Source organism: Solea senegalensis, linkage group LG16 (genome assembly GCF_019176455.1).
Source record: "Solea senegalensis isolate Sse05_10M linkage group LG16, IFAPA_SoseM_1, whole genome shotgun sequence".
NCBI classification, from domain to species: Eukaryota; Metazoa; Chordata; class Actinopteri; order Pleuronectiformes; family Soleidae; genus Solea; species Solea senegalensis.
In genome coordinates, this window is record NC_058036.1 from 3371938 (window position 1) to 3660295 (window position 288358).

At 42.4% G+C, this 288358-nt stretch overlaps 5 protein-coding genes across 14 annotated transcripts; 4 read left to right on the top strand and 1 right to left on the bottom strand.

The window, feature by feature from the left end:
• The first annotated feature begins 6461 nt into the window (after window positions 1-6461).
• Window positions 6462-8236, top strand: htr1b (5-hydroxytryptamine (serotonin) receptor 1B). Its single transcript, XM_044047846.1, has one exon. The coding sequence runs from the start codon at window positions 6814-6816 to the stop codon at window positions 7945-7947; it is 1134 nt and encodes a 377-aa protein (XP_043903781.1). The 5' UTR covers window positions 6462-6813; the 3' UTR covers window positions 7948-8236.
• A 17803-nt stretch (window positions 8237-26039) lies between these two features.
• Window positions 26040-44856, top strand: impg1b (interphotoreceptor matrix proteoglycan 1b). Of its 5 annotated transcripts, XM_044048297.1 has the most exons (19): window positions 26040-26493; window positions 29780-29995; window positions 30836-31002; window positions 31080-31108; window positions 32175-32209; window positions 32302-32348; window positions 32450-32599; window positions 33886-33944; window positions 34034-34233; window positions 34311-34724; window positions 35318-35889; window positions 36180-36269; window positions 40294-40513; window positions 41463-41673; window positions 42297-42482; window positions 42562-42745; window positions 43322-43405; window positions 43534-43552; window positions 44253-44856. In XM_044048297.1, the coding sequence occupies exons 1-19, from the start codon at window positions 26427-26429 to the stop codon at window positions 44270-44272; spliced, it is 2970 nt and encodes a 989-aa protein (XP_043904232.1). In that variant the 5' UTR covers window positions 26040-26426; the 3' UTR covers window positions 44273-44856. The 5 variants fall into 5 exon arrangements, with proteins under 5 accessions (XP_043904232.1, XP_043904235.1, XP_043904234.1 ...); XM_044048296.1 differs by lacking the exon at window positions 43534-43552 and having other exon boundaries at window positions 26046-26493; XM_044048300.1 differs by lacking the exons at window positions 42562-42745; window positions 44253-44856 and having other exon boundaries at window positions 26044-26493.
• A 1153-nt stretch (window positions 44857-46009) lies between these two features.
• Window positions 46010-78841, bottom strand: myo6b (myosin VIb). 2 transcript variants are annotated; one of them, XM_044048294.1, is made up of 33 exons: window positions 78779-78841; window positions 76040-76187; window positions 73461-73530; window positions 73298-73371; window positions 72727-72856; window positions 72414-72519; window positions 72280-72335; window positions 72092-72189; window positions 71848-72012; window positions 71251-71331; window positions 69866-69874; window positions 69097-69277; window positions 68389-68533; window positions 67054-67211; window positions 66619-66710; window positions 66124-66196; window positions 63113-63240; window positions 62198-62293; window positions 61827-61997; window positions 60957-60995; window positions 60629-60722; window positions 60169-60299; window positions 59838-59915; window positions 59574-59703; window positions 58370-58460; window positions 57486-57636; window positions 56013-56221; window positions 55832-55910; window positions 53541-53701; window positions 49935-50038; window positions 48969-49103; window positions 47878-48096; window positions 46010-47274 (listed from the first exon to the last, which is right to left on the bottom strand). In XM_044048294.1, exons 2-33 carry the CDS (start codon window positions 76154-76156, stop codon window positions 47075-47077), a joined length of 3771 nt encoding a protein of 1256 aa, XP_043904229.1. In that variant the 5' UTR covers window positions 76157-76187; window positions 78779-78841; the 3' UTR covers window positions 46010-47074. The 2 variants fall into 2 exon arrangements, with proteins under 2 accessions (XP_043904229.1, XP_043904230.1); XM_044048295.1 differs by lacking the exon at window positions 69866-69874.
• A 126-nt stretch (window positions 78842-78967) lies between these two features.
• On the top strand, window positions 78968-83863 carry colec11 (collectin sub-family member 11). Of its 5 annotated transcripts, none has more exons than XM_044048305.1 (7): window positions 78968-79087; window positions 81756-81921; window positions 82016-82087; window positions 82459-82530; window positions 82728-82781; window positions 82875-82970; window positions 83098-83863. In XM_044048305.1, exons 2-7 carry the CDS (start codon window positions 81786-81788, stop codon window positions 83505-83507), a joined length of 840 nt encoding a protein of 279 aa, XP_043904240.1. In that variant the 5' UTR covers window positions 78968-79087; window positions 81756-81785; the 3' UTR covers window positions 83508-83863. The 5 variants fall into 5 exon arrangements, with proteins under 5 accessions (XP_043904240.1, XP_043904241.1, XP_043904236.1 ...); XM_044048306.1 differs by having other exon boundaries at window positions 78968-79060; window positions 81761-81921; XM_044048301.1 differs by lacking the exon at window positions 78968-79087 and adding an exon at window positions 79095-81358 and having other exon boundaries at window positions 81761-81921.
• Window positions 83864-86086: 2223 nt separating this feature from the next.
• Window positions 86087-157570, top strand: LOC122783102 (doublecortin domain-containing protein 2C). Its single transcript, XM_044047749.1, has 10 exons — window positions 86087-86358; window positions 86467-86515; window positions 87513-87589; window positions 87700-87831; window positions 88121-88270; window positions 88826-88874; window positions 92483-92615; window positions 94747-94847; window positions 95323-95451; window positions 157494-157570. The coding sequence occupies exons 1-10, from the start codon at window positions 86087-86089 to the stop codon at window positions 157530-157532; spliced, it is 1131 nt and encodes a 376-aa protein (XP_043903684.1). The 3' UTR covers window positions 157533-157570.
• The last annotated feature ends 130788 nt before the right edge of the window (window positions 157571-288358 follow it).

A 288358-nucleotide genomic window follows, 5' to 3' on the forward strand; every position in this document is an offset into this window, starting at 1 on the left:
CTGGAGAGAGAGGTGGGAAAACAGTCGTGAGATTTGATCCGACACATCATGCATCGTGTGTCTTTAACCCTTTGTGCTCACACTCTTCTTATGTGTTGTTGAGTCAAAGTTAGGATTCATTTCATGTTGCATGTAAACTGTTTGTTTTGACATAGTGATGGAAAAAAGTGTTCTAAAGGTTAAATCAAGCTCACTATAACGTTCTAAAGAAAGAATATTGCACATCATTATGTGAGTATAGTATTTAATTCTGCTCGGCTCATTCAGATCTGACGTTTTGCCGCATTTCCACAAATACGTCACGATTTACTCCACCTCAGCCAAGTGTGAAAAACAAAAGCAAAAAGACAACACCTTCTTTCTAAGTGGCAAATCTGCATTAAGTTATCACTTAGGTCCGCAGTTTACGTCAGTTTCGCTGAACCGTGCGTTGTTTTTGTTTAATAACAGATGGCCCCGCTGCGTTTGGTTCATTCTCACATTGGCATCGTGTTCAGGTGCAGGCAGTAGAGAAAAAACAAAAAAAGTCTATAAAAATAAAATAAAGTCAGTGTGTGTGTTTATCTGCTCAGCTGCAGAGCTTTTAACTGCTGATAGCGGCTGCCAAAAATGATATTATTGTCAGGAGTTAGAGGAGACTAAAAGTGGAGAATTTAAAGGGAGAGTAAGTGTTGATTATAGGCGAGTGTTTTCTTTGGCTTGTAATTATAATATAATATGCTTGTTGTTGCCAAAAATCTATAACACAGATTTGCGGTTGAACTATGTCAAAAGCACTCTGTAGCAGTGATGAACTCGTGCCAGATCACATTGTACATAATGCCGAGCAGAAGAAAGCATGCACTTTAGAACAGGGGTGTCAAAGTCGTGGCGCGTGGGCCACATGTGGCCCCCTCAATCAATAACATGTGGCACACTACTTAATATCACTTCCGTCCCTTTAATCACAGCTGCCAGCGAGGTGACAGAATATAATACTAAAGTTTTTATTCCATTATTATCTACTTAATTTCTCAGTTTTTTGACTTCTCTAGATTTATTTATTTTTTATTGTGAAGTATACATCATTCCATATAAAAACCAACACTTTTATTTTGAAATTCTGTGAAATATCACAATGACTATCTCTGTGTGTTATAATTGTTGTGTTTTTCCCACTTTCCTCTCTAGACACGCCCCCTCTTGACCAGACTAGATGCTCATTGGCTCCCAGGTCATTTTTAATCAAAATGATCCCAACTGACATGATAATAAAAATAATCCCTGATATTTGAGCGTCGGTCCCCACATTAAGAACAATTTAAAAAAATCTTCTCGCCAGCATCTCCACTCTCTTGCGCGTGTATTGACTTTACGTCCCGCTTTGCACCTCGTTAGCTGTCTCACAGGTAATTGGACACGGCCAGTTAGTCCACACAGGTGGTTCAGGGACGATAACAGACGTCAAACCTCATCTCAGCCCGCTGTTGTGGAAAAACCACAAACAAGCGTGTGGTTTTTTTTTTTGTGTGTGTGTGTCAACAGTTACTAATGGTGGCCGTGTTGTGTGTGTGTGTGTGTGTGTGTGTGTGTGTGTGTGTGTGTGTCCAGTGGCCCCCGTGCATTAGCTGTGCCAGACAGTCACGGTCAGTCAGCGAGCACGCTCATAAAAGCTTGACGAGGGTCTGTTTGAGTGACGATACTCTCTGCTGAGCCCGGTTACAGATGGGCGGCTGAGGTTTTTAAGTGTACAGCAACAGCAATGACACCCAGAGCGTCCAGAAGGACTTTACACCAGTTTGTTGACTCTAAAGTCCAAAATGATGTTATGTGAACTTCCTTGTTAGACTCTGCAGCAGACGTGGTCTCCAATTACCAACAAAAGTGAGGATGTTATGTAGTCTTTAAAGGCTTTTATGATAGTATTGGTTTAATGAAAGAGAGTTTAACCCTTCAACACCGAGCGCATTGCTGATGGCGCGTTGGCACATTTGCATCGCCGTAGTTACGCAATTACGCGAAAAATTCCAACAGTTTCTGAAAGCTGAGAAGTTGCACGGCAAAGCCAACGTGTGGTTATTACGGTAATTTCACTCGTGTTTCAGGAAGCTGGAGAATGAGTGTGGGAAGAACACCCGTACATAGTTTTTTTGCACACTGATAGACAAAGACTCAAAGAAATGTTAGTGTAAATATGTTACATGCAAAATCTGTGGTTCGTGTACAACTGCAGTGTTTCTCTAAATAAACCTTTATGTTTTTCTATGCAAATCATTGCCAGATATCTGAAGTTATTCTGAAAAATGTAGTAACAGGACATTTTCTGGTCCTTTTTGTGGTTAAATTAAGCATAGAAGTCCAGGATGGGTCTATGGGTATTGATTAAAAACATTCAATATGTGTCAACGTCGATATCTGGACTTTGATACAGATGTTCTTTCTCCCTGGAAATGCAGATCAACATTAGATTCTTTTTTTGTATGGCGGTACAAAGTGAAGATTATTTGCGAGATAGCCGAAACACAAATGCACCGATAAAGGCATAAATTAGACACATAAAAGCATCTGTGTTCAATCCAGTTCCATTAACGTCTTTCACGCGTCTCTGCGGGACGCCGTCGGTCTGTCGCCGCAGATTATTTTGTGAAAACCGGAAAAGAGACCAGATGAGCGTCGTGTTAATTTGCACCTCTGTGGGATAACTTCAGGCCGCATCAGACTCCAAATGGCGCCGCGCCGTTTGACACAAATGTCGGATTTTCTTTTCAAAAATACAGTTTAATTCAGCTTCTGATAAAACCCACCTCAACAATGACAATGCAGAGCCTGTGGCCGAGGAAAAGTAAAATAAAACGTTTTAGGTCTTTGGGTGCAAAAGAAAAGGCACAAGCAGCGACTGTACGAGTTAGACCGTCCACACAGATATGATATAATATTTATTTATAAGACTGTGTTATTTTTAGAGAAACTTTCCAACAACAATGAGCTGTGTCTTGTTTTCAACTCATGTCTTATACAGAGTGTGGCAGCAGAGATTATAATCTCTAAGTAGATATTTCTAATGTTCCCCTCTCTCTTGTTGGCTTTATTTTAACATACGTGTTATGTTGTTTGTTGATATGTTGATTTGTTGTCTCCTTGTTATTCCTCTATTTTTTATTTTCTCCCTCCTCTCCTCCGTCCCTTAATTTCCTTTCACCCCAACCAGCCATGGCACCATTGATTGGAATGTTAAGCACTTTGTAAAAAAAAAAAAAGGTGCTTTACAAATAAAGTGTATTATTGTTGTTATTATTGAAGACTGACTGCAGATCCTGAAGCTTAAGATTTAAATACAAGAGTCTAATATCAGTCTTTATTTGCATAAACTTACATCTATTTGACAGAGGAGAGGAGACCTTTAACACCCCGATAATACAATATTGACATATTTACATATATTTACAGAGATGTCCAGTGCTTAGTGTGTCATTTACAAGAAAAACCTATAAGATGAACTTTAAAAATGAAGAATTAGTGCTAGGAGAGGAGAGGAGATGAGACCAGGAGCTGCCCGTGGTCCTGAATTGGCAGATATTGCTCTGATGAAGCGTTTTCTGCTGAAAATGCGTCAGAGGAGCCGCAGTATTTTTTTTTATGATGCACATTGTTCAGACTGTCCAGTGCTCAGTCCTCTTGACCAAGACCTCTCTGTGTGTGGATGTGTTTGCATGTTGTTTTTGGTCTTTGCCGTCCACATACTCCAGCTTCCTCCCTCAGTTCAAAGACAAATTGTTACTGTGACTCTACGTTGTCCATAGGTGTGAGTGTGAGCAAAGGTTTCTACGTGTCTGCTATTTAATGGACTGGCAACATGCCCGGGTGTGTATGCTGCCTTTTACCTGATGTGCATGTATGCATGTCTATATGGATACTGAGTGATCTGAATTATTAAATACGGCAAGAGCATGTCATATCTCCGTCCAGCTTTCTTGCAGTAAAGTGTATAGTCACTCACGTTGAATTTGGAACTCTACAATATCACTTTTTAATCCAAGAAAACATAAATAGACTTTTTTTTTTTCAACTGAGACGCATAAAAAATGCACGCATGAAGAATATGTTATCAAAAAAGCTTCTTTTTTTTTTTTCCAGCCACCTGGAGCGACACATTATTAGACAGCCAAGTATGATACTGGCGGATATTGAACACAATGCATGTGACAAGTCAATTTCAAATTAAAGTTTCAGACGAGGAAATGAATAAAATTGGAAGAAGAAGAAATGTGATTGCTACAGTGGCTTCTGGAAAAAAAAAAGAGAAAAGGAATACATATAACTGCAGATTCATTTCTTGGAGTCATTTCACGTTTGGAAAAAACCCTGACATTGCCCCTCCCCCCCGCCCCGAGTGTGTGCAAATGTGAACCGTGGATTTTCATTTCAGCAACACTGTCAAGAATGGAAATTAATATCGCATAAAACAATCCAGTGACTCCTGAACAGATGACTCAGGCCCCCGTGCCGCCTCTGTGACCTTGAGAGCGCGGCGCGTGACATGTAATCACGCGTTGGGTGCAAGTGAGACGCCTCACGTGTCGGCTGTGTCAACATCAGGCAGATGTTTGTGAAACATCACAAGTGACAAATGTCGCAGGGTTTAAGCTCCTCCGACCTCATCCTAAACATTCCATTCATAATATGTCAACAAAAACATAATTATACGTTGTTATTATTATCGTCTGTCATTGCTGGTAATGCTATGATGTCAAGATGTGCGACTTCTGTTTTATATTCTTTTGCATTTTTGTCTGAAATTGATCATCCTAGCTAACAACATTTTCAAGTCTTTTCCCTTTAAAATACAGTAAATTACTCAAAAGACTAATTTCCAAATAGCATTTGAGGCATTTGCACGACGACGGTAACAGTTTCCCAAAGCTGAGAAGTTGCAATTGAAAGCCAACGTGTGGTTGTTACGGTAATTTTTACTCACGCAGTTGCAGGAAACTGGTGAATCAGCGTCATTGTCGCCAGAGAGAAGATAGTTTTTTGGCCTGTTTATGGACATTAAGTGTTACTTTTAAATGTTTTATACTGTTCAAATTTCACATTTAATACGCAAAATCTGGTGTCTGTGTACTACTACTACTACAGTTTTTCTCAACAAAACTTTGTTTTTCTTCATTTTAAATTGTTAATACACTACTTTAACATACAGTAAATTGTAAATAACTGCCAGATATTATATATAGTATTACAGGGTTAGGTGTCCTCTTGTGTACCAAATAAGTGGTGTGACGTGTTGTCATCTGATGCTGTGACACAAGTTTTGATGTGTGCACGCCTTGGTTGCAACAGGTGGTTATTTAAATGACTGTTGCTTTTCTATAATTTTGCAGTTCACTGGATGTTTTCTCATTTTGGGAGCATTGTCCGTAAACCTGAGATTGTCGTGTGTGAAAATCCAAGGAGGTCCAGCATTCTCTGAAATATGATGATCACTTCAATCGCTTTTCCTCTCCACTCTGATGCTCCGCTAATCTCTGTCATGACTACATACCTTCATTGATTGGCTTACTAGACATTTGCAGGTGTACCTAATAAAGTGGCCGCAAGTGGGTTTATTTAGTATATTCCTGCATATTTTATGTGAGAGTTTGTTGTATTTCTCTCACTTGGTTTATAATTGTGGTGTGAGAAACACCTCATGTATGAATGAATTCATATTTTACTCATATTTTAAGGTCTGGTGCATAAGAATCAATGACCTCTCATGGCGAGACTGCAGACTGTAATGGCTCTACCCTCCGTTTTTCCCATAAGCACGTCAAGGAACTACAGTGGCCTTTGCATACCGAAAAGGATGTGGTTCTCCTCTTGTTTACACGGTAATCTTCCCCTCTCTGGACGGTTTGTTGTAGGAACGCGGCAGCCTCCTCTGCCCCGTACGTTAAGAACAAATGCACGGCTACAAAAAAGCAATCAGTTTTTATTTGAAAGCAATTATACGCACAAACAGACAGGGAGATTAACTCAATTGCTGCCCCCTAAATGCAACACATTCAACTTTTAACGTTATTGTTTTTGACACTAGGCCTGCTGCATCGATGAGGACATTACTTGCATCACACTCACCCTATATATATATATATATATATATATATATATATATATATATATATATATATATATATATATATATATATATAAATATATATATAAAAGTCTCCTGAATAGAAAGTGGCAGAGTACCAGTGTGCTAATAGAGGGCATCTGGAACCATAACCTCAAGGTGAGCTTTTATGTGACAAATGAGAAACTCTGGGCACTATGACCCAGCAGAGTACCCACTCTTCATGGGGAGAGAGAGGGAGAGAGAGGGAGAGAGAGACAGGGAGAGAGAGAGGGGAAATAAGGCTGTGATCAGTTGTGCTTGTTTGATGTCAGACTCTGTATAAAACCCAGACTTTGGCTTGGCTCACACATTCAGCCACAGGGGAGACGCAGCTCTGCACAACCTGTTGTTGTTGTTGTGCGCCCTACATGCGGATTATCTGTGACATCTGCCCAGATGTTGAGACGCTCTGCTCATCACTGACATTTTTGGGTTTGGTGTGTGTGTGTGGTTGCAGTTATTTAGGGGAGTTTTATTTCTGGTTTATTTTTTTTTTTTTATGGCTGGAAAAAAAACCGCAAAACTTTGGAATTCTTGCTGGGAATTGATATAGATCAAAGGCTGAAGAGGAGAGATGATTGTGCCATGTGATATGATGGGATAGCAGGGGAGAAGGCGACGTTGACCGCGAAACCTCTCACAACATGACAAGTAGTGACTGAAAAAAAAATAAAGTCATGGAGCTCCTCGTTGACGTCGTGACAGCTGAGCCGGTGAACGCCACGAACGGCAGTTTCACCACAGCGTCGTCCACGGTGGACGAGAGCGCGCAGAGTCTCGTGTATCAGATCAGTCTGGCGGTGGTGTTGTCCGTCATCACGCTGGCCACCACTTTATCCAACGCGTTTGTCATTGCGACAATCTCGCAGTCGAAAAAGCTGCAAACTCCGGCCAACTTTCTCATCGCCTCTCTGGCCGTCACTGACCTCCTCGTGTCCATCCTGGTGATGCCAATCTGCGTCCTGTACACCGTCATCCACACCTGGACGCTGGGCCAAGTCGTGTGCGACATCTGGCTCTCGTCGGACATAACGTGTTGCACTGCGTCCATACTCCATCTGTGCGTAATCGCTTTGGATAGGTACTGGGCCATCACGGACGCAGTGGAGTACTCCAAAAAGCGCACGCCCGGGCGCGCGGCGGGGATGGTGGCCACAGCCTGGGTCATCGCCATCTCCATCTCCCTGCCGCCGCTCTTCTGGAGGCAGGTGAAGGCGGAGGAGCTGACGAGCTGCAGCGTCAACACGGACCACATTTTCTACACCATCTACTCCACCTTTGGGGCTTTTTACATCCCCACGCTGCTGCTCATTGTCCTCTACGGACGGATTTACGTCGAGGCTCGGAAGCGCATCCTGAAGCAGTCCCCCAAGAAGGTGGGGAAGAGACTCACCTCCGCGCACCTGGTCACCAACTCCCCGGGCTCCGCGGCGTCCACCGCGCCCTTGCAGGGCGGGAAACACGACACCATGTCCAGCGACACCGGGTCCTCGACCAGCGAGAACCAGGTGAAAGTGACGCTTTCGGACGCTCTCCTGGAGAAAAAGCGGATTTCTGCAGCCAGAGAGCGAAAAGCCACAAAAACACTGGGGATTATCCTCGGCGCGTACATCGTCTGCTGGCTGCCGTTTTTCATTTACACGCTGGTGGTGGCCACGTGTGACACGTGTTTCATCCAAGAGTTGTTTGACTTCTTCACCTGGTTGGGTTACCTGAACTCCCTCATCAACCCCATCATATACACCATGTCCAATGAGGACTTTAAGAAAGCTTTTCACAAACTTGTCCGCTTCAGATGCTGCAGGTGGTGAAGTGAACAACGGCGCACCTTTTAGTTTTTGGATATTATACATTAAGTCCTCAAAGTGACTTATATAGAATAATATATAAGTAATATAAGTGGAGAATCATAATGAGCCTTTTTACGCATGCGGTGGAAGAGCCATCCATGTCCATCGTGGAGGTTTTAAGAGCCAGGCTCATTCAACCACACACAGAAAATGTGTTTACTTTCATGACATCAGTTTTATCTAATGATGTTGATTTAACTGAAGTCACTGATTGAGCAAAATCTCATCGAGAATGAATTAAAAAAAAAAATTTGACTAAGTGCATTATGCAAATAGAAAGTCACTGCAATTATTTGGTTAAGATACATTTTGTAAACAGCAATATGGCAAAATGATGCAGTGCAATAAAAAAAACCTCACTTATTCTTCAGATAATAAAATATGTTTTATTTTGGTAACAGACTCTATTACATCATTGGTTTTCTTTTTTGTGAAAGTGTCAATTAAGTGGCAAAAAAAGAAATGCTTTAATGATCATATTGTGCTGCTCTAATGTGAGGATGCATATGTTTGCACTGACGTGAGTGAGTGAAAATGAATGCAGCATTAGGAGGCGACTCTGAAAGCAAATAAGCAGCGTCAGAGACCATAAACTCTCTGACCAGTCAGAAATCACGTGGCCCCTTGTGTACAAATATTAGTTTTTAAGAGCTCATCACGACATTAATGCATCAGTGTATTCTGATAAATGATCAGACAGAGAGGTGAGGGACTGCTGCTGCCACTGCTGCTGCTGCTGATGCTGCTGCTGCTTCATTTGCAGAAGGACACTCATGCAGCAGAGGAAAGATTCATACACTATCAGTGTCAAACAAAGAAACTGTGGTTGATATTTACCCAGCAGAGCTGAACACTGGTGATAATTTCACTGAACAAACATTACCTTGTTTTACTCTGTGCGTGTGTGTGTGTGTGTTCCTATGTTAAATGCATATCTGTGTTCACATGTGAAATGATCCTGGCCTCACAACAGAGCTACACAGCACAGCAGTAACGTGAAATAAAAGGTTCAATTTCGCCGGGACTTTATTGTGTTCACATTCAGAGATGTGCCGTGCAATAAATGCTTTCAAGTGTGTGATTGGTACACATCTTTTTTTTTTTTTAATGCATGTCTCAGTGGATTCATGATTCATAACCAGCTGTGAGTCGAAAGCACCGCAGATAATCTGACAGCCTTTGTTTTGTTCTAGAGGCACACTTTGTGAAATCTAATAAGAGATTAGAGTTGATGGGCCCCCATAAAGGTTTACGGCGATGTGACGGTGAGAGCCAGCGGTTGAGGATTTGCTCGACATGCTGGTGCATGCAACAACACGGATCAGGGGGAAGGTTGCGTTGCCATCGCGTCACTGCCACAGACCGGATCAGAAAGTGTTGGGGTCGGTTCTCATTAAAATTTGGTCTCTGCTGTAGTGTCCCGCCCGTGGAGAGGTCAGCATCTGCTACAGTTCAATAGTCCTGTGAGGGGCAGTGTAGTGTACCCAACTGCACAGTGTTGTCACTGCACACAAACACACAAAAGCACAGCATACCCCTTGGCTTTTCCATTTATACATTTTCATATGGCTTATCGCACGTGTCGGATGAGCGCACCTGAGCAGAGCAGATGCTTCCCAGCGTTTTCTGTGGCACATAATATACGACGCGCGCACACATGAGCAACGTGGTGTCTCCTCAGGAGTAATGGACCACAGCGGTTACAATGCTCCAATATTAACTGGATTATGATCAATAGTCTGGATGTGACACTGCCACGTGAAAACACGCTTTGGCATAGAATAAGTAATAAATGCCCTGCAGTAGATGTAACATAGCCATAAATCAATGTTCTATAAAAACAAACGGATTAATATTCCATTGGCAACTATTTTAGAAAGCAGTTGATACTTGGATTATTGAGTTGCAGTTACACTGTTATCAAGTTTCTGCAGAGACACATTGAAAAACCTTATTACTATTTTTTTACCACAACACAATGGGAAAGAAAATAAATGAACAGTTTAAATGTACAAACTCTTCAAATTATTATCCGACACTCAACAGACAGAAATAAGGCTCTGAACATCACCGGTATCCACTCCATAGGTGAAAAGAAGAAGCATTCATTTGATTTGATATTCAGTGACTGATACCAACACTTGATTGGGTATCAATAAATGAAAAATGTGACCAATGATACGGAAAAGTTATTAGGGCCACGTAAGAAAATGAAAACATTAATTCTGAGATTAAAGTCAGAATCCTGAGATAAAAGTCAGAATTCTGAAATTAAAGAAAAAGTCAGAACTCTGAGATTAAAGGAAAAAAAATCAGCATTATGAGATTAAAGAACAAGTCAGAATCCTGAGATTAAAGTCAGAATCCTGAGATTAAAATCAGAATTTTAGTCTTGATTAAAGTCAGACTTTAAAGTCAGAATTGTGAGATTAAAGAAAAAGTAAGAATTTTGACTTTCTTCTCACAATTCATGCTGTTTTCTTTCTTCTACTTTTTTCTTTTATATACAAGGCCTTAAAGCTCCTTCTACTAACGTAAAAACAATGATGTGACCGGTGCAGATTTATTTAAAGAAAAAAAAAGCAGTAGAGTGCCTCTTAAAAGGCTTATTCCATGGCTATGAAAATCAAACCACTTCTATTTTAAAGCAGTTATATGTATCTCATATGTTATCCTTTCTTTTTAATACTATTCTATGGCAGCATTAAATTGCCCCTGACAACAGGGAGCGAATGATACAGAGCAAAAGTGATGTATAATGGATCTGATAAATGTTTGATTCAGGAAAACTGTTCTAGCTTAACAAACATTCTGTGTTGTCAAAAACCGATATGTTGCATAACTCATGAAGGTAACTCATCTGTACCTGCAGCTACAGGAAAACAAACCGTCCTCGCTGTTGACACAGGATGATTGCGTCGTGCAGGCAAACAGATTAATTATACAACCTTTTTATTTTTTTTGTCTTCTGCATTAGCTGAATGTGCTGCACGACTGCTCTGCTTAGGAGTGAAGGACGTCACTGATGGAACAGCTAGTGAGGCTGAACCCGTAGATAATGAACCTATAAAATATTCCTTCGCTCAATACAGCCTTGGTCAGCACCTTAATTGTAATCGCCAAAGGAAATGGAGACGCGGGAGACAATATGTGTTTGAGAAATGACCTCACCGGTGTGAAAACAATAGAGCTTGACAGGACGCAGAGTAAGTCATCAATTAGGCAACACAGAGGACCTACAGTAGGTACCGGCGGGTTCTGATGACCGCGCAAAACAAAGGTGCAGGAGAGTGTTGTGTTTAATTTGCAGGTCATAATTTGGGATTACAGCTTTCTGTCCTGCGCTCTTCTCTTCAGATTAACAGAGGCGGACACACACAGTCTCTCCATCACTGAGTTATGACGCCTTCCAGGACGACCAAGGACGCTGTAGGTTAACACCTAACCCTCTTTATAGGTCAGTCGCAACTAACAATCTATGGTTCCCAGAACCTTCTGGGAACGTTCCCTGAAGGTTCCCCCCGGAAACTTTTCCTAACGTTTCCCTAATGTTAGTTTTTGGTTGCACGTTTGGTTCCCAGAACATTACTTTGTCACAACCTTCATGCAACCTTTGAGAGAACATTGTCTAATGGTTCCCAGAACGTTCCCATAACCACCTTTGCCACAACCTTTATACAACCTTCAGAGAACGTTCTCTACACTCCCCTATGGGTTACGTATAACAATACATACTGTTTACTTTTAAACCTACAGTACCTCCTATACCAGAGGTCTCAAACTGGAGAATTATAATATGGTCTCTCATGCATGTAAAACACTGGATCTTTAAAGGGTGTAGTTGACTACTTATGCTCACAAAGACTCAAAACACCTCCTTGCTTTGTGTATGTATGTGTATACTGTATATGTACACCCATGTGTATTAAATTAGAGCCATCGGTCATGCGTGCTCTTTTCATGCTTCACCAGCGGAGCCACTGCCACAAGCGGCTTCTCTGCCTTCCCACAAAACGGGGTTAGTTTAAAGGCTCAGAGCACTGTGTGCATCTGATTGTGCTCCAGCTCACCTACACAGTGTGCGCGTCTCTGCCTTTTCATAAACTGGATGCCCCTGTGACGCTCAAATTAGAGAGCACACTAGGAAATGATTTCACCATAGCGACGATCCAACCGAGTGGCCGCGTTCACAGTGTGGGACCATCAGTCTCACCATCAGAAATGGAGCCTGTGAATCTATCACACTCAACAACCAACGCGAGTGAGTTGCAACGTAGCAACGTATCACCATATTAGGCATTTGTGTCAGAGACAGGTGTGTGTGTGTGTGTGTGTGTGTGTGTGTGTGTGTGTGTGTGTGTGTGTGTGTGTGTGTGTGTGTGTGTGTGTGTGTGTGTGTGTGTGTGTGTGTGTGTGTGTGTGTGTGTGTGTGTGTGTGTGTGTGTGTGTGTGTGTGTGTGTGTGTGTGTGTGTGTGTGTGTGTGTGTGTGTGTGTGTGTGTGTGTGTGTGTGTGTGTGTGTGTGTGTGTGTGTGTGTGTGTGTGTACTGTTCATATACTGTGTGTGCATCAGTGGTAGCGGGCGCTCGGTTTCCACTGTGAGAGACGAGGGTGTCCTCCGTGTAACTGCATATTGTTAATGTGAAAATCACTTACCTCGTATCATATCGTCCCATTTACTCTGAGGTGGAAAGAGTACTGTAATATTCTACTCAAGTAAAAGTACCACTATTTGGATAAGAGTTTACTTAAGTACAAGTAAATGTACTGGTCTAAAAATGTACTCAAGTTAAAGTTTAAAAAAAGTAGCTTGTTTCAAATTTAGTCAGAGTAAAAGTTACTTAGTTACAAAAAGGACAAGGGAACACAAATATCACATTAATTGCAAACCTTTTAAAAACTAAAAGGTTTTTTACTAAAATAAAAAATGTAAACACATAATGTGTCAGTCAACATGGGTCAAAGGTCTTTCTCACTCACTCAGGGACAGTAATTAACGCCAATTCACCTGTCCTCATCACACACCTGTCCTAATCACTCACCTGTCCTCATCGTTCACCTGTCCTCATCGTTTACCTGTCCTCATCACTCACTGGTCCTCATCGTTCACCTGTCCTCATCACTAACCTGTTCTCAACGTTCAACCGCCCTCATTGTTCAACCGTCCTCATTGTTCACCTGTCCTCATCACTCACTTGTCCTCATCGTTCACCTGTCCTTCACGCTCTACATAAATAATTCCAAAATGTGATCTATAGTACAGATACGTAGTTAGTGACAGGTTTGGGCAGATACAGTGTCTGACTGCGTGAGGACTGACAGTGCACAGTTAGTGCCATTAAAGAAAAAAAAACACCCTTAAAGCAACGATGTAGCCAGAACTTCTGAACATGGAGCTGTTACTAAACTTTACCTTTATAACCACTTGCTCTGGAAAATGATTCCATTGATCGCGAGAGGGGCTTTCAGGGCACGGACAAAATAAAAGACCGGTGTTACACAACAGCTTCATTTACTGACTTTCACTGAGTGTCGGGTTATTGGCTGACATTTGTGCTGCTGCAGAATGAAGCGGCTGCTCAGCGTTCAAGCACACTGAACTTCACTCAGTCCTCGTTAAGAAGCAGCGGGCGCAGACCACTGCGACCAGGAATATGACAGGGCGGCCGTTCCAGTGTTTGGATTGTAGTAAAGGAGGGTTTCTTCTTGTGACAATCAAGGATATAATAGTTTGGGATTTTTCATTAGTTTTAATTTGGTTTAACACTGACCAAGTGCATTTTGCATCCCCGTAGTTATGCGACGGTTTGTGCTATCGGAAAAATACCAACGTTTTTTAATTTGCAGGTCATAATTTGGGATTACAGCTTTCTGTCCTGCGCTCTTCTCTTCAGATTAACAGAGGCGGACACACACAGTCTCTCCATCACTGAGTTATGACGCCTTCCAGGACGACCAAGGATGCTGTAGGTTAACACCTAACCCTCTAAATGTCCATCTTTATAGGTCAGCCCCAACTAACAATCTATGGTTCCCAGAACCTTCTGGGAACGTTCCCTGAAGGTTCCCCCCGGAAACTTTTCCTAACGTTCCCCTAATGTTAGTTTTTGGTTGCACATTTGGTTCCCAGAGAGGAGAGAGTTGGAGAAACACCTGTTCATAGTTTCCGTTTTCTTGGCCTGTTTTTGCACATTGAGAAACACCGAGTATGACAAAATATTTTTTAATACTGTTCAAAATTGAAATTTAACACTGTTTGTGTGCAACTGCAGGGTTTTTTCCTCTAAAATACATTTCCTTTTTTCTTCATTTTAAATTGTTGATACACTATTTTAACATGCATGTAAGTAACTGCCAGATATCGAATGTTATTCTGGAAAACTGGGCAAAAGCACTTACTCACAGGACATTTTCTGGCTCCTTTATGGTTAAAATAAGCACAAAAAAAAAGTCCAGGTGGACATTTTGAGCCTTAATGGGTTCAAATTAGGGTCAAAATGTGTTAGGTGTGAGAAAGTAAATGCTTAGTTTTTAGTGTTAGTTGTAGTTTTTATGGAGTATTTGCCGGGTGCATGATGCAATAAGGTCATTAAGTATTGTGCCATAAAAACCCAGCAAATGATGCCATTTTAAAAATGTATGAGGACAGATGAACAACCACCATCCCTGAATCAAATACAACTGCGCTGTAAGTGTGCAGTTACGTAAGAAATATAGCCAACAGACTAAAGACACACATGAACATAACATAAATAAAAATAATAAATAACCCTCATGAGACGCATCACATTGTTTGTGAGCTCGGAGGCTCAATCTGAGGAAAAGCATTCTAAAACCCAATAAAAGACTAGAGGTTTGATTTAATGAGATGAACCAACTCAACCCAACAAACTACATCACAGAATGTTGTTCCACATTGAAAACAATTACAAATAAAAAAAAACATTTTTATTATTAATGAAAATACCTTTCAAAATTTGCCACCACACAAAAATAATTAATTACAAAATGATTATGTATGAAATGAATGTAGAAAACTACAATTTGAGTTAGTTTTGTAAACACACAATTAAGTTTCAGTGAGTTATCCTTTCTTTTAAACTCTAGTTTTTATTTTTATTTCAGTTAATCAGGTGACAATACAGAGGCAAAAATATAATTTTTCATCCCAAGTACAAATGCACGCAGTAATCAAGCGCTATAACTAATGGAAACACTAACTAATAAAAACATCACATATTGGATTTACTGTTTCATCCGGAGCCTTGACTTAACATGAATGACGGCTTTCCCTCACCTGGGGATAATTTCCATTTTGTTTATTAACCTTTTGATATTAAGCACTGGGATGGAAACTTGACTAACATGTTTGTAATTTCCCATTTTCACAAGCAATAACACCACAAAATGTCACCGGAGCTATTAGCATGAAATTTGCCTGACACAACCTAATTCAGCCTTTTTTTCTCTCTCTCTCCCTCTTCTCCCCCCTCGACTACAAAGCCCCGAGCGCGGTGTCACTCTAACAAACAGCTTTCGCCTCTCTAACAAGCTTCCTGCTCATGCCTGACAGTTTGACACAGAGTCATTCACCTCGAAATGCTGATATTAACCTTAAACACCCACCACCAGCTATTTTGTTTATTTCTTGTCTCGCCTTCAAAGGACACAGAGTCAAACAGTGAGGATCAATGCCAGTGTTAAAAAAATAACACGTCAACCAATCGGTCAACAATAGGTCAGATTTAGAAGCCTGAGGGCCCGTCCACACACAAACAGGTTTAGGTGAATATGCGTACCCTTTTTTTTTTTTTTGCCACAGAGGCGTTACGTCCACACGGAGATGACGTTTTAGGGGAGAAGGTCTCGAGTGTGTAAATTACTCACATATGTATATATATGTATATAGTATGTATATGTGTATATGTGTATATATATGTATATATACATATATACATAATATGTATGTATGTAGACAGGTAGGTAGGACAGTAAGACAGTTAGGTACACAGTGGACACACCTTCTCATTGAATGTTTTTTCTTTATTTTCATGCCTGTTCACTGAAGGCATCAAAACTATGAATGAACACATATGGAATTATGTAGTCGTTTAATATCTTAGATTCTTCAAAATAGCCACCCTTTGCTTCAATTACTGCTTTGCGCACTTGGCATTCTCTCGAAGAGCTTCATGAGGTAGAAGATTGGTCCGTTTGATTTTGTATTTTATTTATTTATTAGTTTAGTTTATAAGCCACTTTTTCATGTGTCATTATTGGCTGGCAGTAAACAGAGAATATCATCTTTGCTGGAGAAGTCACCAGCCAAGTAAAAAACACATAAACCACATTCACGATAAGCAATAATAATAATAACATATCACAACAATTAGGCTGCAACACATAACCACAAACAAATATTCTCAACAAATGTAAAACAAAATCAATAATAACCTTTTACCTCATGAATCTATATATTCTATCTATATCCATAGTCATAAATTCAAATTATATGGATTGAACAAAGTCACTGCTGAATATTAAAATGTGATATATAAAAACACCTGGACAAATATGGAATAATAACGTTATGAGGTATAATTTTGACTCACTAACTGGTTTCCTCCGGCGACGCCATAAAACCTGAAATGACACCTGGGAAATTATTAAATGAAGCATGAATTATTATATGTGCCAGTGTGAGATCATATGGAAAACACTGCTTCCAGTGAGACAAAGTGCAGCCATATGAGACTCACGGCGCCATTTAATCTGTAGTTCAAACAGTGGCTTTTACCAGAGACTCTCCATCAAAGCCCCCTCCTCACACTGAGCAAACGTAACCACCAATCGTAATAAAAAATGCAATGTGCTCTACTTATGATCCGTCCGTCCACCTGCAGCTGCTTATCTGGGTCAATTTCTTCACATTCCTGAGGTTCAAAAGTTCATACTTCCCAGAGACCAGTCCAGTCTTTCTGAAAGGAACAGACCTGCAGCTCCTGTGTCCACAGGAGGTAAAAAGTGACATATTAATAACATATTGCAGACGTAAGATGATGCAGATTTTTACTACATAAGATTAAAGTCAGAATTATGAGAACAAAGGGTCATCATTTGGACTTTAATCTCAGAATTCTGAGATTAGTGGGAGAAAAAAAGTCATAATTCTGAGAAAAAAGTAATAATTCTGAGATTAGTCAGATAGAAAAATCAGGATTCTGAGATTAGTCAGAGAAAAATGTCATAATTCTGAGATTAAAGTCAGAGAAAATGTCATAATTCTGATATTAAAGTCAGAGGAAAAGTCATAATTCTGATATTAAAGTCAGAGAAAAAGTCAGAATTCTGATATTAAAGTCAGAGAAAAAGTCATAGTTCTGAGATTAGTCAGATTTCCGTTGACTGGTTTCTGGCACTGAGGGCGAACATGGCACAATCACTGCTGTGTATAAGTCATACAACACACCTTTAAACTGTGTGCCTCAGTATAGACGTGTACACGTGCTGCTTGAATAGCGTAACATCAGTCATCATCGTCATCATACAGAGAAAACTCATTTCACTTTCACATTCCCTGAAGAAACACTGGAGGTGGAACTGACCAAAGCTCTGCTGTCAATGACGGGCAGCAGCACGGTTAATAATTTATCATATTTGCAACGTGTAGACCTATGAAGATGAATTAAACATGCTGTGTGGAAAACATGTTGTACATCCCTGGACAGGTAGAAGTTGTGTGACGTGAACAATGAAACGGTGTCGACAGTAGAAAGTACGACAAGGCTAATTGCATTTTTTGTCACAATTTCTTTGTTAATTATGTGTAAAAGCTCAATGAGACGTTGAAATTGAGGGCACTCTTTGACTCTCATCCATAATACGTGTGTTCGGTGCAGGTTTGATAACATGAAATGGATGTAGTCCCGGTCTCTGTGCTGCCTCAGGTGTGGATTAATATGTTGGGACAGAAGTGCCTCGCCGGTGTCAATCGACCTGACCTCCTTCTCCTCCTTCTCCTCCGCCTCTCGCGTCTTTGTTCACCTGTGTCTCCAGGTTCATCACCCTGTGATATCTACCTCTCACTCTGACTTCCCTCCACCAGGCCTTGCTCTTTGCCACTCCATCACTTCTGCGTCTTCGTCTCATCCATTCCCCATTTTCCCCTTTAATTCCTTAGTGCCATTTAACGCCCTCCCCGTGCCTCACTTCCACCTTTCCTCTATCACTGCCTTCCCTGCTGCTTTATTCTGTTTCTACAAGATAAAATGAAGTCTGCCCACTGGGAACATGATAAACAGGCTCAATTTCGCTGGGTACCAGGAGGCACGGTTCCACCCTCCTCCTACCAGCATGGGAACGCAGCCTTTTAACTTCTCTCAGCTTGGACAAAAGGCCTCCTGGGCATGTTCTGAAACCTCTTATGCAGAACAAAGTTATGACTGCTTTCTCTCTGCACGTCAACCTCTCAACTACAGAGAACATTATAGTCCCTCAGAAAGCCGACGGCCTTTTTTCAGCTCTCATTGCATGTGACGTCTCAAAGAGCTCATTTTATTTGCTGATCTTCAAGTCATTCCGTGTTAGATGTTTTCTCACGGCCTGTCCGGCAGTGAAGGTCTCCAGTGTGTATTCAAATCATCCGGGTCCTTTTAGAGTGGTAGCAGCTTTTAATATTACATCAAATTGGTAGGCACTGTATATAGGTGTAGGTAGGTAGGTAGGTAGGTATACACTACATAAGTAAGTAGGTATATAGGTATAGGGTAGGTAGGTATATAGTTATAGGTAGGTAGATATTTAGGTGTAGGTAGATAGGTAGTTATATAGATATAGGTAGGTAGGTATACATAAGTAAGTAGGTAGCTAGATATAGAGATATGGGTAAGTAGGTAGGTATACATTAGTAAGTAGGGGTAGGTAGTTATATAGATGTAGGTAGAAAGGTATACATAAGTAAGTTAGTAGGTAAGTAAGTAGGTAGTTATAGATAGGTAGCTAGGTATATAGTTATAGGTAGGTAGGTATACGAAAGTAAGTAGATATAGGTATGTCGGTATGTGGTTGTAAGTAGGTAGGTAGGTAGGTATACATAAGTGAGTAGGTAGGTAGGTAGGTAGGTATATAGTTATAGGTAGGTAGGTATACGAAAGTAAGTAGATATAGGTATGTCGGTATGTGGTTGTAAGTAGGTAGGTAGGTAGGTATACATAAGTGAGTAGGTAGGTAGGTAGGTAGGTATATAGTTATAGGTAGGTAGGAAAGTAGGTAGTTTGGTATACATAAGTGAGTAGGTAGGAAGTTATATAGATATGGGTCGGTAAGTAGGTATATAGTTATAGATCGGTAGGTCGGTAGGTATACATTAGTGAGTATAGGAGTAGGTAGGTATTAAAATCACCTGTGTGCATAGTTAGATAGATGGATAGATATATTAGTTGGCACATAATCACTGGTGAGCTTTAACACAAACAATAATCAACATTATTTATAGTTCAGTTTAAGGAATCAAAGACAGGCCAGTGTATTTATGATGTGCTTGTGACGGTGAATCAACATGTTTTCCATCTTTTAGGTGTTGATTCAACTTGCTTGGATTGTGAGGTGCACACACACACACACACACACACACATTAAGCAGAGCTTTTTTTCCTCCCCCTCCAGTTCTATTAGTGAGAGCAGCAGATTGCAGCACCATCTTTCATTCATGTCACACACTGTTCAGCTCAGAGTATATAGCGGTTATAATTTGCACTCTGACAGCAGTTATCCAGAGTCATTTTCCACCACTTGTCATTAGCCTGAGCCTTTCAAATGAATCTCACCAGAGAAGTTGTAGACGAAACCTGCTGGGAATTTTATAGCCCATATCATTTCACATGTGGCCTTTTTTTTAAACTACAGATTAAATACTTTTATGTTGTGAATTTTCCATTTTCAAAAGTCACTCAATCATCATCTGTTCTTTCAGATACTCTTCCCCTCTCAACAGCATTGTCTCAAACAGTCACACATAAAAAGTAAAACACGGGAAACCTATGAGCGACTGCCATGTACGACGGAGTATTATATATTATAAGTCGCAATATTAGGAGAATAAAGTCGTAATATTATTAGAATAAAGCCGCAATATCACGAGAATAAACTCATAATATTAAAGTATTTTATAAAGTCTTATATTACAAGAATAAAGTCATAATATTATGATTTTTTGAAGTTTATTTTCATAATATTACAAGTCTATTCTCGTTTCTTCTACCTGTAGTATTATGAAAATCAACTCAATCATTATTAGTTGTAATATCATTACTTTTTTCTATTAATATTACAAATTTATTCTCGATAATTTAATTTATACTCGTAGCCATGGAAGTCAAGTAAATGTTATTTATTTTGCCCAACATCACAATCACCGTTTGCCTCTAAGGGCTTTACAGTCTGTACAGTAAGTGATACCCTCTCTCCTTAGACCCTCACATCGAGTGAGGAAACTCCAAAATGAGTTGGTAAACATTAAGAATCACATTGTCTGATGTTGGCAGTGAGGTTGTTCCACAGTAAGTGGGCATGATGGGAAAAAAGCGGGCGAGACCAAGTGGAGGAAAAGAGGTTTTATATGTTAACTTCTACAGTGAGATAATGGTGACCCCCTTTTTTTTTTTTATCTGCACATGGTTTTGACCCACATTTGTGTTCATCCTTAGACCATCAGAAGTGACACACTTTTAGATGCCCTGTGGTTTAAGAACACACACACCTCTCACTCTGTGACCTACCTCATGTAGTAAAGTCTGTGTGACTCTCCCTCGTGTCTTGCTCCTGGGTTTGTTCTCCAGAGTTCTGCATGGTAGGTAGCCGTCTTGGATCTTAGTGTTTATATGCGCCCATACGTGCATTTGCTTCAAACAGCTGAGCTTTTGCCACCTGATGGGACAGTTTAAGCTGCTGCCCCCTGGTGTTTGGTGTGCAAACCATGACTCTTTTAACCCTATTTACATGGGAAATGTTTGCCACATAGATATTCATCTTATAAACATTGTGTGAACAGACCAGCAGTATTTTTATTTTAATTTTTTACTTCTTTTTTCTTTCTTTTTTCCTCAGCTGTGCGTGAACTCCAGCACTAGGTGACACAGTTAATGTATTCACATGCACTTAAACTCCACACTGGCACTTTCACTGCTGCAGGTCCTGCAGAGTGGATCACACTGATAATCAGCCCAGAGTGGATTTACCCAAAGAGGAGCATTACGACAAACATGTCTCTAATATTAGAGTGTTAGGCCCCGGGCGCTCGTCTTCCTCCACTCTCTCAGGGAAGGTTAAACCTGGGACTCCACTTTAACGCACTGATTTTTATGTTGCCCTGGAAAAAAAAAAAATATGAGGCTTTCTCCTGCCTACAAAAGGCAAATATGTTCAAATTACAAAAATATAGCAGTAACGCACAACAGGAAGACGTTAAAAGGAAGTTAAAGGGGAGCGAAGTCACTGAAAATACGTCTTAAAGAAGTGAGTTTTCAAGAGCAACTCAGGAGCAGCAGCAGCAGCAGCAGCAGGACTCGCAGACTTCATTTCCTCAGGCAGGTCATTTAGGAGCCATGTTCACAAACGATCCGTCACCATTTGTGTCAAACTACATGTGGGAAGAGCGAGCAGTAAGGAGGCAGCTGAGGAGCTCGGAGTGTGAGAAAGGGCTTATATTTCACCAAACTCTTGACACGGGGATTTAAAAGTCAGCAACAAAATCGTGAAAATAAGTCCTCAGACCGTCAGGTAAATAGTGTAGGGTAGGAAATAACAGGGTGTGTTTTCTGGGTTTCTGGCAGCAGAGTTGTGAAGTTCAAGCCGAGTGAGGGATTTTGACACGAGTGAGTGTTGGTGATGAACGCATAAACAATGCTCGATACATATTTCATTTACATGGCCTGATTTTTGAGATGTTTCTGAGCTGGTGGGAACAAGATCTGACTCCTGAAGTGAACGTGAGGTTTAATCAAATGAGAAATAAATACACAGTACGACAAAGATAAGACTAAATGATAAATGATCTGCTGTGTTTTTGATGGTGTCATTTGTGAACCACTGTATGAAGCTGTTAACAACACATTCATATTGAGTCAATTCAAAGATATCATTCTCCAACTGTGTAATGTGTTGGATACAAACAGACCAAACATGACTCGGCTAAAATGCTTTTGCAGATTTTTATTTAAATGCTTACAGTCTGTACTTAGTGACGCATATTATAGCATATATAGGATTTTTGGATTGTATCGTAATATTATGAGAATAAAGTCATTATTGACGATATTATGGCCTTATTCTTGTAATATTATGACTTTTTTTTAATATTACCAGTTAATTCTCATAGTATTACACGTTTATTCTCATAAGATTACGACTTTATATAGAATCTGCCGCCAATATTATTCCAATTCAGTCATTTTTGAACATTTATGAACCACTGTATGCTGCTGTTAACAACACCTTTGTGACCTCATTCTCCAACTGTGTCACAAATATTCACAAGTAAACATGACTCAGCTAAAATGCTTTTGCAGATTTTCATTTACATTCGTATAGTCTGTGTATAGTGAAGCGGGCGATATATAGGATTTTTTGACCGTAACAGATTTTACATATTTTTACATATTGATATCTGATCCATGTAGACTATAGCGGAGTCGGGAATCGAATCCACAACCTTCAAGTTGAAAAACGACTCATTCTACCATTGAACGACCATTTAGAGTATAATCATAAATCATATAGAATCACAAATAAATGTAGACTTTAATAGAAATATGTAATGTTGTACTATAGCACATCAAATTGTGTCACTTCCAGTTGAAATGTCCATTTCTTCCAGAATAACTTTGTTAAAATAGTGTATTAGCAATTTAAAATGAAGAAAACCAAAAAGTTTTATTGAGAAAAAAACACTGCAGTTGTACACGTACATGTACGGATTTTGAAATTTTAACATATTTAAAATAACATTTATTTGAGTCTTTGTGTCACTGTCCAAAATCATTTATTTATTTATTTATTTATTTATTTTTCAATCCCAACTTCCTCTGTTGTTTTGTGTCTCAGAGCCACTGTCACTGATGAGTCGTAAATGGACAGTTAATGATGCAAAATGCCTCTGCATTAAAGCGGTGACAGTGAGTCACATTCAGGTGCTTTTTCGCCCCGTCATGAAATGACCCCGTATGACAGATGGCAAACACCACTCTCCCTCTGCTGCATTATTTCAACTAACCTCTCTAATTGGACAATGATTCGAGTCACCAGCCAGTGGGCGAAGGTCAAGCTTGTCTGAATAAAAACTGTGGTTAGAGACTCACACAGGATTTGTTTGTCCTGGCAAAAAAAATATCAAAGTGCCTCATGAATATACCAAAAAAATCCATAATTAATGCACATGGCAACAAGGTTAGACTGCTGTCATGCATTAATGATGCTAACCATTCGGCAGTGATCACTGTTGCGATTTCAGCTTAACAACAAGACTGAATGTCAAATGATGTCTTGACCCTCGACGTGAACTTAAAATCTCCTGGACGTGACCCTGGCGGTAATCTTCAGGGGGATTTGGGTCAGGGTCATTAACGGATATAGTTACGTTTGAGTATGTCACAAATGAACTACGATGTACATTTACATCTCAAAGAAAACCTCAAATGTAGTACTAACCTTTTTTGGATACTTTTGATGAAAAACAACAAATACTCTCAAAAGATCACAAAGACATGAAGTGAACCTGCCGGTCGAGTAGAAACTGAGCCGCCATGGCATCACTTTGCAGCCCTATCTGTCGCCACCACTCAAACGCAGCACCGACGTTCGTGCTAGTCTTGGATCGCTCTGCATCGGCCGCTTTCTTGGCAGTAGCTTTTCCCAATAAAACACATGTTGTCGTCGCCTTTGCTGCAGTGGCGAGCATAAACTCTGGCGTTCTCTTATTTGTGGGACAATGCTTTCAATCCCACATGAACCATTTGTATGACAAACAATGTGGAGTTTTTCTTGCTATTACATTACTGTAGCAGCTGCAGAAAACACTGTCCAACCATTTAATGGATATGAGCCAAACTGTTTGCGGTATAGACGATCAGTGTCTTTCAGTTTGGGTTTAAATTGCTCATTTTCCCCCCCCCATCATATCCAGTTGCATCATATCCGGTGTTTTTATTTCACAAATAAAGCTTTAAAAGCCTGCTGTGACAGTCCACAGCACCACACCGCGCGGAGGCAGAGTTAGAGATTGCTCTGTGTTTGCGGCAGAATTATGTAGGTTAGTGTTTTTGCCAACACTCTACAATGTAGTTCAGGGTTGAGTTTACTGTCATAAAATGGCGGGTGGATGGATTGCGTTGCTTCCCAGTCGATTTATTCACTGCGGCGCGTCGTTCATTTGCTCCTAATCCTCTTCGCAGACGCCCTCACGTGCCGTATCACCACACATGTGGAGCAATAAGTTATTCTGATTTATCTTTAAAGTATTTTATGCTGTTGCTACCTCAGAAGCAGATTTTTCGACAGTTTTTGCTTGTTTTCTGAAAGCTGAGAAGTTGCACGTCAAAGTCAACATGTGGTTATTGCGGTAATCTTACTTGCGCTGTTTCAGGGAGCGAGGAAAGAGTTGGAAAAAACGCCTGTACATAGTTTGCATTTTTTGGCCTGTTTTTGCACATTTGGACAAAGACTCAAAAGATGCTAGTGTTAATATGGTTTATACTCTTTGTAGTGGCTAAACCCCAGCTTAAAGCCACTGAGGGGCTGCAGGACAGGCTAAACTTATTAACGCGCTTGATACGCTTTCTTGTACGTCCAATGAAATCCAGTCCACACGCTTGCTTTGCTTAATATGCAAACTTTTATTTCTCACATTTTTAGGCGCAAGATCAAGTCCAATAAACAGCAGTAAATGACAGTAAGTGACGGAGACCACCGTGCCAAAAGCATATCGTTTTAGCGGTTGAAAAACTGTGCGCTCTTCCGTCCGGCAACACCTGCCCAGTGACACAAAGTTCCCACCTTTATAGCAACAAAAAGAACACACCCACCACCTGTCGGCATAAATTGGTAGTGCAGCAGCTACACAAAGAAATGGCTCCTACACTGTTCAAATTTTAAATTTAACGCTGTTCATGTACAACTGCAGTGTTATTCCAAATGTGCCTTTTTGTTTTTCTTCATTTGAAATTGTTAAAATAGTATTTTAACATGCAGTGAAAAATGGGAAAAAGCACTTACTCGCGGGACATTTTCTGGTCCTTTTATGGTTAAAATAACCATAAGTTTGAAGGTTGGGTGTTATAGGCTTAAACATTATTTTAGTACTAACTCCCATCTTTTTGTCTTTTTTGAGTGACCCCTACACAAGCACACAGAGGAGCTGTAGGGGGACGTAGCCTTTGGTGGACACTTGATCTTGCCTTTCGCCAGTTATGCAGTTTTCATATCTTTCAACATTAAAGCAGCGTGTGTCATGTGATGAGAGTAGAGTAGAGGAGAGGAGAGAGGAGCAGCTTCATGCACAGTGCATCTGGAATTGCACGGGCATCAAAGAGCGGAGTGTTTGTTGGCCTGGCTTGTCCTCGGGCTCTCAGGGTAACAGAGGAGGCAGATCAAACAGGTGTCGGCACACGGGAGAAAGGAAGCGTCCAGGGTTGGATGTGGACACCGCCCTTTATAGTCATGAGAGAGGCCTTGCAGGCTGAACTTGGCTGTGCGACGCGAGTACGAGCGCGGCACATTGTTTGACTGGGTGCCAAGTGCACAGTTCAGAACAAGACCGCAGTCCTGACCTCACTTGACAGATGAGCTCACAGGCCGGAGAGGCAGGGAATCTGAAGAACTCTTAAAACTGAGGAGGAAAAACCTGAAGACACTGAGTGTCAGTGTTAACTTGAAGGCAACTGTGGGGAGTTTACTGATCTGGCCTAGGCTTGTTGGCAGATCACCAGCTTGCTCAGCTGACAGATGAGGGTCCAGAAGGTGGCTAACAGGATGAGGCCACGTGGCCCCGCGGGGATTACAAGCGGCAAGACCAAGTAAAAAGATTAGACTCGAGTCCAGAGCCTGCTTTTTTAACCTCGTCACTGTTGTCATACTGACGGTGGTCGCGGGGGAAACTCCAGAGCCAAAGTTTCCCTGCCTCCACCTCTCTTCCCTCCCATGCTCCCTCTGCTCATCCATCCATGCAGCCACCACTGTGTTCTACAGGGATCCAACAGCATCCAGGAACTATGTGCTGCTGAGGACCTGAGCCGGAGCTCTGAGCGTAGGAGTGGACCAGGCCAGTCCTCGTCTGGTGCAGCCCGTTAACGGACTCGAGATAAAGCGGTTTCTGGATTTGTATCAGTGTTTGCGGCGGTCGCTTTACAAATGTCAACGTTGGGCTTAAAGAACCATAGAAAGTAGCCCACCATGCTTTTGAAGTCAGGACTATTCTTCACTTTGTGTCTTCTCACCGTCTCTGCGAGTCAAAGCAGAGGTAAGAATCCAGCCTGTGAACACATTTCAGCAGTTCAAGGCGAAGTTACTGACTTTCTTTTTCCATTTTCACAAGGCAGAGATAATAATGTGCACAAAAGAAGAAATGTGCAAACGTTTTTTTGTCCATTGTTACTCATAGTTAAGATTGCATTTTCTCCAGGTTTTCTTTGTAATCGTGAGGTTCTAGTGCATGACAGGTGAGGTGATGGCTGAACAGTTCTTTCCAGTCTGGAAACTATAGAAAATCCCTCAACATATACATGTTTTTTGGGCAAATGTCAAGCAGCCAGCGAGCCTCTGTGAATGTCATGAATATTCACAGTGAATTTAATAGATGATGACATTCAATGGATGTACACTGAGTAAGATAGCGTCGCTTCAGCACTGATAACATTTGCGTCCACACTGGTTGTCTTGTTCAGCGTGATGAGCCCGGGTGAGCTCATTATCCCGAAGGAAACAAAAGCCATTCTGTTTGCACTGTTGCAGGACACTAATCTTTTCTGGCTTGTAATTCAGCTGTGAAGCCTTTTTTTTTTGCCCCGGGCTGCACCAGGCATTAACGCACCCTCCTCTCACCCCCGGCTCCCGTGTATGAGCATGTGCAAGTCAGTCTTCAATCTTCCCAAAAATCTGATTCAGATTTTTGCTCTGGTTGCCAATGGAAACGCACACACACACGACTCGCTGCAAGGCTTGTTCTGTTGGTGAATGGTTCGACCTGAGAGACGCGGGGACATATTTTGTCCTCACAGGTTCAATTCTGATTCCTCAGTCATCAGTGATTCATATGAAAATATGCAAATAAACACACAAATCATAATTATTTGCAATATTAATATGAGTTATTTAACAACAGCAACATTTTCCATGTCAGCAGAGAGAGAAGGAAACAGTATATGCCCTTAATCATCCGCATTATAGACAATTACTGTTAATCTACCTTTTTTTATCGTTAATTTACTACCAATGTAAATATTACGGATTTGCAGGTTCAACCTTGGTAAATTACCATGGGAATAATATACAACGCCTTATATGGACATCCTGGGCGTGTGTGTTTATAGGTCACGTATTCAGGCTTTAAAAAAATGTATGATTCATTTCACATCGCATTTTTAGTAATGATATAAATTAGCAATAATTGTGCAGAAGTCACCAAAATAGACAGTTTTTCGATCCGATTTTACACATTTTGAGTATTTTTTGCTCAGGTGTGTTTATATAGTTGTTTTTTTTTCATCAGATTGCCTAAATTGTACTGAAAAAAAGAATATAAGACACTTTATATTGCACATTCTTATAACCTCTATATATACTGTACTTTTTAATATAGTGATGGGAAAAAAGCAGCCGAAATGCTCTGTGTTCTACTTTAGTTTGAGTAAATTTAAAGCCAAATATGACAATTATATCGTAGGTTTATTTTGCATCAGTTTGTACCGCTGATAATACGCACTCTGCACTGTGGGAAATTGCAGTTTTTCTGACAAATAATGCAATATATTGCTTCAAATATTCAAAAATTGTGTGATAAATTCCAAACTTGATGGAGCATTTACACAGAACACCCTTGGAATATTAACTCTGTGCTCTGAGGCGTGTATTGTTTCACATTTTTAAATAATTAGTGTATAACCTAGAACAATCATTCAATTTTGGGATTTGCTGAATGTTTTAAATTGCAATTAAGATTTAAAAATGCTTGGTGATTATATTATTTACAATCACTAGCTTTATTTATGTTTGCTTTATTTCCCCATAACCTTGATGCTGCACCTCCACTCTAATCCTGAGGAGACACACTTTGTTATTTGGGTCTTGTTTGACCTCCAGTCTGTGTTTTGGGGCTCATAAATCCTGGCTTATTGTCTTAAGAAGCTCTCTGAGGTTTGCCACCTGGCATCACAATGAGTGCCTTTCTTCTAAAATAGCTTTATTCTGTAGGGGTGACTGTGGGCAGCATCGACTGGCACACTGGCTTGTGTAATGGTGCGGAATTACCTTTGTACAATACCTCCGCGGGCGGACTGAGCTTGTTTTCCGTTCGTCAGGTGATCGGAAAATTGGGGCAGTTGATTTCTGCAGCATTTCGTGGTGGTGTTGTAATTAATGATACAGGCCAAGACTGTGCTTGTGTTATTGCTGGGGCATACATGAATCACAGGATTGGTTTTCAGTCGCTGCTACAACCACTTGGATTATCGCGTGTACCTGTAGGGTAGGGTAGGGTAGGGTAGGGTAAGGGGAGGGATTATCATGTGTGCATTTTATGCACCTACATTCTCACTCACATAAACTCATCCTCACACTTGTGGCCCAGTGGAGCAGCGTCAGTGAAGCAACAAGGGCCGAGTCCAGTGTCGCAGCCACGGTTCCTTAGGGAGCAGCAAATGTTGACTCATCGACTTTCAGCATATTTCATTACTTTGTAGGAAACATGGGATAACAGGAAAAAATGAATGCTTCTGTTTTTATTTCTTTTCTTTTATAAAATGGGTTATCAAAGGTGTCCCTTAAAGGTAGGGTTGAAGATTCTGGAAAAACAGTTATAGCAGGCTATATTTTGGATTCAAAAGTCCAGGCCCCCTTTCTTCAGACTTCCCTCCAGAGCACAAGTACCACAACGAACACGGATTCACGTCGGTAACTTCCGGCACTTTTTTGGATACTTGTTCAAATGACTTAAAAGACATAAAGATAACGTACCTGTCCACTAGAAACAGCGCCACCATGGCATCACTTTCTGTCACCACCGTTCAAGTGCAGCACCGATGTTCACTCTGGTTTTGGATCGCTCTGCATCAGCCTTTTTCTTCCTTTTTTTTCCCAAAAAACTTTGTTTTATTTGCGACACCTGTTGATTTTCCCTTTTCTGCCATAACGTTGGATTTAGCAAGCTCGCAGAAGCTCTGGCGTTGTCTCCTGTGCGATTAATTCAGAAAGAGGTGTATGCGCATATGGGAGGAGCATTTAAATTTTTTTTGACAATGCATTAATTAATTGGTTACATTCGGCGTGTGAAGAGGATTTGAAGCGATACAGTACAATACATTATTTTTAAACAAGGAGGTCAGCAATTCTAAATGACCTATGAAGCAACGACATCCAAACTCAAACACACACACTGTTTCCTACAAAGTAATGAAATACCTCCACTTTTATAAGAGTCCACAGGATGTAACCAACATCTCATGTGAGATAAAAATGTTCTGAACACCATGAACGAGATGATATTGTCACCTCTTACTAATCTTCCTACTAAAAAAAAATTGTTATTGCAGACCTCCGGGGACACAGTTTTCCTGGACTCCGGGATGTGAAGTACAGACACTTCCTGGAATCCCCCCGACCGATCCGACGCAACACAGACGTCGGAGCAGAGCGCGAGCGGCATCGGGTGAAGAGGTCAGAACTGTTCACCACCGGGGTCAAAGTGTGTCCGCAGGAGACGATGAAGGCGATCATCGGCAGCCACCGAGCCTACTACAAGCTCAGAGGTGCGAAGACATTGAACAGTTGTGCTATTTTCCACACAATGCATACACAAGATCAAAATCATCATTGAACGTCTAAGTCGCCTTTCTGTAACACCTGCTGAACACCTGCTCCTGGCAGAACTTTTAATTGGTAAAGGATAACAATCATGTTAATCGAATGTAGTGTTTGCCTTTCTGCTGTTCTCGAGCCTGATGATGATGATGATGATGATGATGATGATGTTGTGATGCCACACCAAAAGCCCTTTGATAGCCCGACTCTATGGAAACGCACAGCAAAACACTTGACATAATGAAGTTATATGCTAATATTTTGTGTCTAAGAGAGATGGATTGTGCGCGAGTTCAGATTGCCGTCTTGGCTGTTGCATTTGATTGGTAATACAAATTGTTTCCGCAGCAGCTGTTGTGTATGTGATTTCAAAATGAGGCTGATTAATTTGGTGCATTCAGGCTACTGTATCCGCTCCCCGATTGTTAAGAGAATGAATTTCCCACAGGCACCGACATATTAGACAATGTGGAGCTTGTTTTCCCCCGACAGAGGCAGATAAATCACTTTGTCGCTTTAGGGGGAGCCTTTGTGCTCACGACTTTAATATTCACAAAAATGCCAGGAACATGAATATGTCTTTCAAACGTGCTTTGACATTTACTCAAACAGACATCGCCGCCGCATTTCATTCCGTCGGCGCGAACCAGCGGCGGACGTTTGATTTACACGTTTCCATGATTTACCGTGGCGTAATTGCCCGTGCCAAATCTGTCTCGTGACGTATTTCACTGTGCGAGTAAAGTCAAAAGAAGACATTTTATTCAGTTATAGGATTTATTTTGCAGTGTGTCAGGAAGCCATCTGGGAAGCATTTCGGATCTTCCTGGACAGGGTCCCAAACTCAGACGAGTACAGAGCGTGGGTCTACACCTGCCAGCACCAGAACCTCTGCATGGACGACCTGGCCCAGAACTTCAGCAGCTCTCAGGAACATGTGGAGATGGTGGCCAGAGTGAGTGTCACACAGCAACACTTTGAGTTTTCCACTTTGAACACGTGACGGCTCATACATGTTTTCTTGTTTTCCAGAGAGTGGCTGAGCAGCATGAAAGTGAAGGGTGAGGCAATTTCCCCCCCCGCCCCTCTTAAATGTCTCAAAAGTTTTCGCTGGTAATTCATTTCCCAAGTCTGCAGTCGTCCCTTGTCAAAGACAAATAGTATAGTAACGGTATATTTGAATTGCTCAGTAACTGGTCAATAATTACCAGTGTTTTCATTTCCACAGGCAATGAAAGCAGCAGAGGAGTTATTACAGCCGTGGAGTGTAACTTTTCACACCATGTAAATCTTGTGTCAGAAAGTGATTGGTTTCATTTCAATATCAATGGAGATTACACCAATACAATTTGTGATTGAGTAGCGCCCGTGTTGGTGCGGATGCATCTTCCACTAAGCCTTATCCTCAAAGATGTTTGTTCATTCTTAATAGGGAACTTATTATAACAATAATAATAATAATAATAATAAATGTAGATTTTTCCATCAAGAAGTTAGATTTAGTCATCAGAATCTTAATCCTGCAGTCCACAAACAAAAAGCACCATATTCTCTCCAGAAACTCGCCAAACCTTGGCCTCCGTACCGGTATTTTTGTTTTCCCATATTGGAACTACTGCTGCCTCAGAGCGAGCGTAATCTTTCTAACCGATGATATTAAACCATGTCACGCAGACGAAGTAACTAACATATGAAGTTGCACCCTCAAAAAAGTTTCAGAACTGCTGGTAGATACTCATAAATGCTCCCTCCACACCTTTACGGTCTTTTCCTTAAACCCAGCATTGTCTCACGAAACCAAAACAACAAAACAAAAACAACCCTAAATGCTGCGGCCACAGAACATTCACAACAAACAAAAGAAAACTTTTCCAATAAAAACCTCCCAACCGACAAAACTTTATAGACGCAGCGTTATAGAATAAAAACATCAACAAGTTATGCACTGCAGCTTCAATTCCTCGGCTCTAAACATAACCAAGATGTCCACACTGACTAAATCTGTTAAAGTGAATAATGGGGACACGTTTTAAGCATGAGAATCATTGATTAATGCAAATGTATTCTAGAAAATATAATCGTCTATGAATACATTCTCAGTAAATGTGATTTTGTGTTTTGCTCCAGAGCTGTCAGTGGAAGCCCAGAGCCAGGCAGAGAGTGTGAGTTGGACCCAAATACTGAACATTAATCACTGTGTCATGTAGCTTTAGATCATTAAATGGCGCGTGTGTGTGTGGTTGTTTTGTCTCAGGCTCCTGGACGCCCCCTCTGATTCTGCTTCCGACTGAGACCGACGAGGTGAGCCGGGTCCCTCACCTTTGACCTTCTCTGTGAGAATCACGCTGCAGCTATTACATTATCACGAGCCAGATTTTTGTTTTTGTTTGTTTGTTTTGCAGGACAAAGAGAAACCCGACGTTACAAAAGACGACTCTCGGGAGTACATCGTGGAGTTCAGCGTCAGCGTCGTGGACCCGACGTACAGCAGGCTGCTCGGCGAGCCCGAGGATCCACACTACAGCGACTTCACGCGAGAGCTCACAGACAAGGTGAGAGATTACAGACATTTTTAACTTCATATCAACTTCATATTTCACCCTTTAACACCGAGCGTATCACAGACGACACCTTTGCACAAGCGCACTTTACATTAATGTCATTACGCAACGGTTTATTCTATCGGAAAAATTGCAACGGTTTCTGAAGGCTGAGAAGTTGCACCTGAAAGCCGACATGTGGTTATTACGGTAATTTAACTCGAGCTGTTGCAGGAAGATGAAGAATCAGCATCTTTATTATCAGCAAGACATTGACACAAAGACTCAAACAAATGTTATTTTAAATGTGTTTAAACGCAAAATCTGCTGTTCATGTACGACTATATTGTTTTTTTCGCAAATAAAAAACATTTTCCTTCATTTTAAACTGTTAATTCACTATTTTAATGTGCAGTACATTGTAAATAACTGCCAGACATTGAAAGGGCAAAATCATCATTTTCTGGCCCTTTTGTGGTTAAAATAAGCAAAACAAAAAGTCAAGACAGACAAGGGTTGAGTATAACGATCTCAAAATGAAATCCAGCAATTGATAAAATAGATAAAATGACAACAAACCGTTTAATAGCTCTTAAATCTTGGCTGTATGTAAACGGAGGAACCATATTCCACTTTCACGTCATGAAAGTTTCAGAATCACGAGATCCACTGACACTATTTCACTGAGGAGTCATCGTGTTTACTTGTAGTGCGAGTATAAATATTGCAACGTGGAGCAGGAGGATGTCAAGCGGCACATCTGAGAGGAGAGGTGGTGCTGGGCTTTGTACTTAAAGACAATTTAAGGGATTATGTTACTTTTAAGAGATTATCTTGGCCCAGAAAAGTCGGAGGCACCACATCATCACACCATCACAGACATGCAAATATAATTAAGACTTTCTGCCAGGCTTTCTCTCCAATTTCACAACAGCATCTGATTAGGCAAAACAAGAGGAAACTGCATTTGCATGTTTGCTCATCGCGGCCGATCTATTATTAATACGACATGGCATCTTTTTTTTTTCCACCACTTTGCTGTAGCCGCTAATTCCTGCTGTCTGCTCAGAGTGTGCCTCTCTTCAGTGTTTCCCAGCGACTCCCACACCCACACCCACACGCACACGTTAATCAAATCACGTGTATCCAGCTGCAGGTGTGGGCCTCCACGTGTGGGTGGTGGTCGTAGATTGGATGTTTGTGATAGACCTGCCTGTCAAAAGCAAATGATTTTCATTTGTTATTCTTGTGTCAACGCACGTTACCTATACCTTTCTCTGTTATGTTTCTCTGTAAAGATGCTTCATGTGTTTGAGAAAATCCCAGGATTCAAAGAGATCCGTGTTCTGGGAGTTCAGTAAGTCTTATTCTAGCCCATCATTCATTTGATTAAAATGAGATATGACAGGATTGAGTAATCCTGACACGGCCTGTTGTGTTGTTCAGTTCGGAGGACGTGTCCGTGCGCTGCGCCGTGGTCTTTAATGGAGAAACGGAGCTCAGCGACGACCCCGCGGGTCTCGGGGAGCCCGGGGTTGAACTCGACGAGGACGTAAACGCTCCTCAACTGAAGAACATCATTGTAAAGGCCTTAAAACAGGAGCCGTCACTGCTGCTGGACATACACACACTCAGCTTTGAGGCTGGTAGGAATAACATCACACGCACATTTAACCGAGTGCTCAGATCAAGTGCTATAAACGTGTTAACTATTCCATTTCAGTAACCACTATTTATCCAGATTCTGAGCTTGGGATGAACTCACTGGAGACCGTACTTTCTGAGGACAACACCACAAAGACTCCAGAAGAGGACAACATGCCCATTTCTGGTTTTGTCCATCTTCTGGAAGCGTCTGCGGTCGCACCACAAGCACACACATTTGTGCCTTTCATTCCAAACATCCTGCAAGAAGCCACTCCTGTCGTCAGTGATGAGATTCGTGTAACGGCAGCAGAGGAGGAGGAATCCACAGGCGGCAGCGCTCAAGAGGCCGGCGACGTCGACACTCCAACGCCATCGACTGAAACTGCTACAGAGCGAGAGGCAGAATCACAGGTGGAGGAGACGCCGCCGCCGCCGCCGCCTCAACAAGACAAGGGAGATGAGGCTGATCCTGAAGAACAGGTGACAAATGGTGAGGATGCTTCACGTTCAATCTTGGGGGGTTTTTTTGTAGTCGGAGGTTGAAAGTCACACAGGAGCTTGGCAAACGTTATTGGAGAAAACCAAACTACAGCTTTTGGTGTAAAATCAGATTATAGGACCAACACAAAGATCCTTCAAAAAGTTAACTTTAACTTTACTCTCTTTTCTGAGTTTTATTTCTTCCAAACAAAAGTAAAAATGTGTGTTTAAATAGCTCAAAAGAGCAAGAAAGTTGTGTTTAAAAAGATCTCCGAAAGAACAGAGAGAAAACAACAATGAAGACTTTAACCACTCGCACTCCAAATTCAAAACACCACCAAGGATCCACATGCAGAGCTGCACCAAAATGTCTATAAAATCCATGATTTATGAGCCGAGTGATGCTGCTTCCAGTCATGTTTGTTTTGTCTAGAGATTATGCAAACTGAACAATCTGCACCTGCAGGTTTAACACACAGTGTAGAGAAACTATAACCCTAAAGCTGCGGTGAAATTGGGATTTATTATAAACTCATACCTGTTTAACACAAGCCTCCACTTCGTGGTTGTAACACCTCTGTCATTATGTTTGATTTTTACAAGAACTGGAAGCGGTTGACCCTGAGCGACAGAATGATCCAGAATCCCAGTCTGAAGAAGTGATGAGCGACAGAGCAGCTGTGCCTCAGTCCACAGATCATGCCAAGACCGAAACGTCTGTCCCAGAAGCTGCAGTCTCAGTCGCCGTACCGTCATCTCACGGAGATCCAGTCCAAAGCACTGACGCAGAGGCCGATGTGGAGCTTGTGCCGTCTCCTGTAGAGAGCGGTGAAGAGTCTCGTGGAGGCCAGAGTGGAACAAGCCCGCTCTCCACTAACTTTCCCGCCGAGATCTCGGTTGTTGAAGAGGACAGAAGAGAAGAGGCGGAAGTGACCAGACACCTGGAGGAGGGGAGCGCCAGTGGACTCCCCTCTGAGTCCGATGAGCGTCCACGTGAATCCACAGCCGCACCGGCCCTGAGGCGAGGCGGCACCCCTCTGATGACTGCGGTGGGCAAGAGCAAAGAGTTAGTGGTTTTCTTTAGCTTGAGGGTCACAAACATGATGTTTTCTGATGACCTGTTCAACAAGACCTCCCCGGAATATAAATCCCTGGAGAATACCTTTCTTGAGCTGGTAGGTACACAGGCCTTTGTGCTGGATGTTATGTTTCTTCATGCTGCATTTTCATACTGGCTCCTGTAGCCAAAGCTGTTGATGCAATATTTACTTTGAAACTTTTTGTGTAGCCCCGGATGCGTCCTCCAGTAAGCCTTATCCTCAAAGTTGTTTGTTAATTCATAAAGTGGCACTTATTATCAGAATAAATGTTGTTGTTTTTTTCCGTAAAAGAAGTTACATTTAGCTGTCAGAATCTCAGTCCTGCAGTGCACAAACAAAAAAAGCACAATATTCTTTTTCATTAGACACAGCACTCTGGCTCCAGGAAGTCGCCAAACCCTGGAGCGTCCAGTAAATCTGCGCCTAAGCGACAGACAACTTTAGCCTCCATACCGGTATTTTTGTTTTTCCATATTGGAACTACTGCTGCCTCAGAGAGAGCGCAACCTTTGTCACTAACCCCCCTTTTTTTTTTTTTTCAAAATACAATATTTAACCAGAGCAGATGAAGTAACTAACGTTTCTAACATTTGCTTCGCTTTTGTCCACATATTATGATGCTTTTGTATGTTTTGCCTTAAAAATCTGAATTGTGCTTATATCTTGGCTTTTTCTGTTTCACTCATTCTTCACTCTTTCACTTCATTCATAAAAAACAACCTCTGACATGCTATTTTCACTCTTGTTGAATCCATACCTTTTTATTTCCTTTTTTTTTAACCCTTAGAGTTAACCATTACTATGTTAAAACCTCTTTTTCGGCACAACTTATAGACAATCTGATGAAAACCTCATTTCATTTTCGCCAACTATGTAAACACACCTGAGAGAAAAGCACTCAAAATGTTTAAAATCATAACTTTGACTCAACAAAAAACACATTTTTAAAGCCTGAATATGTGATCTATAAACAGGATGTCCATATAAAGAAATTGCTTTACATTACAATCACTATTTTCTTTAACTTGAAGAAAGAAGATTAACAAATCTGTCACATCCAGATGTTGACGCCACTTTTATAATGTAGCATTCACATTATAATTGTCTCTTTAAATGTGTGATACAACATTGACTTTACAGATGACCTTGCAGAGTGAGCGAGTGGATGAAAAAATGAATGAATGAATGAGTGCTTAGTGAAGCTAATCGCAAAGCTACTCAGGTCAATGACGTTTTAAAGCCGTAATGCTGTTGTATACATGTTAGGGAGTAAAGTAGCCGTGGTGACGCTGAATCATGGGACTTAAGTCTGCCTTAGTCATTGGTTTGTGACTCTCGTGGTAAGGAGCTTTGAGTAATTCCGGTCATTTTCGGCAGCGCACGCATTGCGCTATGCTATTAATGGCTTCCGATCTGCTTAGCGGGGTGGACGTCTGTGCGCATGTGTCAGACGTTGATTGGTTGAAGTCAGAATATGACCCACACGAGTGTTAGTGAGGTAGTTTTTAATCACAATATGTATAAATAACATGACTAGATACTACGACGGAGTATTAAAGGCCTGGTATAGTTCCGCACTCATGCCGCGAGCATGTGTTTGATCCATTACTCTAGCCGCTGACCCAACGCTCTTCCAAAATCTGTGCACGGAAGTATGTCAGGGCCTTTTAGGGCCTTTATTTTTTTGCCGTGACGACATTAAACTCAAGTTGAAATCTCATTTTGAGGTTGAAGTCAAGCTCTCGCGGATTAGGACAGGTACTGGATGTCCAGGTTTACGTCACTAAAGAGACAAAAGAGAAGACTTTATCAATATTTCAACGCTTCCGGTCAATATTTATATCGATATATATTTTTCAGCAGGTCAAAAACTCACATTCACATTCCAGCCACGTCCTGGACTGACTGTGTGGATTCAGTGGCAGCTTCTGTGCAGCGGTCACTCGCTCTCTGACGGACATGTTGAGATTAAATATTGCAAGTTTGTCACAAGTCGCGTTTAATCTAATCCGCTCATGACATGGTGCTAATATGCACTGGTTTTTACCAGGAAAAAAAGTGGTTTAGGGGTTTAGATCCTCATTAAAAATGCATCCATTACCTCACATCAAAGACAGAAGCATCGTGTGACATCCCTCTTTCTGTAAGGCTCGTGGAGAGCGTATATTTTTAGGCTCCATTATATAAGCGCCTGAACATCAAACTGAGGAGGTTCAATACAAATTGGATTGTGTGTTTTGTTGCTGATGCCGCAGCCTTCAAAGTAAAGATTCCTGTTCACTTTTAGTCTCTGTTTTTATACCACATATAGACACAACACGTATGTAAATCGCATAGTATAAACTTACATGAACAAAACAACACTCCATTTCCAATCTTTAATGGTTGCTCAAACCGTGGTTTCTGCAATTATCCTCGTGAATGACTCTATTTAGCTTCCTGGCAAAACTAAGTGGTAAGTATTTATTTATTTATTTATTTATTTTTTTAAGACGCTGTTAATCGTCGATTTTCCCATTTATATGGCTTCTTTTAAATGGGCTATTTGAATCAAAACATCTCAACATGGTCAAGAATGGTTAATAAATCATTGGAGAATGGCATAATGTCAAACTTGCATTACACAGCCCATTTAAATGGACATAATGAAACCTGTAATGTTTTACTGGATATTGCACCCTTTTATCATATGGTACATTTAGTGTTCCCCATATATTTATGAAATATGAGCTTTCGTCTCTCCTGTTTCCCTGTGCCGTAGTCCTCCATTACTCCTGTACCTACTGGTTTGTAACGCAACCAATAAATATGGACATGGAGGTTGGAATGACTTCAGTACATTTTCATGGTAGCACACAAACCCCTATTATACCTTTTATTATAGTTGGACCTCAGAGAAAGGGATGTTTCACCTGATTTTCCCAACAACAACAACAACAAAGAACCAGTAGATACAAGTGTAACCTCTGAGAAGCAAATGTGTTTGAAGAATGAAATTATGGCCGTTTGCGTCGGCGTTTATTTGGGGAAAAACAGATGGAATCTCTGCTTTTCCCCTCGGCCCGTGCACAGACTGCACCGAACGCTGGTGACACAACTGGGCCTCGACCTTGTGCGAAAGGCAATAGAGCCATAGATTGGTATCTAATCGACAACGTCCATAAGTTGACATTGTGCATTGAGACAAATGGAGGCTGTGTCCAGTTAAACTGCCCATTTTGTGCTCAATTTTGGACCCTCTCGTACTCTCTCCTCCCACAGACTATTAGCTATAGGGACCTGGCCCTCAGTAAACTGTCTGCCAGTGATAAGTGAAGTAACCCAATCAGAGCGGAGCTGCTTACGGGCCTCTTATCTCCTGCTCGACAGCCAGGCGAGCTAAAGCGCCGTAATCTCTCCCCCTCTCACACTGCGGTGGTTTGATGTTTGCCTCGTCGCTACCGAACGCGAAGTGGCTGGGAGGAGGAGAGTGGTTCAGATCGATGGACATCGAAGCAGGTCCATTACTTGCCTCGGCCGACTTCCTCCCGGCGTCGTCAGTCCAAGTGCATAGTCTTAACGGATTGGTTTCCTCAGTTATCTGAGGCTGCGAGTCTGAGTCTGAGTCTGAGGGAAAGTTTCTTTTTACTTGGAAGCAAATGTGTGAAGCGACGTTGGTTCCATACCTTGATGTGTAAGATATTGTACGTTGTGTATGTAGTTATTGGGGAATCTTGGATTTGTGAGAACAAAATGACCCATTATGAACGGCTGCCATCTTGCAGTAAAAATATTGTAACAACATGATGACTTTCTGCTGCTGCCTCAGATAAAGATATAGCTGTGTAACTACCATAATGTCATATTTTTAGATATAGTTCACTGTGTTTTGACTCTGTGGTGTAAGTGTAGCTCGGCTCGTGCACACACACGTATCGTTATGTCTCGATAAGAGCGTCCTCCAAACAGACGTATTCGTCGCTGTAACGTTATCGCCCTGCGAGTCGCTCCCTTTGATCTCGCGCGCCTTGACTTGACTCGCGTTAACGCGCCGCGTCGTCTTCCGCTAACAAGCTCGAACCTAGCCCTAATTTTTGGTGCCGGATCTAATTACACAGTCAGATCAGTAATTCGTGCAGGATTTCATGCTCGCATCAAAATTTAATTAACCAACTATTCATAGCATTCACACTGTAGAAATGTGACATGAATAATTTAGAATCAGCTGATCGCCAAGTCCTGTCAGTGTGGTCTCTGCTCCCCCGGTCATTTCTTAAGCGCACGGTTTTTCCACTGACACTCGACACAGACTTTATTTGGACATAATTTCATTTAGCTGTCAATATCCTTGTGAAAAGAAAATGATTCTGTGCTTGTCTGCTGTTCTCTTTTAGCCCCTTCTGCTACAAACACTAATCTTTTCTAATGACCTTGGCACATTTGAAACAAGCTGATGGAACGGAGAATTGATTTACTCTTTCTCTCCTCTCCCACACACAGCTTTTGCCATATCTTCAGTCCAACTTGACTGGATTCAAACAGCTGGAGATTCTCAATTTCAGGAATGGCAGCGTTGTGGTGAACAGCAAGATGAAACTGGACAAACCAGTACCTTACAACGTCACAGAGGCTGTGCACTGCGTGCTCGAAGACTTCTGCAATGCGGCGTCTAAGCGGCTCGACATTGAGATCGACAGTCGCTCTTTGGAAGTAGAACCAGGTGAAATGGCCTCGTCTTGTTGATTTTCTATACTGCTGTGCTCATTAAGCCCTTTTAGCTCCACACACTGTGCACAGGCAGAGGTAGAAAGAGTAGTGGGTTAGGGTTAAAGGGTTAAGTCAAAGTGCCGCTATTTTTACAACGTTTTACTTGTAAAACGTTGAGTACAAGTAAAAGTACTGGTCTAAAAATGGCCTCAAGTTAAAGTAAAAAAGTAGCTTGTTTAAAATTTAAACAAGTAAAAGTTACTTATTTACTTTTTTTAACAAGGTTGGGGTTCTTTCTTGTGTCGTGCAAAAAGGACAAGGGTCAAATCTCACATGAATTGCTTTTAATTAAAGGCAAACCTTTACAAATATGTAAACACATAATGTGTCAGTCAACATGGGTCAAAGGTCACAAATGCTTTACCTTTCTCACTCACTCAGGGACCTTAGGGGCCGATTCACCTGTCCTTATCATTCATTCACCTGTCCTCATAATTCACATGTCCTCATCATCCATTCACCTGTCTTTTCATTCATTCACCTGTCTTTTCATTCATTCACCTGTCCTCATCAGTCATTCACCTGTCCTCCATCCATTCATCTGTCCTCATCCATTCACCTGTCCTCATCATTCATTCACCTTTCTTCATCATCCATTCAACTGTCCTCATCATTCACATTCACCTGTCCTCATCATTAATTCACCTATCCTCATCATTCACATTCACCTGTCCTCATCATTAATTCACCTATCCTCCATCCATTCACCTGTCTCATCATCATGCATTGCCTGTCCTCATCATCCATTCACCTATCCTTCATCCATTCACCTGTCATCATTCACTCACCTGTCCTCATCATTCACATTCACCTGTCCTCATCATTCACTCACCTGTCCTTATCATTCACCCCTGGTGTGGATTTCATTACTTGTTTCCTGTGCTCCTCTCTGCTGCTTCCAGCCGACCAAGGTGACCCCTGTAAGTTCCTGGCCTGCAACGAGTTTTCCCGCTGTGTGGTCAATAGCTGGACGGACGAGGCCCAGTGTCTGTGTGACCCGGGCTACAGCGCCGCGGACGGCCTGCCGTGTCAGAGCACCTGCTCTCTGCGGCCCGATTATTGTCTGAACGGAGGCCTGTGTGAAATAATCCCGGGGCACGGAGCCACATGCAGGTACAACATATGACGGATGAGACACAACGCCAGAGACGGACCCCAGAGGTCCAGTGTGAAACAAATAATGATGCCGTGGGAATGAGAGAATGTTGTAAAGCTGTTGGTGTCGTAAAAAATATTATTACAACTTGTTTTTAATGCATCCAAATAAAAAAAAACAAGTGTGAGTAGCCATTAATCTGTTTAATGTACTGAATAACGACATTTCTGGAACTAACTACACCAAGTGGCTCCTTTTGCTGCTTCTGTGTTTGTGTGTGGACTTTCATTTTTGATTTATAGAGGTTATTTACAGCCATTTTGTTGCACAGCAAATAATCTATGGAGTCAAGTCATCTGGAGATAATCCTGGTTCCATACCTTGATATCATTTAGTTAAAAACCAGACTTATTGCAGGGATATAATCTTGTATTTTGTATGTTGTTACTTCATATTTTCTTCTGAAAATGACCCATTTTCTCAAAGCGTCAGAGAAATAACAATAACGTGGATTTCGGGGCATTAGTAATGAAGCGCGTGAGAAAATGCAAACATGTAATACCTCCATTTTTAATTAAAATGAAGTGTAGAGTGTAAAGAGTACGACTCTGGCCTACATACATGTTCTCGTCTCTTTCAGATGTCCTGTAGGCAAATACTGGCACTACCATGGAGAGCGCTGTAATGAGCTGGTATCGATGCCAGTGGACCCTCCACTAATTATAACCTGCCTCGTGGGGAGTCTCTGCTTTGTTTGTGCCATCATTGGCGTTTTGATATTCATTAACAAGAAATGCATTAAGACGAGGAAGGCTGTAACTTTGGTGTAAGTATGAGCTGTTACGCCGATTTGGCTGAATGTTTATGTTGTGTTTTAAAAGCATCTCCTTCTACCCCGTCCGTAGGCACACCCTCGCTCCCTATGCCTTTGAGAACACTTTGAGGGTGAACCCAGTGTTTGAGAACGATGACGGTGTTTTAACTCAAGTGACCACGTTGCCATGTCCTTCGAGTTCCGCTTCCTCCCAGTCCCAACAGTCTGAGCAGGAACATTTAGCCTCAACTGAGAATATACATCTGAGTGTGGAGGTACACTGTGCGACGCGGCACAGAATAACTAATTAATACAAACTAATACGCTGCACCAAACTCAAGTAAAAGTACCACTACTATGGTAACATTTGACTTAACACATTACTTTCCACCTCTGCTTCTAATACACTGTAACAAACAACCCTTCTGGCTTAAGTTTTCTTCACTTCCTTCACTCTCCATTCAGTTCATCTCCATTAAACTCGCCATCAAAGTTGATTCACTTTCTTTTTTTTATTTAGTTAGTATTACTTGAGCGCAGTTTGAAACGGTTCACTGTGGCTTTGAAAGTTAATTAAATCTGGATCAAGGTTCCTTCATTAGTCGCTCCGTGGCTTTGATCAAGCACGGTTTTAGGCAGTTTAAGGACCACACAGCGTCCAGAGCTCTGAAGACACTTTGTGCTAAAACGCACACAGTAGTATTGTCTTGTTTCCCCGTGGCGCATTGTTCCCGTGGTGTCGTTCCTCTGCTTCTACTGTAGCATGAGCTTCCCCAAAAGCCTCTGGAACTATAACGTATTAATGAAGGAGGGACGTGATCACTGAGCCTGTCCACTTTGTGTCTCCACAGATCCCCAGACAACTCTACACAACAAGACCAGAAAAGTTAGTCTCGGAAATGGTGGACTTTCATCATTTTATACCACACAATGAGGTGAGGGCCAATGACTCAACCCTGATTTTGTGGCTTTTGAAGTATTAAAAACCTGCAAACTTGAAGGAATTATTATATCTTGACAGTGTTGTTAATACTTAGTAACGATTGCATCAAATATTTTACAGCTCTATGATGCGGTAAAAGGTAAAACCTCGGTGCCTGCAGCCCTCTCTGATTATTTTGTTTTCTAATCACAAACCAAATCACTATTGACTGCATTAAAAGGAGCACAATGTAGGATTTGCTCTCAGGTTTGTTTGTTAGTTAAAACAGTTGTAAAATATATGTTGATGTACTGTAACATGTCAACAACAATACTATCTTTCAATATATTACAATATGTATATATATGTACAAGGGTTCAATTAAGAAGGAGCTGGCGTGATTGCATCCTTAGTTTATGTAGCTTATATATAACTTTTTCCTCTTGGTTTATGAACGAGAGGACAAGATGATTCAGTAACACGGCTGACACACAGGCAGTGATGTACGCCATCAAGTAGAATATTGTTGTTCTTTTTGTGGCACAGGTTACAGAGTACCAGTGCAGGTGATGCCACTCACCCTGTTAAGATAGTCTTGGTGACATAAGCTGAAAGTTGAAATCCTACATTGTGTCGCTTTAAAGTGCCGCGATTAATCTTGATCTACAAAATAAATGACGGACAATACATGGAATGATTTTCAAAGTGACTCGTGTTGATTGATTGCTCTACAATCACATTTGAGCAAAGAAAATCAAGTCTTTCTCATGAATTTAATTAAACGTGTGGCTGTATTCTTAAGTTATTTATTGTTGGAGAAAGAAATGCTAATGAATCACTCTCCTTGCTCTCTCCTTTAGACGTGGTCCCTGCCAAATGACTACAGGACATGTTGTCTTTTACGGATGCCAGATAATGAAGGATTTGAAGTATGAATTATTTGATCACAGCGAGAGAAGGAGGAGAAGCGAACATGGCGACAAAGAGCAAGAAGATTCTACTGTCTATAGGATGCGTGCACAGATGCAGGTACAATAGACCATTGGTCGTGATTACTCGTTCATATTAAGGACAGTATTTTTTAGACAGGGATGTTATGGTTGTCTTAAAGTGGTAACCTAAATATTTATTTCATATGTTATTATATAGTAGGGACATTTCCTGTTTACCCTTGGCAAAAGGTTGTTGTATTTTTCCCTCACACTGAGGTATTTATTATTCACATACTGATACACATGGCGGTATCTTGACGTTAGACCTTACGAGGCTCTTTTAATGCTCTCCTCAACGTTGTTGTTTCCCAAAAAGAGAATGAATGTATGAGCTGCTGTTGGTCATGACATGTTGTGTGTAGAAATACCGTACACTATCTACCACTATTCAAAACAGCTCCTGCTGATCTGGTGAGAGTTTCTTTTTTACACATTTTCCATTTAAAAAAACAAACAATTAAATGTTTTTGCATAAAAAAAACGCATTTCATGTGTTTTTTTAAACACTCAGAGCTTGTGGGGGTTTGACTAATTGAGATAAATTGCTGGACACTGTTGTCATAAACCCCCAGCTGACCACAATCAAAGGCACTCTCACAGTCAGACAGTCCTCCCTCACTCATTTCTTACTCCACCACTGCTGCCTCACACCGCTGACAGAGTTTTTTACAAACCACCACCCTTTCAGAATTTACTGTGCACTTTATATCCGTGGAGACCGACCGATATATCGCAAAACTTGACCGACTGAAAATATCTGATCCTTATAATGCCGCCAACGTGCTTCTTACAAGTTAGGAAACAGCCATTTATCTCACTCCAGAGAGTCGCTAGTTGTGCTTCTACTAAGAAAATAAATAAATAGCAAAATAAAAGCGATATTTCTGAAATTAGGACAGGTGTTTCCAGTGACGGGTGTTTTGAGTATGAGCTGTAATTCTTAGGTTTTTTCGCATTTCTAGGGGTAATGGAAACCCAACTACTCAAAGTTTCCAAGAACCTGGAGGGAAACAAATGGATGCAACCTGGCTTTCATTCAACTCTGGAGATGCAGATGCTGTGCAGACTTGTGTGTCAGTTAGATTGAGTCCGTTATTCACCCAATAAACAGGAAATCCATTGCTCGTCGATTCGCATCACTCCATCTTCTTCTGCTCGCTGTGAGCGCGTCTCATTGAGCGATTCACCTCCGTCGTCTCTGGATCTGTGGGAGATCCGGTCAAACGCTCTCCTGTTAGCTTGTCTCTGACTCTTTTGGCACAATGGTTATCTACAATCTTCACTTATATGATGAAAACAGCTAGTGTAGAGACTGATTGATGTGTCATAAATGTCTATAGAGGTGAACAACGTTGTACCCTGCCATGGGGGCGCACCTTGGTTGTGTGAAGTCGGCTACCGGAGCTCTAGGTGATCGCTCTACTGGAGCAAGTGTCAGCTCAGTGATGACATCAGCAGTGCATTAGGCAATGCTGTTTAATTAATCTGCACACTAATCTTGTTAGCGGCTATTAGCATTTTAATGTCAGATCCATTTACAGAGCATTAGCCGCGCACAGCTACTGTATGTTACCAAGTTTGTGTATTTCTGCAGTAACAAAGCATTAAAAACGAAGCGACGGACATGAGGTCATACATTTATTTCCTACAGTAATCCAGTGCAAAGGCCAAAGTATCTGAGAGTCATAGTTACAGCAGAGTCTTCAGTAAAAGGGACAGTAGTGTGACCCGAAACTAATTTTGCAATGTTCATGGCTCGACCAGAAGGAGTCACGTGTTTAGCTAAATAAAACATGACACAAACAAACACATTACACACACACAAAACATCATTCCTGTCTGTAAAACGACCCCAAACCCAACAAAAAAAACTGCACACAAGTGTCTACACGTCCCTTCTTGCATATTAAATAAGCAACAATACAAAAAAAAGTAATATTTTAGCAGGATTCAGCAGAGTTGTGTACGTGGCAATACAATAACAGATGTGTGGAAAGGGAAAAAAAACACTTCTAGTAATTAAGCACTACTTCAAGTAAGTAAATCGTTTTCAAAAAGTGAATAATACGATTTCAGAACTTCAACGTCATGTCAGATGTGAGGATAAAATATGAGGATATTTTTATATTTGACTCCTAAAACACAGTATAAGATGTGATACGTAGATATTTATTCATACAACATTCCATCTCTTAGTTGTATAACCGTACATTCATGAGGTGTTCATTCGTCTTTATTCATAGACGTTGATATGACATGATAATTATACTTAAGTCTTGATCAATTGTGACTTAAAGGGCAAGAATGTTGCACAGCATAATCTGAACATTTCTTTCAGAAGAAGTAAGAACTAACTTTTTTTTGTCCCTCTTTCAGACTGTTAACTGTTCCGATTTAAAGCTAAAGTAGACAGGTCACACGCCATTTAAGACTTCCTTAGTCACATTTTAAGGCCTCAGTGGCAAATTGCTTTCAAGCACAGATTGAAGGAAATAACAAATGTTAATAATGATACAACAATGAGGCGTTCCACTGCAAAATAAACAATAGGAAAAGTGAAAACAAATGACATGCAGACATGCATTTCCTTCTCTTCACTATTTCGTGGTACAGCACTTTTTAATGTGCGTATCGCTGTCGTGTATCAGGACTAAACTAGTGGTTGTGCACTTATCTTGTGCGCCCTTTATTCACTTGAGGAGACTCTGGAGCATGGCTGTAGCGTAGGTGGGGCGGGCCTGCTTGTTCTCGATGGCTTTCTTTAGGTACTGGATTCCGTCGCAGCGTTCCCAGATTTCTTCGAATTGCCTGGGCAGGATCTCCGCCCCCCTCTTTCTGGTCAGCCCCGTCTCCTCCAGACTCAGCTCGCACATCTCCATGTCGTCTTTACCTGAGTCGAGCGAGAGATGGGGGTACGGTTAACGACAATAACTCCTTTGAACAGCAGCCACTTTGATTTTAGCGTCACTGATGACATTAACTGTGGCTGTTCAGTTCATGTAGGTCAGGATAGTGTGTAGGAGCATGTACCTTGAAACTGAGGAAGCTAAATGGAACTCAGCCATCTTTATTTTGATTATTTACACCTGGTGTGAAAACACATCATGAACATGTGTTCTGATCACAAAGATGGGGTCTCCTTCCATTTCCACAGACGTTTCATTGGTATAATCTCACTTGTAAAGCTTTTTTTTAATCTGCTTTACCGTGATATATAAGTTGATTTAAATGTATTTTCTCACCCTGAGCTAAATCAGAAGCAATACAAGGTTTAAAAAAAGCATAATTTTACACAATACTGTGAAATATTAAGTGTTTTTGGCTAAGGTTAGGGCTTCCCTTGGTTAAGTGCACGCAACTTTAATGAACACTAAGGTAATTTAGTATAACATATAATAGAGGGAGAATAGTTGAAATTGGTCATTTGATAATGAAAATGAGGCTTGCATGCAAACCCTATCATAAAGTAAAAGAGTATTTTGAGATGACTCACCTGCGACCAGCACAATGGGTTGTTTATCAGGGTGTAGCTCCATCTGCCTGGCTATCCAGGGCCCATCAAAGTGTGCATACCACCAGCCCTTCTTTTTATTCTGCGGGTCCTTGTACTGGTCAGCGGGCCGGATAAAAGGAATGCGGAAATAGCGCTGCTGGCGATTCATGGCCACTTCCTGATGCTGCGCCGTCATTGGAGGGGCCGGATTCTGCTCAGCTGGGAAAGGAACAGAGAGATATTCTGTCATTTTGCTTTGAAGTGAAATGTAACCTTGGAATACTGGTGTTTTTCTTGTGAGTGTTTTTGAACAACGGCCGGAAACACAGTAAGCTGGGGAGAAAACAAAATGTAAAGCTTTCAAAAAAATACAAGATCAAACAGGATCCTGGAAATGCCCAAGTAAATACCACATGGAAAAGCCCCATAAAGCTGCTTTTAGCTTCTTATGAAATGGCCCTGATAAGACCTCTGCTGCATCAGAGGCCAAGAACAGGATTATAATATAAGACAAACAAAGAGCAGCCACTGCAGCTTTCGCGAGGTATCATATCAAAAGGGAAATATGAGTAAATAATATAATGAAAGCAGAAGCATCAGTGAATCTAATGTCCCCGCACTACATCACATTGAATATTTGTTTTCAAGATGAAAAAGAGGAGAAACGCAGAGCACCAGCGAGCTCTCAAGCATCTAAATAACATTTGTGTGTGTGTGTGTGTGTGTGTGTGTGTGTGTTTGGGGCAGACTCCATGCTTGGTTGAGCCGAGAATGAAATGAGCAAAGCAGTGAGCTGTCACACACGCAGGCACTGAACCTGACAAGGCCTGTCTGGCTGCTACTTGCTAATTAAGACAAATAATTCTGACAGAACCAAACAGACGTTGGCTGCATTTTTTGGGGCCCAAGTGTTTCACGCACTAACTAGATGATGGAAAACACAGGCAGGCATTTTGTGTAGGTCAACAAAGGGTGGAGAGAGAGGGGAAACACCTGTCAGCTGTAAACTAATGTGCGCGGGATAAGGCGCCCATATAATTACTACAATTTATAATTACGGGATAATACTGGGAGCCTTTTGTGCCTCTAACCATAGTCGGTGACGGATTTGGGAGCCCTCTGGTCACTGTAGTCGTCGTTGCGCTTCTTGTTCTTGGACTTCCACGCGTGATACACCTTCAGCCGACGGTGGAACTCCTCTCTGCAGGCCGCCAACAGCTCGATGTCTGTCAACGCAGCGAGAAACACCGGTGACTCATTAAAAAGTGACACCAAGCACAAAAGTGATGGCAACATGGTGGAATACCAAAAGTCATGCAGGATGAAATCCATTTACATCCAAGGGTAAGTTTACTAAAAATGAAGTCAAAACTAGCTGACTCACACAGAATGAACACAGTGTAATGAGTAGATTGAGGGTCACATAAAGTAAACATTACTTTGAAAGAACACAAGGCTTTACTCAGGCTTCTTTTTTGGTATTTTTTGGTGTTACCACCAGCCCCACCAAAGGTTCCACAAATGAACCAGATGTCTTAATCATCATACAGTGGATACCAGAGTCCTTAACTTGTCATCACAGAACAGTTTACAGTTGAAATGATACTGGCAATAGCAAAGGAGTCGGCAGAAAGCCGTCTGCCTTTCATACCGACGGAGGAGAGCGTTGGACAGGAATGACGTGGAAGGGCAGAAGTCTGCCATCCTCCATAATAGTGATAATTTCCTCTCTTCACCGCTAACGTGCATGCTGATGAGCCACAGCAGCTGTGGCAACTCACATCAATCTTTTCATTTTCTCAGGCAAGATATCTTGTGTCCACTACAGCTGCAGTCTCAGCTTTAAAGCCACTCCAACATTACTTGGAGAAGACGCCCCCAAAATAACTACAGATGGAAAACCTACTCTAAACAGTGCCAAAATACGAGCGTGTGCTGAGTGAGTGAACGTAGGGGCTGAAAACCGTGTCTCGCTAACAGCTCAACCACCTTGATCTGACTGTATCACTTGCCGGGCGCTCATGCTAAACTCGGGTGTGAGTTATGGGATTTCTCACCACAAGAAGTGTTGATGACATCTCGCAGCTCAGCATACTTCCACTTGCTGAGGTCGTACTTTTTCACACCAGCAGCAGCTTTTGTCGCCTGCACCTGGGGACCCCTGTGGCAACGAACACATGAATGTGGTGAGAGGAAAAAGTGTGCAGTTACAGCAAGTGTAGCATGGTGGGGGGAAAAAAAAACCTGCATAATTTCTTTCAAGCTGACCTCAATGCCTTAGCCAATTAAATTCCCATTAGTTGCTGGTCAGCAGGGGAGCTGAAAAGCACATTTTCTCCCTGTTCTTACATCCGAATCGTTTGCCTCCTTTCATGTAACATAGAGCTATTAATGTTACAACTACGCATGGACATTTCAGGCAAAAATTTGAATATCCATTGGTGCTCCAGCCAAACCTTATGAGACAGCCTTTAAATTATGTTATTTTATTTTATGTTATTATTCACAGAGTAATAAGCTTAGAGAAGCAGCTCCAAGATGCATTCAAGAAACCTTGTAAATTCCATTATTTCTGCAATCATACTGTAACATCCTCAGCAGTCTTGGGTTCCATTTCCTGTTTTATTTTGAAACAATTACCTTTGCCGCTCGTGCTTCCTGTAGTTTCCCTCCCCTGTGTATTTAGCCTGCGTGTTTCCTGTGCCTGTTGCCAGTTTGTCTTGTCTGTTGACCAGCGGGCATCCTTGCCCTTATCGAAAGATTAGTGACTAGTAGCCTTTTGACCACTTTTGTAATTTTGTGTCTTTGATTGCCTTGTGCTTTTGGAAACCTGATTTTGTTAGAGACCAGTAAAAGGTGCTTTTTTTTTCTCCGTCACACTGTTATTGAGTTGTGCTTTTGAGTCGACATCCAGTGTTTGTTCAGCCTGATACATAGCACATGCATCATGGCTAAAGCAAACATTTCAAAGTCAAACGAATCAAATACACGTGCCCACCTCTAGTTGCAACTTTGCAGATGACAAGTTCATCTACGTTTGTTTACAACTTGAATGTGAGACGACTGAAAAACAAGCCGCAGTAACCCTCTACGGTACTTTATAAGTCACAGAACACAGAGTGTCAGCTACTTAAAAACCAACTGCTACTGCAGGTCTGAGCTCATGCCTCCAGCTCCACTGTTAAGCTGAAGCTGCTAATTAAATAATATAAAGGATTTAGCTCCTCTATATACAGTCGTCATAGCTACTACTTTCTGAGGATTAGTGATCTACAAAACATTAGCCAGATTACCATTATCATTTACATATACTGCAGTAATTCAAAGTGACTGAAAAGACGACGACACTGAGTGTGGCTGCGGCATGTGCCAGTGTGTGAAGGTGCAGCGGAAGGACAGCGACAACCAAGGCTTTGCTTTTGGCAGGAAGGGAACATGGAATTGATGTTTAGAGGAAGGGGAAGGCTGAGGGAGCCTGACTCGTTTGGTCAGCCTTTAGGTACCAAGCCAGCAATGGTGGCTAGTTAATATACTTCTACTGAATGCCTACTTTGGCTGCCAGGAGTCAGCTGACTCGCAGAGATAGTAAAGCAAAGTGGCTACCTCAGCCAACACTGACAAGATTAGAGGCTATTAGATCAAATGTAATTCTGTTTTCACTGGACCTGAAGATAAGGACCACGCACACTCACTGCGAAAGACAGTTTGTAGCTTTAAACACAGAGCTAAGTGGAAATTAAATGCCATGGATAATGTGCAAGTGTCCGAGTTTAAATAAACTTTAAGGATTAGGAGTAAGAGGGTGATGAGAGTTGTCGGGCACGTAACAACAACTACTGCGTACCACTGCAAAATTACTGTGACTTTGTCAGTGCAAAATAATGATTATTAAAGGTGTGAAATTTACTGCTCACAGCGGAATGTAAAGGAGGAGTGAATGAGAGCATTACATTATTTGTTCACGACTAGTTTTTACTCTTTAACCCCAGTGTGAAGCCACTAAAATAACCCTGTAAAATGTATGAAGGATTTATTTTCTCATTACATCTATAGTTTGAAATAATTTCACATCTTTAGGTAAGAACAAAACATGAAAGGCATGTTTTGTTGTTTGTTTAAACCGGTTTTAAGTTTTCGTCAAAGCCTCTTCTTCCTTTCCTCCTGCTGGACATGAAATGCAGGTGGGCCCAGCTATGAACTCTGAGGTGTCCTGATGCAGAAGATGACAGTTGCATTTTTTTCCTCCACCTTGTTGGTTATTTTTGTCTCTGTCTGGACACCTGTGAGTCAGCAAAGTTCACTCTCAGCAGTACAGAATAATCACTGTGTCGCTGGTCACAAACATTACATATTTTATCTTGAGGTGTGTGTGTGTGTGTGCGTGTGTGTGCGTGTGTACCTGGTAATCCTTACCTTGTGGGGACCTAAATCTGTTTACACAGTCACGTTATGTATGGGGACTTGTCTTTCTTAAGGGGACAAAAATGTAGTCCTCATAATTACTACAATATAAGGTGAAGACATGTTTTAAGTTAGGTTGAGGTTAGGATTTGGTCAGTTAAACCTTAGAACACAGAGCATTTTGGCTGCTTTTCATTTTTCCATTGTATACAGTATATACAGAGGGTATAAGACAATATAGTGTTTAATATCCTTTTTTCAGCACAACCTAAACAATCTGATGATTTCTTTTTTCATTTATACCAACTATATAAACACACCTGCACAAAAAGTACTCATAACTTTTACAATCGGATTGAATTTGGAAAATATATCACATTTCAAAGTTCACTTGGCTCTTTTTTGTGAACAAAAATAATGTATTTTGTGACTTCTGCACAATTATGGCTACTTTATATCACTACTAAAAATGTGATATAAAATGAATCATAACTTTGACTCAACAACACATAAGAAGATTATTACCATGGGTGCACCTGTTAATTAATGTAAGTCAATGTAATGTTCTCTGAAGTCATGGAAACCAGAGTGTGTGTGCATAATAGTTATGAAGTAGTTTTAAAGCAATTATAGGTCTTATGTTTTTATACTTTATTTGTGTTATTTATATCTGATGCACAGCACTTTGACCTTTTTAACCTTTTCAGCTGCTGTTATAAAGTGCTTTATAAAAATAGTTGGATTGGATAAAATACACAATAATGAAGAAGACAGGAACAGCTGAAAAGCTTTGCTTTTGTCAGCAGTGGCTATAGGAGAAAGGGGGAAGCACATACACAGTCGAGCTCATAAGCCTGCGTTGTGCACCAGCACTCCGGACTCATGCGAAGCCAAATCAGATGAGCAACATAACAAACTCACACAATCACTACATTACGGAGTTAATGCCACCTCACATGATTCCCACCATCTTGGGAATAATTTGACAGTTGATTTTTAAACTTGAGGGGTTTCTTTTCTGTTGGCTTTGCATTGTTGGTATATTCTTGCAGCTAAGAGATTAAGGACGATGATAGAGATTAGAGATTAGGTGGTTCTTGGTTATGGGCTGTCAAAGGACACTGCACTGGTGTTTTAAATGGTAATGGCTGAGATTGAGGAGACAGGACAGAAACAGGAGAAATGAAGTTACACAAGCACACTGAGGTAAACACTACTTAGTTACCCTGCACAAATATGTATCATGGCATGGTGTGCAGTACCTGCGCAGGCTTGCGTCAATCTGTCCCTCCTCGGTGATCAGCTCCGCCTCGCTCTGAGCGATTCTCATGGCTAACTCCCGGTCCCTCCTCTCCTGCTCCAGTACGGTGGCACGCTGGACCTGCTCCTCACGCTCCAGAGCCAGCTGGACTTCCAACTCTGCCTGTGAACAAGACAAACACAGGCAATGTCATTTCTACTTTCATTGTCTGTTCATAAAATCTAGATCCTGTCCAAATACTGATTGTGCCATGTGTGCCGGACCCTTAGTAACAATTAGATTAGGCCTACTTATCTATCCATCGATCCATTTATTATTTTTCTATTTCTGAAGACCAACTAGTTTTACTTTACACTAGAATATCTTGCATCAGGCACCTACAGGTAACATAGCTCCTATATACACTATATGTAAAATGAATGAATCTGTGAATATACGGGCCTATGTATAGTCAGTATAGTAGTATATTCATCCATTTTCCTTAGAGAAACTCGCTAATGAAGTCCACAATGGATCCTTTTTTCTCTGCGGGGCTTTAAATATGAATATCTTTCCAGTTGAGAATATATTATTTATATTGTGGAATGGTCAAACCAGTTGCTGTGATACATGACCAGACTGATACATGAGAGCCAAAAAAAAAGAGTGATGTTTCCGTTTGAAAATGGATTTTCAGCCCCAAATCTTTCATGGCACGCTACCTCCCTCCCTCCCTCTCTCTCTCTCTCTCTCTCTCTTTGATTAAATATCCTCCAGGAGTCAAATCAAATTCACTGATTGCACAACAAATCCTGTGAAAGTGAAAAAGAAAATCATGGATGTAACAGACAGAAGTAGAAGTAGAACAGAAGTAGTTATAAATATACTCAGTTAACTATCTTGGAAAATAAAGAAAAGCATCCAACTGAGTGCTAGTGTCTGTTTAAAGGTATAAATATTGCACAAGCTGGTGTAACACGAATGTGGTCGTACAAAGTATGGAGACAGCGCGAGAAGGTGCTTGGCAAAACTTTGACACAGCAGAAAATAACAGAGCACTGAAGACACAGCAGAAATATTTAGAAAGTTTACCGCAGCTGCTCTGAGCCTTAGAAATGGCGATAAACAAACTTTGCAAAGAGTCTCGGGAGACGGTTGGCCTGTGACAGCCTGGCGTCAACAGTCTCACTGCTCAGGAGGAAAAAAATGACAGCATGCAAATGTCAAATTGGCAGTGAGTGAGTGTAACAAAAAAAAACAACAACCAATAACTACAGAGAGCACTAAGTTCCCCACAGTGTAAATACTCACTCCTATTTTGCAAGGTTAACAATTGTTTTCTAAAAACACCCTGAATCCAGATCCAGGCCGGATCACGACCACCAACTCATCATTTCTTCCTCCTTCCTCCATAATCTCCAGAAAATCCAAATCTGTCCCTTACTTTGTGAGTTATGCTGCTCAAAAAAGCAAACAGACAAAAACCCACAAATACATAACCTTCTTGAATGTGACAGGTGGTGGGGGAAGGAAGGGAGAAAGCATAGATGACAACACGATAATAATAAAAACAAGAGATAGCATAGGAAGAGGTAATGGAATCGTCAATCAATCTTGTGAAAACCCTGTGGATTCCCTCTGGGAATCTGACCAATGTGATCAGTTGCCATGGGAGACCAAAGAGCAAATGAATGTTTCTCTCACAGAAGTGCAGGCAGAGTTTACCCCCAAGACGAGACATGAGAACCATACTGGTTTTATTTTTTATCTTTCTGCAATGACATTTATTTGACGTCTCAATATAGAGACAATCTGTGTCAATTAATGTCCAAGAAAGTAGCCTGTCCAAATGAATATTTGGCATTTCTGCCTGAAAATGTATTCAAATCAACTGATGACTGCTTGTTTTAGCTTTATTGCTGTTATATGCGCAGTCGCATATCAAATGTATTCATTTCTTGATTCAATTCTTGCTATCGCTCGGATTATTCCATGTTCAAACCTCCAAACAGACCATAACAATTCAGTAAAATGCAATAGAAGCTGACTGACTGTACTGCAGGAGACCATCTCGCTCAAATGAAATTATAATGGCAGTTTATGAGAGGTGAGTCACTGCAGGGGAGACGGGGGTCAGTCAGGGACCTCACGGAGGGAACACACGAGACATAGGCGACACTGCACTTCTTAAGTTTCTAAACGTATTACGTGCTGGTTCATCTTTCTTAACTTCTGTCCTCGGCATTGCAACTTTTCAGCGAGAACGTATAACAGACGACCACGGGGAAATGTCACATTGAGGGTGATCCCAACCTGTATGACCTTCTCTTCTGTCTCCCTCTTTTTTCTGTCCTCTTCATCCTGCTTCCTCTTCAGCTCCATCTCTGCTTTCCTAAAATGTTTGTGGAAAAGTGTATAAAGACATTAACGGACACCGACAGACTTAAAATATCAAACATTTACGTTTACATAGGCGAAAACCATCAGCACTTACAGTCTTCTGTCCTCTTCCTCCTGTTTGCGTCGTTGCTCTTCCTTGTCCCTCCTCTTCCTCTCCTTATCCATCTCCTCCTCAATGTGCTTCAGTCGCTCACTCTCTTCCTCCTCTTGCTTCTTCTTTTGCATGGAGGAGAGCAGCTGCTCTGAGCGTTTCACCAGCCCCTGGTAGTCCGTGTCAATCTCTTTCCAAGTCATCATTGTGGTCTGGGGTTTAGAGGGAAGTGTGACACGTTACGTTCACGGAATCTTGCTGGAATTCAAAAAGCCATAGTTTGCCTTGGACATTGTAACTATGAGGTGTTTATTAATGACAAGTAACGCTAGGACTGGTTTAATATGGCAGATAAAAAAGTATTGATAATTATCACAATAAATCCTCAATAAGTTTTGAAGAAACCGGTTAATTGTGGTTTTAAACCTCTTAATAGAACTAACACTGAGCACATCTGAGACTAAACAATTACATTTACCAAGGACGCACCTGCAGCACACAAGGGTTAAAGTGTGCACATTGCATAAAGTCATATGTATTGAATCTTTTGTGTATTGTTATTGAAGAAAAGTACACTGCAATATTTTGTTTTTCAATTATCGCCCAGCTCTACTTTCAGAAGTCAAACTCCTGTATTCATGTTAACTCGGCCTAACTGAGGCCTTATGTTCCCATCACACAAAAAAGAACAAGAGGATAATGAGCGGGGGCAGAGGTTGATTCATTACAGTGGCACGGGGAGCGACAATGGCAAGGTCTTGTCCCTGATGCATAGAGGACTGAATGACAGCCATTGGCGTCTCATGCATTATTTACTCAGAGATGCCGCGTCAGGAGTCATTTCAAACACACAGTGCCATGAGTGTCCACACTGCAGCTGCTAATAAGCTAACAGAGATACACAGGACATTTTGATGGAGGTGGGGGGGGAGAAGAAAGGGTCAGGCATTGTTGTCATTAGGGCACCTGTGAGCATAAATGTTGACTGCATCCATGTGAGGGTGTCCACTGAAATTCTTCTTGATAGAGCCCTACAAGTCTGAGGGGCTTGTGAATGTTATTATGTGAGATGATTGTCTGTGGCCAGAAGGTCCAATAAGACTGGTGCTTATTACACCGGAAGAGCTGGGGTTTCAATGAACACGTTTGATAATCCAGCAAAACAGTCTCGCCAAATGAAATTACTGGCAATGAGAGGGTTTCTTCCTCTTCGCTCATCTCTTCTTTTATCCTACGGTGATAGAAAATATTGATTCGCAGAGAATAAATGAGAACAGGACACAGGGTACAGTGTACAAGAGGAGAAGACTGGCTTTTTGCCTGGGAGCAATAGGTCTAAATGCAGATAAGCGTGTTGTTTGTATATCTGGAGTAGTCATAGACATATTTATAGAAGTGTGCACCCAGCTGACTGGTGGTATCAGGCTGAAAGATAACCCAGCCAAAAAACAATTACCCCTGTGGCGTCTGACTCACCTTTATCTTGACTAACAGGGCATCTATGGCAGAAGCCAACTCTTGGACCAGTTTGGCCATCTCCTGTTTGCCCTCCTTCAGCCCGTTTACCACCTCATTGAAGCGCTCCATGTGTTTCTTCAGATTTCTGACCTTGACCATACCATCAATGCTATAAGAAGAAAGAATAATAGACACTTAGATGCAAAGGTCATGGATCTAATTTACAAGGCAAAAGTAGCAAGACTTGTCATTTTACATGACCGAATGTGGGATGTTTGATGCATTATTGTGTCAGGAAAAAGTGTGAAGGTGCCATGCAACACGATTGAAAGTGAGGAAAGAAAATTGTAATTTCACAGAAAAAAGCACTAATCAGAGATTAACAATATTTTAAGAGGGTAAAATGTAATTTTCACGAGAAGAAACCCTGAAAAAAGGATATTGTGACTGTGATTGTTATTCTGGAAACATCGTTGTTTTCATCAAAATCAATACAAATACTGTTTGGTGTATTGTAAAGAAGTAACCACAACTATACATAGGTGTATACATAAGTATGTTCATATAAAACAAATAATCTGTGAAACTACCCTAAAATCCATTATCTAAACAGAAAGTTTTACCAGAACCATGTTTCCAAGAACAACTAGAAGACAGCAAGTCATGTAGTGTATTTCCCACACCAGTACAAAGACCGTTTCACCACAGATTACTTTGTGGTTTGATTTAAACTCCTGAATGCATGATGAGTAAAAGCATGCATGAATCCTTTTAAATAAAGAGCACACGCACAGAGAGTCGCAGGGTAAAAAGCTGAAAGAAGAGGGCAAGGGGCAGAGAAGGTGGTGAGAGTCGTGTTTGTGCGTGTGTGTGTCGGGTACAAGGAACAGGGAGACACGCACCGTGGCTTATGCTTTTTCTTACACAACCACATGCGGACAGTCTTCTGAATCTTAATGCAGGCCGAAGCTCTGTAACTCATCTTGTTCCTTACTGTTGAAGATGAGGGGGAAAAAATGAGCAAAAATAAAGGACAAATACATATTTGAACAAGTTAAAATTCCAAAATAATTTGAATACTTGTCCTTCATGTTCTGCGCTTAAAAAGTCAGTAAGTTAAAGCATAAATTATGATACAGCTAATAATATAGCAATATATGCGTATATTCACAGGTGCAAATGAAACAATACAGTGACGTGTTGAGGGAAACATACATTTCCTCAGGTAACTGAAAGTGGGGTCATACAGAGAAAGTTCTGCTATTAACTTTAATGTCATTTCATATAATGCTTTTACATTAATATGCAGACGCAGTGATGCGCTTTGTTAAATTGTGGAAACATTATCTTGGCACAGAATGTAATGGTTCAACCAGATACTGCTTTGTTTTTGCTGTGGGCTGAAGCTTCAGAAGGAATGTCAAAGTGTGGAATATAATTCAGTAAAGCTACTAAAAGTGTATATTTAATTGTGAGCAAATGACAATGGAGCTAATAGTTCTCCAGAGGAAGATACAATGAGAGAAATGTGATGTGCTGATGGAGGGCTTTGTGTGGAAGCCTCTTTCTGCAGGTGACAGAGTTGCTAAGAAGCACTTAGTGAGATGTGGGTAACAAGTGTCACCTCTCTGTTGGAAGGGATGCATTCAGACTAGGCAGCGTATGGGAGTATGATGACAGTGCACCCGGCAGTTAATTGTGTAGCCTACGATTATTTGAAGGCTGGATCACTGAAACAGATTTAATATACAGAAAAATAAGGTTCTGTAATGATTTTTTTTTTCTAATCTAACCAGATTAACATTTAGCAGGGAAATGTCTAAAATCTCAATCACAAATCCTGCCGCTGTATTTCAGTCCAGGGTCCGGTCATAGAGGAAGTACTGAACACATTATTATTATACATAATTAACTGATTCTAATGATAGTTACACTAAAAACAACTGCTTGACTCCGCCCACGTTGAGTAGGTACAAGGCGGAAAAGGGGCTTAAATCTTTCCTTACAACTACAGCGCACTGTTGACACTTTGTGGTGATGTGGGTTTCCTTGATTTTACGTTTCCACTTTGCAACCCTTGTTGTGTTGTGCGTGGATTTAACATACGTTTGATGACCGACAGGCAGCACCACTGGACTTTCTTCCAGCAGCTACACATCAACCACTTGTTGACTTTCTTCAGCAGCTCTGCGAGGTGGTCCGGATCAGACTTCATGATCTGGTCAAACTCTGCAAACTGTATGTACACACACACACACACACAGAGAGAGTTCTTGGAAATCAGGGCATATTCTTGCTCTCGGGGGTTGTGGTGTATACATAATGACCTGCAAAATGAGGGGGTAATTAATTTTGTGGACTTAACTGTACCTTTCCAGGGCGGAAGAACACTCTGGTCAGTCCGAATTTAAAGTCATTGTCATTGAGTCCCAGAGCTTTGAACAAAGCCTAAAGAGGAACATATTCACCTTCAGTGACACAGCAGCAACACCGAATTTAGGGCACGAAAACGTTTATGTTAATAATAATAATAATAATAATAATAATTAATAATTTTCTCAATGAAGTCAGTGGTGTTTCTCCGGCTATGAACAAAGTTCACCGCTAATTAGGTTTTGTTTTAAATAGACTAGCTTGTTATATAACAGCGACAGCACACGTTGGGGTTTTTCACCGCTAAATGAGATTATGTAATCCCCACCTTGCAGAAGAGTCGTGGATTCAGTCGTGTCAGTTTATCTGGCATGTACTTTTTATACATGTTGTAGAGTTCATGGAAGGGGGCTCTGGAGGGGAATCCGCCCTGCATCAGGTCCAGCACTGACACCATGCCTGATCAAAACAAAGGATTTTGACTTACAAAGAGTTATGAAAGAGCAACACCATTGCCTGGGGCATTATCGTTTTGCTGTACAATGATAGGAACAATAGTATCACTTGCTGTTTCTCTAAGTGGAGATTAAAGCAACAAAAAGCCAATAACAAACCTCTATGGGTATTATATCCAATGCGTGTGCTCAGCATAAAATGTAAAATAACTGTGTGAGTTTAGGAAACTAATGGCAGTGCACTTTTCATTCAGTGCAGTACTATTTGTACCCCATATATTACATTTCCATTAGGATCTAGGTATCGCTGTATCAACCTTAGATGTACTTTACCTGAGCACTGCAGCTGCGAGAGAATTAGAGCTCCTTCAAACTGGTGGCTGACCATCTTCAGGTTGGGTTTTACACAGCGAATGAAACTCGAGCCCTGCACACACACACACACACACATACATACATTTATCAGCAAGATTGATCTGTCTGGTAATGGTACTTCTCAGTTTCTGCCTGCTGTTTGTATGTCCTGAGTCTATATAGAACACATTGTACACTATATTACACAATATAATAAGGAATTATGGTACAATATTTTGGTACAAAGCAGGAAAGCAACAGATGTCTTTACAAAAATATCGAACAAAACAAAGTAAATGTCACTCACAGTGCTGCGAAGTTTCTCCAGCAGCAGGTTCAGTTGGGTCTGGGGATAAAAGCAAACAGAAATAGTTGTATTAATGATAATTTGCTTTGAAATGTTTGTGATGATGAAAAAGGTAAAGAAGACCATGGAAAAGAACACTGGAAGGAAAACTTGGGTGAATAACTAAATGTTTAACGCAGCTTATTCTAACTAAAGCTAGAATTATTATTGATCATCGTCATGGTCAACTCCAAGTCGGGTAGATTCAAAATAGACACAACATACTGATGAAGAAATTATGTTTTGGTTGCTGTTAAAACCTCTGAACTCCTCTGTGGGAAAGCCTGAATATCTAAATCTTTCTTTTTTAATTTTTTAAAAAAGTGTCTACACCACCTGTTCTCTACCTCCTCTCTATTATACCTCAAGCTGACTTTATCCAGCTTTATCCACCGTGGAAGGTTTTCTCAGAGGAAAGAGTAAGGAGACTGGAGGAACCCTAAGAGGGGGAAACTTAAATAAGCAGGAGAGAGAAAGAGAGAGAGAGAGATAAGGGGTTGGGAAGAGGAGTGTAAAGAGGAAAGGTTACAGAACAGTTCTGAAGACGGAGAGTTAGAAAAGTACGTAAGTAGGTAAGACATATTGTAGAGCAATACGCACACATTGTACACACTAAAGATCTACACATTATTTTACCAGCTTTGATCCATTATAGTCTTTAGTCCAAAAAATTAAGAGATTATAAATGAAATTCAAAGTCATATACTGTACAATAGTGTGAAAATGTAAAAGGATAAGTCATCAGTGTGAGTAAACGTCTATTCTTTGGAAATGTGGGTGTTATATTTATATGGGCAGGTTTCATTTATTTTCAGGGACTTTCACACTGACCTTAAACTTGTTGCCCACGCTGATGAAGCCCAGTTTGCCTGCCTTCTGCTTCGAGTCCTTGGCGGTGTTGGAGTTCTCAAACAGCTCTCGAACAAATTTATCTTTCGATTCACACACTAAACTCTCCAAAGACATGTGGAGGGCATCGTTATTCTTCTCCACAAAACGAGTCTATGGACACAGACGCGCACACGCACACGTTCAAATGCTGATATTTCTATGCATATGGTGACATATACATTTATAAAGACACAGTACATGAATGCAAACACCAGCCAAAGAATATGTTCATCCCTGTGGCAACCAACACTCATCGCAACTGAATAAAAGTATGACATTTTGCAGATCAGACGAATAATAAGCTAACTGACTGTTTCATAGCAGACTGCTCCAGCAAAGTGCCTGACGATAAAGCCCTCGTCATCCCGCAGGTTCCTGTGAATGGTCAGCTTTGATTTTCTGGGAACCTAAGTGGGAGAGTGAAAAAGCAATTCATATCTAATGACAGTGCTGCAACACATACAGCACATATTGATTTATCTCTAATTGCATTCATCCCCATCTCCACAGACATCATTATTGAATAGCGTGGGCTGGAAATATTGAATATAGAGAGCAACAAAATTCTGTGAAATCCAGCAGAAGAGTATTATACCAAACACTAAGGGTCATTTCCCCTAATTCAATATGTTTACTGGATGGACACAAAAGAAAACAACTGTACGCAGTCAAGAGAGCTGTGCATATACAGATTTGTGCTACATTCATTTAAGCCCCATTAGCTCTGCCAATGGGAGGATTCACAATAAATTATCCTGAAAGTGCAAAAATTAAAAGGCAGAAATTGTACTTCAGAGAATATTCTAGCCCCATTAGATCCTTCATCACATTTAATTTGCAGTTTTAGTTTTTATCTGAGTAATAACTCTTGCAGTTAGTACGGTTGTAGCCAGCCTCATCAAATCTTAAACAAGAGGAATTTCATGCTTGTAAAGATACAGGCAGTGACATTGGGACTGTGTGTCATTCACAGTCCTGATACATACACAGTCAAAATGAAAATGGCAACAATTGCAGAAACAGCGTGACGTTAAATTGCTACCTGGTGTCACAAAAGAGCTTAATGATATTATTCTCTGTCTCAGTGCTAGATAAAGAGAATAATAGCAGAAAAATGGAGAGCAATAAAGGACAAAGGGTGGGAGATAAAGGAAAAAAAGAAACGCAGTGGAAGAGGAGAGTGTGAAGTTATGGGAGAATGAGAGAGCCCTGCTAAGAGGTCTGACCGTCAGTCTGAAGTGGTCTTTATGCTTGCTGTGAACAGCCAGTGCAAAGTGTTGGTCGCTGGGCTGAGGAAGACGGTTCTCCTCATCCAGAATATCCAGGACTCCCACCAGCTTTGCTTCCACCAGGTCTGGAAACAACAGATATTTATCTGTTAATCACAGTGTTATGGTCTGCAGTATAGCATCAGTATGAATAGTTCATTCACACACGGGCAACAACCCCAGGGCCGAATGTGGCTTGAGAAAGAAACTATAAAAAAAAATTCAAAATGACCCACAGAAATCAAGTAAAGGAAGCGTTATGAATCCAATGAATCCTTAGCACAAAAGATCAGACAATGGTAAATATCTTATCTAGCACTTAATGGAGACCAAAGGGTTCCTACCTATAAAGCATCTAAAACTGGCAAAACACAGCTTAACCTTTATTGTGAAGTAGTCATGACAAGTGCAATGTATCAGTGAGTTTACAAATCAACACTAAAAACTCCACTGATTATTTGTAGCACACATGGCTCTTAATCACATTTATAAATGTAAATGTTATGCATGTTGCAAATTAGAATTGAATATCTGTTGGAGATGGGGGGAAAAATGTATGTGTTGTTATAACTCATTTTGTGTCCCTAAAGAAAGTTAAGGCGTCGTAAGAACTTTTGGAAAAAATGCTTCTCTTCCTGTGTGTTACTTTGTGGAAGACTCCATGTATGCAGATTGCTGTGTGCCATCCCTCCTTCCCTATTGGTGCTCCTGCTTCCTGTTTCCTGCCTTCCTGCCTCTCTTCCACCATCTGCATCCCTCGGTCGGTCGACCCGCCTTTCTACCCCCGTGATTGGTTTGCCCCACTTCCGGCTCACCTGCCCAATCCTCTTTCACCTCCTCATCAGCACACCTGTATATATTGAGGTACAGTCAGTGGGTACTGTGGTTCCATGTGAGCAGCGAGCCCCTGTGCCACGCTGGTCATGAATGTTGTTGTGTGCCTCTTATATTTTGCGTGCATGTTGACTGACCTAGATGAAAACTTTAGTATTGGGGTTTAGTGCTGGTTGTTAGCCTTTTTGCTTGAGCTTTGCACCATATATTTGTTAGTTATTTGTTATCTAGTCAGGCCAGACTTAGGGGTGCTATTGTTTTCTATTTTAGTTTGGTTTCCTTAACCCTTTTATTTTGAGTAGCATCCTCCTCCCTCCCTCCTCCTGTTATTTGGCGTTGTTAAATACAGTATTACCTCAGCATTAAAATGATAATTAAATTATGAACTACCTTCCTTCATCTGGTTATATATGTTGCTCAACCCATTAGTCATATTAAAGCAAGCATGTCCAAAGTCCGACCCGCGGGCCAAACAAGGCCCTCAGTGAGATTTTGTACGGCCGCAACTTCGGTTTTATAATCTATTATTTATGGGCAGGAAGTGACTTGGACCAAAAAATTGACCTTGGTCACGCGTTCCCCCTATTAGCTCAGCTAGTAAGGAGTTACGCTTTGAAACCAGAGTCCTGAATTTAAAACCCACACTGTGACAGCTATGTTATTTGACTCCAGATGTAAAAGAGGCATTTTTTTCACTCCTGCATGGCTTATATTTGGTTACATTTCCATTTAAAAATGATAATTGTGACAAAGAAAATTATAATTTTATAAAATGGTGCATTTGTATTTAAATGTCAATGTCTTTATCGAATCTGGCCCTCGTTAGAAAAAGTTTGGACACCCCTGTCTTTAAGTATCTAAAGAAGGGGTGATGTGGGAATCGCAGTAAGTGGAAATGATTTTTATTGTTTACTGTTTGTGGATGTGAATATTCAAAGCGCAAAACATGTTCATCAGGATCAGGCTGCTCATGTAGCCATATAATCTGAATTATTCATGGGGCTTGCTGTGTTTGAAATATAATCTAATAGCCAAGGACCTCAGGAAAAGAAAAAAAAAAAAATTTGCATGGCCAAGCACCTGTGCATAAATCCTGGAGATTGATGGGGGGAATTAATGGACAACCCAAACGGTCATTTGCAAGTCATAAATGTTATTCACGGCTGTCAGTTAACCTCGCACCCGAATAATCACACCCTTTGAAATACAAATCAAACAGTTTCACCTTGATACGCTGACTACTTCATGTCATTAATTTGAGGATTTGTTGGGGGACAGGGACAACAAAAACAAGGGGGTATCATCTCTCCGGCTTCTCGCAGCACAAAAGAGGCCATAAAATACTCATTAAGCTTACTCCCTTCAGATAGATAGATGTGCCAGCTTCTTGGATAATGAGCAGTTGGTATTTCTGTCCCTCTGACAGGTGTATTTTTGCTGCTCTGACGTGTAGCCCAGAGCACAAGGAATGGCCCAAATGAAAGCCATGTGGGTGACCTGACATCACACTTGAACACACCTCAGTATGTTTGTGCTGTGAGGGCTCATCTCTGTCAGTATTGTTTGTGTTTTGCAGCAGAAACCCCTCAAAGGCAACTCTTCATCTTAATGATGTACCTGAGTGTCAGTCGACAGACCTGCTTTCACCTGCAGAGATCGGCCGAGGTACGAGATACATGTGGACATCAATAGACATCCTCCTGCACACACGTACAGTACTTTGATTTTGATCAATCGAGAAGCAGATCGTGTCAACCATCTCGTCAGCTTTAGAAGGAGATATGTTCTAGGTGTTCTCACTGGAGCCATGCACTTTTGAAAAGTCACTGTCCACACAGTGAAGTGAAAGAAAACAAAATTAAAAATTGGAAATTGGAAATTGTATTCATAATTATGTTTGAAGAAGAACTGAAACTAGTGATTGAGACCAAAAACTTTCCCAGTAAGGTGTTAACTGACATTTTAAATCATGTAAGAAGGATGGTCAGTTTGTTTTTGCAACCTGTGGAGCCATCTTCCCAATCACCATTCAGGAGAATACAGATTTACCAAACCTGTAGATTACATTTGTTATTTAATTCAAGTCTGTTGGGTCACCAGGGTTTTGGGAAGGTAGATGACACTGGGAAACCTACCTATGCAGTCCTGATTGTCAACATAATGGACCTCGTTCACTCCCAGTCCTTCCCTTTGATAGAGTTCTTGTTCCTGCAAAGACATGTCCAAAAATAAACACTAGAAATAGCTTTTTTTTTAAAGTGTCTCATGAAATGCATAGTTTAATTTGGCCTTAGTTAATAAATCCCCACAACCTCATCAAAAACACCCGATTCAGACAACAACAAAATTGTTGCACATTAATTGGAAACCTTGGAAGAAAATACAGTTGTGGTATCAGAGGAGAGAAACAAGCATCATCGTGTCTCTTGAGAAATTAGCATTCTAATGAGAAAGTACACAGGAGGGACACAGAAAACATACAGATAGAAAGAAAGAAGGAAAAACACAGATGAGCTATGAGGGCCATTAACTCCCTCCTGGCTGATGTGAGTCAGTAAGTTTGGCTTGTGAGTGACGTGATATGGAAGGTTTTCCAGGACAACAGAAGTATCCACATGCTGGTCACCCACCTCTTTGAGAATACGCTCATTGAAGAACTGCTGCAGTTTCTCATTGCAGTAATTGATACAGAACTGCTCAAAGCTGTTATGCTCAAAATATTCTATGAGAAGGGAAAACACAGAGGAAAGCAGAAAAATTCAATTAACTCCAAAATGAAAACATTTACAAAGACTGTGTTAATTATGGCAGCGAAGGAAATTAATTCTCAAATTCATTCCGTCTCGTAATGAAGTGAGTGTTTGCATTAGCATACATATATTACATGGCATGCTGTACACACAAGTGTTTGTTTGGAGTGTATTTAAAAAAAAAGAAAGAAAAAAAAAACGCCACTTAGACAGCAGCAACATTCAGACCTAATTTGCACTTTGGGAAAACTAAATTCACACAAAGTTCAACTAAAACATCAACAATTTTACAGAAAACGAATTGCATTTAATTACCAAACCCAGCGATGTCCAGCACTCCGATGAAGTTGGAGGAAGCCTTGAAGGGGAAACACTGGTTTACCCGTTTGACCACGTGATCGAAGAGACGGCTGTAAACTGCCTTGGCCAAGGCATCGCGGGCATTGTTTGCTTGTTCCACCTTTAGCGGCACCCTGGAAGGACACACAAAGTGGGGCAGAGAGAGAACCATAACTGGAACGTGCCAGCCCTCATTTAAGTCCCTCATTTTGGCAGCAAAAGTTAAGCTTCGCTAATGTGATAAATTTTGCTGTCTTGTGCCATAACCCTCCTGATCTCTTCAAGTCAAGCTAGGCGATAACTTTAAAATGAGGGTCTTAAAGCCAAGAAGTATTAAAGCTAGAATGTGATCCATGAGCTCTCTAACGACACTTCAACACCTTTTTATTTTAAATTATTTAAAGGGGTTGACTATACAGACAAAGTGCAGATCCACAGTGGCCCGGAGTTCAACTCAGCTCTTCCGGGTGCGATGACGATTCGTTTTTTTCTTTTGCAATGTTAACTCACTTTCTTCCTTTTGATATTCCACCCACTAAGTCTCCAAAGGGGAAAAAACGCCTATTACAAACATAAAAAAAGTCTCTTTTCTATTTCACCATGGGTTAAAAGCAGTGAGCGTTTATTAGTTACAGTCTTCCATATGCACACCTGATAAATACTCATTCAGAGTCATTCTTGCTACCATCACGTCCACCTCCCTGTATGCTACCTCCAGCCTCCCAGGGGAACAAAGGAGCTTAATGACAAAACCAGGACCCCTTAGCTCCACCTGCTCCCCAGACACCAGGCCTTTACTGTACTGTGGCCATGCTCGCCTGCCTCCTAAGATACAAGCTGCATTATTTATGTGGAGAAAAGACTTCCAGGCCAGGCCAGCATCTGGCCTTCCTGAAATATTTATCTATTAAACCAGGCCCCATCACCACAGCAGTGCCAGTGTTCTGCCATATTCTGCTCCAAACTCATTCATGTTCTTAAGTCTGCAAAAAAATAATGTTTATTGATGCAAAGGAAGGGTAGCAAACCTCAAATCTGTCATCTGCACTCTCTTGCCATCTCTCATACTGAAAATAATCATATCATTTTGCATAATGAAGACATGTTAAGACATGGTCAGTACATGAACAACTGCTTATCCAGTGGCAGTGCTGATTAAATTCCAGTTGGTTAATCAAACATTATTAACTCATTGCCAGTCATGCGTTCACTTCCCTTGATTACTTTTAATAAGTAATAGCAAAAGAAGAAAGAACATTTGAAGGAATTTTCTCCATAGAAACATCACAAAGCTTTCGAGCCCACTCTTACTTGATAACTGTTCCTTTGGCGCCCCCTGCTGTCGTGAGCATGACTCTCGTAGTGAGGCTGACACGGAGATCATCCTGGTCCAGACCAAGCAGATCTGCACAGTACTCCAGAGTTTGGCCTGATTGATTTTTTAAGACACAACCGCCTGGAATGTACAGTCAAAACAAAGACAAAAACTCAATACAATGCTCACTTGCAGTTTGTTTGGTCTAAATATATACAAGAGGTGTATATTTTCTTTTAATTATTTGTAGTTTTCTTTCGGTGGCTTTAAAGAACTGAAAGATCTGGACGCCAAGGTAACAGGGCTTTTATTTTTTATCACCGCTTGAGACTAAATTGTGGTTTTATCGAAGGACACAGGTCTAATCTTCAAAGATTTGCTCAGATCAAAAAAAAGCACACAACTGTAGAAATCAATGCGGTCGCAAAAACGCTAACTAATGGCATCTTGTTTTGTCAATTTTTAATGGGCGGCCTATTCTACTGTGATGGTCTTTTGAGGGGAACAATCCTATAGCAGAGAGGAAGTGAAATTGTTCTTATTCAATAGCATTGATAAACCTGGTTGCTGGGATGAGTAGTAATAAACGCTGTGGCAACACGACTGCACTGAAAAAGAAATCTGCAATCTGAAAGTTCTTAAATCATCTCTCAAATTAGGCTCATATGTTTGTCGGCATTCTTCCACCACAGTCTCTGCCTCACCTGAGGAGCTCCCCGTCTCTTCAAAGTCGATGTTGCCCAGATGCAGAACACCAGCAACCACTCTGAACAGGTCAAGCTTCTCCGTATCATCCAGACCGATTTTCTTCATGGCCACACACATTCTGTTGAAGTCGCCCTGGTCGTCAAGGAGAGGGTCCTTCAGAGCGCCGACCTTTAGATGCTGCAGGAGACATAATAGAGAGAGTGAGATGCAGTGGGAGAACCTGGTAGTGTGCAAGAGTTAAATTCAAATCAGGATTTATTACAATTTATTTACAAAACGCAGTCTATGAATATCAATATGTATAAAATAAACACACATTAGCAATGAAAAACCGTCCACCAGAAGCACACACAAGCAACACAAGCAAGCACACCCCCACACGTCTTGACAGCTAATGTATTCATGTACTTTTAAAGAAAAGACAAAATGTTAAGTTATGCAGTATCTCAGGGATGATGACAGCAGAAAGGACAAGCATGCAGTGTTTATAACATTGTCTTGAAACTTCTTTAACATCACTTTGACAAACACAGCAAGTCTGCAAAATAAAGCGTAGAAACCTTCAACAAATACTGGTTGCGACTGGGGAGGAGATAAAGTAATTGTGCAGCCTTTCATCTAAAAAAAACGCTGAGTCTGCAGCGAGTCACCAAATCCCACCCAGACACATGCAGAGAAGAGGAAACATGCAACACAACAGCAAGTAAATCTGCTAAGGACCAAGAGCAGTGAGCACAAAGCTCTGATAAGAAAAAAACACATCACCTTATTGTCCTACATACAGTAACCGGGACACGCGGCAGGGCAGACAGATGTGAAATACTCTCATTAGAAATGTGGTAGTAACATAGTGTACATTCAATCATACAGCTTACAGGGCCACTTTTCCATTACTATATGAAAAAGTAAAGTATATACAGAGGCTATAAGACAATGTGCAATATAGAGTGTCTTATATCTTTTTTTCAGCACAACTTATAGGCAATCTCATTTACAGCAACTTTAAAAACAAACCTGAGCAAAAAGCACTCAAAATGTTTTTGTGTTTCAAATGTTTGTATCGGATTGAATTTGTGAAATTTGGAAGTTCACTCTGCTCATTTCTATGAACAAAAGAAAAGAAAAATGGTCTAATTTGTGACTTCTGCACAATTATGGCTACTTTATATTACTACTTTATATTATTACTTAAAATGAATCATAACTTAAGAAGACGGAAAAAACACACACACTTTTCAAAGCCTGAATATGTGACCTGTAAACCCCCCCCCGATGTCCATATAAGGTGTTTACCATAGGTGCTCCAATGGTATAAATTTAATAAGCACAAACTACAGGAAAATAAAGTAAAAATAAGACAGAAACAAATTTAATCTGCACTCAAGTTCAACTATTTCAAGAGGTTTGTTTATACATATATATATATATATATGTGCTGATACTGAACCAAGGAACAGCTAATTGCACCATCTGCCCCTAAAACTCCAGAAACAACCTCAGGGTGATGAATAATATTTCAGCGCAAATAAACACAATGTGGAGTTTTTAACTGTATGGAAGTCAGACATTGTGATTAGCTTTTCAGTTTAATTATTAACACGTCTTCAGGTAAATGAATCCATGGTGAGCGAAGCCATTTACCAAAGCAACTCCCTTTGTTTACCACTGTGTCACCTGGAAGTTTGATTTAAATAAAAGGAGTTATTATTCTCAGGAAAACAAGAAGTGAAAAGAACATGTCTAATTAGTCCCTGAGAGAGCAACCTGTCACACTTACTTTTCTAATTGTTTCATGATATTAATTACATGCCTCCTGCAGGCTTTGCAGCACAACTCGACGGCGCCCTGGCTCTTTTCACGTCATACATAATTCATCATACCCAGACTTGAACTCATTTTCTTTACATAAAATAGTACGACTGACCAGTTTCTGCATATCATTTTTAGCTTTTGCAGCCTGTTTTTATAAAATACAGTCTGGGATTTGCTTTCAGCCGTGTGCTTACTCATTATTTTTTTGGGGGAAAAATAATCACGGTGCACTACACTTCCTGGCTTTGTTTACTACAAAAACAACATGCAAATGTAGGTGAAAATGAATCACACATCTGGTTAGGGTAATGAAACCAAAAAAACAAATGTAACATTACCTCAGGACTCATTCGGTTCTGCATGATTTGTTTATCAGAGTCCTTACTGGCAAAGTATCTGGTGCATCCTCGGTTCAGGTACTGCAACAGCAAAAAAAACAAGTATATTCATATAACATTTGTTTTTAAAATAAATTAGATTCAGACACAATAAAAGCATACTGGGGGGTATCTGTATTGATTTTAACATCTAAATAATTTACTCTGTTCTGTTCCAATATTGCTCCACAGCTGACTAGTAGTGAATTGCATAAACTAATTGCCTCTGTGGATGTGGGTGTCACCTCAGGGATCTGATATAATGACACCGTGATAAACATCTAAAGGAACAGCTTGAGCCGCTTGTTGTTCTGTTAAATGTTGTTGTCGAGTGTGAAGGGGAAATAACGTCTGTGATGGAGGCCTTTATGCTCGCCGGCTTTGCCCTTGTTGTGTTGATAATTGCAATGAAACGGGACAAAATTCAATTGTGAGAATGTTGAGGACAATTTGATTTGTGTTAATGTGGGAAACAAATGGCTCAGGCAACAACGAGTGGGAGACATTATGTTCTTGTTGTGAGAAACAACAACACTCCACACTCTGGTGTCCACTGACCCTGAAGCTGTCTGGAGAGTCCAGGTGCAGTTTCTTCTTGATGTCCTCGGACGCCCCTGCACACAGCCTGTAGAAGATGTGGTAGTTCCTCTCGTCGTTACTCTGCATGCAAATCCTTGACTTCTCGAGCAAGTAATGGGAGACAAATCCACCCACCACTGCGTTCTGGAAAAACAGAGAATTCTGAGCCTCGAGAGCAGATTCTTTAATGCATGGCAAATATATTCATACTTGTTTGTTTTACCTTGTCATTGAAGTGGATTTCCACAAACTTCCCAAAACGACTACTATTATTATTCCGGACAGTTTTTGCATTTCCAAAGGCCTCGAGGAGAGGATTTGCTGTGGAGTTCAACACAAAATTAAACAAACATCAGCATCACACTGCCCCAAAAACGCAACATTTGAGATTATAGTGTGTTAGTAGGTTACCTTCCACAATTCTCTCATCAATATCTTGACCACTTCCATATGTTGTGGTCAGGTATCTGTCGTATAAAGATTCAAAGTTTCAAATTCAGAGTTTACAAACGTTATCTTTCTTCATCGTTTGACTGAGTTCATACCTGAGGACAAACTTGGTGTTTTCAGTTTTGCCAGCACCAGATTCACCAGAGACTATGATAGACTGGCTGATTTTTAGAACCTTCATATCCCTGTAGGCTTTATCAGCTGAAAAGTAAACATTGATTACGACTGTATACTCCCAAAAAAAAAAGAAAAATAGTATTTTGTACGTACAAAAATACAAAAAAACAATGTACTTTACTTAAAATGTTATACACTTTCTCTCTATTTTATTTTTTCTCTCCCACATTATGCCTATAACCCAACATGACAGTACAAATATTATGTCATTTAGAGCGTGCACGCACTCACCGATAGCATAAACGTGGGGTGGCAGCGTGCCCAGTGACTTCCCCTGGTATGACTTGATGGCATCAGGGCCGTACAGTTTGGGGATGTCATAGTAAGGATTCACAGCTATCAAGATATTAGCCACATACGTCTGTAAGAGACACACACACACACACACAAGTATTGTCGGGGGGCCCCGGCATTTAAAGAAAGTGAATATATTTTCAAAACAACACGTAAATAATTGAATAATGAGACTGCAGAGGTGAAAATGAGCCCAGTGGACGCTACTGAGACACACCTTTAGTGGTTTCCCTGTCATTATTTTCTCATCTACCAGCTGTCCTTCATTTCCTAAGTAGCTAAGTGACAGGGATCGGGGTTGGGTTTGCCAGTCTGACACTGTGACCCTCAGCTGACTCTCACTCCCTCTTTACCACCTGGTACTTTTTACCCCCGGGAAAACAAAGATCGGGATCCTCTCACCTTCTGACCTCTAACTTGTTATTATATATCTTATGATGCAATTTGATAGTAACGGCTTCAAGCCATTGCACAAGCAAATATAAAGGAGGAGAAGAAGAGAACATACATAAATGTGGTCTTTGTTGTAGCGCACTCGAACGTTGTTGAGAAGCGTGGCTTCATTCAAGTACATAAGGGAACCTGAAAAGATAAAAAAACCAAAATGAAGAATGAAGAAACTGTGTAGAAGAATAATAACATTTTGCAAAAAACTTGTGTCATCTACTTACAGTTGTCATCTACAAGTTTGTTGACATCATCTTCTGCTGGGAAGACTTGGCTCATAGGAGCAAGAAAGGTCTGCAACAGAAACAGGGTTAGGGTTTTTTTTCCTTCACCTGATGCCACTTTGTACGAGTTGCACTGTCTACATCAAGTGCAAATGTATTAATGATTCCCTTGTTATTGTTTGAAAGGTTTATGGGGAAAAACAAAACGTTATGAGCATCCCATTAAACATCGTAAAAAGCTAAGCGCGGATGCATAAACATGAAACATTCATCATGCTTAAAGATCACAGCGATGATGTTTTGGTGCAAAATTTTCCCAGGCAGAATTAGTTACTGATATTCTCACTCCATTGTCTGACTTAATGAAAATAAATTCAATGGGACAAGCCGTCTGTGAGAGAAACAAGGAGAGACATGGCAGGATAATGAATAATTTGGTAGGGGAGAGCAACAGGATCTGAACACCTGAGTGAGTAAGTGTGTGAATAATATGTGTGTGTGTGCAGAAGAGACGACGGCTGCGCTTTGTGCTGATCTTGGCGGAACCATACGAGTTATGCTGCTGTTGTAAACAACCAAACGCAAACATTTAAGGCTCAGGAGATTTATCGACGCTGCATCAGAGCAAGACAATCAGATAAAAATTAAAGCAACAACACACACTGTGTGGGTTTATTCCCTACAGCATACAGTACATCAATATCATAAACACACATCTACACCATTTACATATTCATTACACTCCCTATATCAATAGCACTGCCTCTGTGTGTGTATGTGTGAGGCCAGTCTGAGCCATGATGCATGGTTTACTGCCGCCAACAGCCTGTGAGCATAAACAGAATCTCTTTTGCGTGTCCACTACAATACCTTGGTTCAATAATAACCATGTGAGAAATGTTTCAGCAATAAAATTGACAAAGAAGAAGAGACAACGGGGCTGAGGGCAATGCACAGAGAGGAGGCACTAATGAGCTCAGCGCTGCAATAAAGAGACACTCAATGGGCCTTTCATTCCCTCACTGAATGAAACAGAGCTGCTGCCATGCAATGGGGCGTAAACTGATGATTATCATTCAAAGCTTTTCCATGTAAGGTTCACTTCAAAGCCATCCAAATCATCTCCAGCTAAGAGAGTAGTAAACCTAAAAAAACATCTCTCATTGTGAATCATAGAATGGAGCACACAGGCCTAATTTTGTGCAATTATCCATCAATGGGGTTAGGTAATTGCTTTTTTCCCCAATCCACCTTTGATTCCACGGGTTCAGGTTATTATGAACAAAAGATGTTAAAGATTATTTACAATGTTGCACCTGTGGAAAAGTTCCCAATAGATTGAGGGACAAAATGGTGCTTTTCTGACTTTTGCAGAACCCTACATAATTAAATGTAATGACTACCCCCATTAAAGCTAAGTAAAACAGATGTAACATTAAAACAAAAACACTCACTTGACCATTTAGTACGCACTATTGAGCTGTAACAGTAGTATATGTGCAGTATGTGCATGATGACTTACTGGGGCACCTGCATATGTATTGATGAAGTCATAGAAAGTGCTCAGGGAGTGCAAACCTCAGCCAAGGCCACTCTGTTTCCCACAGAGTCAATACACCCCTGAATCCAGATCAATATCCAGATCCCTGCCAACATTTACTAATTTCTTCTTTAGGGCCATAACATCGATCCAAATCTGCATTTAACTTTTTGAGTTATGATGCTCACAGCTGACCAAGAATGTGGCCAAAAACATGACCTCCTTAGCAGAGGTAAAAAAAAAAAGATGAACTAAGGCTGAATTCCATTTAGCTGCTATTGAGTTAGGATTCAGGCCATTTTGCAGACATGTTTTTGTGTTCAGTTCTTGTACGTCAGTCAGTGTTCCACTGAAGAGGCATGAAACCCAGGATGCTAAATGGAACTCAACCATGCTTAATTCGATTATTCACACCTGCAATTTTCCTCCTGTGACTTGCAAAAATGGCTGCTGTGCAAAGGACCCATTACGCACGATTGTTGATCACCGTGTCACCAGAATACAGTGTACAGAATACAGAAAGGCCCTTACACTAGCTGTGGTGAGACCATAATATACAGAGAGCACTGCTACAGTGCAGGTCTGTTGTGAACATCAGTGGCCTGCTTACTGGGTACAGACTCATGGCAGCTCAGGTGTAACAGGTGGCCTTTACCTCCTAATGAGCAGCTCTGCCTCTAGGCAACACTATCACACACCTGCTGCTGCACTCTTTATTTATTCATGGCCCCTTACATGTGGTCTCTCATGTTTCTCACATTTTAAACATCGCAGTGCTCACGCCTTTTTGACTCAGCTCCGACAGCGAGCGATACAGTTACAGAAAGTGTAACACAGGACTTTGTAATTCTTTCATAAACTGTCAAAATGTCCATGTATCCTGGGATGAAGGCAACCAGTGTACGTGACTACTCATTCAGTGTGAAATTCTTACTTACAGTTGCAAAGCCCTTACTTACTTGTGATGGTTATGGTTTAGGTAAGGTGCTAGGCAATGCAAGACAAGTTTGTAGGTGTGTGTGTGAGAGAGATGACACACCTTGCCCTTCTGGGTCAGCGGTTCTATGGTGAGTGCGTCGGCTCCTATGTCGACGATCATACCCAGCTGGAACCCGTCGGTGGGGTGGGGCGCCCACACAGGCTTCCCGTCCTCCATGGCTTACCTTCAAGTAGCACAGTGTCACAACCTGGAGAAAGAAGCAGTGACGCAAACCAAAGAGGAGCAATATGAATGAGGTAAAACATGTGGTATATAAATACATGCAAAGGAAAGGGAAATAGTTTTGCATTTTTACTCAGGTCATGAATCTATAGCCTACTCCCCAAGGCCAGTATGACAACATTAGACCTTTTCTTCACAGCTGCTTGGGTGGAAATGAATAATAATAATGTCATTTCTAATATAAGACTGAACAAACTTGAATCTTTTTGCAAAGGTAATTTGTCAGTGTCACTGCATTTGGCAACTTTTTTTAAAAATCCTCATCGAAACAGCATCATGTTCCCATGTCCCTTCAAATTTGACAGTCTTTTCCCTTCACAATCTTTGTTAAATGTAACATTTAGCTTTTAGTATTATCTTTCACCTGACAAGAAGACTAGAAATAAAGAAGCTAGGTATGATTAATAGATTCTGAAGTTAAATTCCACAAAACAAATTGATCTATAATTAGTTTTTCACTTGGATTTGCATAATATGATTGGGACTTCAATTATGTTTTGCTTTCCATTAACCTTTCATTTCTAGTGCTAATCTTGTAAGAAGGTATTTTCACGGCCATATTCCTGCAATCCTGCATGAGAAAAACATACCTAAAGTGAACTGACTTGACATGCTGAACCACACCATTCAGACTACCGTTTACCTCCATTGGACTATATTGGATTATGCAAAATCCAAATGCATAATTAAGATATGACATTGAGGGGCATAAGTAAAAGGAAGCGTAGACTGTTATAGCATATATCACGGACCAAAGCAGCATTATTTTAGGTCTCATATCCAACTTCAAGGTCCAACAATCTGTTTGTCTTACAACAGTCGCAAGACTTCTTCAATTAAATTTAAAGCCTTGTTTTCATGTGTTTTATCATCTGATCTTGGCAAATATTTCTATATTTACATATTCCACAAAACAAAAGTGGTGACGTTATGCTTGAGTATCCAATTATCTTGTCCCGACTGAGGTCAAATGTCAGAGAGGATTGATGCTGGGAACTGCTGATGCATCCTTCACTGAGGACTCAGTTCAACACGTACATCAAGTCGTAATCTGTACTTTCTTTTGGCTGTTTAGGTTACCCAGGTGATTTATTATTTATTTATCATTTCTCTCTTTAATGTCAGATCATTTTATTCTTCTTTCATCCCGGGTGACTATTTTAACTCTTTGTTGCATTTGACAAGATGCATCAACCGTTTCTTTTTTCCTGAGCAACAGATGGTTCTTAGTGTACACACAGTAATTACGGAACATCAGATGTTTGATTTTTACTGCTTTATTATCAGGCTCATGCCAGGTCTGAGTTTTCCCCAATTCCCTCTCATTTTACTAACAATATGTCTATATACAGTAGGCCTTCAGCCCAGACATCAACACCACCAGGCATCATTCACTGCTTTCAATAATACCGAGACAATCCCTCGTGAGTAAACTACACTGCGGCCTTAAATCCTCTTAGCATTTGACCCCAATCCAGACAGCGAGGTAAGACACATCAGTTGAGATCTAGGCCTTATAAATTAGAGTAAGTGAGTTAGCAAGGCAATGCAAATGAGAGCGGTGTCACATGTACCGTGAAACTCAGGGAAAACTACTGTAGACAAGAGCAGGAGGAAACACAAACACACACAAATGCACACATGGATGGACACCGAGGCTCTGAGTCAAGGCAGGACACACAAACACGCCTCATGTTTCCTGCGTCTTGTTTCCTGTTCACTGCCAGGAAATAAAGGCACATGGAAAATGCGCCGAATATATGGAGTACAGGACAAAAAGAGAGCATTGCGCACACAGATTGCACTTTTAGAACGCACCTTTACATATAATCAGACAGATTTCTGGGGGGATTAAGAGGGATGTGCACAAAGTGATCATGATCTGTTATAGATGTGATGAAATCGGGCACAGCACTTTGGTGATTTATGTATTAAACCCATAAAGCCACAACAACGACTATCACCTACTACTATAAATAAAATTGCAAAATAAGTTTCACATTGCATTAACAATATGGTAAGGAATTCACAGGGAAGTGACAGTGAGTAACAGCTTGGTATAACTATTGGTGGGAATTACACTGTCTGTAGCCTGCAGAAATCCTCATTAATATGCTATTAACTGGATATTACTTGGAATACTACTGGTATGATATTGCAGTAACATTATCTCCTTAATAGCAGACTATTAATACTGTTATGGGGATTGCATTAGGGATAAGCTGGTATTACCCTAATATTACCTTCCCACTACATAATTATTACTACTATTATCACGTTTTACTGTCGGTTGACAGTAAAACATATCAAATTAACCTACTGTATATAGACCTGTTTGATATTTAAAAAAAACTTTATTGATAAAATGAATGCTCATTACAAATAAGCCAGCAAAGCTAACACAATACATCAATATTAGTTGGGATTTGCTCTCACTATAGCAGTTAGCACAGCACAGCAACGTCCACGTCCATGTTATAACGTCACTATAACAGACACAATATACCTGGAGTTAATGTTGCTACAAAAAGGAGAAAACTTGGGAGAAAAACTTACCACTCGTATCCTTCACTGAGTGAAAAGCACGCGCCGAGAGACAATGAGAAGTTGTAACTCCCTCATACGGATGTGTGGCTGTAGCTGCAGTCCACTTTTCTCTCTCCCTCTCTCTTTCTCTCTGTCTTTCTTTCTGTCCTCAGGACACACACGGGACAGGAGGACGCAGCGACAGAGCGGCGACAGCAGGAGGCTGTTTGTCCGGATGACAGGCTGTGCACGCGCGCGCCGGTGAGCACAGGTGACGTCAGCCAGAATGTGAACCACTGAAGATGCGTTGAGGTGCGACTCGTAACGTTCCCATGTCAGGTACATTGACTGTGCAATGTATAAAAAAGTACATGTAGTCTTGTTTTCTTAAAAGTATTCTAATCGCATACATTATTACAGAGAAAAAATACTCAGTTAGTAAACAGACCCTGTATGGCAGAGAGAAGTATGTCTACTAATGTGCATAGTTTAAAATAATATTTGTGATATACAATAAATTGTATGAAGGTAGAAATTAGGGGAACATTCTGGGGACCTTTAAAGAACGTTCTCTCACGGTTGTATGAAGCATTTCAAATTGATTTACTTCAGTTTTGTGCTACATTGATACTGGCTTAGAATGTTTTGCTGAAATTTTTAGAGCCTTGACCATAAATCGTTTGGGCAAACAAAGCAACATGTATATTTATAATGCATACAGGTAATAGAGATGTATTTATTTATTTTTTCTAATTAACAGTAGAGGATACATGCAGTAACTTCTCTGGCGGCTGTGGAAAGACAGCAAATGTTGCCTTGAGTTATAAATTTTTGAAACGCTGGTAACAGAAAACCTTTAGGGGGATTTTTGAAGGAGACACCCAATCCACCGCTGAAAGCAGCCACTGTGTTTGTAAATCTAATTAGGATATGTGACACCCCTGTATTGAAGCATATCTCATTACTGTGTTAACATTAATATGACATTTATATGTTCATGAGTTAAAAGTCAATTTTAGTTTTTTTTTATGACATCCAAAACTACTGCACATCAGAGACATGGACCACTGATCAGATGCTGACATTAGTGTCCAATCCTTGCTTCACTGAAGATGAGAAAACACGGAAATGCTGCAACATCATTTATATTATTATAATTTATTATAGTATTTCGGGGGAATCAAAAATGTACACATATTTACTGTGTATTTCCTTAATTCAAATACTGCTAACATAGACTATGGCTCCATCAAGTGGCCATACTGGGTGAGAACTCTCCAAGTTTCAAAGCAGAGAAAGGATGCTCTGGAGACATGATTATCACACAAGGAGCGAGCGAGTTCTCTCTGAGGAAATAACAGTGGCATAAAGCTGAATACAGTATAAATCATCATTTCTCCAGTCTTGATATATAACTTTAGAATTGCAAAAGTTTACGCTCTTATATCAGAAAACGATGACTCAAGTCTGATAGGATAGGGAGCACAGAGAGAGAGAGAGAGCGAGGGAGAAGACTTAAATTGAATGACAAATACTGAACTTAACATTTTCAGCCTCGGGGTACACTCAGCAATATCTCTGCGACTCCTTAAAGCGATACTTCAGACAAGTGGGGGGTGGAGGTGCATGAGGTACTTGTGCAGAGTCAGTGCGTTTCATACAGGCGACAGCATTCTGTATGGAGAGTCAGATAAGAGAAGCGGGAGAACACAATTTACACATTTTTCTGATGTGATTAGGGGGCAGCAGAGGAAATGTGTTGTAGAACGAACGCCCCGACTGAGAAAATCAATAACATCCTCACACCACACTGCGGTCGACTGTATGCAACACGCTGACTGTGTATAAGAACCCAGATTCTATTGCTTTAAGCACAAACTTCTCAGAATAAACTTAGGAGTTTAGTCACTGAAACCTAGTGTGAACTGTAACTGTAACTATATTCCACAGCAAACCAAAAATCTCTGCTTTAATGCACGGATTTGTCCCCACCCCCCTGTCATTAATCTTGTTAATTTCTGCTTTTCTATTTAAGCTACATTAATTTTTAATTAAAAGAAACTTGGTGACAGATATGCTTTGTGGCACTGCAAAATATAGCGGATTTTTGGCAAGCACACATAAAGAAAGAGGCTGTTTTTAATTACACGGACCTGTAGAATTCATTAGGAGAACTGGTATACTCCTGTCATTATCATTAATTCTGCGTGGTGCACTAATACCACACAAGTTACCCCCTGAAAAAGAGTTTTATTAAAAAGTTCAGGCTACCCCACAAAAAAATTATTACACTGGTCCACACATTCTGTTAAATTATTAAACTGCAAGTGTAAATAAATACGTGGTGGAGTTTGACGTTAAGCCGGTGCATTTATCAGGCCCCCTCCACTGTCAATCACTTGACTATTTTCCCAGCCAATTATCTGTAGAGCCCCAGCTGCTTTGCAGCTTTTATCTGTGAACTGTTTACGAATGTCCTATCGCACACATTCTGCGGCGCTCGCCGAGGAACATGAAAAGTTCCTGTGGGACGACCACTGTCCACAGCTCCCTGCAAGTCTTTGAAAGCTGGCAGTACTTTTCCCGTCCGTCTGGAGAGTTCCTCTACAGGTAGGCCGTCCATATTTCTAAAATACCTATTTTTTTTAATCACAAGTTGTTGTCAAACCCAAACAAATGAATCTGAATAACGTCTTTGGTCTGAGTGAATTTGCCTCGAGATCTTCGGCTTCGCCATTGTGCTAAATTGATTTAACGGACAGGTTTTTGTGGCGTTTTCCTCTTCTTGTGGCTTTAAACATGTGGAAGAAAGTTGATGTGATGTGTGAATTGAATGTTTTTGGAGTGGCTATTTAAGGACATAAATGATGCATGTTATTGGAATTTTAATAATATATGAACTTGCATTATAGTTTTACTACTGGGACAAACGTTTACACCTGATCCAGGTCTAAATTACTGCATTTTCTTAGTGAAATCTATCATTCCTATTCTCCCTTTTCTCCAGTACAGCCTACGAACCATCCTATGTAGAAGAATGAGAGGAGAGACACTGTTTCCAGCCCTGATACTAACGTCTGTGATGCTGAGTCTTTTAACGATACAGACGTCTCATGGACAGCACTTGGCAGAGGAGGCCTGCACCGTTCAGATCCTTGTCCCTGGACTCAAAGGCACGCAAGACATGATGCCAAGTGAACGCGAATAGAAGCTGTCGTCAAATATCATATTTTCTGACGATATTTTCTTTTACTTTTGTTGCAAAAGGAGAACCAGGACAAAAAGGACAAAAAGGAGCACCGGGGAGACCGGGGAGACTTGGCCCTCCCGGAGAGCTGGGTAAGGAAAGTGTATACATCTCCAGATTTTCTCATTTTTCAACACTACAAATAGAAGAAAAAAAGAACTAGGGTAAAGACCATTGCTTTGGCTGATAATGTGATGTTACATCACAAACAGGCCACCCGGACATGACAAGTGTTTACATTTGGGTGAGAGGTTATTTGGAGAATCCACTCGTGTTTACTGAAGACGTTAATGAGGAGTAGAGGGTGTTCTCAAAACTTTCAGGAGCGATAACACAAACTCATCCTTTTTAATTACCATACCTTGGAGGAAGTAAATACTGAAATTCACTTATTTTTTCATTAGCTGTAATTTATGGACTAAGTAATGTTTGTTTTTGAACACCCCCCCTTTTTTTTTTACAGGGCAACCTGGGCTTAAAGGAGATAAAGGAATCATGGGACGTTTTGGAAAAGTGGGCCCAAGTGGAATGAAAGGTTAACATGTATATATATATATATATATATATATATATATATATATATATATATATATATATATATATATATATATATATATATATATTTATATATATATATATATATATATATATATATACACACATAGTTTTATTTATATGAATTTATTTACAGCATATTTCATATTTAATGAATAATTCCATTTCATATCACAGGGGTCAAAGGCGAAATGGGGGATCCAGGTCCAAGGGGCCCTAATGGAGAGCCAGGTGAGATATGATGTCATTGAATTCAGTGTTGTCGCACGATTATGTGGTGAAATGTGTGAGAATAAGAAAAATGTGGTCATTTCGCTATATCAGGGCTTCCGTGCGAGTGCACGCCGATGAGAAACATGATCGGAGAAATAGACATTCTCGTGGCACAGCTCTCCTCTGAACTGAAATTCATCAAAAATGGTATGATCTTACCATTCTTTACACAAAAAAACAACATTGTAACACTTCCTGTGTTTCCTTGTTAGAAATGCAAAATGCTGGGCATGTCAATGTAAAATGTATAGAAATACAAGTGCTCATTTTTCAGCACTGCCCTCCCCTGCAGCTGTTGCTGGCATAAAAGAGACAGACAGTAAAGTCTACCTATTGGTGAAGGAGGAGAAACGCTACCACGATGCCGAGGCCTACTGTCAGACGAGGGGAGGGCACCTGGCCATGCCCAAGGATGAGGGCGCCAACGCGGCCATAGCGGGGTACATTAGCGACGCGGGCCTGAGCAGAGTCTACATAGGCGTTCATGACCGGGACCAGGAGGGTGTTTTCACCTACGTGGACCACTCTCCCATGACCACCTTCACCAAGTGGAGGAAAGGAGAGCCCAACAATGCCTACGACGACGAGGACTGTGCTGAGATGGTGGCGTCCGGAGAGTGGACTGATGTGGCGTGCAACCCAACCATGTATTTTGTCTGTGAATTTGACAAGGACAGCGTCTGATTCCATCATTTTGTGGGAACTTTTATGTGTAAATATGATGACACAATGACGTGTAAGTTGTATTTTTTAGCATAATAGTCGTATTAGCTATTTATTTTCTCAACTCACATAACAGTTTTTGTTCTTTGTACCCCAAAAATTTACTATTTTTAATGTCACAAATAAACAAGGCAAATATGCAAATGCTGCAGAGGAGCTACAGATGATTTAGGAAGTATAGGAAAATCCAAATTGGATGGATTTTGGTTCCAGCTTGGCGCTTTTAATCAGATAACTGAACAAACGACGCTTTCTATATTTACATGTGTATAAGTTATATGGCAGTAGCTGAGCAATAAACATTCACAAATAATTTAAAAAAGGAGAGGTGGTGTCTGTGCATTATTGTCCGCCTACAAAGCTTGACCACTGACCAAGGCAGTGACCACCCAGTGCATTAAAGCTGAGGGGTGTATACTCACTCCACAAGTTAGTATAATTATACATATTGTGGTGTTCTACTTAACTGCCATTTAAAACCTGAGAACATGGCTGGAATGTTTCCAAATCCTAACCAAAAACCATCCCTCTGTATGATACAAATGTCCTTTTGTGCTTTTAAAACTTCCACATTCCAGTGTCTGGCTTTAAAACGTCCGACTTAACCAGCAGTGATTACTGAGCGTACGGAAATAGACTTTTAAAAATGGGTGGCACTGACCTTTAAGAGAATCAAAGGGAACTCCCCCACCATTACTCCCTGATCCTCCACTTGACAAGACACTGGCGACATCTCTTGGGGTAACCACAAATCACATTTCGGTTACGGTGGAGGACGATCACTAAGAGAGAAAATAAAAAATAAACCCAGAATCATTCAAGTTAAACTCATTTATCTTGTATCAATGTTGTTTCAGTGAACATGTTGAAATTAATATTTGGCACCAGGTTAAACCCGCTGATGTTGGACACTTTTTTTCCCTGAGACATGGCTATTATTTAAAACAATGTATCCACTGAATAGAAAACGGTTGCCGATCATAATGAAGTAATTACACTTGGTATTCGTTTGACAGTACAATGCCGAGGGACAAAAACAAGACGTTACACACCTTAGGTGAGTGTGACATTTTCCTCTTTGAAAAAATCCTCTGTGGTTTATTTGGTGTGATTAATAGAAGTTGTCTTACAGCCTTGGCTGCTATTGTTTTTTTTGGGGATGGGCATCCCAGCCGAGATAATTTTGCATCCCTCCAAGATGAGGAATTTGAATATGCATGACGCAGTCCTGCTAATAAAACCCACAACTGGTCCCCTAAGAGATGAATAATTAATGCTGAGATGAATTATGCATTTAATTGACCAGGAGTTGTCTGGCCAAAACCAATTAGGTGCCATTGTTGGTGCAATCTCTGGTTACCTTTGTGGTAAACAATGTGGACAGCTCTGTCCAACAGTAGACTACCAGATAATATGTGGTGAGGAAAAAAAGGCCTGTGAGAAGGAGATACGGAGAGAAACGGAATGAAATGAAATCACACCGTGCATTTGACGTCATACGAGCTAATATGTCATCCGTGGGAATATCAAATTTGTGCTCAAGTTTTAGTGAGTGCTTATAGCAAATGATGGAAATCACACGTGTGTCTGCAGGCAATAGAACCGGTAATGATTTGCAATGGCGTGCTTGTTTTTCATGAACACAAAAAGTAATGAGCGGTGCATGAGTGAAATACACAAATTCAAACCAAGAATACGCCTTTTTCCACTCAATAACCTTGACATATTAAATAGACATAATTTCAAAGATACGATACATCGATTTATAAGGAGGTTATGCAGAGGTGATGGGGACAATATGGGCTAATTGCCTTCACCTTGTATAACCCTTGCACAACCTTGTTCAGTTGGCTTGTGACACAGTGTAACTGAATTAGCTTTATTGGACCATATGGGCATGTACGTACTGTATCACTGACTCCAAACACCGTCCATATGCCTTCACAGCCTTCAGTACATTTACAGCACAGAGTTGCATTGACACAATAAAGAAAAGTAAGGAAAGTTTAAAAGAATAAACAAGTAAACAGACTATGCAAGAGTTATTGCATATCAAGGCTCAAGAAATACTCCAAAAGTAAAGGACAGATGTTGAAGGAATTTTCTGGGGTAGTAGGTTATGGAGCAAAGGGGGTAATAATTAGATTTTGATGGTGATGTGGGAAACTGAACAGCCTTTTCAGAGTGTTATAAGGTATAAATAATAATAATATATATATTTGTTTACATGTTTTTATATTGGCAACTTATTGCTTTTGTGTTTTTGGAATCAAACACCACATTATCTTTAAACACACACACAAAAGGAAGAAACTATAGCAAACCACAACAACAACAACAACAACAGTGTGTGGTTAGGTTTCGTGATGCTGCTCTTCTCGTGTGGACGATAATGTCTTTGTGTAACTGAAGCTTTCTCCAGTTACATCTCCAAGAGACTCCACAAGACACCTGCTGCAACTGACGCGAGCACACTGTCTTGACACCATAACCGCGACTCAAATATTGTTGTTTTAATGTCATTATATGATCATATAAGAATGCCAGTAAGTGATTTTCCTCCGGCAAAAACGATAACCGTCTACAGGAACGGAGACGCCTTCTTCCCCGGAAGGAAAATGGCGGTAAACCCGCGGCAGGTGTCGAACTTTGACAGCTTTTTGAATTCTCTGACCAGAGGAATTGAAGCTCCGTTTGGAGCGGTGAGGAAGTTGTACACTCCCGTGGAGGGCCGTAAAATTCGCAGCTTGGAGGAGTTAAAACACGGTAGTGCGTATGTGGCAGCCGGAAATGAGCAGTTTAAAAGGCTGGAGTAGGTACCACGCGACAGCTCCAATTCACAAATTCTAAAATGGACGACAGTTTAGTTTTTTTTTTCGTTTTTTTTCTTTAACATATAGCTGCTTGCTATGTCTTTCAGCTACGGTGAGATAACAACCAAGAAGCCAGAGAGTAAGAAAAAACAACAGGTAAAGTCACCTTTTTAATATTTAATCAGGTCGAGCTGAAAAATGTAAATAATCAATCATTCGGGGAGGCTAGTGCAAATGTTTGTTTGTGTCAGTGAATTAGTAGCACCCCCTGTATGACCTTCAGAGCCTTATTGCCATTGTATAAATACAGCAGAATTCTTTGGTGGTTGTATGGTAGCGGGTGCTAAAAAAAAGTATAAAACACCAGTGAAAACAATATAGAAAGAAACAAACACAGTGCACTTAATAGTTAGCTGTTTCAACCAATTTTTTTTACTATTTTGAGCCTGTTATGTTAGCATATTGTATATCAATTCACTACTTAAAAGGCACATTTTTTGGTCAGAGAACTGCTGCTCATTGGATATTTTCTCTTTTTTGGACCATTTTCTTTATGTAGTGGCAAACGTAAACTTAATTCCAAAGTCATTAGCTGTAGGCAGGTTCTTATTAGTGTGACTCTTCTATAAGTACTGTTTCAATTCCTCAGTGACCAAGGCAAGAAAGAGTCAAAGATTTGAACATTTATTTCCACTTGCTGTACGTCCAGGTTACATTTCCACTTTCCATTACCCTTTTTTCCCCTCAATTTTAACTTCAGTACATCACTTTGACATTGTTTACATGCTTAAATGCATTGGCTAGAATTAGATATTTGCGCAAGCAAGCAAGCAAGCAGATGAACAGGTGTATTTAATGAAGTGGCCAGTGAGTCCCTGGCTAGTCTTCAACAAAATACATTTATATGTTATATACAGTTATATTTCTGGCATCTTATGTCACTTAAAGGTCATTCTAGAGGCTAGATGCTGCTATAAATGCTGTGCTGCATTGTATTTGGTTATTTTTGTGCCATTATACTTGTATTTTATCAGTCCCTATCTAATAACTGAAAAATAATGTCAAAAAGTAAGTTGAACCTTTATTTACAGTATCATAATGTACATCAGAGTTTCAGTTAAGAAGATGTACTCCCTTATTCAAACAATTTCAGATCCAGCCTGTTGTTCACAGCACAATAGTAGTTTCTGCTCGGTGGAGGAGAACTTCGGATGAGTCTTGCACGATAAAGTGAGTATTGATTTCAAGCTGGTTTGATTTGAAGTGGTTACGATTGTTCCCTGTTGTGTTATACAGTTATATGTACAATTCTGTGTCTTACACAATGTCGTGTTTCGTAGTGTCTTCACCAATGGGCATATATTGGTGCCTCCTGCTCGAATACGGATCCCAAAGTACACGCTCAGAAGATGGGAGAATGTTTTAGCCATGGTGACCGAGAGGGTGCGTCTTCGTACTGGTGCTGTGCACAGGTGATCTGTGGCATCTTTTGCATTCATTCTTTCAAGTCCTGACTCCAAAGTGTTGCATGTTTTTTGTTTTTTTTTCATTAAGACACATTTATTAATACATGACAAAAACATGATTAGTGGAAGTCATCCTCTTCGGAACTATTTTAGATGTCTGCGATAGTTACCAAATATAGTTCTTTGCCCGGTAACAGGTTACATTTCACCACTTAAACAATATTTGTGACATCAAATCATGCCCTTGCTCTTATTTAAAACATTACGTATAATCATACATATTTTGCCTTCTCAGGCTTTACACGTTAGATGGACATCCTGTCTGTGCTTCCACTGAGCTGGAGAACAACCAGCACTATGTTGCAGTTGGCGCAGAGAGGTTTAAAGCTCTACCGTATGACCACTGCACCTCTGGAGTTTTAGTCAGGGACAACACCGTTCAAAGGTACTGTATGCAACCTAAATGTTTTTATTCAGTTAAGTACGTTTTTATTTATTGACACAAATCACAAGCACTAGCACATTTTTCATTATCGCAATTATGCGACGGGTTTGTGCTATCAGAAAAATTCAAGCGATTTCTGAAAGCTGAGAAGTTGCACGTCAAAGCCAACATGTGGTTATTACGGTAATTTCACTTGCGCCACTGCAGGAAGCTGGCAAATTATTATCTTTGTCACCAGAGGAGAGAGTTGAAAATATGCAAAATTTGGTGTTTGTGTACTAAATATTGGTGTTTTTTAGTGTGTTTCTAAATGCAACTTTTTATTTTTCTTCACATTAAATTGTTCATACACTATTTTATCATGCAAAAAATTGTAAATAACTGCCAGATATTGAAAGCTACTCTGGAAAAATGGGCAAAAACACTTTGAAAAGACATTTTCTGGCCCTTTTATGGTTAAAATAAAGTCCAGATGGACATTTTGAGGCTGAGGTGTTAAAGGGTTAAAAAGAAAAAGAAAACTTATTCAGTTTTTCCCCCTGTTCCTCTCTGCAGTCAAGACGTCCTGCCTCCAATTAGAAAGAAAAGACATGCAAAGGATGTGGTAAGTATAGTTGTATCATACTTTGTTACATATTTCCCCTAAATTTGCCATCTTTTATTGTCATAATACCTCAGTAGTATCACAGAGGGAAAAGTGTATCTTTGCACACACAGCATTTCAATTAACATTTCCCACGTGTGCGGCTTGTCGTGGGGGTGTAATTCGTTATGAAACGGCGCTATCATCAATCACTGTCTGCAGGAGGCATTAAGTTACCGTTGCTTTTCACTTTGATGGGTAATCCCCACAGAGATGGGCCGGCCCACTTGATCAAGTGCAGTGAGCCTCATAGACAGATCATATGCACCAAGGGGACTTCACTGACTGAAGAAAAAACAAAAAAAAAAAACATCTCTTATTCAAACCAGAACCGGGAAAATTTGTATTGTGATTAAATACACAGTGAAATGCTTTGAATCCATGTGAGGATTGCTCTGCTGCGGGCCTGGGATGAACACCACATCACATATCGAGGATGAGAACCTGCCCACTCAGCAGGTTGCGTGAGAGATGGAGATGGGGGGGCCCTGTGAGAGATTTGTCTGACATCTGATTTTTCTAACCATGAAAGATGACAACACTGTGGCAGATGACAATTTTTTCCAGACAGAGAAAAATCCCCCTAACCTTGTTTCCAGTTGTATGTGTCACAGACCTGCATTATATTTAGAAAAATGCTGAATATTTATCAGATTAAATTCCTATTCATAGGAGGTTTTGAGCTTATTAAAATTGTATCTTGCATAACACCACAGATGAAATCCACACTGTAAACCAGGGGTACAGTCCTTAAAAAATATATGAGGAAATCAGAACCATAACTGTAGCCTTTGCCATTTCACACAGTGCCATGAGGTGGAGACAGAGACAGAGCTATAGCTTCTTTTCTTTTTTTTTTTTTTTTTCACTCACCAGCTCATTGTAATATTAGTCATTCACTAGACATGATGCTGCTGCTGCTACTGCTGCCTTCACTCCCCTCGCCTCTTCGTCCGATCCCTCATGAATTTGTAAACACAATTTGACCCATTAATAAGGACCTTTCAGATGTGGGGGGGGGGAAGCTGCATGAGACAAATATTGCACACGCTATCTTGATCTGGCACTTGTTTAGCTTAGCTGATTATACACAAATTTATAGGGTCATGTCTGTCATTAATTTCAGTTTGACCTCACAAAACAACAGCAGTCTGGTCTGAAATGCCCGTAAAAATATCCTTTTAAATGTGCTGTGTAAAATGTAACCTTGCTCTGTGGGAATGATGTCTGTGGTGTCCTGTCTGCACTGGCAGCGGAGCGTTTCTGTACCGCTGAATGGGACATCTGGTCCGGAGCAACCACTGAAGGCTAAACTGACGGCTCTGCAGAGTGCAGCACTGAAACTTTCGCATAGCCCACGTTCCCATTGGACGCCGGCATAATATGCTGAGTTGGGCTTTCACGGTCATGATGAGGTAGAAAGTTTGAGGTAGACATAGCATAAAGAGAAGATTAATAGGGGGGAGAGGAATGCAAAGAGACAGAGAGGCAAAAGAATAATGGTGCGCATCAAAGCAGTGCCTTCATATTACAGTAATCATAATGAGCAGCACCACTGTGCTGCAAATGTACTTCACACGAGGCGTCCTGTGAAAACAGTGCAGGAAGTCTGATTAAACCTTTAATAGCTGCACTCTCTGACATCAGCAATGATTTGCTGCAGCGCCCAATTTCTCCGCTTATGCGGATGATCTCACTGGTTAGGGGAAGTAGCAATGCCCCATGGAAAGCAAAAAAAAAAAAAAATGCTGTATACCCCTCTTGCTGCTGCCAGCATGTCTGCTCGCTGAGGACCAGGCCATGGGAGTGGCTCCTGCTGATACCACAGTCAGGATGGCTGGAGGCTGGTCCGTCCAGTTGGTTGGGACCCACTATTTCCCCTCGGCTATCATATCACACTGTCCTCTTGTTGACTCCTATTCCCTGCCACTTGAGAGGGCTTGCCGGATTGCTTGCTGCCTGGTCCCCCTGAGCCTCCTTCACACAAACTCTAGCACTTTCTCTCTGTCTGTCTCTCTCTGGGGCCTCCTGATACACAAAGTTGTCTGCTCCCACAAGACGTGGTACTGTAGATATATAATGCAGAATGAGAGGGGGGGATATGACCTCAGCTTTTCCACTACCGTGTTTCCACTTGTACTGCTGCTTGTACTGTACTCTCCTGGCACTGCAGCACCCCTTGTCCTCTGCATTCTCCTCCCAGAGTGATATATATACTGTATATATATATATATATATATATATATATATATGTGTGTATATCTACTCAATGGGCCGTAAACATGGAAAACAGTCTGTTAATTTTTGTCCGCCCAGATTGTATTTGGAGTCTAAACTTGAGTATGAAGTGGTTTCTCATCTGTCACGGATGATTTGAGTGTATGAAAGCAAATTAACGGCTCGCCACGGCGACAGCACCGCTGCTCTTCTGTCTTTGATCTAACATGAATGTGGACACCACAGCACTGGCGTGTGAACTCTGTTTCAACTTAGCCTCGCTGAATACATCAGGCCAACTTCACTCTTCTCTGTTGCCGTTTTATTTTTCTGCCGCGGCCCACAAACCGGCTGTAGAAATTCAAACGAATATCAACAGATGCTGCCTCTGCATTAAAAAAACCCCAACACAAACAAGTGATGAAACAATGCAGCTATTCCCCAGACGCCATGTTAGTGAGCTTGCAAACACCATTGCCAGAAGTGAATTCTGGTGGAAGCCTGAGATCACTACACTATCCCCTGAGCCAGCCCAGGGATCCGGCCAGGCAGGCAGCAGAAGTAAAGAGCACTGTAGCTGAAAAGAAACATTAAGTCTACTCTCACCTGCTCTTTGTATCTGCGTCTCTCATTCTCTGTAAGGGAGACATACCTCAGCTTGCTACCTACAGAGGGAATGAGGAAAAGAAAATTGCCTTTTGTGGAAGCATTAATTCAGATGTGTACCTTGCTGTCTGAACATCATTCTGAACTCTCCCGACTGCTCTCTCTCTCTCTCTCTTCCACTCTTTTCCCTCTCTCACTCCTCCACTCTCCCACAATGCAACTAAGTCCCATGTCTGTTTTTTTTCCTTCTCCCCTCTCCATCAATAACCCTCTGCTGTCTACTGCCGAGGAATAACTTATTCCCTACGACTCCCTCCCTTTCCCTTTAAGCTTGTTTTGATTTTCATTGTTTGATCTGGCTTGATAAATAAGACAAATGCAGTTAGAAATTCATGGCTGCCCCATCGCATCAATAAATGATTAGTTTGCCACGCTCCCTTGTGATTGATAGGTTGTGCACGGGATGTATTGGAACCAGATTAATTCAATACAGTAGGAGTCATGGGGGAGCTACAAAGCATATCAGCTCATGAAAAATTGAGGTCAATGGAAAATGTAAAAAAAAAGCGTTGAAAAGAGGAGAAACAAGTTTCGCCTCACTGTGTTTTGTCTTTTTTTTTTTTCTCCTCGTCTTTATGGAAACAACAAACTAAAACGTCAATGATGAATTGGAAAGGAGGAAAAATGCCTCAATTTGTGCCCCTCGTTTTCTCTCCTCTTCTGTCTGTCTGTCTGTACGTACATAGTTTCCACACACAGGCTTTGGTGTGGACCTTGAGCACACAGCCAGGGGCCAGATGAAGAAATACACGGCAAAGCCAGAGAGAACCAAACAACAGAGGCAGGTGTCCAGAGACACAGTTCTCTTCTCAACATGGGGTAAGCAGAGCAATTCTATAGAAATATCTCTCTCCTGCCCCACAGTAAGATTTCCACTCCATCACCTCCTCCTTTAGTGTGCCAACATGCTGAAACCTGTTGGCCGGTGAACAAATTTATATGTGATATGTTCATGTGTGGGGTTGAAGTGCAGAGGTGTGAAGAGTACTGAAATATTCTACTCTTAAGTACAAGTAAAAGTACTGGTCTAAAAATGTACTCAAGTTAAAGTAAAAAAGTAGCTTGTTTAAAATGTATTCAAAGTAAAAGTTACTCAGTTACATTTTTAACAAGGTTTGGGTTCTTTCTTGTGTCATGCAAAAAGGACATGGGGATAGAAATCTCAGATTAATTGGTTTTAATTAAAGGCAAAACATTACAAATTATTAAAATAAGGTTTCTGATTGTTTTAGCTTCTTAAATGTGGATATTTTCTTAATTTCTTTGCTCTATAAAACAAAGAAATCATTAAAAACTGACATTTTGACATTTTATGGATCAAGAGGTTACTTGATTAATCGAGAAAAGGATGGAGAGATAAACCGATTTACAAAAATAATCGTTAGTTGTAGCTCTAGTCCTCACCTGTCCTCGTCGTTCACCTGTCCCCATCATTCACTCCCAATGTGTCCGGTGCGTGATTTTTTTTTTATAATTCAGTAACAACATTTTTTTACTCAGTAATGGATGTGATTTAAACTTTCTAAAAAACATACTTCAGTACAACTAGGATTTTAAGTACACAAAAAAAAACCTACTCAATCTCAGTAACGTGAGTAAATGTAATCCATGACTTTCCACCTCTGGTGAAGTGCATGTATAGAACATGGAGGGTATGTTCCTTTGTGCTCATGATATGAACCTCGTACGTGTTGGGAACGTAGAGGCAAAATCATTTTGTACGTGTCAGAGCTTCCCTTGAAGCCCCTTGAATTATCAACCTGTACTTTTACGTCCAAACAGAACACGGCTCCGTGTTCTTCAACAGAGACATGCCTCTTTTCAGTGAAGATTAAACAGAACAAGACTTCAAACGACGTCAAGGGGGCTTAAATCATAGATGAATTCAATCAGGCTATTTTGATGAATATAAATCCAGAAAGCTCCGCTCACTCTGAGGGGGGAACAAATTGCTCCAGTTTCCCCCTAATGCGAGAATCAAAATGGTAATGAGTTATTAATCACAAATATCGCTGACAGATTATCATAAAAGTGACAAAGTTCTCCTTTTATATTTACAGTATGTGTTTGCAAATTTTATCTAAAAGGTATCCTCCGGTTTGTCGTTAATTGAGTGTCTTCACTTCCTTCTGTTTAGTTATTCAGGAGGTTTTATTTCACGGTATGTTTGTACAGTGGCTCATTCTGTGCCACAAATAACATGATATTATGTGGTAGAATAAAGTGGATAATTGCCACAGCGAGAAACCAACAATCGTTCTCCATTTGGGCCCACGTCAAGATAATGTTGTTTGTAGACCGGTCAGTGTGGAGTTTGTCTGCACAGGTACAGGATTCAAGTCTTTGGCAGGAGATTCTTTTAATTGTTTTGTCTTTTTTCAGTAGATCTGAAAGTAATGCCTGACTGAAGTGTACATGTTTTGCAGCTGGGTAATTTCCTCTTTGAGCTACGCTTCCCTGTGCATTGTTCCTTTTTATCTTTTTTCTGATTAATCTACATGCTTGGTTATTTGCTCTTTAAATGAAACACACTTGGGGCTATTGAAGGAGATTCAGGCTCAATAGTGTGTTTCATTACTCACATTCCACCATCTATCAAGTCCAACAACAGCAGCAGGAGACAGGAGGCATTGCCATGTACACTGTTCCCCCCCCCGCGTGCATCAAGAGCAACCTGTCACTGTCAACAACTAACCCTGGAGTGAAAGTTCACGCTGGCCCGGACATATTTGTCGAGTGGCAGCTGTGGCTTTTCTGTGACTTGTCCGTGGGACCATTCCACGTAAATAAACGGCAGCACTGATCACTTCTGAAGTCAGAACGGGGGGGGGATTTGAGGGTCAGTGAGGGATGGAGGCACAGAAACGCGAGTGTATGAGAGTGCAGAAGAACGACGAGATGGCGACTGGCAGCAGCAGATGAGGTAATTGTGATTAATCACTCTTCTCAGGGGGCAGTGTGTTCAATGCACGAAACAAAAGGAACGAGATGGCGGGAGCAGCGGAGGTGAAGGAGGACCTCCAGCTCAAGGTGGACCTGCCAATTGATCAGGTAAAACACAAGCCTGTGCGAAACCGCAGCCTGTGCAACTCTCTTAACAACTTTAATTTGGCACACAGTCACCACAGTCAACACTGGGCCATTTGCTGATTCCATTTCATTTAAAAGAATGCTACCAACTCTTAAGTTCTCACAATTTTACAACTTGCTCGTCTTTGTAGACAGAAGTGCAGCATTAATGTTGACACTGGTGTCGTCCGATCAATGATCAAGCTTATTGACTTGATTAAGCTCGTCCTTTTCTACATTTTCCAGCCTCAAACTGTTGATTTTACTACAGTTATTTCCCGTTATTCCTTCCATCTCTATAATCCCAGTAAGTTTATAAAAATAGTTGTCTGCAAAGAGTGCGATTTATGAATGCTCAGTAGAGTATGCTTCATAAATATATAAATATTAAGCAAAATCAATACAGCAGTACAGTCTGTGTAAGCCAAGGGGATCTTGTTTTTTTTTTTTCCGGCAGGTTAAGGCCAAGACAGTCGAGGAGGAGAATGAAGCTGGGAGTTGTTCCACGAATCCTTGCAAAGCCCGTCTCCATGATTCAGACGCCTTGTGTTTGCAGAGGTCTCTGTCTGCAGGTTCCAGGAAAGATGTGAGTACCCTCATTATAAAGTTTTGTGGAGTTAGTACGTCACATTTTAGGTCATTTAAACTTTTCGGATGAAAAAAAATGACAGCCTAAAATTATGGTAATCACCGTCTCCGTAATTACACGAGCATCACACAGACCTGATTCCGGGAAATCCGCTTTCATCCGTCTTGTTTTGCTCTCTCCATGGTTCTCTTTTTTGTGTATTATGCGCTCGTCTTCGGGGCGAGGAGAGTCGGTGAAAAGTACTGGTGCTGGATTAAAGACACCTGAGCCTCAGGTACAACTTTATGTTGCTGGGATTTTTTTTTAAAGCTTATAGCCTCTAGCCAAAGAACACAGTATGTGTCAAAGCACCAAGCTTAAAAAAAAAAAAATACCCAGAAGTTTGTGTTCAAGATCAATTGAGCTCCATAACTGTGGTTGTATTTGACATCTGCCCCCTGTCTGAGTTGTTGTGCATGTTCTCAAGTGAAGTAGGGCTGAGCTGTGCATACATATGTTCTTTCATGGATCTGTGGTTCCTAGAAATTGCACTCATTTAAATACACTTATTTTGCTCTAATAATCCCCGAGGGACAGCGATATGAAGCAGTGTAACTGTGATGAATGCGCGCAATAGTTGGGGTGATATTACTATTCCGGGCAATTTCATTCGGCTCTAAAATGAGAAGATATTGAGTCTTATTTAAGCAATCAATAACCTTGAACATTTTGTTTTAATGAAAACTATAATTTCAAGCAGTGGCAATTGCACCGTAGGGGAATGTTTTGGTGTAGTGATGATTTTTGCTGCCGTATGCACTTTTGCAATAAAGATATTCTTATCGGGATAATTATTGACTTCTGGGGGCCAGTTATGACCCTGGCTAAAGACCCCATCAATAGCTTAATTCATTACTTATCGCTTTTAGTCATACATGCATGTTGCTGATTCAGATTGGCTATGGATCGCGCTCTACGACCGTTACATAATGGAAATTAATAATAATGATCCCTACAGTATACAGAGACGGCTACTTTTTGTAATAATCTTGCCGTGTGCCTTTTTTTTGATTTGTCAGCGTTTGAGTGACATCAAGAGAAGGTAGTTTTTATTGTTGTTGTGAGTTCTCAATTGAACACATCCTCAGTTAGACTCATCACAGTGTCAAAAGTAAAATATGTCATCTTTTAAAAACGTACAACTCGTCAGGACACCTCAACTTAACATAAATCTCCCCTTTTACTGCAATTCTTTCCACCCTGTTGTTTGCTTTCTCCGTGTTTTTTCAATATTTTGATATAAGCTGTAACTTATCAGGCTGGAAACGATGCTGAAGGTGAGACATCCTTACTTTAAGTCCCACCATCATTCATGTATACTCTTTTTTTTACTTTGAGGCCAAACAGACTGTCGCTGTCTCGTTGTCGGCAACCTCATCATTTAGAGGGCTGTGAATAATAATGAGGGATAACTGCGCGGCTATGACTCATACTTTGAGCCGAGTTCCAACAGATTTCCTCCCACTCCGGCGCTCATATGTGCATGTGAACTGCCCCGCGCGCTTCATATATGTGCATGTATACAGTCGCTATTGATGACCAAATTCAATTACATGATTACATTTTCAGCCAAAGCATTAAATGATTTATTGCATTGAATTTAAATAGTGAATACATTTGCAGACAGCACACCGGCGGAGGCAGTTGTGCGTGTGCGATATTGACCTGTGTAGTCCAGGCCAAATAAAGAATAACGAGATTCAGCATCTCTGCCAAGTGGAGATGTCCACTGGGAGTGAAGGCAGGATATCTCTGTGGAAGTGAGCATACAGCATGGTAGAGTTGGAATCTGCTGCACATTTATCAAAGCTTTTCCTTATAATCACTTGACTGACTTTTGTTGGGCTTTCTGAAGGTTGGCGTTTCTTTTAGAGTGCACTTTGTTAAAGAGCTGATTGATTTCATGGGCGGTGGGGGGTGTGGGGTCTCTGTCTATGTTGTGGATGTCATACACTTTGAGGTAATGTGTACAAGGGTAGGTTTGCGCTCACTGGCGTCGTGTCATGTTTACAACTATCATTTGTTTTGATTTAACAATATTGGCTGATTTATCAACCAGTCAGCTAAGCATTTTTCTTAATTAATATTGTTAGAAATGCCAATAGGACTGGGGATGTTTGATCAATTGTCTTCCTCTTCTTAAGAATTTTGTGATAAAGAATCGAATCACTATTGACCGTGGGATTGATCCATTCTTGCCTTTACCAATACCAGTCCATTTCATTTGCCTTTCAGGCGCTTTTCCATGCTCCTATTCCCCAACGTTTAGGTAAGCCATTTTGTGGGCCTTATTCACCCCATGCAAGGTCAACTATAATCAACTCTAGACAATGTCACCGCCTTGCTTTTCCAGAGAGCCCGTCAGAGGAGGACCATTCCTCTGGGCTTTTAAGGACCTGCTGCATTATACCATTCAATTACTGTTCATTAGACAGTATGCAGCCATTAATCAGACTGAGATGTTCTGCTCGTCCTCAGCGGGGACAATGAACTGGGGAAATTTATTCTGGCTTCCTCTCTGGGCCACCGTTTAGTTGAGAGAGATGACACTTTGGAATGCAGTGAAGCTTTCAGTACAGAGACATCCTCAACTGAGCTGCTACTCCTCTCTCTCTCTGTCTGTCTGTCTCTCTGTCTGCTTTTAAGTCAAGTGCTCCGCTTCATGCAGCCCTGTTTTTGAATTTTATAAAACACAAGCTTTGTCAGAGATTTACTGCACATGTAGGGGAGTATTACGAATCTGATATATCACCAAAAGGATGGAAACCTGACAGATTTACTGATTAGAGCTTCATATGCATTCAATATGACTAGATGATGATATGAGAAACTGATTTATGATTTCCAGGAGGTTAAAGAGAGGGAGGTGTCTTCCAGGCTCAGCAGATTATGGTCATGGATGTCCCGGTTTTTCAAGGGTAGGTTCATCAAAGCATAAAGCCCGGTAGTAGCTCACTGGCAGCAGCGGCGGCCCCCGCATTCCCCTCCGTAGCACCTAATGCACTCATAAAGAGACCACTAATACACTCTGCATTACCAGTTCCTCCCTCACATTGCATGTCACCAGATCCGCAACCACCTCTCAACATCTGGGAGGGCTTTATGCCATACTTTATGGAGACCATCTGGTTGAGTGGGTTTTTTTGCCTCTCCAATCTCAAATGACTTATTCTGGTATTAAAGGCACCTGCACATCAAGGTGTGCAACGCTGGAAGCCTGGGATTATTCACCACTCTTTTTTTATTTTATACCCCATGTCCTTTTTGTAATTTTGAACCTCTCAGCCTGTTCTTTGTGACCATGAGAATACTTATTTTTCCCCTCTCCATGGCTTCTTATTTTAAGAGGACTCGCATGGTCTGGCTTTTATTTGTTAGATGTAGAGAAGAACACATCTGAAAGAATACAAAGTGTGGGCGCTGTACACACTTTATTGTCGGGGAAGGAAGCTAAGAAATAAAGCGGCGTTAAAACACAAACCAAATCATTGATGTAAACATGATATCTCCTTTGTTGGGGAATGTGCCTCTCAGTTGGTTCAGGCAATTTCACTCTAATTGCCGACAAAACATAGGCTTTGGTAGTGAGGCCCATTCAGTGGTCTCCCATCATCCTCTATTGTCCCTTGTGGAAAATTCCAAAGGTGACTAATGGAACAGGATGTGAATCTCTGCAGGTGGTTATCACCGTTTGCCCTTCAGTCTGAGGTTCTCTCGGTCAGTGTGACACCGTGAAAATCGCTGCATCCTGATCTGAGCAGGCTCCCCACCTCGCGCGCATGCCACCCATGCTTTCGTAAAAAAAAAAAACCCTGATAATTACACATCCATGTGCGTGCACATTTAGACATAATCAAACAGACGGCAGTTCAGATCAAATATTTCTCTTCTACATGCATGCATGGTTTTTACCTAGTGTCCTTCGTTATCCTCGTATTGGTAGTGTTGGAGTTTTCGATCCAGCCTTGTCCCCTCTAGTACTGTCTTTGATTTCCCTGTTGAATATCAATGGACATTGCGGGGGGGGGGCATTCAAAAGTATTACAGCACGTTATTCCTCACAGACTCCAGACTGACGTACTCATTTTTTTTTCGTCCCTATCATGTATATATTGTTGTTTATGAATGGTTCCGAATCATTCATGCCTCATGTTCCCTCGCTGTCAGTGTGGATCTGCACATGACACAAGATGTGAAGCATCACCAGTCTGCAGCCATAGAGAAGGGAAGTGCAGGATGAGAGAAAATTGTTGAGCGTTTGCATCGAGAGTGTTTCTACCCACTCACCTCGGTTATTTTGGTTTTCCACTAGTGATAGTACCTGGTACCTGGTATGTTTTTTAGTACCTGCTCTGGCGAGGTTCCAAGCAAACTAAGGCGATACTATGCGTGACTTCGCCAGACTGCCGGCCACTGATTGGTCACAGGAAGAGACGTCTGACACAAGAATCAAGCCGAACAATGCCGAACTGTAGATCAGTAAAAAAGTAATAATCCTAAAAACGTGGGTTAATCTCCAACAGTTACGGGGAAATGTCTAAAATCTCAATATTTAACAGAGGAATCTGCTTCACAAACCCCGCCTCTGTATTTCAGTCCAGTGACTGTGTCAGACGGAGTCTGTGCTCTGGTCATGGAGGAAATACTGAACAAGTCTTTTTTAATTAACTGATTCTAATGATTCAGTTTCACTGAAAACAACGGCTTTACAAGTCACTAGTCACTCGTTTGTGTGTGTTGTGGTAGTTTCATGCAGTGATGACTCCGTGTTGAATAGGTTCTATTTTTTAAATAATGCATTTAATTTAAGGGCGCCTTTCAAAGCACTCAAGGTCACCTTACAGTACATGATTAAAAAAACACAACAAAAACAAATAAAATGCTGGCGATAAAAATACAAATACAGGTGATAAAAATACTGTGCGCCTATTTTGTAGGGGAAAACCACCCTGTGCCGTGCCGAGGCGAGCTGGGACCATAGGTGGAAAAGAAGCTAAACAAAAATTACCGGTGTTGCATCAAAATGTCAATATCTGCACCACTTTCTCTCCTTGAAAGGTATTTTTCAGCGGAAAATTGTTGACCTTTTCCTAAAAGCAAATCTACCAGCAAAGTACTTACAGTCCTCCTTAATGTGCTGCACTTTACCAGGTAGTTCATCTTGACTTCCGTGTGTAAAAACAGAAGATACTACCGGGTTCAGTTTGGCTGAGATTCTCCTTCAAAAGTTATTGGCACCGTGTACAATGGCCTTGTAATTTATGGGAACTGTTAGGGCCTCTGACAGAAGTTGTAAAGCATCTTGACTGATTGGGTAGATGTAAGATGTGTGCAGTCATGGCATATTGCTGCCTGTATGTGCGCGCGACATGCAGAGAGCCGCAGAGCTCGCTCTGTCACAGATAAATTTCTCCACACAGTCAAATTAAGTTGTTGTAAATCACCTCGCACACCCGAGACTAGTCCTGAGTGACGACCTTTACGCCTATTTGACGTTAACTCTTATTTATGTTAATCACATCCGTATTATATCGACAGTAAAACTGTGTCATATTCTGAAAAGGTCATTGTTTTGTAGTGTAGCATGTGGCGGGGACGGAAAAATATACCGACTTTTTGATTATAAAGTTTAAGTAACTTACAGATGCTTGATTACATTGACATCAAACGTATAATTAAAACCAACGACAATTCTTCTCATGCAATTTCTTCCTTCTCAATCATTCATTCCTTGTAAAGTTCTTATTCATGCTTTGCTGAGGGAGAATCAGAGTCTCTGTAAACCACAGTAAAACTGGAATCAAATGTACACTTTACTTCTCCTTCAACACATACATGCCTTCAAAAGACAGCGGCTCCCAACAGCAAAGACTCTTCTTTTTTGTTTTACATTTACATGCTGAAAAATAACAAGTTCCAGAGACGGCGTGTTGAAAATCACACATTGTGATGTGAGGGAGACGCTACGGCGTGTGATCTTAGCCGCACTCGGGCTCTGTGAAGTGCACCACTGTCCAGTTACACATTGGCTTTGATTGCCAGTTTGTTCTGTGCATCGCTCAGAGCTTTTGAACTACATCCCCAAGATGAAAGCCACTGTGCGTCCACTGTGGACTGCCGCTGTTGCTTATACGGGGACGGGCATTATGTATAATTTATTATACAATGCATCCTGAGACGACACCCTAGCGCTATTCCATTTTAACTCGATGCCTCTTTTTTTCTCTTCTCTCCCTGTATCTTGTGTTGACTGGAGTCAATGTGTATGATGCCACTTAGGTACGTCTTTGTTGTGTCCAGCAGAGAGACTTTGATAGCATTCGTTCCCATGGTGAGAGAATCACTCATCCTTTCTCTTTCCTTGCTTTCTCTTTTCTTTAACAACCATAGCCACAGAATACACTAGTGTCAGACTCTGCTCTGGACCAGACGTTCTCCCCCGAACCACCAGCTGCTCATGTACGAGATAAAACAGTGTTATAAACCAAAATAAAAATGTCTTCCCTCTTGACAGCCCCAGCGTGAATATATGGCCTCTTATTTCAGCGACTCTATTGCATAATTATGTATGGTTATGAATATTACATGGAGCCTCACACTGAGCGCATGGTAAGATGCCTAATTGCGGAGTTTAATTATTAAGAAGCAAAGGTCCTGGGCAGATTTTTGAGAGAACCACTTTTGATAAATTATTTTTTGCAGTTTTCTGATGAATTATTTTCAGGGGCTTGCGACTAATCAGTTTGGCATTGGTGGACATTGAAACCGCTCTTAGGAGAGACTTATCTTCCCGTGGAGAGGAATTACTATGCTGATTAAATCCACTGAAATCAACTAATAACTTAATGAGTGGATGGATGGTTGGAGTAGATGAGGAGAAAAAAAAAAAAATATGAATCATTGCCTCTCAGCGTGGCAAACACAAGGGCGCAGTGATGGTATGAGGACGGTTGCTGTTGACCTCGGGGCACAGCTTTTATATTTCTGTGTAGCACGCTGGAGAGTATGTGTGATGGTATGTGCTAAAGAAAAAAAACTCATTAAGCTCAGTGTAGTACTGCGTTATGCATACGAGTCACTTCAAGGAGAAAGTCCAGAGAGGCTGACTAAACAAGGAATAATAAACTAGTTCTCCCTCCAGAAATGCCAAAGACACTAAATACAGCTGTTTGCATAACTACAATACTAAGTTGCTGCTGCCACTTCTTCCTCTAAAATGTACTTTAACTGAAGCGCCCACACACAAAAACATCCCTCTGTAGTTATGTAGTTGGTTGAAGTGCGCTTAGCATGCAGAAAAGTCGAAGTCCTGACCCGGGCTTTGTATCAAAAGCTACAGTATTTGAAAATGAATAAAACAGGCTTCTCTGCGTGTTACTTCAAATATAGAACCGGCATACAGCTAATGGCAGTATTACAGACAATAAGAATCATTGACCCACTTGAATGGAGTCCTGCGTCACGCTGCGACCGTGTGAGGAGTAGTTCACCGCAACTGTATATGGGCTCAACCGCGGGGGCAATCGCTGGACCGCCTCCATTCCCCCTCGTGAAAATTGCATGTCGGTCTGGCACTTGTGAAAAGCAGTGGAGTTGCTTTTCTCAAGGCAGCACAAATATGTGAATAATTGATCGACGTTGATGTGAGGATCACCTCGGTGTATCCACTACTTGTTTGGTGGGCAGGTGCGTGGCCATCTGTCAATATCCTGTCAGTCGTTTCACGTGGCAGGCGCTCTGACCAGCTCAGACACCTCGGTGAGCAGCTGTTTTCAGTGTGATGGATGGAAATAATGGGGGCACATTAAATCTGTTCTCTCGCCGTGGTGTAATTGCAGTGATTATAAATGATGGATTGGACAAAATGTAATAATTGATCCATACTAGTAACCAGTTTTAATGTTGCATCTGATTGGAATGAGATGTCTTTTTAAAAACAAACACTTTATGGTGAACATTTAGAAAGTATTTTGGACTCTTGCCTTTTGTAGTCCTTGTTCATGACCCAGTTGGAACAAGGGCCGTTCTGCCTGGAGTCTGTATGTTCTCCCCATGTGTGCATGGATTTTCTCCTGGTTTCTGGTTTCCTCTCAGGGTCCGTCCACACGGAAACGGGTTTAGGTGAATATGCTTACTTTTTTTATGCCGGGAGGCATTCCGTCTTCACACTGAGACGGTGTTTTAGTATTTTTTAAGAATCTCAAAACGCCGTCCTCGCATTTCCGTGTAGACAGAGAATACGCTACTTTGGAAAACAATGACGTCATATTCTCACAGCTCTCTCTTGCGCTGTCATTCATTGTCTTGTGTTGTTGTTGATTGTTGTTGACAGTTTTACCAACTACTGTCAATGAAATGTAACCAATGTCAGTCTGAAAAGATGCTAGATATCACTAGAACACGTCCTGTCTAGAGATTTCACGCACAAAATAAAGAGAGGAGAACTTCAATAAACAAAACAGATCAGTGATTGTTCCACACACGGATTGGGCTGCACATCCAAAGCTCGTCAGTGACTCCGTTTATGTGCACTGTGTGTGTGTGTGTCCGACTCTCCGCCCCCGATTTTTCTCTCGTCGCTTTTTTTTTTACAAAAAAAGAGAAGTCGCCGGGCGTCTGTAAAGTTGCTAAATATGCACGCATGCTGGCGTTTAGCTCACTTGGTAGTGCTGCAGCCCTATGTTGGGGTTGCAGTTTTTGCTGCAGGCGGCACCGGTTCGAATCCTGCATCGGACAGCCCTTTACTGCACGTCATTCCCCCTCTCTGCCTCCCCATTACCTGTCTCTCTCTGCACTGTACTATATATTAAAGGTTTTAAAATCCCCCAAAAAATATACTTGAAATACGCACACTGAAATTGCACATTGAACATTAAACGGACGTACTTTCTCCGTTTCTTTTATTATATCTAATGTTTAAAGCGTCGTATTCTCTGGTTTTTGGTGTAACATAACACCAACAGTCCTCCCTGTACTCAAGATGGACAGGTGGTGTTATGAAAAACCTTTTTCCGCCATTGACATCATCCAGAGCCACCTGAAGGCCACTTTCCCACCTCTATTTCTCTCTCTGTGTCTCTCTCTTTGTTTGTTCCAGCCTGGTAACTGCCCACTGTCTGAAGCTAATGGCTGGATACACGGCTAAAAGCTCTCAGTGTGATAAGGTAATGTGAAGTGAAAGAGAGGGAGGAAGTGAGCGCCGTATCAGTGGGACCATATATACTGATTATACAGTGATGAGAAAATGGTCTAAAAATAAAAACAAATGGAGAATGCCACATGATATCACTGCGCCCCAGATTGCTGACTGCGGTGTTCGGAGTCGTTCCCAGACCGTTATGGAGCAGGCATGACAACAGGAGCCGAGACTTACTGCTGTCCTCTAAGCTGACCTCCCCGATGTCATACCAAATAAAATAAAGTCGGGTAACATTTTGTTTTGCCGATGCATGAATGGATTATGAATATTACATTGACGATTGCATAATTCAGTGTTGTTATTCTCGCAGGGTTTGTGGTGTTTTAGTGGGCTTTTATCTGTCATCGTTGGCCATGTTGAGCTTTAAAGGCTTCTTCATTCACTTCACAATTGAGCCTCTCGCTTTGACTCTCTTATCATTAAGTGCCGCAGAGTTTATCCAGTTCAGACTTTTGTGAGTCTGTAAATGATTGCAGTGATATGCAGTAATTTGCCTAGCTTTCCCAGGCGGCTGACGTCCTACCAAGCTATTCCATCCTCTCTACTCTCACCTTCTCGCATTTGCTCCTTTGCTGCCTTCCTCCGTCACATACACAGATGTATGTACACATTTATAGATTTATCTTTTTATTTTTATTACTGCCTCATTTTGCATTGCTCACAGACTCTCTCTTTCCCCCTGTTGTTTTTCTTTATCTTTTGCCGAGACTGGTTGTCCTTAGTAAGATGGATGTGTGCACTCCCAGGGCAGATGGCCCTGTTGTTGCTCTGTTGTACCCAGCTCACACTTTAACACCCGGCCTGCTTGTCTGGTCTGACGGACTGTTGCCTGGGGAAAGGACTTTAGTCCTACACTGTGCAGCAAACAGAGGCTGTGCAGCTGACTGCATGGGTGCTCACATCCCTTTTTTTAAAAGGGAGCAGACTCCAGCAGACTTTGTGCCTAATACACACATGGGGTTTTTGATTAAGAATATTAACGGTAAATATTTATTTTGGACATTTTTGTTAAATTTCTTATTACAAGGGCAGCCAATTGAATACTTGGAAATTCAAAATTTCAACCCCAGAGTGTCCTTGCCGGTCACCTTTTTACTTTTGTTACATTTAAAAAAAAAAAAATCAAGGAAGTTACCTTATATGGTTCCTTTTAGAAAACATTTTCTAAAAGTATTAGAAAAACCCATGTAAACTTAAAGGAACATTTGTTTTTAGTGTTAGGGTTGCGGTTAAGGTTCCCTAACGCTGGACCTGCTGCTGATTGGTCCGACGGCGTGACGTACAAATGATGTTACCATTTGTAATCTCTTGCCTAAAAAAAGGCTTAAAAGCAGATCAATTTCAGTCGAGACGACAGTATTTCCTACTATTTCAGCGGTTTGATCTTCTGAGTTGTTGACATTTTGACTGAATAAACGGTAACTCACCAGATTCTAGATCGTCAGTGCATAAATAGAAGATATCCCATGATGTCCCAGGGTTTTGCACTTACTACCACACTTGGCAAAGCTCTTTCTCCTTGTGTTGTACCTATAGTGTCACATTTCATTAATGTATGTTAGCAGCAACTTATCTAGTGTTGATTTTTACTGGTCGTCTCTGCAATTTTATATTCATGTATTCCGTTTCAGTAGATCAGTGATCTAATTGGTTTTAACCAAAAAAAAAAAAGAAAAAAAGGTAGTGCTGCTTCATGTATATGCTGCTCATGTTCAATCTTTGTGACCCCCCCTAGCTATTAACTACCTCAGACTGGGCATCACTTTGCAATGGCGGTAACCTGTGCCTTTTTCGATTGATTCATTCCATTTCATTGCCATGATAAAGTTTTACAACAGCTATCATTTACCGGCGGCATGCACGGGCCTCTTTAGGAGATCTGTGCTCGATTTCTGCACGGTGATCCAAGGATGATAAATCACTGGACACACATAAATTACATCAGTGAAATCATATGCAGCGTGGGCTTTTCGTAGGCACATATGTAAATCCAGTCAGGGATGTTCTGCTGCGCAAAAAATTATCGTCTTTGTCTCCCCTCTAACCATACACTTTCTTTCATTTCAATCTCGGCAATGCAATTGCAATATTGTGCCTTAGCTGCTCCTATCACATGTAATGAATGTGCTGCCCCAAAGCTGAGAGTCATAATTGATTAAAAAGCACGGTGTTTATCTTTGCCTCATTGTGGAATGATGAGGATATCGTATCGGTGTGCATGGGTGTGTGGAGGTGTCCTGCTCGTCTGGCGTGTGGACAGGACAGGACAGGACCTCAGAAGTTGCATGTGCTGCGAGCTCTGTTTCATCCTACCTAATGAAGAAGCTGCGAGCGTGCTCTTGGGTCACTGTGGGAACGCATGTGGTGAGGTCACTTCAAAGGCGGGATAATGACGGATTAAGTCTAAATCATGTCCAAGCTTTAGTCGCCGCCTTATAACTAGCCTGTCGCTTTGCATTTTATTCAAAAATCATGGGAACATGATCTGGTAAACTGTGCCTGCCTTAATTTCCCTTGTTCATTTTTCAATACGCAAATTCCCCACATCCAGATTAATGGATGGTGCTGGGCAGAGTGGTGGGCCTTTTTTTTTTTAAACCCTTGATGGTTATGAAATATTCTTTCATTAGTGTTCATATATATGTCCCCATGTCTTCATGTTTTAATGCTCTGCTGTCTCTGCAGTTCCTTATTGCTGTGTGTTGTGTCCGTGACAGTGATACAGCTTTTCATTTATGACAGCCCGGCTTGCAACCAAGATATTATATCCTTGGCTAGTTCTATTCTGCATTCGGAATTAACTAACACACCCAAGGGCCTTATTGCTCAGTCGATGAACGGGTACAGCAGAGGAGTCTCCTGATCGTAAAGCAGAGACATAACGCTCTAACCCTTGGAAGTGTATGTGAACCAGAGATGGTTTGGTAGAGGGTGATACTCGGAGATAACTGAGCTCTTAGCACTCTTATGGGCAAGGAGATGGCACATAAATACACTGTTTTACTGCCATTCATCTTGTTCAGTGTATAAACCTCACAATCTTTGACCTCAGGCCTGCAGTTCCTGTAGAGTCACAGGTATGTAGGAAGCACTCGGGGAAGTGTAATTGCTGTTGGAGTGATTTATCCCCCTGTAGGCCCTCTAAGAGCACTCAAACACTCAGATACTGTGGTCAACAACGCACCCTAGCAGTTATAATCAAGGAGACCCGCTGTGGACTCAGGCACCAATTTGCTTGTTTGTGAGGAGAGGTGCAATGTCAGGAAATATTTAATGAATTTCATCCGTGATTCAGAAGAAGTGGGCCCACTGTTATTCAGGTTCCAGGAACCTTCCTTCTGGACATTTTCTTGATGAAGCCACGGCGACTGCTAATAATCAGTAGCTCAGTTGGATCACAGAGTGTATTAAGTTAACAGTTTTAAAAAAAATTGTCTTGTTTGTGTTATGAAAGCTGCTGGAAAAGCTTGCTTATAAATCATAAAGGCATTGCGCGGACCGTGGTATACTCGCACGTCAGGGTCCTGTAGTATCTGACTTCACCATCGGGTGGCGGAAGAAAAGAAGAAAAGAACAATGCTACAGCTCCCTCGGACACGTCACGGCAGGGGAGTCGGGGTGTCAGCCGACTCCTGGGTTGCCAGGTTGAGGCTTGGCGACGAGTACTTCTGTTCTCGAAATGTTTTTTCTGCTTGGTGAGTGGGTCTTAATACTAGTTTGCACATGTGCTGTCCGCGTTCACCCAACACGGTCTTCCAAAATCTGTGCTGCATATAATGGGCCAAGATATCGTTAATTATATTAGATATGTCGTACCCAACCAATCAGCTGGGTGACTGCAAACTCCCTCGCAACATATAGAAAAACGCACACACGGAAAATGAAAAGACTTGTCAGTTGCAGCGGTAATCCAATCTACTCTGTATGTTAATGTACACATTTCTGTTTAAATCACCAAAATACATGCATTTTAATCTACCGCTGCACATGCATTAATAAGATAGACGCCATTTAAGTGTTAGAGTGAACACTTAGCGGAGGATTACTGAGGTTGACTGCGGCTCGTCCAGCCTCTGTCCGGAGAGAGAACGAGCCGAGCAGCAGAGGCTCATTTGTTGGCGACTCTGTGGCGGCTCCCATTTCACCTGGGTTCTCCTATGTTTAATTGGCCTCATTATGTGATTAACTTAGCACATTTACCTCTTACCCTCAAGGCACAGCTTTGAACACTGGCAGACCACAAACCCTCCCAAAGTCACTCCATCACTGAAACCACAATGTCAGCGTTTAGTCTGGCCATCACATTCTACTGGGAAGTTTTCATTTTCCTGCAGAGATGCCTATTTGCCTGTATTAACCCCTGCACCTTTGACTCAACACACGCCGCTTTTTAAAAATGCAGTAATTCATTCTCGGATGATTAGCAATATATCATTGTTTCCTTAGAAATGCTCAGTATGCATATTATGTTGCTTATCATGCTTTATATGCTTAGCGTGATTTCTGCAAGGTCTGTAAATTGTTGTATTATGCATGGCCCGCGTTGTATCGTCTGGGTTGATGTTGAGGTTGCTTTCAGATCGCAGCGGCACACTTTGAAAAAGTGTTTTTTATCACAAGATATAAATCAGTTTTATTCCAGCAGTGCAATAACAACACATTGCAATGCAGCAGTCTGTTCAGGGTCACTGAATTGGGTTGATTCCTTTGCCTTTTTTTTTTTTTTTTTTATCAACCCCAGTAATGGAGCATGTGGAAAGAAACAGTCAATTTATCAAATTCAGATTCAAAATCTAATATTTGGAAAGCTGCAGTTTTTTTGTTTGTGGGCTAATGTCCTGGGAGCATTGTATGGGAAATGAAAGGAGGAAGATGAAAAACAAAATCCATGATGTTTATGTATCCTGTCTTCACAGGAAATCTCACAGGTCCTTTGTTCTCGTCCCCCTGACACTCGGATGAAATGACCAGTAAAGTGCCAATTTTACTAGGCCACTTGTTTTTTCGGCAACAAAGTCATAGGTTTTCTTCCTTGTTTAGGAACCAATGGTGTGAACGTGGGGGGAAGAGTGCACACACATGTGCATGTATGTGTCTGTGAGCTGGGGCAGTGGAGGCGAAGAGAAGTTTACAAATGGGATCCATCATTTTTCATGCACCGCGGTGACATCCCCCTGTCAGCCAATTTCGCTCCGATAGCCCAGTCCCTTGGTTCATTGATATCTGCATTAGGGACCTTTGTTAAAGGTCTCATCTAAATGCATTGAAAAACGCCTTGCTCCCTCTGTGTGTGCCTCCCTACTGTTAAAAGTGTGTGCATGCATGCATGTTGGCTGAGCAAAGACTTGCCGACTTGGCTTTCTCCACATTATGGTTGGTCTTTGTAGCAAAACAGTGTGGTGTCACTGAACCTGCGAGAGGGAAAAACAACAACACAGAAAACCATCAACAAAGTCACCAAGCGCTTTACTGTTCGTGTTATTCATGTAATTAAATTAATAATGTCCAAATCAATGGGGGGGTGGCGCGTGACCTGGTAACTTGTTTTAAGAAGAGTGCAGATGGCATTTCATTTCAAATTTGTATAAATCTGCACAGTGCTTTCTGTATGTCGTCGGTTCGAGTGTGACCATTAACCAAAACACTTCAAAGCCACTTCATTTTATTCCACTAAAAGCACTTGTGCTTTATATTGCGCACTTGTGCTGTGCTGCAGTTCAAAACCTAGCTGGGCTGTACATCCCTCGCTGCTATTAAGACAATTTAATTTGCTATTCCTGTCCGTCTATTTTACAGAGCCATACCGCGATACCGCTGAGGTGCCGAGGGGCTAATGTCACTGTCAATCCGCTGTCCCCTCAGCTACAATCTCGTGGCTTAATTTCCACACACATCAAAAGTACCCTCAAGCATCAAGAGGTCTCATTCGCACACTGGAATCTAAATTGGCCTTAACCAAACTTAACACATTGGTTGTTAAGCACTCTGAACAATTTCAGCAGGTGTGTCTTCATTTTGGTTCGAGCCGTGCACACCCACAATCTGGCATTCCATTAATGTTTAATATAAATGTATGTCGCGCATTACCATTTGCAGCTTTTAGGTGGTTAGGCTTTAGCTCCTGGCACTGTCATAAGATATATTAAGAATCGTAATTAATAAACTTGATAATCTGAAATTGACTAATAATTCTGTGCTGGAGGACATCCCCACATTATGATCCCATAGGGATCCTATTAAAAGTCTTTCTTTCTATAATCTATAGTTGCACAGTTGTGCTATACGATACGGCCGTGTTGCCCTTGCAACAGTCTTGAAATCCACTTTGAAATGACTTTGTGCTTAATAATTTACATTAAGTTTATAGACCTTGTGGTATGTCACAATAAGTGCTCGTACATGAATGATAGTGCATCTCGGAATGTTTACAAAGAGAATTGCACTGGGAGCATCTGTCACTGCCTGTCACTAGTTTGAAGGGAAAATGTGAGTGTTTGACACATGCTATTACCGCTTTGTTGTTGTCCCCTTTTTCAGAATTGGTCCAAGAGAGGACAGGGCTATGATAATGTCCTTTAGTCCGAGGCGGTATTCTTAAGATGGATTAAAAAAAGCCACAGACGGCACAGATGCTTTGACCCTCACTTGAATAAAATTCAAAGGTGGATCCCCCCTTTTTTTTTTTTAATGTTCTCGGTGATGTGCTCTCTTTGTAAATAAACCTATTGCGACCGTACTCTTTCATCATGTGAGGCAGAAATGTCACTGCCAATTCAAACAGGCCCGGGCCCAAAACACCCAAACATGGTGAGATTTAATGTGAAAATCAGTGCAAGGGTCACCGGCAAAAGAAATGGGGGTTTTGTGCGGCACGTGCCTCAATACACAACACTCCCAAACCAAAGGTAGAAAGCAAAGCCCTCACCGGCTATTTTCGACCCGTCATTATTTCTCATATATCCCAAACTAGCCAGGACCAGTGCCTTTGACAGCATGACTGATGAGTTTGCCGTCGTGAATGTCAAGAGAAATGGTCTCCTGCACCTTATCTACCCTATTTCTCATTGTGAGTGAGACTTGGGGGTTTTTATGGAGAAAAGCCGCGGCTGTTGTGATGAGCATTACCCAGTGATAATGAAGGGCACGCTGCTGTACTGTCAGCCTTTTACAGACAGACAGACAGGCAGACAGGCAAGGCGAGCGGACAGGGACCCGTCGGCTGCCGAGAGACGATGTCCATTCATGCGTTTATGTGCCCTTATGTCTTTATCTGAGGACCGGGATAAATGAACTCATTTATATATTTACACTATGTCAGTGCTGTGATTGCCTTATCTCCTCCTGCCTTCATTCATGGAGGGAAATGTCAAGAGGTAATCATGTCAAATGTGCCTTTTGTTAGTGCTATTCTTTAATCTCAAAGAATGTATTGAAAACATTTGGGTGATGGGGTCTGTGAAATCCTCCTTTGTAACATATTTGATTGAATTAGAGATGTTTCCATACGTCTTTGATTATTCATATCGTCCACCTTAAACCCACATATAGTTCCATACATAATGGAAAAAAAAAAAATAGAAACCATGCATACTTAATGTTTGGGTTTCCACTCAAAATCTTACTCCTCATTGAACAATTACTGTCTGAGTGCATTTGAAACCCAACCGTCCAATTTAAGCACTTTTCCTCCCACACTATGTTTTTCTGATTTGGTGAGCCCGCATATCCCACAAGGTTTTTTTTTAGTGATCTTGTCTGTATCTTGGCATGCAAACCTGCCAGTACAGACGGAGGATAATGAGGTCAGACTCAAATCTGAGCGGTGAATGTCAGGCAAGAAGCTGCATATTTATGATGGCTTCAAGAGGTATTTATTGCCTTGTTTCCAGCAGAACATTTTCTGCCAAGACCTGACAGGTTTCCTTGGAGATTAGTCTTAGATACCCAATATTAGGTGGCAGATTGAACAAATCATTCCCCCTGCTGATTTTCACTCGCCCTCCCTCTGTTTCCCTTCTCACCACTTTCCTTTCTGTTTGCTTACCTTCTCCTGTCCCTCCTTGCATTTTTCTCTCCCCATTCTCCGTCTCCCACTCCCACTCCTCTCAAAAGTTTTTAAACACGTTGTGTCACTCCATGTCGTGTGGTTACATAGAAACAAATCAGGGCTAAAACATTTATTTACTTTGAGGGGAAAAAGGGGTGAGAGAGAAACAGCCCTGTGCTAAATGTCAAGGATGATGAGGTGGGTCGGGCTGGCAGTTGGGTTGCGATTATGGCCGCCTTTGCACGGCATCATCACAAACTCTGACAACTGAGTCGACTACACAATTTATGCCCCAGAGGGCTAAGTCTCCCAGATCTGCACTTTCACCAAGAAATGAAATTCACATTATCTTTTCAAACATCACTCCTTCATTTTTGCCCTCATAAACCAGTGTCAGGAACAGAGGAATTCATACTTGAAAACCAAAGAATAGTGCATTCTGGCAAACTGTCTTTCAAACACACTCTCATCTCCTCTCCTGTTGATGTTTGCTTCCTTCAGTAGTTTACCAAATTTATATTTACTAACAAAAATTCTAAATATGATTAATTCTAATAACGGTGCTGAAATATTCTAACATTTTACTTAAGCACAAGTAAAAATACTGGTTCCTGTACCTGTCCTCATCATCGTTCGCCTGTCCTCATCATCGTTCACCTGTCCTCATCATCGTTCACCTGTCCTCGTCATCGTTCGTATCTGGTGTTTTTCTATTTATTTTTTTAAATTTAAATTGCAGGCCATCATTTTTTTACTCAGTAACGGATGTGATTTAAAACATAGCAAAATACAGTAGTTTATTTTACAAACATTTAATTGACACAAAAAAACCTACTCAATTACAGTAACGTAAATGTAATTCATTACTTGGTAGTTACCACTGGTAACGTTTCATATCATTTTTTAATAACTTTCAGCCACAGAAAACTAAACGAGTTGTCATCTATTTGACCTGCGGTATGACAAGTTGGAGTGTGCTCATGCCTGTATGTTTGCTGAGTGCCTTGTGTATGAGCTATATGATTCTTTCATGAGCTGTGTGGTGGCTGGCCTTTCAAAGGCGTGTTCTCATTGAGCACTTAATCAATACTTGTCATCTTGAACTCATCCTCCGAAGTGGGGCCCCGTGTTCTTTGTCTGCCCCGCTATCCATCTCCATACAGCGCCTTGCATTTGTATTACACACTAAGAGGACTTTTTTCATTATCAGAAGACTTAACAGATTTTCATACGCACAAGACGTGGTTTATAAAAATCTATACAAGGTGCTTAGGGCCTGGGGCGTCGTGGCATGTGGGATAGGCCAGGAACACAGGGAGAATTTAAGATGTGAAGAAAGGCGTTTGCAGTGTTTTTGTTGAATCTAGTTTTATGGTTTTTTTTTTATTGTCTTTTTTTTATTTTAATCATATGGTCTTTCAGTTTGAGAATGTATTTTCAGATTTTGTAACAGCCCACCACTTCCTATCCACCTATTTATTGTTCCTATATATTCATTTACTTGTTTTTTTTCAATTAAATACCTTTTGCCTGCTTTTTCGGAGTCTACTGTGTAATGCGAAATTCATTATGTGGTCAGCTATTCTGACTCTGATCCGATTCCCATTCCTATTTGACATGGCAGATATTAGATGGCAAGTTTCAGGCTGAACCGGTTTAATAGGTTAATATTGTAAAGCAGACAATGTAAAGCAAATGCACACCCTCTTTTTAGGAATTTTGGAAGCACACAGAAGCAAAAGTGGAAGGAGGAGGAGGAGGAGGAGGAGGGTATATTTGAGTGAAGACGAGCTGTTATGGAGGAGCTGAGCAAATTTCCTTGCAAGAAGGTGCTGTATAAGAAAGAGGTCATAGTTTTGGGGTAAAGCATTAAAACATCTGAAGTGAAATAAACAAATAATGCTCTTTGAATGAAGGACCGTGGTCTGAATGAAGATTCTTAGTGGAAAAAAACAAACAAACCCTCCATGGGTTTGATTGCTGTTGGTCAGCTCTTCTTTCTGTCTATTTGCTTTGGGTTTAAGGAGTCACCAAAGGTAATTTATAGCATCCCACCTCCCAGGAGTGCAATAGATAAGGCGCCTCTAAAGCTGCCAGACTAAAAAACGGAAGACTTTTGGATTCTGCATGAGTGTGGTTTCTAAATCACTGGCAGCTTCTTGCGATTGTTCTTTTGTGAGTCTATCTGTGGTAAAGACTGATGGTACTCAGGGAGGGCAACGCAAGAGCGATTGTAGTTTCTGAGTTTATCTGAAGTAAACACCGATAGCATTGCACGAACAAAGACACAATGCTTTTAAGTATCTTTTTTTTTTCTTTCTTTTCTTCTTCCCCCCCTCTACTCAACTTCTGTGTTCCAGTCGTGTAGCTCGGCCCTCTCAGAAACAGCTGTGCAGCGATCCATGTTCTTAGCACACTTAAGAAAATAGTTTTTGAAAATTGGACCTTGAAGAATTCAGAGCGGCTGAGTAATTGGAGGTCAATAGAAAGCAATGCTCCACGACAGAGCTGAACCCACAGAGAGAGAATAACAGAGAGAGAGAGGAGCCAGCACTGTCAATCAGCCAGTGTTTTGCCCGCATTGCCCCTTAATTTAATCACTGTTTAATTACTGCTGTCCCCTGAGGGGTGCTCTGCTAGGTTCAGTTACTGAGCTGTTTCTCTTCCTTTCCCTCCACTCTGGGTGCACATTTAGCCCTTGGACACACTTTGTTATACAGGCCACTCTCTCAGAAGCCTCAGCAGTATTTTTTGCCTTTACCTCTGGGCCTCGAAGCACAAATCTGCTGATGGTAATGTCAAGGGCAAGCGCATATGCATATATGTGTAATGAAAGCTGCCTGCGAGATGCACTACAAACACACAACTTAACCCAGCAGAGCAAGGGCAGAAGAAACTTGGAAGATACTGAGAGAATACCCACCCACTGTCCACTCCTCCAGTACCAGCCCTTATTCGTTGGATATAATGTGAAATCCAAGAGCTGTGCAAGTCATCATTAAAAATCACTGCTTGAAGCCGTGGTCAGGTTTACAAAAAAGATCCCTGGCACTGTATAATGTGCACTGCTGTATCTGTGGCCAAACAGAATGCACATGTTGTGGTTTTTCTCTGGATTACCAGCAGCCCACCACCACAGATCCTACGCAGGAACCCGTGCCGGGGGAATAACTCACGCTTAGCTCTTAAGCTACAGCAATCAATATAAATTTAGCATGGTAATGATCAGGTGCAGGGGATGCGAGTCTCCTGTGCCTCTCTCGCTACCTCTCCCTCTCGTCTACTGGTACATGCCATGATGTGCAAACTCCCAGAGGGCCGCGGTTAACACGGCCAAGGCACTGCTCTGCACATCAAACCTTAGCCGAGGATTACAGTGGGGGGGAAACAAACAAACAAGGCTGCCTCGGAGTTTCAGCAACAGGCATAGGCACCGGTCTTCGCCGCTAATGAATCGGCTGGCGGCGTGCACTTTTGCACTGCTCAGTGGGCCCCGGTTTCACTTCCTCGGGCTGCAGAGGTATTTTAGGCTACGTTAAGGATATAATGGGACAAATGGAGATGATGTGATGATGTGTGTGTGTGTGTTTGTGTGTGTGAGGGAGAGACTGAGTGATAGATGAGATGCTGTCTCTGAGGAGAGTGTCCATGATGATGACTATCACAATGGGAGGAGAGTTGGGACAGTTGTGGCTCCTGGGTATTCAGATTGGAGTGTTGACAGCTTTATTATTGAAGTTGTTTTTTTTCCCCCCAGTCTGTCTTTCTCTGGACGAGTTGTGTCAGTGTGTGAATAGTCACTGTCGTCTTCTGTAGTTCAGCTCGTCGCAGACAACAAGTCTCTGCTGTTTTTGCACCGGCTGGTGTCTTGCCACTCTGGCAGCCATTTCAAGAAGACATCAGGAGGAGGCATACTGAGACGACAGAGATGCCGAGTAATTAAGTGGCATAACACTTAATGTTTCGCAGTCTATTTTTACACTAGATCTTGTTTTTTTTTTTTAAAAGTGTGAGCTGCCGTAGTAATGCCAAATCCGAGGCGAGATTGGCCGGAGGATTGTGCCAAATGTAATCCCTTTCAGCTGGCTCCCTGGCCTCGTTTGTGTCAAGCAGGATGCCTTGCCCGAGCGCCATGACCTGTAATGCAATTGACGACCTGCTACCTCTGACATTAATAAAGATGGAACATGTACAGGAAATTAAACTCTCACTTTCCTATTGTAATGAGAACTTATCCATCATGATACTGTTTACCCCACAATCAGATAAAATGATCGAATTGAAGCTCAGTCCGGGCCTCGCGCCATGCCATCGTGGCAACCTGCTCGCATTACTCTTCTAAACGGATGGAGGGGTGTATGGGATTTAAATAAAGACTCTATATGTTAATGGGCAGGGTTTCTAAGATCCTCTGGTGATCCACTTTTTACCCAGACAGGAGTGAAGAGGTGGGGGGAGGCACAGAGCCTGCACTGACGATGAAGTGATGTTGTGTTCTACACATTTCCCAATCCTCTCTTTGCTTTAAAAATGCAAGAAGGTGAGAAAAGTGAACATGTTGACCTCAGTAAGTGTTCCAGGGATCTCGGTGTCCTGGTTGTCCACAAGAGGGGAGTATCTAGCTACAGAGATGGGGGGGGGGAACAGGCCACAGGCTCATTATCACACTGGGGACATGTGAGATATATTAGCTGAAAGCTGTTGTCATTTGATTTACTTTTGTAGATCACTGGCCCTTTTTTTTTCTTCTCTTTTTCATTATGCTCTTATATAGAAGAGGGAGAAAGTTCTGTGGAACAAGGAGACAAGGGAATGCAAATTTTATGGCATTGGCTTTTATAGGTGATATGGGGACCACTGATCAAAGGTTTGCAATACTCAGGAGGGGGGACAAGTGCTCTCCAGCCAGCCTGGACTAAATTGCCAGATCAGCTAATCAGAATTCAACTGAAAGATGTAAGTTAGAGGAGACTAATTGAAGACAAATTTAAGGGGCATCCATCTGGATATTGCTCTCTCCTGCTCTCCTTAATAATCTCTGGTGAATATTAATAATGTTTTTTATATATTAGTGCATGTGCGAAGGGGGGAGGGGTGTAAGGGTTCTCTAAATGAAGCCCCTAAAAAGCCTCAAACATACAGGGTGAAATTACTCAAAGGATATCTCAAGCAGACTATCCATTTACATGCCCTCTCTGCTTCCCTTGCACACTCACCGTGATGGCGGAGGACCCACACTTATGAAAAACCCGTCCACGTGGGATGTTATCGGCACCTGCTCAACACGGCTATATGAGCCAATTAAGCAAGTATGGGTGCACGCTGTTCTCCTCCCCATGATTAGAATCACAATCCCCCGCTGTGTGGTCCTGCTTGACCCGGCTCACGTTAAGATTGAGTATTCGCTGAAAAGAAGACTCAGCTAATGAAGTGTATTGAGCCGGAGTCTGATCAAGAAGTAGGTCAGGACGGATGCAACTGCGGACTAATGAAGTCGCGGCGATGGGAGCCGACTGGATTTGCATAAGACACTTGACAAGAATTAGCGGCGTTATATACTCTATGTGTGATATAGGCAGTGAAGATACAGCACAACTACTGTCAGACTCGTGTCAATACACGTTGAATTATCAATACACGATAGAGAATTATTCGCTTAACAAACAGATATTGCACTTCCTCAAGCTGGAGGAGTTGAACAGGCTTTCCTCTCCTTCCCTTCCTGCTGAAAGCTGTTTTTCTTCTCTATTTTCCGTCACATAATCCATGTTTTCAGTTTTCAGTTTTCATACCGTGACCCCCGCGACATAATTTCTTCCTCGTGTCTTGAAAGTGGATCCTGATTTGTCAGTGAAAACATCAGGGCAAAGCACACCCATCAATATGGCGTTGCACAACTGCTGTTATTTCCCCCGAGGACCTGGAATCACACATTCGAAAAAGAAAAAAAAACAAACCTCCGGGGACTTGTATAGGCAACGGAGCAATCCAAACTGCCGGTGACTGAAAACTCCCTGTCACACTGCTGCTTTAAGAGGCTTTAAAGAGGCAGAAGTGAACGTTAAAAGCACAGGAAACGATCAGGCGTACAAACCTTAGTCATTGCTACAATCCTATGGAATTTGAGCAAACAAAAATGAACCACAAAGTCAAAATACACAAATTGCATATGGAGTTAATATCGATTTAGTCTTTCAAAAATATTGGATTTTATTTGTTTGAAAATACATTTTGTTTGCAATGATCAGAATTTTGTTTACACTCCCTTACTTGTGCTTAACCACGCTGTGGTTTTTTGCTGCTGATTGGCTACGTAAGTATCTAATGCTTCTGTGACTACTGTCGCTCCAAAACTCAGCAGCCAATCAGCAGGCAGCTTCCTAAGGCCCACCCATGGTCAGAATCGTAAACAAAAAACCATGGCGCAAAGAACAAGTGAGGGAGCGCAGACAAAAGGACTAAATTAATAGAGTTGTTTTTTTTTTAAAAATTATTACAAGCTTTCAGCTTTTTCAGCTTCTTAAATATGAATATATTCTGGTTTCTTTGCTCTATTTGACAAATAAAAAAATCATAACATAACATTTCCAGGCTTGGTAAACACTGATCGGCATTTTTGAATATTTTCCTACATTTTATCTATCGTTAGTTACAGCCCTACGCAATTTATGTTGCTTGCTGCTTAAATAGTGTTGTTTGAATATATCGACACAAATCTAATTCCATACAATCCTTGCCTTTCATTTTATTTAACATATAATACAAAAACATATTCATGACAATCTGTGTCTCAACTCAAAGAAGCCTCGGGAAGAAAGACCCCGACCCCTGTTTTTCAGTTTGCAGCGAAGTGACAAAATAATATCTAAAGTATTTAGAGAAAATAATAAATCCAAAGAAAGCTGTCACCGCAGCCATTCCATTTAAGGTATGATTACTGTCACAGATGTCAGCGATGATGGAGGCAACAAGGAGAACCGTTAACGTTAGTCCCCAATACCTTTCAATCTCGTGTTATCTTACTCCTCTGCTTTAATATGCCTGAATGCTTAGTAGCTGTTGTAGGGGAAAGAAAAGGGGGGGCGACGACAAAAAAAACAGGTGTCTGATTTCTATTCCCACGGCAAACACACATCACAGGTAGGTGCAGATTGCCTGTGGAGATTGCATCTCACTATTATGTGCAAAATAATAGTACATCTGGAAATACTGGCCCTGGGTCAGTCTGTGGGCCTTTTAGACGGGAGAGAAGAAATAATACAACAGCGGGAAGTGATTGCCGTAATGATAGATCTCTAACCAGATATTTTTCACAAACGGAAACTTGGGTCTAACCTTAAACTGAGGAAGAATAGGTACAGTTATATGCAGGGCATTTTGTTGAAAACATTTTTTTTTTTGCACTCTTATTGCTGCATGATTAGATCCTTGGTGTAGTTTAAAGTAATAAAGTTCACAACTGGTCCATCGGTGAAAGTTTCAAATTGCTAGGTTTGATGGCTTCGTATTTGTGAATACCTTTTTTTTTTTTTAACATACATTTAGCATTTAGTATATGAAAGGGCTCTTCTTTTTTCTCCTATGCAAAATGGAAGGAGTAACCTGAGGGTGAATGTACAATATGATTAGAATGGGAAGTCATTCCCTCGCCTTCCTCACAGCCACTGTGATAAAAAAATATTAGAGAGTGATTAGGGGGGTAGAAAAAGCTTTGGTTCATTTATATTTTATACCGCATGAAAAAGTAATCTGACCTATAGACACTGTGGTTCACACTGGCTGTGGGAGTAAGGAAGCCCACATTATGTGAAAAGCCACTGACTTGTATTATTTACATCACCGGGAACCCTGTATCACCCGATGCACTAATACGAAGCTGGAGACGAAAACAAGGCGACAGCGCGAGTGCTTTCCAAAGAGATATCCCAAATCAGTCACATTAGTCAAGCGTACGGCGATGCTTAATACCATAGGACTTCATAAATGGATATTTTTCCACAGAGTACGGCATCGCATTAAATGTAGCGTTGGAGTTTGACATCAGAAAGACTTTGGTTGAACTCCATACATTATTAGTGTTTTGCAAACACTTAAATCGGTTAATTACAAGGGACGACTCACTGAATATTGCATAGTTTTTAATGATGTAACGGCTTAAAGCATCTAAATAATGAGCCAAAATAACAATTTCACTGTGAATTGTTAATTTTTCCACCGCTAACACACTTGATTTTGGAGTTGCTCCCACATATCACAAGTGACTCCTTTTTTAATCACGTGCGTTACAATTAGAACATTAATTTCAGCCATTTGTATGTGATATTTTTTACACCCTGCAAATGTGTCGCGTATAACTGTGAACTCGTTCGGTGGTAACGCACAGTATACTTTACACAATACACTATTATACCCCGTCGCCATTCCGTGTTTGACATATTATTTCTTGTCTGCGTCGCCAAACCAAGGTGAAGCAGGATACTGAAATGCATTAACTTTGACCCTTGACCCTGCCCCAAAACATTTACATACTCAAAACACAAACGACATCAGTCGATGCCGCCCATAAACATGACGGAGCTGTGACAGGCCCGTCACACACATGCCATGTCACTGTGACTGTGTGACATTGTGACAGCACTTGTATGTCTGTGTAAATGTGTGACATGGGAGCATGGGGGTGTGTGTGTGTGTGTATTTTTTGGGATGCATTTTTTGAGCGTGATCACTGTGACGGCGCTTGTCCGGGCTCCGTCTCGTGGGTCAGCTGGGGTTTAATTGCCAGCCTTAAATATTCATGGGCACGTTGAGTAGATAAATGAAGGTATAAGCACACTGTAAAACTTTCAATAGGTCAAGGTGTCAGCGACTTCACAGGACGCAATTTACTGTACCAGCCCCACACACGGTGTAATGCCAATTAATATGTTAAGAGCATGAAAAGAAACCCTAATGGCATTTTCTCGTTTATGCATTATGAAGTAATCCACAATGAGACGGACACCCTCGAGACTAAAGGTGCACGTGGAAACAAAATGGTGCACTTTACGAGGGTGTTTTATATAGGTATGAATCTATATGATTCCATTGTAGACTCTAACCTTTGATGCTTCCTGTCCATTACTTTTTACCTGAACACGTGTTCCTCGTGTTAACCTTAAACATTGTGGACACATTACTGTGCAGTTAATTATCAGCATAGTCTTGGACAAAAAAGCAACTATGTTGCCAATAGCCTGTCAAACTGTTTATTAAGCACACATTAACACAATATTACATTTTAATGTGTTGCACGACAAATAAACCTATGGCTTTAATCTCTGACTTTAATCTCAGAATTCTGACCTTTTTCTCAGAATTCTGACTTTAATCTCATTGTGACTGTAATCTCTGACTTTTTCTTTAATCTCAGAATTGTGACTGTAATCTCTGACTTTTTGTGAATTTTGACTTTTCTCAGAATTCTGACTTTAATCTCAAGAATTCATGCTGTTTTATCACTTCACCCCAAGGAGTGGGAGTGAAATATCTTTTTTTTTTTGCCACCATGACCAACAGAGGCCGCCAGAGGCTTGTTGCGTGAATGGGCTGAAGTCTGCCATCTCTGATTGCCTTGTTTTTCATTTTTTTGCATTTGGCCCTAATACTCTTCGGTATAAACCATCTCATACATCAAGATTAGTTATTTTATATTTGCAACCATTAGCTGCCAATTTGACCATATTTTCACTCACTAAAACAACTTCCTCCCTAAATGTAGCACACACACTCCCGCACAGGTACGCTTGTACATGCACCACAGCTTTTTTCATCCATTGTTTTAGTGCTCGGCTCACATACCTTTCAATACAACGGATGCCATTTTAATGTTGCTGCTTACCTTGGGGAGGAGTGCAAGCCATATCTCTTTGCTTATAGGTCATGTAAGGAAGAGTTGCCAATGCCATTGTTCTAAATTATTGGCTAGCAACAGCCTTGACAACAGTGAAACAACGGTGATTGATTGACACTCTAAACGCACCAGTCAGCATTGAGTTGAGGTGAAATCGCAAGTATATTTAGGAAGGAGGAGAACAAAATCCATGATTTATGGTGCCACTGGGTAAAGTTGATGTTTAGAGTACAGTGTCCTGTATTGACCGGCACACATATGTGAGCCATAACACCCCTACATGTATTATTGTGTAGTGCATTATTTGGATTATATAGTTATTGTTATAATTGTGGATTGGGAAAAAAGGAGCCCATTTTTATCGTGAATACTGATTCTTAGGATTGTTCCTAAAATTTCCTGAGGAATATGATCAATATTTTTGACTCAACACTGAATACAAGTATTGTTTTAAGTCCATGTTAATTGGTAATATGTCAAAATTACATTACAAATTACAAATCTACCTCAGTATGTACAGTATCTAGTTTTGTATATTAAATGTATACACAATTAACCCTTTAAAACCTAACCCTCAATATGAATATTAATATTTTAAGTAAGTGTTTTTGCCCATTTTCCAGAATAACTTTCAATATCTGGCAGTTATTTATAATTTACTGCATGTTAGAATAATGTATTAACTATTTAAATTGAAGAAAAACACTGTACACTGTTGTACATGAAATTTGAAAATGTAAGTGTTTAAAACATTTAAAATAACATTTGTTTTAGTTTTTGTCTCAATGTCCAAACAAAAGTGATGATCCAGTGACTTCAGTTTTTTTAATCACTAGATAATCCATCATTTTACACAAACTGTCCATAAAATATTGAGTAAAAAGACTAAATAACATCTTCTCCCTAATAATACATACTTTTTTAGTTCTTCCAGAAATTAGATGAAAACATGATCAAGTTAGGGTTCAGTACCTTAGCAACGCAATCGAAACCAAGTTAACCTCACTCAGCCACCCCAGCTGTCCCTCTCCAGCCAAGGTTAGCACCCTCTCATTTCCTGCGCGTCCATCCTTCTCCTTAATGGCTTATTTGATGATAATTAACCCTGAATCCTACAGAGACAGGCGGGCGAGAGATTGATGGCCTCGTCGGCCTGCAACACCTGTTCTGCTACAAGGCTCACAGTTACCAAACCGTGGCCAAGTATGACTGCCCCGGAGCCCTGCATGTTAATGTCAAAGACAAACATGGGTCCTCCCCAGTGGCCTAGGTGTTCTGTATAGGGCAACATTATGACCACAACCTCTGATTATACTCATTATTCCACTCAAGTCTGGCTGCTCCGAGGGGCATCCTGTGGTCCCCTTTGTCCCAATTAGCTACACGGCACCTTAAAATGTCTATTCATCTGCTGCTACAGTACACATCGCTGTACCAGAAAGCATATTTTACCAGGCCAGTCCTCTCGTCAGTAGGAGACAAGTGGGCAATTTTGCAGCACACGAGGACTGTATAATTTACGTGAAGAAGGGGTGAAAGTTATTTCATTTCAACAGTGTTTTGTACACACCTTCCTTTTTATATTGTATTATTAGGAGAATTATTTTACTTGTTAGTGAAATTTACCAATACACATGTAGCCCACGTATGGCCCTTTTTTACTATGCGGCGCGGTTTATGTTGGTTTTCCACTACAAGGAATCGAACTCGGCATAATGTATTTCTGCTTAATTAAGCAGGGCATCCATTTTTTTATTTCTCATTTAGTTTATAATAATTTGATTTCTGCCTGCTATTTAAGAATACTGTATGTCCGGAATTTTGAAATATTAACAGCAACGTGGGGAGTCACAAATATTCTTAAACTCTAGACTTGGTCGGAACAAGGGCCTTTCTGCATGGAGTTTGCATGTTCTCCTCGTGTGTGTAGGTTTCCTCCCACAGTCCAAAAACATGCAGATTTGGGGATTAGGTCAATTGGACACTCTTTATGTGGCCCTATGATGGACTGGCAATCTATCCAGGGTGTGACCTGGGTCCCCAGGTCATGGATGTAGACCACTTGATTTTGTTATCTCTGTTTATTAAACTGTTTTATAAAGTGCTGTCGAAGCAGATCATCACACCACTTCTGAATGACAGCTCCAGGTTTTTCTCATCACTATGAACAGATGTTTATTACTTTTTTCTTTTTCTCTCTGAGATGTTCCTCACACTCATAGGCCCGGTCGTCTTCTTAGCATGTCGGGGCGAAGCACGGGGCCCCATGTCTTGTTTTCTGCAGAGGGGCTTTGGGAGTGGGGGAATAATCGACTGCAGAAAAAAAGTGTTTAATTTTTCATAAACAGAGGAACCAACGAATGCACACAACTAACAACGTACCCCAAAGCAGATGTAGAGCGTTTTTAATTTATGGAGAACTGAGCGAAATGGGCAGATGGAGCAAGAGGAGGTAGAGGCATGCTGAGGGACTCCACTTTTCTTCTCTCTCTTCTCACCTCACAAACAAGAGAAGCCTGTGAGCGTGTGCCACAACACACACACACGCGCACATGCGTGCACACTCCCACACACTGCTCAGAGCCACGAGCACATGCATAAACACAGACGTATACCACCCCCATCATTTACACACACATATTTCCCCATCATCGCCGTCACTTTCACCCCTCTATTTCAAGCAAAACACAACGAGATGCACCCCCTTTTTCCACATACGTACAGCACAACCATTACAGCCCCTTACCCACTCTCTCTCACTCACGCACACACACGCAGAGGCAAATCCTCAGGGTTCAACTGGACCCAATTGAGAACACCCAGTAATAAATTGCCTCATGCGCTCTACAGAGTCTGCAGCAAAGTAGACAGGCTTCATTCTGACGGGCCATATGTAGGTATGAATATGCATGGGAATCTGTCATGCGGGCAACAAGCACTACATATATATGATGCCAAAGGTCGCCAGTGTGAGGAGCGAAATTAGCTCTCGGTTGGGCATTTGGAGACATGTAAGACTGTGTTTGGGAGGCGTGGGTGGACTGTGAATCATGCTAATGTGCGAATGCAGTCCTTGGCTCACTTTTAGAGGACAACATTGATTGAGAAGTTTTGCCACTTAGCAGTATTTGTTTTCATTAGAGGTAGAGGGAAAAAAATAGTGGAGTCAGTGGGTGCATGTTGCAAATACAACACGGCTGCACTCGGGATGCATTAGCCCATTTGTGTGTGTATATATATATATATATATATGTATGTATATATTATTTTTTGCAGCAACAGTTGCAAGTAGGTGAGGTTGTTTTTAAAGCCAAGGTGATATTTTGTGTAGAATATAAAATGACTATCTAACAGTTTGCTCATCTAACAAAGAAGAAAAGTGTGTATATTGAATATATACAGTAGGTAATAAATAGCAAATGCCAGTATAGGTACTTAATGCATTTTGCGTTACTGTAATTGCGTGCCGGTTTGTGCTTTCGGAAACATTCCAACGGTTTCTGAAAGCTGAGAAGTTGCACGTCAAAGCCAGCGTGTGGTTATTACGGTAATTTCACTTGCGATGTTGCAGGAAGCCGGCGAATGAGCATCTTTGTTGCCAGAGAGGAGAGACATGGAAAAACGGCTGTACATAGTTTGCATTTTTTGGCCTGGTTTTGGAAATTGAGACAAAAAAGACTCACACAAATGTTATTTTTAATATGTTTTTTACTGCGCATATTTCAAATTTAACACGCAAAATCTGGCGTGCTTGTAAAACTGCAGTGTTTTTTTCATTTGAACTTGATAATACACTATTTTAACATGCAGTAAATTGTAAATAACTGCCAGATACTGACAGTTATTCTCAAAAAATGGGCAAAAACACTTATTCACAGGACATTTTCTGGCCCTTATATGGTTAAAATAAGCAAAAACAAGTCCAGATGGATATGTTGAGGCTTAGATGTTAAAGGGTTAACAGTGTCTCTTGGACAGGTTTATTCTTGAAGTGTAAAATAAGCCACAATAAACGATGCTGGGATGTGAGTATATTTAAATGTCTTTATGTAAAAACTTCAATTTGAACTATGATATGATCACAAATGTGAGCCTTATGTCTAATAAACACTGGAATCTCCAAGATGGACTCGATGCATCTGCTCTAATTGGCCCAAAAGCACAGATGTCTGGAAAAGATTTAGTATGCGAACCACTGAGCAGCATTCTCTTATTGTAGTTCTATAAATCAAATATTAATACACGTGTCCTTATTTATAATTTAAAATCCCCAGCTCTCAGGAGATTACCCAAAATATATCTAGTTTTGGTAAGGGTATATTATAACGATATTACCAGATTATTCAAATAATTGTATTTATACATTAGGACTGTAGTTTGTGTAAAATCATCATTGCATGTCGTATACATCACATCACATCATAGCATCACCCCCAACATATGGCATACAGCAATCCAACCACATTAACATATAAGAGTATGACTATTTACAGTGCGTCATCTGTTAAAAGTATTTAATCTTTACAGAAAGTCACGATGTAGGGATATATAACTATATGAACCATTAATGAGTCTGATTGATATTGGCACAAAGCTTGACACGGCTCTGATATGTTAATATGTTCATAAAAGTTCATTTCTATGGACAAAAAACAACAAGCTCTTGTAAAACTGCAAAACATCTGTGGCAAAACTTTATATATGTATGTTTATTATTGAATTATTTCCCAGCCCTGTTGGATAAAGCCATTGGATAAATTAAAGTTGCATGTTGTCTGTCATACAACATTGCCTGATTCATTCATTGCTTCACATCAGCCAACCTTTGGCTCACTTTTAACCCTTTAACACCTGAACCTCATACCTTTTTTTTGCTTATTTTAACCATAAAAGGTCCAGAAAATGTCCTGTGAGCATTTTTCCAGAACAACTTTGAATATCTGGTAGTTATTTACAAAACGAGTGTAGTGACAATTTAAAATGAAGAAAAATGGAAAGTTTTTTCAGGACACCAGACTTTTGCATGTCAAATACGAAATTTGAACAGTGTAACACAATGATTTATTGCCTATTTTCCCTAAATGGGGCATCATTATCTAAATCTACATCATATGCTATAAACCCTTTTTGTTTTTGCTTATTTTAACAATAAAATAAATATTTCCTAGAATAACTTTCAATAGCTGGGAGTTATTTACAATTTAGTGCATGTTAAAATAGTGTATTAACAATTTAAAAAGAAGAAGGTTTCATTTGGAAAAGAAAACGCTGTAGTTGTACGTGAACACCAGATTTTGCTAAACAGTATAAAACATATTTAAGACAACATTACTTTGAGTCTTTTTTCGTCTCAATGTTCCAAAAAACGTAAAAAAATGGAAACTATGTACAGGCGTTTTGCCAACTCTTTCTTCTCTAATGACAAATTAGAGAAGAACTGATTCGCCGGCTTCCTGCAACAGTGAAAATGAAATTGTCGTAATAACTTCATGTTGGTTTTGCCTTGCAACTTCTCAGCTTTCAGGAACCGTTGGATTTTTTTCCCATAGCACAAACCGTTGCGTAATTACGGTAATGCAAAGTGCTTATGCAAACATGTCATATTCGATGCGCTGTGTTGTTAAGAGCACTTCATTGCACAACTTGATATAGGTTTGATGGAGTAAGATTTGACCTCCTCTGAATTCCATATCTCTAAACCTCAAATCTTTTTTTTTTTGTTTTTTTTTTAAAAAAAAGAAGAAAAAAAGCTACTTTCCTGAGCCGGGCTGCAGATCCAACAAAACCCAACCCTCTCCAGCTTGTTAACTATTTATCTGCAGTGACATTAGACGAGCGTCGTGCTTTACCAAAACACATGTGTCCCGAGGCATGGCCCAGACGGCCTCACTGTCCCGCAGTCTTTCTTGCTGTAAAGTCCCCACTTAAAATTTCATGATCTCCGCTCGGCAGGATACCACTTCCATCATGAAAGACTTCGCAAACCTAATAACCGTTAGTACTCTGGCGGAGCCATCAAAAACCTATTTGTTTCAACAAAAACTGTCTCCCCCATGCAATGCTGCTGGGCAATAATGCCTGATAGGTTTTAAGGGCAATGAATTGTGGAATTACCATTTTCCTCCTCACTCTGTCTCTCTCTTACTTTCTTTTCTCTCTCCCTCTTTCTTTCTCTCCCAAGATCATTATATGAAACACTTAATTATTCATTGGTAATGCTTGTCATGGTGAAATATTGTCCCGTGCCAATCTGAATGCATCATACTGCCTCGGCCTGCCTCTCTTCCCGAGGTTAATGGCACAGCCGTCGCTTGCATTAGCTTGGCTAAATGCAGTGCACATCATGAGTCAAAGTTCCCTAAGTGAGTGGAGAAGTCGTCACCTCGAGTGCTCTCTCTTTTTCTTTCTCCTCCGGCTCGTTGGTCAGGAAGCGACTCTGAACATGCGCTCACGCTTATAGGTGGTCACATTGGGTCTTTATTGTTTTATCTGAAGGGAGGTTTGGGTTTGACATCAGGGCTTTTAAAGGTGAGGGTGAATGGATCACTATTCCATCCAGAGATGGCCCCTATAGGGTACAGAGTGTGTTAGGACTAAATTATGATGCTGACATTAGTCATTCCGCACCACATGTTCAATTTGGACGAACATAAACGGTATTAAAGAGATTACAGGACGCAGCGGTGACAAGGATCTCTCAGGTCTGACGCAAAGATTCACGGCGTCCCTTCTTTGTGTTAATACTCTCAGGCATGCAATATTTCTTGGGCAAATATGCAGCGCAAACCGAAATGATAGTTTTGTGCACTTAAGCAAATTGCACATTGATTACATCTTCCTGATAATGCCGGGAATGGAAATTATTTTATCGCCATTAACCGTGTGTTACACGCAATAAGAAATCCTTGCGGAATATATATGTATAAAAAAATGCAAACATTCAGTTATGTGCCAATAACAGGAAGTGCTGACACGCGGGCGAACATTTCCCCCAGCACTGCAGCATTTTCTCTGTGGCAAACAATACCAAAAAAAAAACAATTAATTTTATTTGAAGGGAGGTCAATCTCTTTTAACCCTCGCTGAATGAAGTGCCAGAGAAAAAGGGGGTAAAAAGGATGCGGGAGATTAATACCTTGTCTTAAAAACGAATATGCATCATTATTTTACAGCCTTCTATTACCTGGTTAAACATGTATGACTTCATGTCAGCACATTATTAAAGGTGCCGGTGAAAAATGCTCCTCGCTACGTCACGGCTGCAGAATCTGGTATAAACAGCACATGGAGAAAAAAAAGAAAAAGTTCCTGGAAAACCTTGTGAATAGAGTACCCTCTCCTATAATGAATACAATGTGCTTACATCTGTGATTTGATCTGAATCTGTACAACATATACATTACGTGTACATTTTTCCCTGCCCAGATCCCATTGAGTGACTTGTTTTTACGCAGCGATGGAAAAGTTTGAAACATGCGACGTTAAACTGGAGCCTTCTGAAATCAATTAAATTCTCAAAGTAGAAACTGCTCACTGTTTTTTCCCCTTTACTTTCATACTTAAAGCACTCATTAAAACGGAGAAAAGTGGGGGGGGGGACAAAAATACCATAGCTTGCTCCTTTAAATCACTTGTTTGTTATTAGTTAATGAGTCCTGAAGTCCAGCAGCACAATCGAGCAAATGAAATTTCTGACCTTCACTTCACAGTTGACTCTTCACACAGTGGAGCTCATTAGTAAATCATCTAATCTCATTAGACGACGCTAGGCTAAGATGGCACAGTGACAAAGTAACCATCTCTCTCTCTCTGGTTTGGATCAGGAACAGGAACAGGTGTGGGAGCGGGCGTGGAAGTCTGGGACAGGCAGTGTCTTCACTAACCCCTCTCCTCTAATTGCTGTGGATGCCAGTAGGCTCACTGTACACTGCCTTTCATAACAGTTGGTGTTTGGCAAGGGGCTTTTATGTAGGTTTTAGCTGATGCTTTGCAACTGACTGTGTCTCCGTCAAAAGAATAATTTTGCATGCGCAGCTGAAGTGAAATGAGCGCGTCCCTCACGGATGCCAACTGCTCCGGCAGAACAGCCACTTTTGAAACTTCCAGCAACAATCTGCTGTTGATTTGGTATTTTTTCTTTAACTATTTACAAGACACTTCCATACTTGGGGAGGGGATAAACGAGTTGTGGGGAATTGTAGGACAGCTGTGGGGATTGAAATATGTATGATAAGCCTTAGTGGTTTCAACAACCACTAAGGCACTAACCTCTTCGCAGAAGAGGAAGACCCGGGTTCACGATCCGGTCAGAACAAGGGCCTTTCTGCATGGATTTGTGGGTTTCTCTCCGGGTTCTCCAGCTTCCTCCCATAGTCCAAAAACATGCACATTTGGGGATTAGGTAACACTTAATCCCCACTCTAAATCGGGGGTTTCAATAATGAAACACACCCCAGCTTATATTTTTATCCAATCAAACTCAGAGGTGTTCCAACCCTTCTAACACTAAATGATTATTTGCCAATTAGTTAGCAGTGCCAGTCATCGCACTAAATGGAAATACCCAGTATACATCAAACGTGACACAGTGACATGTGTGGGCAGATAATAACAAAATGAAGATTGAATAAGTCAATGTAAATGTCGATGTATTTGTAAATGCATTGTTCTGTTTTGACAGCATTAATATTTTAATTAAATAGTTATTAGTATACTAGGAAGGAATGCGTTCAGAAATACAAAATGCACATGGAATTAGATACCATTTGTGTTGCGTGAGTTGTGGACACCAACATTTTGTAAATGTTCAGGCAAAACAAGCGTATTCAGCGTAGCTCTCTGCCATTTTCATTTTGTCAAAGTAGCTCTCAGAAGACAAATGGTTGGAAACCCCTGCTCTAAATTGACCATAGGTGTGAATGGCTGTTTGTCTCTATGTGGCCCTGTGATGGACTGACAGACTGTCCAGGGTGTACCTCGCCCTTTGTCAGCTGAGATTGTCACATGTGGATGATAAAGCGGTAGAAGATAGATGGATGGATGGATGGATGGTTGGATGGTTTCAACAACTCCAAAGGCTTAGAAATATTTTACTATAGTCGTATCCAAGATGGCGTGCTGTAACATGTTTTCAAAAATGTTAAATCAGTGGAACAGCTCACTTTCTGTCACATTATACTGGATATTTCTTCTGGAGCCCAGTGTTGGAGTAACAGAGAGCTCTATTATCTGTCACTCTTGACCTCTGACGACCTCAGCGGCAAACTTTCTCTGCACGTTCCCTCCGCGAGGCTCCTGTTCCATGTCACGTGAAGCCAAATTTATTGTCGCAGCTTATTTAAATAATCACCCACACGTCGACATACATTATGGCCCTTTGTCATATCACATCGTCGTTGCTGTTGGGATGCAAATATTAAACCATAGATCAACGTTTAACAGTGCATAATGGACTGGTTCTACATGTTCCTGCTTCCATTTCACTTGGCCTCCAGCTATATTAGAATAATTTAAAGCTCCAAATAATATGGGAGGAAAAAAGCCTTTGTTATTGTTGCCTTTTTTTTGATAAATAGTTAAGGGAATCAGGGTTATTTTACGTATTATGGAATACGAGGTTGTTTGCGTGAGACGTTGGTTTGACTGTGATGTTAGCGAGCCTGTGGCTTTGCCTTTGTGGAAAAACTGTGTACATACACTCGCATGCAAACACGCTGTTTATACAAATCAGTCTCTTGAATTCATACATCTTTTGTGTGTTGTGTTTTGAGGTAGTGCCAAATGTTCACTATGGAACATATGCACACATAGAGCAGAGCAAAGCAAAGGAAACGGGCTGTAAAAACTACACTGACACAGCCTCTTATCACCTTTTTAAGTCGTTGACAAACCTGTTAGCGAACATATCGGCTAGTTATGCATGTTCATTTTTAGGGGTTGAGCTTCTGTAACAAATGAAAAATACATGTGTGTGTGCATTTTTCACATACACATCGTTATAGTTTTATTCACGGCTGATCATTTAGAATGAAAATGGGCAGCTTAATGTTCTTGGAGTAGCCTGGAAAAAATGAGGGTTGCATTAAAGGGGGCTCATTTCTTCCTTCTGCTAATAATAGCACTTCATTTGAACATGTATGTTGTTAACATGCAAAAAGGTACAGCCGTTTATCCAGGTGCACATGGACACACACTTTCACTCCTTCCTTAACGTGGCTTTGTGGTGATTGGGCTCAAGGTGTAATGAACCATTAGTTGGAAAATCTCCCCGACCGATCCTGTGTCGGTGTGTATCCGATGCCAGGCCCCACAGCGTTTGCCCCAGGGACTCCCTCTTGGATCAGCTGTTGCTAGCTGAGCCAGCATCTAACAGAGCACTGGGGAGCTCCAGGTGGGTCTGATTAGCTCTCCACGGAAGAGAGGGGTCAAGGAAAGGCAGCTCCGGTTACCTTTGCACCGGAGGAAAGGGAGGGTAAAAAAAAAAAGGGGAGGGGAAAGATGGAAGCAGTGTGTGGCGGACAGGCAAATGAGTAGTTACAGGGCAGAGAGTGGGAAATTAGACACATGTCGACTGAGGTCTCAATTTTCCCGCTATCAGCTTGACACCTGGCCTCGTCTTAATTGGTCGGGATAACCTCACCTAATCCATAGCCTGTCGTCCACAGTGTCTGGAGCCCTCTAAGCTCCATTCAGTGCTGTGGCGAATGGACAAAAGCTGCGGATGAAAAAAAGGGGGCCTCTCTTTGAGGCCTAATCCAATTATGTAACAGTTAGTACACCGTGAGTAGAGTTTCAGGTCCCTTTTTAAAAGTAGACATGAACTCTGGCAACCTTCGCAACCTCGGAGAATGCCATCTCTTTAACGAGGCACAGCAGGGACACCTTTCTTCAGCTCTCTGACCAGAAGGTGTGCGTGTGTGTGTGTGTTTTAGCAAGACAGTGATGGATAAATGGTCCCAGTGCAAGCACTGACGGAAGGTCACATACTCGCATAATATTTCACATAATTTGCGTGCCGCCTAACGCACAAGTTTTGGTTCAGCAATGTTCCCAAAAATGAAGTCAGCTGACTATTTAAATGATGCTACAGAGAGCATCACACATGTAGATTTGATCTAGTCTCCAGTCCAACTCTTCCATCATAAATACTAGATGTTGGTGAAACATTATTTGAGTGTCCGGGTTATTTTGGAGGGGCCGGGGCATTTGCATATCAGCCAGTAACTGAAGGGCCTCTCCTGATAGTTGTGTAACGGAGCTTGTGTTTGTTTGTTTTTTTAGTTTAAACTCAATTAACTCTTTAGCACTCTTATGTAAACACAACAAACAAAAATAAAACAGAACAACACAAGAGCCACTGTGGCATATAAAAGTACAGAAACGGCACTACGGGGACCGATCTGATTTATTCATATTTACAGAAACACGATTGCCTTAGGTGATATCTGTGCCTGTAAATACATGAATATGTATCAGTGCATTGTGAGACATGCTGTGACTTACACATTTCTAACACACCTCCCGTATTTATTCATACATTTTCCATTTTGTCTTCTTCTTCTTTTTTTTTAAAAATACATCCAAGTATCGTGAACTTGTAATGTGCCCAGCATAGGTGGCATGGCCTTGGAGACTGCCCGTTAATGTTTGCTAAAGGCTGGTCCTCGGAATACCCCATAATGTCTCTGCATAGTGATCAAACAATGAAATTTAATCAGTGGCCTCCAGTCTACGCCCCATAAAAATGTGTTCTCTAATATAAAGTTCATTTCTATGAATATTAAAGCAACATATCATCTGTTGAATATTTCATTTGATCGCACCTTTTAATAATGCAAAATGAGGAATTGAACATTTGCCCCTTTTCCTATAGATGAGGACTTTGTCCACTATTGTATATGTCACACCCTGCAGTACGCCGCGTGCGTAGTTAAAACGCCAATGACTTTGATGGCCACAGCTTGGGGCTTTTTTGTTTGTCACAGATGTGAGCAGATCAGAAGTATGAGGGTCTGTAAAAGAATTGACGTGAAACAGTGCTTGACACCTTCTCAACCTGTTCAGTAGAGCTTACTTTGAATTTGCCAGATGACTAGATATGATGAGGGAAGCAGGCCCAGGTATACTTGCGCGTCAGGGCCCTGCGGTATCTGACTTCACCATCTGGTGGCAGTCTGGACGCCGGGAATAAGACACATTCCTACCGAAGAAGAAGAGATCGATGCTACAGCTCCCTCGGACACGTCTAGTTCACAGCTGTAAGGTCCGTCGTGTAGGGGAGTCTGTCGTTCGGAATGTTTTTTCTGCTTGGTCAGCGAGGATTAATACTCCCCCTACCGTGGAGTATTAAGTTCATATCGCGCATGCACTGTCCACCCGCTCTTTGTACACGCTTCCAAATAGCGCCGTGGGATTGAAATATTAAAATAAATTAGTCTTTTATCAATCTTGCAGGGGAAATTCCTTCTCTGTTTTTAACCCATCCTCTACTAGAAACCTTCCTAGAATTAGGAGCAGCAACGGGGGTTGGGTACCTTGTTCAGGGGAACCCCAGCCCCTTTTTTTAACCCTCCGGTTACAAGCCAAGTTCCCTTCCCACTTGGCCACGGGGCTGCCCACATGCTCTGTAGTGCATTAAACCCAGGGCCTCGTACAAAACTTGTGCAAAACGCTTTGCACAAGTCATCTGCACAGCTTTGCTCCTCTGGTATAATTGTGTGACATTATGGGGATGCAAATGAAGTGTGTAGACATGGCAACCCTGCTGGAAAAAGCCTTGAGGCTGTCTTCCCCTTTGTTGTCTTCCCCTCTCAGCCATGTTCTAATTGTATTATCCCCATCATTTTAGTTATTTGCTTCTCTCTTATTTTCCGTCTCCCTCCTCTGAATATCTTTGTATGGCACAGTCATCAAGGTGATAATTGCATCGCCAGTCCCCCAGTAAGAGACGTTCTTAATTATTTCAGCATTAGGCGGTAGTTATACAGGCAATTATTGCTTGACTTCACAATTATATACTTTGTTTGATTGCCTTTTATCAGCAGGATACAATGGGCTTATTTGCAGCCGACAAGACGAACACCACAGTTTTCCGCTTAAGTGATGTGACGTCGTCCTGTGTATGGCTCCCATTCACATGCAAACATCACATGTTGCACTGGAGTGCTTTCAATCTCGCAGAAAAAAAACCCATACATGAAAATACTTGCAATGGAAATGTGTGGACACTAAATGGGCTGCCAGGCCATGAAAAGCCATTTGGGTCAGTCTTTGCTTTTGAAGACTTGATGCCTCCCCCCCACCCCTCCTAGTCATTATCCAGTAAAGCTTTCTCTGAATTGTTTACACCTTTCTCGGAACATGTGTTTCTTGCTCAAGTGTGCCACTTTTTTTTATGTGCAGACGAGCTGTTACTTTGCGGAGAGTTGTGATTTTTATTTTTCCCCGTGTCTGTCATTGGATATCGACAATCTTAGTAAAAAGTGACCGTCTTGAAATATGTTGTTAATAAGGGATATTATATTTTATATGCTGCTTTATATTTCATTGCCGTCCTAATTACAGTGCGGTATACACCTGGCACTAGCCCCCACTACCGCATTCCTCTGTCTTTAAAGCCTTTGCCAGGGCATCAAAGCCGTCTGGTTTTGATGATATTTTGGCACTCATCTGTGCTGGCTGCAACTTAAATGGGATTACATTGTTGCATGTTACTAAAGCCCCTGCTCTTTATCTCAGCATAACAGGATATAAGTATTTTACAACAAAACTTAAGGGGGACGGCGGCAAACAAAGACACAGCAATCGCAACAGGAAAGACGTTCTTAATGTGCTGTATGTTATCATGTAGAAGTATTGCGGCAATTAATTCATCCTCAGCTGTCGCGCTCCCCTGATACTGTCGACATATGCAGCAGACCGGATTTAGCATGAGCCTTTTAACGGCCCGATCCGCCAACAGTCCAGTCAAGTGCACCTCTGGGCAGAGCCCTGAACTGAGCGCTCTTTGCTTGCCAGCGTCATTATGAGCTAAATTGGGTTTAGATATTGGTAGTCAGCACACCAGATGTTGAGTTTAATAAAAAAAAAAAAAAAAACTTCTTTCATAACACCTGATGGTGTGGCCAAAACAGACGAGTGTAGTGTAAAAAGCCAGTGCTCAAATGAGAGGTAAATTCAGCACACACAGTTTAAAGATGTGCATTTGCACTGTTTGCACATTGCAAGTTCATTGCTTATTCTGTTGTTAATTATTGTCTGTAACTGCCAGGCTGCTGGGATTATTCTTTTTGCCTGTAAATTGATCCATGATGAGACTGGAACAGCAGCATTGATGTAGCATGAATAAATCTAAGAAAACTTGATCAGTAAAAGTATTCTTTAAAGCTGCATGAGGTGATAATTCACCAGTAGAGGGCAGACTGATGTCTAAAGCCTAGTACTGATGCACAATAAAGTATAAGTAATAATAAATAAATGGCCACTGAAATGTAAATGTTGACTTAACCCATTAACACCTTACCCTCAAAATATCCATCTGGACTTTTTTTTGCTTAATAGAATGTCCTGTAACTAAGTGGCTGTTATTTACAACGTACTGCATGATAAAATACTGTTTTAACAATTTCAAATGAAGAAAAACATAAAGGTTTATTTAGAAAAACACTGCAGTTGCTTAGTAGCTTATTTTACACTTAAAGAATAAATCTGTCCAAGACACATAGGTAACTCTTTAACACCTTTTATATGCTTATTAACTATAAAAAGGGCCAGAAAATGTCCTTTGAGTAAATGCTTTTTTGCTAAATTGCCCATTTTTCTAAAATAACTTCCTGTATCTGGCAGTTATTGACAACGTACTGCTTGTTAAAATACTGTTTTAACAATTTAAAATAATGGAAAAATACTGCAGTACATGAACAACAGATTTTGTGTGTTTAAATTTGACATCCGAACAGTATGAAACATTGTCAACAACATTTTTTTTTTTTTAGTCTTTGTCTCTCAATGTCCAAAAACAGGCCAAAAAATTGATACTATATACAGGTGTTCTTCCAACTCTTTCCTATCTGGCAACAGAGACACTGATTCTCCGGCTTCCTGAAACAGCACAAGTGATATTACCGTAATAACCATAACTAGTCATCTGCGATATGCTCAGTGTTAAAATCTTACTTTCTTATGAAGTATCTGTTGACTGTAAGGAGTATTGCCATAGATTGTGGGCTCAACTTACAAACAGTTGACATTATTTCTTCTAGATCTCTAATAAAACAGATTAAAACTGCAAAAGCAAGTTGTTTCTTGCTTTTGGACAGTAGCCAGTGTGATAGTAGGAGCCGTGTTGTTGAGAAATATCCTCATAAAAACAAGGAGAATCAAACAGAAATGATCCAGATCCTTTGCAGCAACACCACCGCCAACAGTATTACCACTTGGAAATGGTAGGAGAGGATAGTCTCTCACCGCTTAAATGAATAAAAAGCAAATCATTGTTTCATTTGGTATTTTATGTGCACTGTGGAAGGGAAAAGGGCTGATGGGTGACCAAACAACCTCTGCCTCACAGCAGTTCATTATCGATAACCTGTAGCTTCCCGCTGTTTTTGCTTAGTGACACAATGAATAAGTGGCTGCAAATGTTTGTCATTTTTTTGAGGAAATTATCATGAAAAAGCCAAGTTTTTCTCCTGGTCTTTAAACATTTTATTATACTACAGTATGTAGCAGTCAACAAGAGTAAAGTGGGGAAAGTGAGGACATGCTCAATAAAGTGAGGTTGGGGAGGATGGATGGACTTTAATTGTTTTTCTTTTTTAATGTTCTCCTCATTTACTGTTTCCAAAATGAAAGTCAATATCGCTTTGTATGGTTATTCCCTGCACTTAAACATTTGTGTATAGAATTACTGCAACTGCAACATCACAAACCCTCTAACATTGCTTTAAACCAAATGTAAAGGTGCCTTTTTTCAAGCTTTAATTTGGTAATTCCTATTTTGTGTGTAATTTAAAAGTGGAAGTCACTCCATGTGTCACCTGGTGGTAAGAAAGTAAGGTCAGATTTGAGATAAATCCAGATTTAGCTGTATAAACAGTAAATCATTCCACCTGGTCCATGTCAAGTCTCTTCATTATAGGTCAATATTCTGAAAGAAGAAAGAAGATTACTCTGCCTCATGTAGCTTTTCAACGTCGAGCTCCTTTTAGTATTTTTTATGTAATAATTTGATTTTTATTTTTATTATTTATTCACTCTGGTCTTGAGGGGCGACTCAGCCCAAAAGAGCAGTGGATTAAGTTCCAACAGCCACTATAATCTGCGCCTTCCTGCCTGATAAAAAAAAAAAAAGAAACCCACATACAAATTCCGCACACACTGGCATCCACCCACACGTACGCACAAGCCGCTCCAACAAACACATGCACAGCAGTCATTGCCCATGCAGCAGGACATACATCAAGACCACGGTGCGGACATCAGAGATCAAATTACACCTCCCAGTATGAGACGCATTGATAACCTCGATGTCAGTAGGAATCCAATCAAAATCTAAATTGTGCCCCACTAAAATGGCCCCCTTGATTAGTTCTCCAATAAAATCCATTTCCTGCCCTCATGCCTATTTTAGGCAGTTTATTTCCCCTGTGGTATCAGGCAATAGGCCCTTCACAGGACTCCCTTCACAGGACTCCCGCCTCAGAAGGCTCGCTGTGATGTGTGTCTGTCTGCAGTGCTTTAGCGACCACTGTTCACTTTTCCAATACTCGCCACTGACTCAACCTTTTGTGTCTGAACAGGCAGTGCTTTCACGCCATTGTGCCACTATTTGCACTTTTATTCTCCCAGTGTTGGGAGCAACAGTATCTCGCAGACGGGCAGAAAGAGCGAGAGAGAGGGAGAAATAGCAGAGACGCAATACACTTGCCGTCTTGACTCCATCACAGGAAAGGTGCCATGAATCACTCACCTTATAGAAAGATATATCTGATAAGTGGTCTTTATATATCAAAAAAGGGTGTGTTTTTGTAGTATATTACACAGGGCACATTTTATGTAAATTCAGCTGCAGCACTATTCATATTTCTCGTTGGTGTGTTTTCATTTTTTATTACACTAACCTCTTTGTTAGTCCTCTGGTGCCTACATTACGCACTCCCCAGAGTGTGTGTACGGCGTGCAGGTATTTGCCATTGATGCTCCTCTTTATTACGGACTCTATAAATTGCTGTTAAGCACAAATTATGTTTTGAAAATGACCCCAGAGTGCAGGATTGATGGTTCAATCATCCCTCCTCCTCTCTCTGGCAGTAGAAAACAATACTTTCAGCCACAGAAAAATAAATGTGCTGTTATGATATGTGGGTGGACTATATACAACATATCAGTTTTCAGCGCTGTATGTTTCATTATCTCAGCCAACATAATGTATGTAGCGTTAAACCAAGTTAAGTTTTTACCGAGCTTATACTTGAGACTCGAATAAAAGCTGTATTACAAACTCAAAATGCGGAGTTTGAAAAAAAGTGGGCATATAGGAGGCAAATGAAAGATTGGTTAACCCAATAGTGGGTCTCTGGAGTATGTTATGAGGCCAATGATGCTTTTTCCACTATACAGTTCTAGCACGACTCAACTTTACTAAACACATTTTTTTTGTCCATTTGCGAGCTGAGGTGATACTGAAATGTGATGTGTCGTCTTTTCCACATCTACAGCCGTGAGTGCCGAACCGGTGGTCTGTTCCAACTCACTCTCAAAAACTTAAAAAAATTTGTAACAAGTATTTATTCAATCCATTACAATAGCGTCCAAACTATTTTCTAAATTAACGTCATGAAGCAACGAAAGAAGAGTTCCATATGTCAAAAAAAAACGTTGAAATGTGGTGAGAAGACTTAACCTCAAAAACACACCCACATTACCTGCCTCAAAAAAGTTAGGGTGGTCTTTTTAACGGCTGCGACATGTGATGTGATTGGTGAGTGAGTGCCCTTCACTGGAAGAGTCATGAGCATGACGTCCGACACAGGAATCAAACCGAGCAATGCCGAACTGTAGATCAGTTAAAAATACTTAAAAATCCCGAAAACGTGCGCTAATCTCCAACATTTAGCAAAGGAAATGTCTAAAATTTCAATATTTAACAGAGGAGTCAGTTCAGGGACTGTGTCAGACGGAGTCTGTGCTCCTGTCATGCAGGAAGTATTGAACTAATCTTTTTAATTAACTGATTCTAATGATTCAGTTACACGGAAAACAACTGCTTTGCTCGTGTGTTTGTGCCGCATATAAAACAAGGTTTCTTGCAGCCGTACCATGACTACAACACCCACATTGAGGAGGTTCTATAGTAACGTGTGTCTGATACCAAACGGAGTAGAGTCGAGCCAAGTCGTGCTAGAACTGTGTCTTGGAAAATCGCAACAAATGTCGGGATATCTATTTTTGACTGTCGTTAAATCTCTGTCACTGTACCTTCGTTATTATTATTATTATTATTATATTAATGAAAGAAAAGAAAATCATGATACCCAAATTGGGGTTGAAGAGACATGTTGTTACATGTATTTGGGTTAAAAAGAAAAGAAAATATGAATGTTAATTATGCTTAATACCTATAATTATACTGCATTAGCAATATCTTTCAATGTAAAAAAGAAAAACGTGTCTACACAAAACAGCAACATATGTATCGATATTGGCTCGTTCTGCTTTCTGTTTATTTAACCTTTATAGCAGTTAAAGGAGGTCTCAAAATTGGTAAAAGCTCTTGCTGATGTCGCTGTATATTATGAGATATGACTTTGTCTGAGAATTATCTTTGGCAGAGAAATAAATGAATGAATGTGTATAGTATTTATTAATGCAGAGCACATTCTGTATATCAATCTGAACCTAACCAAAAAGGTTAGGGTTAGAGATACAAAACAAAAACACTGGGATTAAAATATTATTGAATTAAATCAAGTCATTTGAAACAACTTAACCTCTAGTTTCATCTACTCACTGATACTTTCCATTTATATAGACTGAGCTGACTTTAACACAAAGGGCACAAATATCCGGTTTCCACACAGCAAGAACATGCATAGTGTCCTATTGACCCTTATCTGTGCGGAGGCAAAGTAATAAAGGGTTAAATGCCACTAATCCTCTATCTTCTATAGGGGAGTGATTTATCATTGGACTTGATTTGTTTACTCATAGATCCGCCCCTTTAGATATACATCCTGCCACCTGGTCCGGATTCAATCTCTCCGTCTGCTGGAGGAGTGTGACACGTTGACACGTTGACATGTGGATGTAATTGTGTGTCACGCATATAAAGTTTACTAAAATGGAAATTGACCATCCTGGGATGTTTTACAGCAGAATTACCTAATTCACTGTATTGACATTATTGACCCCTTTACAGGCTGGAGAAGGGATTGTGGTGACCTCAGCCAGTAAACAAATTGGGGCGGATCAATACAGCAAAGTCAGAGTTCACTCGGCTCCCTTGGCTAGGTTTATTGCGGAATTAAGTCCATTAAAAGTTTCCATGGCCCAAAAGTCAAACATCATTTGGCTCAGATGTCAGAAAGCGTCTGCAGGAAATCCAAAAGACATGCCAGAGTTAATGGAGTTTGTCTTGGGGGCTTTAATTGCAGGTGCACCCATGCCAATAACTCACAGAGCTCTGCACAGGAGAAATTTTGTTAAAGGGAGCAACTGTGTCTGAGATTAAAGTCGAAAGGACAAAACTTCACAAAGCCCTGTCCACACCACAGATTTCTGGCCCAGTGACTTCTGTGTCTCCACTGACAGCTGTCCGCTTAGATCTGGAGCTGTGTCGCTGCAGGAGAACACAGAGCACCGAGTCGGGCGCCTCGGCGCAACTGTTTTATTTACCGTCGTTTACAAAGGGAGTTTTTTGGGCGACACACTTCACAGGGGGACACCTGTAATCGTCATTACTCAAATTGTCCGTTTTGTCTCGTGAATGAAGGGCACACATAATGAAATTAGGCACTTGAGTTGCTACCACGGAGTTGATTCGATTCAGTAGTCAGACTTGGGAGGTCTACAGTAATTGCATTCACAAATTGAGCAACCCCCTCCTCTGCCCAATCTCCTGATGAAGGCGCCAGTTCTGGACCTATTTCCCCTCTTCTGCCACTTTGTGTATTCTTCCCCCCTTTTCTCCAGCAGCCACAGCTCCACATTCTCCTCATCAGTCACCTCACCCACTTCCTCCCCTTGCCTCTCTCGCTGCTCTCCGACTCCTATGTCGTCCCTTCATTCCGCCGAGACTTACTTTCCCATCTATTTGCAAAGATAAGGCCATAATGGCTCCCTTTGTGCTACTGACGGCCACTCAGCCGTGGCAGCCCAGTCAACGGATAAATATTTCTTTTCTCTTTATTGTTGCGCAGGCTTCAATTATCGCAAGTTACAGTTGTTTAATGAATGCCCTCGCTGACCTTTGCTCTGCTCGCTTCTTTTCAGGGATTTGACTAATTTAACTTTGTCTAAAAGGTGTGTGCTCTGCCTGCAGATGTGTGTGGTTGTGAGCTGGTGGGATTTAGAATAGCCTTGACATGTTTTGTTTGCTGACTGATAAATGGATGTATAATGTTGGTAGATAAAGGTTTGCAAAGGGGATGGGCTTAGGTGGAAAGTACGTCTGTAAACCCCCCCCTCCCACCCCAAGCTGTCCAAAGCTGTGACATGTGGGCCGACACTCTGTCCCTCTCCTCCTCTCTGTCTCTTTCCCTGCCTCCTTCCCTCCCCCTCTTGCTGAACGTAGATATTTTTATTCCTTGGCACCTCACCGTAGATAGGCCATTGGGCTCCTGTCTGCTGGGGCAGCTGGCTGGGGGTTGGAAAAGGGATGAAGGATAAGTAGATTCAATCAGGCGTTGCAAATCAACTTTTCCACCAGCATCCTGGGAAGACCTGATAATACAGGTTTCTAATATCTGACCTGTCTGGCAGGAGAGAGTGAAAGTAAATGAGAGAGAGAGAGCAAGAGAGCGGGAGGGACAGGATGGGAAAAAAACAGAGAACATTGGAGGCAACAGAGAGCAATGAACACATTGATTTGATGTGGCTAATAGTTCTGCAGTTGATAAGCACAGTGGCGCCAGTCACCAAAAATAAGAGGCGAGCAACAGGGTGAAATAAATTGCTTCTAGTTTTTTTGTCTCAGTCCCATCAGGGTTTGGACATGAGTCAGAGGGGTCTGGCAGACACGGCATCAGCGAGGTTTCCTGTTTGTGTCTCTTAACTTGTCAGCCTTCATCCACTCCCCCAATCTTAACGCTGTTATCGCTGCTGTTTCACAGAGATGAACAGGAGTTAAGGCAGCTCAGGTCTGTGGAAGAAAGAGAGAACGTTATGAGAGCATGACAGTCTGAATCATGAAGTTTGTGTGTGTGTGTGAATTAGCAGTTTCATTAACAGGCAACATTTATAGAACTTGGTGAATGATGTTCTCATACACCGTCACATCCTTTTGTGGTTGCATCCACATTTTTTTGTCTTCATGCAAATAATAGAGAGAAAATCACGTTGATGCAATAAAATTTATTTTCATTCACAAAAACAAAATTTAATATAAACACAAATGTCCATGTTTTGAATGAAAAGGAGCAGAAAGCAGAAGAAGAATCTTATTTACTCTGCCCCTTCCTCCCAAGTAATCAATTTATATAGTATATAAAACAAAATGACAATAATATACACAAAATAAACCAAGTAAATAAAATAGTCATAGTCCAACACAGCCGCTCACTTTCCTGTTAAGACAACCGAGCAAATTACAAAACTCCAAAGGGTAAAAAACATAAAGAATCCATTCAAATAGCACAATAAGCACATTTCAGTTTATTTCCTGAACATACTGGTTTTAAATGAATTTTTAAATCTAATATATGATGTAGAATGTAAAAATATGCCTTTGGGTTAGGGTTAATTGCCATGCAAATGTTTTAAAATCTTCTTAAAAGCAGCTTTTTCTTTGTATATTTGTGAAACTATAGTTAAAGTTACACTTGAATTACAGTATATATATTTTTTATGTCAAAGATTGAGTTGCTTGACTAGCACTGGCTTTATTTAACTTTCACTCCTAACATACACCAGCACATTAAACAAGCTGGAAATCCCATTGACCCTCACTTGAACCCCTACAATTGCCCTATTAAAGATGACAGTCCTGTTATATTTTTTTCGTTTTAGAGCTGACAAGTTCTAGCCAAACAGAGCTGCCTCTCTCCGAGGAGTTTGTGCGATTTCCCCCGGATCAGGCTTTGCCCAGACAGACGGGGGAAGAACCTGCTCTGACTGTCCGGCTCGTGCTCAGTGTGACAGTGCAGACACTGCCACTCTGACCTTTTCTGTATCTACCAGCTACCACAGAGCCAATACCAGCACTAACGAGACACTGACACGGCTTGACAGCCAGGGGTGGCATACAATTATTCTACTGAAGAAAACTGCATGTTGATCTGTGTGTGTGTTTGAAGCCTGTGAGAAAGACAAGCACATGCTTGTGTCACCATCTCCAGCAGGGCACTGTGACGCCAAACAAAGCTGCGTACTTCCCTATTAATGATTGATGTGTCTAAATCTCAGTAGAACCTCCCTGTCATATCGCAACACAGATGAGTTTCATCAAGACAAAAACCCAGTCACCTAGAATGCCTTTGCGTTTGGTTCGGGGGGTTCTGATCTCAGAATAGCTTGGCCTTGTCTGCTCCCAGGACTGTCTGATGTGACCCATTTATTGACTTTGTTGTCAGCGGTGTCGTTTGAAGTCTGAGTTTTGGCCATAAGCAATTTATTTTCCTCCCTCCCCCCCCATGCTATTGGGAAAAAAAGCCCCAACCTTGAGGAGAATAATATTGGCCTTCACTGAGTCTGTGTCGACGCTAAGATGCATTGTTTTAATAAGATTATATCAAAAAATTAACTTTCTTGTACGACAGAGTCATCAGGACTGGTATTTTGTTGCGCTTTGCTTGATATTAACGTTTCTGTCAAAGGATTATCTCATAAAGAGGTGATTAGGTTCATCCTCATCTCATTAACATGGGTTAATTAGCTGGATAAGCCACTGATGCGCGGCCGTGGTGTTGTTCTTCCGGAACATTTTAGATGAGGTGACATTGAGAGTAGTGTCAGGAAATCAATTAAGTCCTCAGTCGATAAATTAAACTGGCAGACAATAGTAAGAGCTACTGTACATACACTGGTGCCACCACCTACTCTTGGATTTGACTTTGACACATTGACTGAATGATTAAATCGATACCTTTAAACAGATTGCGGTATACAAGGCTGTAATCTTTATTTGTTTTGTCCACTTGTAAGTTGCTTCCAACTTGGTGCTCTTCAATCAAGGACAAATTATGGCATTTGCAGCGTTCAGTCATATCTGACCCTATATTCACCCTGGACAGTTCGCTAGTCCATCGCAGGGCCACATAGAGACAAACAACCATTCCCTCTCACACCTACGGTCAATACAGAGTGTCCAATTTACCTAATCCTCATATTGCATGTTTTTGGACTGCGGGAGGAACTGGAGAACCCGGAGAAAACCCACACACACACAGGAAGAACATGCAAACAGACCAAATGAACCCCTGCCCAGATCTGGGTATAGTTTAGCCCAGGCCAGAGCATACCTCTCTACGCCAGAGTATACCCCTCTTGTGTAAAGAGATTTTGATTGTATTTACACATTATATTCACTCACTATTTATAAACGGGAACAGGAACACGTATTTACCCTAGAATAATCTATATTTTAGCCCGAAAATAAAACCTGTTCTTGAAACTAGCTTTTTTCATCAGCAGCCTAACAAAATGTAGGATATAGAAATAACGAGTGTCACTGGGTGGGTTTATTTTGGATTGGGGGTACACTATGGCCTGTTACACCGGGTCGTCTTGCTGCAAAGGCAAGAGCGCTACACCAACTGTGTGGCCCAATCCATACACGGAAGAAAAAAGAAATCTGTATGAAGAAATTATGCTAGTACATCAAATCCAAAACATGGATAGTGTTTGAAACAAGCTCTCACATCTGTCAGATCATTGCTTCATCAAATTCTGCACCGCCTGCAAAGTTGCACGTAGTTATTACATCAAAGCGAGTTTGTGGAGTTTTACAATAATCCAACGGGGGTTTAGGTGGGCATCAAACGTGGAGGAAACCGCAATAGGGAAGTGGGGTCAGGACCTTCCACTGCTGCCGAGATAATAAAAGAAGGATTTGTGCTCAGAACAAAGGAGTAGCGGTGGAGGACTTTGGAGTGACAGTGTCTGAACAACACCCAGCAGTCAGTCAGATGGAGATAAGTAGACTACGGGAATATTAAATGGTTTTAAGAAGACAAAACAGTTAAATCCCACACTGTTGATACCAGGCTGTATGCAGAAGCATGGTGTCCATCACTGCCTGCTAAGCATTGAAAATGAGTTTTTATCAGCTCGGAGGAATGGAAATCAAACGACAAATAATCTATTCAGTAAAGCCAGTCTTATCATATGCTTTGATCTCTCACTCTTTGTGAATTAAGGATAACAATTTTGTTTAACATCAAGCACATGAGTCAAATAGTCAAACAGCCCTTGGTGGGAATTATGTGCCAACTTCTAAGGGCATAAATCTGAAGAAAAAAGAGGGAACTGCTATTCTTTTGTTGAAAAAGGCCACTTGGCTCAGTGCATAAGTGGCTGAGCTTTCTGCAATACCTTGAAGGTCTCAGTGGTCAGCGTTTTTTATTGATCCATCCGTGTAAAGTTTCTGCAGAGTGATTCTGTGTATAAACCTTCATGCCGGAGTCCAGACTGGACACGTAACATTTATCTATACACTAAACCCTAATTGCAGCAATTCCGCACATGACAAATTGTCGTTTTTTGAGTCCAGATAGCTTATTGGTGTTCCAAGATGTCCAGTCTTTGATGCTCTTAATTTGTAGTCTTGCACTTGTGATTGATGGCAATTTGAACTTGCGGAACGGTACTGATGGGAAGCAGTCCGTGAATTGCTTTTTCAAATATAGCTCTCCATGATCTTAACATTCCTCCCCCATCCTCTCCGTGTAAGTGCTGTATATTCTTAACAGTGATCCATTGTGGTGCCCATGACAAGAAAATAATGTATTTCTCCCCGAGTCTATCATAGAAATGACTTTGGAGGTAGAGGGAAGAGGAGCTAGATCAATATGTTTCAAGCAGCTGTGAGTGTTTTTGAAACTGAATTTCCACCTTCCTTTGAGTTGTTTTGACCTTGATCTCCGGAGAAGATATGTCTCTGCTGCTCTCCAGCTTTCACCACTCCGTGATTATCCTGTACAGCATGAAAGATAACCTGCGTGGTGAGCTCCACTTTTCAAGGCCCCCCTCGCGGCAGCCCTCACCATTATCTTGCCAATCCGAAAAAAACCAGAACAAAAGATGTCACCATGCGGCCATTGCACACCGTCATCCTGTGCACACCCCTCATTATTATTATTATTCCCTTGCTGTCTAACTGTTCTCACTGATAATTGAATTTAAATGAAGAAAATGGCAAAGGAGAATGTTCTTTTTGTGCTGCATTAACATGCCGCTATTAAAAGCGCTGCTTGTTTTAATGGGCCAGGTCTTACTATAGAGAACTGGGGAGAGAGGTAGGAAATAGCAACGTGAATGAGCAAGACATTAGAAAATGTGATTATAATTAGTTTACTGCAGCACTTAAAAGCTTCTGGGGATTGTCAAATCTTCCTGCTTGTGCATGGAGCTTAGGCTTCCTTCCGTATGTGCACAATCAATTTGTCAGTCTAGTTTACAATGACATGCAGGGACACTAGTCGGACCAAAGGAAATGGGCATGAATGCGTGATGGGGTTTCTGCCAAAATAAACATCTAGCGTTAGTCCCCAGATGATTGCTCAAAGAGAGGTGCTCATCGAGGCGTCAGCAGACGGAAACACATGTTGTGACAGTTCACACGGAGCGATTCGATGCATGCAAAAATCACATGATATGCCACAGCCAGGGAGCTCGCCCAATGAAAATAAAATCAGGGCATTAGCATGTTTCAGCTGTGCCTCAATCAAGGTTGTCTGTGGTCTCCGGGTTTCATTTCCCTCAGAGAGACTGGAGATAGACGGAGGGGGAGAAAAAAAAAAGAGGCAACACCTGTGTGCATCTTCGGTGTTTCTCATAAGGACTTCTGTCTCTGCACATATTGCCCCTTTCAACTTGACTGGTTAGCCAAGCAAAAGGAAAGAAATGCAGCTCCATATGGTCATGCTGTGCCCAAAATACAGGAAGGAGCATTAGTCTGACACGGGCTTTGATAGATGTGTGCCTCATTTTCCCTGCAAGGTTGATGGACATTTGGAATATTTAAAAGATGCATCTTAGGCTTTCAATTTCAGGCTGAAAACTCATACACTTACACACAAGAAAACAACGTGCAGGAGACATGTGCCGGCAAAACGCTGAGCCGTGAAACTCACAAAGGGGCTGAATTGATTTTTTTTTTTTTTTTAAAGGACACCTGGAGAGTAAGTTCATCCATACCGAATATTGAAATTCCTCTTCTGTACGTGCATCATTTCTCTCGACAAATTGGGCAGGTCATACGAGTAATATCAACTGTATCACTTCTGTCTAGTGTTGTAGTGGTGGCAGGTGGAGCCCGAAATGCATTACATTTTCATTATGACCAGAGCAATGTGGCACATAGTAAGGTGCACTCTTGGTGCACCCCATTTATTCTCAATGAAGAGGTGGCTGCCGCAGTTCAATGACCTCTTATCAGATGGTGTGCTGCTGTCATTGAAGCCATCAGAGTGAAAGGATTAAGCTTGGCTCGTATCGATATAAGTCCCGAATGAAGCTTAATATACACACATATGGCGCACACACAGACACACAAGCAATAGAGTGGGTCCTTGTTGAAAACATTAGAAAGGCATATTAGGTCACAGATTCTGGGTTGGAAGAGTAGATGGGGGAAGAAAGTCAATAGAATTCTCTTTACTAGATATTAAACATATTGGCCTCGGCTCCATCCCTGGATGTCAATAGTACAATGACATCACATTAAATTTGCACCGCGGAGCATTTACATCACAAGCTAAGGAAAAATTAAGCCAGTGTCTGCTTTGCTGCACCAATGGAGAGGTTTGCACTCATCCTACAGTAAATTGATCACCGTTTGCAAGGATGTAAATAACTATTGTCCTTCTATGAGTGTAGACACGAGTGCATGCACATACAGTAAATACCATGTGTGTTATGAATGGTGGCATTTCTTACAGCGCTTGACCTAAATGCCCTCCATTTTACTCTATTTTCAGTAAATATGAATATGTGCTGACAACATATTCCATATATTGGACTACAGTATGAGCTTGGGGGGGATTTGTTGCGCCAATTTAGACCGGGTCCACTTGACAATTATGATGACATTTGGAGAGCATGCTTCTTAAGTGAAATGTGGCCCATATGCATGATTTCAGCGGCGTATCAAACATTCATGTGCCCTGAAATGCTGAAATCCTTTGAAAGCCATTACTCATATAATGAGACGGAGGGGCGTTCAATATTCAGTTTGAAAATCTGCTTTCATCTCTCACCATTGTCACCTCATGCCGTAATAACACAAACAGTGTAATCATAATTCCAAAAACACAATGTAATGTCAAGTGAAGGATCCGCCTCCGAGTTGATCTCTCTGTTGGAGCGTGCGTGGTCATAGTTGCGTGAAGACCCGTCTTTGAACCTACCTGCTTTAATGTTCGCTAATGCGGAGTTTCATCAGATAGGACCAAATTACCTCTCCGACATGCATAATTTATTGTTGCGTCTTTACACATTTGGCTCAAGATCAAGAGAATTTAGTTATGTAAGAGAAAAAGGGTCAGCTCTCTTTAAGATTATACAACTCGGGGTAACCATGCAGTATTCTGTATTGTAACCTTTTACAACGATACGCCGTAATGGCACATTTCAGCGTTGTGCTTGCATCACCGTTACATTCAGGTATATACACTTATTTTTAGCACCTCTGGTTCCATGTTTTACTGTATGTGACTTTAACCCTTTAGCATTCCTTAAGAAAAACTTACAAATTTGTTTCTAGTGGCAGAAAATGTCACCTTCCCAAAAACTGCTGTAAAAATATTATATATTAATATTTTTTTTCTACTTTAAATGAGTCAATCTTTTAAAGATACTTCAGCCTGAAATAAACATATCAAATATGGATAATATTTTAGAAATTTTAACCATTTAAAGGCCAGTACGTTTACACAACTCCACTGTTTCTTATCGAAACCCCCCCCCAAAACAAACTACAATCATTTCCATAAAATACACTTCATGGAGATATATATATATATACATATATATATATATATATACACACACATCCATTACTTTTAAAGCCAAAGTGACTGGAAATTTGAAGATTAATCAGATGCCAGTTTTTAAGTGGTGGTTATAACACAAAAAATACTTGAATCGAACTGATTATTTCTCCAATGACTGGGTGTTTCTGTCAATATTTGTCTGAGAATTAAACAAAGTGTTACAGTACAGTAATGAATGTTAAGCTGCTTGAATTGAAACCTTAGGCTCGATTCATTTAGTCAAACAGTTAAAAATGTTGACGGTTAAAAATATTGAATATTTTTTTTCCCCTGTTTTTGGTAGAGACTGCCCAGCTCTTGGCTGTAAGAAAGACCATGTTTGTTCGCACAGATGAGTCCCGCAGAGACATTTATTGGCCACCGGCCTTGTGGCAAAAAAGAATGTAATTTTTCAAAGGAATCCTCTTGGTGTGCAAGCCTGAAGTCCATCTGTGTGTCTCATGTATTCTCAGAAATTCTGATATGACCTTCCTCATGGCAACTAAAATAACATGCATTATGGGTAACAGTGAATACTATTATAATGCCGTTTCTTTCTTTATTTTTTTGCTTTGCATGGAAATCAGTCTGTTAAAACAGATTTTTAACAAAGTCAACAACAGACATTGGCTCCACTGGGTTTTCAGCTTAATGCTTGTTTTCCTTTTCATGTTGCCTGATTAGGTGTAAAGTTCTGTTCCTTAAATCTGGATGGCTCATCTGTTTGCCAGTTTAACACATCCCCCGTTAAATAATGGCAATCTCAGAGACACATTGACGAAGACAGAACCGTATGGTGTCATACCTAATAACTCAGCATCTTGATTTACCATCCATAATTCACTCCAGCAGGGCACTTACCATCTTGGAATAAATTGGAATATTTAAACAAACAGATATATGCCTTGTGGCATTTAAATAAGTAATACATCTCTCTCCCCCAAGTGTTCTCAGTTCTGAAAAAGAGTGCAATGGCAGTATACAAGTTTGATGCACTGTTCACCAGAATGAGTGTTTTATTTTTTCATGCTTTTGCCATCCATTAGCTGTGTTTTTGAACCAGGTCGACACAGTCTGAAGCGCAGTTATTCATAAAAATGTTGAGTCAAATCGAACGTTCGCTTGCCAACGCGGAGACACGGCGCGCGGTGATGCATATGGATGCATGCGTGCATCACGGGGCTTCACATTTTCCTCCCTACAGAGCAAGATGAGGGAAGTATCCAGTTGTTCTTTGAACACACAAAAACCTCTACCAATGAAACGACATTTTCTTGGCGAATGTTACTTTTTGAAAGAATTAAAAGGCGTGTTGAATCAGAAAATGTTGGCGTTTCTCTGAAGCAAGTGTCTTGTGTTTCCTTTCAGCAGTAATGTAGATGTGACTGCACAACATGTGAACAGTGAACAGGCCTCTCTCGCCTGAAAGGTGCTTCAGGCATGGGGGCTGAGTGAGGGGGCTTCCAGCTCCTCCAAGCTCTTAAGTCACTCTCTCGCTCTAACCCACGAGTTACTCAGTAAGTGAACTCCTGCCTCGCTTTTTCAAATGCTAATGAGGAGTACTGCTAAAAGCCTCAAATTGGGCCTTGCAATTCAGCCTGTGGTGTCTGGTGAGGCCCTGCTCATGTTTGAGACCATGGTCTCCCCCCCTCCTCTACAGCCTCCCCCTCCCAGTCTTTTGTGTGCTGCGGTAATAGGCACAGATGTTCCTCTTGCCTCACACAGGGCCACTTTCCCCCCCTAATCGCCACCTTGTATGTGGATGGCTTGCACCTGCCCCGGCAGCTTTTTCCCTTTTTCCTCTCTTTCTTTCCTTTCGGCCCCCTCCCTTTCGCACTCTCTTTCTCTGTTTTTCTTTCCATCTCTCTCTAGACTGCTCTAAGAAGGGCCTTTCCCAATGCCGCACTGAATTTCAGACGCTACTTCTCTGTCACCTGATTGTTTAAACATTGAATTGTGGAGATTGGGGGGAAAAAAGGAAGGATACAAAAAAAAGAAGGTGTTTTCTGTCTTTTTTGTTTGATTTGGGATTGGGTTTTAAAAAAAGGAGATGGGCAAACCTCTCCTCACTCCAGCTGGAGAGAATTTGAAACATAATACGCTTGCGGCAGCTCAGCCAAACCTCAGTGCTGATGGTGCATTTAGACGGCCTCCCTCCATCGGGCTAGTGGATTGAGGTGCGAAGGTGGGGCAGGAGGCGCGGGGTCGTAGCCGCGCTTAAAATTAAAAATGTGGACCACGGTGCAGTTTGCCTCATCGCCCCCTGTGGTGAAGTGCGATTTACTGTCATCTTCGAATGGTGCCTTCACACTGAGTGTGGAAATGTGTCAAAATTTGGTCTCTGTAGGGACGTGGTACAGAAAGAAGAAAATCTCATTCTTCTCACTGATGTTTATCCAGCAAAAAAATAAATATGATACTTCTCTTAATCTCCTTGAAATGAGACCACGGCAGGTGCCAGTGAAGGCTAATGGCACGTTTGCTCGGAGCTGTGTTCATAATCAGCGCAGGAATGGAGACATTTTGAAGTAACACTCAATAAATAGCAGCAAGTAAAACCTTATTACATCATATTTTCTTTCTTATTTTCCCGGCCTGTGCTTACACTGAACATCAGCTGTTATTCTCAGACGAGAGAAAGGACCTGACTCGAGTTCGGTTGATGATTGCAGCATTAATGCAAATATATATTAAAAAAAAGAGCTTCAGAGGAGCAACTAAGGATTAAATCAATGGATTCTCTTTGGTGGCTTAGTATAGTGAGTATAGACTACACGCCGCATTGCTGTGAGCGGAGAGAGACTTCAAGAAACACCAGTCAGAGGCAAAATAATTGATCATTACTGTTCATGGCACTATAGCAGAACCAAGGGATTTTAAAATCAATGTAGTTTTTCTGTCCTCCAAGACATATTCATTTAATGCAATATTCAGCCCGTATGAAGTTGAGCAAGTAGTGATTGCTTAGGGAGGAAAGTGGGAGAGAGACGGAGAGAGTGAGTCTTTTTTTTTTTGTGTTGTTGTGCATGGTGCAGCTGACACTTTTGTGATGTATTTTGACAGCTTTATGGTTCAGCGGAGACCTCTTTATTGCGTGTCTTCACTGAGCGCATCATACTGTAATCATAACTTAACCACGACCTTGGCCTAGCTCGGGGGTGACAAGGGGAGGCTGGAACACTTGCTTATGATGCAACACAGAACAAGATAAGACCTCGCGTGGATGTCACTGATCTGCTTTCGTTTTCTTCATTTCTTTACTTATTAGTTGTTTATTTGTTTTGCACCAAACTTGTGGCCCCCCCCGGTTGATCTCAAGCGGCCCACCACTTACTATTAAGTTGTAACTGGAAATGGCCCGTAAACACAGCGTGTGGAATGTTTTGTAAGCAATTGGCATGAACAGCAAGCAATATTTTTTTGAATTATCCATCCAGGAGGGGTCACGGGGGTGCTGTGCCAATCTCAGCTGACATAGGGCGATAGGCGGGGTACACCATAGACAGTTCGCCAGTCCATTGCAGGGCCGCATAGAGAGAAACAACCGTTCACTCTCACAACTACGGTCAATTTAGAGTGTCCAGTCTTACCTAATCCCCATATTGCATGTTTTTTGCACTGTTGGAGGAAACCAGAGAACCTGGATAAAACCCATGAACACATGGGGAGAACATGCCAACTCCATGCAGAAAGACCCTTGTGTGGCCTTTTCTGATAATAAGCTTGTCTAGTGTTTCAAGTACAGTTGTTATTGATTTAACTTTTGATTCTATTTCGTCTGTTTTTTCTTATGTTTACTTTAGATACATTTTGTTTTTGTATTTGTCCATCAAAACAAATGCTTTTATTTTGAAATTGTTGTACAATAATCATGGGGCATACTTTTATTGCAACGTCATCTCAGCTCAACTGGCCCCAACACAACTGAACCGTTGATTTTACCCAAACTTTTGGACTTCACTTGACTGGCCCCAACCTGACCAGACGAGAAGATGATCGGCCCCCAGGTCGTCTGAGTTTCAGGGCCCCTGTTTTTACACAGATGCGCTCCGTCTTTTCACTCACCGACAGAAAAACTTCCCTGTTGCTCAGTATCATTTTGAGCAATGAGACCAGCCTCAGCTGCTCCCTCATCCCCACAAACACCCTCAAAACGCACACTCGCACTCATACTACACCCAGCATATTCTGCTCAGTGTGTTTATTCAGCCTTTCATCAGCTGTTTGACTGCTCAACTCGCTGGCGTGCAGGATAATTAGTGTTGTGATTGTATGCAATAACCACGGGTACCTGTCTGTCTGCGGGAACCCGTCGGCCTCTTTGGTCAGTTCTGACTTGATGCACACCCGTGGAACTTGCACTCACTGAGCCAATCAAGCAATTTATTGCAGGTTACAAGGGTTCTGATAATATATTTATGCAGCATATGTACGACAAGACTGCTGATGCTGTTATTGCAACAACAGCCGCTGCCTTCCATCTGCTGAATGGTCTGCTCCGTGTTCTCGTGGAGGCCGTGAAACTTCCCCCGGTTTGTAAGACACTGAAGAACATTGTCGTGCGACGATCTTCCTCGGTCGATTAGATTTACCTCTCTCTCACTCAGTGTTTGGTTTTTAATTGCAGCTCAATGCTTTGGATTGAACGTGAATGAACTGGGTTTTTTTAAGGATGCAGTTCATAGTCGTCTCTTGTGACAGTTTAACGTCGTAAAGCATGTGTGTCAATATTTGAAAATGCTTCTCCTCAAAAATAAGACACTTTTAAAATTCTGCTGCATTGTAAGAGAGTTTTGTGTAATGCTGAAAGATCTTTACAGTGGACGTTACATCGTGAAACAGTTGATCTTATTCTGTGTATATTGCGCATTAACATTTTATTGCATCTTTTTAATCTTCAGCAGCAACAAAATAAAAGACAATAAGAATATGATCACAGTATGTTCAGTGCAAAGAAACAGAGCAAAGAATAGTCACAGGTTGGATGGATATTCGTGAGACAAATTTTGCATTGCGTGATTAGATGATCGACATATTTCTCCTGACATCCTCGTGTCAGACACCACATTTGCAAAGTCTTTGCAGGGCCTTAATGAATATTGAGCGTTCTCTCTCTCTTTTGCCTTCCAATTAATGAATAGATGTTGGTAATTATTTGACCAATGCCTCTCTCTCATGACACGTCCCATATCCATCACTAAGTTAAAAATAAATTAAGATCAATACAGCCGGGCAGACTCTTAGGACACTGTCGGTGCTTCCTATGGAGAGACCCATGCAGGTCTGAATAACAACTATTGATCCTCCTTGAGGAATATTCTCTTTTATCACCTCGCCTTCTCAACATGCACACAAGCACACATACATGCACAAGATAAGTGTTCCTTCTCCCTCCTTTCTCGCGGTTACATACACTGGCAGCGGCTGACAAACCTCGTCTTGTTTTCTTCTTATCGCCCTCTCCCACAATACCGAACGCAAAGAGACCGGAAAGTCGAAAAGCGAAGCGGCGCGAGCGCTGTCGATAAACCGCCGCCACTGTTGTGATTTATATTTCAAATGACTCCCTCTTCTGCCCCGCTGTCCTCTCGCGTCCCTCGTGTGGTAGGTAGCCATTGTGCAAACAGCTCCTTGAAAAAAAAACAAAAAACAAATGGCTCCCTAAATCGTTGTAAAGAGCCGTGGCAGCTCGATCCAACCCGGAGGCCCAGGGAGAGAAGGGACGGGAGATAACGTGTGTCAGCAAACATTGACTGGGCTTTATCACAATGAGGTTTCTGTGTTGGAGGAGGTAAGAGGCCGGCCAGCTAATCGTCCTCCACAGAGAACACACATTCCTACAGGTCAGGGCTCAGGGTAATGTGTGCGTGTGCATGCAGAAGGACATTTAATGTGTTTATGTCGAGGCGACGCGGTGAAAAAGCTGCAATTTAGTCATCCCCCCCCCGCCCCCGCTCTCCCGACTCCACTCTCCCCTCCTACTGTTGGCTAACTTTGTATGCTGTGACCTGCGATAAGCCTGACAGAAAAGCAGTGTTTGCAGTTATAACTGTGATGACTATTTGTTTACCCTTATCTAAACTGCACGATAAATCACGGACAAAAAAAGTAACATCTGGCCTGGTAGCAGTCAGAGAGGAGGAGGATTGTGTTTGTGTGTGTGTAGACAGAGAGACAGAGGGGTCACTCTCAGCTGCTGGGGAGAGGGTGAGAGTTTACTGCTCAAGGACAGACTAGGGAATTAAGTTTCACACAACCGTGGAGGGGTTTACTCTCTTAACAAATGACATCTAAGGAGAAAGGCACACTAAAGGCACTCAGGGTGATTCCGCTTCAGCTGTGAGGTTTGCCTGGAGGCGTCTTTTCATCTCGGGTCCGTGACTTGGGAGTTTCGCACCCCCCCCCCAAGCCCCCGTGTCTCTTCAAGTATGTATTTCTTTTTCTCCTCTGTTCTTCTAGGGCGCCGGTTGTGAGCTGCCTCGTACCCCGGTGCATTAAGACCGTGCATGCCATGCCTCTCCCCCTGCCGCTTCGCCAAGATCCTCTCCACTGCAGTTGCCCACGCAAGCCAAAAGAGGTCAGCCTTTCCAACTGATTTCCTTTTTAAATAATGGGTGTGAAAGAGCAGTGCTGTTCAACAGCCACAGCAATGGTATTAGAAATGGAGAGGACGTGCTGGTCTGATATTCAGCATGCACGTTATTGTGATTCTTTATTGATCCCTCAAGGAAAAGACTGTTTTTGCTTTGTCCCCTCTGGGGAGCAGAGATGGCACCTCACCCTGTGTTGGTACAGGGACCCAATGTCTTGGTCAGTGACACTTCATTGGGGTGAACGGGGGTCATGTGACTAAAAATGCCCTGTAGTTTATTGTTCCACTTTAGTTTTCTCACATTGGGTCATCCTTAAAAAAAAATATATTTATATATGTATATATATATGTATATATATATATGTATGTATATATATACATGTGTGTGTATATATATATATATATATATATACATATATATATACTGTATATATACAACTTCACTCTTTGCATTGCATAATGCCAGCCGTTTAATCCTGTTTAGCCGTCAGGCCTGTGATAACTCCTGGGGAATCACTGCTGTCCTTATCGTATTTATCCAGTGATGACAGATTAGTGGGTGTTAAATGCACTTCACATACAGTAGACACCGCCGTTTGGGGATAGAGAGAGGTAGGGAGGCAGGGAGGGCTGCGACACCGTAGTATTTTTGTTGCTGTCAAAAAAAAAAGAAAAGATGAATGAATGAAGTGAGTCGGCTGCACACTGGAACAAGATAATTCTTGGCAGTTAGTCTCAAAGTGAACACTGTAATAATTTAGCAGCAGTGTGCACAGATAGATAGCACTGGCTGCTTTTTAAAACAAACTAATACAGGTTGCGTCACCTTTTCCAACCTCTCGCGAGCTCGCGTGCACAAGCACACGCATGCACGCCAAATCGCTGAGTGTGCAAGGGTGAGCTTGTACCTTCCAGGCAATGGCTCGACTGTGAATCTTAAGAGGCAGACGGAGAGGAGGCACAAGGTGGAGACCTCTTCAGATCTGGCTGCTATTAACAGTCTTGTGATCTGCTCATGTTTACCTACTCTCACAACACTGGGACTTGAGGCTGTGTGGAGCATGGGACGTGGGGCCCGGCCTCTTTGAAGTGAAGTTGATCCCTCAGACTACGCTCTTGGTAATTGCACCTTCTCTCCCCCTCTCTCTCTCCCTCTCTCTCTCTTTGACACCCCCCACCCCCCACTGTCTCTTGTTCCTTTTATTTTATTTATTTCTCACTGAGATGAGATTTTGAAGATGCAGATGGGGGACCTTTTTAATGTGATTTTTGTGCCCCTCTTCACTGCTGTGCTTTAATCTGACACAAATGAAAGCTAAACATATGTGAAGTGTTTTTTAATGAATTGTACAAAATATGTTCCTTATAAGCGCACAAGCGAGGGGGCGTCGTCTGAGACAGCTTTGCTGTACTAGCCCTCGTCCCTCGCTTGTCTGTCGTAGAGAGTCATGTTTTCGTCTATAATTCAGTCCACCAGATTTAGATGATCATAATTGAAAAGTGGAAAGTGGAAGCAAAGCAACGTGAACAGACGGAGCATGAAATGTCCGCGTTAAGCACCAGATGACAAAAAAATGCCATTCTGTTTGTGCGCCGACTTGTCTTTCGAAAAAGTAGCCGTAATGGCGGTAGATTTATTTATTTTTTTTGTTAAAGTGATGTTTACTCCATCCACTGTCACCGGCATGTGCTTTGTTCGGCTGCGTGCGGCGTCGGACACCTGTGTTTTGTTGTAATTACTTTGATTACACCTACGACGGGGGTGTTACAGTGCAGCGTTTGGGAGAGAGGGTCCAATTTAACCTGCGGTGAATTTCAATTGTAACTGAAAACAAGGGGGGGAAAAAAATTGCTTTCTACAATATTTAATCAGCGGAGGGACGTTCACATGGTTACGTGCCGCGTGTGTGTAATAAGCAACAGGAGCGCATATTGAACTGTGAGGTTCAAGGTTCGTACTTTTTCCCTTGGCTTTTGATCACTTTGCCGTGATGGGTATTGGTCTGCATCCAGACATATGACAGTCCAGGGGGCCTCATTGGTGAAGCCTGCTCTCCCAGAAGATGCCAGGTGCCTGATTCGGAACAAATGCTCACAAACGGAAACACAAACACACCAGTGGGACCCTGTGTGTGTGTGTGTGTGTGCGTGTGCTCTGTCTCTCACTATAGGAGAAGGGTAAGGCTGGCAGGTATTGAACTGCGTTGATGTAGAACGAGCAGCCATGGGCATCTCCCAGTTCATGACGCTAGTCAGAAAACTGACAAGCCAAAGCTGCTTTTTTTATTCCACAGCTACAATGTAAATGAAGCCTGTCCCTCATGCAAACACCTCAGACCTGCCAACTGTGTACACACACACACACTGGTTTGGATCCCCTCTCTTCTTTGACTGTCTATAGCAGCCTGTATACAGTACATCTCAGTCTTTCTCTGCCGGTCTCTGTCTCTCTCTCTCTAATTTTTTTCCTACTGCTCCCCCTTGTCTAGTTAGAGGATAGATATACCTTTCTTTCCAGACAGGAGAACCTATACTTTATCACTGCCACATATAGGGAAAGGTATTTTCTCCCAAAGGGGAAACTGGCATGCAATTATAATGTGTTAGCAGCTCCAAACATCCTCCACATAATATCCAGCATCCTGTTTGGGATTTACATGTCTATACTCTCCCGCTTTTTTTTGCCCCCTAATCCTTGATTTACTCACTTGTGCATAAACACTTAAGTTGACCTGCAGCTTTCAGACACCATTTGTGTCGTCTAAAATAAAAATAATTGCAAATGGAAGCTGGTAAACAATCCCCGCTCTTAGTCTCATGCGATGTTCATCCGCGTAAATATTCTCGCAGAGATAGCGCAGACACACCTGCGATTGGTTGGAGGTAATTGCAGACAAATAAATTGAATGAGTAAACGCAGAAAATTACGGACGACAGCACTCAGAGATGTCTGGAAGCAGTTTCTGAGCGCTGCACCATGAGCGCTGCACTGTGCCCGTCATACTACGCGGTTCTTTACCGTCAGAGTGGTAAAGTGGGACAGATGTTGAGGGTTAGAGAGGGCCCCTGGTGCGATATTGAGAATGATGGCTTGGCAGAGAGTGTGGAACAATAAAGGGAAGAGATGGAGAGGCGAGGGCTCTCCTTTCACCTGATCCCATCATGCCCTGGAACCTGTTCGGCTTCACATGAAATGAAAGAACGCTGCCCCCTTGTCACGCCCCCCACTCGTTTATATTTTACATTTGAAACAAGGATTCCCAATATTCCTCACGCGAACAAGGAGAGACAAGGGTTGCGAGCGGCGAAAAGAAAAAAAAATACGAGAAGCAGCGTGAGTTTTAAACTTTAAAGAGCCGCTCGTGGAGAATAACATTCCCCGGAAAGATGGAGAGCTTCAAAGTGAGAGGACATGAAAGTGCATTCTGAAGGGTCCAGTTATCAATTCCTGATTCATTGAGGGATTTGATCAATAGCTGTCCTCTTAAATTTCAGGACAAACCCTTTGAAGTGAAGCTACAGTAGGAGTTTATTACTGTATATATATTTTTTTGTTTTATTAGTATTGGTGCACTGCAGACCGCATATCAAACTTCACAGCTTTTTATATTCCCAACAGCCTTTCAGATATATCGTACACACAATGCATCACCAAGTGAATTGAGTTTGGATGTCTTACTATGAGTCTCAAATCTCCCCCAAAATTATAATAATAACAATAATAATAATAATAGCAGTGGATGCTCTAGATGTGCTGTATATGTTTTTGTTTTGGGAATAAAAATAGGATAGTTTTTTTTTGTCTGACTGGTATTTAAGTTACCGCCGAATACGGCGTAATTGCAGGCTGCAGCTGCCAGAGCTCAGCATTGGTTTTACATTTCCCGAGTTTACATACGCCATGTCTCTTCAAGTGGAAAATTGTTTTCTGCGTGGTGCCAACAGGTGGACTCATTAGAGAGTCTGCATAATCGTGGCAATCGTTCCTCTCTCTACAATTAGAAGTATTGATCATTTACATATTATGCCGAGCCACGGTTGATTACGTTGTTTGACTGACTTTTTGTGTGTTTTCAAGCCAAAGTAAACTTGGACTGTGCTAGGGTCTGAAGAAGGTGGAGCTCAATTGTGAAGAAGTTGAAACAAGGTCTCATAGACTTGATGATTTGCCACTAAATGCAAAAAAAATAGCAGTATTGATGACTGAATTAATGATTAAGTCTTTAAATTATAAACCTTTATCTTTATTTAAAGCTCAAATAGACAACTTTTTTGGCCTAAACTTGTCATTTTTGTGTTAAAACTGTTTACCGAGTGTAACGGTGAGAGGAAAATGACATCATTCATGCTGATATTAGTCCTGTAATGGCCTTGCTTAAACTCTGTATTTGTCTTTTCCATGAGGACAAAGGTTTTTGCAGAAAAACAATGTGTTATTCTAGTACACAGAGGAACCAGCAGAGAATACTGGTGTCCTTATGCGCTCCTGCTTTGTCTTTATGACACTAACAAAACTCTTAAGAATTTTGCTTTCGAAATAAACAACATTTAAGGGTGGTTTCTACAATAATAATAATAATAATAATAATAATAATAATAATAATAATAATAATGATGATGATAATAATAATACTACTACAAACATATCTTCATATATCTGTCAACTGAATTCTTGTCCTGTGATTGTGTTGCTGTTGTGGTCTGGACAGACGAGGTTCAGGGTTTTGCAGGTGACGTCCAAGTCTAAAGGTTGTCCCCCGCGGGGGCATTTTAGTTCACTGCACCTTGTTGTCTTCTGTCTCACTCTGTGAACCAAACCTCTGTGGCCCGGCCTCGCAGGTCAGCCACAACACTAACTCGCTCGCAGCTTGTCAGCTTGTCAGGGTGCACGCAGGCGTGCTGGAAAAGGCTCAGACAGGGAGAGAGACGGACACGTGAATGGCCTGCGTGTTGTGATTGAAGGGCCACTTTGCCCAATAAATACTAACTAACTCATTTCCAGAGATAAATGTGTTACTCGATCATCAGACAGTGGATCTGAGAGACATGTCTCATTCCCACAACAGAGGAAGTTTGGATTGAAAAAAAAGAAAACTGACAAAAAGTTGACGCCTTCAAAGAAAATAAAAGCCCTACACTGTTCTCAACTGTGACTCTGTCAATTATAATACGATTTATGAGTAAAAGATCTGAAAAATAAACAGGTCAAATTGAATCCAATTCTGTAACAGAATGTGAATTCAACAAACACAGCAGCATCTTAATTGCTTTAACTTTACTCTTCATTTGACCAAATTTCTGTAAAATGTATTTATTTATTTTTTCTTTAAAACTTAAAACTACTTTTACTCTGTCGCGTTTAGCACAGGCTGAGTTGGACTCCCATCTTTCTGTTTTTTTTTGCTTTTTGTATGTTTTTACTATTCTTTACTGTTTTTATTTCGTTATTTGACTCTGGTCTACTTCGGTTGTTTTTATCTATAAATAAATTTGAGTTGAGTTGAGTGGGTATGGAGGGTTCGAATTTCCAAACCGCTTGTGAAACGGTTGTAAGCGATTTTGGGGAAATCTACCCTGACGGGGGCGATGGTGGGGAAGATCGCAACCATAATTCCCATAAACTCGGACTCTCGCTCCAAAACCGAATCAAAACAGCCCAAAGAAGTCGTCTTCAATCAAATGCTGATGCAAAACTGACATAGGTTTAAAGTGTTAAATAGTCTAATAAGTAGGATGACTCGGCATAACGTATATCTGGTTAATTCCGCAGTGTATTCATTGTTTATTTCTTGTTTAGTTTATAATACTTCAGTTTTTGCCTGCTCAGTTTACAGTTTGTGGAATGTTTGTTTTCCAAAATCCAGGCTTAGATTGTGTGCGAGTTTTTTTTTCTTCTGTGTGTGTGTTTCATGTTACGCGTGTCTATTTAAGAATACTGTATGCCCGACATTTAATCTGCTAGCGTAAACTCTGAGTGGAAATGAATGACCCCTCCTGGATGTGACATCTTTGTTTACCAAGCCTGTAAAACCCGATCCATCCAGTGGCCAGCGCTCGTATTCAAATGTCCCCTCGTCTTCTACGTTCGGTTGACCTTAAACGTAAACTAATCACTGTGTGTGGTGTGAAACTCCCATAGCAGCTATGTGAACCATCCATTTTGCAACCCTGGTATGATTCCTGTCACTCTGCTTTGACCCCAAAAACATTTTCAGCATCACGTCACACTTTTCTTGTTGTGGGCTTTAAATCATGTAACGTTTCAAGGCAATTTTCACCACAGGGAAACAAATGAGTCTTGAATAGGTTTGCTTGAAACATTAGCTTCGGTGCGCACACTGCAGTCCCACGCAGCACACACAGATGTTGTCGCTTGCAAGAAGGGGACAGACAGATGCGCTGGTGGACATCGCCGCTGTGTCCCCTCTCTCCCTACAGTTTAAGTCACTGTCCAAACAGGATTAGTGCCAGATTCAAAGTGTCAAAGCAATTACAACAATGACATCAGTGTGGTTTGGGGGGGTTATGGCTGATGGAGTGTAAATGTCTGTGGAGATCAACGCCTAGCTCTCTGTTGTCACCGCCCACCACTCTTCACGTCCATCTGGTACTGTTTGTCTGCTTTTGCATTTTCTTTTTTTCTTTTTTGGACAAAAGACGCAGCCGTGCGTCAGAGTCGTGGCGGTTTGAACTGCTAGGTAAATTAAAAATGGCCGTTGGGCCATAGCACGCCCTATTCAGGGTTCTGTTTCCTAGCATGGCAATTGTTTTGTGTATGCGGTGACAGTTTTATCAGCTTCAGGAGACAAATAGATTCTTATATTAAACAATCCTTGTTTAAGGTCAATAAATAATGTAAAATAACCTTGTTTTCCATTGTAAAAGGGAGGAAAAGCATCAGATAAAACTTAAAATGTGGCGTTGCTGATCCCCAACACTTATGTAATGCTATAAGAGCATTTTTTTGACTATGCTAATCCAACATACTTTAATATATGAGAGAATTGAAGCATTCTTTGATATATCCAGTGGGGGGGTGAGTTCATCAGTTGATGAAAAATGAATTGATGAAAAAAAATGTACCTTGAGTGTCCCGGACAAATACATCCATAAGCCACTTACGTAGATAAGCTAAGTGGCAAACCTTACTTACTCCTTTTAATATGCCTCGCTGGTGCTCAAAGAAAGAAGGAAAGCAGTCCAGATATGACGTACCCTCTTGCTCCCCCTCATTAATCTTAATAAAACAATTGACCCCTGAATATCTTATTCCTGCCCTGGACCATTAGGCTGCATGACCGAGGCTTTAAATATTAAGCGGGCTTTGTAAAATTTGATAAAATGTTTAGTAAATGGCACGAGGCACCGCACACTCACAGGCTCTTACCCTTCTGCTGTCAATGATAGATATGTTTTTATTAGACAGAATGCTGTTTTAAGCAGCGTCGTGGTATCGATATTTGCCTTCAGCTTGGCGTGATTTAAGATGGCAGATACATGAAAGCCCATCAGGCTTTTTACCTGCTCTACCTTTCACCGCTAATGAGTTGGATGTAATCTTGCAGAGAGTGTTCATGATAAAAAAAATGATGCTTTAGTCTCTGACAGCAAGGATACAATGTCATTCTTTTTTTTTTTTCGTCTGTGCAATACTGTGCGCTGTTTTTGGCCCTTTGCCCCTTCAGATCGCAGCGATGGAGCACAGCACACCACACAATATACAGTAATTTGTCTCTGATTAAAAATTCTGCTGAGCTTTGAAGCCCATGCTGGTGTTCTGTGCTGAAGTGGTCTTCCTTGTCTGGTAAAAATTGAAAGCCTTTTCATCTCAGAGGGCTTAAGGGGTCAAAGGAACACCAAATAACCCTCCCTGTTGTGTTTCTTCTTTTTTTTTTACCCCCCTCTCAGAAGCTCGTAACAAACTGCACCTTTGTCGGACGTGGCCTCTGTCAGGCCGGGGCTGGGGGGGGACTGCCCTTGGGTTCAGGCTTTGGAGACCCTGTCAGCTTCAAAATGGGGTCTGCTTTATTTCACCCCCCCTGACCTTATGCCCAAAAAGAGCCACGCAGGAAAAACAGAGCGATGTGCGATACATCAAGGCCTCGTGGAACTCTGCGGCTGGGAAATGAGGAAGCTACAAACTGCCGAGTGAGCAGAAAAAAAATGAGGGAGGTTATTGTAGGGGGATTTTTAACGCCACAATTCCAATTTAGGGGTGAATCAAGGTCGTTGCATTGTGAGATTGAAGTCGAGAAGTTTTATCTTTTGCTAGTTTTTTTTTTTGCCATTGTTGCACAGTTGGAAATCGATGTTTTTTTTGAGCATCTGACACGAGCTTTGCATACAATCAGTCAAGTCAGTCGTCTTGAATAGATGACACTGAAAGAGAAATAAGGTCAGTTCATTAAGTGTCTGTCCGATTGAGCGGTGTCTAATTTTTATTTATGTGTCAATTTGAAGATATTGAAGCGCAGCGTTTAATAAGAGCAACATTGAGATTGACAAAAACATTACATGGCAGTTTTTTTTTCTAATTTTCCCAGAGAAATTGAAATCCATGGATGAATTCTCAAGTTTGGCGCATCTGCATCGAATGAATGAAATTGATTGACTTGGAAATGTTGCCGCATAGCCAATCACTCGAAAGGGGGACAACCCAGGGGGCGTCCGTGGGGATGTGGAGAGGAAGGGCCTCCTATTGTTTTGGGGCCCGATGTCAGCCAGTCCTTGACCTTGGGGAGGGGGGGGCAGGCCTCCACACTGAGGCCTGGACATGAATACTGGGGCAGGGGTTTGGATGCTCAATACAGGAGAGCCTGGGCTTTCAAGCTCAGGGTCACGAGGTCAGCATCAGTGCTCAGGAGCATTAATGAGTGACCTTCGGGAAAATGGTGGAGGAGGACAGAGAGATGGAAGGAGGAGGTAAAAAAAAAAAATGGAGGATGGGGTTGGTGGAGTGAGTGGCAGGGAGAGAACTGTAAAGCCCTGAGAGAATGGAGGCTGAGACCTGTTTCTCCAAGATAACAGAGATTGGCCTATGAAAATGCATCCATCACAAGGCCACTAAGCTGGATCCTTCTTTTGTGTGTCTGTGTCTGCTGAGAGCAAGGACTGGGGGGGTGGGAGGAGGAGGACGGGATGCGGAGGAAGGGGAGGGAGGGTCAATCTGTGGAGATGGAAGCAGGGGTTAGGGGAGGGGACAGTGGGGAGGAGAAAGGGTGAGGGAGGGAAGGGTCGCACAGGCTGGCCTGGCATGGACAACTGAAGTGGGAACGCTCCATTGCTTATTCAACAGGGAACAGATCACTGAGGAGATAGAGGCCCGGCAATCTTTTGAATAGGGGGAGTTGGAGGGGGAGGGAGTGGTTGGGGGTGATACCAGCCAATGCACAGGAGATTTCTAATTTTGTCAGCGAAGTCTTGGCCGACTGGTTTGTGATGGAGTGGTCTGGATGATTAGAGAATGGAGTGAGGTGGAGAGGAAGAGGCATCGCTGTGATGGTCTCGAGGTTAAAGGCCCGGGTTCTTCTCTGTCAAAGTACGTTCTGACTGAGAGATTTGAAATTTATTCAACCTGCTTCTTTTTCTTTTATTTTATTTTATACTACCAAAACAACCAAAGAAACAGGTCTGATCTCTCTCTCTCTCTCTCCTGAGTAAACTTTGAAGTGTATTCTCTTCTCATGTTTTGTCTTTAAAGTGCACTGCTTTAGTCTTTTTAACAAATTTCCTTGTGGTGAGCTTGTCATCCAGCGCACAGTGCATCTCCATCTCCTTTTACATCTCAGATCAATGCTATCTGCAGGAGTGCAGGGACAGGATTGTCTGCTTTATACTGACTTTTGTTTTTTCTGCCGTCACCTGCTGTGCTCTCCAGAAATTCCAAGAAAACATTCTCCTTCCTTTCCATGTCACTGCATGATCAGTTCCTGATGTAAGGAGCAGGTTGACATAGACGGGCAACAGAAGAGAGAGGAATCGTGGGGAGGAGGGGGGAGCGGTAAGCTCTCTGCTGCTGCTGCTGCTGATTTCTATTCTGCATTGGAAGTGGCACATGGGCGCAGACAAATTAATGTGACTGCCTTCAACTTTTCGCCTTTTGTATCTCGCTCCTTCTTTACCCTGAGGCTTTTTAATTTTTTCGCTGGTTCTTCCCAGGGCTTCCGTCCATCCTGGAGACAGATGCACCATAGGCACTTTCAATCCCTGTAATGTATACATTATTCATATCCCCGCACAAAAGGTGGCTCATTAAACTTTACATGGCCAGTGGAGTCGGCAGCCATAGGTTGAAAGTGTTGCCCATATCACAAATGTCACACCGGATTGACAGAGGAAGGGGAAGAGCGATGGGAGGTTTGATTTGAAGATGGCTTTGATTTAACTCCAGGATTATTTGCATCCAGCACTCTCCATCCTCCGTCTGTAGTTCACCGTCTATTCTCTCTCGCACTCATGCCTACAAATGCACATTTCCAATACAAATTACATGCACAAAAAATAAAACAATGAAGGATTATTAAACATACATTTATACATTTTGCCAAGCGTGATGCACGGAGAAAAATAATGCAGGGAAGCAGCTTCGCCTATACGTCGCAGGGGTTATGATGCATGTATGTTTACTTCGACTCCACTGACTGTAATTCAACAACAAATGCATCTTTGAATCTGCCTAAACCCCAGCACCGTCTATCTCAACATAAACAAGCTGCCATGCACGGCCCTTTGGGTAAGACCTACATGTGTTCCCTTTCCTTAGCTGGGGTCTCTACAGAGCGTTCATCCTTTAATAATACAACACTTAACCCTCCCTCATTGTCCATAAAAGGCTTGGCTGGCAGGTACAGTAAGCTGGTGGGACTAACAAAAGCTTGGTGCCGAGCTGAGAAAAACATCCACACAGGGAAATGAGCTGTCATTACAGTAGCAAAGCAGCACTCAGGCACTGCTCTGTACGTGCTCGTCTCTTATGCTTGCTTTCCCCCAAGGTCCTCTTCCACTCATAAATACATAATTATGCCCACCGCCCGCCATGATGATTTCTGTTTTCATCAGCTGTCAGAAATGACCTGAATTACCCATCACTGTTTGACCCAAATGCAGCCGTCAGATATGTTAATCACAGCTTACATAACCGTCCCAGCCCTCTTTCCACCGACTTAAACTGTACGTGCGCGCTAAACCCCCCTTTTAAGTAGCACCTGTCAAAAAACGGAACACAATAAATTTTACGAAAGAAATTTAAAACTCGAGGCGGAAAATATTTTGCATCCTCAAATTAACCTTGACTTTGACGTCTCTCTCTCGCTCTCTCAGCAGGAGGCGTGCTGAGCTGTAACTTCTTAATGCTTAACATGACAGAAATGACAGAAAAGGTTGACGTCCCCTGAAAGCTCTGACCTGAACTTCTCCAGAGTGCGGAATCGGGCGGAGGAAAACAAGATAAATGTTACGTTCTCCTCACACAGTGCTAATTAAATGGGTGTTTACGCATTGAAAATAGTTTTTAAATGAGGTAAACAATGCTGTTGTAATAGCGTTCGGTTTCCAGGAAAAGCTTCTCTAACCCTGAATTTATGGGTGATCGTAATTGCATTGAATTGGGAAGTTTGGTGTCGCCTCCACCAAACCATTATAACCAGCGTTTTAAACTCAAGTGTGTTTGACATGTTAGTGTTTGAAGCCGTGTAGCCCTGTCCAAGGAGACCATTCCTTTCAGTCAAAACATGGCCAAAGTCACAGTGGGAATTGTAGGTACAATACTGCCGACCGGTGCCATTAATATTTCTCTGTAGCGCAGTTGTAGAACTAATCTTGAACAAGAATTCCCATCAATATATTATGACAAAATTAAGTCCACATACATTTGCAGCCAGCAGTTATTTGCATTATGGGTAAAATAAATGTTTGCATAGTATGACTAACTGATTAAAAAAAAAAATACCAGTTGCTGAAAACCATTACATTATCTCACCCTTCCATCAGATGTTTGTGGTTGTAATTAAACACAGGATTTAATCAGTGCATCAAGAGTGATACACAAGTAAGGGGGTGTTTTGCTGTCAGCACAAAGGCATCAGCGCAACAAGTTGCAGAGAAGCTTCACACGGTGTTATCTCATTAGCGGTAATTATAACAGATATCGTCCACGTATTATTGTGCGAGCCAACGTGTCCCGAAGCTAACGTCCTTCCCCCAGTCCCAACTCCTGTTTCCACATAGCACTGGTTGGATTTCGCTCTGCCATCTTTTCTTTGCATAAACAGTGCCTCCAGTCAGAGTCTGCTCTGATCAAAGGGACACATCTATCCAGGAGCAATCAGGTTGCTGTGCTAACCCAGGCTGCTGACAACTCCAGGCTCTTTGATCAGAAATACATCATCTTCAGCAGGCTGCCTGCCTGGGTGCCTTTGTCTAGGGCCAGGAAATAGGGGAAGTGATAGCTCCCTCTTGGTGCTCTTCTTCGCTTGCTGCGCCTTTTGGCAGGCAAGATGAAAGCTACCCCAATTATAAGTGAAAATACCCCATTGAACTCAGCTGAGCTTCTGGGGCGTAGCTCGAGCCACCACCTCCTCATATCATCACTAAATCTCTACACACGGTCTATGCATGATGGTACAAAAGATATTGTCAATTTCTCTTCCCCCTGTCTTTCTCGGCGAGATGAGACTTTGGTTGAGATAGTGCGCCGGTGCAATTGAGGTCACGTCCAAAAGCAACGGTCTCCCTCCTCCCAATTTAGTAACTGCAGTTCTAATAACATGGTCTTGTCTGCAAGGGAAAAGAAAAGTGAATGTCTGGGCCTCTGAGCACACCTCCACTCTCCCCTCCCCTGCTTTCAACCCCGTGACTGTGAGCCAAAGAGATTTTTTTTTTCTCTTCCCCCTCTCACCCATCTTCAAGAGGTGGAACAGGAGATGTTGAGTGATGGACAGGTGTGCAGGCATTGTGCTGTTCTGCTCTGCACTGAAGGAGATCATTGATTTGCATTACAGTCTCACACATAAAACACAACCTGAGTCTCTCACACACACACACACACACACACACACACACACACACACACTCACTCCCCCATGCATATTCTACCGTTTCACCCCTATGACTACACCACCTCCCACATGGCAGCCCACACCCAGGCTCCCTAATCAACGAGTGAATGTTTATCTCACTTCCTGTCTTTTATAAGGGCGGAGTGTTATCCCTGGCTCCTGGTACCACCTAACCTGCGCTGACCCGAGAGGGAAAGCTATCATGGCTCGGTGCAGGCTTTACAAGGCCGCTCGGATGATTTCAAAACCTGTGCGTTACCTTGCAGAGAATATACATCTCCATGTATTAAATCAGGTTTAATGCAGAGGACCTCACCTTTCTCGCTGTCACACTTGGCTCAAACAAATCAAACCCATTTCCTTTTAGAATAAATTACCCAACATGTTTTCCCCGTCTAGAAATACACAGAAAAAAAAAAAAACCACTCAGGGGAGCCGGTGCTGCTTAGAGGTGTAATCCCCCTGCGTCAACAGTCTCAGAAGCATATCAGGTGTCTTTAAGCTCATCCACCTGTCAGTGAGCTCTTCCAGCAATTACACATCTGTCAAGTGTCACCTATCGTGGCTCTCAGTGACAAGGGTTATGTCAAGCAGTCAGCCATTACGGCGGCCCAAATGGAGTCTGCATTGTTTGGAGCCGGCAGGAAGTGGCTGTGGCATGGAAGAATGAGCGGGTTCTCCATAGTGTGACTGGGAAGCCAAGCTAATGGTTAGTTTGAGAGATAGAGGGCGGGGGCCTCTGTCTCGGTTTCCTTGTGTCTCTCCTCGAATTTCTACGAGTTAGAATAGCAGCAAGTATGTTGTTTTGGTCATTACACTGAACACTGATACTCATGTGGGTTAAATCTTATCTTATCTTAAGTTTCCACTAGCTCGACTCGACTCACCCCGGCCCGGCACAGTTAATTTGCTTTTCCATTAGCGGTAGAAATGGTACTCGGTACTTCCTTTAGTACTTCCTTTAGTATCTTCCTTTTATACTGACAACCCTCTGGTTGCAAGCCAAATTCCTATCCTCTTGTCCATGGACTGCCCATGCAGTTGGTACCATGTTATGTACAAAACAACACCACTTTTTTTTGCATTAGGTTGTCACATGGGCGGCCTGTTTTAACGGCCGTCAACACCCGGTCTGTGTTGCTCTCTCAACTGAATTTTGCATCACAGGTGCTCTACTCTGTGTTAAAAGCTTGCAAGTAAAGAAAGAAGATTGAATCTGGGTCACTTTAATGCTCTCGTCCGTCACACCGCTACATCTCCTCAGGCCTGAGACGTAAGACACATTGTCAAGTATTAATGAAGAAAACGTCCCTGTAGGGCTGGTGTTTGTCAAACCAAATTACATACATTCAGTTGGAAAGGTGAGGATTAATCTTTCAAATCCCTTCTGGATGTGTAGTATGCAACGTACAGTCCCACACTGAAAATAACCCCCCTGACGTTGACGCGAATTGGCTGAGCAGAAGCATTGTGCTGTTATGGTATACATACTGCAGGACGTGATTCTAGTAAACTAGTGAATGTGCTGACAGCAAAACAGTCGCTGCAGCAGAGTGTGTGCAAAATTATGCACACACTTGAACAAAAACTGAAGCAGAATATATTGTAGTGGCGTGGTGAGCCAATGACTGTTTTGGTGTGTTTTTTTTATTGTTTCCATATTTGGCTTTTCATTGAATAAATAATTCTGACTGGCGACCTGAGAATAAACATCACAGAAGCAATGTTGAATTTAAAGGAGGCTTTAAAATAAAAAAGATAAACGAGTGAACTTGCTCGGAGGTCCAGCATATTCTATTCATGTGAATGAAGAACAATACATTCAAACTCAATCAGTACATTATCACAGACAGTTAAATATAGATATGTTCCCCACTTGTCCCTGTATACAAACACTAGTGGGGAAGCGGTTTTGTGAAAATGCCGCCTTTCAGCTTGTTGGTATTAGGCCTTTCCTGGTTGAGTTATGATGTCATTTGCACGTCAAGCGTCATTTTGTGTCTCTCTGCCATCCATTAACTTCAAAATATTAAATCCTCTAATTTGACAGGGCCTTAGTCAAACCAAGAAAATATTAACTTTTTTCTAACGTCGTGTAGAAGTGCTGACTCGTATAAAAAGACCAAACAACCAAATCATAAAAGAGAACCACATTCTGTTCTTGCTCCACCAGCTCCAGCTCTGTACTTTCCACAAACAGCTTTACATTGAGAGTTGAAGCATTTTTTTTTCTCCCTTGTGGGTTTTTTTATTTTTTTTTCCTTTTTTGGATGCAAGCAAAAACAATTATCAGTCAATTAAACACCATTGATAATACAGACACAGGCCTGCTGTGAGAACAGCAACACAATCCACATCCTTGCTTATTTATGGTGGGGATTTTGTCTACCATGGGGAAGAAGCACTGAAGGAGGATCTGCAGAATACCCCCCATATCTTCTTCTAGTGTCTTGCTGAGATTTAAATAAGCCTAAAGATTACTTGAGGGCCTTTAAATGCAAATTTTGGTGAGTGTGCAAAGCCCCTCCTGTAAACCTCAGCCTTATCATTTGCCTCCCAGATTAGGGGCCTGCCTGAGATGGGAAGCTGCCTCCAGGCCCCCCAATAAGCTGCAGGCCAGGGGCCACTCCTGAGACAGAGCGGTGGATATGTGTGCCAAGGTCAGTGGTGGCTGCACTCACTGTAATCAGGAAAGTATCAAGAGATTTGCATCTGCGGGTTTGCTTATCTCACTGTACGCTTGTGTATGTGTGTGTTTGTTTAGTTCCTTCAAACACAATCACAGTACATTTAATCACGAGGGCTCTGAGCCAAGATCTTTGACAGATTAGGCAGGAATCAATTAGCAAATTAAGAAAAACTAAGCGTCACTGCCTTGTATCACATGTATTATAAAGCAGTTAGATTTGCAGTGATGGCTCAGCGACTTTTTAAGGGGGAGGGGGTGGCGGTAACAGATGTTGGACAGGGCTTTGAGAGGTATATGGGCTCTGAGGAAAATCCAAGAGTATTTATGGTTTGAAACATGAAAGGATCCTGGCTTGTGGATGCATTTATATTTGAATGGCACCCACTTCATTATTTAATGATTTGAAAAGGCTGTTCAGGAGCCAAGCCCGAGCTAACGAACCCGTGACCCTGCCGAGTCAATGTGCTAAACAGACGCAGCCTCCGCTCCGGGGCCGCTACGACACGTCCCACGCCGCGGAAGTGCTACATGTGACTACAGAGCTACATTCAACTAGATTTAAAGACAGTGATGATCTTGTGTAATGATTCACTTGGTTCAGGCAGCTTGAATCAAACGGCTGCGTGTCGTGATGACAGCCCGTCTCCTCGGCTGTGTTTTATTGCAACTTCTCATTGTTTTGGTTTGAACGTTCTCTGCTGTGGGCTTTTAGAGTGTTGCTGTTGGTATGAACGTCGTTCTGATTCCTTTTGACACAAAGACTTGTAGAGTTTGAATGTCAGGCGGCGACGGCAGCTCAGTGGTCGAGCGAGTCTGCATGCCGATGTGTCCTTGGGCAAGACACTTAACCCCCGCGTTGCTCCCGACGGCTGTGCCGGCAGCGTGTGAATGGGTATGAAAGATGAGTGATAGAAAAGCTAGATGAGCTGTATGAAAAGCAGCTTTGGGTGACAGTCAAGACCAGAAAAGTGCCATTTACTGCACTAATGGGCTTGAATAACAGTCAGAAATGGAACCAGGGCAACTGAAAATGTTGAGTGAGTGAAAACATCTATAGTTGTCTCGGCGCTCTGAGGGTTTGGAACTGTAACTTTCACAGCTGTCCCCGGCACACACAATTACTTTAGAGACCTTAACTCTGAAATACTCTTGTATTTACTTTATATTTCTACAGTTTCCCCTGTTTTAGAGCAGACTAATAGCGTTGTCTTGGAGCCACTCTCTACTAGCCATTACTGAAACTGCAGCTTCAGGCAATTCTGTCCTGGCTTCTGTGGCCAGCCGTAATGGTTACTGTTGCTGCTAAGCAGTATGACTCAAGCAGTTATGTTGCTCAAGGACACTGCCACAGTAGTTATTTGGGAGTGTGCGTTTACTTTCCATGCTCTGGTGTTTCTAGCTCGATTCTAGCCCCTGATTCTCCGACCGCTAACTTGCAAAGGTCTGCAAAGCAATCCGTTTTACAACGCATCTGAAGACCGAGGTCACTGGATTGCGCACCCCCCCCCATTCTTCTGTGTGCTTGTACAGTGCAGCACGTTATGTCACTCCACCCTTTGATTTTTTTCTCCTCTATAGCTGTTCTGTGCATCTGGCACAGCGTGTAGACACAGCTGCTGTCAACAAGGACCTGTGCTGTCAAAAATCACCAAACTCAGGTCAAGGTCATCGAGGGGAAAGTTACTGGTGGTGGGAGGAAGGGTGGAGGCAGTCTTGACTGATGTCATGGTTGACTGTTCTCTCTTTATATCTCCACCTTTCTCCATCTAGCAAACACACAGATACACACACACACAATCACCCTTTCATCCCCTTTTTTCTCTACTATGTACCCTTGTCATACTCCCTCCCTCCCTCCCTCCCAGGTGTTCAAAAACGATGTGGATGGGGTCTAGGACATGAGGAGCCCACCGGAGAGAGAACAGATGTCACATGCCTCTTGCACCATGCTCTGGGGCCTGTGTGTGTGTGTGTTCTGTGCTGTGACAGGTAGCTTGTTGTGGTTGAAAGGTAAAGCCAGGGCCTATACTCCCAGAAGGAAATGGAATGAATTTGGGGCCAATCTGGGGGGGAAGGGGGCACAATGTTGAAAAGAAATGTATGAAAATAGGTCCTGGGTGTCAACACTTTGTTGTCTGACGTTCAGTATGAGCTTTACAAACATGCAGACATGTTATATTGGTTATGGATTGTTTTCAGGCCAAGTTTGGGAAGAGAAACCCAAATAAACAATAAGATTTGTATTTAATTAACATCACTGCCCTCATTGTTGCAATTATGCAAAGGTTTGTGCTATCGGAGAAATTCCGACAGTTTTCGAAATCTGAGAAGTTGCACGTCAAAAAACGCCTCTTTTGGTCTGTTTTTGGACATCGAGACAAAAACTCAAACAAATACTGTTTTAAATGTGTTTTATACTGTTCAAATTCAAATTTAGCGCACAAAATCTGGTGTTCGTGTTTTTCTTCACTTTAAATTGTTACTACACTATTTTAACATACAGTACATTGTAAATAACTGCCAATACTAAAAGTAAACACACATTTCTGTCCCTTTTATGGTTAAAATAAGCAAAAAATAAAAGGCTGAGGTGTAAAAGGGTTAAAATACACACGTTAACTGATCAGAGGTCATCTTTAAAAACAGAAGTATGAGCACTGGACTCGCCACCCTCCTCTAATTGAAATCATCATTAGTAGTTCATTCAAAAGTGCCGCAAAGTCTCGATCGAGATCGCTTGTCACAATCACGCACGCGTGACCCGCTAAATGTACCCTCACCTATGAACGAACTAATTAGAAATCTCCCCGATAACAGGCATGTCATGTCCACCTACCACATGGAAAGTGATCCAGTGTGTCCCCAGCGATGCCTCCCCCTGTGTGATAATGTACATATTCATTATTCAACGTGACCTGTCAGATTAGCAGAGTGTGCCGCAGATTAGCTGGTTAGGTGTCTGGTGGTCCTGTCTAAGCACATCGTAATGGCAACAATCCCAAGGTGATGCGCAGTGGAGGTGGAAGACCTACTTTGATCTGGAGTGTGGAGTTTCTCAGAGGTTTGGATGATGATGATGTTTTTGCTGTCTCTAAATGTTTGCATTGAAGCCTGACTGATCGTAACTGCATGAATATTTACATGCCCTGTTTGGCCATGAGGGAGGAAGGATTTATCCTTCAGCTGGTGTCACAGGTATCTGTGAGCCCACAGGGACGGGGACTGCAGCCGATGTATATCCTGTAGAGCTTAAGTGTTCAAAGCCACCTTCATGCCGCGGCTCCTGAGTCCCGCATGATAAGCAGGCAGGCGTCTTCCTCCTGCAGCAGTGTCCTTGTTGGATGATGAAGACATCAGAACCCAATAATGACTTCTCAGCATAGGGTGGAAATGCACGCATGTGTGTTTGTGAATGTGTTACAAATGTGTTTACTCAAGTGTGTGTTTTTTTTGTGTGTGTGTGTAAACCAAGCAATTCCATCTGAGCCAATCCTCAACTTCAGCAGCTTTTTCTCTTCTATCGAAAGGTGACATCACCCTGAGGATTCTTCACATGAGTGTGCTTTTCTCGGCGCGTGTGTGTGTGTTGCGTGTTCTGTGAGTGAAGCTCGGGAACAGAATGTGCAGATGTTGCACATGTGCGGACAATTATACATCAGTTTCCACAGGGGAAACTCGCGGGGCAGGATGGAAAGTATATTTGAACCTACGTCGACAATCAGCGGGTATGGTAGTGATTCAAACTTTGGTAAACACATTGGCAAAAACTAATCAGTGCATCTTTCATCTTGTAGAAGTAGCGGGCAATTTATCCGTCATCCCGGGAAGTGTACTGTACACTGTAATGTTGACATCTAGAGGGGGTGCACTGGGGTGCATGACCTGTGTGTGTGTGTGAAGTTGCACAAACCCGTCTGTTCCCGTAAATAATCAACACCACCCGTTGTAAGGCAGCATTAACGGGCTACGTCGTTCCTTTTCGGAGCGGATGAGGCGAGATCCTCGTCAACCTGCTTATTCTAACAAACTCTGAGGTTTAAAGTCGTTAATTGTTGGTACGGATTTCACTGGAAAGCCCCTTTATTAATGTTTTACGAGCAGGTTGTCTCATTCTCGACTTACCATCTGGACTGGATGCATGTCTGATTTTGCCTTCAGCGCTGGGATGAGCGCAACACTCCTCTCTGTTCCGTGTTGTCAGGCCCCCTGAGTGTTTACAATTGCCTTCTGTTGTTAAAATCAGACGAGTCTGACTCTGCCTGGGTTTGACTTTTGGTTAACTGTGACTGTGCCGTGTTTCGCCTGTTTTCCTATGGGAGAAGCGGACTCAAAGGACAACCAGGATATAGAAATAATAACCATGTTTGATAGGGGGAAAAAAACCTAAAAACCAAACAACAGGATAGCCCAACACAAATCATTTCCAGTGTTTGTGTCCTGAGAGATCATAAAGTTGTCCAGGAACTCTGAAAGAGGTCTGTGGTCTGTTAATCCAATATAGAACGGGCCGCGTGGAAATGAAATGTTGCCTCTTCCTACCACGTTATCTGCCCGGCTCTGCCAAGCAGCTTGAATCTGCTCCGATTTATTTATTTATTTTTTTTTTTTTGGCCTATCACTCCGGAGAGTGAGGGCACCGGCAGTGAATTAATGGTCAGGAGATTTATTTGTTTGGTGTAATAAGGACTGTAAAACAGTAAGAGCTCTGTGCAGCCTTGCAGGCCCACTGCCCCGTGGGTACAATCAAATGTTGCCAGTAAATCAATAGAGCTGGAAGAGGTTTTTATAACCTGAGTTTAACACCGGGCTCTAAGTGCTCCAGGTGGCAGGTCATTTGTTCATTATCCCAACTTATCACAATAAACAATGGCAACTCTGATTGGACTGCTTTGCTACCACGGAAAAAGGAAAAAATTGGTGAGGAAGGAGACAAAAATCTCAGGTGGGCAAAGGAGGGGCTAATAAGGGAGGCAGAGGGGTGGCAGGAAGAATCGGAAGATTAAATACTGTAATTACATTCAGGAGTACAGAGGAAGACGAGGACGGTGTGACTAACCAATAGCGCGAGGTCTCTTCGACTTGTCGGCCTGCACTGATGTCTCCTGATGGCGGGGTTATAATCACGCATCTGTAAAGTTTGCCTGGCCCTTATTTTGGAAGCAAGGTTGCAAAATGTACTCGAAAACGAAACATGACGAATTGCTTCAATAATTGCGTGGCCTCTTTAAACTTGGCGGATGAGGAGGTTATAATGGTAAGATATGACAGCAGATTATTAAAAACAACCGCACAGGTGCAGACATCATTTGTGCTCAAAGAAAAAGAGAAATCTAAACACCATGCTTGTGCAGGAGGTAAAACCAGTAAAAAAAAAAAGGGGCCTACGTGCTGTTTTGCAGACGGTTTTACCCCAAGGATCTTAAAGTAATGCGAGTGCATTTTTGTGACCCTGCTGGGAGTTTAACTTCTAACCTGTGTCGACCACATGCTCCGTCAGCTAAACCGCGCCGGACAAGATGTTTTCTGCACCCTGTAAAGGTGAGCACTGTGTCGGCTAAGGGACACCTCGGCTTATGGGGACCACATGGACTTTCACCGCCGCGATGTACCATGCAAAAAAATTGCCCCAATCTCAGTTATTCAAATTTTCGTGTGCTTAATTTATGACTCCTGTACGGGAGCGTGGCAGCTGGAGTTTGTAATTATACAACACACTCCACTCTCTCTCTCTCTCTCTCCCTCCAGTTTGCTGCCGACACACCACTGCATAATTTACATGTTTGTAAGCTCATCAATTAGAGTGTAATTACTTACAATGCACAACTCGCTTTTTACCATATTATAAAGCAAGTCATCAAATAAATAAGTGAACAAACAAACAAACAAACAAACAAGCGCGGCGGTTACGACGGAGCAAACGGAGACATAAATTGAAATGCTGGGTTTTTCAGGCTCACGGTGTGAAGTAACCTCAGTTGCTCTGCATTGTTTTCTTTCTATTTAGTCTGAGAGGCCCTTGTCCCCGGCTTATCATCTGCATTTGTTTACCCCTGATTCTATTCCTCTGCAAACAGCCGCGTGATTCATTACTGTGATTAATAAGCCTATCATTGTGAAACAAAAATACTGTAGCGCCGCATCTCGAGACTCGTTGTCTATCCCTTAAGCTTTTTTTCAAGGATGCATAATCTAGCTGTGTGAATTTCCTCTCAAATCCCTCTTTTCTTTTTACTTTTTGACAAATTAACGGCCGGGCGATTTTTAAGGGATGCATTATGCATGATAAGAATTGCTTTGTAATGGAAACAAACAGAGACAGTAGTGTAGGTCGCGGTGGCAAATCTATTGACCGTCAGCGGCACCTCATCCAGTATGCATGACTTATAGAGGATAGATTTGTGTTGTGTTTTTGTGCTGTGAATACTAAAACCGGAGCCAAAACAGGACTCGTAAAGTGCTGATGAGCCCGTTGCAGTATGGCAATATGGTTTGAGTTCCTATCATTTCAATAACCGTACTGTGATGTGACTGACAACAGCAGAGATCCTCTTCAGTGGCTTGTGTTTGGGGGGGGGGCCGGGGTTATGCGGGGGGAGCACATTTCCTCTCCATTCACAAACTGGTGTCAGTTTCAAACAGTGTGGCTCTTAAATGTCGATGGAAATAACCGTGGATAGAGTTAAAAGAAATAAACGGCTGCGGTCCCATCGTTCGCTCACTCGGAGCACAGTCTCAATCAAAGACATCCTCGCTGCAGTTCCTCAAGTGCTGCGGCGCACTTTTTCTGTCTCACATGCAACGCTGTCTAGACATTGATGCATTGCACAGAAAAGTACGCCATCCTTGGAACACTTTGAATACATAAAGGTTCCCATTTCATTGCGTTTGTTGGACTTTAAATACTTTGTGTTGGATCACAGCAGCCCGTTCAGCGCTGAGCGCATTCACACCGCTGTTGTTTTGGCTCCTGCAGGTCATGGCGGTGATAAATCTGGGGAAGTTAGCCTTGGTAATGGACTCCAGAAGGGGTCTGGGAGTTAAACAGTGATGAGCAATGGAAACTGTGGTCAGCAAGAGGAACAGCTGTAACCCGCTAACAGGCGTGGACAAGATGGGAGGAAGGAAACAGCCAAATGTTTGGAGGCCCAGCGACGGGTCTATTTCGGGGAGCAGCAGTTGAGCAGCACATGTGGATATGCTATCTCCCGACTGTTGAAAAAGCAGAGAGCTCAGCGGGAGACGTGGAGGGGCTCGGAGATGAATTGCCTGTACAGTGGCACTGTTAACTCCAAGACAACTAGTTTTTAATGTCGGGTGTGCCCTGAGAGTTTGTGTAAAGAGTAAATGGAGCTCCACAAGCACAGCCCAGGATGTGTGGCGAGCCACTGTTGCATAATCCTCTGGAGACATGGTTAGGAACTAGCAAAGGCAAAGAAGCTATAAAGAGAGAGAGAGGGAGAGAGAGAGGGAGAGAAACCTGCTGCTTTTTTGCCATTCATTTCTGTCAAAAGTGCTCTCTCAGGTTCTGCCCTCTCCTTTTTGTCTTTTATGACTCTTTGAGAGGAAAAAGCTCAGATATTGATATGCATGCCAGCCCCCACAGACTCCGTTTTCTCCGCTCTCATCGACGAGTTGATCAGACTCAGTGGAAATAATCAACAAAGTGACAAAATGAATGTTTTAATAGGTGAAGCGGCTGCTCGGGAATCAATACTGATTATTACGCCAAAGGACCAGACTGTTATTGCAGGCTCATCTATCAGATAGCTAAGCTGTTTACATTTCAATCTGGCCTTTATTTGTGTTGTGAGTTCCAAAGATTCTTGCCATTAGACAGAAATCCCCTTGTCTGGTTTACGTCTCGACAAAGTAAATAAATGATTCGGTACCTTTGCCAGTCAGGCCTGGGAATGTCAAAGGTCAGCCGGGGTCAAAGCTGCAGGCAGCCAAATTAGGTTTGAGGACGCCGCGCGCTCAGCTCGCCTTTATTTGATTACCACCTACCCATGTGCCCTAGAACATGAACAAACAACCTCAACCGCTGATCACCGTTGAGTTCAATGTTGGGAATTTGAAGGTGAACGCGGGGTGTAATCCGGTCACCTTGTGCAGTCGGCGCTGGACTTTCCCGCAGACCAGTTTCTCCCTCTGATTGAGACCGCATGTGTGTGAGAACAAACGCTGGGGGTTTGAGGGAAAGCAGCCATGTTGATATGGTGACGTAAAATGTGAAAAGTTAGTGCTGCTCCCGTGCAATTTGTCATTAGTTAACAGATCCACGGGGGGAACGAACCTCATTTTAAGCATGAAAGAGGCTCTGTGGTTCAAATGGCTCGCACGACAATTCATTTTCAATAATTGAAAATGATAAAAGAAGGAGTCGGAGTTGTTGTCGAGGAGCCCGCGGTTTTCCCGCCGCACAATCTCACACTCATTGTAAATCTTCACAGTGATACATTTTCATAATGCGGCATTTGGCTGAGTAAACACTAAGAATTTGGCCCAAAGCAGACACACACACACACACACAAACACAGTGGACTGCCGATTTCGACGGCTGCCAGATTCTCTGTGTGCTCGGTGGAAAGCAGACTCTCTGGTGGAAATTATGAACGTAGTCATGCATTATAGATTCGCAGGTGAATTTATTTATTCTCTCGCCAAAGTCGGAAACGCAAGCCAGACAAATCAATGTAGCGGAGTTCATCCCTGTCCACCTAATCATCCGCTAATGGCTACTATCAATTGTCGGACCGCGGCTCCCGCATCCAACACTGTTGCAATTAAATTCAACAAGCACATACTGTACCGTTGACTAAAGGTGCTCCGGCGTGGGATTCCAGGTTAATGTATTGATTATTTTTCTGCATGGTAAATTGGATTTATTCCACATCATCAGTCTTGTACATTTATTTATTTATAACCACACTATAATTTATCAAAACAGTGAAAGATTTCCTGTCTTTCTGACGAGGCGAGAGCTCTTGCTGTCAAGGTGATCAAATGTATTGTTTTGTTTTATTAAGTATAACATGTTCCACGCGGCACACGCAGTCAAATCATGAACTAAATCCAAGCAAACAAAGTCAGGAAGAAACGGGCCTAAACGTGCAGCGCTGTGATCACGTTACTCAACGGACACCGCTGCTTGTCACACAGACTTGACAACAGCTTGCACTTTTTCAGCATGTTACTTCTTTCTTTATTTATTTATATATTTATTCCCCTCGCTGGCTCGCCCGAGCTCTGCACCCACACACTTGTGTTTCTGCCAGCATCGACAAATACAACAGTATATACAAAGGACTGCTTGCTTTTGGAGTGTTGTTATTTATTCATGATGCCCCGGAGTCTTCCTGCCCATTCCAGATATTATTTTAGTGTTTCTCTCACTGTTTTTTTTTTTTTGTAAAGACGGTGACAACGGTCTCCACTACATCTCCAGACAAAGTAGTTGTGTGCGTGGCTTGTGCTTCTGCACCTGTCTTAATGAATTCCTCCTGCACAAATCTTTAAGATGTAATGATAAAAAAGAAACGCATGTCTCTGATTCAGGACAAACCAAACCCAAGTTACCTGCTGTAATGTCATAGCAAATGTGTGATATTAGAGTATTACGACTGAAGCATTAAGTGTATAATCAGAATAGTACTGTATGGAGCTTGTTGGAGCTACTTAAGGGATACTGGGTGAATCTGAGGGGTTTTGAAACATGTTCTTTTTGGATTGTGTGAATCCCTATTTCTTGGAGCTGTTAACAAACACAAATATCTGGGTCACTACACGCTACATGCTTGTTTGTAAGATGACGGGAGCCAAAAAAGAAGAAATTCAGAAACCAAATCCAGGTTTAATTTAGAATATGTTGAATATTTAAATGGTTGTTATACAGTAAAGCACCCTTCAATATGTCATAGCTCTGTATAAAAGTAACCTCTAGGCTTCCTAAATCTACAGTGGGTAACTTCTAAATATAAACAAGTGCCTGTAACATTCAAACCGTTGTTAAAAGAGTTGAGACGACACAGTTCTGATGAAGTCTATCAGCTCCTCACGACTCTGTGTTCCTCTTCCTCAGACTGAGGCAACGGCAACATTTGTAAAGTGAAATGGCTGCAAACAGGTTAGAGTAGGGGTGTCAAACTCATTTCAGTTCAGGGGTCACATACAACGCAATTTGATCTCAAGTGTGCCGGACCAGTAGAATAATAGCATAATAACTTATGAACAACAAGAAATAAGTGCAATTTCGACAGTGTTATGCCTAAATTGACCATTTATACATCGCATTGGATCTATAAAACATTTAGTCACAGGTATCTGTAAGTGAAAAATACAGGAAAAATGCTTGTTATTGTTATTAGTGCTGCAACGATTATCATTTCCAGGTTTGGGAGACACAGATCGACATTTTTCAACCAAACGGACCAAACAAGTACCAGTTGCAGCCCTACTCGTTGTCCCTGCCTGCCCTGTGCTGCTGGAGTATACACAGTCAGGTCTGATAGTATTGCTTTCCAGAGCCCATTTTTTGCTGAGGAAGTACACAGCTTACAAATAATATTGCATTTCTGTTTCCAAAGACCAAATAGAGGCAGAGTAATAACATCAACAACAACAAAATCATGAAAAGAAGTTGCAAACTGCAGCTTGAAGTCACTTCCCCCGTGTGCACAATAAATGTACAGTTTGTGCATCTCTGGCACTGATGCACACTCATATCATCAGAATCCCATACACCCCATCCATCCATCCATCCATCCCATCTCACACAGCATCTTACTGTGCTGTCATCATCGTCGCCAATAAAACGGTTGAGCTGAGACTGAGGCAGCTATTCACCATAATGTAATATTCCCCGTGTAGTCTGCACTCTAAACCTGTGTCACACTGACAAGCTGGCGTCACCTTGTGGGGTCAGTGGGGTCTCTCATCACTGTCCGACCGCCTCATCTGACTGACGTAAATCCTATAGTATTGCCCGTTTTGAACTGAAGCACGTGTCCTCTCTTTGACGCGTCTGCAGATCTCCAGTAACAATATCACCTATCCAATCAATCGCGGGTCGGTATTTGAGACCTATGCAAGCCCATTGATCAGTGCTCTGATGTCATGGCCTTTCATAAGTTGCAACCCCCCCCACCGCCCTGTCCCCGTCACTCCTGGACACTGTGCTCACGTCCTGTGAGAGTCCACAGGTGTCGATACAGCTGCCTCTTACTGACAATTGGGCTCCTTCTGGACCTCTGAAGTGAAACCAGAGATGATCCTCACCCTACATCTAATCCCAGAGGTGCATGATTCTTTTATGAAGTAATAAGTAATGCTTGTGTAGTCATGAGTTTTACAGAAACGCAGATTTGTCGACGTCAGTGGCACAAATCGCATGTTTTTTTCCCCCTCTCTCTGTGTGTGCGCTTGTGTACACAATGCAATCTCTCTTTGCAATCTTTCTGATTTAATTGAGAGTTGGGTACCCGGTCAGTGCACGTAGGGTGGCCGGGCCGAGGTCACCCCACCGTGCTGGGGTTAGAGGTTCCGTGTGGCAGTGGGCTAGTCTGATAGGGGTGTGTGCCCAGGGGTGGAGGCGACGCTGTCGAGTCCATCGGCCCTGGGAGTGGGTACGGCAAGGGCGTAGCCCAGACTAGAGCTGGGTGGGAGGGATCTTAATCACCCTCTGTTGTGCACTTCAAGGTATTAGCTTATGTTTTCTTTTTGGTCAACATGTCTTTGAGAAGGCATGTTGATTCTACAGCTGTGTTCCTCCACTGTGTCAATGTGACGACATCATCAAACGACCTCATTCAAGTCATAAATGCCCTAGTTATGAGAAATAATTATATCATGTTCTGGTGTCTTTTAAAATTCCATATATTATGTTCAGCGTTACGCTCTATAGGGCGTTCCCAGTGACATCAGTAGTCTATCTTGTGATATACTTTTTGCCGTGTTAGAATTGACCATAGACAGCTGATTGTGATGAGAGTGCCAGACTAGACAAGGTCACGTGACACCAGCACTAGACTGGTTACTCACCCTTTAGCTATCTTGATATTTCACTCAAGTAGTGCACATGGGCTTCAGTGGATGGGTGTGAGGAAAGCACGCACTCCTTGGGAATGTTAGTGTTTTTTTTTCCCCCTAGCAAAAAAGAAAAGATGTAAAAGTGCTGTTGGACATTAATGCTATAACTGTTGAAAAGGAGTCTAATTTCTAAAAGTGCCGTCTGAAATTTGCATTTTTCTTTGCGTAAACCAAATAAAAATGTGGTTGTTTAGACTGTGATGTCTGTGAAAGCAGCAGAGATGCGCTCACTCTCACCGTCAATCCTCCACACCCCCCCTGCTTTTCCTCCACACCTCTCTGTTCCTCTCCCTCTCACTCAGCCCGTCATCGGCGCGCCTGACGGCAGTCTGATCTGTTCTCAGCGTGCCCTTTTACATGAGCGTGTCAGCGCAGTTGAATGAGTCACACGAACTGACAGCAGATGGTGCTCTTTGGGTACGAGAGGCCTGATTCATCCGTTCAGCTCCCTCTCTCTCACTCTCTCTCTCACTCTCTCCCTCTCCGTGCAATCTATCATCATTCTCCTTCACTGTCTTCTCCCCCAAGACCACTGAGGGGACTCTGGACCACCATCCTCTGTGCCATCATTTACCTTTGTGCAGCGGAATGTCAGCTTGCTCAGCCTTGGGCTTTTTATCCTGAGAGCTGGCGGCGGCTAGTCAACGTGCAGTTTAGACAGGGATCCATGGGGCACTTCTTAATGATGTGGTTCAGTGATAAACCTGGGAAGACCTGAGTGAGTGACTGGGAATTGATGAAAAAGGGGGAAAAAAAAGAAAAAGTGTAAGAGATAGCTGGAGGAATGCATAGAGGGAGACTAAACGTGTGGTTGAAAGATGCTCAATACACATGTATTAAATGATGTCATCATGAATCCATTTGGAACCTGATATGCAGTGTGTGGGATTCCACTTCCTCACCAGCACCTCTGACCTCGTCTCTGCAATGCAAATGTTTTAATATGCCGGAGTGTTGGAAGGAGCCAATCAGGTATATTGCAGTGATTAGATTAAAATCTGATTTTTTTTTTTTCTTCTGTCAACTCAGCAAAGCTGTATCGGCAGTCAATTAAGATCTGTCATAATGTGATGGAGGACAGTTTGAAATGATCCCCTGCTCTGCTAAATGCATGACAGGCGACTACTAAAAGGGTCACTGCCGTGACCTTGATCCACCAGAGGCTTTAAATACACAATCTGCTGGTTTCAGCATATGCAATATTTCTCGTCGTCTCTCCCGAGTGAAACGTCAATGCAGTGTGTCTGCAGGCGCAGACGGCTCCTTTTATACAGTTCCCATTTTCCCCACACAGTAGAAATCAATGTGCGAGTAATTCACATATTCATTAAGAAAATATGTCCACAGTTCTGAACCTATTTGTGAATTAGCTGACAAATTATTCGCTTTCACATTAGGGCTTTGACTGAGTGACAGGCAGAGGAATTCGGACTTGGACACTTCCCCCCCCCCTCTCTCTCTCTCGGTTAATAGTCCTACTTAATACTCATCAATCATCGCAGTCAAAAGATATTGATTGCTGGCTAGATTAAATCAGAGTTATTCCACTGCGATGGCTATTACAAAGTACAGCTATTACAGTGAAACACTTCTTGATTTACTATGAGAGGAGATCTGTGCCCTTCTTTGTAGTGTATTGTGCTCAGCTGTGTGTGTGTGTGTGTGTGCGTGTACATTTTCCTTTTCCCACAGCAAGTCTCCGCACATCCATTCACCTCCCGGAGCTTTATTGCAAAATAACCATGCATAGAAATCAACGTCGGCTGCTTTGATTTGACAGCACAAGATTTATTATTGTGGGGTTTTTTTTTTGTGTGTGTGAGATGTTACACAGTGTGACACCGTCTTTGCATAATGTGGATGACCCGCACACGTGTGAGTGTGTGTCAGAAATGATGTCATCTGAGCAAGACACCTGTGACGCTCACGCAAACAAACTATCAACACTTTGTGGGGTTTTTTTCCTAGTTGTGTAGCTGAGGGCACATATTGGTTTTGTAATGGGTTGCCATGTTTGACCTCTGCTGGCTTCATCACCAGAGAGCAATGCGGCTGTGCTCTGCTCTGCCTTCAGACAGGTGCCGCTGTGTGAATCTCAGTGCACCCAAAACAGCTGGGGCTGGTCATCGGCGCTCACTGGAGATGACATCACCTGACAAGTGTTCACCGTCTGACTCATCCCTCCCCCTGACACGTGCTTCACCTCTGAGGCATTTGTGCAGGAAAGGAGGACCGGACAGGATAAAGGGCTTGGCTCTGAGTTCGCTCATGCTATAAGACCGTGTTAAGATGAGGTGACGTAAGAGGGCAGCAGCAGGTGAAGCAGTACCACTCTTTGACAGGTGCAATGTGTGCGTCAATAGCCTCAAAAAGGAATGCCGCACTCCGTGAATCATATATTAGAGCGGTCAGTGAGGAAATAAGCTGACCACAAAGGGCAATTAATGTCGAGGAATCAAGACTAGGAACACGGCGCTTCCACTGTAGCGTGTGTGGCTGTGAATCAGGGAAGATCCGTGCCTGCCGAGGACATAAAACAGTGATCTCTTTAATAACCGAGCATAAAATCCACAGTATAACAATATTCCTCACCCCGGTGTTACGTCGGACTGGTGTCGTATTGTCACGAGAGGAAGAACAGAGATAATGTGAATGGATGGGCTTCTTTGCAGGCCGCTGTAAAAAAAGCAATCAATTCATTCTGGTCACTTAAATATTTCAGCTGACCAGCTAACCCTGGACGGAATATGTGATTTGCTATTTAAACTGACCAACACCTCATTCTCAACTTAACCCTTTAACACCGAGCGCAACGCAGGAGACGCGTTCGCACAAGCACACTTTGCGTTACCGTAGTTACAGGACGCTTTGTGCTATTGGAAAAATTGCAACAGTTTCTGAAAGCTGAGAAGTTGCCACGTCAAAGGCAACATGGTTATTACGGTAATTGCACTTGTGCTGTTGCAGGAAGCTGGAAAATCAGAAAAGCGAAACCCAGAAAGGGGAAAAGTAGTATTTTTTGGCCTGTTTTTGGACATGGAGACAAAACTTTCGGGTTTTTTTTTTAATAAAACGTTTAGTTTTTCTTCAAATTGTTAATACACTATTTTAACATGTAAAAAACTATGAAATTGGAAGTTATTCTGGAAAAATGGGAAAAAGCACTTACACACAGGAAATTTTTTTGGTCTTTTATGGTTAAAATAAGCAAGAAAGTCCATCATTGAGCATCTAGCGAATGTGCTCTGCATGTGTACATCATATTAGTAGTTGTACAGCATCACACATCTTTCAGATTTATGGAGCATGTAAAAAATGCCGCCGTTGTAAATTCAAATTATATCGATGCATCACAGTGATTTGAAAATGAAATAACCTATTTAGTGGCAATTAAACAAGCATACAGAGAGGTGTACTGTATACAGTATACAGTGTATACACTTCTGTGATGAAGATGATTGTTACTGTAATTGTGATCACAGTATGTTCAAGATGAAATGATGATGCAGATGCTGCTATTGCATCGGTTCCTCAGCGTCTTTCTTCCTTTCAACGCATGTGATAAGTGCTTTCTGGTGCAGCACAAACAGCATTACATCATCCTGCTGCTTCCCGGCAAAGTGAGCCGCGGTGAGATGAGATCAGAGTCCCCTTGTTAGCCCGGTAGCAGAGCAGAGACTGCTGCAGGACCTGAATGATCTCTACTACAGTCAGGGAAATTATGTGAGACAGTGTTTGTCTGCAGAATCCCACACAGCCTGTTTCAGAAAAAAGGAAAAAAGAAAAGAAGAGCAGGTTCATCTGCAGGTGAAGCCTCTATTTCAGGTGCGGAGCGGAGAAAATGTGCGGGAAGCTTTAAAAACAACAACAACGTGCATGCGTACAAACAAATACACACAGGCACATACGGAAACTTGCAAATCCCCCAAACACCCCATGGTGTTTGCTGTGTGATCACAGAGCATACAAATCATTTCACAGATCAAAGGCTCTTTGTAAGTTATAGAGCTTATTCAGTTAAATTCTATATATATATATATATATATATATATATATATATCTCTTTCGGAATTACTTTCAGTTCAACCACAAACACAAATCCACATGAAACAGAAAGACTTTTGATGTATAACAAAACCAGATTTCAGCCTCCAAGCTGGTTTTACAAAGCAGAATTAGACTTATCAGATGTCCGCCTGGATACTGTTCTGTGTCCTCGCCTTCTGTGTAAACCAGGTGCTTATTTGTCGTTTAGGATTCGGGCACAGATTATTTGTTTGTTTGTTTTTTTGTGAGTGTGTCGATGGACGAAGGTGACTCGCGGCTTTGGTGACAGTTCCACCCGCCGACTTTCCCTTCCAACTGTTCCGGTTATCCTGTCTGTGTGACACTGTAAAGACGGCCTCCCCGAGACTAATCAGTAAGGAGCAGCATCCAACTCCACAGAGAACACTTTTATGGCACAATGAAAGTGAGGGATGAAGTGCGTGGTTGTCATCGCGGGACGCAACAACAGCAAAACAATCGGGCGGCGGCGTGAAGATAACCACGGCGGCGCTGGCAGAGTTTGAGCTGTTTGTCAACAATCAATCGATCTGTCAGTGCAACACGGCGCAGCAAATCAGCTCTGCCACCAGTCTCTGTCCATGGCCAAGTGATGGTGGGGTGGTGGGAGTGAGAGAACTGTGTCACAGCTGCTGGAAGCTGTAAAAGAATCTGCTCACATACCTTGGTACAAGTCGCTCTGACTAATGAGACACAGATCCTCCGTTAAAGTGGCGTCAGATTTGCAGTCTGAACAAGTTTTTGCCGTTTGATCGCACACGCAGCGTCGTGAATGAAGTGTCTGTGTTTGGATCCCAGTGAAGTGGTGCTTTACACCTTTTATAGATAGTTTAAAATAGTACCCACTCTGAAAAGTGGGTACTTTAGAATGCAGACCGACAGCTTGTGGATATGCATTTAAGTTTTTTTTTTGTTGTTTTTCTTTCTTTCACTCCCTCATTGCCTTTGTACTGATGCCTAAGCCCAACCACCCCCCCACCCCTTTGGTACCCCTCCCATGCCAAGTTTCAGCAGCTGTGACAACACAAGGACCAGAGACTTAAAGAGATATATTGTTAAACACAAACCCTGTCACGCATGCTGCCATTCAAACACTCTCGTCTAAGTAGATTAACACATTGCCAGCAACTTACATGCTTTCTCTGAGTGCAAAGGGAGGGGGGAGGGAGGGGGGGAGGACAGTATAATGACCTGGCGTGCCTACACCGTGCTTAATAAGTGTTGTTTTTTGTTTTTTTTCATGTGCTCGAAATCAGTGTTCAGATGCAGAGGCCACGCTTGCACTTAGCCCTTTCACTATTGTCGAGTAAAGAGCCCAAGAAACGGATTAGAATGCAAGTAAACTGCATACATTGTCAAACTTCTTTACGCACTTTTGTCAGTTCACAATGTGAGTTACAGCTTTAGGGGGAGATGTAATCCCTCAGGTCAGTGGTTACACGTAGCAAGACCTTTCTAAACACACACACCCCAACCTTTTATTTTGTGTGCGCGATTAAATCTGTATTGTCAAGTGAAGAGTGGCACATAGTTATCAATATTAATCATCAGCGGAGCATATGGTCCTCAATCACCGCTTGATGGATCAATATATTGACATTATCACACCTGCGCGAGATAAATCACCCGTGAACATGAGCTTGTTGTGCAGTTCATTCAATATACATGAGATAATCATTCAAGAGGTAACATCCCTGTGGTACAGCTGAGGACGGCCTGAAGGTGATGCAGCATGTTGGAGGCGTGTGTGTGTGTGTGTGTGTGTGTAGCGCACACATGCGCACACGCACACGGCACAGGCAGACAGCATGTGGACACGCATGTTCCACTGTGATGACATCATTGTCTTGGTGAGGTAGCTGGGGCATTTTCCATAGGCTGCGCTCTGTTGCTGTGGAGAGGCCTCCGCCAATCCCCTCCCCTCCCTCCTTAATGTATACAACATCGGCTCCATGAATGATCCGTGACATCGCTTCCTTGGGCCGATCCAAAGACAACATTGTCCCCCCTCCTCTCTAGCACCCACCAAACCCACCCACCCACCTACCGCTTCCTTAACTCCCATCCAGACCTCCCATTGCCATTGCATGTATGGCGATTTGTTGTGTTACTGTGTGAGCAGAATACTGAGCGTCTGATATGACATGTGACAGCTCGTCAGCTGAGGGTGTTTATGTTAACTAAGCGCTTCCATTCACCTTCATCTCGGCGGGCCATGGCTTGCACATATAATAAAGGTGTTCCGCGTGTCAGGGGTTGTTTTGAGATCTTAAGCATGAAGCATTAAATACCGAGTGCAGCAGCCTGGAAGAAGAAAGAGGAATTGACCAGCTTTGTATACAGTCTGTGATTTAACACTGAGCAGAGCTCACAGGCAAAGCCATGCAAAGAACTGCTGACAACACTGTCTATTACTCTAGGCTCTTTGCAGCCCATGCACAATACATGAAGTGTGCATGCAATAAGTCCTCGGCTGTTTTGCTCGATACCCATACCTGACACCAGCTGAAGATCTATACCTGTCTTCAAATGTCTCTCTACCCCCCCTCCCCTTTGTCTCAATAGCCACGTCCCCTGGTAGACATTTAAAGAGACGTGGGCAGCTAAAGCATTCTTCCTCCAGGGCTTTTCGGAGAAGAAAGAGTTCAAGAGGTCAGAGATATGTGTTATTTTCCTGCCGGTGCAACGCTCGGGATGTGTCAGAGCCATGTGTCAGGGAATGACAGCGGAGAGAAAGACGGCAGGAGAGGTAGATCTGGCAGACAAAGGCCAGACTTCACAGAGAAAGCTTTAGATCAATGGATCAGCAGGCTGTGCACCCTGTGCTCACAAACAAGTGCACACACACACACACACATGCAGCAACAAAGATATGATGCTTGAGTTTGATGCTAAGATTGACTTATCTGGTGCCCGTCAGACAGATTTGAGAAATACCTACAAACAAACAAACACGCGGATAAGCAGACTGACGCACACACACTCACACACACACACACTTAAATTAAATGCCTCCACCTCTTCTACCTCGCAGACTACGTTCGGGCTGCACCTCAACGGTCGCTAAGCTTGTCATCCTGACAAATGGATCTGAGTGACTGTCAATTAAAATGAAAAGCCATCTGTGGAGTAGAACGAGGAGGACATACTGTATCCAACGACACACACACACACACACACACACACACACAGAGACACTTCTGGAGACCAGCGTAAGCTTCTGCCCAGAGACGAGGTTGATCCACACGCTGGGCTTCAAATGGGTAATACATCAAACAGACAACATTATCCCTGACTACACCTCTGAAAACTTCAACATGATTAATTATAATTAATTAGTGAAATGCTAAGAGTTAGCCAATTTATCATATTTGCATTATTCAAAATCCATCATCAAAATGTAGCCAGCAGCAGAACTCCTACACACAACCCCCAATACCACCCCTCCCCTCCATTTTTTTTTTTGGTACTGTTATTATTGTTATTTTGCAGCAAAGTGCTACATCAGCAAGTTTTGCAAATTGTGCATTTTCACTCGCTCCCCGGAGACGACTGCACAGACAGTCGTTGGTAAACAATTTAGCTTCAGCCTTCGTGGAATTCCGAACCTGGAAGCAAATCAATCAGTTTTCAATGGCTGTGTGTGGCTGATAATTCATTTTAAAACGCATTTGTCAGTTGTATTGATCGCCGACTGACATTTGTTGTAACCTTGCCTGCAAAGAGGTGTCTGTGCCAGTTGCATGCTGTTTAATAAAGTTTAAAACAAATAAGCGGCAACCGACGTTTAGCGGTAGAATTATTGGCTCAAGGAACATATAGTTTATAGTACTATAGTTTCTTTGCATATTGAATGCAGTGTATGTATATACATATATATACATATATATGTATATATATATATATACATATATATGTATATATATGTATATACATATATATATATATATATATATATATATATATATATATATATGTATATATATATATATATATATATATATATTCATATATATACTGTATATTCACAGTGACCGTAAGGGCCCGTACGTTTAAAGCATTTGATCGAGGGTCGACAAAATAAAGTGGTAACATACGATATCCCAAGATAATCCCAGCATTCTGGTTACATTAGATTAGTAGTACATTAGTAGATATAAAGTCAATATATGATAGCAAATTTATGCACATTAATGGAGAGAAATCAATAGATGGAGTAAAATAGAATTAACACCAAAGCGCTGATCAACTCCTCCATATTCAAGTTTCTTGACATAATCAGTAAATTAATTGTACAATGATAGTATTCTCCAAGTATTCTGGAGGTCATTCTACTCAGCAAGCCTTAGAAGATTGTAACGGCAGAAGAGTATTCCAGTAGGAGAAGTTTACTTGGATCACGACTTCCCTTTGGAGAATTTCTGGCTTTTTTTTACGCGAGTTGGAAATGCGTTGCAACATATTGCCGCTTTCCAATGCCGATCTACAGTTCGGCATTGGATGTCTTGCTCGTGCCTCTTCCTGTGACGGGCAGTCTGACTAATCAGTGGTCGGCAGTCTGACGACGTGACGCATAGTATTGGCTCAGCTCGCTTGGAGCTTTACCAGAGCTGGTACGATCGCCAATGGAGAAGCAAAATAACCGTACTAAACCGCATTATCACACTATGATTTTCTTTTTTGCATATTAAAGGTTTATAAAGAACCTTGTATGGGTTGTTTAAATAACTGAATGACAACCACACATCACTAATGACCTCAGTCGGGGGCTTTAGCCAATCCCCTTTGTGCAAAATCATCACTCTATGATTGAGGCCAAAAGTGGTGGTGGTGAAAGTCAGTGTGCAAGCCTCATTACCCCAATTAATGGCAATTCCTATTGCATAAGCAAAACTCATCTGAGGGTAGAAGTCAATACCTTTTTCATGGTTATGAGAATGGCCCTAAATACTCATCTGTAGTGATGTGCACAGGCAGAACTTTGGAGCTCGACACTGAAGGACATCAGTGGTGCAATATTGGCCATTAAAACGACTGTGTCTCAGCCGTTGTGATTAAACCAGGAAAAGTGTGTCAGGGCCTGTGTATGATTTGTTTCATTAATTTTCATGACCAAGTGTTTATTAACCTTTTTATCTTGTGTAGCCCTGATGTTGGTCCATTCTGTGTATATCTTGCTGTGATTTTGTGTGCGCATGTGTGTGTGTGTGGGTGTGTCATAGTATGTCTCCCTGCCCGCCGAACGCTCCCATCATGGGAAATTTCGCATGCGGTCCGGGGAACTGTAAATGTTCATGTTTTTAATATGCAGCGCATTCATCAGCAGCAGGAAACTGCACATTATTAGCAGGCGGTCCGATGAAGGAAATATTATGGCTGGTAATTAAATTTGAAATTAAGTGATATTTCATCTCCTCTCATTAATTAGAAAAGAGTTCTTCTGCGATAGGGAAACGTTATTTATGTCGTGCAACAGAAGAGGACGGTCGTAATCCTCTCTGGGAAGTCAGGTGTTATTGCACGTCAGGTGTGGTGGCTGCGCGGATTCATTCCGGGTTTTATTTGTTCCTCGTCATTAGATGGAGGTCCACATTTCAGAGCCCTTTCATGACTGATACCTACAAGGCCAATGAGGTGTATTCTGGGTATTAACCATCGTCAAACTGATAAAAGTCTGTGAAAGACCAGATTCCAGGACAAAAGATGGCATTGAAGGGGGGTCTTTCAGATGGCACTTGTACAATATTAATCAGGCTATAACGACATTAGTCCGCTTCCTTTTTTTGTGCGTCTATGATGAAAAGGTGCTCAGCCGTGATCACTATCTGACTGGCTTAAACTTACTGCCCCTGCTGAAGATGCATAGAGGTACGGCCAGTGGCTGGTGAGGGATTAAGGACACTCATTTCATTCCAGCACCATACATTCTTGGTAATGTCAAGAGGGGATCTGGAGAATAAATACCTTTGCCCAGATACATGGATACCGATGCCACCTCGGTCACCTGGTCTTAACTTTGATCAGTCATTTTCTAGTAACGAGATTTCTCTGATTTCATTAAATAGCCATTTTGCACCTGGAAGCCCAGGGCTTTGCCGAGAGATCAATGATCTAATCACGTTACCGTTAAGCCAATTGGCTCGAAAGTCCTTTGTGATATCCCTTTACTGTTTTAATGACTTAGTTCAGATTAAACAGGGTTTTTTGGAGGCAGGGATTAAGGGACACATCCATTGGGGTGGAAAAAGGCTTTTTCTGATGCATAATTTATTGTGGAGAAAGGGGAAGGATTAACGAGGGGCAGCGTGCCCACCCCTCAACATCCACTGGTCAGTGATTAGAATGAGGGCCTAAGGACAGGAGAGGCATCACTGGATTTAAAAAAAAAAAGATTCAAATTTCTCTTCTTTTGTGCTGAAAAATAAAACACAGCATTGATATACACGCTGTTTCTCAGAGCCATGCGTTCTACCCCCACTCATGACGCTCTGCTTCTATTTCAAAGAGCAGCAAGGGATGTGTTCATACCTGCAATGAGTCAACATCATTAGCCATCAACCCCTGACAATGATTTACTAACCGTATACAGTAGTGGGTGATGATTGCCTGACTCAGTGCGAGATCCACAACATCTAATTTACACAACTGCTGTTTTATGAGTCACGTACTTACCTCACCTGAAGCCACCGCCTCAGGTGTCATAATTAAAGAGGAAAATAGACGGCTCACGTGACAACAATGCGTGTTATTGGAATACAAATAATGAAAAAAACATTTATTGTTTTAAAAAAGTAACAGCTTGATTCCCTGTCCCAGAGAGCAACATCCCATTTACTATCCATCCATCAAGAAAAATAGGTCAAAGTTTGTGCCTTTTGGTTCCGCTGGCCACATGTGTTTCCTCAGACCATCTTATGTAATGTAAATAAACCACAGTGTCACATCTGCCCGTGAAAACTAATAGCCACGTTGGCATGAGCCCCAGTCCCAAAGCTTTGTAAAGGTTCTAAAAAGTTAATTATGAATAACAGACATGTGCGGTTGAACATTTTCCAACCATATTTTGTCTCTCACTGCTTCCCCACATTCTCCTCCTCGCCGTTGCTTCATCCTCTTCCCAGAACTGTCTTTTTCCTCCTCCTCCTCGCTCCGCTGTGATCATTTTCCTCGGGCTTCCTTCGGTGATGTGTCCACAGGCAGGGAAGGAGCCATTTCGCCTCTGCCCGAATGCCATGAATAGCATTAACGGCACTGAAAACACATTATCAGAACACAATTAGAGCACACAGTGCGGCTCTAAACCCCCATAAACATATTTACTTTACACAAAGTTTAGTATATGTCTGTGCTGTCGAGTCCCATTCCTCCACGCCTATCGTAAAATACAAGATTTTCTCTTAAGAGTCATTTTAATATATGTAATTGGCTGGAGTGGGAGTGCTGGGGAGCGGAGGATTTATGCAACAGAAATGCCCCTCTGGTGGCAAGTTTAACAGTTTTTCTTTTCCATGCACACAATGTCTGTGGATGAATTGCCATCCAGCTGGCCTGAGGATACCAAATTTTTATTTATTTTGTTTTTATTGGTTCACCTGGTGCCTATAAAAGCTACTGGGTAGGCTGTTAGTGTGTCAGTGACAAACGGCTGATTCACCATATACTGACTAATCTAGCCGACAGCCGACTGAGAGACACGGCGTGAGCCTCGTCTCCTTCAGACGCCCTTCTCTAGTAAAAACACTCCAAACATTGCCCGTGGCTGTGTGGGAAGGGAGGATCATGAGTACACACACTCGTACTCACTCATTCTCACTTTTGTCTGATGGTGTGGGAGAGAGCGCAGGCGAGGAGTGGAAGTGAAACGTGATTATGAAATGAGAGGTAGGATAATTGCACACGTGAAATGAGCGTGGCGCGCCTTTTGTTATTTCTGACACATCCGTGGCACGTTTACATGCCGGGACTTAAAATAACTCACGGACTGAAGAGGGAGAAGTCCGTGTTTAGACTGTTCTCTTTAGGCCCGTTTCCACCGAGCAGTACAGTTTCGATTAGCATGGAATTAGATTTGTCAGAATAAAAAGTTAGAATTCTGAGATTAAAGTCAGAATTTCTGTGAATAAATGTCCCACATCTAATGAAAAACACGTCTCTTCCCTGGAAAAAACATAATTAGTTAATACCCAACTTAATCCCCCTCAGGGAACATAGCCTGGGATGTTTGGCATTACATTAATGGAGGCTTTTTTTTTTTTTTTTGCTGGTGAGCACACCTGCTAATTTTGTGTTGTCATATTGTGTGGCTGATTGTCAAGCCGCATTATTGCACCTGTCTGAAGAGCAACATACAATAGACACGCGAGATGCGGCGCGCCCGCCGCCGTCTGTCTAAGCATGCAGGCATTTCAGCTCATCATGATTAATTATCACATCCAAACGTCCAAGTGTCAGCGTCGGATGCCGGGAAACAAATAAGCGCGCGTCTTTGTAGTGCAGCAGAGTTTGACTCACACGGTGAAGTTATTAATCTGTTCTCCCCAACTCATCTCATTGTCCCCGCTATAATGACAGTCTGTGTTAATTGTGACTGTTTATAAAATGGAGCTCGACGTCGGCGCCAAGCTGCGCTAATCTCATCATCCTCGTCTTCTCTCTCTGCACCGCTAGGTTTGAAAATCAACTATTGATGTTCCTTATTACATTAGGTGAGCTGCTTGATGGCAACACACAGCTGCAGGCCGTTTGTATGGATATCCTATTGATCTGATTTACATATATAGAGAGTTTGTTGTTTGTTGCTGAGCAGACACTGTGTGTCTGGAAGTGAACTATTGAGAATGTGGCATTTGCAAGACATTTTTTAATCCACCTGGGGGCAAAAGTTTTATCACTATAGTCCTGGAAGACGCACACGTGGAGCATCTTAATACCAAGATGTGGGATTCATATACACATCTGTTATTAAAAAACAACAACATTGTCAACAATGTATAAGTCCATCTGCCACCTGTGTGCTAAAACAGAGGTCTTTGCTTGATTTAGAGCAGTTGAGGTGTGAACCAACCAAAAAACACAGTGGTGCAGTATTTCACTGCTATTTTAAGGGTGTATTATCAAGATAATGACATGTTTTAACAACACACCGCTCATTACGCAAACAGATGGTCTGCTTGTGCACAAAGGAAAACTGTCTTCTTGCGGAGAGGGTGTTTGCACTGGACGGTCCTCCAAGGTGCAAAGCACACCTGGCTTTATTAAGGGAAGGTGAGATGGCACTCCCATTAGTTTATTGCACGTTGCCCCCAAAATACAGCCGTGATAAATGCACATTGAGACTCTGGAACAACACCCTTGGGCCAGTGCCTCGTGCAGCGACCTTTGTGTATTCTGACTAATGCGTGTGATCTTTTCGATTAATACAGCCGAGATAACGCGATAAAATCATTTAACGCAGTTAGCGCTAGTTTGTTTACGTCCGGCGCGAGCCAACTTCTGACATGAAAGCCGGGGAGTTATCCACGCGAAACAGTCAGATAGGACAGACTGAGATAGTAGGTGAAGGTCAATAAAACAAAAGTTATTGACAGTGACTGGAAGTTTGCGATCCTTTGCCTTGACTGTCAAAAAAACAGATGTGTGACTAGAGGAATTCCTTGACATAGCCAAGGAGTGGAAAGTAAACTAACCGCTCTAGGGGCCGATAGTCCCCGTAATATGCCGGCGACTTCAATTTGGACACTTACCCCGCGTGGTTGACTCTCATTAATTTAGATTAATTTTCATTAGAAGAAAAGCAAAGTTTTAATCGCGATTAATCTAGATTAAAGAATTTTAATTCAAACTTAGATTGTTAAAAGATTAGAAGATCAACAACAACATGAATGTCTCCCAAGAAACACCTCAGCAATTTTATTTCTTCTCGATTGTGGCCCATGTTTGTTGATTAGATGCTGAACGTGGAAACATTGCCTTGTACAACTGCGATGTTCTCGTGTCGTCACAGCAGTGAGTGCGTGAATAACAAGGAAACAATGGCTGCTTCGTGTGCTACGTTCACTTAAGGAAACATTAATTTCTACAAAGCACTCAGACTGTAATAGTGCCACTCTTGGATGCTAAAATACTGCACAATATACTGTACAGACACTTCTCGGGGCATATTTAAAGTTGCATTAGTTTGCTGCTGCGATCTGGTTGAAGTTGTAAATGATGCTGCCCTAATTTCAAGGCTTTCCAGGGCGAAAGGAGGAATCTTGCCTCATTTGTCTTTAATTTGTTCCCAGTGCACGTATGAGAGGGGTTATAAATACATTAGTCCTCTCCATAGCGCGGCACACTGGGGGGCCGTTGGGCAATCAAGCTGCTTGCTCGACGCGTAGCGTTGCTTTTTACCCAGTCAAACAGTGGCAACATGCAGATGCGACAGCATGTACCATCTACCTCATGCAGTGACTTGGAGCAGGTTGTGTTGTCCCGAAGGTGGCCCCGTCTGAGCCGTGCATTAAAGCCCCGCGCGTTGGACATATCGAATGTGATATAAAGATATAAAACTAACCCCTGACTGTCACCCCATGTAATCTACCGGTGGTTTGAGTCAGTGGCGCGGAAACATCAATTAAAACATGACGATTATCACTAAATTTGTCATTAGCCCTGAGGAGGCAGCAGCCGCAGCCAGAAATTCAGTCTTTTCTTACGAACACTCATCGACGATCGCCTGCGGGACTTTACAGAGCGAGAGATAGGTCTGAACTTGTTCTCCACTTGGGGAGAAAATCAAATCCTGGTGCATTTTCATCAGCTGTCAGTGTCAGACAGATATTTCTGCTGGGCCGGGCAGGAAATTAGGCTATTAAATTACAGCTTTTCACAAGGCCTCGTCATTTTTTGCTCTGCTTTGCTACAGATGTTCCATCAATGTAAGTCTTTGTAGCCATTTATCTTTCCCATGGCTAAATATCTCCTTTCAGCAGACCCAAAAAAAGCAGTTCTGTTCTCCCTCGCCTGTTTGTCTTCTCCTCTGCTCCTCTCTTTCTCCTCTCTCGCTTTACGCTGCTATTTTGACTTAATTTGCGCCTGCTTTGGGTTCAAGCGCAAAATCAATTTCCAAGGAGGTCAGCAGGGGTCAGTGGCCAGGCCAGAGCAAAGTGGATTACTGATTATCAGGCAGGCAGCATGGCTTCTATATTGGGACATCCGTGACCTAGATATCACATCTGTATTATACACTGTCTGAGAGCCAGTCCAAAGATTTGAATTGTGGAAAAAGAAAAAGAAAAACACATGATCCAATCCACTCAGACCAAGAAACGTCTGTTTGTGTAATATGACTTCAAGTACAGGGGGTATGAATTTCCACTGCTGGTTTCACGAAAGGCACAATGATGTTTCCTACAATGGGCAAAAGAATTATGAAGCCGTAAAATTCACAATGAACAAATGTTACACAATCAGAGGAAAAGGGGTTGTAATGCTCAAAGGAAACTGCCACACATCCAAATACGAGAGACATAACCACCGACTGTGACACCAGAGACAAAGCCAATTAATATTTAATGCGATGCAGTAGTTTTAAGTACAATGCCATCAACTCGACTCGCGCAGCTGCACAAAGAGGTCGGACAGTGATGACGGGCTCTGTCAAAGCAGATGTCACAACAAGGCGAGCAGGTTTTTTGCTATAGTTAAGTATTTATGACAAATCATCAAGTGTACGCTGTAGTCTTTACTTATAAAACAAACAAAAAAGTCTTTCAGCAGATGTGCGGGGAGAACAATGCTGAGGCCTGTCAGCAGTCAAAGAGACCAGCCTGCATTTGTAATAGTGCTACATGTTATTGTTCCCGGACGGCGGTGAGCACGGCCCCTGCTCCTCGCTCATAAATCGCAAAATGTCCAGTGGTAGGACATTTCAGAAAAACACCCCTGACATCTGTACCTTAAACATGGAACTAGAACTAGAATCTGTCGATTGTTTTCTCGATTAATCGTTTGGTGTTCAAAATATCCGAAAACCTTAAAAAATCTTGACCGGTGTTTGTCAAACCTGGAAATGATGATGTTCTCAAATGTCTTGTTTTGTCCACAAACCAAAATCATTGACCTTTAATGATTTCTTTGTTATCCAGAGCAAAGAAATGAAGAAAATACTCACATTTAAGAAGCTTAAACAATCAGAAATATTGTTTTAAAAATGAAAAAAGCTTCAAACCGATTATTCAATTATCAAAATAGTTGTTGATTAATTTAGTAATCGATTAATAATCGATTGATCGTTTCAGCTCTACTCTGGACAGTTCGCCAGTCCATCACAGGGACACATAGAGACAAGCAACCATCCACTCTCCCACCTTCGGTCAATTTAGAGCAGGGGTGTCAAACTCATTTTTGTTCAGGGGCCACATACAGCACAATTTGATCTCAAGTGGGCCGGAGCAGTGAAAATAGTAAAGTAATAGCATAATAACCTATGAACAACAAGAACTCCTTGCTTTTTTCTCCTTTGTTTTACATTTAATGAAGGATATTTTTACAAAAGTTTCTCGAGAAATATAAGTGCAATTTCAACAATATCGTGCCTAAATGTGCTATTTACACATCACACTGGCTCTATAAAGGCACAAACATTTAGTCACAGGTATCTGGAAGAGATTTAGATTTTAACAAATTTATCCTGTGGGCCGGATTGGACCCTCTGACGGGCCGGTTCTGGCCCCCGGGCCGTACGTTTGACACCCCTGACTTAGTGTCCATCCATCCATCATCTACCGCTTTATCCTCCACATGAGGGTTGCGTTAACACATGACACAATGAGCCTATTCTCTCCATTTCTAGCTCAATTATTCTAAATACAACCATAAAAACTTGTAATGTAGACAGGTCGTCCCCAAAGACGCCGTCACTCCCCTGCTGATTGCAGAGGTTTGATTGGGAGCTACGTTGTTTGACATCCAGCAACCGGAGATATGTTTGTTTATGTAAATGATGACATCCTCTGTTCTCTGATTTACGAGTTTATTTGGCAACAAGAGCTCACATGACGACGGAATGTCAATTGAAAAGATTTGCACACAAACTCATGACTGTCGTTCCTCAGAAGCTCTGACAGGCTTGCTTCAGCTCCGCGTTGCTCGAGCCTTCATACGGTCTGTTTATGTGCCACTAACTGGATAATTGATTTGCCTGGCTTTTTTTTTTTTTTACATTTGATTGACATTGCGGGGAATTTTTCCAATTGTCATGATCTCATTTGTACTTCCTCCTCTTCCTTCCTGAGATGTCGATGGAGGATCGAGATGTACCGCGGCATTTTAAAAGGGGGGAGCACATTACGCAGCACTTTGAGGAAACTGCTTCTCTTCCTTGGTCACTTCTTCTTCTTCTTCTTCTTCTTCTTCTCTTTATCTTATTTCTCAGAAACCTTCTCAACCAATCTATCATCTTCTTTCCTCTACTTAAACCTGACTTTACCTTTGGAAGGCAAAGGTAGAAAGAAAGGGAAATTGGATCTCATTATTTCAGGCCGACTACCCACTCTGCTCATGAGTGATCGTTATTGGAAAAACAAAGGGTTTCTGCTTTAGAAAAACAATACATGGGTCTATTAAAGATGATATTCAGTGACCTCTCAGAATAAAGGAAGTTACTTTTCAATCTTTCACTCTGCACATTATGTTTTTGGAAAGAAAGATAGTTGTTGTTTTTTAAGCAATGTTGCACTTGAAATGTGGCAAAGGACATACTGTGTGATATTTAATTTTGCTGAAATTAGGGAACTTGTGCTGTTAAAAACTCAAGCTTCTTTAGTTCAAGCTCTTTGCAACGAACATGTAAAATACTCCCGATAAGTACACTCATATTGGAATATTGACCTCAGAGAGTTTGGATTTCAATACAAGTGAGCCAAGATTGTCTGCCCAACAGTAAAATATGCACTATAGTTATGTACCATACCCATGTTCTTTCCCATTATGGAATGCTATCTTAGAAAGCATGAGTTTTCTAAATATTTCACAACATTTTAATATCAAAATTTGGGTATAGAGCCCCTTTTCCACAAGCGCGGCACGTCTCACCTCATCATTGTTATTTTGTTACCTGGTACACTTTTGACTACCTGCTTAGAAGAGTCATGAGTTTGACGTCCGACACAAGAATCAAGCCGAACAATGCCCAACTGTAGATGAGTTAAAAAGACTTGAAAAAAAATCCTGAAAACTTGCGTTGATCTCCAACAATTACCAAGGAAATGTCTAAAATCTCAACATCTAACAGAGGACTCTGGTGTATTTAGCGACAGCACTGCTGAAAGCCGGCGATCGCGCCCGGCGAGCTGCATCACAAACCAACAAAAACAACTGCTTTACAACTCACTAGTTTGTGTGTAAAACGTGCAGTGATGACTCCGCCCCCGTTGAGGAGGAGCTACATTGTAATGGAAACACAACCAAATGTGTACAAGCGAGCCGAGTCGAGCTAGGTCCATGTAGTGGAAACACGGCTTAATACTACAACTACCATAATATCAAATATATAATCTATGATAGTAATATTCAGATGAATTTTTCCTTTGTGAATAATTGCTCCGTGCAGTGAAGAAAGTGACAAAGTTAGAGCAAGCTAAGGATAAAGTTGGCTGTGAAGGAGAAAAGTCATATTTTTCAGACACTGAACAAACTCATGACCTCTGTTTCCTCCCTTGAGCACATCTCTAGTCTGGAACACTGTGGTCCCAAACTGTAAGAAACATCAAAACAAAACAAAAAAGAAAGACACTGATGACAACAACACACAAAAGGCCATGTGAAAGAGCAGTTTTAGAAACTACAGTGTGCGCTCTGACCCTGTCATGTGGCGTTTTGGGGGTCCTGGCCTGTCTGCCTGTAAATATGACATCAGCACCAGGGGGAAAAGCCCTTTGGGGAACCGTTCTCAAAACAAACAGAGTGAGAGTTTTAGACCTGGATTTGTACCTCATGCTGACGAGCATGTCAGCAAACACTCACATACAGTAAGTGATTGATATCAACGGTGCTGTCACATCACCGCGTAACTACTATGAGTCCACAGCAGTTTCACTACTTTAATTGCATAAACCCCGAGTTGTTTTAAGGATCACTACAAACTGCAATTAAACGCCCCACGTTGCACTGATCTATCCCCCCCCCCAAAAAATGGATGAAGAAACACATTAAATGATCCATGGAATTGAAGCCAATCACATAAGTAGCCTCCGGCATGCCACACACTCGCTGGCCTTACATCCCACGCCGCAGACGCATGCTCATTCATGTAAGACGTGTGCCTTTGCTGCAGCTTAATTTGAGTTCCCTCAGACTGCGCACAGTGACAGACTCCACCTGAGAGGGGAGCGGCGCACCCAGGTGACTGTTTAGAAGTTCAAGCCTCTCTGGGAGGGCATTTATATGCGCTCAGCACAATTATCCCACAGGCCAGAATTTACAAATAGATTTCAAACTAGAGCCTCTGCTTTAATTTTCTAATGCAGTGACCCATCCTTCAGCAGTGTAATAGCAAGTCCCTGCGTGACAATTAAAATCAATCACGTCTGAACAGAATTCGCCATATGTATTCATGCCTCATCAGTAACTGAATTGACATCAATGATTTATCCCGTGGAACTTAAATACCAGTGCCCGCACCACATAGGACGACCACCCTGCAAGTACTCAAGTTCTACGTGCCTTTCAACAGCCCTGCTGTGCATAATGAAATTGGACTCGTCTGAGATAAATGAAGGGTTGTGGGAGGATAGACAGTGGTGGTTGTGAGCAACTTGGAAACCATGATGTGAAGTAAATGGATGGGCTTGAAAAAGCAATAAAGAAATGTACTATAGATTGAATATTTTTGCCCAAACACACATTTTTAAACATGATAATCGACCGACTGAACGTTTTGGTTTCCTTTTACGCGTTGTCAATCTGATTCAAGTGGTAGTTGATCATGAGGTCGCCCATAAGAATCTGAACTTCTGTTTGGAAGCCTCCAGAATCATGATTCGGCTAATGCTATGTGCGACGGTGCCAACGGTTTCTGAAAGCTGAGAATTTGCACGTCAAAGCCAACATGTGGTTATTACGGTAATTTCACTCACGTTGTTGCAGCAAATCCGGCAAATCAGCGTCTTTGTCACCAGAGAAGAGAGAGTTTGAAAAACGCCTCTACATAAGTTTCCATTTTTTGGCTTGTTTTTGCACATTGAGACAAAGACTCAAACAAATGTTATTTGAAATATGTTTTATGCTGTTAAAATTTCAAATTTAACACACAAAATCTGGTGTCCGTGAACAGCTACAGCGTTTTTTCTAAATAAAACTTTGTTTTTCTTCATTTTAAATTGTTAATACACTATTTTAATATGCAGTAACTTGTACATTAATGGCAGATATTGAATGTTATGTTAAAAACACTTACTCACAGGACACTCTCTGGTCCTTTTATGGCTAAAATAAGCAAAAAGAAATTTCAGACTTTGAGATTTGGGTGTTAGGGTTGCTTGACTAACGGACTAACAGACTCAGAATTACTTGACTTGTGAAATATTTACATTTTCTCAAATATTGAGGGGGTTAATGTTGCAATTTGTCTTTGAAACACGGGAAAACGTTGGGTGCCTGTTTTTGTAGACCTTTTTGTACAAACCTGGCAACCGAGCGACACCAACACCACAATGTGAAATTTAATTCAACAACTCAAATCCCACAGCGGAAGGTAAGACACTAACGCTGATTAACGTCTTGGTTATGATAAGTGCACTACATGGTTTAATGTAGTATTCTTTACATTTTAGGCCCCGTAGCTTTATTTATTTTAGCACGTTTATTGATGTTAAGTTTATGTACATTTATGAGTAATACAAAGTTTTTGTTACTGATAAAGCTCTAGCAGTTCAACATGACATATAATGACATTTTTTTAACATATTTAAATGTGGAATACTCCATATTCATATGACTTCACTTCTAATTTGACTTGATGTAGAGCAGGGACTCGACTTGACTCGCTCGATTCTTGCAGGAATGACTTACTAGTGACTCCCATCACTGCTAAACTCCATGTGCTATTGAAGAAGAGCCGAAACTAGGGATTGAGCTCATTAACTCTCTTACTGACGTTATAAATCAAGTGACACTCATTTTCCCATAGACCCTCTTTTTTACAACCAGTGAAATCGACCCCTAGTGACTATTTAGTCTATTTTTGAGACTGTATCCACTTTTAATGTATGGTCTATGATCCAATATGATGCTTCTAAACATACAAAAGAGATGAAGTGTTGTTCTGGTTCCAAAATTAAAAATACGACCGTATTTCAACCTTAGTAGACCATAAGAAAAAAACCATGGGCTATTTTCATATTATTATTAAAAATGACAGCTACAGTAGAAATGTGGGGGAACTCTTCAAGGTCTAAATATCATTGTGCTCACATGTGAAGCTTCTTGCGCTGTTTAAGTCACAGACCCCCACCAGCCCTTTTAAAGTAATGTGAATCTGTTTCCCACTGTGTATAACTAGTCACCTTCCTCCCGATTTGGATGTCCTCATCCTCATGCGGCGCGCCACCCTCATCAGCTTTACTTTCGGTGCTTTTGATTAATCCTGTCTCATTTGAGATTTTGAGACTATCAATGGGAATTATTCAAATCCCCGAGGTATGAAATAGCTATGAGGAGGCTGTGGAAGACACTCATTAACCCCAAATGGAGGGGAGCCCGCAGTAAATCTCAATGAATTCTCTCTATCATAGAAATCTGATTAGTTATGGTGGCTGTGCCTAATCCCTGTTGAAGGTAGAAGTTAATTTTGCCCAGTGTACATGTAATAATTTGAGATATGCACTTCCTTTTTAACGCATGCGTTATTGGACAGTTTATTTATATTTTGAAAATAAAGGAAGACAATAATGGGGAAAATAAATTAACCCTTTAACACCGAGCGTATGGCAGACGACACGTTCGTAATTACGCGTCCGTTTGTGCTATTGGAAAAATGCCAACGGTTTCTGAAACCTGAGAAGTGGCACGTCGAATCAAACGGGTGGTTATTACGGGAATTTCACTCGCGCCATTGCGTCTTTGTCACCAGAGAGGAGAGAGTTGGAAAAACACCTGTACATAGTTTCCATTTTTTTTGGCCCGTTTTTTGGGCATTGAGACGAAAAATCCAACAAATGTTATTTTAAATACATACAGCAGGTGTTCATGTGGGACTACAGTGTTTTCTCTCCCGAAAAGTTTATGTTTTTCTTCATTTTAAACGGTATTTTAACAGTTAACTGTAAATAACTGCCAGATATTGACAGTTATTCTGCAAAAATGGGCAAAAATAGGGGGTGTTAAAGGGTTAAGGCATCAGGCAACTTTCAGGGATAGTATGTTACAACTAAGTAAATCAAATAGCCCAAATTTTGGACCAATAACAGGACACACATGTATGGATTTAATTACTGAAATGTAGTAACTTGTGCAAACGCCTTGTTCTATTGATCATTCTGTTGTTGTTAGTTCTGCACTGTCCTCAAAGGATGTCTTTATCCTTTCTGAAATCTTTTTTTTTTTAGCATTAAGTAATTTTTCAGTTCCCAACACCCCCGAAGGCAGTTGTTTTAGCCAAATATGATCAACAGCTGCTATATATGATTCCATAATTTGAGGCTTAATATGTTCCATTAATGCCGGAGCACTCTCAGGCACAGATAGCGACAGTTGACGCAAACCTCCCCTGATGTGCGCTACTCAATCTCCGCTGTGTCAGCCAGGAACATGGCACGGAGCGGTGCTGCTGCCATTCTCTTACATGCAGATGTCAATTACAGAGGTGGCAGAGAGTGGCGAGCTGTACACATCTGCCAGTGCACTGGCAGCCAGTGAAGCGTGAAACGTTCTGCCATCAGTTAGTAAGCTTCACCTGACAATAATGTCTGCAAAACGCTGCCCAGACCCCGCAGTCGTGCTGGTCCAAGTTTCACAGTTAAAACCAGCTGAGGAAAATCATTTTCTGTCTTTCTTCCATTGAGCAGACGCTTCAGATTTTTTTCTTCTTCATCCTTCACGGGTCACATGGCCCTATATGAGGCTGTGTGTATGTCTTCTTCTGGGGTTTGTGAGAGGGAGGGACGGAGGGAGGGAGGGAGGTAGGTTGTGGGGGTTCTCCCTCATCACACCCAGACCTCTGCTGCCTGCTCTGTTATTAGGCAAATACAGTACATCAGGGACAGACCAGCTCCACCACTGTTGTCATCTAGTTATCACATCTCGCGCTCAACCACCTGCTGAGTTCACAGAGCGATCAGCGTCCCCCGTGACCCGGCGCATGCCTCTGTGTGTCTCTCTGCTGGAGACCTTGGATATGTTAAACACCCACACCCCCCCCATACGGTCAGCACCAACGTTTCTACACGCGACATCTCCCCTCAGAAACGAGTTTGCTCGTCGCCTCAAACACACGTGCACGCGCACAAACAAACACAAACTTTTTTGATGCACTCATTGTCTCGATGAGCCTACATCCAGAGCGCGTGTGGACTTGTGACGCTGTTTGTGCGGTGCTATCAGAAGCCGTTTGTCGCCGTCAACATGTTTTGGTTTTTTTTCCAAAAGCATCAGGCGCTCTAAGTGTGTGGATTACAGCGGTATACATTTGTATAATGCCTGTGATAATGGGATAAAGCAGCTTTCCGTGCCAGAAATCTGTATGGAGAATGGATTATTCCAAAGCTCTGCCTATGGGACATTGAACCCTGGAGTTATCACAAGCAGTCAGCATCTCAAGTGGGTGCATTGCCTCAGAAAAGTGTTCTGTATTTCATGTCCGCGCTCTATCCTCCGGAGAGAACACACGAGACGAGGAGGCCACAGTTGTATAGGTTTAAGTCCGTAATTACCATAGGAGCACGAGAAAGGACGAGATATAGTGGTTCTGTCTCACATTTGCATTTGCATGACATCAGGACTGTGTGCACAGCCTGCATTTCTTTATTGTTCTTACAGCCGTGATACAGGAACCCACTGAACTAGTTTGTATATTCCTCTTGATAGCTATTATGGAGGGAAATTTGCATTTGCATGCACACAAAAGCAATTATCTTCAATTTATACACATTTCATAGAAACATGTACCCAATTAGACGGCCATTTCGGGGGTGGGGGGGAGACTGATAAGACGAGCAGCTCTCATGTTGGAACATCTGAGGTCTGGACAGACGACGCGTCCTGCCGCTTCCCCCCCGATCCCTATCGTTGTCACACTACGCCGGCGTTTTTTTTTTGTGGGCCGCTCAGTACGCCGCACACGCTCGTTTCGAGCGCAGTTAATTTCACCCCAATTAATAACGGGGAAGTGGTGGAAAAACAAACGCTGCTTTGATATTCGCGAAGAAAGTGAGCGGTGAGACGTGCAAAGCGGGCGGTCCATGTTGTCTACGTCAAAACCCCAGTGGTTTTATGACACGTGTGTACTTCAGCATGTCCTGCTGACATTAACAGGAGGAAGAGGAATCTCAGATGACATCTTTGAATGTGCTCATTCATTAGCCCAAACAGGCTTATCTGCTTTAAGTCTTTGGCTTAAGAACCCCCACCGAGGAATGACTCACCTCCATATTGCCTCGTTATTCACCAACAGCAACAATTACGTCACCCCCGTTACTAGCTGTTGGAGATTATTGGGTTATTTGTGCAAATCCTCCTTTTACATGATATCAAGTGCTTCGCCAGAGGTGTGTGTGTGTGTGTGCACACGGCATGGAGGAAGCAATCAGTGTGTGTGTGTCTCTGGTTTGAGAGGAAAAACACACAAGAATTAAAGGTTTTTGGAAACGTTCTAATTTGAGAGTTATACGAGAAAATGGATACCACGGTCGTATCTGTCCATTAAATATGAAACTACAGCCTGGAGATAGTGTGTTTAGCTTAGAATAGCTCTGGGAGTGTGATATCAGCGTACTACCACCTTTAAAACACCCTAATTAACAGAGTTTACCTTGTTTGTGTTGCAGCAGTTGCAGTATGTTTTTCCTGGTTAGACACAGCCACTTCCTGGTTATAAAACTGATAATAAGAATAACCAAAAAAAAGACTTTAACAGATCATCTTATCTGCCGTGTAGGTGGATGTATCCCGGACTGTTTCACAGACTGTATTGCATTTGGGATCTCATGATTCTGCCATTTATTTATTGGGGGGGGAGCCATATATACTTGGGCGGAATGGTGCAGGATTGTGAACTCAATCACAGCGAGAGGGGATGTCAGTGCACAGGGCGCTCCCCGTGAATCACACACTGAAAGGCTATCACCCAAACCTCCAAGGTCCACTGCCATCTCATCAGTCATCGCGGGCCAGACCAAGCCACCGACTGTTCAACCGTGCACACGCTCGGTTCACTTGGGACTTTCACAAACTCAGCCCCTCCTTTTCCGCCTCCCCTATAGTCGCTCCAATATCCATACTCTCTGCCCGAGAGCCATAGCATAACATATTCCAAGGTCTGAGTGTGACTTTGCCGCTCAAAATTCTGTCACTCTGCCTCGATTGTGTGTGAAAGTGAAGGCCGCGCGGGCTTGTTTTGTCACACTGGCTGCTCCTTTGAGATGGATTCTCGTGCCTTTTAATTTATAGCTTTACCGCGTCGAACAGTACTTCTCTATTTGTCATGTACTTACTTACACAGTCAAATATGAATTTCGTACCGTTTGGATGTTTGATTTTTGTGTTTAATGTGTGCAACGTATATCTTTTTGTAAAAAGAAGGAATTAATAATAACAATAATAATAATAATAAACTTTATTTGAATAGCACCTTTCATACAAGGATTGCAGCTCAAAGTGCTTCACAATAAAAGGAAAATTACATTTAAAAACAAAAGATGCAAATAAATCAGTAATAATGCAACACAGGGTGGAATAGAAAAGGAAAAGGCTTGAGTCAAGAATTTAAAACCCTGTTTTAACTTTTCACTAACTGAAAATTAAGTTGTAAGTCTTCTTTTATAAATATATAGTGAGCTGGCTTCCTTGTTATCCAAGGGTAGTGTGTTCCAAAGTTTAGAGGCGTATGTAACCCCAATTTTCTCTCGACTGTTGTGGAGAACGCGGTGTTCTTTGCGGCACACAGCCAACAAGGGAGTTGGCAATGTAGCTTGGTCGTAGCCAATGAAGTGCTTTGCATACTAGGAGGAGGAGCTTAAAGTCAACTCGTAATGTTACAGGGAGCCAGTGTAGGTGCAGCTAAGACTGGAATCATATGCTCCCTCTCTTCCTGGTTCTGGTTAATAAACGAGCAGCAGAGTTTTGGCTGAGCTGAAGTCTGTCACTTTGGGAGGCCAGTAAAATAAAAAAGTTCACAACTATCCCTTCCAGTTTACCAGATCTTATCCATTTTTCTTTCCATTTAGACGCCGTCCCAAAAAAACCAAGTGGGTTTAAACCAGCGCCGCGTTCAACTGAAACGGGCTGTGGGCGATGAGGTACGAAGAAAACATGCATAAATGAGTGACACGCGGTGTGCGGGACATGAGGGATAATGCATATTTGCATGATTACATGGACACATGAGTGATTTACCTGCACTTGTGTCTGACAGCCATTTCAGATGAAGGACGTATGAGTGGCATCTGATCCTGGATTCTTTAACCGTCGCTCCCGAACGCCGCTCACATCATAGCATGTAATTGCCGTATGACCATGAGGAGGTAGGCAAAGTGTGTGTGTGTGTGTGTGTGTGGGAATGATGTTTATCCAGCAGATTGGGACGCCGATAAATTATGGGATGCATATTGCAGTTGATTCAGTGCTACTAATTTGTGATTCAAAACACTTTGTCTTGGGATTCATTTGCACATGTGTGTGTGTTTTAATGCTGACTTCAAACTTTTGTGGATGCCATAGTGTACAGTAGATTCTGTGCATTTATAGAAGGGGAGAAAAACACTGGGAAAAAAAAAGAGCGTATACTCTCTCTGCTGTGCATCAAGAGGCGCCTCTTAACACTAAATCCCGGACGTGTATGGTGACAGTCGACCAATATTCTCCGAACCAACGCTTGCCTTCTCTCCTGTGCAGTTTTTTCAAGTTTTCCAATTACACTTTCCAAAGTTTAAAAGTATTATCAGCCCAGTTCACTTGCTCTGTGGCTTATTCAGGCCCAGTGGCCCTGTGCACACTGTGTGGCGCGTTCTCCGCCATCCACTTTTGGCACACTCACGGCCAAGCCTAAGCCACATTAGAAAACAGATGATATGACAATTTCACCCACACAGCGTTATCCCCCTTTGCCTCACTCTGGTTCACCTGTGGCCAAGCAATCTTCCTCAAGTTAGCACAATAATACATAAACAGCATTATTACCATAATGTTTGAATAAAAAAAAGAAGGAAAAAAATGAAACTTTGAATGGAGGGTGGGCGTCGGGGTGCGGTGGCAGGGGAGGAGAAATATTTGATTAATCTTCTTAACACGTTTCATGTGCAGATTCTTTGAGTTAATTTCAAGGACCATGCCTAAAGGAGATTACCTCCCCATGCTCCTGCACATTTGCTCATGAGTGATTTTGTTTATTCATGTTTTATATTATAATGCTCCTCCTGCTGTCTGCAGCCACAGAACCACTGGCAAAAATGCAATTTATTTCCCGCTTTGCACATGATGGAAACAGCTGATAATGTCGCCGGGAAATATGAAGACTGCTGGGATGGGACCAAACAGCGTGCTATTTATGTATGGAATATAAATAAAATATTTTGTGTGGCTTCTCCTCTAACAAACGTGGACCCGACACTTACGAGGAAAAGTTGCTCTGGTTAGTGTTGACTCTCGCGGCGTCGGGCATGCACCTTTTCTGTATCTCGTGATTTGGATTTCCGTATCTTTCATCTGTCGCTAGATTAGCATCCACGATAACATGGATCATCACGGAGAAAAGGTCAAAGATGCATTCGAGTTCTCAGAGGTTGCAGATTATGCCTCCACGCCGCCGGCAATCACACTTATCATCAGCAGCTTACAGTGAGCTCGCCCCTGCCAGTGTGTGTGTGCGCCTCCCCTCGCATGAAAGCCCATCTACAGTATGTTGTCATGACATATACGACACGGGCCTGCTCATATTTCACTGATGTGACTCAGTTATGACCGTGCATCAAAGTCGTTTTCATCACTCCCGCTAATATGGATTTATCTTTGCCACTGGCAGTGATGGGAGGGCTGACGTAACTGTTTACAGTGACTCCGACGCTCGCTCAAGATGACGAGGGCGATGATGATGACGGCCCGGCGCCCGCTGCCCAGCAGACGGCCCGCATGGCAGGATTTATGGCCCGTAGTGCCAGCGCTCGGCACGGAATGCATTGTCTCTGGGCGGATCGTTCAGCCTGTCCTTGCTTTATTGATCTCACTCCTCACAAGTTCACAACTTCCGCGTTCCCGGTGCTTCACTTGACAGAGGAGAGATTTAGTGGAGGGATGAGGTCAGATAGAGGAAGAGAGATGGAGGGGGGGGGAGAGAGAGAGAGGAAGAGGGAGGTGGAATGGGAAGGTGAGTGAGTAACAGGAAATGAGAAAACCCGAGAAGGAGGGGAAATAAAAGGAGGCTGTAACGGAAAGGGGTAGGGAAGAAGAGGGAGTTGGATGGAAAGAGAAGGAGGAAGAAGGGGAGGGTTACTTCCTCTGGGAGGATGCAGCTCTAGGCCAGGTCAGGGAAGATTGATACTTGTGAGTGTGCAGAGGCCTGCGGAATTAGCCCCTGGTACGGTGGAGATCCAGTAGTAAACACACCCAGCAGCTCTCAAAAGTCTTCACATCAATCTCAACGCACTCATTTTTGCAGCGCACACTGTACACACACACACACACACACACACACAAACGTATCTCTCTAAGTGTTTGACTCACCGAAGTGTTCGGCGGATGACTGTACAGCTGTACGGTAAACCCGGACACGCGTCTGACTCCTGGTCTCCATCGTCTTTTTTACTTTTAGCACCTTTAAAACCAAAGTGACGTGTGTGTGCACAGGCGTACGCAAACATGTGTTGACGGCGCACACTCCACTTGAAGGTGACATACAATATGTAACAACCCTGTTCCCCCCCTCCTTGTGATCTTTTGATCACGGTAGTCCCTCAAATCCCCGTCCAGACATGACTTTGAATGACCTCCTGCCATCTTTCCCTCTCTTTCTTTCTTTCTTTCTTTCTTTGAGAGCTTTGTCTCCCCAGGGTCCACAAGATTATATTGGACAGCGACTCAGTGCTGTTCACAAAACCCACAGGGAGTGTGAAGAAGGCAACTTGCATAAGACTAGGCCAAACTCACAACTCGTCCGCCCTTAGGGAGGACAAAGCCGAGGCTCTGTAACGTCTATGTCAGTCCGTGTACAGGCTAATTGGCCTGGAAATTATGTATTTGTTTGTCTGCGTGTCAGTGGGTTTGTGCGCGGGTGTTCCCGGGTACGTGCGAGTAATCTCTGTGTGTTTAAAACCGCACCGACTGTACATTTGTTCCCTGTGCGAGTACACGATTCATTGTTCATTTTGTCTGGTGCCTGGCTCACCCATCCGCTGTCGGAACATTCATTAGCGGTGCGCGGCAGAGCCGATGTGCCCTGCAACCCCTTTATCTTTTGAACTCAAGACACTTTGATAAGGATTTCAGAATGACTCGAGATCAGAGTGCAACTACATTCAATTACTTCTCCGCTCTCTGAGAAGCACATAGACTTCCAAATGAAGCCGCGGAGAGTGAGCGGGAATGCTCGTCTTTCTCAAAAGGAGAAGAAAAAAAAAAGAGAAGGAGTTGTGTTATGATGTGTTATTGAGGGAGTGAGCAGGGAAAACACAGTGACATGCAGTGTGCTTTGCTGTTAGCATGTACATGTGGAGCCTTTTGATTCTTTTAATGAAGTGAGTGAGCGCGGAGTAGACGTGCAAAAGCAGTGGAGAGGATTTTTGGGCCGTGTGATCCAAAAATAAAATGGGTCATCAAATTACCCCAGTGATTGTGTGTACCTGCTCAATTATGATTGATCTTGGCAACGGAAAACAAAGTAGTGTATTTTATTTGCATGTTAAAAGACACCACCCTCCTCCCCCAGCGCCATAATTATCTCAAATGTGGAATGCTATTAAGGTATTCATAATTTATTTCTGTGTGGTGAGGACACAATAGACGAGCGCGCAACGCTCTGCCAAGCCCCAGATTTTTTAATTATTTATTTTTTTAAAGTTAATTGAAAATCTCATTTGCATGAGGAGAAAATCAAACACTCATTTCCATACGTGAGATTATAAAAAAGATAACCGCTTGTGTTTGTTGTTCCATATTTGATCGGAGCATTTCCGCCTAATTGCTAAATGCTGCAAATAGGGCTGGAGTGTAACCTCCAAAACTAATGTTCACAAGGCGGCTGGATGTAATGTTTCGGTTCAAATGCTGAACTTGATGTTTAGTTATCTGCATTTTCCCAAAAGTTTGTGTGTGTGTGTGTAATCAGGCAAATTCCTGCCAAAGCCTTGGTTATTACATATTGGAAACACATAAAATGCATAGCTGGGTGTCTGCCAGTTTCGCAGCTGGATGTTGTGCAGAGCGGCAGATCCACAGAGCGGACTGTGGCAGCCGGAGCCAGTGATCTTCTCCATGATTTGTGTGTGTCCCCGGTTCACAAACACACAAACAAACCCCCGTGAATTCCATCTCTCCTCTGTCTCTCACTAACACACACACACACACACACACACTATTCCAGGCGGACACCATTACAGGCCCAGTCTCAGCCGCTGTTCACTACTTGAAGCTCATTAATGCAGCCTCCAACATGGACAGACACCAGGAGATTTCCAACCACTCCCTCCCTCTTTATTCCTCCAAAAAAAACATGATGAATAGGATTTATTTAGCAATCTGAACCCTGCAGGTAAAAGTGGCCTGAGCATTGCTGGGCATGACTTATGCAGCGCTGACACATTTCTGTCTCACACGTTATGAATCACCGGGGCTAATATCAGAGGAGGCTATAAACAGTGACGTAAGCCGCTGTCCAATGAGAGATTCAGATAAGTGTGACTCATGGGGGATCTGCTGTTGATTCAGCATTTTGCACAATTACGTGGTGGATTGACATATTTGATTCTATTCGTCCTGTGTGTCTCGACATGCTCTTTCCTCTTTTACCCACGTTGTAAATCTGTCTTGATTTTATCCGTTTCATCTCCTTGCGACGTCTCGTTTTTTTTTCCGCCGCTAATGATCGGGTTACAGTCTGTAATGTAAAACCTGTGGGTTTCTCACGCAGGTGCTCGCGAGGTTATGTCAGGGTATGAACATCATCAGTGGAATGCTGTGTATGGATTGGACTGTTTACGTCCCCGCACGGCTACACCGCCGTAGCAACACACACACACACACACGTGGCGACCTCTATTCAGCAGCTGGGAAAGGACAACTGTCAAATGAAATGACATAAGGTATATTTTATTTCTCTGCGCCGTCTGACCTAAGCATTTTGCCTCAGACAATAATATGTGCCGTGTGTTTTCGTCAAGGGCTCCAGCAAAGGTAATTGAAAAGCATTGCCCAGTGTAGCGTATGCACTCAGACATGTGATGAGACCACTATTATGCTTCGCCCGTGGCCTGGAGGGATGAGCGGATGAGGAGATACGGGGGACTGCGTGATAGAATTTCTTTTAGATTAACTGGACGCCCCCCGTACGTGTGGAGATACAGGGCATATGGCTTCTCAAAACCAAACGAACACCATAATAATAAATACAAATAAATACATTTAAGTTTAAGTGGTAGCGGAGTGCAAACACGAGACCTCCAATCTTCCGTCTTAAACGACTCGTGTGATTTCCTTTTTCGCCCCTTCGTCCTCGCGGCCTTCACAGCAAGTGTGCAGTAAACGGGCAGGGAGCATGAATACTCGGTGCCTCATGTAATAAGCATATAATTAAACTCCTCTGACAATTACATCATGCATTATCAGCCTAAGCCAGATCCATTACTCCTCTCGATCAATGACTTGGCCACAATAGGCCTCCTACTCTGACCACACCAGGGACTGGCGGCCGGGCAGCTGCAGGCTGCTCTGCCGTGCTGCAGGACCAGTAAGTGCTGTTAGTGACATCCAACACCAGTGATTTGAATGGAGGAAAGGGAGGAGGGCTGGCTACTTAATGCTAGGTAAAGAGGAAAGAAGGTAATGGGAATTAGTCCTGATGAGGACAGTGAGGAGGTGGTGGTGGTGCAGCAGCAGCAGCTTCTTGCTGAGGCTGTAGAGTGTAATGATGAGTCATGGTTGACATAGAAGTAGAGCATGGTTTTTCCCCTTCCTCTGCAGCACTGGAGATTACGATCTGTAAAAATGGAATGAAAGATGACTGGGCTGGAGCAAAGGCTAGCCCCTGGTAGTGAGTTGCATAATGATTATGAATTAAACATCAGAGGAACTTGCAGCCAATGTTTTAATCTGTGGGTGCATCAAAAAAAAATCATATTTTCAAGACGTGCAGCAGCATCTAAGAACACACGCGTACAAAAACAACACCTGCCGTCTCTTGGTGCATCTGGATGATGTTGTTGAAGAGTCTCAGAGTGGACAGAGACCAGTTTGCACGATCACAGCAGTAATACATTCAGGATGAAAGAATGGCAATGGAGTTGCACCATCGAAAGAAAACGCAACCCTCAACACATAATCAGCTCTTGTCATGTTTTCTGTGGCGACGTTGGCAGAAGGAACTCGGGAAAGTGACCACTTGCTTGCCATCTGCTTATGTGACGTGAGAAGGGTATGAGGTTATAATTTTGATCAGTCTGCCAAATGGTTTTCTGCCCGTCAGAGTGGTCTGAGAGGAGCAACCAGAGGCCCTGCAAATAGATTAAATCAGCCCAACCTCACTCTCTCTCTCTCTCCCTCCCTGCCTCCATCTGCTTTGCTCCCTCTCCTTACTCACTCTTTCAATAGCTACCTCTCACCATGCCCTCAATTCATCTATTCCCCTACTCATCCATCCATTTCATCTTTTTTCTTCCTCCCATACTACTCCCTACTCCTTTTCACCAAAAATTATTACATTACACATCCAGGGGACATCCATTAGCTCAGAACATGTTCTTTCTCTCCCCCCTCCTCCACACCCAGTCCGTCTTCTCCTCTACTCTTTCTTGCCCTTCCAGGAATTGGCCGCGGCGATGTTATTTCAGATTATACAGTTGTTAAAGCTCATTTTAAGCTAACAACAGGACATCAAAAGTGGCGAACCCCGCACAGAGGGAGGGGAGGAGGTGTTGATGGAGTTTCTGGGCAGGTGAGAAATGGAGAGGCGCCGCGAAGAAAAGATCTGATCAGATGGAAGGAGGAGATTAGAGAGGGAATTATTAATGGAGCTTGGGCCCTTTGGAGCAGGAGATTTGTTTGGAGGAGGATGCAGAACTGCGTGTGAGATAATCAGGAGCGGGCGAGGGGGGGGAGAAAAAAGATTTTCTCACCTTTAGCAAAATCTGAAATTGGAAGATATGAGGATCCTGGACACAATGTGTCGTCGTTACTCTTTCATGCAAATCCTTTTCACCCTAAATGTGCAATTTATGAGATTTAAAAGTACACCGCATTGATCCAAGAGCCCTGAAAACTTCCATCGCTGCAAACTGATGGTGACAAACTTTCACGTGTTCGCTGCCCTTTACGGAAATATACGCTACTTCATTCCTCTCGCTCTCACTTTGTCTTTCTCTCTTTCAATCTCTCTCCCTTTTTTTATATATATATATATATGTGTATGCTTTTCAGGAGCAGGTCACCCCAAAGGGAGTTTGAGTGATTGATGTCCTGGTGTCGTGCTGATTGACTTCATGGTTGCATACCCTGGAAGAAGGGATGAGGTCCACAGTGGTGGGGCAATCACAATCGCCTAGGACATACTTCATTTCTAGGGAGCCCCCCTGCTCCCTCTGCTCCCCCTGCTCTCCCCCCCCCTGTTTTCCCCTCCGCCTTCCACCCACACACCTTGCTGAGGTTGAGTGGGCTAAAGGCTCGGGGTGTTTCTCGGCGTAAACTCTGACCCCCGGCGTGAACACACTTGTTTTGTTTTTGTGTTTGATGGGGAATTTAGGGGTCAGTCGGTCTTGAACCCTTCTCTCCCGGGAGGTCAACACAGCCATTGTGTTCTTACATGGAAGGGTTCGCCGACAGGGGAGTTACCTGTAGTGTGTGCCTGTCATTTTTTTTGAGTGGGTGGAATATATGGAACGACCCAACAATTCCATAAAACTTGGCTTTTCTTATTTGCCTTGATTTGTGCTCTAATCCTTCCATGCACTGGGGTTGTGTATTAAGCACAAAGTGCTCACTGCACAGGGCTGGTACTGTATTTATATTGGGGCTTCACGTGATGAGAAGCAGATGCAGTGTGTCAAAGATAAAAGGGAAGGAAGTATGAAGTATGACTAAGGTTATAATGATGGGGAGCCAAGACCCAGGAGACCAAATACACATTGGTCTCTCTCTCTTTTCCTCCCGCTCTCTGTTTTGCATTTGCTTTTTGGTTCTTTTTTTTTTCTTCCCACTGACTGACTCGTCTTGAGATGTTTGCTTATTTAGCCCCAGACCAGATTCACACCAGATCAATCCGTGGTACCACAGAAGAATAACTCCCCTCCAGCTGTTACTGGTCTGCTTGGCAGAGATGGGGTGGGGGGGGGGAGGAGCTGCAGGAAGGGAGCTCTTAAGTGGCCAATGCCAGCTGGTAGTGAGGCCGGACCAACGTCAAGCTCATTGCTCAGTTCTTCAGCTGGTATTGATCCACCATAATGTGTGTTTAGCGGCTCTTTTCAGTGAACAGGCTATCGCCAACAACCGGGAGTTTGGAGAAAACTTGCCCCCCAAAAAAACAGCCAAAATCTACCTTAAAGCCCCCCCCCCTCCCCGGCATTCACCTACAAACACAGTTGTATGGCAGCGGTGCCGACGATAATGGGCAACAGAGTCCCAAACTGTCATGTCGCAGTGTTGTTTGTGTCATCTCCGAGAGCCAGACCCCCACGTGCACCTGCTGCTGGTGGGGTTCATTATGGATTTCTCTAATGGCTTTTAGAGTTTTAATAGCAGGGTTTTTGCATGGAGCGGGTAATGAATCACTAGATGTCGTCCCCGCGCCTAATGAGAGCACCCACTGTTTCCCCAAGACACAGGGAAGAGATAAGCATGGCAGGCAGTTCCTGGAATCTGTCTTTATTTATTCATTTGTATGTATTTGTTTGTCGAGGTGGGTTATTTGTGCCACTGCCGCGCTGGGGGGAAACGCACAGAACTTTTGCAGTTCTTACCGACTTGGTCATTTCTTTTTATTACATTGTTTGTTTGTTTTTTAGAAAAGAGCAGGTTACTTTTATTTGTTTATTTATTTTTTAAGTGCAAGCAGAGGACGCCAGTGCAGTGTAGCAGCTAATGTGCTTCCCTCACAACAGAAAATAAGCCAGGAAACATCAGGGGGGGAAACAACAGGGGAGAGTGCTGGCATTACACACCTGTGGTCCTAATGTATCTGGCTGCTCCGACATTAGTCATATCGACTAACTGGGTTCCCGGCTTCCCGTTTACTTTTAAATTGGAAAAAAAACGAAATTAGAAAAAGAAAAAAAGAAAATCAGTAGCAGACTGATTGTGTATGAAAATGGACACTGTCTCACCCTCTGACCAGTGCACAGACGTCATCTGCAGTCGGGCACAATTCCATCTGTCAATCACACTGGTCTCCACTCATCTATTTTCCTCTAAATATGAACATAATTTAGAAAATTGACATCATTTTCGATTGAAAAACACCTCAGGAAATGGTTTATGTGATGTTATTAATCAAGAGAGACTCTCAAACCAGAGGATGACTTTCATTTGTATACGTGCGTTTATTGTCTTGTAGGAGTGTTCCTGTAAAACCAATACTGTATGTCACTTTGGTCAGCGAGTGAAGATGGGGCTTTACCTCTTACGACCTCAATCAATATGACCTCCAGGAAACACACGCTGGCGCTCGCAATCACTCACGTGTTTTATGCCACATATGTAAAAGAAAATCCCGTCTTTCAGCGGCGGGCAGGTGACAGCATGAATTACTGTTCACACCGCTCACTCACGTCACCTGTTACCGGCACCGCGTTACTGGCGCGCAGCTGAAATTTTGGATGAAAAATAGAAAGTGCAGCACAGACTCTGCTCATCAGGCACTTTTTTTTGTGATGAATCACTGTTATGTCGGCCGGTGTTGTCTCTTGGTGGAGCGAGCCGGTTCGATATTTTCACTCCGTCTCCTGCAAAGCAATAGACAGCTGTCTATTTCTCACAAATTGACTGCAGCTACTGATGTGATGAAAGCATGGCTGCCGCGTTACACGAACAAGAGCGGAATTACACGGAATCAAAGGTCACGGGGGGCCGCGCGGCGGAAGAGCGGTGGCTCGCACAAACGAGGGAGTTTGCATGTGCAAAAACACACAGAGGGTAATTGAACAATCTGAATTGCCTGTAGGTGTGAGTGTGAGAGCGGATGGTTGTTTGTGTCTGTGCGGTTCCCCCGTCTTTCGCCCCTGCGTCAGCCGGGATTGGCACCAGCGACCCTCATGTGGAGGCTAAAGCGATAGATACTCTTCAGTAGAGATTAATACACCAAACTCACTTATATATTATATAATTTGTATATTATATGTTTGCAATTTGAATATAATGCATTTAATAATGCGGTAACTGCAAGTAAATGTCTTTTATCGATATTACAAAAATAAAATATACCATCTCGCTGGCAACTGTGCCTCTTAGACTACTGAAATATTCTACTCCAGTAAAATTACCACTATTTCCATACATTTTTACTGAAGTACAAGTAAAAGTACTGGTTTAAAAATGTATTCAAGTTAAAGTAAAAAAGTAGCTCCTTTAAAGTGTACTCGTAATGAGTAAAAGTGGCTTAGTTGTTTCTTGTGTCGTGCAAAGAGGACAAAGGGACACAAATCTCACATGAATTGTTTTTTAAGTAAAGGCAAACCTTTACAAATTAAAGTGCTGACAAAATAAAATATGTAAACACATAATGTGTCAGTCATCATGGGTCAAAGGTCACAGATGTCGCTCACTCTGGGACCTTAACTAGCACCAATTCACCTGTCCTCGTCGTTCACTGTCAACATTTTACTCAGTAACGGATGTGATTGAAGTACAGTAACATAGTGAGGTAAAAGTAAAATTACAAATTTTAAAGTGCACAAAAACCTACTCAACTACAGTAACGTGAGTAAATGTAACTCATTACTCACGGGCCTTGTTTTCATTACAGTATAATAGTAAGTGTTTGACATCTCTGTGATGGGGGATTGTTTCACTGCTTTCATGATGAGTTAAATTACAGGCGAGTTAAAAATCTCTCCTCATTGATTTCCCTTTTCTGGATCTACACGGATCACGGGTGTCAGAAAAGGAAGCTACTGTACGCTCCAATTTGGGAATATTGAGTTGTTGATTCCACAAACCACCGCACAGACATCCACATCAAAAAAGATGCTCTCGACATTATTGTACTCGCTCGCCGGAGCTGTCACGTGTCAGCCGCATGCAGCTGAAGATTGGGGAAAATACGGCGCCGCCACGGAATTCAAACTATTACTGCACGACTGTCGGTGTCGAGATGAAACGCTTACTCCTACATAATGCATTCCCTCTCCTTTTTGGGGTTTGCCAACAATCTCTCCTGTAAATATCGACCCTCCGCTAGTCAAATGGAGCACAGTGAATGCGAATAAGGCGTCCTGGAAATTGCAGACATTCTCAGACGTACTCCTCCGCATTAACCAACGTGTGACATGTAGTGGTATGGGCATGTTGTCCCCGGCACGGCATGTGCACTTTGTCACAAGAGTTTTGAAATCAATCAGCCCCCCCCCCTCTCGTGTGAGTTATTCACAGTCCAACATCAAAACGGCATTACTTATCTAAGGCTTTTAATTTCCAATCCATCTGTCAGGCCAGTTGAAATATGGAATCTCATTACTTTGAACAAGTGGGGATGGGGAGGGGGGGGGGACACACACAACATAAATCATTTTATTTTCATCTTACACCGACAGAGCCTTTTTGAGAACATGACCGGGGAGAAATGGCCGAGAAAGTGACAGTCCGAAAACAAGAGGCAGATCTGAAGTGACACGCGCGCAGATTTTGAGGAAAAAGGCGAATTCACAGCAAGAAGGTGGAGCGCGATATCGAGCCTGTGCGCTATTAAACACTTAGTGTGCGACGAGTGTTTCCACCATCAACCATGTGTCCTGCTCTGAATAGGAAGTAGCACAAACAGGCCGACGTGTCGTAAGGAAAAGTAGAAATAAATGGACTATAATGTGGGAGCAGGAGTATTTATCAAGATGCTGGTCATTTAGTATGGTGGCGTTAACTTCCGAAACACTTGAAAGGACTCGCAGGAGGTCCGCTTCTGTGCTAATTATTCATGTCACCCTGGGAGGGATTGAGACACAAATTGAGTGGAGTGCCCCTTTAAATCCATCACTGTACCATAGTGTAATAATTCACGTCTATTACAGAACCCTCTAAATTATTCATTTGCCAAGATAATGAAAATATGCTAATTAGAGATTTGCGATCAGAAAAGAGAATGCACAACACTCCTCAGCCATCACAATTAGGACACGTCATTATTTAAGCATTACTTTGCGGAGTTGAATTATCAGGTGCTGTCAATGTAGCACGACACCAGAATTGTGTTTGACTGAGAGCGGCGCGTTTGATGACTCACTCCGAGGAGCGTTTGAGCGAGCGGTGTCAAAGCGACGAAGGACACACAGAGAGAGAGGTTACGTTTACAGTCAGTGATTAAACCTTCAGTCCTTTTTCTTTCTCTCTTTTTTGTCTTTCATGATGAGGCCAATGAGTCGTTTTCCAACAGAGGGCCATTCTGAAACTTTATCAAGCGCTCCCAGTCAATCCGTTACTCATCCTCCTTTGTACTCTCTTCCCCCGGCTTCCCTTTCCTCCTTCCTCCTCCTTGGCGCCTGCTAGAAAGGAGAGCTCTGTCATGGCCCTGTGGAGAGAAAATGGCGGAATTCATCCCATGCTGTGTCAGTGATAACACTCCCGAGCGTGAAACATCCCGCCTCAGATTACAAGGCCGAGGGATCCGTTCCTTGCGTTCTCCTTGACACCTCGCCGTCAGTGCCAGCATTAAAGCAATTTGCCATACAATAATGGGCTCTATCAAGGAAGAGGCCCCCCCCCCTCTGGAAAAGGCTGAGTGTCTGTGCAGCTGTCACGTTACAGGAGTTGACACTCGTGGCGTATTCCCCGCGTTTGTAAACAGAAATGTACACAAGTGCACGCATGGAAGGAAATAAAAACAACGCGTGTCACACTGAATATACAGTCACGACACTCACGGCTTATGTGTTCAAACTTGACAACGGGTAACATAGCTGTAGCCTGCGAGATGAGTTTATGAGTGGCCTACATTACAATAAATGACATTAACTATGAGTTATCATGTGATCTGTGAACCCCCACCCCTCCCGCTGCCAGATGCACCGCGGAGGCTGTCGCTGGAGAGAGAATAGTGCTGACTAATTTCTGTGTGTGTGTGTGTGTGTGTCTGCCTGGTGCCAGAGCTGATGCAACTCTGCCAGGAAGTAGTCTGTTAACAGATATTTGAGTCGCTGCGAACACCAGCCAAGACCGAGTCACCTCATTTTGTTTTTGTGTATGAAGACAGATACAATTTCCAGTCGGCAAGTAACGAATTATGTCAAAGTTGTGTAAAATAAAATAACATGTTGCAGTCATCTCAACTGCATCATCATCTTATGTTTTATTTAGTAAATACACTAGGAATGAAAAAGGTCAACTATTGGTTGGTTAAGAATTTAACATATTAAACATTCATCAATGAATTAGTTAGCATTTCGGCTGCTTTTTTCCCATCACTATGTTTTAAACGTAGAGTATATACAGAGGCTATAAGAACGTGCAATATAGTGTCTTATATCCTTTTTTTCCACCACAATAAAATTAGATTTTCACCAACTCTGTACACACACCTGAGCAAAAAGTACTCAAAATGTTTAAAATCGGACTGAATTTGTGAAATTTGGAAATACGTCACAGGTCACTTGACTCGTTTTTATGAACAAAAAGGAAAGATTTTTGCGACTTCTGCACAATTATTTCTACTTTATATCACTGCTAAAAATGAGTCATAACTTTGACTCAACAACACGTAAGAAGACAAGCCTGAATATGTGACCTAAAAACACACACATCCAGGATGTCCATATAAGGAGTTGTGTATTATTCCCACGGCAAATTACCAAGGGTGCACCTGTGGCGCAGATCCGTGCTGCATGAGCACTAAGGGTTAACTGATATTGTCTGCTCCATTTCTCTGGACCTTGTACGTTTTATACCAGCAGGGGGCATTAACCTTTTTTGCATATAATTACGCGACAGTTTGTGCTGCTGGAAAAAAAAGGAGAGAGTTGTAAAAAAATGCCTGTACATAAGTTTCCATTTTTTGTGACCGGTTTTTGGACGTTGAGGCAAAGACTCAAACAAATGTTATTTTTGATATACTGTTCAAATTTCAAATTTAACACGCAAAATCTGGTGTTCGCGTACAACTACAGTGTTTTTTCTACATGAAATTTAGTTTTTCTTCATTTTAAACTGTTCATACACTAGTTTAACATGCAGTACATTGTATATAACTGCCAGATATTGAAAGTTATTCTGGAAAAATGGGGAAAAGCACTTAGTCACAGGACATTTTTGGCCCTTTTTATGATTAAAATAAGCAACAAAAAAAAGGTTAGGGGTTAAAGGGTTAATGATCTCATCAATACTGATCCTGAGCAGTTTAATCCACATCATATGCAGTAAATTGGAACTGCAGTTACAATGTCGGTGATAGTACTTATTAGATAGTACATTTTTTCCCCCCACAGCTCATATAAGTGTCAAAATCTGTTGAATTCAGTCCACTCTCGTTCTCCCAGACAACCGGTGAACGCGTCATAATGAAGCTATTCACACTTTTATTCCTTTATCCGTTCCTTTTCTTTTTTAATACCAACACCACTTCCCTCCCTCCCTCCCTCCCTCCCACAGTACTCTGCTTAACAACGCCGACCCTCGCTGACCCCGACACAACCTCGCTGTCTTCCACTGAGTAGCTAATGGCCAGCAGGCCTCATCTCTCTATTGACCCCTTGCCCATACTGAGGTGAATTATGGCACCTGAGCGGTGGTCTAATGCAGCAGGTCCTGACACGGAGACATCAGTCCAGAAGGGCTGGACCAGGCAGACTAATGATGCAGACGCTGGTAAAGGACGAGCAGTGTTACAGACGGGAGAGCAGAGAGAGAGAGAGAGAGAGAGAGAGGAGGCAAGACAGAGAGCTTATTAGGGCTGATTGCCTCATCATTGTATTGAGAAGACAAGCAGAAAAGACCACGGAGTTCATTTCTCCAGAGTGACTCTCTTTTTTTCTGCCCGACTTCATCCCGCGCACTGATCAATGAATTGATATGAGAGTTGATTGTGACCACAGCTGCTGACGAGCTGATGATGTGAAGCCGTGTGTCACCTCGCTAATATTCTCTTTCTCTTTTGCTCCGGTCTGTCGTCAGAGGTCTTTGAAGGTCAGCTTTAAGCATGTTCTTAATTTGAAAGAAATTAGATTTAATTTACGCACACACACACACACAAAGACACACACAAACACCTCCCTGAGGGCAATCAAGGTGTGTTAGTGTGCACAGGCTTCTATCCTCGTCTGCTTCTCCTATAGTGCCTGGACACATTCTGCCTCCTGCTGTCAGCTATAAAGAGACCCACTCTCCCATTGACCTCTCCCCTCCTCCCCCCTCCTCCCTCATCCTTCTTCTCTGTCCTACTGCTGCAGTCTCTCCTTTTCCTGATCCTGATGACCCCCTCTTTTTCTTCCCCCCTGGCCTGAGACAGAGGATGTGTGATGACAGAGGTGTCAGCACAGGTCACAGTGATCCTGTGCTGCTGTTCTTGTTCCCACTGGCCCCCGGTCGATAAATTCCCCTCCTCCCCTCGTTCTCAGTCCCCACCAATCTGCTCTCGGTGCTCTCACGATCCACATTCCTGCCCGTCCCGGGCTCCCACCGTCCCAGCCTCACAGGAGTCTGGTTACACTGGACTATAGAGGGAGAGAAGCCAGAGAGAATGTTTCTCTTTCTAATCCTTCATCTCCCAGTCTTTCAGATTACTCAGTGTGTGTGTGTGTGTGTGCTTGCATTTGTTCCCTCTCAAGGACTTTTTCTGGCTTAAACACTCCAGTAATCCTCACAGAGACCTAAACCTGGTCCTAATAAGGCAGAACCTCATTTCTGATGGACTGGTTAGGTTTAAGGGAAAGATTTGAAATGTGGTCAGGTTAAGTTTAGGATTAACTGGTCATGGGATACCTCTTTGTTTAGGTTGACCCAATTAATGGTGTTGTGAGAAGAACATTTGGGCTGGTCCTCACATCTTTAAAGGGCCTTTTCAGGGTTAAGACCTGGTTTTAGGGTTAGGCATCTAGGTGTGATGGTTAGGATTAGAGTCCTCACTTTGAATACTGCACAAACTTGTGTGTGTGCGTAACTCAGGTTCATCCCCGTCCTTTCAGCCTCTTTAACTTCCAGGAGAGGTTAAGTCGTCCACACGTGGGCCATGGATTGTATCGCCCTGCCTCTAAACTACCACACACCTGGGGCCAAATAGCGGCGATGTTTGTCTTTTGTGGATAATAATGGTCATTTAATGCACTCCTCTGGGGTATAACATTTTCACACAATAGCATTTTAATGCTTTCGGCTGTGCAAGCGGGCTCGCGCTCTCCGCTTGATCACAGCATTTGCCTCCGCTGACCGCTTTCTGCATGTTTTTACAGGATTTAAACCACTTGTCTCATCACCGTATTTTCAATCTCATATCATTTTAATGAAATACAAAAATAAAAGAGACTATCCCAGCATGCACTGCAGGGAGGGGGCTTGTTGCTGAGGTCAGACGTTGGATGTCGTACAGTATGTACTTAAGATGTGTGAACATTTGAAGCTCGCGTCTTGGCGGTCACAAAAAGAAGGTGCGTACACCGCATGGGTCATTGTGTGTGATTTTTTTTTCTTCCCCTGTACCAAACAGGGTGTTGATTGGCTTTCTGCTTTGCTTGCTTCAAATATAGACGTTGCCCTTAAACCTCAGTGAGAAAAACACTCCTGTCAAATCAATGAAACACGGCAGGGAATGATATTCTCTTTAAATAAATGCTCTCAAACTCTCTAAAGTCAAATTCTTAAATACATTTGTAGCAGCATTTTTGATAAATGAACATTGTTTCAACCGTGTGCATGTTGTATTGTAATTTCTGCCACTAGCGTTCTCCTAATCATGTAACAACAGTAAAAAAAATCCCTATTATTTTGGTGAAGCAGTGTGGGAATATGTGAATGGTTGTCTTGTCTGTGTTTGCACTCTACAGGGACAACACGCAGCAAGAGACAATGAGTAGTTGTGATTAAATACATGTAATACACTTGATAAAAGGGAAAAAAAACAAAAGACAACACACTGGCTAACTTGTAGTACCCAATATTTCTGTCCTCAATCTCATATTTCATGCCTGAAGAGGGTGACGTCATTAAAAGACCACTGAAATAATGTGGATTTCTATTTAAAAGTCTCTGTAAAGGGATAAAAAAATATCTCCTCAGACTTTGTCATCCCACAAAAAATGAGGAAGAGTATTAAAAACAAAACAAAGTTTTTCTACTTGTACAGTGACCTTGGGTTTCGAGAAAAAGGTGCTTTATGAATCAAAGTTATTATTATTATTTTTGTTATGTTGTTATAATTAAGGTCAGAATTCTGAGAATAAAGAAAGTCAGAATTGTGGGATTTAAAAAAGTCAGAATTCTGAGATTTAAAAAAGTCAGAATTGTGGGATTAAAGTCAGAATTCTGAGAAAAAAGTCAGGGTCACAATTATGTATGAATTATCATTCTAATCTCAGAATTGGTGCTGTTTTTGTATTTATTTGTTTTACATGTGGCCCGAATACTCTGCCGTTTTAAAAATGTTTAAAAGCACTATATAAAAACCCAGATCTGGTTTAGCTGCGGTCCTCCACCCTTCCTCTCCCCCCCTTCCTCTTCCTCCTCCTCCTCAGCAGCACCTGCAGCCTCACAGCAGGAGTCTGCTCCTCTTTCTGTTCTTCTTCTCCTCCTCTACTTCATTTCCTCATCTCGAGGAATTTCAAATGAAGTGACAGCTTTTCTTTGTGTGTGTGTGTGTGTGTTTTTGCATTTCGAGGTTAGACATTTTCAAGTTTTCAAGGCAAAGACGTCTCAGCCTGCTGGCAAACCAAAGACAGCGGAGTGCGAGCAGGTGCACAGTTATGCACGAGTGAACGGCAAACTGCTGAGACAGCACTCTGAGGCTTTTCAGACACACCTACACAGTCCTGAACAGACGACTGGAGAGAAACTGTTTTTGTGCTTTCCTCCATAATTATTTACTCCAAAGTTGTGTTTTCTTTCACTAGTTTTCAGCCGCCATGTCTCACATATATAATATGTGAACGGTGACTTTAACCCTTTAAGACCGGGGCGTATCGCAGATGACGTGCAATTACCCGACAGTTTGTGCTATCGAAAAAATTCCAACTGGTTCTGAAAGCTGAGAAGTTGCACGTCAAAGCCAATGTGTGGTTATTACGGTAATTTCACTGCGGGAAGCCAGAGAATCATCGTCTTTGTATTCAGAGAGGAGAGAATTGGAAAAATGCCTGTACACAGTTTCCTTTATTTGGCCAGTTTTTGGACATTGAGTCAAGAACTCAAGCAAATGTTATTTTAAATATGTTTCATACTGTTCAAATTTCAAATTTAACACACAAAATCTGGTGTTCGTGTCCAACTGCAGTTTTCTTTTCTGGTTTTCTTCATTTTAAATAGTAAATACAGTAAACTGTCAATAACTGCCAGATTTTGAAAGTTATTCTGGAAAAATGGGCAAAAGCACTTAGTTATAGGACATTTTTTGGCTCTTTTATGGTTAAAATAAGCAACAAATAAAGTCCAGGCAGACTTTAGCCTCAAGCCCCTGGTATACTTCTATGCTGTATGCCACGTGCGCCGAGGTACGCGTTGCATATCGCGAACCCCGGTATACTCGCGCGTCAGGGTCCTGTAGTATCTGACATCACCATCAGGTGGCGGTATAAGACTGGACGCAGGGAATAGGACGCATTCCTAGCAAAGAAGAAGAGAACGATGCTACAGCTGAAGCGGTCGAGCGGGGCTTAATGCGCCACCTACTGGTGGGGTGGATATTCAGTTTGTGCATGCACTGTCTGCACACACACACCCAACGCACTCTTTGCATGCGTTCCAAAATCTGGGCTGCGTGCACTTTTATCAGAAATCACAAATGTTACGTACCGTATTTAAAGTCAAACGCACTAATTCACTAACTCGACAATGATTTCACCTTTGATATACATGGAGAGAGTATATATGTCGACAACTAACTGTCTTGGAAGTTTTATTCAAGTTTCATCTCTTGTCTTTTCTTTTTTTTTTTCACTCCAATCTTTTCCAGTATTACAGAATCCCTCGCCCCGGGCGGCATTAGCGACAGGCTGACAGACGGTATTAGAGAAGAAAGCTGAAATCCGATTCTTCCTTCCCCACGAGTGTTCACTTTGCTAAAGTTCTCATTACCTGAGGGAGACGAGGGGGTATGGAGAAGTCTCATTTTAGCACAATTTCAGATGCCAGGTAACCAGACCTTATACCTTTTATATTCAATGTTTCAGACGCAATCTCCTCCACACCCTCTTCTCTTGGTTATGAAATCACCGCTGCCAAATATGTTGGCTTTTCTCCCTTGGATAACCTCACATCATCACATCAGGCCTGTTGTATTGATTTCTGGGGGAAAGTAGTCCTAAATTGCTCTTCCTTCGTCAATCTGAGGCTTGTTACCAGGCAACAGTGTGACCCAACTCCAGCTCCCCCCCACCATGCACACACACACACACACACACACACACATGCTCAATTACAGTCTTGACACAGTGCCAAAAATGCAATTGGAGAACACCTTTCTACTTCTAATGTGAGATATGAAACAGCGCTCGTGAGAAATGTGTATTTTTTTTCTTCCATAAACACCTTCACATGTCAACTGTGCACTTTAGCGACAGCTTCCAACCAAAGTCAGAAGCTTATTTTGATTTTTATTTTTTTTTGTCGCGGCAACTTTGGCATTTTGATGAATGACAAAAATAATGGGCGGCGCTTTCAGTTGGAAACATCGTAGCGCGCGTGTAATAATTTAATAGCATAAATGTGGCGCTCCAGGCCGTTTGGTTAAATATTGTGTTTCACATTAAAGGTGATGACTGTCACGGCGAATTCCTGAGAGGAATTCTCACTGGGATAAATTGTCTGTGGCTTTTTTTTTGATGGATTGAGGAAATATTCTAATGCAATTATTCAAATAAAACCCGTCATATTAATCACATCGGGACACTGCTCGTCTATTCTCTGCGCCCATTTTTCATCTTTGCACCGCTCAAACTCCTTCAATCTAAAGTGGGAACTCATTGGAGTAATTTCTGTCTAATTCTAATATTCACTCTGAAATGCACCAGATACACACAACCACAGAGGGGGGGGGATTACATTTGTGGACCACCTGCTTCTGTCACCTGGGACATATTTTACATGATTGAGCCAAATGCTTGAGATTGGACACACATGACAACATTCGGGGAGCGAGGCCGAGAAGAAATGTGCAATTTTGGCAAGAAATGTGTGCAAGAGTTAGTTTCTCTTGTCGTATCTTCCATCACGTCTAGATAGTTGATGGAAAGGGGAAATGAAATGCTGGTGTTACAGCTGTAATAACCGTATATACGCTCACCCTTCAACACCGAGCGCGTCACAGACGACACTTTGCGTCACTGCATCGGATTCTGAAAGCTGAGAAGTTGCAGGTTAGAACCAGCGTGTGGTTATTACGGTCATTTCACTCGCGCTGTTGCAGGAAGCCGGCGAATTAGCGTCTTTGTCACCAGAGAGGTGGGAAAACACATGTTTGTTTAAATATGTTTCAAATTTAACACGCAAAATCACCAACTACAGTGTTCTTTTCATTTAAAATTGTTAATACACTATTTTATCATGCAGTAATTTGTCAATAACTGCCAGATATTGAAAGTTATTCTGGAAAAATGGGCAAAAACACTTTCTGTCCCTTTTACAGTTAGAAGGGTTAAATAATAATATAATAAGGGTTAAAAAAGGCTGGGTAATAACTTACACAGCATTGCTTTACTAAGGTGGGAACCTTTCTGAATTAATATCTCATTATGTTTGTGCATCATCATTTTTTTTCCCCCCCTCTCATTTTAAAAAGGGGGCAGGGGATTGAGCGCTAATGACATGTTGCATCGTGGGAAACATCTCCGTGTGTTTCAGAGGCTTCACAGTGAACACAATCATCAACCATAGATACCGCTCGTATCTATTTGTTTGTCACTGTCTCTGCGCAGATGATTTTTTTTGTGTTTGAGGAGATACAGCAGTGCGAATGACGTTCTCGCGTCGCTGGTTTCCATCGTGCACCGGTTCGGCTTCAAGCGGAATGTCCGCTATGTGTTCGTTAAAAGATTTTTCTTTATTCATACACATTCGTCCAAGGGCCCCATCTCTCCTGCACGCGTTCAAAACACAACACAAAATCCCTCAACGTCGCATTTTTCCCATTGATGAAATTTGCTCCTTTTAGAGATGATTCCAAGTGTGTGTGTGTGTGTGTGTGTGTGTGTTAGTGTCTGCATGGCAGGGAGGCTGCAGTCATAGCCTCGGGCTGCTTTTCCACTGTATATATATATCTGATCCAGGCCTAATGAAGCCGAAACCCTGGCAGTTGTGAGGAGCATCTGCAGAGCCACAGAGTGATGGGCATCTCATTCTGCTGCCGCATCCCAGGGGGGGGCCCCCACACACATCTAAGGACCCCGCCTGCTGTTTGCACAGTGACTCGGTGCCCCCGTGTACCCGTGCTGCAGAAGGTCATGCCACATATGCTGTGGATGCCATCTGGAGAGTCAGAATGACTGGCACGGCGTCTTCTTGTGCCACTCGGGTGTACAGAAATGGACGTATAGTCGTCCGGTTGCAAGACACACAGTTGGAGGGTTAGGCTTTTTTGTAACGGGAAGTTCATGTAGTTAAGCAACCGCTGGATGAGTTGTCAATCATGCTGGTGTCCACTTTATCATCAGTTTCCCTCTAAACCGGCACATGATTTACAAACCTGAGATCATGTTCTGTTGCAGAAGACTTGAAACTAGCGACTTACATTCAAACCATTTGTTTTTCTGACGACACGTTTGCACGAGCGCACTTTGCTACACCGTAGTTACGCAGCGGTTTCTGAAAGCTGAGATGTCGCACGTCAAAGGGAACATGTGGTTATTGTGATAATTTCACTCGCGCTGTTGCAGGAAGCCGGAGAACAAGCATTTTCTTCATTTGAAATTATTCATAAACTATTTTAATGTGCAGTCAATTGTAAATAACTGCCCGTTATTCTGGAAAAATGGACAAAATCACTCATTCGGGCATTTTTTTGGCACATTATTTTGATTAACCCTTAGAACACAGAGCATTTTGGCTGCTTTTATTCCATTATTATGTTTAAACGTACAGTATATACAGCGGGTATAGGAATGTGCAATATAGAGTGTCTTATTTCCTTTTTCTCAGCACAACCTGAAACAATCTGATGGAAAAAAACGCCCTTTTCACCAATATATAAACTCACCTGAGCATTCAAGTACTCAAAATCGGATTGAATTTGTGAAATTTTGGAAATACGTCACAGTTCAAAGTTCACTTGGCCGTTTTTATGAACAAAAATATGAAAAACTGTCTCATTTTGTGACTTCCGTACAAGTATTGCTGCTTTTCTATCACCGTACCAAATCATAACTTTGACACAACAACACATAAGGAGACGTAAAGTAAAGCCTGAATATGTGACCAGTAAACACACACCCCCAGGATGCCCATATATGGTGTCGTGTTTTATTCCCATGGCAAATTACTATGGGTTAAAATAAGCAGGACGTTTTAAAGGCTTAGGTGTTAAAGGGTTAACTCGTGGACCTTTGCTTTGCTTCCACGGCCTTACCTTTAAAAACAGGAAGTCTACATCATTTTAAAATACAGTCTATGCATATAACCAGGCTCAGAACTTCCATTTTGATCACCTTTAACGTGGCAATTGCCAAAGCGTTATCACAGCAGACGGATATTAGTATAGAAATCAGGGATGCCCGTCGTTTTATTTCCATTACAGTCGAGGAAAGTGTTGCAACTTATCTCCATTGCCCATACAAGGGGAAATTAACATCAGAATTCAGGTTGAGTCTCAATTGTGACTTTTCACTCGTACTTACTTTATATTCCAACTCTTTCCTGTGTGGAAAAGGCTGTTGTGTGTGTGCTCTCTCTCTCTCTGTCCTACTCTCCTGTTCCTTTGCGCTCTTTCCCCCTTTTATTATTATTATTTATTCTTTCATGTTGACACTTCCCAATTTCCCTGGTCGGCAGATGATTAAATTACGGGCATTAATATGGCAAGTGAGTCCCAAGCAACAGGGTTTGGGCTGCTACACCCTACACATCTAAATATAGATTTAATAACACTGCCTGTTTTTTCATCAGTGGCCTGGAATGCTTACAGTGCAATCTCACAGTGCCTCTTTTACCGTGCATATAAACATGGAGATACTTGTCTGAAAACAGAAGGACGCACTGTAAGGTCTCTCTCTCTCTCTCCTGTTCTCCGTCTCTATCTGTAATGAGCAGATCGCAGAAGAATGAACGTCTGACCATTTGCTTTTCGAGCTACATTAAGCACAGAGCCAGAGGAGATGCTCCTTGGCAGATTTCATAACAGCGGCATCATAAAAAAAAAAAAAGACTTCTAACCATTGATGTACTGCAGTGAGGTGGCTTTTAGGCGTTTCTCTTGCTTTCTCTGCTCCTCTACCTCTGGCAGCTCGACAGATCTGTCGCTCGTCTGCATCACTTTAATGACGAGAGCTCGCGTTTCAGACCGACGGATGTTGTGAGGCCAGCAGGCTTCACGCGCAGGACAGGAGCTGATCTGTTTACTTCACCGGTGACACGCCGCGAGTCTCGCGCCGCCAGTGTTGTGCCAGGAAGCTTTAGCGTCAGCGTAGCGCTCACTCCATTCTTGTGTCAATTAGCTCGAGATTACCTCACAGGAAATCAAATTACCCTCCCAAGATCTGAGGGTATTATTTATCAAAATGTGCACACGTGCAACGTGATGAATTCGCAATATAAAAAGGGTCTCGGGTCTTCCGGCGCCGATCTCCCTGTGGTCGTGTGCGGACGGCCGCTGGTTCTGTTTGCCTGTGTGCAGACTCCATAGGGCTTATTCAATGCAGTGTCTTTTATGCGACGTCTTCCACCGGTTCCTAATTACCTTTGGTTTTTTATGGCGAGACCCCGGTGTCAGTGCTTCGCTCAATTTGTCCCGCTGAAATATGGCTTGGCCTTGGGTTCAAGTAGGGGAGAAAACACAAGCGCATTGATTAATCAAGGCGCGCGGGGTTCAGCCTCCTCTCGGAGAAGTCAATTCAATGACATGTTTTCACCTGGGGCACATTGTGGTCGTCTGAAGTTGCTTCCTCCCTGTAATGAATTTCCTTATATCTTCGCCTTCATCTCCCCCCTCTGCAATTTCCTTGAAGTGCCTGATGATGTGAGATGTGAAAAAGCTGGGTTGAATCCTCATAACACTTAAAAAAGCTAGATTATGCAAGGACACTAATGGCAATGCAGCAGGTCTTGGGTGCTGTGCACACGGTGTGACCAAAAGAGAAGACTTGAGGAGCAAAAAGTGTGGCCTCGGGCCTGTAGGACAGATGATGTTTCAGTGGAATCTGGAAGTGATGCCCCAAGAGGACAACAGAGGAGTGCATGTGCTACACAGACTGTAAACACAATGTGTTCTGCAGTGGATGTGGAAATTACAGGCCTGGTTGACTTTTATTGTCGAAATGATAAAAACCCCAAAAGTGCTATGCGTTGTTTCTTATGCACACATAAATATTTGCCATATTGCGCTCCAGTCTAAGAAATACACATGTTTTTAGTGTTGTTTTGACAAAAAAGAAAAAAAAAAGAGTCACACTGCAGCGAAGACACTCTTCATTATCTGTTTGTTTTTTCATTTTACTTTGTAGCATTCCTTTGAGTACAAAGAGTATAATGATCAAATTAAAATGAAAGTGATGCACTACAAACACGGGCAGAGCCAAGCACATGAAATAGGGGTTGTTGATAAAATGTGGAATTGGAAACATTTGGAGGAGCAATTTTACTGCAAGGTTATCTAAGTGCCTTCTATGTCTCCTTAGTTTGGTTTATTGGGGAAGTATCTGACTTAGTATGAGCAGTGGGACAATTACAAAGACAATTTCACGGGCAGGGTTTCTATAATCATCAATGCATGCTGGGAGCCCATATCAAAGTAAGTTTCATTTGGACTGAGGAGAATTCATTTGTAGTTTATAACTCCACAATACAGCCATTAGCAACTGCACTCAATCAGCGCTGTTAAAAAGAGAGGGGGGGTGGGGGGGGTAAGAAAAGTGACAAAGGAAATGTGGAAACAAAATGCAAATGAAAGCGTTTGAGCTCAAGCAAATGAGCGACTTAAATGATTTATCCCATTAAGCGCTGCCTGGTAAGTGTGCATTGTGTTGGATCTCTGGACCTCAGACGAGAACCAGATTCATAAGACTCAGTGAACAGTACTTTTCGGAACCCCCACTTACCCACTAACCCTTTAACACCTAAGCCTCAAAACGTCCACCTCGACTTTTTCCACTTATTTTAACCATCAACGCACCAAAAAATGTCCCGTGACTAAGTGCTTTTGCCCATTTTTTATTTTTACAATTTACTGCCCAATAAAATGGTGTATTAACAATTTAAAATGACAACATCCCAAAGTGTAGATAAACATGAACACCAGATTTTGTATTTTGTGTTTTGTGTGTTGTGTGGTCGGAATTTGTCTGATGGCACACACCGTCGCGTCATTGCGGTAAAATGCAAAGTGCGCTTGCAAAGCCTGCGATGCGCTCGCCATTAAAGGGTTAATCCCGCAATTGTAAAGTAAACTCGAAGCAAGCACAAGTAACCAAGACTGAGGTGAATTCCTCCGGTTATATTTTGGAGAGTAACCGGAGCCGAGTCGGCACCAGGCCACCTACAGTAAATCCCCATTATGCATGCTTACATCAGGCTGCAGTGTTGTTTTGATGAAAACATAACAAGTCATTATGAATGGAAATGCATGTATGTTGGCGGGATCAAAATAGCACGTAATTACACTATTACCCCTGACGATACAGGTATGCCCCCATCTCGCACCACTAACATCAAGGTCTCCCTGGCAAATATTTCCTTGTGGTTAGTTTGTAAACAAATTACATTCATTATAGTGTGTGTGTGTGTGTGTGTGTGTGTGTGGGTTAGTAAACATCACCATGCCTTGTGTTTTGCTTTCACAGGCAATGAATTATCCCTGCTGGGATAAATATAATGTAATTCAAAACGTGTCATCGGGGCTCAAAAAGCATCGCAGGTGATCTTACGTCACCGCTCGATGATGCATCGCGCTGGTTATTATTATTAGAATGTGTTTTTCCCCCTAATCTGAGAGTTTTTATTGTGTTTATACAATATCCTTGCGTTAATGGCGGTTTATAATGAACGTGTGTGTGTGTGTGTCGTGCCGTGATAGACGTGGCTATTAGGGCTAAAAGGAGATGGAGACCCACGCCCACAGGAGCCACCGCAATTAGTTTGAGCCAGATCACAAGGTGCTGGCATAATGACCTGAATCTGGCAGCTTACTGTATTCCCGATCTCTAATAATGGCTGCCACTGGCATCTCCCTGTGCCTCGACCACATTTCCCCCTGCCCTCTCTGCCTCGTGGGTCCGGGCATGTGAATTAATGAAATAATAAAGACCAGTGCGAGCGTCGCGGGCCGAGTGACCGCTCGCACGTGGCTCGCTCCTGCTTTGGCGAGTACAATTACACAGTAAGTTTGATCGGCGGTGATAGACAAAACAGCAGGGGCTCATAAATATGGATGGGAGAGTCTGAGAAAATAAATTAACAGGGCCTGGCCTCTCAGCTGCCCCACTTAGACTGTCAATTACGGACCTGACAGGAGCCTTGTGAAAGAGCCACACAAGGATGACACACACACACACACACACACACACAGTCATTAAACTGTGCATTTGAGGCCGTTCGGGAAGCATACAGCAGTCACCTGCTTCATTATCAGCGGACAGAGTTCATGCTTTATGACATGTATCAAGAGCTTACAGTTATTGAGTAGTGGCAACCACTGCACACAATCCAATACAGTGGCTAAAAAGGTTAAAATAAGAGAGAGAGAGAGAGAGAGAGAGAGAGAGAATGTAAACCTTTTTGTTTTGACAAAAACAGAGTAGAACTCCTGTATCTTAAAATAACTAAGTTGCACCTTAGGGTCACTGCTACGAGGTTGATTCCAACAATAAGTCACCCTCTGACCAACGAAGCTGGCTTCGAACCAATTTACTGATTCACATGAGTGGCAGCCAGTCATGATGTCACCTGTAGAAGAATCTGGAAATCTCCCATTATGAAGCCTCCAGAATCGCAATTTGGCCGGCAGCCCCTGCAACCAGGCACTTATTGGACAACACCAGCTGTCGATCACACTGGTGTCCCCATCTATTTTTCTCTAAATGGAAACGGTTATTTGCGAGGTTCCAGGCGAGCTGAGGCCAGACTGTCGTCCACTGTGATGACTCCGCCCACATATAGTGTCAAAGGGCTATTTGACACCGGAGACGAGAGAGTTGTAAAAAAGCCTGTACATACTTGGGCCTGTTTTTGGACATTGTGACAACACTCAAACAAATGTTATTTTAAATAGGTTTTTTACTGTTCACATTTCAAATTTAACACGCAGTAGTGTTTGTTTCTAGATAAAGCTTTTAGTTTTTCTTCATCTTAAATTGTTCATACACTATTTTAACATGCTGTAAATTGTAAATAACTACCAGATATCAGAAGTTATTTTGGAAAAATAGGCAAAAGCACTTAGTTACAGGACATTTTCTGGCCCTTTTATGGTTAAAATAAGCAAAAAAGGTCCAGATGGACATTTTGAGACTTAGGTGTTAAAGGGTTAATACACAAAACTGACATCATTGGAATTGAAGAAGACCTGAAAGTAGCAACTGAGACCATTGACTCCCTAGATTAATGTGTACTGATGTTATAAACATAAAAAAAGAAAGTCCACTTCCATTCAAATGCAGTTCTTTTTGCAACCAATGGAGTCGCCCACTGGTGGCTATTCAATATATATTCACTTCCTATTTGGCTTCAAGGAAAAACCCAGGGGACTGCATCCATTTTTTATTGTATATGGTCTATGGACTTATAAAAACTAGCACAATTTTTCATTTTCAGTTTCATTAATAAATAAACTTGTTTATTCACTGTATTTTTTTTTAGCTTTATACCATTTGCCCATTACATACAGTTTATAAATTGCATTCATAAAACCCATGAATGAAAATCCATAATTTATTTACTTATGTGCTATCATTAGGATAGCACATTAGCGAGTCTGTCTTTAAGAGAAAAGGCTTTGACTGGAGTGTAAGGGTCAGCGTTGGTGGGTGTGAGGAAGCGAGCAAGCGAGAACCATTTGGGGAGGTATTGATTTTTCCTTAAAGACCTTGAAGTTCCAGAAATATCAGCTGCCATAATAATCTAAAAGCAATAACATTTCTCCTGCCAACTTTCTCTTTTTTCTTTTTTTTCTTTTTTTCCTATTTGGAGCCAGAATGTCTGTGTAGATTATCCTGGGTCAGCACCGATAGCGGGTTAGAGGGTTGTGGGGTACAGGCTGCAGCTCATACTCCAAAAAAACAACAACCATCGTTCCATTTCTGATAGAAAAGCCAAGCCCTCGTATTCCTCAGAGATCTGAATTAAATTCTCTTGGCAGGTCTGGCCAGAAAGAAACAACAACAACAACAAAAACACTCTCTCTCTCAGCTTCTTCTAAGCATTTGAATAACAAATCTCACAATTTACTTATGTGAAAGATGAACTGTGTCAACATGTAAATCTAAATCTGAGTATAATATACACATTTACAAGATAGTGTTTGTTAATGACTGTAAAAATAAGGTTTTGGTAGAGAAAAGTACAACAAAAAAAGAGTGTCGTTTTTTAGTATTTTAGACAGTTGAAAGTAGAAATTAACAAGCTACACAAGTTGTTTCACTTTAGATTCACATCTGTAGCATTTATATTGTAAAAACATAGAGTGCAGTTCAGTGGCACAGTGGTTATGTCATCAATTTTCTATGAAACAAACAGAAAACTGCATTGACCAACTGTGTGTTATTGCTGCAGGATTACTTCTGATGACTAGACAAACAACTCGCCCCCTTTCCTATGAGCTGTTGGGATAAGATTCTCAACTAGGATTCTGAATTCAAACATCTTGACACTGTAAAAGTCAATGTTAAGAGTTTCAAAACATTGAGCCATCACCATGGTGGTAATATCTGCAGCCACCGGGGGGCAGAATCTCATGGAGCCTCAAATGAAAGAGCTAAAAAAGAGGAAAGCTTAACTCCCACCATAATGATGTTGGAGGCAGATCGAAAATGTGCAAGTGAGTAAAATGCTTTCATTTGAGTCTCGGTGCTCGTTCTGACAAGCACACAGCTATGGCAGTTCTCTGTGTGTGTGTGTGTGTGTGTGTGTACAAGGACTAGTTGTTGTCACTAAGAGGAGAGATATCTCCGCACCTGCAACATTGAAATGAAAGCATTAGCGACGGCTCGAGAGGCTGCGACGCTCCGCCGCTTTTTTTCATGATCATTAACTCATTGACAATTTTGTCAGTAAATTGTGCATAGACTGCATCAGGTTTTCAGGCGATTTCCCTTTCAGCCATCAAGTTCTTCTCACCCACTGTGTTTTGCCACTACGAACATGAGTTACAGATGTCTTTGCAGCCGTCCATTAAATGTTTTAACCAATTGTGAAGTGAAACCGTCAAGAGAATAATACTTCCTCACATTTTGCATATTTTATTACAGTGGTGCAGCCACTGCATTGTTACGGGTTACTTGGGGAAAGAAAGATGTTTTTAGTGGTTGATAATTTAGATTTTCTGATTGTTTTAATAAGGTCTGTACCTCTTTTATGAGTCACTTTGCCACTCATTGGTAAGGATTGGATTGGTTTTTATGGAATTAGTTTTTCAAACAACACTTTTTAAGAAGCAAATAAAATATGGATTTAATCATTTCAAAAATGTACTTTATTGTATATCCCCCCCGTTCTTTGCGCCGTGTTTTTTTGTTTGCGATTCCGGCCATGGGCGGGCCTTAGGCCTCTGGAGCAAAACTCAGTAGCCAATCAGCAGGCAGCTTCCTAAGGCCCGCCCATGGCCAGAATCGCAAACAAAAAAACATGGCGCAAAATAATAAATCAGGGAACGCAAAGAACAAGTGTATTTTCAAACAATAAAATACAATATTTTTCAATGACAACATGGATATTGAATTTGCTTCTTATTGTTTGCTTTGTGAAAAGTGTTGAACTTGAATGGAGTTGCACCTCTGGCAAACTGAATGAATTGGTGTATAGGCCTATGGGTTAGGGTCTTTTTAAAAAGGGGCAGATTTGATAATGTGCAGATTCCCGTCATTTTTTTTTATAGGTCTATTGTTTTATAATAATTTTGATTTCATTGTCACAATTATCATTTATAAATGGCAATGTAAGCAAATCTAAGCCACACAGGAGTGAACAATTGAAAATATTCTGTCTTTCTATCACATCTAGCGTCAAATCAAATAACTAATGGTGATGACATGTGACCAAAGCCCATTTTGTGTTGGACTCTGTCCCAGGTCAGTCACGCCTGGCCTGTATGCTCCCACAATGCTTTTTCTGTGTGTCAGTAAAAGCCAAGGAAACCTCTCTGAAGACCTCCACAATGAAATTGTGTCAAGACATAGAGGAAGAGTAAAAAAAAAAAAAGCTTAAGGTGTTCCCGGGAGCACAGTGGCCTCGGTAATTTTCAAATTAAGTTTAAGACCACCAGGAGAATTTCCTTGACTTGTCCAGCCAGCGAAAATTGAGTTACTACACAGGAAGGGCCTTGGACGGGGAGGTGATCAAGACTGGATCAGTTCAGAGAGTGATCTGAAGCTTACAACAAAGACAAAGCCGGAGTGTCTGCTGGACAGATCTCCAAATGTCCTTAAGTGGCTCAGCGAGGAGCCAGTGACTCGAACCACATGGAGCAGCTGTGCTTCAAATTGAAGATGGCAGTTTACATACATCTCCTCTCCAATCCTAACAGAGCTTTTTGCGCTGGACCTGCCAGTGGAATGTGTGTGCAAGTTTTGTCTGGCCACTGACTGGTGCCATTTTATGTCTGCCTGGCAGGAGATTGCTGGATTTTTACTACACTGGACGGTTTCCGTATCGATGTGCTACCTAGAATAAGTCGCCGTAACGTCATCGCATTGATCCGAAGCATCGATGATATACAGTATGTTTCGCTGCCTTGTGGACAAATTCAATTCTATTGATGAAAACGTGTTGAGAGGATCAAGTGCATGCCTACACTTGCCCATACCACATGTAAGAGTATTGGGGGAATGTTGTGGGGCCAATTAATCAGGACAGGTTACACCCACACCAGACGACGCGGTCTGGCACAGAAAGAAATCACGTATAGATATTTTCACGATCTGTGTCTAAAAAAACCCCCAGATTTTAACATCTTCAAAAGATCCACTGTGTGTGTGTGTGTGTGTGTGTGAATGGATGGGGCAGATGGACAGATTTCAGATGCTGGAAGTAAAGGATAGATTAGTCTTAATCTCATTGTAGGGTTTCTTCTTTCACTCAGAATCGTTCCAGGAAATAAGAGCAGATTTGAAATCCATCCAAATCTAATTAAAAACACTCGATACAAAGGACTGTGCTTTTTTTTTTGCTTTTTTTTTTGACAGTTTGATTGGAGGGATGTGAGGCGCGGTGAGGGGGAGGCCCTACTGTAACCATTTCACAGGAGGCTTCACGCGGTGTTGCTCTTTAGATGGGATGCCTTTTGTTGTTGCTGGAGACAGATAGGCATTCCTGATAAATGTGAAAATGTGTCAAAACTCAGGAGGGAAGCCAGGGAAGTACCAGAGGTAAATGCGGCCTACTTGGGCATCATTACAGCAATGTGACAGTGAGTCAAGAAAGGGAGCCCACATTGTGCTGGAGTCCTACTGATGTAATGCCTGCTAATTTCCTTCACCTTCTTGTTTTTGTGGTGTCGCTCTCAGTGAGTTGGAATTCACTTTATTTTGGTTTAATTTTTGTTTTTTGTTTTTTTTACAAATACAAACACATGTGAAGAACTGTGTCGTCCTGAACAGTTGGGCATAAATCCCCAAGGCAATTTCAGGACGCAGCTAGCTTCACATGGACAAGACTGCACATGCTGTCTGACCACAGGCAAAAAGAAAAAAAAGAAATCAATACTTCTTTACAGGCCCGGGAGACTCTGAGGGCTTGCTTAACACCCTAACATCATGCTTTAGAGCGCTGTCTGTCCCGCACACCTATCAGATCTCTGCAATCTCCAACTCTGCCCGGCGACAGGCCCTCCCAGGCCCCTGCCTCCACTTCACTGTGTTTGGCCCCTGCTGTCCCAGCCCTCGCAGCCCCCCTGTCCCAGCGCCTGCAACCTCTCGCTCCCCAGACTCCGGAGCAGCAACAGCAGTGCTGTTAACATTGTTAATGGCTATTGTTATGAATGAGGACCTCTGCTCCTCTTTCTTCAGTGGCAGGCCCGGGGCAGGCAGATGGATAGGCTGCTACTTCTTCTCTGCTATCAGGACAGCCCAGACACTGGGCCCAGGACTGGCGGAACAAAGTAGGAGCAATGATGCCCCAGTGGGGAGAAGAGGGGGCAAGAAGGACCTGAAAGGCAGAGGGGGAAAAAGGGATGAGGGAGGAGAGTCAAGGAAGGAGGGGGCGAGAGACAAGGGTGAAGGAGCAAGGGAGCAATAGAAGGGAGCAGGCCTCTCCTCCCCTGAATAAATTTGGAGCTCCATTGTAAAGGGTGTATGCGTGGAGTGTGGCTGCTGTCTGTGGCAGAGGCCTATATTCTCAGCAGCCCGTGGAGAAGAAAAGAGGAGGGGGCGAGGGGCACACACTGCCCTGTTCCTGGCCCCCTGCCGTAGCCGCCCCCCACCCCCGAGTCACCCCCTTCCTTCTCCAGCACCCCTGCCTGGTGATGAATGGTGGTACTTGCTGAAAGTGATGCCTGCTGGTGAGCCTTGGCTCAGGCTGGGAGGCAGGGGGAGACTGCTTGGAGGATCGGGGGGGACAAACTCAGCAAAAGGGCTGCCCTTCAGTCGCCCATACACTTCCACCAAGATGGCAGACCCTCTGTTGGCACACTACCACAGAAATGGATATTCTTGTTCGCCATCCCAACTGATCTTATTCATAATCAAATCCACAAAAAACACATTTTAGTTTTGTGCATTCTCCAACACATGCGGCAACTGTTACCATACGATCGTATGTCGCGAATTAGCGCTCCTGACTGATGAGGCCTGTAGCGTCTTGAGAACGTCTCTAATATAATACGCTTCTTCACTCTTAATCATGATCTCACCTTCATAAATTGTTTATTGTGGTGGGAAATGTCAGCCGAGACATTTGCAATAACCGCCAAAAGACATAAAAACAAAAAATGTAATTGCTCACTCGGATAATGAATACATTAAAGTCTGCTGTTTCTGTTTATGGGACATTTTTCCTCGTATATAAAAAAACAAATGTGACACACCAATTTCTTGCAATGTCTCTAAATGAGCGGTGTCCCCGGTCCTCAATATAAACTTCCTCCTCACACTGTTTTGTTTTCCTCCCTCTGTCTCACACAAAATAAGTGAGTCGGTCCTGCTCTAAAGCAGATGTCGCTGTATTAGAAAGAGTGAGATAGAGAGAGAGAGAGAGGGAGAGAAAGTAGGAGGGGAGATGGAGAGAGCCTGGGGGCTGGCCTCTGTCCCAGCTCCCCCAGCCTCTCTGGATCCCAGCCATCTGCCACAGCTGCTGCCTGGCTTTAACTGCCACTCTAATTGACAATGAACCCAGAGCCCTGTGATAATTGTGGCTGCTTGGTGACTTGGGCAGGTAATGCCTCCCTTTCAGGATTTATCAGGCCCCATCTGTTCCTCATAGTGCTATAGGTGGCAGAAAAGGCCCCCCTACCAACCATCAGCCCTCGCCATTGCTTCATCCCCTTCCTCCTTCAGTACACAAGACCCCCACCCCACCCTCTGTCACTCTATCCATCCCTCAAACTGCCCTCCTTTCCCCAGTCTTGCTCGTCACGTGCACCGTCACAGCCAACCAATATAGTGCTCCCCAACGGCTCTTCCGTCTCCTCCTTCAGTCGCTGAGCAAATATTGGGCTTTTTTTTTGTTGTTGTGTGAGGAGATGCTTATTAGAGGGAAGCTCCGTGGCCTCAGGGTAGCCACGCCCACCAGAGGGCACAGTGCTGAGGCTGGGATTGTTTGTTCAATCATTAACTAAAAATAAAAGGCTGCTTGCCTGAGACTCCCTCTGCTCCTGTGTTCTGTGGCATAAGTTGGGGTTTTTGTGTGGAGGGGGTGTCCTCTGAAACACAACTCCACCCCTGCTCTGTTGATGTGATAGTGCCCACCTTTCTCACCGGGGGGGGGATCTCTGCAGTGTTACCAGGTGTGTTGTGTTGAATGGTGTTTGATTATTGCTGCGCTCAATCTTGATCAAGCGCGCTCAGCAGCCGGCCCTCAGTGTTCTGAACTGTCACTATCAGCAGCATTGCACATTTAGCATGTCAGACATCGTAATGCAGATGAATTGACAAATGACGCGCGCATCATTCTTTATGTAAATAATTGACAATTCCAATATAGGCCCTTTATGAACGTGCTCAGTGCCAACGAAATGTATGGAAGCCATCGCACGTGCAGCACTTTCCTTCTGTCGGCAAGAATCTGCTCCTCAGATGAGTTTAGATATTGTTATCATTATTATTATTATTATTATAGCAACAGGTTGTCTTCACATCCAAATCAGTTTCAATTCCTGCATATAGGCTTTAAAGATATAGTCCTAGACAGAGTATTGTCAGTGTAGGGAGACAGGAAGTGCACACCACAGCGGGCCGTGCCAAATGCTTTTTTCTATTGCCAGATTAATGTCAGATACTGGCAGATAACTGGAAAATATGTCAGCTTTACTTTCCAGAAATGAACAGATCTTGGCCATGTGCTGCCTAATTGTGGGCAGTGTTTTACCATCTGTTAGGATTAGATATAATTTTCAGACAGAGTGATCAGATAGGCTACACATTTACTATCATTATCCTAAATAGAGGACATGTATTTATTTATAGCTTCATTCGGAGCCATTACATTGTTTATAGGTTGGGTGAAAATGTGCAATGTTACAGCTCATTTTGGGTGCGAGCCATCGTGGGCATTGTTACCCCCCCCCAAAAAAAGACATGAAAATGCTTCAGTGATTTTTGATCAGCACAGAAATCAATTCATAACTCTTCATGGAATTGTTTTCCCAACTCACAGTAGGAAACTATGATTATTTTTTTTCTCCACTTAATTACCGCATATTGCTGATATTAATGATAATTGTGTTTCATGGAATAACACAGATTCTAGCATCCGTCCCTGTTTGTAAACTATGCATAGAGAACATGTTTTACAAACCATTAAGCTCACAAATTTATTCACACCAAGTAAAAACCAGCCATCTGTAATTTAGCATTATTCCAGTGCATTAGGAACAGAACATTTAACTCCACCATAATTTTAGGCTTTGAATTAGAGCTCGGATGAGAAGGCACTTTAAACACGAGTGCTGTGTGGACGCGCAATATCACACAAGGGTGGGAAAATGTTATATCAAGAGTTTATGAATATGAAACAGGGTTACGATTGTGACACGGAATTGCATCTGTGAGGCCGTCGTTCTACCATTTAGCTCGGCTGGCTGTGGAGAAATTGATATTTGAATATGGATGTGACATAAAAGCAGTGTTGTTGTTGCGCGAAACCCAGAAGCTGCGTATGCCAACACTTTTTTTTGCAAAGATTGTAACATGAAATTGTTTCGTTCGCTGACATTTAGCAAACTATTGCAGACCCGGAAGCCGATTTGCCAATGCATTTCTTCCTAATACCTCATAAATTCCTGAGCAGATTACAGGCTTTCAAGTGCAAGAACACCTTTAGGCCTTAAAAGCCCCACCACCCCCAATACACAAAATTCAGCAGACATGTGATATCAAAACAGCAAGATTCCTCTCTCTCTCTCTCACTATCACATGTACACACTTTGTGGACATACACACGGACACACTCACAAGTGCTTCCCGCTGACAACCCCACCGCTCTTAATCCCTCCTCATCATGGCTGCCTGAGCCCTCGGGGTTCCAGTCAGATGGTTGTGTATCTGCCACAGGATGCTGATGCTGCTGTGCTGCCTGCTCAGGTGCAGGTGTATTAGTGTGCAAGTGTGTGCCGGAACACAAAATGTTATTGCATGATTTGCAGCAGGAATTAACCGACTTAATGCCAAAAATAACCTTCAGATTGCTCACCTGCGTCTTAATCTTGGTGGTCAACCAAATGGGATTAATGCTCAATCTGGTTAAGTGAATGTAGTGAAGAGATGGTTTATGAATATTGATTTACAAATGTCGGTGTAACCCAGGTTAAAAAAAATATTAATGAATAGTGCTAAAGGTGTTGCAATGTACAATTTAATTAGACAAACTAAAAAAGAAATAATAAGAAATTAAGAAATGTTGAGATACTTCCAGGTCAGGTGAGGTCACTTCCTCTTTTCCACCATTCCACCTGAGAGCCCAGAGAAACATACACACACTGTTTAAACCATTCCACACTAAGAACCTGAATGTGCAAAGAACCTTCACCAGAAGGTGGTGAGTTGGTGATAGACCATTAGCTTTTTGTTTGTTAGCATTTATATGTCAGCCCATGAGCTTTTTGTTTATTAGCATTTGTATCTTATCCCATTAGCTTTTTTGTTTGTTATCATTTATGCCAGCCCATTAACATTTAGTTTGACAGCATGTTAGTATTTATATGCCAGCCCAATAACTCTTTTTTTGTTATCATTTCTATGTCAGCCCATTAATGTTTCGTTTGTTAGCATGTTAGCTTTTTCTGTTAGCCTGTTGGCATTGTCTTGTCTAAATGGAACATTGTATGTACATTGAGTAAACATGCAACAATGTTTACAGTGTTGTTTATTTAGAGATTATTGCATTGATTGATGTATTGGTTAACTCCATTTAACGATTGATTAATTGATTGACTTGGTTGATTGCAATAACAAGTGTTGAATATTATGATCATAACCAGATTTAATTTAGAGGTTTGCACAACTTGATGACTAATTATACCTTGTGACCTATTATAGGTCAGATTCTTTTGAAGGATAATACATAAGAATTGTAATTAAATACTATTTGTGCAGCTCACTCAACACAGGATAGTGTGAACAAACCAGGCTCACAGCGTTTTTATTATAAATTCAAACATTTGTTTTACATTAATTTTTATCACATCAGTGAATATGGTTCACAGGAATCAACAAGCAACTCCCTACCCATTCTTACATGGACTGAATAAACCCTTTTCAGAAACATTAACCACAGCCACTGTCATAGGACAGATGGATGAATCAGTGTTCACAATGAGTCATATCACATTTTTCACTCGCCGCATCAAATATTTATCTGTCCTATATAAGGGCAAAAAGAAATAGGCTAGTTTTAGCGGCATTCTAGTAGCTTCATGGTTCATATAATATGTTAACTTCATACCTATAATTTCTACATTATTTTTACTTTTAAGGAATTAACAACATATATAGTGAAAACGTTGCATCACTCACACATATTTTATTTTTTCTCCCAGTTTCACAGATATTCTGTATGAGGGCTTTCAGTAAAGGATGCTGTGCTTTTGGATAAGCCTAATTAACCATGTGAAGAGAATACTATCTCTCAGAGCTCTAATATAAGTGAAGACAACGGCAATGGCATGATCTTAATCAAAATGACAAGAACATTAAAAATGTAGCATTGCTCAACACAGGCAAAGATAAGAATCGATTTGGGCTCCTGATGATGGTTATCACCATTAATTATTGAATTAGTTCTCCATCATCATGTAAGTGCACTTCTGCATCCTTCAGGGGGGGGACAGGAACATGTTTCTCTCTGCTAATGTACACTTTGAGTCCTCTGCTCTTCTGCATATTGCCCTTCAGCTAAATTTGCGCTTACAAGTTTAACATGTCAACATAACATACTAATTATGCCTTTATCACTCAAAGTCACTCAGCATGTTTACATGCACAGTTTAATAGAGCTCAGGCCGTAGTCCGACGAACACAGGTAATCGGACAGTGGCGAAAATCTGTTTATTTGCCGCATATGCTTGACTGTGCCTCTGTAGGTGGCGCTGTATTTCTGTATAAGCTAATGTATATTGAATCAGTTTCCTGTTGACTCGCCGACGCTCTATGATTTCCGGCAACTTGACTGCACCTTTATTAGTCGTCGTCTTCTAGTTCCGGGTCAAAGAACAGGGAGGAAATTTTGATGCATGCGCAGAATGCCAAATCGGACTATGAATCACATTATTCAGGTATGTTAGTCTGACTAAGACAAGCTCGATTTTAGTCGGACTAACGTGTTCTCTTAACAACAATAAGAAAAAAAAAGATTTTCTTACTAAAATGCATGTAAACGCACTCACTGACTGGCTGTGTTGTTTTCTCTCAAGATGCTGGTGGGTTGGATGCTAGCACTGTGATAGCACACAACTCCAGCTCTCTCCTGTAATAACTGCAGAGTCCCGTGTGTTGTGAGCCTGTGATCCCATGATCCTGTGAGCCTGCGGCCCATCAGAAACACCATGTCCCTCTAGGTGTGTTAATCCGACAGGCCGGGCTTTTGTGCTGAGTGCTGAGGCCTTGCTATCTCCCGTCTTGGCCTCCCAGGATGGCTCTGCTTAGGCAGAGGAGTTCCCCACTGACCCCCAGGCTATAGGGGCTCTGAGATTAGCAGTGCTCCCTGTATTTTGTATCTGTCACAGGCTAGTGCTGTGGGGATGGATGGGCCTGGATTAGCAAAGGGGAGAGGAGAGCTATTCTACATTTCACACACAGCTAAGAGGGGATTCAGGATTCTGGTCAGTGCCTACTGGGACATGGGGCTCAGATGAGAGTTTTTTTTTAGGTGTTGTGTGTATGTAGGTAACTCTATTTTCGAATGTTTGAAGTAGAAGGAAAATGAAGATTAAAAAGATAATCCCATGGTTTTGCTAGACATGCTGTACAGACAACGTGATCACAATTCACAAGGGAAAATGGCCCACCGCATGAAACGCACCTGTGCACATGCTATGACATTTAACATGTGGATTTTTGGTGATTTACCAGCATCGTCACTCTATGTGAAGGCGGTGGTTTCCTTAACCCAACAACGAGTCCCTGGCCACCACAACATGTTGTCTTACTAACTAACTAAATTGCTGTAGAGACCCAAATATGAAGGAAAATGACCTCAAACCCTTTTTTGTGCTTTGAAATCTCTGAGAGCATTCATCGGGACACAATGTGCTGCAGTGAATAATCCTGCGGTAACACAATGTTAATCAGATACTCAATCACCCTAAACAATACACAGCAGACACCAAATATTAAGATGGCTCTATCGTTCATACAAATAGTCACCCTGCAGGTTCCAGGTATCATTCATAGCAGCACGTTGTGAAGAGCCATTACCATATGTTTTGGCTATTGTCATTAGCCTGCTATTTGTCGGTCAAGGGACCCTGACACAGAGAGAAGGAGAGCTCATTTATCATAAACATACAGCAGTGATTCAGGCCCTCACAATGAAACAATGCGTCTCCGCATTAATATTCATTGCTTCATTGGGATCTTTACTGCCATCAACAACACTTTTCACCCGCTTCTTTATCTCGCTATCTCTTACTTGCTCACAGCTTCCCCTGTAAGTTGTCTATTATATTAAGTCTATTTCTCTATTTAGTGTCATTCTTGCCTCGCGTTCTGTAATGGTGTCAAGGTTAAAAGCCTTGGTAATAGTGCTTACATTGCATTATGCCAAATTCTCAGGCTCTCCCAGCCAAGAAGATCACATATTATTCAAAAGGCAGCAGCTGAGATAACATACAAAAATGTAAGATGTAGTTGTACACATTAAATAAGACATAAAACACTTTAATGTTAAATCACGCTCCTTGACATTTCAAGCTGTATTGCATTTAAGATGGGTATCAAACTTTAGGGTACTGAATTATCTTGGCACTATCAAGTAACTGTTACCATTAAATCAAACACATTTGGGTGAGAGCCCAGCCACTGCTGCTTTCTCAGGTCACACAAAAGCCCTTCTCCAGTGGTGAAAACTCCACACAATCAGCATTCACACCCAGGTCAAATTACTCAGACAGGTTTTAATCGGCAATGATGTAAACATGACACCTGAGTGAATTTATTATTTCTTCTTCCACTACTTTTGGACACAATATAGATGCTAAGTCTGAACATTTGCCAGTGTAATGTAATAATACACACCATTTAAGCAGCAATAACTATTAAAATATAAAATAGAAATATTACAACAGTAAAACTTCCACTGGACTCCATGGAATGTTGCTCTCTTGTGTTTCTGCTACATTGTTTTATGATGCACTTCTTGTTTATGTTGTGTTTGTGACATTGAACATAACTCACTAGAGGGGGGGAAAAAGCAAACTCATTTTAGCTGGCTTACTGTGTTTAAAACACTTCATAAATCCACTAATGCGGGTGTATAGGGGGCGTATTGTGAGGGGCAGGTCACACAGTATGTCGAGTAGCAGAACAGAACATCTCATTTCAGATGTGAATGGTAGGTAGTTGGTTGTATGGTTAGCACTAGGTCAAGGAGCTTAACTCTGCTGTCTGTAGCAACTATGAGTACTTCTACTCCCCTGATGGTATGCTAGTCCATTGAATGGTACTTCCCCCTATACCTCTAGCCGTGTTTTCCGAGTGGAACGGTTCGGTGCGTATCTTTATCCATTAGGAATTGTACCAAAATAACCGACTCCAACCATTCCATTCCATTTTTCAGTAACCTTCCCTTGGGTTACCAGAGTAATGGTATGGTAGCTAGACTGGCTCCACTCACGACGGTTGAGCTGATTGGGTGACAGAAAAGCGTCACTCCCGGTGACCCGTGTCGGTTCTCATACGCAGCTTCATGTCTTATGGAGACAAACAGCCACAAACCAAGCAGGGAACTGCTGGATGTCCTCCGTTGTTGTCCGTTGGGTTGTCTTTTGTGTCGCATTCAATTACGTTGTCCGTTGCTGTCGCAATGATACGACATCACACTATGTATCTCGCTGACGCCACCCCTGCCAAGTAAAAGTACTGTTCTCAGTCAAAACGCAAGCCTGACCTGGGCCTTTACCGTTCCGAAACCTTACCGTACTGTACCAAACCAAGCTGTACCATGATGGAGACATACCACCTTTGGTATGAAGTGGGTAATGTGTTAACCATGAATCTCCCACTCTACAGGTGATCCATCTCGCCACTCGGCCATCTGGGTGGTATTTTAAGTCACTCTAAAATCTGGTTGTAACTCCACTAAGCCGTTCAGTTGCAATGTCCCCGTATACAAGTACCGGTGGGGGATGTACTGCGTGAAGGGTGTCCAGCGCCCGCTTTCAGCTTGTTAATATTAGGTAGTTGAGCTTGTCGCTAGTTGTTAGCATGTCGAGTGCCATTCCAAATCTTCCTTCCATCAACGTCCTTTAAAATATTGATGCTGACAGAGCATAAGATCTGTCTTTTTGTCAGTGCCCAAAAAAATTTACCAACCCCAAACTTCTCCATGTTTTTGTACAGGCGTCTGTAGACTGGTCTAATTAAATGTAAAAGGCTACCAATGGCATTAACTTGGTGTGTTAGTCCTACTTTGACAAATTCAGTTTGTACATTTTCAATCAAGGGGATGCATTTGAAAAGTCTGGTTTTAATGGAATAATGCAATCATTTGTTTGTTTGTTTGTATTTCTAATGCAAGTGTGTGAGTCTGAGCAACAGCCACAAATAGATGGATGGGGACCCAAAACTACCTTTCAGGCGACTTGGCTAAGTCTCACTAAATGGCTTCTGACAGCCAGATTCATCAGTGGCTCATCTGTGCTGTTTACACTGTTTAATTGTTTGACAGTTCATGTTTATGCTGTGTCACTTCCAATCCTCCCTGCCTCCATTACACAGCGGCGCTTCCGTCAATAAATGAGCAGCGTTTGGAATTTGCCAGTTACTGCTCTGCTGGATGTGATCAAACAAAATGTGGCTGGTCTGGCTTCCTGCAGGCATCACACTCGTGTCCTGGAACTGAGACAGGGTCAATCAACACTTGAAGCAGTGTTTGTGTGGAGGGCGTGCGTACGAGTGTGTGCATGTGTGTGTGTGTAGTTCCGCTGGAGCCAATAGGTTTCGTCAGATGTCTCAAAGTGGGAGGCCTGATTGAGAATCAGTTGAGCCTTTGAAGTCTGTTATAAATAAAATGGTTAAGGGGACCTGCATGGGCAGTGATCCTGGAGCGCTACTCTTAAGAAGCTTGATTTGTACGGGTCATTGACTTAAGATGACTTATTAGCACACACACGCTGCAGGTAATGGAAGCATAGTTATACAAGCTTGCACTTTGCATGCCGTGGCTATTCAACCTTCAACAACTTCTATATAACCGAGAACAGCGGGCTCAGGGGAGAGTGTGAGCGAACAAGACTGAGGGAGAGCAAAACAGACAGCCAGAGGGTGGAAAGAGAGTCGGCAGAGTGAGAAAGTGAGAGAGTATGCTCCTGTAAAAATTAAAGACAATGCAATCAATAAGATATGTAAGATTAAAAAAAAATAATGCCCTGGGTATCTCATTAATCGTTTCATATAGGCTTATTATGCTGAGTACAGGTTTATAAAGTGGGGTCACTTTGGTTCTCTTTATTGAAATATCAGCAAAGGTGTGAAGAGGCAAAAACCACCACTGAGACTAAAGCGTGCAGTAGCTTCAGCAGAATGTGTGACACGAGGTCAGCCACTCACTAATGCAGCCGGGAGACTGTTGTTGGCTCTTTCACTCAGAATTCAAGATTTTTATCTCGGTTTTAAAATGCTTGTATGGCTCCCACTTGTGATTGTGCTCACAAGCGACTCAGAACCGCACACATGCAAAGGGAATGTGTTGCTCCGGCTTTTGTTGCGTGTGCGTGTTTCCGTGAGTTGTGGTGTGTTATTGTAGACACCGTGATGACATTGGACGCTCAGTCATTCTTCCCTTCATGCGTAAGAAGAAGAAAATGATAGCTTATCCCTCAATGCCCTTGAAGGCAAGGTGTCTCTGCATAGTATATCCATCACAATCAACACCAGATCATTTATATTAAATGCCTTTTCTTTTTTTCTCTTTTTTTAAAAGCTACACCCCGTAATGTTTCGCTCTGAATGGAGGGTGAATTTAAACAGAGCAATAAACAGTGATCGTCGCACACAACTTGTCCTTCTAATTTACAGCCTGGAGCTGGGCACTAAGCTAAGGAGAAAGGAAGGTTGGGAGTCCAGATGCATAATGGCCTACATATTTCCACCTGATCTCTATTCTCTAGGTGCCGTGGCTTTCCGCCATGAAGGTGCATAAACTCCATTAGCGGGGACTGCGATTTACAGAGAGTAATATTGCAATTTCCATAAAATGCAATGTCTGTTGGTCTTCCCATTAATCTTGATGACATTTTAGCATGATAATTTATTTATATATACGTATACACATTGCCACATTTAATAGCGAATTAATAAAAATGAACTGTCATTAGCATAAAATATGGCTTGTAGTTGTGACTGGGATTACAGTCCCTCGGTGGCTGGGTCAACACTGAGCTTAATCCTCAATTTGAATCGCCTAAGTATACTGTCAACTTGCAAACACTGTGGCCAGAGAATGTTCTGCTCATCACGGGAACTACGCCACTTCTGCCTCCTCTGAAAGGAAGTTGTTTGCGGCGATGTAGCGCAGTAAATGTAATAATAGTCCCTGAAAGTCAGCACAAATGGAACAGGACACTTATGAATCAGCAGGATGACCACTGGGGGATTAATTCATAGTCTTGTCTGAAACGAGGAGGACATACTTACACATTACAAAGCATTTCAGGACTTGGATTAAACACATTCCGCAATTACCAAGCACATTCTCCGTGTGAGTCGAGCAGCAGCAGCAGCTTATGCAAGCGTGCCATCACTTTGTAGAGTAAATGCTGATTCACACACATTCTGCTGCAATTGTCTGTCTCCACAAATCACTAAATCTCCACAAATGTCACCCAGTGCAGTGTGCCAAATGGCTTTCCCCTCCACATCAGTCCAACGGCAGACAGAGAGAAATGTTACCTTCATCAGACACTGATCATCGGGTTCCACAACACTGCGCCCAAATCTATACGTGCGCGTGCACCACATATATGAATTGGAAATTTCCCACTCCTGAATTTTCGCATGACTAATGGCGCGTCGTTTCCTGCCTCACAAAGACGGATATGGCGTGAGCAGTGCCGGCACATGGTTAGGTGAGCTGGATGTGGTTCATTAATAAACTAACTCTTGTATTTTTCTTTTTTTTTCTTTTGCATGTTGATGGGTTGTTGTTGGTTTTACCCTTGGATTGAACTAGTAAATGGCAAGTGCCGTTATAGCCGCAGACTGCGATATAACTGATTGAGATCCAGGGCCTGTCATTTTCACATGGCGGCCGACAAGAGCTGTGTGTATGCAGAATAAAGCAAGGCCCGCAGGCTTTGACCCGAGGCCCTGGTAAATTGTAGCTCCCCTATAAACATTTCCATGGATGATTAATACACGAATCATGTCGTCTTATTAGGGCTCAATTCAGTCGCTCCTGCAGGGGGTGTGAGCATGCATGTCAAGAGCTTTACAACAAAAAAAAGGGGACAGTCTGGTTGAGTCTGGGGTTACGGCGACTTGTATATATGACTTATGTGCATACACATGCACATAAACACACGCACACATCACATAGAGCCAATCTGAATCTGCCCCACCTTACCATACGATTTCACTGAGCAGTGAAATGCTTGAATGAAGATGGATAGGATTTCCAGGAATGTAATCCAGAGGAGGCTGCTGGTCATTGCCGGACCCCCATCTTGATTCCCTTGTATGCTGTCACTTACTCACCCAGCCAGCAAGTGGTCGACCTTAATGTGATGGGCTTTACGTGCCCTTGATTCCCCTACAAAGGGAAATTACCAGGGATGCTGAACGCGAGCCAGACATTCACGATCATGTCTTGCAGATGTCTAAAAGTCAAGGTCTCGGTCACTTTGCCCCCCCTACCCCACCATCCCCATTCCTCTCCCTTCTCCAACACGACTGATCAATATGTCATAGAGCACGGCCCGATCAAAGTGAAATACTCAGGACACACCTCCTAATAACATATTTGCAGCCATAAATGTAAAGATTAACGATAACAAATGACCAAGTTGGCTTTATGTATGCCCCGAACCTCTCTCAATGCATGAAATTTCAGGCTAGCCGCTGCCTGTCGCCAGGTTCATTACCTCCACATGCAGGCATGGGGGGTTTCAATCATACCACCCCAAAATATAGGCCCCCATCCAGCCTCTAAACAGAACTCTTACACACACACACACACACACAGAGACAAATACACCTCCTCTCATAATGAAAACATAGGTTAGGCACACATTAATCAATGCAGACACCAAGTTCTATGAAACCCAAATGGGGTAAACATCCCCTGAGCATTCATTACAATTTTGTGTCAGGCGGGAGGAATGAGATAAAATATAGACGAAAAAACACATTAGTATATTGATTTTGATAGTTTTTTTTTTAATCAACCCATAAGAAATGCGTTGCATGCTAAATCTTGTGATCTCCCGCTTCATGAAAAACATACATTCAAGTCTTTTTTATGATGACATAAATAAGTAAAAATAGGCCATTTAGTATCAGTTCATAAATGTCCATAAATGACAAAGTGCAAATGTAATGTGAATTTCGGGTTATAAGCAGATTGTAAACATTGACACACTAAAGCGTAATAGGTGTTGAGGTGGAACCTTGTAAAAGGAAGGGGTCGTGACCCCGAGTGTAAAGGGAAAATAAGACAGACACAAAAGTGCACGTTCCTTCCCATAATAAATGGAACATGAGAATGTCCTTTTATATTTCTGGTATTTTTGAATTTTAAAACAAAATGGTGAAGGATTGGCGACCATGTGTCATCGTCATAATTGGCTGTTTCTTCTCTCTTTTTCTTGACTGTTGCTGTAGGGCAGCATCGCACAACATGAAGAGAACAGAGAAGCACTAGTTTCAGGTTTAAAACATGGGGGCTGTCCTTGGGGTGGGAGTGGTTTGACATGCAGAGTCTCTCAGTTCTGTCAGCGTACAACTGAACAGCCTTTAACCAAATGAAAAGGCTGGTGTGTACGGTTCTCAGAGGCCTCTGAGGGCCTCAGCAGGCCTGGAGCAGTGATGTATCTACAGGCTCAGACGCTTCAGACATCTGGGGTCTGAAACAAGACTCCCCGACTCATCCCGTCTTTAAGGAGGGAAAATAGTATTGTTGATTTAAATGGGTATTGTGTGTGGGCGTGTCCGGCCCTTTCTGTTGTGTTTGTTCAGTGGAGTACATGCGCAAAGAACACCGGTTAAGGATTAAGCACGTACTGTAGGATGCATGTGGAGCTTGTCAGTTGAAGCCGAGCTTCATGCACAGCGTCGAATGCAACAAACACAGTCTCCACCTCAGAAAAGAGTCGTAGACCAATAAATAAACACCAGTCGAGACAGTTATCAGTCAGAGACAGCACCAGTTGCCCTTTACTGTGGTGCAAATTACATGCAGAAGTGGCATGTCAGACATGTGTGACTGTTGGCCTATGAATACATAGGCAGTAATCAACATTGTTTAAAATGCTCATTTGCATATGCATGCATCATTAATTCTATGCAAATGAGGCGGTGGGGACCGCACCGGCGTGACTCTCCTTGTAACCCGATAGTATAGCTGTCAGAGGAAGGTTACGGAGAGAGGCTAAGTCGTTAGTTTGCAACTGACTTTACATATAGATCTGGTCTTTTTTCTCGGTGATTAATGAATTAGACTAATGAATCCACTTTTCAGCGTGCTCTATTGCATGCCTTCTGTCTTACCGATGCACATGGTATGATTTACCTATGGAGAATTAACAATAACAGGCTGCCTTTTCTGCTTTAAATGAGACGAGTCGCTCCTTTTGGAGTTTATCCTGCAGTGCACTACTACAGAAGCATAGTTTACAAGCGAATATTTATTTCTCTTGCATGTTCCATGGTGTACATCCTGGGTCAACCTGATTTGCATTAAAGCCCTGATGTACTTTGTGCACTTAGCGCTAGGTCGAGGCTTGGATGTGGATGACTACCCTTGGTTCCCAATCTGGGTTAGCACCAGAGATCACATGGATAGCACAGAGCTTTGACTGCTCCGAGTTAGTGAGGTTAAAATAATAAAATTTGTGCATCCCAATCAGGGATAATTAGAAGTCAGTATCACCCAAATAGAAACTATAATATTTTTGGTCCACCTTTCAATTTATTAAGCTATTTATCACCAACACGTGATCACGTTACTGTTGTCTGAGAAACGTAAAAGCACCAAAGACTGGACACCGGGATCAAAACCTACAACTGCTGTTCATTTTTGCATAGAAACTTTTTACTTTATTCTTTTTTGTGCCCTGGACAGAGGTTTGGGTCACGGGGGCCTAGTTTGTCCAAAGGGGGGCTTCAAGGAAAAAAGGTTGGGAACCCCTGATTTAAATAACACATGCTTTATTGAATATATATAATATTTATCTCATAAGATATCCTTATGTCTCGTTTTTGTGAGTCTACAATCAGGCATGAATCTGTAATTGACTGATATGCCATGGATACTTTGACATACTGTCAATAAGTAATCCTTCCTTATGCAACGACAGCGAGTTCAAATATAGGTCGAAATAATCTCATGAATTTATCAGGACGATAAAGCAACGCAACGACGAAACTCCCCCTGTGAACACAGGTGTGAACTACGATACAGATGTTATAATATCAATCTACAGCGTCAATATTGGATTGTGAGAACGGCATCATTTACTGTCTCCTTTCTGCTCTGTAATGAATCAGTCTGGCACAGGCGGTGGTGGGGGGGATGTGGCATCAGCAAATATACTGTAGATGAGAATGACACCTCGTGGAGTTGGAGAAGTTGAAGAGACGTCTAATAATGCCGCTCACCACCCTTCCCTTATCCCCGAGCTGATGCAACGCTTCCGCCGGGGCCTACGAAGACGCACGATGACAGCCGTGCTCGGAGGAAGACGGTAACAAGATGTGATGCATAACACATGAGAGAGGCTGAGGGTGTCATTACAGAAGGATGAGCAGGCTTCATCAAGCACATCACCAATACATTGTGGATGACACCTGCACTTGTGATGCATTTACTTCAGAGAAAAATAACATTTATTATGTTTATTGGAAATATGCAGATGTATGAGAACGCAGGGTGTGGAGGAATTACTGCGTCCCTATTTGTTTTACGTCAACTTTTTTTTTTTAATACTTTTCCTTTGTTTGCTTCCCCCCCCACACAACATATTAGTATTCTGATGCTGATAGACTGTCCCTTTCCACTGCTGTGCACAGAATAAATCGGATATGCCTGAGTGCCCTCAGCAGACTTTGTTTCGCTTCCCAAAAAGCAGTTGTTACAGAGTCAATAAACATCCAAACCTCACATTCCATTGAGAAAGCGTCCCCAAAAACTGTCATGATTGCATTTGGAGAAGAGGCTATAAAAAGCTATGTAAATGAACCATTAAGTGAGCCCCTCCCTGTGACATAAGGTTGTGGTCAAAAAATGAAATCAATGTGTATCATATGTTTTCAATCAAAAGTTACTTTTTTTTTTATTTCTATAGCCAAAATAAGTATGAATCATTAATTACATACCTTGTAGGAGGCATAATGATGTAACTGTTATTGTATTTGTCTTAGAATTACCTTTATGAGTGCCCTTTTGTTTTTGCAAATGGAACTTCCCTTACTGAAGTTACATATTCTCGTACACTTGTGCATCTACCGTTTCTCAAGCACCGCTCGCGAGGAGCCTATTTTTGTATTTCCTGTATTCCAGCTCTAGTATTCCCATGCTGCAATCTTCAGGGGCGTCCCAGTAATCTGCAGGGATGATGCAGGGAAACTGAGAGCAGGAACAAAATCTGCTGAGCTATTAAAACTTCTTCTAGAAAGAGAGGGAGGGAGGGGATACTGGTTTCCCCCCTACTCGCCTGTTACCTAATAAAAATGCTTAAATACAATGAGAGAAATACACAACAGTTATCAATATTTTATGCACCGGCTCAGGCTGGGGCTGAAGTGGGTACTGGGGATGAGGTGAAAAATAGATTAGATAGATTGCATTAATCCAGCATAGTGATTTATAACAATTATGTCATCAACATGATAGACAGACAGAGAAAAGGAGTTCTCAGTAATTGTGGGCCCCCTCCTTCTAAATCTGTGGTCATGTGTAAGAAAGCAAAGACACGTCACATCCCCAAAAAAAAAAGGTTGCAGGGAGGTGGGGTTTAGTGAGAGAGGGGAGACAGATTGAGGAAGTGCCACCCAGTGTAAACGCAGCCAGTCCAGCTTCAGCCTGGACTCAGACCTCCTACCCTCTGTCCCAGTGCTGAGGGTTTGTGGTGCTCCGCAACGCGTCACCGTCCACATTCTCCTTCTCTGCTCAATGTTCCATGACAACAAGGTGAGACGGACAGCAGAGGTTAGACTGAACAGCTGCTTCCTGGGTTGGAAATTTCAGGCATTGAGGGCCATCTGTCTATATGTTCACTGATGTATATGGGAGCCATCTATCAGGCTGCTAGCCCTGCAGCTGCTGGGGCCGTCACAGCCCAGTCTGCCACCCGCCTGCCTGCCTGTTTGCCTGCCTGCTTGCCTGGCTGGCTGGCTGGCTGGCTTCTCCCAGCCTCAGCCCCAATACAATGAGAGCTCCTTCTTCACTTTGTGTCACACAGAATGGGCTGATTTGATTAAGTCCTGGGCTCTCATTATGTTAGGTAGGGGTGTAGAATTTCAATGATAATCCATAATGCATGACCGGGGGTTTTGTTGCCATGGCGACATAAATTCAAGGTTACCAGCTCAGACGCATAATTGGGTGCGCATTGAGCGCTGAAGAGGTGCTGTTAAAATTCCCCTCATGAAAGTGGAGCATCAATCATGCTGTCGCAGATTGCAAAGTACTCATAATCAGATGAAATGCTTTGCAGGGAGAAAACATCACAACAGGACAGGGCTTCCTCCTCTTTGACAACTCATGTAACATTTGAGAATGAACTGTAAGACAAGTTTATCTTTTTATTTACTTACCCCTATCATTCTCCACAACCTCATTTAGGTTTGTCTTTCTCTTATTTATAAAGTACAGTTAGTTGGGTTCAGTTCATTTGGCCCTTATCTTGCTCCACCAGGCGGGAATATACCTCCAGTCGGCACAGCCCCCCACCCCAAATGATGGAAATCAATTCTCACAAGAGATCAGGACCTCTTTGACAAGCAGAGCCTCCAGCTTGAGGCTCATCAGACCCATTTGAACAGCAGACAAAAGCAAAAGATTTCTGCCCCTTGTGCCATCTCCTGAAATCCCATTGAAAATCTGCTCATGCCTTCTCCAATCTGCACCACAGTTCTTTTATTGATGCTCTCTTTTTTTTTCTTCCCGCTTTTCTTTTGGGGCTCGCTTGGAGGCGGGACGGAATGTATCGGTCCCTGGATGAAACCCTCTCTTTTTTTCTTCCGCTTTAACTTCGACTTCTGGCATCACTAACAAGAAAAAAAAAAAAAAAATGCGAACAACTGATGATTAGCTTGAAGCTACTTGTTAGTTGGGGAAAGTTTTTTTGGTTTTTTTTTTAAACTAGTGAAAACATTGTCAGGAATAGAGCTAGAAGCATAAAGTTTTGTAGGTCAGGTTATTATTATTTAGTGTGTTGCATGACTGCCTACCACGTCTGTCTGTAAGCTGGCAGGTTGAACTATTCCACATGAGCGCTATCCTGAAATACCCCCCCGTCCATCAGGACATCGCCGCCATCATTCTCCTATGGTTAATAACCATAAATCAAATGAGATTCATAAACCATTAAGATGGTGCTTATTATCTCTTACACTAGGTAGTTCAGATATTCATAGCCTGAAGGTGTGTTCCCTCCAACCAATAATCTGCTCCATCTATGCAATATTTCCCTCTTTTTATCACATGAATTATGCTTTGTGTCGTAATTTACCAGAACATTTCTCATCGCAAGAGTCATACGCCATACACTGAATTAATTTCCACTGCTTGTACGCTGCACCACCTCAACCCTTCTCCCCGGGCCACGTCCCTCATTGATGGGCAGAGTTACAAGGTCAGACATCCGTTGCAGAACGCGGGAATCATCCTTTTTTTTCGGAGTTGTTTAAAGCGCCGTGCCCGTCTTCAGGACGATGAAAGATTTATGCGGTTTACTTTTACGCGAGTGAAAGTCTACTCTTTTCAAAAATGAGGCAACAACTGCATAAGGAGGTTTCAGCGACGCTCAAGCATCAAATTAAGGCCCTACAAGCAGACATCCGTGTACGCCAGTCAAGGCTCACCTTCAAAGGCCCCCGTGTATACAGCGGTGGAAGCCATTTTGTTTGAGACTACAAAGGAAAACAGGTTAATAAGAGGAAGTCTTTTTAAAAAGTACAGAGGCAGACGTTCCTTTTCAAGTCCAATTTCCCCCTGCTACTGTATTTGCCACCTATCATTCCGGTGAGCGTGCTGCTTTAAAGCAACGCAACAGGGTTCCCCCGCCGAAGATCCGAATCAAGTTTTTAATGAGCCCCGTCACTCTCTCGCTGCCGTCACAGGTGTGAATCTGCTGATGCGGAGGCTCTGCAGGGTTTAACGCAGGCCTTACCCAGTCAATTAAGGTGGTGTAAGGTAGTCGCGCAGGCGGAGCGCGGAAACTCTGCGCCGAGTGGCTTTGTTTTCCCCACTGTCACCCTCTCTTTGTATCGAAATAACCGGCTTGTAGATGACAACACCGGCGCCGCACGCGCGAGGAAACAAAATCAAAAGTTTTAATCAAAAAAAGATTCAACTTGCATTTCCATACGTGTCTGTGCAGCGGGATGCGAAGGCACAGATCACTTGATTGCCAGCTGTTCAATGATCCCAGCTTCACATCAGGATTGTCATCATAACTTGGATTTTTTTTCACATTTCACGTTACTTCTCTGCATTTTTGAGCAGCCCTGGGACCCTCCTCCCTCTGCACGAGCGTTTCCACGAGTGAGGCACGAAGAGGAAGGAAGCCTGTAATTCCCCGTCTCCATATGAACCCTTGATATTGCCCCATATCTTATATTCACCCATTTCACTTGTCAGAGGGCTGATGCGCGTCTTATATATGGAACAGACAAGTGCTTCAAATGTGTGTCAGTGATGCATTGACCTGATGTATTTATGTGCATGTGTTATGCTGTTTAATACCGAATATAATCAGAGGTGGGTAGAGTAGCCACAAAATTTACTCAAGTTAAAGTACTGTTACTTTAAAATAATAGTTACTCAAGTAGAAGTAACAGTACTCATGAAAATAATTACTCGAGTAAGAGTACAAAAGTATGCAGTGAAGACTACTCAAGTACACATGAGCACAAGTACTGAGTTTCTCCAGATTTAGTTTTGAAATATTCAGAGCAACACAAATGGTACCAAATAGACACAACGTAATAAAACAACAATGTTCAAATTAATAATATTTTAAATAAAACTATAAATACGGTCTTTCAAATACAATAAATAACCCTTGAACTAAAACAATAATGCATTAATTATTTGGGAAATGAAACACAGTACATCACCCTTTAACTATAAGTATAATAAATTAGGGTTATCCAATTCGGATACACAGGCACGCTAAAAGTATTCGTTTGCCACTCAGAGCGAGAGCTGAAACACCTAATAGCTGAAATCCGGCGTCCAGAGTGTACAACAGAAACCCGGAGACGGGAGACCAGAAACCCAGGGATCAACGAGCCACTGGTGTGTTTTAAGTTTAACTTGGAGCCGAAATCTGCTGAGTGGCTAACAGCTTGTGCCGTGGCACGGCGTCACATGACAACACTTGTCATGTGACTCAACTGGCTGCATTTGATTGGCAAGATTTTGTCAGTGTTTATTGGTTTATTTATTGGTTAAAATAGTCCCGTTATAGAAACGTTGGCTGAAGACGGCCCTCATGGAGAGAAATAGATTGCGCATGTAATAAAAAAAAAGATATAAAAAAATGCAGTAATGACCGTCACTTAGCAGTAAAAGTATGTTGCAATAAAACTACTCCTAAAACTACAATTTATCCAAAAAGTTACTCAAGTATTTGAGGTACTGAGTAAATGTAGTACGTTACTACCCACCTCTGAATATCAGCAATACATAACTAAACTGACGTAGTGAGTCTGTGTGGGTTGGATTGAAGGCTACCCACACAGACTTAAAGTAATCCAATAGAAGGGGCAGTTGTAGAATTAAAAGCAATGGAGGAAGGAAGCAGAGAGAGAGGAGGGAGGGCAAGGGAGAGAGAGAGAGAATAGGAGAAAAGTATTGGTCAAGCCCACAGAATGTCAACAAAGCGGTGTAAAGACTTGTCACTCTTGGTCACTGCGCTCACTGCCCGGCGACTGGAGAGGAATGTGCTGGTCATTCTTGCCACAGAATAGGCGGTGCTCCTTTGCCCCCTTCCTCCCCGTGCACCGCCATTGTGTCAGCGGGAACATTGTTCGGCGGAGTCCTTTGTCCCTTTAGATTTTCGGAGGTCCCCTTTCAGGACGTCCATCGAGACCCCCTGCGCAGTCAGACCACTGCTGCTCCTCAAACAGCTGTCTGACACCGAGCTGGAGTCACTCTAAGCTGGCTCCCGTGTGAGGGGGAATGCATTACAGATGTTTATCCTTCACAATTAGACTGCCCGGCTGTAGCTGGCTGTAGGGAGAATGATAATTTAGGATTCTATCTGGCTGACTTGGTGCAGTTATGTATAGCTGTATTGGGGTCTTAAACCAAGCTGACCCCTAGTAAAGATTTCTCTGTTCAGCCCCTTCCCAGTGTGATTGAATTCAGTCCCGGCTTAGAGGCCATAATCAGCTCCTCCCAATGCTCCACCAAGCAGCTCTCCAATGCACAAACTATGGCCTCCCCCCCTTTGTAATGTTTACAAGGTCAAGGTTGCAGGGTCAGTGTTTCTGGCTTAGTTAAATTGGCGTGCTCTTCTTCTTCTTTTTTTTGCTTTATTTCTGGGTAACGGATTACTGACTTGGTGATGGCTTGATGCTTAGTGTCACTTTTATCAACGGAAGGAGAAATAATACGGGGACAAGCTAAGGGTTTAGGGCCAAATGCAGACAATTGAAGCATCTCAATGGATATCGAACACACAGCGGTGGGGATTTGCATAACCTGGCCGGTGGCAGATAGGATATAGGAACACTCTCTTGGACCTGACAGTCTGAAGGATCATTTGAGTGATTTATGCAGGAAATTGTATTTGCGAAGCAAGGGAGATAATTTAATAAAGCAAGGCCTGGCCTAGTCCTCGAGAACAGGGGGCTCTTTGCTGAAAAATGATACCACCTCCTGTCTGAGGGGATGGCAGATAACAAAGGCCAATATTTACCATGGATTTGTGCTCTTTCTATTTCCTGACTTAGTCTTACTATTATCTTGCCTAGTTTCCTGAAATGAGCAAACATATCATATGCATACATATAAATGTTTAATATATGCAAATGTGGCCCGTTTCATTTCCTTTATGCAAATGTTGTGTCATCATCATCATTATTATGATTATTATTAACAAAAAACAGAGGACAAGAATATTCAGTGAATCACGGGGCAGCTCGAACCACGTTGCGGTGAATTATCGCGACCATTACGGGGGAGGAAAGGGAGCAACAAGAATCCAGATAAGTTTGCGTCTAGGTACGGCTCACGGCGTCGATCCTTCACAGATGATTTTGGTCTTTAGGTTAACGTGTGTCATTTAGAAACTCCCGACGTGCCTTCCAAACCCTATCCCGCGAACAAGACAACAGCAAGTCACATCGTGGGAGATTAGTCGCATCGAGGCCGCTGACCTCCGCTCATGTCGGAGCATAAAAATGAATGGAACAGACTGAGCTCGTCCTCTAAGTAAAGTGCTTTGAGACCTTGTCTTTATTGCATGTAAACAAGTGCGAGGAGCCCTATAAATAAATGTCCTCCGTCGAATAACTGCTATATTTTCTCTAAGTACACTGCTTCACCTCATTAGTGTGCAGCTGAGCTCTGGCCTTGCCCTTGCATCAGCCCACCACATGCACCTTTGCATGCATCTGTACATATAGGGCCCTTCCTGATATTGTAAGTACGGGGAGAGAGAGAGAGAGAGAGAGAGCTGGCCCCAGTTAATGTTGCATGTCAGTGGAGTAAGGGTCTCCCTTTCTCTCCTTCTGCAGTAGGTCTGTTAATGTTTAGAGTCAGGAGGCCCAGGGGACTCTAAATCCCTCGGACACAAAGAGCCTCTGTGTGCTGGCGAGGTCACATCTGCCCAATGACTCTGTGTGCATATAGGGAGCACTCTATAGGCCATCAGAGGGGCCTGCTGCAACTGCCCCACTTCCATAATACTACTCTGTGTGCACTGCACTGGCCAGTGGGCTTGATAGGGCTTGACATTTCACCGCACACACATTCAACTCGCTGTCACCTCATCCCCTTTTTTTTTCTTCAAGGCGCGGAGAAATGTAACGTCATAAAATTTAAAAAAAACACAAAATGAGTGTTTTCTGGTCCTAACGTTGCAGCGGCACGACTGACAATAAAAGATTCCACCATTACAATGTCATTGCTGGAATTAAAGGGTGTCGGCAGACTATTATCTTAATGAAAGAAATTTCATTCCCATCCCCGCTCGTCTTGTCTTATCACTTCCTGAAGCGTGCTCCACCTATTTAAGTCTGACATACAGCGTCCAAACAAGGAGCGCGGCACACGTTTGGTTTATCATTATGTCTTTCAATAACAGATGTTTGGATTTTCTTTAATGAAGGTTCTTAAAGGTGAAATGAAAGCGGCGGCGGCGGCAGTGTCATTTTTTATTAAGATAAAAAAAAGCACTCCGGTGTCCTCACCCAGTGTAGGGATATTAACCCACCGCAGATGTGATTAGCATTGTTATTGACATGGTAAACAGTGGTTAAAAATATATGCCTCTAAATGGGCCTCAGCCCTGCCAATCAGATAGTGTGTGGACTAGCCACAGTGCAATAAATCATTAGGTCTGGCCAGTGGAAACCAGCGCTATCCACTGAATCTGGGCTTGACTCGATATGGAGATATCAATGAAAGTCTTTGTTTTGCCCACCGCAGCAAATTAGACACGCCAGTGTGCTCGCTTAATGTACACACTGCAGTCTCCCCCTGACCTTAGCTGAATTTAGCACTTGGGATTTCTCATAAAGCAGAAGTTTCATTCCACTTGGCTACACCGAGTGAATGTGGCCCAGATGATAGGATGGCGGCTGGAAAGGCCAAATCCGCTGGAATGAAAATAATCTGTTAAATGAGACGGCCGTGTTGTCATACAGCTAATGAAACGACACAGTCAGAGTTCAGCACATTCCAAGTGAGCCTAACCAGCTGGAAATATTGCTCAAAATTACACAAAGGGGGAAAACTTCCAGTCCAGTTGACCTCTGACTTTGTTGATATTGCGTCGTCGGATGCGACTCTGGTGCAGCCAGTGGTCAGTGAAATGCACCGTGTCTGGACGGTGCACACCGAGAGCGCCGGCACTCTGGGGAATGGAGTGGAAAGGAGTGGAAAGGACCTTTTAGGAGGTGACAATGACAGGAGAGGTTGGTCGGGGTCAGTGAGGTTTGATACCGTCCTATTGAGACCTTAATTGCTCATAGAGAGGCTTTAGGGGCCTTCTGTGCATCTACTGTGAAAGGACTGAGGCAGGGAAGGTAATTTATGACTGGTAGGGTGAGGTTACAGGGGGAGCTTCCCCTTAAAGCGAGGTATGCATGGCTGGCCTCTCTCCTGAGCTCAAGTGGCTCAATAGATGGCAATTGAGCTACTTGGGAGGTGGACCTGCAGTCTCATTCTCTTCCCCACTCTCTCATTCCTCCTGTCGTCCTGTACCTCTGCTCGGCTTCTCCCTCCCGCGTCCGAGATCAGCTCATCTAGGTCCTGCCGTGGCAGGATATCAATCTTAATGAAGCTGCCGGGCCGGTGTCGTATCAACTTTGGACTACAGGCCTTGATAAGCATACCAATTCTCTGTAACAATACCCCGGGTAATAACCAGGACAATAAGGTCTTACAAAGGATGGAGTGTGGAGACATCTGAATTTTATGGGTACCGTGTGTATGTGAGAGAGAGAGAGAGAGAGAGAGAGGTACATAAATTGTGAGAGTGCAGGAAAACCATGTTTCAAATGATCACGTACATATACAGAATGTATGTAACATGGAGTGTGATGAGTTTTAACTTATCCGTATCATGTGTCTCCCTGTCAGAATCGTATTAAAGCCAGATCTCACGTGCAGAGCATTAACTGCGCAGCTTTTTTTTTTTTCAGCCGCAAACATCCAAGTCATTCAAACTTTAGCTCCAGGTTCTCCGAGAGCAACGTCCTCCTGAGCAGGAGCGGCTATTAGCATTCCCGTCATCGTTCAGTTTCCCCGTCATGTTTCTGAGATGAGTCAAATGTTGTTGTGTCAACTGTATATGGGTTTTTTTTAGGTTGAGAGTGCAGAGCGTGGGCGCCCGCCTGCTGGCTGCCTCTGGTTTGGAGGGCGTCGGAGGACAATGTACGACTGTGTGACCATATGTCTGTTTGTATCTGGGAGGTTTGGTCATGTGAGGCCAAGATGAGCGCCTGTGGTCTTTAATTTATCGCGGTGGGTTTGTGTGGCTGTGACTATTGCACACATTAGCAGCATCGCTCCGCTTTCATCTGCAGAGTTTCTCTTGGATTAAAATAAGGAGGGGAGTGTGGGGGCAAATGTGCTAACCACAAACTTATTTAGGGGCGATGGGGATTTCCATTCTGAGTTCCTCACAAGGGCAGGCAGACAGGCATGTGGTTGGATGTTTGATGTCAGCCTCAAAGAATGTGTCAGCACAAATGGCTTTGATGCCGACTGTATCGATGTAACTCGGCGCGGTGGAGTCTTGCGTCACCTCCGTGGTATCTGTCATGAAATCATCAGGAAATACATGCAACTCTGGCCATGTTTACCTTTTCCATATCGTTTGCCTTAAACTGATGTAATCGGAAATAATCCATATTCTTTTTTTCTTTTTTTTTCTTGCGTCGTCTCCACTCTTCTTGGTTTATTGTGGCGAGAGATGACAAAGATAAATCCCACTGAGGGTGGACGGGCAGGAGCTTTAAGAGGTAAAGAAATGTGATGATGCCTCTTGATTCGTCCCCCCCGATAAGAGCTATTGAAGACGACAGAGATGCCTCCATTGGCGCTGGAGTTTTGTCACAGGTGGAGTTTTTGAATGGCAGGCCCATTCTCTAATGTGAAGCCTTTTCTTTTAGAGTTCAAAAGAGCTAATTAAAAGAGAGCGCGGACACAGCTGCAGGGTTATTTCTCATTACACTCACATGTGTAGGCCCCAACCTGCATTTTTTACAAGTTCAGCATTTGCGAGGCTCTGTCTGACACTGATGAAGAAACGATAAACACGTCCATTTGATACAGATACAAACAATTCACACGTTTATATGATCAATGGGAAGATGAGTAACATGCGCTGAGCTTTTTTTTCTTTCTATCCTACTCCTCCTGAATCCGTGCGGTCCCTTAATGCAGTGCACGGTGTGGACAGTCTGGCTCAGCTGGACATATGAGATATTTATAGATCCAGCTTCCCTGTGGATTGATTGTCTGGTGGGCTGTTCAGCTATCGATCGGCGTTTCAGGAAACAAACACGCCACAGGTCAGAGATCCACGCGCACCTTAGGAAGGTGGACGCTGGAGATGATCGTCTGTAGAGGCGGCAGCACGTGGGTACAGTGTGTATGATTTAGATTCAGCTCCAGGCCTCGAGGGCTGACATTCAAATTAGGATTTTTTGAAGTAGACATTTAAAACTACATAAATTATCGCCAACTGAGCGGCTGAACGTCCTGCACATGGCTCCTCTCGTTCCTCTCCTTTGTCCCGGCTGATGTCTGGGGGCCCATGTTCCGCGGCGGGAGGATAGGTGGCACCGTGTCGCATTTTAATTTCTCTTGTTTTCAGGCAGCAGACCCCGTCGCTGTCAATGGCCCAAATAATAACGTTTTTATCGGCCTACACAGCGCAGCTTGCCGGTGCAACTCGAGCCATTAAGACGGGGCTAGAGACAGAGAGGCCTCAGTGCCCCCGCTGCTATAATTTAGGGCACTCTTATCCATGCCATCAGCTCAGATTGTAATTCAAGAAGCAACAGTGTGGAGGGGCCCCCGCTCCTTTTTTATGCACAGCCATTACAAGGGTGGCGAGATACAGTAGTGGCTTTTAGCACAGGAGAGGCCAGACATAGATGGGTCGTCCAAGTGTTTTACAATTGAATGTGCTAAACCACTGCCACCATGCAGCCACACAGGCAGCCAGGGACGGGACCTTATTCAGGCCCCCCCCCCTTCCTCCTCCTCCTCCTCCTCCTGCTATCCTCTGCTTTGGGCCTCAGTGATGGGCAGAGAGGACCGGGCTGTTATCCCCTCTGGTAATTACCACCATTAAAGCTAATCCTGGTCCAATTCAGGCTGCTTTTGTTTTGAGCTTTATCTCCTCAGTGCTGGAGAGTTTCTCCTTTCAGAGCGGCACACAAAGACACAGTTTTTTAGAGTTGGTAATTATCTGCTGTATCCCTTCTGCTGGGAATGGGATGAAAAAATACTTGCGATGGACAGGAGCATATCTGCTGCCTCTCTCCTTTTTGCTCGTCGTCTCTCCCCATCGTCTCCCACCTTAATCTATTCTTTCAATCTCAGACCCCTTTCTCTTACGCCCCTTCTTTTCTTTTTTTTTCATTAAGGATGACAAAAAAGATCATTGTTAAGTTCTGTGTCGGATGTTATTGAGAGATTAAAGAGATTGAGCATGAATTTATCAATCTCTGTGACAGTGCTGCGATAAATGTAATTATATAGTACTTATTAGCATGATGGTAATGCAAGCCCCTAATTTTCCACCGTAATTGCGGCTCTATTTTTACGATGTGTTAACTGCTATTAATCACGTTGATGATTCAGTAAATGTAGCGCAAAGATTCCCATTCAGTTCCGTTTCCTCTGACCCCATCTCGTCACAGATCTGTCTCGTATCAAAAGAATAAAATTCTTATGTAAAGGAGCGAACAGAGGGAAAAGAAAGGGAGAGCTTTTCCATGCAGAACCTAGTTTTTAATGGACTTTTTCATTCTTTTTTTTTCCCCCTCCAAATCAAACTCGGTGTCATAATTTTCAATTTGCCGCTTTCACTGCCACCGTTTTCTACTTCTTTTTTTTTATGAGCTGGCAAATTGTCAACTATCAAAGTTGACTGTCTGACTGATAAAGAGGCGGAGCCCACGTGGGATGGACGAGCTGTTGCGATACCCTGTCTTTATATTTTTTTGCAGTCTTACTTGTTGGCTGTCTCTCACACACACACACACACACACACACACACGGAGATTAACCCAGCTAAAGCCTTAACCCTAATGCCTAAACATAACCTTAACCTATAACAATTCAAATCTAAGCCCTAGATTTAACCACTTCCTCAGAAATGAGGCTTCTTCTGCTTTATTAGGGCCAGACTTTGGTCCCCATGAGGACGCCTGGTCCTGACAAGGTTAGTATAAGGTTAAGGATAAGCCACGATTGTAAATAGGTAGCAAAAGTACACACACACACAGGTCTTTTTGGTCCCATATGAGAAGAATGGCTGCCTGTGCACATCTTTAATAAGCACCATCTGACGATGGACGTGATGGGCAGCTTGAATCCAAATGCCCTTGTTATATCCAGCAGCACACTCCACCAGCTTTCCTCCAGCATGTCATTACTTTTGTCTCACTTGCCCCACTCGCACACAGCTCCTCTTCGCTCACAGATGGCTACTTCACTTCCTGGTCCTGGGCCTGCTGTGCTGGGGCCCTCTCTGATTGGTCAACCCACCTGCCCCTGGCCACCCCCCCCCCAGCCTCAGACATGACTGACAAGTGCCTTCCCCAAACACGGGCTCTGCTGCCGCCGACATTCTGTCGTTGAGTGACAGCCCCCCTCAGTGTGAGCCTCCCCGCTGATGATTCTGGGCATGACATCATTAGTTTTTTGTTGTTGTTGTTGTTTTTTTTTTTCCTCCTCTATCAAACAGCTGTTCCTGATTCCTGGGGTTCATAAAAATCAGGCGTCTGATTCTGCAACGGCGTGTAAATAACATTAATTAGGCTTTGCATGCGTTGCACAAATCAGGAACTGGCTGAATGTGTTGAAGTGGTAAATCAAGGCTGGGGTTTTTTTTTTTTAGTGTTCACTGGAAACAAATTACAAGGATGAAATAACCAACAAATCTATTTTGCTGTAGAATGTCTGAGGCAAAGTCATTTTGCTCTTTTTTGTTTTGTGTTTAACTTATGTGTACATATATATATATATATATATATATATATATATATATATGTATTCTTTTTATTATGGAATTTATTCCAGTATATAGCAACATCCGAAACTACTAGTTCAAAATGAACATACAGCTGAGTCAACAATCTCCGAGGACGGTTGCAGGGATATTGTGAATTGTTACACTGCATTACATTGTACAGGGGTCTTCCCGAGTTTGTATCTATAGCTCAAAGCAAAAAAAAAAATAATATCCACTTCTGTCAAGCTGCTCGTGTTCCCAGCAGAGAAGCAATAAATAAGAAAAAAAACAACAAAGTGTCACCTGTGCTGACAGCAGAGGTTTGACGAGGCTGAGTGACAGCACGGGGGGCTGAGTGCCCAGACCGTCGGAGGCCGCGGCGGCGTGGACCTCAAGTTTTGGCCAGATGCTAGGCTTCAGGTGTGTGTGTGTGTGTGTGTGGGAAGCATACATCAGTGTCTGTGTATCTCACAGGAACAGTCTACACAGGTAGCTAATGGATACGCTGCCTCAGACACCCGCGGGCATCCTCGGGCGATGCACTGGCACAGCGCCAGCAGGAATCAAGCCTGTCATCATTCAGGCCACAGGCAACAACAGGCATAAGGAGGGTGTTTATCATTATTATTATTATTATTTTTCTTATCTCATTATTTATTTTGGCTTCTTTTTTTGGTCAGGCTGCCTCATCCATAGAAGGAGTGAATAAATAAATAGATTGGGGATCTTCTTCAGCCATTATCCACTTCAGGCCGCCCTCACACAACAGCCCTGAAAACCAAAATTATTCCAATTGGCCGCGTCCACTCTCAAGCACTTGTGTCTGTTTTGCAAGCTAACAGAGGCCATTCCAGTGTGTCTAATTATTGAATCCATCCTGACAAGACTTCTTATGTTGTTGTCACCTCATTCCAGGCAAATTGTGGCCACAAGGCATTTGAATTGTCATGCTGTTGTGTGTGTGTGTGTGTGTGTGTGTGTGTATTCTAAATCTGATTAGAAAAAGTGTTTCTTATTCTGCCGAGATTAGGCATCCGGCTGTGGGATGCAAGGAGGGGGGAATCTCTTGCTTGTTAGTGACTGTTTTTCGCAGCTCTCCCTCTGCTGAGCTCAAAGCTCGCTGAGTGACACTGCTGCCCACTCGCACAGACAAAAATACCCCGCTAACTGGATGGCATATGTGAGACATTCACCGCAGGGCACAGCTCCGTGTGTGCCTGTGTGTTTACAACAGAGAGACAGACTGTGGGTGAATGAATAAGAGAGGCAGCAGGAAAACACAGAGAAAAGTGTCTTTTGGGGTGTGTGTGTGAATTAACTTACATTCAGCCGATGTCTTCCCGAGATAAATGGGAGTCTTCTCCTCCTCCGAGGGTTTTAGGGGAGAGCCGTGGATGTTTGTCCAGAAGCGGGCGCTGAAAGCGGCGAGGAGCGAACACGTGTGAGAAAGGTGGGCTGAAATATGTCGGACAAATTGGACGCCGTCAGCCCGGGCCCGCTAAGCTCTTCAGATCGGCCTAATTGAACTTGACACGACTTCACTTCTGTGGCTTCCTCTTTGGCTCGGCCTCTATTTGTCTTCTTCCCCGCTCGCGCTACAGTCATTAGCCGCGTTCGTCTCTTTGTCCCCGCTGCGCCGCTTGAAGCGGGACTCAAATTAATAAAGCCTTCATTGTGGGCAATACAGTAGCACCTCTATGACTGGAAATAAAACGTGTCTGAGTGTGAAGCGCTGCTGAGAAGTGTGAAATCTTAACCAACACGAGTGGACTAAGCTAAGCCAATTTAATTACCACAATCAACGGTCCTGTTTGTCTCCCATCGCGTATTTGAGATGCACTGTATTTTTTGAGGTTTTTGTAAAAACAAACTCACTCTTCTCCTGTGCGTGTGTGTGTATAAAGAAACTGTTCTTAGCCTCAGGATACAAAAAAAAAGAAAAAAGGAGCTGCTTGCTTCTGTATGAGACAAAAATGCATTATTTAAGGAGAAATCTAGACAGGGGGCGCCACATTGTAAACTCTGACTTAAAATATTGTACAGCACAGTGTGGTGAGGAAATGTTCACAGGAGGCAGCTGGTTTATTCTTCTTCACCTCACACACACACACATTCTTGTACAGCATTCATAGTGAGGGCACTCATAGACAAAATACTTTAAAACCAATTCTTAACCTTCAAAAAAAACCTTTTAATTCAAAGATAAATATGTCCATACCAAGTTTGAATCAAAATGTGTCTTCTACAGACATGCACACACACACACACACACACACACGGCATTCAGCGCCTGCTAAGAGTTAAAAACAAGTCACCTCGGTGACATTTATGCAGGGCTGCTGCCTCCTTTCAGACGCACTGTGGGATATGACAATACCCGCGGCAGGGGAGTCATTGAAAGGACTTCTGGGGGAGACAGGAAGCCTCCGCGAGCACCGTGCACCTGGACTACCTAAACAACCAGGCACAAAAAGACCCCACTTGATTGAGTGAATGTAGGCGGACAATGGGCACAATAAAAGAAATGGAGTGGTGAGACAATGCCAAATGATGTCACCTGGCAGTCAACCCGACCCCTACCACCGTGTTGGTTTGCTTGGCTCGTGCTGTCTGTTACAAGTCACTTACTCTCCACCTTGTTTGTGCTCTAATTTCTACCCTTCACTACAAAATGCCATCTTTTTTTTCTTCCCTTCTCTCCCTCTCTCTCTCCCCTCGCCCCTGCCTTTCAGCTGAAAAGGCAACGCAAAGTGAATAGGCTTTAATTCTTGCTGTTTGGATGGCTTACCAGCGCAATTTTTCAAAACACACTCCACAGATACGGCTGGTGCCATCAAAGACCCCCACAGGAACATTTGCATAGAGGAGTGTTTATACTTTGCATCGATAGTCCATTTACTCTGGCAAACATCAAAGAGCGGGATATCAGCTTTGTCGGATGCCATTTACTGTGGCACGAGTTGTTTTTGATGAAACAACCTAAATGCTATCTGCACGCCTCTTGAGCACTGAGAGGATAACTGCAGACAACTTATGAGGGCTGATTTATTTATATATAGATCTCTCTCTATATATATGTACTGTATGTGATGTGTGTAAAAAAAGGAAGTTTGTAGTGGCAAATGTAAACAGATTCCTATGTCAAATATTGCAATTTTAGACATTTCCCTAACAATTGTTGGAGATTAACCCATGTTTTTTGGGATAGTTAAGTCTTTTTTACTGATCTACCGTTCGGCATTGTTTGGCTTGATTCTTGTTTCGGACTTCTTGCCTCAGTTCGCTTGGAAACATGAATAACATCAAAGGTCCACAAAGTCACGTTCCTTTCCTTGTAAGAATATTTACTCAAAGGCGATGGGTAACGACATTAAATGTTCTTAAAGGGACACTTTTATTACTTATTTCTAGAGCTACATGTGTTATTTTATCATCAGACATATAGAAAGAGATAGATGATAGAGATAGATGTCTACAACAGAGGACGTTGGGATTGAAAAAAAAAAAGACTAAAATTGGCAAAAAGTCGACGTCAAAGTCACTTCCTTCTGTCCTTTCCGGTCAAGTTTTATGAGTCAAAGATGGTCAAATTAAATTAGATTCTGTAATAGAATGCAAATGAAACAAACACAGCGATTTTAAGTTTATTCTTCATTTCACCAAATGTGAAAAAAATGGGTGAACCCGCCCTTTAATGAATTAAAAGTCATCCTGCATTAATCATTTAAACTAAATGAACTCAATACTGGCTCCTACAAAGTTGATTTATAAATCACTTTTTGTCCGTGTGAAAAAACAAAAATTCTCCGCATACTTCAAATGCTCCACTATGCACTAAACAAGTGCCACATACTGGAGCCGACTACACACAAACAGCGCCACACACAGCCCAGCGCTGACTAACACGTGCCAAAAACCATACGAACATACTAATCCTCGCGCAGCTGCTAATCACTGCGGCCACATTCTCGGCACTTTGCTGTTCTGCGTCCAGCGCGGCCTGATTTGACGAGTATCAAATAGCCTGGACCTCAGCTTCCTGTGTTGCCTCTCCATTTGGTTCCCATTTAACCTGTCTCACAGCCAATAAAAGAGCCAGTCAATTACAACAAACCTGGAACTTCATATGCAGGAAATAGGCCAATTACATTAAACCCCGGAGAGCTCCTGCGGCCCGGCAAAGCAGGGGTTAAAACAGGGGGGTGAGATATGTAAAGAGGCAGGGACGGCGGCAGGTTTGGGGTTTCAATCTGCCAGTTAATCTTCAAACAGCAAGCTGGCAGTGTGCTGGTCACTGATAAAGGCCCTGGTCTGTCATCACACAGCCTCACCTCCAGTCACTCAGCCCCCCTGTCAGGATGTCATCTGGAATCTGGGAAAAACGGCTAAGGGCGAGGAGAGGAGGCCGCGGAGAGACAGCGGGGGCGTTTGTGTGTGTGTGTGTGTGTGTGTGTGTGTGTGTGTGTGTGTGTGTGTGTGTGTGTGTGTGTGTGTGTGTGTGTGTGTGTGTGTGTGTGTGTGTGTGTTAGCCCGCGTGTGTGCACGCCGACCTGTTTCTGTGTAAATGTGCTGATTTTGCTCACACGTGTCTGTGGCGTGACCCCTGTCCAGAACCTGTCCTGACACACACAGCTCGTAAAATCAAACACTGATTGTGTGATCATGGATAATTGTGTGAAGAGAGGTCATAAAGTCTAAAAAAAAAAGAAAAAAAAGAGGGTGTATTAGTGTTTTGTGGCGGTGTTTTATGGGAAGGTGCGCTTTTTTTACGTCTGGGGACGGCTGTGCCGAGAGGTGAGAAAGGGGGAGGTGTCAAAGAGCTGACTTTGTTGTTTGAAGGCGGTCCCCCCCCTGAGGTAGAGTGCTACTGAGAGACTGCGTTTACTGCCTGCTGACTGACACTGTAAAGACACACAGACGGCAATGAAGAGCTAATTGGCCATCGCATAAACACTCACTCGTGTCGATGTCTGCAGAGTCATTCGGAAATAAGGCGACTCTTGGTGGAACTTTTATTCAAGCATGACTCTCTGAGTAATTCTGCTGACTAACATCAAATATATTTAACTTCTGCTCAGTGAAATACTCAGTGTTTGCAGATAGTCTCTCCAGCAACTGACTTCTGTTGTCTTCATGCACCTTTTCTAAGGTCAAATGTGAAATTTCAGCTCTTTACAGCTGTGGTAAATGAGTATTTCACTTAAAAAAATCCCAGTAAAAAGAGCTGGCGCTACGCCGCGCTGTATTTGTGACAGCAGAAGGATTTGAATGAAAGCAAAACAGCGAAATATTACCTTTCAAAACATGTCACCTGTGTGTAACTCCACCTCCAGCGCGGGTTTTCATTTCTCCGTCAGATAGCGAAAGACGTAGTTACAATTTCAAGAGTCTTTCTTGCACTTGATCAAAATCCGAACACTTTCAAGGATTTCAAGCACCCGTACGAAGCATTTTTTATCTTCGTGTGATGCACATGTCACATGTAAGTCTCCACCAGTGTTAACGGTGTTTCCGCAGCAATATTATATTATATCGCCGTAAATATGAGCTGCAGCCGAGTCGATGACACTTGAGCCGGACTTGTGCTTGTGTATGAGAGTGAGGTCATGTAAGAAAAAGATTAACCCCCAAAGTATTTTTTATTTGCCGTCTCTCTGTGATTTCCTTGTCATACACTTCAGAACGGGATTTGCATTCAGCCGAGATTAGACTCTTATCCTTGCTGCGCGACCTCCCGTGTAAACATGGATTGTGCGATACTTTTAAGAGTACTGATCAGGCACCGTGTTGCATGTGCACGTGATTTATCCTCTCAATTCAAGGTTGCTCAGTGTGTGTGTGTGTGTGTGTAATCTCCGACTGTACAGTACCTGCACAATCGGACCATTGGCAGGGGGTGGGATACGGGCTGATTTATTGTGTAAGGCATCTAGAAGTGATGCCACGCCGCAGCGGAAAGAATGACTGACCTCGAACTTTGAATATTGAGTGTCTGTGCACTCACAGAGTGGGCACATGCATGTAAATACCGCGTGGGTGTTTACATGTGCGGATTTGTTCTGCCGTGAGTTGAGATGGTGCAAGTGTTCGCGTTCCACATGTTTCTTGTTTTGCACGCACGAGTGTACAGACAGTCGAGTGCTTTTTTTAAAAAAATCACAGACTGTGATCTGCAATAAGCTCACAGATTACACTGAAACCTTGCATCCACTTGGATGTCAAAGTATTGGCATAACAAGACACAGACAAATCTCCTCTCATTTCACTGTGCTGCCTGTATAGCACAGAGCCACAGTTCACTTTGTGATTAGTTCACTGTATATATATATATATATATATATATATATATATATATATATATATATATATATATATGTATATATTTATATATATATATATATATATATATATATATATATATATATATATATATATATATATATATATATATATATATATATTATGGCCCCGCATTGCATTCAGACAAATTTCTGTGACGTCCTTTTTTCCATCCTCCCATAAGCTCCCTAGATCATTGCCAGGCCCTGCATCCAATAATATTTGCTGGAGTATACATACATACATAGACGCCGGCACAGTCAGTCAATCTTTCATTAGGCGTAAGGTGAGCGGGGGTCGCGCGCCGCTCCTTCACAGCACAAGACAAGCAGCACATCTGCCGTAGGACTGATGCACGGAATGATAATGCCCTCTTCTCCTCTTCATTTCCTCTCGGTCTCTCCGTCCGTCCCTCGCCGAGTCTCTCTTCTCCCCCTTTTATGAAGAGGCCACTGTAGAATAGGGCAGCGGCATTGTGAGGGAGGTGATTATCAGTGATCTGCCGACTCAGACTTGACCTTTTTCGTGTTATCCCTCACACTGAAACCGACACTCATGGATTGGCCTCCTCCCGTGCCTCCGCTCTGTTGTATAATGAAGGTGCCCATGTTACATGTTCATCGTTTCCGCCTGGGGTTGGAGTAGAATAAGTTCACATGGTGAAATGTTCCAGGTTTTTATGAATTCAACTTGAACTCTGCTTTACTTCCTAAAAGCCCAGTGTGCTGTAATTGGTCGACTGGGCAATTCTTTTGTAACTGGTCAGATTCTCAGCGCCTCACACGCTGCACGGCTTCTTGATCAGCTGTTAACACCGTTTAAGCCCCACGAGCAATAATTCCAGCTCTGCTGTAGCAGTTCATACGGTTTCATGCGGTAAAGAAAGGCTCTCTTTGACATAAACGTTGGCTTTTGTAACTTTTTGTAAAAAGCAGCACACTAAAGCAAAGGGCACTACATGTCCACTTAACGTTTAAGAGTTTGTTGACAGCAATTAAATATACTACCACCGCTAAGTGTCTAATTAAATCAGTTTGTTTTTGCAGAATTAGATTAAGACATTTTCATACACGAGCCTTGCAGCTGCATTTTCATGTGTTTGCGAAGAAGAACTACGTCCTCTCTCCTTTCCCTGATGCTCATGGGAAAGAGAGGACTCGTAATATTTGAAGTCTCACCAGTAGATGGCACTAATTCTTACACACTGGACCTGCAATGATCGAGATATATCTGACAGCCCTTCTAGTTGTGCGGCGCTTTTCCACTATTTTGCGTTTCCATTAGCGATAGTACCTCCTTTTTTTAGTGCCTGCTCTTCGCGAGCAGAGCCGATACTAAAACATGATGTGGACAGACTGCCGGGCCACCGATTGGCGGTCAGTGACGTCACCGGAAGAGTCATGAGCGCAACGTCCGACACAAGAGTCACGCCGAACTAGTGCTGCAACTAACGATTATTTTCCTAATGGATTAATCTGTCGATTATTTGCTCCGTAAAATAGCAGAAAACCTTAAAAAATGTTGATCGGTGTTCGTCAAACCTGGAAATGATGATGTTCTCAAGTGTCTTGTTTTGTCCACAAACCAAAATGATTAACTTTTAATGATTTATCTATTAGAAAAGAAATAAATTATGAAAATACCCACGTTTCAAAAGCTTAAACAATCGGAAATCTTGTTTTAATCATGAAAAAAGCTTTGAGCTTTGATTAATCGATTATGAAAATAGTTGTCGATTCATTTAGTAATTGATTAATAATCGATTCATTGTTTCAGCTCTACGGCGAACCGCGTCGAGTTGTGCTAGAACTGTGTCGTGGAAAAGCGTCTGGAAAACTAGTTGAATCCATTCAAACTGTATATGTTAATATCCATAACACCTGCAACAGATTTAACCGATCATTCTGAATTTGTTTCATTTTAATGGCACAGTCCCCATTGTTCTTTCAGCAGCTTCACAATCCAAACCAAACAAAGCCAACTTATGTGCAATTTACTCTGTTGTCACGTAGAGATGGGGAACATACCTCTCTCCCTCTCTCTCCCTCGCTCTCCCTCGCTCTCTCTCGACAAGCTTTGCTGTCGCAGCAGTTGCTGTCAGTTTGAGCGGTGCCTGCCCCCAAATATAATAGGGTTTTCTTGACTGCCTCCCCAGGGATTGACTGGCGGTGAAGAATTCACCATGGCTCATTTGGAGCAGTGCAGGGACGGGGCTTCATGAAAAACCAGCTCCTCCACGTCTCGCGGCAGGTCTGTGGCGTTCCCGACGAAGGTGTTCGTTTCACAGATAACACGTTCATGGAGAGACGGCGCTTAGGTTTAACCATGTCGCATACGTCTCCAGCGCGCGTCACGGGCGTCAAGCGCGACAATTTGGCATGTGAATGAAGTCGGTGTATCAGAGATTGCACGTCATATAAATGAGGTGTCTATTGTGTGCACTGTACATTCACCATGTCTTTTCTAGTTTCTAGTTTCGAGTATCGGGGCCGGATATTTTCAGGTTATTAAAAGAACTAAACATTCCAAGTGTTATCAGGTTAAAACAGTTTAAAATGCTAAATTACAATCGTTTAACGCATTTAATGATGTATTGCAATTATTCAGGGTATAGTTGTTGAGCCTTGTACAGGTCTAGTGCCTCACCTGGCGTGGTTTTTCATAAATGGCCCACTTTCACAAATTCAGACCCTGATGTTCAGATACACAATGAACTCTCTCTCTCTCTGTCTCTCTCCTGAACCACAGGCCAGTATCTTTGGTATGAGGGCTTCTTGTTGCTAGACAGCTGCATGCCTCGGCCTCTTCACAGCAGTCGACTGAGCTCTGAGGAGCTTGACAAAGAGGCTTAAAGTCCTCCCTAAGTCTCCAGCCCCTAGGTCGTCTGCATACCCCGAGCCCAGCTCTGGAAAAAGGCCTGAATGCAAGTTTAGCAGCTATGGTTACACCCCGGCAGACCCCTGCCACCGCGTTAGCTTGCATTACCATTTTTTCACCCTGGGCTGCTTCGGTCTTTAAAACCCAGCAACAGGTTCCTCCGGTGTTGTGTGTGTGTGTGTGTGCACGTACATCTGTGTTTGTGTCTCCGTCTCTCGTCATATTCGACAGGGATTTGGATCTGCTCTCCCTCCTTCTATCTCTGTCTCTCGGCTCACTGTGAGGTGAGGCGCGCCGTGTGTTGCTTGGCCGCTCACCGACTGAACTGTGAGTGCCTGTGACACAGCTCCACTGAGCAGACCGGAGGGTCCTGGCTATGGATGTGGACGATAAAGCGTCACCCATATCCACCCCTGTCTGGAGGCACAGGCACGGGAGAGCTGATGAGGGTCGAGGGTGCATGCAGACACGTCCACACCACACATCATGTATATGCGCTACACGCAGAGGTGGGAGGACAACCAAACGCAGGAGCAGTGTGAAACTACTGCAGCCATTTCAGCAAATGAGAGACGTATATGTGTATTATATCTGTGTGTGTGTGTGCGTGCATGTGTTCTATGCTGGACCAGAATGTACCTGTGTGTATGTCTGCTGTGAGTGTGTGCGTGTGTGAGAGGTGGTATTCAATGTCGGCAGCTGGAAGTACTCAAGCTGCTCCTGCAGAGAGAGAGAGAGAGAGAGAGAATAAAAGAGAAGAGACGCCTGCACAAGAAAGAGAGACTAAGAGAGGTACCAGCACAGGCTCCCTCTTTACAGGGGCTGAGCTCTTGCAGAGTGAAAGCCCCTATAGAAGGAAAGCAGGGTCATCTCAACATCGCAGCAGCCTCACACACACACACACCACACACATGCTGAAGCAGAACAACACCAGGGCCAGCGTGAGTGCAGCGAGTGCACAGCAGTCCTCCTCAGGAAGTGGGTCTTGTTTAGACTTACAGCTATGTGCAAAGAATAATAAGGACCAGGACAGTGTTGGTACAGACATGCAACACTCCCACGTCAGGCTTTCATGTCTGCAGAATCTCCCTCTTCACTCGGACAGATCCTCCTTTTGTGTGATACTGTAGATGAAAGAGGATTAAGCACGGCGACGCTATGGTCAGTGCCGAGGCCAAAACAGCCAGAAGAAAGATTCTGTGGTTTTTGAAACTCGCTGCAGGTATTTTGCCATGCTCCTGTTGGAAGTGATTCAACTTTACATCCTTTCTTTCTTCTTCCTTCCAAACTCTGCTGCCATTCCCTCTTCTTTTTCCCTGCCTGTTTTTTTTTTTTCCTGGAGAAAAGGTAACGAGGGGGAACCGAGTTCCTCGGGCTTAGAAGTGCCAACGCTGTGATTTTCACTGTGAAGTGTTAAAAGTTACACGGGCACAGCTGAACTTGTATATTGGAGCATTTTTGGCGGAGTTACAGCTCCCAAGCTAAGCCACATGTTTGAAAGTTTCAAACTCAACAGCAAAGGGAACAGGTGCCGCAGACACAGTTTCTGCTCTTCTTGGAAATATGTGTTCGTGTATGTTGCTTTGTACGTGTGTATGTTCTGACCTCCTCGTCTTTCTGTCACATTAAAACCAGCCAGTCAGGCTCGGGGGCCTCCCTTTTTTCTTCCCTTTTACACAGATCTTCGCTGTAATGGACACCTCCAGTTTTGTGTGTGTGTGTGTGTGTGAGATACAGTCCAGTACTTTGTGCTTCTCTCTGACAGAAACATCAGTGAATCAACCCGGCGATTTCAGTGGGTCATTCCGGAAGATTCTGTTACCTTTCAACAAGCATACTGGGGCCCCCGGGCTGAGGCCAGGGAGAGGCCAGGGAAATATAGGGAGACAAGGGGGGGAGGGCAGAAAGATACACCGACACCAGAGCAGGGGGACAGAGTTTGATCAAGTTTTTAAAAAAGAAGGAACAATAGTTTTTTAAAAGTTTTCAAAAACAGAACGAGAGTGAGAGGAAAAAAAGATCTTGAGACGGGGTGAGGGTGTGAGAGTACTCGACACTGTAGAAATCCTCGAGTTCATACTGTGCTCCAATCAAAGTCCATTGACCTGGCAGGTCTGTGACAAATTATCCCAGCGGCTCGACACATGACTCAATCAGCGTGGCGGAGAGCTTTCTGATGAGCAATAGGTCTCCTCGTATATTAGCGAAATCACCCCCCGACGACTGCATCAACAGGCGAGCTGCACTCAGGCAGAAGGGGGAACTTGAAATCAAACCTCACAAAGGTAACCTGTTGCCTAAAGAGCACCTCGACATCCATTATGCAGTTCATTATTATTTTTTTCCCCACTCCCCCACAGTCACTTGAGGCGCGTAACGTAAAGTAGAACTGTGCGTGTGACAGAGTGCGACGGCCATGGCATGCAATCAGTGCAGAAACGACATGGGAAAAAATGTCAATCAAAACATTTTTTCCTTTGAATTGCAATTGAGATTCTCCAATAGGGTATATGTATACCTATGTATATATAGATATACATATATAGATACATATGTGCAGGATTTGATACCTTTGACAGCTGTGATAGAGAGAGGGATACAGTAGGTAGATATGTACTGGAAAATATCTAATCATTTGTTATTATAATAATAATAATAATTCATAAGACATTAAAAGTCCTACTAGCTGGTAAGACGGAGGAGCTGCGAGCTCTGGTTTGAGCCTGCGTTGGCTGTCCATTACATAATGTCTAGATTGAATGGATATTGGATGCCACCACATCAAGGAGAGCCACATCTGTAGCTGCAGGGTAGGTACACACCAATCACACCAGAGAGACAAGCCAGAAGACACCTGATATGCCGCTGAAGGCAAGTGAGTGGATTTACTCTCTGGAAGGCAGCGGACCTCGAGAGCAGAGCTCTGAGGCATGAGTCGTGAACATTTTAAGGTCTAGCTCTTCTCTTGTAATTGAAAATGCACTCACAAGAATGTGTATATATATATAGATATATATATGTATACATACATCATGCTTGAGAGACTCTCCCAGGAGGGTATCTGTGGGGTTGTTTCATTTTAAGTTGCCATCTCTCACATGGGCAAACTAATCAGAGAGACCGATGAATGGTGGGGGCCAGGGGAGGGGTCAGCTCAGTGATGGCTTCTTCTGATGGCGGCGTGACCCCTCAACCCTGCTGGAGGATCCTAGAGATAAGCCATGTGTGATGATGAAACTCCTGCAGCAGTCATTGTTTAAGACAGCCTTCAAATTATTGGCTCTCCATGTTTGAAACTATTTTTTTTTTCATACTTTTAAGCTGAAAAAGAAAAAAGAAAAGAAAGGGGGGGCGGCGTGGGTGGGTTCAGACATTTTCATGTTCCCATTTAGTCCTGTTTGGTTTGATGAATGTTCCATCTGCCTTCAAACTGAGCGATCTCGTCATCCTTTTTATAAATTTATGCAATCATAATTGGACATGTTACATAAACCAGATTCCTGTGCTCAATGGAGCCTTTCATTGCACTCTAATCAGACCAGATCCCACCAGACAAAAGCCGTATTTACTTTTATCATGTCATAACAAGTCCCACGTGGAGCAAACTACTTTTAAATGTTGGATTAGGTGTCTGTGCACGGCGGCAAACAACAACAGTCTGGGTCGGGGGAAGTTCAGCGATGGCTTTACAGTCGCGCAGCACAGCCGGTCGAATGAACAACCTTTATTTATGTAGCTCCACCTCCGCAACAGAGGAGCTGTAAAAAGTTAAAAGAACAAACCAACCCCCAAAACAGAACCAAAAGTGTGTTTTCTTCTCCGCATGGAAGCAGTGTGAACCCCAGTGCTCAGCGGAGAGGATATTAGCCTGTTTATGGTTTATTAATTGTTTCTGAGGGAGTGCGAGTCCAAACGTGACCTGCTATTAATCGGCGTATAAAACATCCACATGTTCACAACATCTGGGGGCTTCTAAGTAAATAATACAGTGAAATAGACTTTCCACGTGCAGCGTTTCTTTGGCTCGAGCAGACGGCGCGTCTGCCTCCGCAGCTGCTTGGCCTTTTTAACTCCCTTAGTCATGTCGGCACAAGTCCATTGCCGGGGAGCGGTTGCCAAAAAAAAGCGACCACTGTGTTCGATTATATTTCAGTAATTGTGTATGATTCGCGTTAATCAAATCGAATAATCAGTTTTCAACGGCATATGGTTAGCGGGGGAACATCAGCAAAATAGTCCCGAATAGAGAACACATGAATTGAAATGTCATAATTGCCAGACATTTGAATGTCAGCTGAGGTATACAGACGAAAAACCAAGAAGAGTAAACAGTTGTGTGTGTGTGTGTGTGTGTGTGTGTGGCCATTAAAACACAGAGGTTGAATTAAAAATCTGATGTCATTAAAATCTGGCAGTGTATCACATTATTTACATGATGTAACTTCTCTGTGCCAGGATGTGTCACGCAGGACTCCATCTGCTGTGAGTGCAACATAGAGCGTCTGTGTGTGTGTGTGTGTGTGTGTGTGTGCGTGTGTGTGTGTGTGTGTATATAGTGGTGCTCATATGTGACCTAAGTGATGGCCTAAAGCTTTTAGCTCTTTCCTGTGGGAAAAGGCAGATAGCTCCAACTTTATCTAGTATCTGTTCCTGTCGCCCTCAAAACGACTGCCCCTGACAGTGTCTCTCAGTCAGGAGAAAGTGATTTCAAGTGTGCCAGAAGAAGTAAGTGTTTGTATGCCGTGCCTGCAGTGCTATACATCTTACATTTCCACAAACACACTTGCCCCACTCTACTCTTCCACTTATCTGCAGTTCTTAGGGACAGATTTTGATATGGTAAATATATTGAGGCCGTTCGCACAGGTCATAAGTCGCCCCCTTAACATTTCCATTACGGCGATTTAGAAATTTCAAAGGACGGGCGCTCTGTTTTTTGCATCTGTGAACAACTTCCAGTCCAGAGGCATTCATGAATCGACTGAGACCTCATCCGCCGGAGCTTTGATGTTCCCCTCGTGTTTTCTGTGTTATTCTTTCATCCTACTCTTCTTTTCTTTCCTTTTTTTTCTTAATACCCACAGCATTTAATGGGTCCATGGACGGGGCTCCTACATTGAGAACACCTGTGCAGCAGTTAAAATAAGCAGGCCTATCAAATATTTCCACCGTCCCGTGTCTGTCTTTGAGCGTCTTCTGTTCCAGTGTAATCAAACAGGACGCCGCACGTTTCCTGTCTTTGGCCCACATGGACTGGAAGCTAAGCGTCAGTGTAGGCCCTACATGCACACACGGCCTGAAACCCTTTTCATCTTCCTCTCACTGTCTCTTGCTTACTCACGGTGTCTCATTCTCTCTCTCTGTGAGGCG

What these genes read in the sequence shown, in the direction of transcription:
- htr1b (XM_044047846.1), top strand. Translation starts at nt 6,814, where the DNA reads ATGGAGCTCCTCGTTGACGTCGTGACAGCTGAGCCGGTGAACGCCACG.
- impg1b (XM_044048296.1), top strand. Translation starts at nt 26,427, where the DNA reads ATGCTTTTGAAGTCAGGACTATTCTTCACTTTGTGTCTTCTCACCGTC. An exon ending in CCCAGAGCCAGGCAGAGAGT is followed by an intron (nt 32,210 to 32,301) that starts GTGAGTTGGACC and finishes GTTTTGTCTCAG; the next exon opens with GCTCCTGGACGCCCCCTCTG. An exon ending in CACACTCAGCTTTGAGGCTG is followed by an intron (nt 34,234 to 34,310) that starts GTAGGAATAACA and finishes ATTCCATTTCAG; the next exon opens with TAACCACTATTTATCCAGAT.
- myo6b (XM_044048294.1), bottom strand. Translation starts at nt 76,156, where the DNA reads ATGGAGGACGGGAAGCCTGTGTGGGCGCCCCACCCCACCGACGGGTTC. An exon ending in AAGAAAAAGCATAAGCCACG is followed by an intron (nt 57,637 to 58,369) that starts GTGCGTGTCTCC and finishes TTCTTCTTATAG; the next exon opens with CATTGATGGTATGGTCAAGG. An exon ending in CAGAAGAGAAGGTCATACAG is followed by an intron (nt 53,702 to 55,831) that starts GTTGGGATCACC and finishes TCTTGTTCACAG; the next exon opens with GCAGAGTTGGAAGTCCAGCT.
- colec11 (XM_044048301.1), top strand. Translation starts at nt 81,261, where the DNA reads ATGAAAAGTTCCTGTGGGACGACCACTGTCCACAGCTCCCTGCAAGTC. An exon ending in TCTGGAGAGTTCCTCTACAG is followed by an intron (nt 81,359 to 81,760) that starts GTAGGCCGTCCA and finishes TCTCCAGTACAG; the next exon opens with CCTACGAACCATCCTATGTA. An exon ending in CCTTGTCCCTGGACTCAAAG is followed by an intron (nt 81,922 to 82,015) that starts GCACGCAAGACA and finishes TTGTTGCAAAAG; the next exon opens with GAGAACCAGGACAAAAAGGA.
- LOC122783102 (XM_044047749.1), top strand. Translation starts at nt 86,087, where the DNA reads ATGCCAGTAAGTGATTTTCCTCCGGCAAAAACGATAACCGTCTACAGG. An exon ending in AGGGACAACACCGTTCAAAG is followed by an intron (nt 88,271 to 88,825) that starts GTACTGTATGCA and finishes TCCTCTCTGCAG; the next exon opens with TCAAGACGTCCTGCCTCCAA. An exon ending in AAAGACATGCAAAGGATGTG is followed by an intron (nt 88,875 to 92,482) that starts GTAAGTATAGTT and finishes GTACGTACATAG; the next exon opens with TTTCCACACACAGGCTTTGG.